General features: G+C 46.9%; 52 protein-coding genes, 3 long non-coding RNA genes and 2 other non-coding genes across 71 annotated transcripts; 28 read left to right on the forward strand and 29 right to left on the reverse strand.

Moving 5' to 3' along the window:
- The first annotated feature begins 53,715 nt into the window (after window positions 1-53,715).
- LOC9629435 (pentatricopeptide repeat-containing protein OTP51, chloroplastic) lies at window positions 53,716-56,600 on the forward strand. The gene is made up of 2 exons (XM_002975263.2): window positions 53,716-54,577; window positions 54,627-56,600. The coding sequence occupies exons 1-2, from the start codon at window positions 53,735-53,737 to the stop codon at window positions 56,526-56,528; spliced, it is 2,745 nt and encodes a 914-aa protein (XP_002975309.1). The 5' UTR covers window positions 53,716-53,734; the 3' UTR covers window positions 56,529-56,600.
- LOC9629436 (glycerophosphodiester phosphodiesterase GDPD6) lies at window positions 56,500-57,952 on the reverse strand. The gene is made up of 5 exons (XM_002975382.2): window positions 57,751-57,952; window positions 57,512-57,695; window positions 57,389-57,463; window positions 57,223-57,332; window positions 56,500-57,176 (listed from the first exon to the last, which is right to left on the reverse strand). Exons 1-5 carry the CDS (start codon window positions 57,916-57,918, stop codon window positions 56,601-56,603), a joined length of 1,113 nt encoding a protein of 370 aa, XP_002975428.1. The 5' UTR covers window positions 57,919-57,952; the 3' UTR covers window positions 56,500-56,600.
- A 277-nt stretch (window positions 57,953-58,229) lies between these two features.
- Window positions 58,230-59,496, forward strand: LOC9629926 (derlin-1). The gene is made up of 7 exons (XM_002975264.2): window positions 58,230-58,288; window positions 58,342-58,477; window positions 58,532-58,605; window positions 58,663-58,750; window positions 58,804-58,935; window positions 58,997-59,157; window positions 59,221-59,496. The coding sequence occupies exons 1-7, from the start codon at window positions 58,272-58,274 to the stop codon at window positions 59,381-59,383; spliced, it is 771 nt and encodes a 256-aa protein (XP_002975310.1). The 5' UTR covers window positions 58,230-58,271; the 3' UTR covers window positions 59,384-59,496.
- LOC9629437 (H/ACA ribonucleoprotein complex subunit 4) lies at window positions 59,458-61,485 on the reverse strand. Its single transcript, XM_024680298.1, has one exon. It carries the CDS (start codon window positions 61,449-61,451, stop codon window positions 59,706-59,708), a length of 1,746 nt encoding a protein of 581 aa, XP_024536066.1. The 5' UTR covers window positions 61,452-61,485; the 3' UTR covers window positions 59,458-59,705.
- A 1,976-nt stretch (window positions 61,486-63,461) lies between these two features.
- Window positions 63,462-64,472, reverse strand: LOC9629927 (cell division control protein 2 homolog 3). Its single transcript, XM_002975384.1, has one exon. It carries the CDS (start codon window positions 64,470-64,472, stop codon window positions 63,462-63,464), a length of 1,011 nt encoding a protein of 336 aa, XP_002975430.1.
- A 436-nt stretch (window positions 64,473-64,908) lies between these two features.
- Window positions 64,909-67,842, forward strand: LOC9629928 (coiled-coil domain-containing protein SCD2). Its single transcript, XM_024680226.1, has 17 exons — window positions 64,909-65,336; window positions 65,525-65,718; window positions 65,823-65,901; window positions 65,950-65,991; window positions 66,037-66,099; window positions 66,151-66,200; window positions 66,252-66,279; window positions 66,341-66,415; window positions 66,467-66,577; window positions 66,625-66,685; window positions 66,734-66,844; window positions 66,892-67,004; window positions 67,054-67,129; window positions 67,177-67,221; window positions 67,280-67,320; window positions 67,381-67,507; window positions 67,562-67,842. The coding sequence occupies exons 1-17, from the start codon at window positions 65,043-65,045 to the stop codon at window positions 67,672-67,674; spliced, it is 1,623 nt and encodes a 540-aa protein (XP_024535994.1). The 5' UTR covers window positions 64,909-65,042; the 3' UTR covers window positions 67,675-67,842.
- LOC9629438 lies at window positions 67,734-68,324 on the reverse strand. The gene is made up of 2 exons (XM_002975385.2): window positions 67,991-68,324; window positions 67,734-67,924 (listed from the first exon to the last, which is right to left on the reverse strand). The coding sequence occupies exons 1-2, from the start codon at window positions 68,277-68,279 to the stop codon at window positions 67,899-67,901; spliced, it is 315 nt and encodes a 104-aa protein (XP_002975431.2). The 5' UTR covers window positions 68,280-68,324; the 3' UTR covers window positions 67,734-67,898.
- A 2,530-nt stretch (window positions 68,325-70,854) lies between these two features.
- Window positions 70,855-73,201, reverse strand: LOC9629929 (U4/U6 small nuclear ribonucleoprotein PRP4-like protein). 2 transcript variants are annotated; one of them, XR_002992966.1, is made up of 5 exons: window positions 72,492-73,201; window positions 71,750-72,404; window positions 71,617-71,698; window positions 71,249-71,542; window positions 70,855-71,182 (listed from the first exon to the last, which is right to left on the reverse strand). XR_002992966.1 is itself a non-coding variant. In XM_024680227.1 (4 exons), exons 1-4 carry the CDS (start codon window positions 73,118-73,120, stop codon window positions 71,331-71,333), a joined length of 1,578 nt encoding a protein of 525 aa, XP_024535995.1. In that variant the 5' UTR covers window positions 73,121-73,201; the 3' UTR covers window positions 70,855-71,330. The 2 variants fall into 2 exon arrangements, 1 of the variants encoding a protein (XP_024535995.1); XM_024680227.1 differs by having other exon boundaries at window positions 70,855-71,542.
- Window positions 73,202-74,042: 841 nt separating this feature from the next.
- On the forward strand, window positions 74,043-77,116 carry LOC9629930 (hydroxyproline O-galactosyltransferase GALT6). The gene is made up of 7 exons (XM_002975266.2): window positions 74,043-75,430; window positions 75,486-75,754; window positions 75,818-76,108; window positions 76,183-76,311; window positions 76,370-76,543; window positions 76,595-76,702; window positions 76,772-77,116. Exons 1-7 carry the CDS (start codon window positions 74,518-74,520, stop codon window positions 76,976-76,978), a joined length of 2,091 nt encoding a protein of 696 aa, XP_002975312.1. The 5' UTR covers window positions 74,043-74,517; the 3' UTR covers window positions 76,979-77,116.
- LOC112348135 lies at window positions 76,230-76,471 on the reverse strand. Its single transcript, XR_002992968.1, has 2 exons — window positions 76,417-76,471; window positions 76,230-76,356 (listed from the first exon to the last, which is right to left on the reverse strand). It is a non-coding gene; the product is annotated as an uncharacterized LOC112348135 (long non-coding RNA).
- LOC9629439 (peptidyl-prolyl cis-trans isomerase CYP65) lies at window positions 77,065-79,523 on the reverse strand. Its single transcript, XM_002975387.2, has 11 exons — window positions 79,370-79,523; window positions 79,251-79,313; window positions 79,107-79,210; window positions 78,946-79,037; window positions 78,804-78,893; window positions 78,671-78,746; window positions 78,016-78,619; window positions 77,678-77,966; window positions 77,523-77,627; window positions 77,214-77,457; window positions 77,065-77,157 (listed from the first exon to the last, which is right to left on the reverse strand). Exons 1-10 carry the CDS (start codon window positions 79,495-79,497, stop codon window positions 77,278-77,280), a joined length of 1,731 nt encoding a protein of 576 aa, XP_002975433.1. The 5' UTR covers window positions 79,498-79,523; the 3' UTR covers window positions 77,065-77,157; window positions 77,214-77,277.
- A 32-nt stretch (window positions 79,524-79,555) lies between these two features.
- On the reverse strand, window positions 79,556-83,768 carry LOC9629931 (G-type lectin S-receptor-like serine/threonine-protein kinase SD2-5). 3 transcript variants are annotated; one of them, XM_024680224.1, is made up of 5 exons: window positions 83,628-83,768; window positions 83,321-83,575; window positions 83,007-83,250; window positions 82,874-82,944; window positions 79,556-82,812 (listed from the first exon to the last, which is right to left on the reverse strand). In XM_024680224.1, exon 5 carries the CDS (start codon window positions 82,103-82,105, stop codon window positions 79,634-79,636), a length of 2,472 nt encoding a protein of 823 aa, XP_024535992.1. In that variant the 5' UTR covers window positions 82,106-82,812; window positions 82,874-82,944; window positions 83,007-83,250; window positions 83,321-83,575; window positions 83,628-83,768; the 3' UTR covers window positions 79,556-79,633. The 3 variants fall into 3 exon arrangements, with proteins under 3 accessions (XP_024535992.1, XP_002975434.2, XP_024535991.1); XM_002975388.2 differs by having other exon boundaries at window positions 82,874-83,250; XM_024680223.1 differs by having other exon boundaries at window positions 79,556-83,250.
- Window positions 83,769-84,719: 951 nt separating this feature from the next.
- Window positions 84,720-85,718, reverse strand: LOC9629932. The gene has a single exon (XM_002975389.1). It carries the CDS (start codon window positions 85,716-85,718, stop codon window positions 84,720-84,722), a length of 999 nt encoding a protein of 332 aa, XP_002975435.1.
- Window positions 85,719-87,623: 1,905 nt separating this feature from the next.
- LOC9629933 (protein PLASTID TRANSCRIPTIONALLY ACTIVE 10) lies at window positions 87,624-90,469 on the forward strand. The gene is made up of 11 exons (XM_024680225.1): window positions 87,624-88,508; window positions 88,585-88,644; window positions 88,702-88,805; window positions 88,875-88,956; window positions 89,015-89,088; window positions 89,148-89,214; window positions 89,265-89,357; window positions 89,412-89,711; window positions 89,779-89,829; window positions 89,881-90,035; window positions 90,091-90,469. The coding sequence occupies exons 1-11, from the start codon at window positions 87,759-87,761 to the stop codon at window positions 90,302-90,304; spliced, it is 1,950 nt and encodes a 649-aa protein (XP_024535993.1). The 5' UTR covers window positions 87,624-87,758; the 3' UTR covers window positions 90,305-90,469.
- On the reverse strand, window positions 90,351-92,018 carry LOC9629440 (cardiolipin synthase (CMP-forming), mitochondrial). Its single transcript, XM_002975390.2, has 8 exons — window positions 91,622-92,018; window positions 91,488-91,554; window positions 91,331-91,405; window positions 91,222-91,273; window positions 91,076-91,161; window positions 90,955-91,017; window positions 90,794-90,894; window positions 90,351-90,742 (listed from the first exon to the last, which is right to left on the reverse strand). The coding sequence occupies exons 1-8, from the start codon at window positions 92,008-92,010 to the stop codon at window positions 90,649-90,651; spliced, it is 927 nt and encodes a 308-aa protein (XP_002975436.2). The 5' UTR covers window positions 92,011-92,018; the 3' UTR covers window positions 90,351-90,648.
- Window positions 92,019-92,023: 5 nt separating this feature from the next.
- On the forward strand, window positions 92,024-93,482 carry LOC9629934 (TLD domain-containing protein 2). Of its 3 annotated transcripts, none has more exons than XM_002975268.2 (8): window positions 92,024-92,183; window positions 92,239-92,411; window positions 92,469-92,609; window positions 92,691-92,763; window positions 92,818-92,959; window positions 93,024-93,111; window positions 93,191-93,275; window positions 93,345-93,482. In XM_002975268.2, the coding sequence occupies exons 1-8, from the start codon at window positions 92,049-92,051 to the stop codon at window positions 93,414-93,416; spliced, it is 909 nt and encodes a 302-aa protein (XP_002975314.2). In that variant the 5' UTR covers window positions 92,024-92,048; the 3' UTR covers window positions 93,417-93,482. The 3 variants fall into 3 exon arrangements, with proteins under 3 accessions (XP_002975314.2, XP_024535996.1, XP_024535997.1); XM_024680229.1 differs by having other exon boundaries at window positions 92,069-92,183; window positions 92,696-92,763; XM_024680228.1 differs by having other exon boundaries at window positions 92,239-92,609.
- LOC9629569 (actin-related protein 2/3 complex subunit 3) lies at window positions 93,480-94,480 on the forward strand. Of its 2 annotated transcripts, XR_002992967.1 has the most exons (6): window positions 93,480-93,514; window positions 93,578-93,686; window positions 93,755-94,024; window positions 94,114-94,265; window positions 94,317-94,363; window positions 94,432-94,480. XR_002992967.1 is itself a non-coding variant. In XM_002975269.2 (5 exons), exons 1-4 carry the CDS (start codon window positions 93,512-93,514, stop codon window positions 94,257-94,259), a joined length of 528 nt encoding a protein of 175 aa, XP_002975315.1. In that variant the 5' UTR covers window positions 93,480-93,511; the 3' UTR covers window positions 94,260-94,265; window positions 94,317-94,450. The 2 variants fall into 2 exon arrangements, 1 of the variants encoding a protein (XP_002975315.1); XM_002975269.2 differs by having other exon boundaries at window positions 94,317-94,450.
- Window positions 94,481-94,484: 4 nt separating this feature from the next.
- LOC9629570 (probable leucine-rich repeat receptor-like protein kinase At5g63930) lies at window positions 94,485-97,974 on the reverse strand. Its single transcript, XM_002975391.2, has 2 exons — window positions 94,964-97,974; window positions 94,485-94,887 (listed from the first exon to the last, which is right to left on the reverse strand). The coding sequence occupies exons 1-2, from the start codon at window positions 97,578-97,580 to the stop codon at window positions 94,496-94,498; spliced, it is 3,009 nt and encodes a 1,002-aa protein (XP_002975437.2). The 5' UTR covers window positions 97,581-97,974; the 3' UTR covers window positions 94,485-94,495.
- LOC112348136 lies at window positions 97,559-98,289 on the forward strand. Its single transcript, XR_002992969.1, has 3 exons — window positions 97,559-97,641; window positions 97,703-97,826; window positions 98,036-98,289. It is a non-coding gene; the product is annotated as an uncharacterized LOC112348136 (long non-coding RNA).
- Window positions 98,290-98,913: 624 nt separating this feature from the next.
- Window positions 98,914-98,986, forward strand: TRNAA-UGC. The gene has a single exon. It is a non-coding gene; the product is annotated as a tRNA-Ala (tRNA).
- Window positions 98,987-99,070: 84 nt separating this feature from the next.
- On the reverse strand, window positions 99,071-100,379 carry LOC9629935. Its single transcript, XM_002975392.2, has 4 exons — window positions 99,767-100,379; window positions 99,608-99,664; window positions 99,417-99,550; window positions 99,071-99,355 (listed from the first exon to the last, which is right to left on the reverse strand). The coding sequence occupies exons 1-4, from the start codon at window positions 100,172-100,174 to the stop codon at window positions 99,100-99,102; spliced, it is 855 nt and encodes a 284-aa protein (XP_002975438.1). The 5' UTR covers window positions 100,175-100,379; the 3' UTR covers window positions 99,071-99,099.
- A 2,185-nt stretch (window positions 100,380-102,564) lies between these two features.
- LOC9629936 (induced during hyphae development protein 1) lies at window positions 102,565-104,914 on the reverse strand. Its single transcript, XM_002975393.2, has 7 exons — window positions 104,718-104,914; window positions 104,420-104,646; window positions 104,290-104,344; window positions 103,979-104,215; window positions 103,665-103,912; window positions 102,780-103,608; window positions 102,565-102,711 (listed from the first exon to the last, which is right to left on the reverse strand). The coding sequence occupies exons 1-7, from the start codon at window positions 104,776-104,778 to the stop codon at window positions 102,671-102,673; spliced, it is 1,698 nt and encodes a 565-aa protein (XP_002975439.1). The 5' UTR covers window positions 104,779-104,914; the 3' UTR covers window positions 102,565-102,670.
- A 628-nt stretch (window positions 104,915-105,542) lies between these two features.
- On the reverse strand, window positions 105,543-106,765 carry LOC9629937. The gene is made up of 6 exons (XM_024680203.1): window positions 106,662-106,765; window positions 106,404-106,601; window positions 106,279-106,334; window positions 106,162-106,216; window positions 106,025-106,102; window positions 105,543-105,955 (listed from the first exon to the last, which is right to left on the reverse strand). Exons 2-6 carry the CDS (start codon window positions 106,591-106,593, stop codon window positions 105,756-105,758), a joined length of 579 nt encoding a protein of 192 aa, XP_024535971.1. The 5' UTR covers window positions 106,594-106,601; window positions 106,662-106,765; the 3' UTR covers window positions 105,543-105,755.
- LOC9629938 (vacuolar fusion protein MON1 homolog) lies at window positions 106,663-110,800 on the forward strand. The gene is made up of 17 exons (XM_024680202.1): window positions 106,663-106,803; window positions 106,887-107,104; window positions 107,175-107,254; window positions 107,303-107,374; window positions 107,432-107,471; window positions 107,519-107,620; window positions 107,669-107,790; window positions 107,846-107,978; window positions 108,022-108,113; window positions 108,163-108,244; window positions 108,298-108,362; window positions 108,412-108,681; window positions 108,732-108,823; window positions 108,875-108,939; window positions 108,988-109,189; window positions 109,256-109,396; window positions 109,733-110,800. Exons 1-15 carry the CDS (start codon window positions 106,686-106,688, stop codon window positions 109,081-109,083), a joined length of 1,647 nt encoding a protein of 548 aa, XP_024535970.1. The 5' UTR covers window positions 106,663-106,685; the 3' UTR covers window positions 109,084-109,189; window positions 109,256-109,396; window positions 109,733-110,800.
- A 206-nt stretch (window positions 110,801-111,006) lies between these two features.
- Window positions 111,007-113,062, reverse strand: LOC9629571 (RING-H2 finger protein ATL58). The gene is made up of 3 exons (XM_024680208.1): window positions 112,666-113,062; window positions 112,401-112,495; window positions 111,007-111,796 (listed from the first exon to the last, which is right to left on the reverse strand). The coding sequence occupies exons 1-3, from the start codon at window positions 112,864-112,866 to the stop codon at window positions 111,289-111,291; spliced, it is 804 nt and encodes a 267-aa protein (XP_024535976.1). The 5' UTR covers window positions 112,867-113,062; the 3' UTR covers window positions 111,007-111,288.
- A 63-nt stretch (window positions 113,063-113,125) lies between these two features.
- LOC9629939 (ATP-dependent RNA helicase DDX18) lies at window positions 113,126-114,840 on the forward strand. The gene is made up of 7 exons (XM_024680209.1): window positions 113,126-113,350; window positions 113,440-113,640; window positions 113,944-113,982; window positions 114,057-114,143; window positions 114,219-114,293; window positions 114,353-114,478; window positions 114,530-114,840. The coding sequence occupies exons 1-7, from the start codon at window positions 113,147-113,149 to the stop codon at window positions 114,578-114,580; spliced, it is 783 nt and encodes a 260-aa protein (XP_024535977.1). The 5' UTR covers window positions 113,126-113,146; the 3' UTR covers window positions 114,581-114,840.
- LOC9629572 (tubulin alpha chain) lies at window positions 114,825-116,724 on the reverse strand. The gene is made up of 4 exons (XM_002975396.2): window positions 116,408-116,724; window positions 116,118-116,352; window positions 115,678-116,048; window positions 114,825-115,618 (listed from the first exon to the last, which is right to left on the reverse strand). The coding sequence occupies exons 1-4, from the start codon at window positions 116,498-116,500 to the stop codon at window positions 114,962-114,964; spliced, it is 1,356 nt and encodes a 451-aa protein (XP_002975442.1). The 5' UTR covers window positions 116,501-116,724; the 3' UTR covers window positions 114,825-114,961.
- A 296-nt stretch (window positions 116,725-117,020) lies between these two features.
- On the forward strand, window positions 117,021-119,805 carry LOC9629940 (5'-nucleotidase domain-containing protein 4). The gene is made up of 17 exons (XM_024680197.1): window positions 117,021-117,166; window positions 117,224-117,528; window positions 117,596-117,673; window positions 117,734-117,951; window positions 118,005-118,037; window positions 118,091-118,183; window positions 118,241-118,324; window positions 118,375-118,488; window positions 118,549-118,654; window positions 118,706-118,774; window positions 118,836-118,889; window positions 118,950-119,007; window positions 119,071-119,147; window positions 119,202-119,272; window positions 119,328-119,439; window positions 119,497-119,559; window positions 119,624-119,805. The coding sequence occupies exons 1-17, from the start codon at window positions 117,124-117,126 to the stop codon at window positions 119,744-119,746; spliced, it is 1,701 nt and encodes a 566-aa protein (XP_024535965.1). The 5' UTR covers window positions 117,021-117,123; the 3' UTR covers window positions 119,747-119,805.
- An 8-nt stretch (window positions 119,806-119,813) lies between these two features.
- Window positions 119,814-121,638, forward strand: LOC9629573 (COBRA-like protein 1). Its single transcript, XM_002975273.2, has 6 exons — window positions 119,814-119,994; window positions 120,046-120,128; window positions 120,188-120,644; window positions 120,705-120,882; window positions 120,938-121,209; window positions 121,275-121,638. Exons 1-6 carry the CDS (start codon window positions 119,928-119,930, stop codon window positions 121,571-121,573), a joined length of 1,356 nt encoding a protein of 451 aa, XP_002975319.1. The 5' UTR covers window positions 119,814-119,927; the 3' UTR covers window positions 121,574-121,638.
- Window positions 121,639-122,627: 989 nt separating this feature from the next.
- On the forward strand, window positions 122,628-126,450 carry LOC112348200. Its single transcript, XM_024680331.1, has 6 exons — window positions 122,628-123,053; window positions 123,137-123,163; window positions 123,216-125,258; window positions 125,352-125,464; window positions 125,840-126,006; window positions 126,316-126,450. Exons 3-6 carry the CDS (start codon window positions 124,081-124,083, stop codon window positions 126,448-126,450), a joined length of 1,593 nt encoding a protein of 530 aa, XP_024536099.1. The 5' UTR covers window positions 122,628-123,053; window positions 123,137-123,163; window positions 123,216-124,080.
- A 3,128-nt stretch (window positions 126,451-129,578) lies between these two features.
- Window positions 129,579-132,805, reverse strand: LOC9629941 (golgin-84). Its single transcript, XM_024680196.1, has 21 exons — window positions 132,726-132,805; window positions 132,611-132,661; window positions 132,508-132,557; window positions 132,155-132,439; window positions 132,038-132,100; window positions 131,912-131,989; window positions 131,661-131,864; window positions 131,555-131,611; window positions 131,433-131,507; window positions 131,309-131,380; window positions 131,203-131,265; window positions 131,065-131,157; window positions 130,935-131,006; window positions 130,812-130,880; window positions 130,662-130,709; window positions 130,517-130,612; window positions 130,394-130,467; window positions 130,273-130,339; window positions 130,122-130,214; window positions 130,025-130,069; window positions 129,579-129,970 (listed from the first exon to the last, which is right to left on the reverse strand). Exons 1-21 carry the CDS (start codon window positions 132,751-132,753, stop codon window positions 129,917-129,919), a joined length of 1,737 nt encoding a protein of 578 aa, XP_024535964.1. The 5' UTR covers window positions 132,754-132,805; the 3' UTR covers window positions 129,579-129,916.
- Window positions 132,806-143,466: 10,661 nt separating this feature from the next.
- Window positions 143,467-146,108, forward strand: LOC9629943 (VIN3-like protein 2). The gene is made up of 4 exons (XM_002975275.2): window positions 143,467-143,857; window positions 143,916-144,193; window positions 144,241-145,993; window positions 146,049-146,108. The coding sequence occupies exons 1-4, from the start codon at window positions 143,595-143,597 to the stop codon at window positions 146,056-146,058; spliced, it is 2,304 nt and encodes a 767-aa protein (XP_002975321.2). The 5' UTR covers window positions 143,467-143,594; the 3' UTR covers window positions 146,059-146,108.
- Window positions 146,097-146,986, reverse strand: LOC9629576 (uncharacterized protein YaeR). 2 transcript variants are annotated; one of them, XM_024680212.1, is made up of 5 exons: window positions 146,879-146,986; window positions 146,702-146,819; window positions 146,564-146,647; window positions 146,307-146,510; window positions 146,097-146,249 (listed from the first exon to the last, which is right to left on the reverse strand). In XM_024680212.1, the coding sequence occupies exons 1-5, from the start codon at window positions 146,948-146,950 to the stop codon at window positions 146,158-146,160; spliced, it is 570 nt and encodes a 189-aa protein (XP_024535980.1). In that variant the 5' UTR covers window positions 146,951-146,986; the 3' UTR covers window positions 146,097-146,157. The 2 variants fall into 2 exon arrangements, with proteins under 2 accessions (XP_024535980.1, XP_002975446.2); XM_002975400.2 differs by having other exon boundaries at window positions 146,104-146,249; window positions 146,702-146,816.
- Window positions 146,357-147,338, forward strand: LOC112348130. The gene is made up of 4 exons (XR_002992963.1): window positions 146,357-146,471; window positions 146,533-146,725; window positions 146,777-147,158; window positions 147,232-147,338. It is a non-coding gene; the product is annotated as an uncharacterized LOC112348130 (long non-coding RNA).
- On the reverse strand, window positions 147,026-149,503 carry LOC9629944 (glucan endo-1,3-beta-glucosidase 11). The gene is made up of 3 exons (XM_002975401.2): window positions 149,389-149,503; window positions 147,210-149,006; window positions 147,026-147,136 (listed from the first exon to the last, which is right to left on the reverse strand). The coding sequence occupies exons 1-3, from the start codon at window positions 149,471-149,473 to the stop codon at window positions 147,105-147,107; spliced, it is 1,914 nt and encodes a 637-aa protein (XP_002975447.2). The 5' UTR covers window positions 149,474-149,503; the 3' UTR covers window positions 147,026-147,104.
- LOC9629946 lies at window positions 149,407-151,173 on the forward strand. 2 transcript variants are annotated; one of them, XM_024680211.1, is made up of 2 exons: window positions 149,407-149,502; window positions 149,552-151,173. In XM_024680211.1, exon 2 carries the CDS (start codon window positions 149,879-149,881, stop codon window positions 151,073-151,075), a length of 1,197 nt encoding a protein of 398 aa, XP_024535979.1. In that variant the 5' UTR covers window positions 149,407-149,502; window positions 149,552-149,878; the 3' UTR covers window positions 151,076-151,173. The 2 variants fall into 2 exon arrangements, with proteins under 2 accessions (XP_024535979.1, XP_002975322.2); XM_002975276.3 differs by having other exon boundaries at window positions 149,418-149,502; window positions 149,604-151,173.
- On the forward strand, window positions 151,102-152,230 carry LOC9629577. Its single transcript, XM_002975277.2, has 5 exons — window positions 151,102-151,306; window positions 151,371-151,441; window positions 151,499-151,604; window positions 151,701-151,833; window positions 151,908-152,230. The coding sequence occupies exons 1-5, from the start codon at window positions 151,221-151,223 to the stop codon at window positions 152,052-152,054; spliced, it is 543 nt and encodes a 180-aa protein (XP_002975323.1). The 5' UTR covers window positions 151,102-151,220; the 3' UTR covers window positions 152,055-152,230.
- Window positions 152,231-152,431: 201 nt separating this feature from the next.
- LOC9629578 lies at window positions 152,432-152,996 on the reverse strand. Its single transcript, XM_002975403.2, has 2 exons — window positions 152,611-152,996; window positions 152,432-152,528 (listed from the first exon to the last, which is right to left on the reverse strand). The coding sequence occupies exons 1-2, from the start codon at window positions 152,924-152,926 to the stop codon at window positions 152,509-152,511; spliced, it is 336 nt and encodes a 111-aa protein (XP_002975449.1). The 5' UTR covers window positions 152,927-152,996; the 3' UTR covers window positions 152,432-152,508.
- Window positions 152,997-153,243: 247 nt separating this feature from the next.
- Window positions 153,244-158,689, reverse strand: LOC9629947 (histone-lysine N-methyltransferase ATX4). 2 transcript variants are annotated; one of them, XM_024680213.1, is made up of 22 exons: window positions 156,670-158,689; window positions 156,554-156,609; window positions 156,302-156,503; window positions 156,200-156,250; window positions 156,075-156,143; window positions 155,976-156,025; window positions 155,832-155,924; window positions 155,633-155,771; window positions 155,483-155,579; window positions 155,326-155,425; window positions 155,156-155,280; window positions 154,955-155,100; window positions 154,795-154,899; window positions 154,680-154,744; window positions 154,379-154,625; window positions 154,242-154,319; window positions 154,125-154,187; window positions 153,983-154,072; window positions 153,833-153,919; window positions 153,685-153,759; window positions 153,522-153,625; window positions 153,244-153,420 (listed from the first exon to the last, which is right to left on the reverse strand). In XM_024680213.1, exons 1-22 carry the CDS (start codon window positions 158,437-158,439, stop codon window positions 153,339-153,341), a joined length of 3,894 nt encoding a protein of 1,297 aa, XP_024535981.1. In that variant the 5' UTR covers window positions 158,440-158,689; the 3' UTR covers window positions 153,244-153,338. The 2 variants fall into 2 exon arrangements, 1 of the variants encoding a protein (XP_024535981.1); XR_002992964.1 differs by lacking the exon at window positions 153,244-153,420 and having other exon boundaries at window positions 153,983-154,035.
- Window positions 158,690-158,735: 46 nt separating this feature from the next.
- LOC9629948 (AF4/FMR2 family member 4) lies at window positions 158,736-161,039 on the forward strand. Its single transcript, XM_002975278.2, has 2 exons — window positions 158,736-158,921; window positions 159,201-161,039. Exons 1-2 carry the CDS (start codon window positions 158,736-158,738, stop codon window positions 161,037-161,039), a joined length of 2,025 nt encoding a protein of 674 aa, XP_002975324.2.
- Window positions 161,040-164,131: 3,092 nt separating this feature from the next.
- LOC9629949 lies at window positions 164,132-165,637 on the reverse strand. Its single transcript, XM_024680217.1, has 8 exons — window positions 165,437-165,637; window positions 165,217-165,386; window positions 165,049-165,142; window positions 164,870-164,980; window positions 164,718-164,807; window positions 164,526-164,614; window positions 164,414-164,469; window positions 164,132-164,344 (listed from the first exon to the last, which is right to left on the reverse strand). The coding sequence occupies exons 1-8, from the start codon at window positions 165,611-165,613 to the stop codon at window positions 164,223-164,225; spliced, it is 909 nt and encodes a 302-aa protein (XP_024535985.1). The 5' UTR covers window positions 165,614-165,637; the 3' UTR covers window positions 164,132-164,222.
- Window positions 165,638-165,642: 5 nt separating this feature from the next.
- LOC9629950 (phosphoglycerate kinase) lies at window positions 165,643-167,600 on the reverse strand. Its single transcript, XM_002975407.2, has 8 exons — window positions 167,328-167,600; window positions 167,202-167,274; window positions 166,896-167,151; window positions 166,682-166,840; window positions 166,436-166,630; window positions 166,207-166,344; window positions 165,921-166,150; window positions 165,643-165,855 (listed from the first exon to the last, which is right to left on the reverse strand). The coding sequence occupies exons 1-8, from the start codon at window positions 167,488-167,490 to the stop codon at window positions 165,702-165,704; spliced, it is 1,368 nt and encodes a 455-aa protein (XP_002975453.1). The 5' UTR covers window positions 167,491-167,600; the 3' UTR covers window positions 165,643-165,701.
- Window positions 167,601-167,712: 112 nt separating this feature from the next.
- Window positions 167,713-169,770, forward strand: LOC9629951 (protein PELOTA 1). The gene is made up of 16 exons (XM_002975279.2): window positions 167,713-167,766; window positions 167,829-167,911; window positions 167,970-168,045; window positions 168,101-168,175; window positions 168,229-168,285; window positions 168,340-168,385; window positions 168,439-168,514; window positions 168,578-168,653; window positions 168,708-168,740; window positions 168,789-168,857; window positions 168,910-169,016; window positions 169,069-169,141; window positions 169,197-169,235; window positions 169,289-169,383; window positions 169,433-169,539; window positions 169,601-169,770. Exons 1-16 carry the CDS (start codon window positions 167,716-167,718, stop codon window positions 169,672-169,674), a joined length of 1,137 nt encoding a protein of 378 aa, XP_002975325.1. The 5' UTR covers window positions 167,713-167,715; the 3' UTR covers window positions 169,675-169,770.
- LOC9629580 (protoporphyrinogen oxidase, chloroplastic) lies at window positions 169,714-172,085 on the forward strand. 2 transcript variants are annotated; one of them, XM_024680214.1, is made up of 10 exons: window positions 169,714-170,180; window positions 170,225-170,410; window positions 170,479-170,563; window positions 170,612-170,759; window positions 170,808-170,888; window positions 170,941-171,112; window positions 171,165-171,324; window positions 171,377-171,480; window positions 171,536-171,863; window positions 171,912-172,085. In XM_024680214.1, the coding sequence occupies exons 1-9, from the start codon at window positions 169,746-169,748 to the stop codon at window positions 171,833-171,835; spliced, it is 1,671 nt and encodes a 556-aa protein (XP_024535982.1). In that variant the 5' UTR covers window positions 169,714-169,745; the 3' UTR covers window positions 171,836-171,863; window positions 171,912-172,085. The 2 variants fall into 2 exon arrangements, with proteins under 2 accessions (XP_024535982.1, XP_002975326.1); XM_002975280.2 differs by having other exon boundaries at window positions 171,951-172,085.
- Window positions 172,086-172,118: 33 nt separating this feature from the next.
- Window positions 172,119-173,371, forward strand: LOC9629581 (protein ABA DEFICIENT 4, chloroplastic). Its single transcript, XM_024680218.1, has 8 exons — window positions 172,119-172,225; window positions 172,279-172,303; window positions 172,370-172,493; window positions 172,548-172,663; window positions 172,722-172,850; window positions 172,901-172,989; window positions 173,038-173,143; window positions 173,217-173,371. The coding sequence occupies exons 1-8, from the start codon at window positions 172,200-172,202 to the stop codon at window positions 173,274-173,276; spliced, it is 675 nt and encodes a 224-aa protein (XP_024535986.1). The 5' UTR covers window positions 172,119-172,199; the 3' UTR covers window positions 173,277-173,371.
- A 91-nt stretch (window positions 173,372-173,462) lies between these two features.
- Window positions 173,463-175,250, forward strand: LOC112348131. 2 transcript variants are annotated; one of them, XM_024680216.1, is made up of 4 exons: window positions 173,463-173,586; window positions 173,628-173,798; window positions 173,894-174,621; window positions 174,680-175,250. In XM_024680216.1, the coding sequence occupies exons 3-4, from the start codon at window positions 173,897-173,899 to the stop codon at window positions 175,164-175,166; spliced, it is 1,212 nt and encodes a 403-aa protein (XP_024535984.1). In that variant the 5' UTR covers window positions 173,463-173,586; window positions 173,628-173,798; window positions 173,894-173,896; the 3' UTR covers window positions 175,167-175,250. The 2 variants fall into 2 exon arrangements, with proteins under 2 accessions (XP_024535984.1, XP_024535983.1); XM_024680215.1 differs by having other exon boundaries at window positions 173,463-173,798.
- A 5,494-nt stretch (window positions 175,251-180,744) lies between these two features.
- LOC9629582 (GDP-mannose transporter GONST3) lies at window positions 180,745-181,921 on the forward strand. The gene has a single exon (XM_002975282.2). The coding sequence runs from the start codon at window positions 180,762-180,764 to the stop codon at window positions 181,863-181,865; it is 1,104 nt and encodes a 367-aa protein (XP_002975328.1). The 5' UTR covers window positions 180,745-180,761; the 3' UTR covers window positions 181,866-181,921.
- A 223-nt stretch (window positions 181,922-182,144) lies between these two features.
- Window positions 182,145-183,720, forward strand: LOC9629583. The gene is made up of 10 exons (XM_002975283.2): window positions 182,145-182,369; window positions 182,421-182,516; window positions 182,563-182,637; window positions 182,701-182,769; window positions 182,824-182,900; window positions 182,962-183,050; window positions 183,104-183,233; window positions 183,288-183,378; window positions 183,428-183,493; window positions 183,553-183,720. The coding sequence occupies exons 1-10, from the start codon at window positions 182,169-182,171 to the stop codon at window positions 183,667-183,669; spliced, it is 1,011 nt and encodes a 336-aa protein (XP_002975329.2). The 5' UTR covers window positions 182,145-182,168; the 3' UTR covers window positions 183,670-183,720.
- Window positions 183,721-189,881: 6,161 nt separating this feature from the next.
- TRNAE-CUC lies at window positions 189,882-189,954 on the reverse strand. Its single transcript has one exon. It is a non-coding gene; the product is annotated as a tRNA-Glu (tRNA).
- A 99-nt stretch (window positions 189,955-190,053) lies between these two features.
- On the reverse strand, window positions 190,054-193,425 carry LOC112348202 (pentatricopeptide repeat-containing protein At4g39530-like). Its single transcript, XM_024680332.1, has 2 exons — window positions 193,354-193,425; window positions 190,054-192,918 (listed from the first exon to the last, which is right to left on the reverse strand). The coding sequence occupies exons 1-2, from the start codon at window positions 193,423-193,425 to the stop codon at window positions 190,054-190,056; spliced, it is 2,937 nt and encodes a 978-aa protein (XP_024536100.1).
- A 4,296-nt stretch (window positions 193,426-197,721) lies between these two features.
- On the reverse strand, window positions 197,722-198,646 carry LOC112348179 (pentatricopeptide repeat-containing protein At1g08070, chloroplastic-like). Its single transcript, XM_024680284.1, has one exon. It carries the CDS (start codon window positions 198,632-198,634, stop codon window positions 197,804-197,806), a length of 831 nt encoding a protein of 276 aa, XP_024536052.1. The 5' UTR covers window positions 198,635-198,646; the 3' UTR covers window positions 197,722-197,803.
- Window positions 198,647-200,707: 2,061 nt separating this feature from the next.
- LOC9629585 (60S ribosomal protein L13a) lies at window positions 200,708-201,750 on the forward strand. Its single transcript, XM_002975285.2, has 5 exons — window positions 200,708-200,867; window positions 200,925-201,082; window positions 201,138-201,254; window positions 201,310-201,397; window positions 201,454-201,750. Exons 1-5 carry the CDS (start codon window positions 200,754-200,756, stop codon window positions 201,595-201,597), a joined length of 621 nt encoding a protein of 206 aa, XP_002975331.1. The 5' UTR covers window positions 200,708-200,753; the 3' UTR covers window positions 201,598-201,750.
- LOC9629586 (methyltransferase-like protein 13) lies at window positions 201,649-203,034 on the reverse strand. The gene is made up of 2 exons (XM_024680333.1): window positions 202,301-203,034; window positions 201,649-202,213 (listed from the first exon to the last, which is right to left on the reverse strand). Exons 1-2 carry the CDS (start codon window positions 203,032-203,034, stop codon window positions 201,649-201,651), a joined length of 1,299 nt encoding a protein of 432 aa, XP_024536101.1.
- Window positions 203,035-204,136: 1,102 nt separating this feature from the next.
- Window positions 204,137-207,367, forward strand: LOC9629952 (probable WRKY transcription factor 4). The gene is made up of 5 exons (XM_024680351.1): window positions 204,137-204,897; window positions 205,361-205,501; window positions 205,560-206,314; window positions 206,372-206,527; window positions 206,625-207,367. Exons 1-5 carry the CDS (start codon window positions 204,415-204,417, stop codon window positions 207,268-207,270), a joined length of 2,181 nt encoding a protein of 726 aa, XP_024536119.1. The 5' UTR covers window positions 204,137-204,414; the 3' UTR covers window positions 207,271-207,367.
- Window positions 207,368-208,247: 880 nt separating this feature from the next.
- LOC9629587 (ATP-dependent Clp protease adapter protein CLPS1, chloroplastic) lies at window positions 208,248-210,095 on the reverse strand. 4 transcript variants are annotated; one of them, XM_024680308.1, is made up of 6 exons: window positions 210,025-210,095; window positions 209,730-209,814; window positions 209,522-209,672; window positions 208,809-209,456; window positions 208,594-208,736; window positions 208,248-208,507 (listed from the first exon to the last, which is right to left on the reverse strand). In XM_024680308.1, exons 2-4 carry the CDS (start codon window positions 209,806-209,808, stop codon window positions 209,192-209,194), a joined length of 495 nt encoding a protein of 164 aa, XP_024536076.1. In that variant the 5' UTR covers window positions 209,809-209,814; window positions 210,025-210,095; the 3' UTR covers window positions 208,248-208,507; window positions 208,594-208,736; window positions 208,809-209,191. The 4 variants fall into 4 exon arrangements, with proteins under 4 accessions (XP_024536076.1, XP_002975455.1, XP_024536075.1 ...); XM_002975409.2 differs by having other exon boundaries at window positions 208,248-208,736; window positions 208,813-209,456; XM_024680307.1 differs by having other exon boundaries at window positions 208,248-208,736.
- A 137-nt stretch (window positions 210,096-210,232) lies between these two features.
- On the reverse strand, window positions 210,233-210,687 carry LOC9629953 (WUSCHEL-related homeobox 13). Its single transcript, XM_024680310.1, has one exon. The coding sequence runs from the start codon at window positions 210,601-210,603 to the stop codon at window positions 210,280-210,282; it is 324 nt and encodes a 107-aa protein (XP_024536078.1). The 5' UTR covers window positions 210,604-210,687; the 3' UTR covers window positions 210,233-210,279.
- A 684-nt stretch (window positions 210,688-211,371) lies between these two features.
- LOC9629954 (pentatricopeptide repeat-containing protein At4g02750) lies at window positions 211,372-213,238 on the forward strand. The gene is made up of 2 exons (XM_024680311.1): window positions 211,372-211,411; window positions 211,476-213,238. The coding sequence occupies exon 2, from the start codon at window positions 211,602-211,604 to the stop codon at window positions 212,988-212,990; it is 1,389 nt and encodes a 462-aa protein (XP_024536079.1). The 5' UTR covers window positions 211,372-211,411; window positions 211,476-211,601; the 3' UTR covers window positions 212,991-213,238.
- The last annotated feature ends 4,565 nt before the right edge of the window (window positions 213,239-217,803 follow it).

Genomic DNA, 217,803 nt, shown 5'->3' on the forward strand with positions numbered 1-217,803 from the left:
GTGACTCCCCACGCCGGTGCACCAACATGTATTTAAAGTGCATTATAGATCACAACTTGAGAACCTAGTTTCTCCACACTACCAAGTCCTCTCGCTTGACAAGTTTGTGATCATGCATGGACTCCTCCATGCTCGGCCCCATGGGCCACCCCTTTTGAAGTTAGCACCTTCAACTAGGGGATTTGTTCCCCTGACTCGCCAATCTCACTTAGCAAGTCATTCAGCCACCGTAACATAGTTCATGCATAAGCATGAAAGTCCTTAACTATTGACTTTTGTTCAAAGACCTCTCTTTGAACACTCGGAAACTACTTCCCCAACCTTGATAGCCTTGCCTCATAGCCAGCTTCAAGACCACACTTCTGCTACGCCACTCTGATTTCGTGCGCTCTAGGAACCATTTACACTTGGCTTTCTAGGTATTTATCTACCTAAAATTGTCTTTGGGAACCTTCAAGGAACTCTATTCCTTAGTTTGCTAAAGCTTCTCCTTTGCAAGCTCCCTACTCACCATATGGTCTAACATGGATAATTCCACATTTTAGACTCTCCATGGCACTGCTGTTGCTAGTAACAACATCCTCGAGCACCCTCTTGATTCTCCACTCCCAACTTGCATAACCACCATTGGTTATGCCCTTCGATTTTTATGGTTCAGTTCTATCCCAATATTATTTGCCTTTTGGCCTCATATGTTTCCTTTGGTTATTCTCCTCCAGACTAAGAGGATAGCTTTGCACATTCTACCATGCTTTAGCAAGTATTCATAGGCTTGAACTTACCTGATAACTTAAGGAGTGGTCCTTCAATCTGGGCATGCTCACCTTATAATCCCACACACTGGGATTACCGTTGCTACTTATGGGCCTCCATATGCCCATCACTAGCCTTGCCAAAATCCCATTTTTGGCTTTGTCCAAATCAGGTAGACGGATTCCTCCCGTCTCCACAACCTTGGATGTTTGGATGGCATCTCTTATCCATCATTCGCTAGGGACTTAGTCCCTTGGGCTTTATCTATTGCCCTTACGACACTAAACACCACCTCCTGGTGTTCCAGAGTGTTTGGGTGTCCCAATAAGGGTCTCCTTGACAATGAACATTTCCTTTTTCGACATTGACTCATTATATCGTAACATAAGCAATTTATCCCCCATAAGGGTATATCTAATTTCCTTATGCCATTAAGAAGTCTTGGGTAGCTACCTTCTACCCGTTTAACCAATTATCTTGCACCTTTTGCTTAGTTGCCCCATAGTTGTTAAGTTCTACAACTCATTGCTTGGTGCTTCCACACCTCCATCATTATCTGGGTCACCACACTCCAACCACATGTCTTCCAACTTAGGGTATGCCATTCTTATTTCCATTGGGATTCTTTTGGAAGGGGTTCTCATGAACCCACCAACTTGACCTCAAGGCAACACGCCTTGGCATATTTGGTGTTTCCACACCATCAGCTCTACGAGCATACCTCTATAACACTTCTTACTTGTGTCTAGGCTTTTGCCAAAGACCAAGCCAGTCGTTTCTCATGCCAACTATCTGTTAGCACTACATCGTAGTGTTTGCACACAACTCTGCACCAAAGTTTCTGCTTCTGGGAACACCTTTCCCACGACTTTAATATAGCATATTCTGCCACCCTTGAGATACCCACTGTTCTCATACTTGGATCTTATGATCCTCCCTATCCTCCGTGAGGCACAACACACCTTAGTCCAAATGCTTCCATCTGTCCTTTAGGACCATTCCTTGACTCCACTTAGTCATTCAGCCTTTTGGACTTTTCCTAATCCCCCAACTTATAAGGTTTTACTTTTGAGGTGCCAGCTCATTAGAATACAACTTCTTGTATTCATGTCCTACTCCCTAAGACCACCATTATAAGTGTTTTCCAACACTTGACTATTTTTTGATCTTTGTGGGCTACCTTTGCCCCTTAGGACTATCCGTCCCTATGATGAGAATACCAACTCATCCTTTGAGCACAGCCCTAACTCCTTGGGTTTTTTCCAACTTTTATAAAAGGTAGCCTCGGCTACTATTTTGAGGACTTGTGTCCTCATCCGTACTTTATCTCTCACGGTCATCAATTCCGGTCTCAAATTCATGAGCATCAGCCTCAATTATGCGAGGATAATCTTGTGACTCCTTTATTGTTTTGGAGTCTCTATCTTTCCCGTGATCCCAACTATAATTGTTTACCATAACTACCTTAAGGAGTTTGCTGAGTCAACCGCTCATCCGGATCACATCCTCAACTCTCTGAGGGAAACCTTATACTGTTCCCAAGATCCCAAAGTCGTTCCCCTATTGGCCCTTTTCCATCCACCACATTGCGCACAAGTTCACACATGAACTTGAGTGGAGAGCCATGTCCTCTCAACATGCTACTCCTCGAGGATAGGTCCATATCTAGGACCTTCCAATTCCAATACAAGTGGTGATATATTCGGCCACCAATAAGAGTCAAACTAAGGAACAGCTCCGATACCAAGTTGTAAGTGACTAAATTTTCCATTCTACTTTAGTCACTTAACCACACCTCCAACCACTTGGAGGAGTCTTATTCACAACCTCCGTAAGTCCTATTCTGGAATTAGGGACTTGCTAGCCCCAAGAATGGCATTCATACCACTCAACCATTGCATTTCGTCCAAGTGCTCCACGTGTCCAATCCCATGACCGACACCCCAAGGTACCATCAACATATCAGCCTATTACGCTAAAGCCATGCCCCTTCATCTTGGTCACACCAGTGGTCTAACACCACCTGCATCACAGTCCTATCTCTCAAGGACTGGGCCATCCATCCATGAGTGATCATCCCAGATCCACTCTTTAGCATCCTTAGGATGCCCACAGACATGGGGATTATCCTTCCCCAATACCTCTTTTCCAGTCCCCACCAAGTCCCTTTCTGTCCATGGTCGTGTTTGCCAACACTGCCACTGGATCAAGGTCCACAGGCCTGACCACTAAGTCCTACTATCCTCTGGGACTTCCTCACTATATGACTGTGTCCTTGGTCGCTATATCAGAGGGCTACTCCTCTTCCTTTCCACAGTTTGGGACTTTGAAGCAACATTTCGGAACACTGTGGCCCTACGCGGGCCTCATGGGTACTCTCCCCACCTTTTGCCTTTGGGTGCTCTAGCCATGGGCTTAGAATGAGGTTCCGTTGAGCCACGCCAGGTATCTAAGTACATAGTGCCACCCACACTTGGACTGGGAGCATCGGCTAGTTGATCTCCCGGGGGAACTAGAGCCGGCTCTTGAATACTTCACCAAGCTACCCTGCTTGTCGGTCTGTATTCACTCTAGTTTTGGACTTCCCAATAGTCAGCTCATCACCCAACACCTGGGTACAGCCTTCCTGGGCCAAATTGGTCTTTCCTGGCCAAACTGGCTCCACTGCAGTCCTCCCCCTTACTATACTTTTGGATCCCACCAAACCCCCTAGGGTCTGGGAGATGAACGCTTTGGGTTTTCACCCTCTTAGACTCGGACTCGGACTTGGACTCGGACTCAGACTCGGTCTTAGACACGGACTCGGACTCAGACTCAGCCTTGGCCTTGGTCTCGGTCTCGGTCTTTGTCCCGGTCTTGATCTCAACTTCAGACTCCATTTCGGGTCCATCTCGGAGTCCATCTTGGACTCCATTTCGGACTCCATCTTGAACTGCATCCTGGACTCCATTTCAGACTCCATCTCGGGTCCATCTCGAGTCCATCTCGGACTCCATCTCGGACTCAATCTTGGGTCCATCTTGGGTCCACCTTAGACTCCACCTCAAACTCCATCTCAGACTCCTCTACGTGTCATGTTTTGGTCCTCTTGTGTCCTCTTTTCTAGAGACTCACTCATGGCTCGCCTTGTGCTTGTTCCTCGAGCACTTCGTTAGGAGTTCCACTCCCACTCTCGACCTTTTCAAGTCGGAGCTTTTAGTCCAAACATGTTACGCTTGTTTGGCTTTCACTTCGGCCACTACCACATTGCGCCCTTTCGACTTCACTTTGGGGCCTAGGGATTTTGTGTCTCACATTAAGCAATCTAGAAATATAAATGACCATCGAATATACACAAGTTAAGGGCATTTTTGGGGTTATGCAACTACTACTGAAAGTTTATTAAACGCTATTTAAGAATAACTTTGCCTTTAACAGACCAAACGGGAAAAGGGAAAACAATATGGACAGTGGCATATGAGGTGGCATATGTCCACCTCAAAGGGAAGTTAAGGAACGCTTCTATGTTGGTGTTACCAGACTTTGGTAAAGACTTTGAGGTAGAAATAGATACTCTAGACTTTGTGTTGGGTGTAGTTTTGAAGCAAGACAACTGTCCAGTAGCATTTTTCTTGAAGAAGTTGGACAAGGCTCAACAAAAGTGGCTTGCCCACGAGAAGGAACTATTGCGGTGGTGAAAGTGCTGAAGGAGTGGGGACACTGCCTTGGGAGACACTTCAAAGTTTACATGGATAATATGGCAATGAAACATTTTTTATCATAGCTCGACCTAAAGGGAAACAAGGTCGGTAAGCCAATGCTTTAGCCAAGTTTGATTGCAAGATTCTCTATAAACCTAGGAAGAGTAACATTGTGGCAGATGCTCTAAGTTGAAAAGCAAGATTAAAGTTGGCAATATCCAATGTGACAGCAACCTTTTGGGATGATGTGCAGATAGTATATGAGAATAATGGTTTAGCACAAGAAGTGTTGCTAAGGAACTAGGAAGTGCATGATGCTCACTAAAGAGGGGAGCTGCTTACGAAAAAGAAGATGGGCTATATAAAACATAATGGACTCATCTATTATAAATAGATGAGGGTGTATGTTCCACAAGAGGAGATAAGGAAGGTAGCTTTAGAAGAGTGTCATGATGGACTTCTTGCAAGACATGGTGGAGTCCTTAAAACAATGGGCTTACTCAAGAGAAAGTATCATTGGCCAAACATAGTTAAAGACATGTCCAACATGTTAGCAGGTTAAAGCTATGATTAAGGCTAATGGGGGCTTGTTATAAAGCCTCCCAATTCCAAATCGTCCGTGAAAATGTTTTATAATGAACTTCATCACGGGAATCCCCCCAAGTGAGGGGTTTGATGTGATATTCATGGTGGTGGATCGGTTTTTGAAAATGGCACATTTCATACCCACCACAACAGAAATGGATGCAGAAGGTGTGGCAAAGCTATTCTTTGAACAAGTGGTTTGAGTGCAGGGAAGGCTAGAAGAGATTATCTGATATTAAGATAAAATCTTCACCAGTAGGTTCTGGAAAACTCTTTTGGAACAATATCGCACCAAGTTGAAATTCAACATAGTGTATCACCCATAGACAGGTATTGGGTATTAAGTCAAGTTTGGTGGCACTAACACTTCTTGACAGATGGACAAAAGAAAAGGGTGAATAGGCAGCTGGAGAATTATTTGCAATGCTATGTCTATGGAGACCAGACTGATTTGGTAAGTCATTTGGGACTTATGGGAATGTGCTATAACAACTCACCATATTCAAGTATTGAGGTGAGTCCATGGAAAGTCATCAATGGGCGAGCTATTAAAGGTTCTATGGAACTTGGTGTGGCCGAGTATCATGAAGAGTTACCCGTAGTGAAGGTGTTTATGGCGGAAAGACTCAACATTTGGAATCTAGTGCGGGATTTCTTGGAACGGGCTCAACAAAGGCAAACTAAATATGCGAACCAGAAGCGCAAGGATGTAGAATTCCAATCTAGGGATAAGGTGTGGTTGAACACCAAGAACCTAAGGTTATCAAGTGGGATCAGCCGGAAGTTGACCCAAAGGTAAAATGTATATATTTTTAGAAATGAACTGATCTTGAGTTCCTTAAGCAAATTTACAGAGCCTTATGAGATTGAGGCTCAAATGTAAGCCACAAATTTTTCCTTTCCAATTTGCCAGCTTACCTCGCCTATCCGACCAACTCTGCCTTGGCTTGTGCTAAGTTCCCTCGCCAAGGTTCTCGCCTATGGTACCAGCTCCTACTTGGTTTCAGCTACTTACTGCACGAGCAATGGAGTGTTAGCCATCCATCTACGGATTCCCAAATCTCTCCCAATCCCCCTCCCCGGGTTAGACTGGACTTAAGGTTCGGCTACACTCCCCGCAGGCACAAGCAGCCAAGCACACCAAGCCTCCAGATTCCTAACACCCCTTGGTACCACAAGACTTGGTCACGGGACCCTCTAAATCCCAAGCCTTGGGTGCAGCACTTGCTTCGGGACGTCGGGGCGAAACACCGTGGCCTAACGGCCCGGTATGGGTACCTCTACCCCCCCTCTTCCATCCCGAAGGGAAGGCCCAAGCCCTCGGAAGGGCGAGGACCAATGAGCCACAAGGTACTCAAGTGGGGCACCACTCCACCTGAGCCGGGAGCACCGCAGTCGGTTTCCCTTTCGGGAGTGGGAGCTGCTCTTGAGCACTTCCTTGGATGGCCCCTCCGGCACCAGCCAAGTCCATGCTCACTCCCACCCAAGGCCCCTCGGTCCCAGTCTCAACCTCAAGTCGGTTTGGAAGCCCAACTGGAGAGTCCCTTCAAAACTGGTTCCTGGACCTCACTATCCCTACTATACATTTGGAACCCCTTGCAGCCCCCCCCCTGGGAGACGCACGCTTTGGGCTTTCACCCCTTGTCCCGTATTAGTATTTGGACTTAGTCTCTAGCTCGATCTCGGATCCGATTTCGGATCCGACTTCGGATTCGGTCTCGGACTCGATTTCGGACTCGATCTCGGACCCGACCTCGGACCCGACCTCGGACTCGACCTCAGACTCGGTCTCAGACCCGATTTCGGATCTCGGACTCCGTCTTGAACTCGGTCTCGAACTCAGACTCGAACTCGGTCCCCGAGTCGGTCTCGGACTCGATTCCGGACTCTATCTCGAACTCGGTCCTAGAGTCGGTCTTGGACTCGATCCTCGACTTGGTCCCATCCGATGAACTCTTTGTCATTTCGGTCAAGCTTTTGGGGATCCTTTAGCCTATGACATCTCGGGGAGTCGGTTCCTTACAACTCCACCACCCATAGAAGAAGTTCGATGCCCACATCGAACGTCTCGTTTTATTCTACAACTTGTTGACCATGTCTCTGGGGGCATCCCCCCACTTAGCGGTGTGCCTAAGTTAGCCTCCCCGGCCAAGAGCCCATGACAACGGAATATAGGTGTCCCTATACTCCTCACCTCACCACGCCCTAGTATGGGGTCGGGACTTGAACCCAGCCTTGCTTTACTAGGGGGTTGGGACTCGAACCCAACCTCCGTAGAATACGTCTACGGATTCGACATCCCCGCGGGGAGTCGGGCGTAGTGCCCTACGCCTGGTCGACCTATCCAACCCATGCTAATTAGCTTACCTTTGGCGCGCCTTCGGGTCCCAACATATGCCACTTACTCAACTTTGCAAATAGATATTTTTAATTGAATTTTGCATAAAAGCTCTATTTCGTTAAAGTGGGATTTATTCAGTAAAATGGGACTAGGTACAAATTTTCAAGTATTTGAAAATGACGTGAAATTATATGTTTTTTGTCCAGGGGCTAGACATATCTGGGGCATGGTGACTAGCGCGGTGACTTTGTGTCCAGACTGAGTCCATCTGGTTGTATAATAAATCTCATTGTCAAGGTGAACAAGCCGAATCTGAAGCTAAAGAAGAGCGATGGCATGCACGCACACACTATTTGTTTGTTCATTGAGCGTGTGGTGAGCTTTCCAAGATGAACGTCATTCCTATTAGCCAGACATATAACTTAATGGTGAGAACATTTAGATATTATTCAATGTTATCTTTTTCTAACGAATCTAATTGTGAAGGTGTAGCAAGAGGCATTGCTAGTCTGGAGAAGTCATTTAACTCATTTGACCCTTAGTGTATTTTCATGAAACTAAATAACATTCATATTATTAAGGAATTTCTCTAGTACCTTTTTTTTACGACATAGAGGCTTGCATTTCTTTCAAAGGTGATTTAGTAAAAGGCCTGAGGGCACATGCCATTCTATTTCTCAGACCGGTATTAAGATATACTAGTGCAAAGGGCCACATGCCATCACGCCTCCTCTGATTCAGATTCGGATTGTTCACCTTGAAATAAAATACATTAGAAACTTAGTAAAGGAATATTAATGAATCTCACCTTGAACCCGGGTTATGAATGCTCTTGCTGCATCTCTTGCATGGTCTGGCAAGGTGATGGTGGCACTCTGCTTCTGCATCCAACCATGCACAACATTATCCACCGATATGCTCATGCTGGGATCCCTTGGATTCAGCACCCATCTCTTTTCTAGGCAATCCTTCGTATATCCGGAACTTGGCTTGAACCACTCCACAGTTACATTGAAGGAGTTAGTTTCCCCGTCCTCCTCTGCATCAGTGATGCAGCGCCCCACCCATATCATTTGTTTTTTATTACTGGGTCTGACAAGCACGACCATTCCTTTGCAGACCTGTACTGGATTGAATGCTGAATCCGGCTTCTTGTTCCTCGGCCCACAATAGTGATCCTCAACATCGTTATCTGTCACTGCATTTCCAGAGGACATTGTTCCGCTACTTTCTGGTGCTCTGGGTTCTGGCCAAAAGGACTCTTCCAATTCTTCATATACAACCGGCCCATTTTGGATAGCAGATATAATCTTCTCCCAGTATTCGAGCAAAGGCTTGCACCTCTTAAAATAGGATTCTCCACCAAATACCAACCCCCTCTTCCAGAAGGCAATATGCTGTCTAATCCCGGCCACTATACTTTCCTGGTCTTTGAGTCCATCCGGGTGCATTGGCCGTGGGGAACCCTGAGGAATCATAGGTTCCCCAGTTATGGGATCTCTCTTGAAGAGTTCAATGCCGTCCACTGGCAGCCACACTGTGTCCCATTCTCTCATCTTATACCTCATCACTGGAGCACCGTCATGCATGCTGAAATGAAACTGAAGAGGCTTGGAGTGGCCAATCAGCGTTTCGGATCCGTCCCTGATGTAGCCTCTTACAAACCCCTTAAAGTCTGGAACCTCTGTCACAAGTGCAGCTTCAACAGTGCCTTTGATGCAATTTTGGAATTCATCGTAGAGTTGTGGGAGGGTGAGGACATTGGATCGCCGGAGGGACTCTGCCAGGTGACTGAACATGGCATCGACGTCTTCATGAGTGTGCCCAACCATGAGAAAGCCAAGTGTAACTGTTTCAAATATGCCTTTGGCAACAAGCATCGCCAAGTACGCGAAGACGTACATGTTTTTGTTCTCACTGCCAGCATTGTCTGTTTGGAGCAGAAGATGGGGTGGAAGGCCACATCGGCCGCAAGAACTTCCTTGAGATTCTGCTTCGTTTGGATGAGGCTGTGCATTCACCGGGCGACCAGCCTCGTCGGAATGGCATGAGGCCTCACGTGATAACCCTACAATCTGACGGCCAACATATTCACTGGGATGGCATGGGGCCCCACGCGATACTGCAAGCCTTTACTCCTCCTCCAGCTGAACCCTGTATGGGGTTCGATCGACAAGGGCCTTATGCAAGGGTTGGCCGTTCAGCTCAGTCTGCGCACTTTGCAGAGACCTTAAGTGTTTTGCTAGGGACGCAATCATCATGTTTGCACCCCCGCCACCCCATAGAGGTACAAAGAAGTTCCCATAGTTCTGGGCACCATGCCCATGAGCGATTATGCCAAACAGAGACACAGGCAGCTGCATGGATGAAGAGATTGCCTTGGGGGCAGGATTGAGTCGAGGTAAGCACGTCTTTTTCTGGTCCATTTTGTCGTGGATGATGCAGAGGTAAGAGTCAGGTCTCTCCATGGAGAGAATCCTGTTATGATAATATGCAGTCCTGCAGCTTCTCTGCTCAATGTTGTGGTCGAGCCGCCTTCTAACCAACGTATCTCACTCTTGAGCGCTGCAAGAATTCTTCGACAAAGCCATTTTGATAGCAGTGCACTCGTCACACTTTGAAAAGCTGGAGTACTTTCCTATACTCACATCCCTGAACCTGTTGCTCCACAATCTACTAAATCTAGATTGGCTCAGCTTCCTGTAGCCATTACTCTGGAGTTCCCGATTCACATCTTCCAATATGGCCCCCTTGGTATACATGGAAGGGAGAACTCGTTGGGTGTCTCGTGTTCCATCTTCCAAGAGGCGGGTTTTATGTGGTTGCTGCTCGCTACATGTCTCGACAAACCTCTTGAAGATTGCCTCTCCATATACAACATGACCCCTGGTTTTGTGCGTACCGTCGTTCCCATGGACTGCCTGTTGAACCCTTTGTTCCTCGAACTCAGTTTTGATTCTGTAGAATGTGGTTCGAGGGACTCCATAAATGATTCTCCATGCCTTCATGCAGACCAAACCCCTCTGGAAGACCATGCCCCCCACCTGATGTTCTGAAGCATCAACAGATGACCGTAATGCCTCATACACAAAATTGCGAGCTGCCTTCCAGGACAATGTCTTGTATCTTGCTCTCTCCTCTTCAATAGCATCCCAATCAGCATGTTGACAGCACCTCCTCTTGCAACAAGCAACTGTCGAGACCATTCGAACCTCCATCGCTATTTTCTGCCTTTTCGGTTTGTTGCTCAGATCCCTTTGGCTGCGCTGTAGGAAGGTGTACTTTCTTTTCCCATGAAGAGATGTTCTGTCATCAGTTGTAGTGGTGTTTGATTGTGAATCCTTCACATTCTCAAACACTAAATGCCTCAATTTCCACCGCACAATGCTTCCAATAGTCAGACTGTTTTCTTCTGTGTCAACAACCTCTAAAATCGCAACTCCAATATCATCCCAGCCCAATTCTTGATTAGCAACCGCATCTCTTGGATCGACAACTGTGGCTAAGCCCTTAGCTACCACCTCCCCCTCGGGGTTGTTTAGAAACACCTTTGCCTGAATCCATGTAGCACGGTTCTTAAGATCCACGGAGGGAACATGCGTCGCACTTGCGCTGTCCCCAACATCTGCTTTCTTCTGCAGATTTTTCAAGGCAACAACAACATTTACCCCGACGACCATCTCTCCTCATTCAATAGCGACCACATTCCCATCGAAGACAGTCTCTACTGATACAGCAGCATTGCCTTCCCCAAGCCTTTGACAGTGTATAACAAAGTTCCGATCCATAGACACAAGGGTTCCTTTTGCAACTCTCTTCCCACCATTCAAAATGTAAACCTTTTCCCCAACCCTGAAGGCCATTCTGAAAGTGCAGAAAAGAAGTTAAGACCATACAAAAAATGATTGGAGAATGGCCTAAATCATAACATACCAAATAGCATGAGGCCACATGCCATTATTCAAACATGCTATTGACACCCACGTGAAATTTCGCATTCACAAAATTGGCATGAGGCCTCATGCCATCTTGATATACACACAGCTGCAGGCAAGTAAAAACATATATGACAATACGCTAGCCATGAAATTGCAAGGGCCCAAGATGGCATGTGGCCTCATGCCATTTCTAAATGTGGTCCTAAACCATTCCATGGTGAACATACCAGGAAGCACAAGTGCCGAATATCAAGAGGAAGCGGTAGCCACACCAAAGACAGTGCCGCTCGCAACACCGCAACTACTCGTAGCGCCGCTCGCAACACCGCAACTGCTCGTAGCGCCGCTCGCACAAACTGCCACTCGCATAAACTGCCGCTCGCAATGGCGCTCGCAATGCCGCAACTGCTTGTAGACGCATAAACCACAGCTCACAACGCCGCTTACACAAGCAGCGCTCACTGCGCTCAGCGGAACCAAGAACACGGCGCACAAAAATGATAGACCTAGGAATGTGTTCGAGAATTCAAAAATAACACACGCTTGAACGTCACATCAAATCCTCTGACAAACCAGATCTTATGATTCCTCTGACAAATTTCAAACTGAGTAGCTTCTAGACTTTGCTGTCGGAGGTTGAACTTTGTCACATCATGTCCTTGTCTCGATCTAGCTGTGCCATGTCAGTGATTCGAACTTTACCATGCCATGTCAGCGATCCGCGCCAAGATTATTCGCCGTGTAAAGGAATAATTATGCTGTGTGTGTACGTCCATTTATGGCAATATAAGGCCACATGCCATTCAAAGAATAATGCTAGTCGAGCATTTTTTGGTGCATTTTTGGGTTCAAAATTGCATGAGCCCACACGCTATAAAGTTTACCTGTACCAAAAATAGAAACAGCTTTATTTACTTGGGAATTTAAGTGGTTGAGGCATTTTTAAACTTACAAACACATGCCCTACTTACATTCATTTGGTTGCTTAAAATTCAAAAATATTATAAACCTTTCTTTTTGCATTTTCAATGTTTTCAATTATGGTTTTTGATTTTCGCAGGACCAGCCTAGTAATCTATTTGGATCCCGTCATGTTTATAGCTAGCTTTCGTTTGTCCCCTTCGCTGGCCTGAGATACATCTGCTCGGAATCTGCCTCTTACAGCATTTGCCCAGAAAGGGCATCTTTCTTCACGCAGCATTTGCCACATGTTTAGGGTTAGGCTTTAGGGTTTAGGGTTTAGTAATTCAGTAGCTTGATAAACAAGCAAATACAGAACTTGATGCAAAATCCTTTGATATGTCACAATGCCCCTAGGACCATAAACACATTTCAATAGAGAGGGTCCTTTCATTTCATAACTCCTTACGTAGATCTTGGTGAAACTAGAGTTAGTGAAGTTGGTTTCTTGTGATCCCGCATCTGATTGTGATGTCCCTTTGCAGTGTCGATGGAAAGGTCAATGCACACCAAACTGTAGAATCTTGGAGCAAAATAACGGTCGGATCTATGGCAAATGCCCCTGAAACATTGTAAGGCTCGTGTGGTCTCATGTGGTGTCCGATCGAGATGCTTCTTTGCAGGGTCATCAAGAAGGACATTGTATACCATTTTGTAAAATCTAGTTGCGATCTAACGGTTGGATCTCCAGGAAACTCAAAACAATCTCGCGCGTGTCAGAATATTCTAGGAATATACTCCTATGTGCTCCTGAAAATGGCATGCGGCCCCACGCCATTCAAGAAATAACGCCAGATGACGCCGAGCATTTTTTGGTGCATTTTTTGGGATCAAAATTGCATGAGCCCACATGCTTGAACGTCACATCAAATCCTCTGACAATTTATTTAGCTGAACATCTGGCATTTTTGGAAATACAAGATGCTTTGGAATATCCAATCATGCATGGTATAAATATAGCGAGGGTATTAAATGATATCCCAATCATGATCTTTCTTTTGGATTTCGCGTGCATGCAGTCCGAGGAATGATGACGTTGCGGATTTCTTTTGGATTTCACGCATGCGCGCGCCGATCCAGAAATTAATGGTGGCGCCCAAGTCCGAGAAATGATGACGTGGCGGGATTACCAACCGTCGTGACATTTCGCGCGTGTGAGGTTAGGTTTTGCATTTTGCTTCGTACTCGCGCTCGCATCGCGCTCCCACTCGCGCTCGCATCGCGCTCCCACTCGCGCTCGCATCGCGCTCCCACTCGCGCTCCCACTTCTTTACAGGTTTCTCGTGTGCATCGGCGTCCACTCGCGCTTGCATCACACTCGCGCTCGCATCGCGCTCGTGTGCATCGGCGTCCACTTCAAGACACACCCAGTTTGTAACTTCGCCACCAACTCCGCCGCCCACTCCGCCACCCACACGCAGCCCACTTGGCGTCCCGGGAGATTTCAGCGCCACTCTCCAACTGTAAGTGGCAGAGTAGCCTTGCTGCTACGATCCGCTGCACACACAGTGCACATTCGCCAGCGAGTCCGGTTGTCACGCCTCCATTCGGCTTCAAATGGTAAGTCTTTTAGGCCAAGTAGAAAATGGCATGAGGCCACATGCCATTCAGTAGCAACATTGGCATGCACCGATTGGGCTCTCGAGTGCAGTCCGGTTACAGATGGCGTGTAGCCTCACGCCATCTTAGGATGCAGCCTCAAGACATCTGATGCAGTGGTGAATGGCGTGTGGCCTCACGTTATTTCCAGCTACTAGCTTTTCATCTGTCAGCTCTAATTGTTGTGCATTTCTGAACAGGCGAGGAATTGCGTTCTTCTTCCAGCCACTGTCAATGTGAATGCAGAGAAGGGGGAGGAGCTCACCAGTTGGACTTTCGGGATGGAAGGCAAGGATCTGAGGCTGTACAACATAGATGGTGGGAGAAAATAATGCATGGGGATCCTCATCCAAGTGACAGACACTCCATGCAGTTCCATGCAAGAATATGGACTGGCACTTGTGGTAGAGACAGCGTCTGCCTTCAAGATCCACCTTGCACATCCTAGCGGCTTCCTAGAGGGGGGCAGCGGCTATGAGGAATTCCTAGAGGGAGCTAGGGAGAGGTTGTCTAGGAGGCCCACAATTTCAAAGACGCTGCGGGTCTATGAAGATCACATGGAATCCACGGACCTCACCTACGGCGATGTTCAAAAACTATATTCCAACATTGAGCCGTTGAGAGTGACTCCAGTTCGCGAAGCGAAGGGGAAGGGGGTCGATCTGGAAACTACCTCGAAGCAGAAAAGGGTGGTCAAGCTCAAGCCGACGTCCGACTCTCCTGCTCCAAAAAAGAAGCTACTCAGTGATGCCATTGCCTCGGGTTCGAACACTACACCCACCAAAAAGAAGAGCCGCAAAGAGCAGAAAGAGCAAGAAGAGGCAGCAAAAATCGTCGCAGATAATAGTACTTGTTACTATTCCAACAAAGTGTATACAATCGACGTGAGCCGTATCGACATCCAAAGCAAATACAACCACAGGCTAGTATCTGATGAGTGGGTGGAGAAATTGAAGCAGAAGATGCTGGCAAGTCCAGTAACACCCGACATCACAGACGTGATCCCCTACTACCAAAAAATGAAGGGCGAGATGAGGTTTCCAGACTTGATCAATAGGAAGGTGTTGGACGATCAGAACATCCGGTTTTATGCCGTCTCCGGGCAGCATTCTAGCTTGGCGATGCAAGAGATAGTTGTGGATATTATGGTGGGCGAGGAGGTGAAGAAAGTCTTCAAGACAAGAGTTGTCCGCCTGATAAAAGGCAACTCGCCCCTCCGATCTATCATATACATCTCCCACGCGCAGAATGTCAAGCAAGAAACGTGCTACAAATCGGGTCTGCACGAGACATTGGCACGAACACGGAAGCTCTGGGTTCAACTGAAGAAGCCACAAAAACCAGGACAAGGACGTGCACTAGCAATTAGCGCCTGGCAGGTAAGCCTCGTTGTATGTGGCATAGCATGTGGCCTCACGCCATTTCCATTGCAGGAATTCTCAAGTCTTCTCTCGAAAACACTGGGGGTCAATGACACACTCAGCATCCATAACATTCTACTCGCGACAAAAGTTGTTTTTGACAAATGGGTAGATGTGCTGAGGAGGTACCATGACGGGGAGTTGCCAAACTCAATGGGTGTGGAGGACGGCCAGAAGCCCAATGATTTGAAGCTCAACGCCTTGCGTTTCTCGCAGTCTCTAGACGACGACGACCTTCTGACAGTGGCTAATGCTCTTCTACGTGGTGAGGTAGTCTTCAACAAGACCAAAATGACTCCCGGCCATATTGTGACATACGAGGACTTGTGCACGACTCTGAGAGCTCGTGCGCTATTGAAGGATTGGATCTTCGAGCAAGTGGCCGTGGAGAGGGTGAGCATCGACACCACGCAAGAGATGATGGAAGCGCTGGAGTTGTCAAATGAATACATCGACGAGTACGTGAAGGGGGCCCCCAAGTTCATCGATCTGCTGCGGGATGCCACGAAAAGTAAAGCTGAGAAGTTGGATCAGTATCCAAATTTCATTAAGATTGATGTCGACCGCCGGCTTCAGAAACAGCTCAACCCCGCAGCAGAGGCCTATCGAGAACCTTACCGGGTATACTTGAATTCGGATGTGGATCAAAGGTGGAGGAGCATCGTTTCCCGCGGAGATGAGCAGGTCAAGAACATCTTTTGTGTGATGGACTTCACAAACGAGGAGATCACTCATGCAGACGAAGTCAGCTCCATCATTGACTTAATGGTGGGACTTGCGGAGGTGGAATCTTCAGTCCACTATATGATCTACGACTCCGAATCCTATCATAAGTTCTGGAAGGCCTTGAACGAGGTGAAGGCTCGGTTGAAAGGCAAGGAGATGCGGGAGATCCATGGGATAATGGCTAAGAAGAAGATACCGACGAATGTCCGCATCTTCACACTCGCCCTTGTTATTGGTCCTGCAGCAGAGTGGGACTGGAGTGACTTCCCAGCTTCGTTCGACAAGGCCAATCGAATTGATCTGAGGGAGGTCAATTTACCCGTGCCTGAGGAACTGAAGACGGCTATGGATCCAAAGAAAGCTCCAGGTGCAGCATGGGAAATGCTCAGCTGGGTCTTCAACGCAATAGCGGGTGGGTCACCTGCTTCCGACTCCAAGGGCAAATGCGTTGTCGAGTACAACTGCGGCGGACTATTCTTTCGAGCCGCACTACTCAAGGGTGTCCCGTGTGTTGCGGTGACAAACTCCATTGAAGAGGTGACTTCAATGGAGCATATAATTACAGTTGCCAAAGAAAAACAGTATCTTCTCTGCGAACCTGGTGAGTACGCACTTTAAGTTTAAATGTTATCTCACAAGCTCTGTATGCAGGAGCGTGGCCACCCCCAGATGCTGAAACGGCGTTAACAGCTACTGTTGAAGATACCCATGTTGGGCCGAGCTCACAACTTGCACAAGGTAAGGTCACGTGAGGCCTCACGCCATTTTGATTATAGATCGTTGTGAATATTCAGACACGAGGACTGAAAAGCGCACTGGTGGCGCATCGAAGAAGGACAAACAGACAAGCAATAGGAAAAAAGGAGGTACAAATTATATTTGCAATGGCGTGTGGTCTCATGCCATTCCTTGCAGGAGAAACTTCTTCAAAGGCAAAACAGGCAAGCACCAGCCAAGCTCAAACTGACAGTGGTCATAAAAAGCGAAAGCACGTTGGACAGTCGTCGAGATCAGAGGCGTTTGATTCGAAAAGGAAGAAGGGCAACGAAAAGATGATAGGTAATGCCTCGCGGTTATGGCGTGTGTGCTCATGCCATTCATTGCAGATCAAGGGCTGAGTGAAAGCAGGCAGTCACCACCTCATGACTCAAATTCCTATGGCGGACTCCCCTTCCCCAATCTCAATGGAGAGGTACAATGGATGAGGGAAGCTTTTCAAGTCAGGGCCACGTTTTTCTCATCTCGTCGTCTTCGAAGGGTGCAAGAACGTGCAGAAACCATGTTAAGACAGTCGGGTGAGGATACGGTCCTAGGTCACGCACTAAAACACGCTATGGATGTCTTGTATTTTGAGATGGAGACTCGGCCAGATGATTTTCCCAAGATGGTCCTGGAAGAACAAGCCATCCAGCCTGAGCAGCCTATGGAAGAAATGCAGGAGGGGGATGAGGAGCCAGAGAAAGATAATGAGCAGGAAGAGCAGAAGGACGAAGAGGAGGACAAAGAAGAGGAGGACGAAGAAGAGGAGGATGAAGAGGACTTGGATGGTCCTCACAATGGTGACGATCACAATAACGACGACGACGATGATGACGACGATGGCCAGCCTGAGGTGGCCAAAGAGCAGCGGAGGAAGGTCATACAAGACAAACCATCAGGTAAATAATAATACATCCATTCCTAACCTTTTACCATTTCGAATATTGTCCATGTAGGTCGCAAAGCAAATGGTAAGTAGAGATTATTCAGTTGAATTTACAAACTCTAGCCTTTAGTGTCGAGGAAGGATAGTGCCAAGCAAGGGTCGAAACGTATGTCCAATCCTTCAGAATCAGCAGTGCGCCCAAGTGATATCGGTCCTAGTTCCTCAATAGCAGTTGATGGTAAATACAGTATAGTCGATTCAATGTGCTAATGAGTTTGTTTTTAGTAGCACGGGAGGATACCATCTCAATCGAAGGGAGATATTTGGACATGCATATGGATCCGCCAGTGGACTCTACTTGGCTGCAAGAGTCATCAGAGCTGGTGGAGGCTACTATCCATATCAACGCCAAGCAAGCTGACCACGCTCCACTTGATGCTGCCCATACCACTGAGTCAATCTTGTCCACGTATCCAACTGACGGTGACCAGGCGCCATTGGACCCACATGAGGCCGCCCCAGCCGCCGAGCCGGTCGTATCCTCATTTCCAACGGACTCAACGTGTGCCCAATCGTCTGACTACGCGCCGTTGGAACCTCCCTACACCGCCCCTGCTGCCTGTTCGGTCATGTCCACTTTGCCAACGGAGGCACCAGCTGAAATGGCGTGTGATCACACGCCATCGGAACCACCCCATGCCACTGTTGAGCCAGTTGTACCAGAGTCTACAGCTGAAATGGCATGTGCCCACACGCCATCGGATGCGATTGACCCCACATTGCAGAGGAGAGTATTTCCGCCCTTCACGTTTCCTCGACCAAAACCCTCTCAACGACCATCGGGAGCAACATTCGCTAATATTGTAGATGGTAAAATTGACTTGTACCATTTTTTATGCTGACGCATTTCATTTCAGAGTCACGGCGAAGGTACTGTATCGTTTTTGATCTGAACGGTGTCCTTTTCTCCCATGAGCGTGGCTCGTCCTCGAATGTCATTGCACCCTCCAAAGCTTGCGGTCGCAAGTTGGTCAAAAGAGACAGATTCACATTAATCACACGGGAGAAACTGCGGGATCTAATAATGACCATGCGACACTTAAAACAGAGGGCCGGGTTCAATTTGCAATTGGGAGTTTGGACATCCATGATGCGCCACAATGCATTAACGTTGCTACAGATGATGCACAATCAGACGCGAGTAATATTACCATTTGACTTTCTCCTAACGCAGGAGGATTGCTTGACTATGGTCCATGTGAGGGGTAGCAAGCCCATCTTCGTCAAGCCAGAGGCTGTAGTGATGAACCGGACTGCTAGCTCAAGTGAAATCCTCATCATCGATGACTCGCCGATTAAAACTGCAGCGAACACGCACACATATGCAGTGCACCCCATCTCTTGCAGTATGGAAACTAGGGAGAAGAAACCGTATGTTCTGGGGGACCTTGCAAAATGGCTTGGAGCGATGGTGATAGAGAGCCGGCCAGTCCAGGAGGTGGTTGCAGAAATCAACCAAATGGCAGATGGAACGGTATATCAGAAGCCATTTGATCGGACAGACACCAGTCATCATTTATGGCATGTATATTGTCTAGCCAAGCACTATCCGCATCTCCATAATTTGCTCAACCGGATGGGTTCTTCGACCACTGAACATGAGTGTGGACGTATTAGAGAAGAGATGGCATTACTATTGGGTTTAAATCCTGATAGTGTGGAGAGATGAAATTCCAAGATTATTGTATAGGCGTTGGAGGCAAAAAATAACAGTCTGAGATGGCATGTATTTATTTAAAAATGTAACTTATTATGGCATGGGGTTCCATGCCATTGTATTAATATTAAAAGACAATTCTTTGAGAGGATTTGCATTATACTAGAAGTGTTACAGCATGTTATTGGAAGTCTACGAAGTTGTTTTATTAATAATGGGAAAGTAAAGATTGAATGGGGACTTGGGCTCCACCTAGACTCGGAGCAACTGAGCCAATATTAAAAGGATGGAAAGAAATTGGACGACGATGACAAGGAGAAGAGAGAGGTGAAGCAGTGGCAGCGGGAGGAGAAGTGATTGAGTAGACATTTCCTTGTTTAAAATAAAATGGCATGTGCCTCAATGCAGTTGAATTTTGTTATATTTATATACTATATAAAGGTTTGGAAACCTTATTTTACAAGTGGGATAATGACAATTCCCACTTTAACGAAATAGAGCTTATTTGGTATCAAAGGATACATCTCAGCAAGTACTATCTAATGAGATCAGGCAATTAGTCTTGTTGAATATATAGAGATGAAAACGATGATCCGAGTGGGTGTACGTTTGGGTGTTATAACTTCACACTCGTTGCTTGGGTTCCTTTTTGTACCATATAATGTGAACTTGCTTTTAAGCTCGTGAGTAAAGCACATTAACAACTCAAAGTTACACTTTGAGCTAGCAAGAAGGATTTGAGGTGTACCATTTTTGCATGAGTTTGCACTTGGGCTCATAAGTGAGACACATTAGCAACTCAAGATTACACTTTTAGTTAGTCTGATTAATGTTAACCTATCAGGGGGTTCCATGAGTTATTCCGTATACCTTGGGTTAAAGTAAACCTCCTCTGGGTTTGCTATAAGTGGCAAATAGGCTCATTCGTAGTTGTTTAGCATGGCACTAGTGGATCCTTCCTAGGCATGATTGTAAAAATTGTAGAGATTAGTTTATTAGTTTAAGTAGTCATTGTCATGCTCTTTTATAATTTTTTCTTGGATTGGACTAAAGGAAGTGTGAAAGCAAACTTGAGGTTTAGTCAAGATAAGACCAAAAAGAGAGTGATCAGGGATGAAGGATCAAACACGTAAATTATTTTCTCTTCTTGAAGAGATGATTTGTAACAAGGTATGACTCATTGCTTATGTTTACATCATGCAATCAAGAGTCTCTATCTTGATGCATGTTAGAAATGATGGTCTTATAAATAGTGAGTTATGGGATGGATAGCAATGAAGTCCTAAACCATTTTGTCTAAGTTTGCTATTGAAGACTTGGGTTATAGTGCTCAATTCTTTCTTGGGAACCATGCTATTGCTCCTTGAGTAGTTTGGTATTGGATTAGTTTTGAGTTGGGTCAGATAAAGAGTAGCATGAGCTTGTCTCTGTTGTGAACAAAAGTTAGTAGTGTTGGGTGTTAATCTCTATTAATGGGGTGTGGCATTTATATTGCATTTTATTGAATTGAGTTGATACTTAATATTTACATAAACTTTTGTAATAGTGACATGGGTGTTGCTTGTGGTGTTGCTCGATTGATGATCAAGTTATTGTGATACTTATATCATATTTATGTAATAATGAGTAATGTGTTTACAAAGTTGCTTAGTTAAACGATGATCAACCCCAAAGTGGTTGATAGTGAAGCTAGTCTACTTACAAGTAGTAGCATTGAAATAGCTTTAACGAAGTTCTTAATAGTGATTCATTATGCTAAACTTTGAGTTGGTATCTTGTTTACTAAGGGTTTGCCCATAAGGTGTTAGAAAGGGTTATAACATTCATTTGCTATATTTCGGTCCTAAATGCTATTTATGAAAAGTGTTTAGATTTGCTCATTTGGCACATCTATGGAATGTAGAGATTATCCTGAACACAATGGTGTTCGTCCCATGTTTAAGTTTGCAATCTAAAGACATTCCATATTTAGTAAGTTTCGAGTTTGTCCCATAAACTAACTCCTGGTACTAAAGGAGGCTTGGGGTGAAAGCCCAAAGCATGTGTTCCTCAAGGGGGGGGGAGGGCTGTGTGGGTTCCAAATGTATAATAGGGATAATGGGTAAGTTAGGCATGGCCGAGCAACCTAAGGCATAGTTTAGCTCTTGCTTGTATGCCTGTTTTTGTTCTGCATCCGGCTTGAGTCTAAGCCCAAGCTCCACACCATGTTAGCTGGTAAAGTACCCATATCCTCATGTTAGGCCACCAGTATGCTAAAATAGCATCAGACTCTATTTGGCTCCGTTTTGCGTATTGGTCCTAGCATTGGGGGGATGGTCCAATGTTGAGTTGAGCTCATGAGTTGAGCTCAATTCAACACAAGTCAACTCAAGTCAACATATTCAATAAGAAATATTACAAAGGAGATCTAAATTGAACAAATGAAGGTTCTAGCAAACTTTAAAATATTAAAATACGTAAATATCTAAGTTAAAAGTTTCTATAAGATTGAATTGTTTAAAAAAGACAAAGTTCATGAGAATCTATCTTTTATAAAACTATATTATTTTATTATGACAACTGTTACAGCTGTCATATTTGATTTGACTACTTAATATTTTGAATACTTTTACAGCTGTAGATACTATTCCTTCATTCGAAAGATTTTTTAGGGTTCTTGAGAAGATGGGAAGCAAGGAAAATACAAGATTTGTGAGTAAGAGTTGTAGTGCAAAGGAATGTGAGAATGTTAATTTTGTTTCACTACCACAATCTCTATATTACACTCCTGGTCCTTATTACCCATCTGGGAATGTGGAGACCATTATCACGATTGATAAAAATGCTTCTGTTACTTTTGAAACAACAGTCCAGAGCAAGAGAAATGAAGAAATGAACAGCACAGCAGAAAACACCAAGAAATCTACTCCATAAAACTTTCCATGACATTTGTAATTTACATATTAACTCATATTAAAAACTCTATTGCTTGCCTATATCGCAATCCTCTCATATGATAAGACCAAGGTATATTTTGCAGTGAATCCTCATTAAAAAATTTTGGGAATTGTTTGTAAATAATGATAAAAGAAATCAAAATCTTTCGAAAGACTCAAAAGTAATATCACATCAAAGAATCAACTTTATCTACATTTCCAAGACTAAAAAGCAATCTCACATGAGAGAATGGTAGTGTGCCAACGTGCTCTACCACTATAATGTGGTCTATATTTCCTTGCAATTTATTTCCCTAGACATTTGGCATGTGTAGAAAAGAATATATGTGTAGCAAAGTAGGATTCATCATAATGATAGAGCATGTGTATACACGATAATCTAAAATTCTAGAAGCTCTTATGTTTACAAGAAAGCTATGATTATGAAGCCCCATTTCCAAGACTAACATTTAAAGAATCTGAGTATTGTTAGTGTCATAATAAATAAACCTCATTCCCAAGAATCTTTAATTGGGGTTTAGACCCCTCTTTATATACAAAAATGGATGCAAATCAAGGTATGGCTAAAGTAGGAAGGAATGCAACAAGAGTATTGTCAGTGTCATAATAAATAAACCTCATTCCCAAGACTAAAACTTAGTATATAAACTATCTAGAAAAGTTATAGTCATTGTAGGTTTTGTGTTCTCCTTGAGCTCCTTAGAAGTTTATATTGAAATGGCTCAAAGGGGACCCATTGCTAATCGTATTTGGCCCCCCAGCATTTCATATCAATCTCCACCTCCATCCCCAAGTTCTATCAACATTCCACCTTCACCTCCACATAACAATCCTTTTTCTGCCGAGGGCTCTAGTGAAGTTGAATTAGAGCTCCCTATATGTGAAATTCCGGATCTTGCTACTAGAAAGGGATTGCCTCCAGCGCTTCAAGAGCAATGCCACATGTTTTTGCAAGATCTTGCTCCTGATATGGCAGGACTACTTGAAAGCATAGAACGCTATTACATTCGGTGTCAAATATGCTACTTTTTCTTGGACAAGACAAATGGCTCTATGGGTTTACAAACTTTTCTTGAGCACTGTAAGAATTGCCCAATGGCAGGTCTGGAAAATGTGCACGTGTGGATGTACAATAAATTCAAGAATGAGTTACAGACACATACCCACTATCGCTTCATGGTGAGGAACAACATCCCCTTGGGAAACACTACATTGGCTAGTGCAAAATATGGGGTTTTTAGGCCACCCTATAGTGGAATGTAAAATTTAGAATTACTTTACTATACTATAGTATTGTCACTATTAAAAGAAAAAATATAATAAAATGATATTAGTTGTAGGTAACATACCTTGTTCTAGAAGGTGCTATCATATCACATACAATTGTTTACAAAATGTTGAAGGAGGAGATGGCAACACACAAGTGCTACAAAGTGATGGTGACAAGCGAGAATGATAATCTATAATTATGGTATCTGACACTGACACTGACATCTGACAATTTTACTGACATCTGACACTTTCACTGACATCTAACATATAACAAGCTTTCCATTTTATTTAAGGATGCAATTAACTTTCTTTTGCCCCATCATCAACATAATGATTTCTTTTATACTTCCTCCTATATTGGTATTGTGGGGAAGATTCACCTTGCATATGTTGAGCCATGGCTTCTGCATAGTCAGGGAGACTTCCAAAGCCTCCAATTCTAGAAACTCCAGGTGACTGTGATCTATAAAATAGAATAAAATATATATTGAAATTTTAATAAACATAATTTACCTCCTTGAGGTTGAAGGCAACTCACGAAATCCTCTAAGCCGACGTTTGAAGAAATGATGTTCTTCAATAGCAAACACCGACCTACCAGAGTCACGTGCTGCCTCCACCATAGAACCGCTACCTGCTGTGCAATCAATCACAACACCATCTGGTGGGCAATAGAGCTCAAGCAAGACTTACATTGCCGATGGAGTTCGGAATCGGTACCCTAGAAACGTGTTGCGGATCTGCTCATCCACAAGGTTGGGTATGATGTTAGTGGAACTGTCGTACCCAGGCAAAACTCGTGCTGCACGTTCGCTATCACGAAACCCATCATGTGTGTTTCTGCAGAAGGCATGATAGGTCCACATCATAACCTGGAAAATAAAAATGTTTAGAAATTAGATAGAAATATAAAATATAGACTCACCTTTTCAGGCTTCCCTTGGACGCCCCTCGTATCAACGCTAATAGGATCCATGATACACCCAGAAGAGAATGACTTGAAATGAACTTCTGCTGCGCATGTCATAAGCTCATACATCTAGTTGGGGTCGTTCGGTAGGATGAAGACGACATAGCCAGCTTCGAGCATAAGTGCTTCGGACAATAGGAATGCATCACGCAAGTGGTCAGGTGTGAGAAAGTTCCAATCCTCAACTTTCCCATTGATATCTGAAAGACCATCTGGAAAGTCGAAGAGAATGAAGTCTGCAATTGGGAGCACGGGCCTTTGTATCTTTCGGCACCAACGGTTGAACTGGCAGCGTATATCCATGTTGATGTCGTCTTCCGTGAAAGATGTCAATAATCTACTGTAAGAGCCAATGAAGATACCCACAATGCGTCGTTGTGTTATTGAGGACACAGGACGGACCTATAAAAGAGCTAAGTGAATGAAAAAAGGAATAAATAGTATGATACCGTCATATGGCATGTTGTCGATGAGAGTTCCTCCAACTCCTCTTCACGAGCATCTCGTCGAGCTGGAATGAAATTACTACCAACAGTCATTGCTGCAAAAAACATGTATTACCACCTTTAGTTTGTAAAATTCACTTTTGCTTACCTCGAGGTCGACGTGATATTCTGTGAACCACTTGATCATTGTTATTTACTGGTAGAACCTGATCCGGATCTTGGTTGTTTGATGGTTGAATTGGAGCCTATTCCTGACTGTCTGGTGGTGGAACACGAACTTGATCTGGAGCTTCCTCATCCTTGTCTCCATCGTCACTTGCATTGCCATCGTTGCTAGCATTGATAATTTCCTCGTGATCTAGTGTAGAGGTCTCCTTCCCTAGGAGCTCCAACTCCCAAGGGCATTCTATCTTCTGTGCCTTCGGAACTCTTGCAAACATTGTTGGGTACATTCCTCCATCCTTTACACCCTTTGCAACAAGTCGAGTGCAAACTGGTGCTTCAAATGGCATGGCTCTATATCGAAGATACCTGTAAACAATATATATTAAAAAATAGTCTTAGAAATCATATTATACCTATAAGTTGCACGTCGCATGAAATAAGGTTGACCATGTTGGCAATCATAAGTTGTTGTGCTTGTAGACTTCTCTGGCAGCCACCCCTCTTCGATCCCTTCCAATGACATGTTGATGTAGGTGTCGAAAGATATGAATGTGCCATCTGGATCGTCACCAATGTGTGGTGCCAAGAACTTCTCATCTTCACTTATAGTTTGCGTGATGTAGACAGCCCTTCTCATCATGTTCTCAAATAGTTCTGGCAGTCCTTTCTCTCTGTTCATCAAGCAAAAATTGAGGAACTCCAGAGTCTCTATCTGTTGCTTATATGGAAGTTTCGATTTTGCGATATTGTAAATCATGTCATCTGGAGTTTTGTTCACTACAAAAGTAACATATGCATAATTAAGAAAAATGAAGTGTGATAAAAAACTTACATTCATGAGAAGAAATTTCAGCTATAGTCTCTAGCCACTCCTTCAGCCTGCGATTGTCTGCAATGCATACTAGTTTCTTCAACTTTGAGGACTTTGCATGCTGAATTTTGTGCTCAATTTGTACAAACTCAGCTGAGAGCTCTTCCCGACTCTTCTCCGGATATGCAAGTTCGTAAGCATCCTGCTTGACCTTCACCAAAGGCTGAAAACAAAAACAATTAAAAGATGCTTTTATAAAATAAAAGGGAAAGACATACCTTACACCACACAGTGAGCATAAAACTGATTGGGTTGTTGAACCAAGTTGTACCGTCATTTTGAGTGCGTGAGTGCCGAACAAGTGTTGTGAGATCATCACCATAATGTTGGCGGATGTCATCCTCACTCAAATCTGCCAAAAATCGAAGTTGCTCGATGTCATGGACAAGATTTTGTTTTTGAACAGCGAATTGCCCAAGCCTACATTTAAACACAAAAGCTCTATTTCGTTAAAGTGGGAATTGTCATTATCCCACTTGTAAAATAAGGTTTCCAAACCTTTATATAGTATATAAATATAACAAAATTCAACTGCATTGAGGCACATGCCATTTTATTTTAAACAAGGAAATGTCTACTCAATCACTTCTCCTCCCCCTGCCACTGCTTCACCTCTCTCTTCTCCTTGTCATCGTCGTCCAATTTCTTTCCATCCTTTTAATATTGGCTCAATTGCTCCGAGTCTAGGTGGAGCCCAAGTCCCCATTCAATCTTTACTTTCCCCTTATTAATAAAACAACTTCGTAGACTTCCAATAACATGCTGTAACACTTCTAGTATAATGCAAATCCTCTCAAAGAATTGTCTTTTAATATTAATACAATGGCATGGAACCCCATGCCATAATAAGTTACATTTTTAAATAAATACATGCCATCTCAGACTGTTATTTTTTGCCTCCAACGCCTATACAATAATCTTGGAATTTTATCACTCTCCACACTATCAGGATTTAAACCCAATAGTAATGCCATCTCTTCTCTAATACGTCCACGCTCATGTTCAGTGGTCAAAGAGCTTTCTCTGGATTCGAAAGCTCCACCATTAAGTCAATGATGGAGGTGACTTTGTCTGCATGAGTGATCTCCTCGTTTGTGAAGTCCATCACACAAAAGATGTTCTTGACCTGCTCATCTCCACGGGAAACGATGCTCCTCCACCTTTGATCCTCATCCGAATTCACGTATACCCGGTAAGGTTCTCAATAGGCCTCTGCTGCGGGGTTGAGCTGTTTCTGAAGCCGGTGGTCGACATCCCTCTTAATGAAATTTGGATACTGATCCAACTTCTCAGCTTTACTTTTCGTGGTATCTCGCAGCAGATCGATGAACTTGGGGGCCCCCTTCACGTACTCGTCGATGTCTTCATTTGACAACTCCAGCTCTTCCATCATCTCTTGCATGGTGTCGATGCTCACCCTCTCCACGGCCACTTGCTCGAAGATCCAATCCTTCAATAGTGCACGAGCTCTTAGAGTCGTGCACAAGTCCTCGTATGTCACAATATGGCCGGGAGTCATTTTGGTCTTGTTGAAGACTACCTCACCACGTAGAAGAGCATTAGCCACTGTCAGAAGGTCGTCGTCGTCTAGAGACCGCGAGAAATGCAAGGTGTTGAGCTTCAAATCATTGGGCTTCCGGCCATCCTCCACACCCATTGAGTTTAGCAACTCCCCGTCATGGTACCTCCTCAGCACATCTACCCATTTGTCAAAAACAACTTTTGTCGCGAGTAGAATGTTATGGATGCTAAGTGTATCATTGACCCCCAGTGTTTTCGAGAGAAGACTTGAGAATTCCTGCAATGGAAATGGCGTGAGGCCACATACTATGCCACATGCAACGAGGCTTACCTGCCAGGTGCTAGTTGCTAGTGCACATCCTTGTCCTGGTTTTTGTGGCTTCTTTAGTTGAACCCAGAGCTTCCTTGTTCGTGCCAATGTCTTGTGCAGACCCGATTTGTAGCATGTTTCTTGCTTAACATTTTGCGCGTGGGAGATGTATATGATAGATCGGAGGGGCGAGTTGCCTTTTATCAGGCGGACAACTCTTGTCTTGAAGACTTTCTTCACCTTCTCGCCCACCATAATATCCACAACTATCTCTTGCATCGCCAAGCTAGAATGCTGCCTGGAGATGGCATAGAACCGGATGTTCTGATCGTCCAACACCTTCCTATTGATCAAGTCTGGAAACCTCGTCTCGCCCTTCATTGTTCGGTAGTAGGGGATCACGTCTGCGATGTCGGGTGTTACTGGACTTGCCAGCATCTTCGATTTTTGCTGCCTCTTCTTGCTCTTTCTGCTCTTTGTGGCTCTTCTTTTTGGTGGGTGTAGTGTTCGAGCCCGAGGCAATAGCATCACCGAGTAGCTTCTTTTTTGGAGCAGGAGATTCGGACATCGACTTGAGCTTGACCACCCTTTTCTGCTTCGGGGTAGTTTCCAGATCGACCCCCTTCCCCTTCGCTTCGCGAACTGGAGTCACTCTCAATGGCTCAATGTTGGAATATAGTTTTTGAACATCGCCGTAGGTGAGGTCTGTGGATTCCATGTGATCTTCATTGACCCGCAGCGTCTTTGAAATTGTGGGCCTCCTGGACAACCTCTCCCTAGCTCCCTCTAGGAATTCCTCATAGCCGCTGCCCCCCTCCGGGAAGCCGCTAGGATGTGCAAGGTGGATCTTGAAGGCGGACACTGTCTCTACCACAAGTGCCAGTCCATATTCTTGCATGGAACTGCATGGAGTGTCTGTCACTTGGATGAGGATCCCCATGCATTCTTTTCTCCCACCATCTGTGTTGTACAGCCTCAGATCCTCGCCTTCCATCCCGAAAGTCCAACTGGTGAGCTCCTCCCCCTTCTCTGCATCCACATTGACAGTGGCTGGAAGAAGAACGCAATTCCTCGCCTGTTTAGAAATGCACAACAATTAGAGCTGACAGATGAAAAGCTAGCAGCTGGAAATAACGTGAGGCCACACGCCATTCACCACTGCATCAGATGTCTTGAGGCTGCATCCTAAGATGGCGTGAGGCTACACGCCATCTGTAACCGGACTGCACTCGAGAGCCCAATCGGTGCATGCCAATGTTGCTACTGAATGGCATGTGGCCTCATGCCATTTTCTACTTGGCCTAAAAGACTTACCATTTGAAGCCGAATGGAGGCGTGACAATCAAGGCCGAACTCGCTGGCGAATGTGCACTGTGTGTGCAGCGGATCGTAGCAGCAAGGCTACTCTGCCATTTATAGTTGGAGAGTGGCGCTGAAATCTCCCGGGACGCCAAGTGGGCTACGTGTGGGTGGCGGAGTGGGCGGCGGAGTTGGCGGCGAAGTTACAAACTGGGTGTGTCTTGAAGTGGACGCTGATGCACACGAGCGCGATGCGAGTGTGATGCAAGCGTGAGTGGATGCCGATGCACACGAGAAACCTGTAGAGAAGGTAGATGAGCGCGAATGTGAGCGTGATCGCGAGTGGGAGCGCGATGCGAGCGCGAGTACGAAGCAAAATGCAAAACCTAACCTCACACGCGCGAAATGTCACGACGGTTGGTAATCCCGCAACGTCATCATTCCTCAGACTTGGGCGCCACCATTAATTTCTGGATCGCCGCGCGCATGCATGCACGTGAAATCCAAAAGAAATCCGCAACATCATCATTCCTCGGACTACATGCACGTGAAATCCGAAAGAAAGATCATGATTGGGATATCATTTAATACCCTCGCTATATTTATACCATGCATGATTGGATATTCCAAAGCATCTTGTATTTCCAAAAATGCCAAATGTTCAGCTAAATAAAGAATGGTATACAATGTCCTTCTTGATGACCCTGCAAAGAAGCATCTCGATCGGACACCACATGAGACCACACGAGCCTTACAATGTTTCAGGGGCATTTGCCATAGATCCGACCGTTATTTTGCTCCAAGATTCTACAGTTTGGTGTGCATTGACCTTTCCATCGATACTGCAAAGGGACATCACAATCAGATGCGGGATCACAAGAAACCAACTTCACTAACTCTGGTTTCACCAAGATCTACGTAAGGAGTTATGAAATGAAAGGACCCTCTCTATTGAAATGTGTTTATGGTCCTAGGGGCATTATGACATATCAAAGGATTTTGCATCAAGTTCTGTATTTGCATGTTTATCAAGCTACTGAATTGCTAAACCCCAAACCCTAAACCCTAAATACGTAGCAAATACTGCGTGAAGAAAGATGCCCTTTCTGGGCAAATGCTGTAAGAAGCAGATGCCGAGCAAATGTATCTCAGGCTAGCGAAGGGGACAAACGAAAGCTAGCTATAAACATGACGGGATGCAAATAGATTACTAGGCTGGTCCTGCGAAAATCAAAAACCATAATTGAAAACATTGAAAATGCAAAAAGAAAGGTTTATAATATTTTTGAATTTTAAGCAACCAAAGGAATGTAAGTAGGGCACGTGTTTGTAAGTTTAAAAATGCCTCAACCATTTAAATTCCCAAGTAAATAAAGTTGTTTCTATTTTTGGTACAGGTAAACTTTATAGCGTGTGGGCTCATGCAATTTTGAACCCAAAAATGCACCAAAAAATGCTTGACTAGCATTATTCTTTGAATGGCATGTGGCCTTATATTGCCATAAATGGACGTACACACACAGCATAATTATTCCTTTACACGGCGAATAATCTTGGCGCGGATCGCTGACATGGCATGGCAAAGTTCGAATCACTGACATGGCACAGCTGGATCGAGGCAAGGACATGATGTGACAAAGTTCAACGTCCGACAGCAAAGTCTAGAAGCTACTCAGTTTGAAATTTGTCAGAGGAATCATAAGATCTGGTTTGTCAGAGGATTTGATGTGACGTTCAAGCGTGTGTTATTTTTGAATTCTCGAACTCATTCCTAGGTCTATCATTTTTGTGCGCCATGTTCTTGGTTCCGCTGAGTGCAATGAGCGCTGCTTGTGTAAGTGGCGTTGTGAGCTGTGGTTTATGCGTCTACAAGCGGTTGCGGCATTGCGAGCGCCATTGCGAGCGGCAGTTTATGCGAGTGGCAATTTGTGCGAGCGGTGCTACGAGCAGTTGTGGTGGTGCGAGCGGCGCTACGGTACCACTAATGGTATGAGGGCTCATGCCATCTTGGGGCTTGCAAGTTCATCACTAGCATATTGCCAATAGTTTCTTTACCTGCCTGTAGCTGTTTGTTTATCAAGATGGCATGAGGCCTCATGCCATCTTTGGCCCCTGCTAGCCTATTGCCATATTCCTTTTGCCTTGCTACAACTGTATATATTTTTGTATGGGTGACTAGTCACGCACACAAAAATATATACAGTTGCAGCAAGGCAAAAAGAATATAGCAACAGGCTAGCAGGGGCTAAAGATAGCGTGAGGCCTCATGCCATTAGTGGTACCACTAATGGCATGAGAGCTCATGCCAATTTTGTGAATGTGAAATTTCATGTGGGTGTCAATAGCATGTTTGAATAATGGCATGTGGCCTCATGCTATTGAGGTTGTTTGGTATGTTATGATTTAAGCCATTCTCCAATCATTTTTTGTATGGTCTTAACTTCTTTTCTGCACTTTCAGAATGGCCTCTACAAGTGCGACGCATGTTCCCTCCGTGGATCTTAAGAACCGTGCTACATGGATTCAGGCAAAGGTGTTTCTAAACAACCCCGAGGGGGAGGTGGTAGCTGAGGGCTTAGCCACAGTTGTCGATCCAAGAGATGCGGTTGCTAATCAAGAATTGGGCTGGGATGATATTGGAGTTGCGATTTTAGAGGTTGTTGACACAGAAGAAAACAGTCTGACTATTGGAAGCATTGTGCGGTGGAAATTGAGGCATTTAGTGTTTGAGAATGTGAAGGATTCACAATCAAACACCACTACAACTGATGACAGAACATCTCTTCATGGGAAAAGAAAGTACACCTTCCTACAGCGCAGCCAAAGGGATCTGAGCAACGAACCGAAAAGGCAGAAAATGGCGATGGAGGTTCGAATGGTCTCGACAGTTGCTTGTTGCAAGAGGAGGTGCTGTCAACATGCTGATTGGGATGCTATTGAAGAGGAGAGAGCAAGATACAAGACATTGTCCTGGAAGGCAGCTCGCAATTTTGTGTATGAGGCATTATGGTCATCTGTTGATGCTTCAGAACATCAGGTGGGGGGCATGGTCTTCCAGAGGGGTTTGGTCTGCATGAAGGCATGGAGAATCATTTATGGAGTCCCTCGAACCACAATCTACAGAATCAAAACTGAGTTCGAGGAACAAAGGGTTCAACAGGCAGTCCATGGGAACAACGGTACTCACAAAACCAGGGGTCATGTTGTATATGGAGAGGCAATCTTCAAGAGGTTTGTCGAGACATGTAGCGAGCAGCAACCACATAAAACCCGCCTCTTGGAAGATGGAACACGAGACACCCAACGAGTTCTCCCTTCCATGTATACCAAGAGGGCCATATTGGAAGATGTGAATCGGGAACTCCAGAGTAATGGCTACAGGAAGCTGAGCCAATCTAGATTTAGTAGATTGTGGAGCAACAGGTTTAGGGATGTGAGTATAGGAAAGTACTCCAGCTTTTCAAAGTGTGATGAGTGCACTGCTATCAAAATGGCTTTGTCGAAGAATTCTTGCATCGCTCAAGAGCGAGAGACGTTGGTTAGAAGGCGGCTCGACCACAACATCGAGCAGAGAAGCTACAGGACTGCATATTATCATAACAGGATTCTCTCCATGGAGAGACCTGACTCTTACCTCTGCATCATCCACGACAAAATGGACCAAAAAAAGACGTGCTTACCTTGACTCAATCCTGCCCCCAAGGCAATCTCTTCATCCATGCAGTTGCCTGTGTCTTTGTTTAGCATAATCGCTCATGGGCATGGTGCTCAGAACTATGGGAACTTCTTTGTACCTCTATGGGGTGGCGGGGGTGCAAACATGATGATTGCGTCCCTAGCAAAACACTTAAGGTCTCTGCAAAATGAGTAGACTGAGCTGAACGGCCAACCCTTGCATAAGGCCCTTGTCGATCGAACCCCATACAGGGTTCAGCTGGAGGAGGAGCAAAGGCTTGCAGTATCGCGTGGGGCCCCATGCCATCTCAGTGAATATGTTGGCCGTCAGATTGTAGGGTTATCACGTGAGGCCTCATGCCATTCCGACGAGGCTGGTCGCCCGGTGAATGCACAGCCTCATCCAAACGAAGCAGAATCTCAAGGAAGTTCTTGCGGCTGATGTGGCCTTCCACCCCATCTTCTGCTCCAAACAGACAATGCTGGCAGTGAGAACAAAAACATGTACGTCTTCGCGTACTTGGCGATGCTTGTTGCCAAAGGCATATTTGAAACGGTTTCACTTGGCTTTCTCATGGTTGGGCACACTCATGAAGACGTCGATGCCATGTTCAGTCACCTGGCAAAGTCCCTCCGGCGATCCAATACCCTCACCCTCCCACAACTCTACGATGAATTCCAAAATTGCATCAAAGGCACTGTTGAAGCTGCACTTGTGACAGAGGTTCCAGACTTTAAGGGGTTTGTTAGAGGCTACATCAGGGACGGATCCGAAATGCTGATTGGCCACTCCAAGCCTCTTCAGTTTCATTTCAGCATGCGTGATGGTGCTCCAGTGATGAGGTACAAGATGAGAGAATGGGACACAGTGTGGCTGCCAGTGGACGGCATTGAACTCTTCAAGAGAGATCCCATAACTGGGGAACCTATGATTCCTCAGGGTTCCCCACGGCCGATGCACTCGGATGGACTCAAAGACCAAGAAAGTATAGTGGCCGGGATTAGACAACATATTGCCTTCTGGAAGAGGGGGTTGGTGTTTGGTGGAGAATCCTATTTTAAGAGGTGCAAGCCTTTGCTCGAATACTGGGAGAAGATTATATCTGCTATCCAAAATGGGCCGGTTGTATATGAAGAATTGGAAGAGTCCTTTTGGCCAGAACCCAGAGCACCAGATAGTAGCGGAACAATGTCCTCTGGAAATGCAGTGACAGATAACGATGTTGAGGATCACTATTGTGGGCCGAGGAACAAGAAGCCGGATTCAGCATTCAATCCAGTACAGGTCTGCAAAGGAATGGTCGTGCTTGTCAGACCCAGTAATAAAAAACAAATGATATGGGTGGGGCGCTGCATCACTGATGCAGAGGACGACGCGGAAACTAACTCCTTCAATATAACTGTGGAGTGGTTCAAGCCAAGTTTCGGAGTGTGTGCACACATGCCATCGCTCTTCTTTAGCTTCAGATTCGGCTTGTTCACCTTGACAATGAGATTTATTATACAACCAGATGGACTCAGTCTGGACACAAAGTCACCGCTCTAGTCACCATGCCCCAGATATGTCTAGCCCCTGGACAAAAAACATATAATTTCACGTCATTTTCAAATACTTGAAAATTTGTACCTAGTCCCATTTTACTGAATAAATCCCACTTTAACGAAATAGAGCTTACAACAAAACAAGTTAAAGTGGAGTTAGAGGTAAAATTATAAAACTTACGCATTGATCTTTTGGCAGGCCAAGATAAGTCTGTTGACATCCAAAGGTCCCCTCGCGTAGACATGGCCGACTGGAACGTTGATATGGTAGACGGGATCATCGCAAAAATGATCGTCGATACACTTCATCCAAGCTCCATATCGATGGTTACCATCAATAATTTGGAACATTGTCCCCGCAAGCTGTCGAGTCTCAGGATGTCTGATAAGCATGTCATCAAATTCTAGGGACTTCTTCCTCCAAATAGGATCCCAGCTATTCACAATCTCGGGTGTGACAGTAATGATCTCTGTTGTTCCTGGCTTGCAAAATGAGACTAGAAACATACCGATATTTGTTGCAAGGCCATTCTGTTTGAACAAGCTGTATATATCCGGGTTGACATACTTGGATGCTGTGCGGACAAGGTTCATCTGCTGCAAACGGCAAAGGGGGATTTCTCTGATCAAGTCACAAGGGCCTGGCCACTTGAGCGCCTCAAGTGTTTGGTGAACTGCTTTTTCCCTTGTCCGCATAACAGTCTCTTGGAAGCGCTTGTCCACCACGTTGTCAGGAAGGTCTGCAACTCTTTTAGCTCCAGGCTGTTCCTCAGGTTCCCTATCGTGAACACCACTAGATTGCCCAACTTCAGGGATTTGCGTTGGTGGTGGTGGCGGTGGTGGCGGGGGCAGAGGCAATAGTGGCAGTGGTGGTGGCAATGGTGGTGGTGGTGGTGGCGGCAGGGGCAGAGGCAATAGTGGCAGCGGTGGTGGCAATGGTGGTGGTGGCGGTGGCGATGGAGGTGGTGGAGGTGGTGATGGAGGTGGTGGAGGTGGCGATGGCGGTGGTGGAGGTGGTGATGGTGGAGGTGATGGTGGTGGAGGTGGTGAATCTCTAACTAAATGTGTCTCTGTTGTGCCAATGGACATGTCGATTGTGATGTCGTCGTCAGTGCCAAATTGAACTTCTCGTGTCTTCTTGGCTCCAACAACCTTTTTATGTGTTATAATTTTCCTTTTCTGCAAGAGAAAAATTTTTGTTAGTCAAACTAAATAAAGATAATGAGAAATTCAAACAGTCAAAGAGAAGAAAAAAATCAAGTGGGCCTAGACTCCACCTCGGGCACTTTGGTTGCCTAGGGGGCCGAGGTTATTCAAATAACCTCGGCCCCTCGGCAAGCAAAACTACCCAAGGTGGCCGGCCCGAGCTGGACCTCAAGCAGTTTTGCTCGCCGAGGGGCCGAGGTTATTTGAATAACCTTGGCCCCTCGGCAAGCAAAACTGCCCGAGGTGGCTGGCCCGAGCTTGACCTCGGGCAGTTTTGCTCGCCAAGGGGCCGAGGTTATTTGAATAACCTCGGCCCCTCGGCAAGCAAAATTGCCCGAGGTGGCCGGCCCGAGCTCGACCTCGGGCAGCAAAGAAGCAATCACAAAAAAAAAAAGGGAAGCAATGGAATGGAAGAAATGGACTAAAAAAAGGGAAGTGGAAGCAATCAAATTGAAACTTACCCTTGGTGGCATCTTTCCTCCCTCGATTTCTTGATCGTGCTAGATTTCTTGTGCGCTCAATCTCTCCCACTCGCGCGCTCAATCTCTCCCGCTCGCGTGCTCAATCTCTCCCGCTCGCGCGCTCAAACTCTCCCGCTCGCACGCTCAATCTCTCCCGCTCGCGTGCTCAATCTCTCCCGCTCGCGCGCTCAATCTCTCCCGCTCGCACGCTCAATCTCTCCCGCTCATGCGCTCAATCTCTCAATCTCTCGCGCGCTCAATCGCTCGATCTCCTTCGCACTCAATCCCTCGATCTCCTTCGCGCTCAATCTCTCGATCTCTCGCGCGCTCCACTCACGATGCGAACAGTAACCTAATCTTGGCAGCTACCCTAACCCTAATCCTGACGGCTGCCCTAACCCTAACCAATCTCTAATCCTCCGTTCATTCTGAATAACCTAAATCTCAACCATCACAATATCTTTGATCTTATTTTATCTTATCATTATTATTATATGTAAATTATGTTTCTTTATTTTGTATATTTTAATGATGGTATAACTAGCACCTATCAACATTTCTGTTATTAGAGATATGATATTATATTTTATAAATTATCTAGAAATGATGCATTCTCATCAATATTTTGTACATATTTTGGAATCGTTACAAGAACTTGAAAGAGTATAAATAAGGCACGTTAAAATATGTTGTACTATATCCATCTATGAATGGATGAATCCTCATCCAGAAATTTATTTTGTGTTGTATTAGATCCTAAACAATAGGCACGTGCTTTAAATGTCATTGAGCAGTGTTCACAATTATGGATAAAACTTGAGTTGTACTATGAATCAAATCTGTCATTGAAGAATAAGATTTGACAAGATTTATTATCATCTACCACTTAAAATTTGACAACTTGACATATCACACGTGCTGATAGTTAGATTGGATCTCTTGGTTTGACACGTTATAGCAAAATGTCATTACTGGTATCATTATTAACTATCAAACTTCACGTGCTGAAAATCTTTCCTTGGATTTATGTGTATACATGCATTAGACATCATAATAGATGATAGTAATATTAATACTGTCACACTTACACATGTTAAATTTGCTATAGAATTTAAATTCATTTTGTACGTTGTCTTCTTATTACTCTATTTAAATTTCAATTATGTTTCACTATAGATTTTTACAAGTAGCATAAAGAGAGAGAACTCCAAAACCTATTGAGAAGGATGGAGAGGTTTCTTTTTCATTTTCGAGATCACCCACCTCTTTCATTCTCTCAGAGTATTGTTTCTGAAAGTTTTTTATGTCGGCGTTTTGATCTTCGTCTTGGCTCTATCTCTTTAGAGGCTGTGATCCGCACCGACACCGGTATAGTTGCATACTCGGAGTTTCTTCTTTCTGGTGTGGGCGAGGGTGGACAACAATGGGATTTACAAAATTCCAAGTCGAAGGAGATTCGAGTGTTCGGATCTCCAGTCAAAATGCCAAAATGCGCTCCAGCGAAAGTGAATGTGAAGCAAGAGTCAGTCGTTATCCTCTCGTCCTCTTCTAGTTCAAGTGGAGATGTCATGCTAGTGTCGGCGCCAAATTCACCAGCTCTAACTCCAACTCCAACTCCAACTTCAGCAATATTCAAAGCCGTTAGCAATGCTTTCCAGTTTTCACGCCTCTCAATCGACGTGCACTTGTTTTTGTATAGGCTTGTGAGTGAGCTTCCATCCTCCTACAACGGCAACATTTGCTTCAAGCTACCACCTCTTGTCAGCAGCACAGGTTCCAAACGGAAGGGGATGGAAACTAAGCAAGATGTCCACAATTGGTGCAAAATCAAGACCACACACTTCCAACATTTTGAAGGCACAGTGTCTATAGTTCATTGTGGCGGGCATTTAGATTGTGTGGATGAAGCATGCAATCGAGACTGCTCTAGAAACTCTATATTTTTCGAAGGGTCTGCAGTCAATCCTCCAGCCTGTGACACCATTGCTATTGGATTCAAATGTCGATTCTGCAAAAATGCTCCTCTATGTCGTGCTATCTGCGAGGCCAAGATGTACTACTTTCTTCCACGGGATGGAGTGGCTGGAAGAGCTGTAGTGCATGTTGGCACACATATGCATCCAATGCAGGAACGGATACAAAGGAGTTCTCTCAACCGTTTCAAAGATGCTGTACAGGAAGAGACTATGAGAAACTCATTTGCAACTCCGAAGCATGTTCAGAAGACCGTCCTCAAGGATTTTATCGCAAATACCTTACTCAATCCAGGTTGCCAAAAGACTCAACTAAACGAGGTTAGCTTGCGGGACTTACTACGAGGAGTACAACCTGCTACTAGCCTAAGGAGGTACATCCGTTATTTTTCATACGTTATAATAATAATTTTTTCTTACATTATATTGTTTAGAATAAAATCTTGGATGTGTGAATCTCGAGAGGGGAAGTTGCAATCAAAAATTGACTCCATCCTTGAATTGAAACGGACCTGTCCATACGAGTTCATCCACGAAAGTTTGTTTCCAGACCAAGTTGTGAATGAGCAAGAGCGCCCCTTCGTCTTCAAAATGTCTACCATGGGCCCTGCATCTGGCGTAGATCTTGTCTCCTGAATGGACATGTTTGGGTCCAGTGGCCTTGCAAATGCATGGGTACATTTTGACCATATGGAGCGTGTATCCGGTTGGACAACCATGGGAGCTCATGTGTATGATCCAAGGTAATTTTTATTCTCATTATATTGAAATTGTTATAATATTTATGCTTTCATAGGCTACGTTGTAACTTAACAATTGCGACAGTAGAGTTTAAAGTACAAGACCAGACAGCACAAGAAATATTTTGGAAGTCCCTCTCTGATATTGTCCTAAAGCGGACTGGTAAGCTTGCAAACTTTCGTGGTTTCATGGCAGATGGGGCTGGTGCAAACTGGAATGGTATCTAAGCAGTTTTTGGGAATGGTCAACCATTGGAAGGTCGTGAGAGGACTTGTGAGTTCCATTGGGCTCAAAGCCTAAACCAGCACTACCACCTTATCAAGCCAGAGTTTCAATCAATATTTAAGGAGTTGTGCAAACAATGGCAGGTTGCACCTTCTGAAGAAGAGCATGAGGCAAAAGCAAACGAGATCCGAATGTGGTGGCGTGAAGATGGCCATACAGACGTAAGTTGCCTACCACAACTTGAGTCATGGTTAGGATGGTGGGAAGTTAGGATGTTCCAATGGGGACATCACTCTTTTCAGGTTGGTTTATATTTTTTCTTCTCCTTTTATTACCTTTTAATATTGCCTTTTCCATTAGGATCAACCACTTGAGGACCTCGCATACACCCTAACCGTGAATCTCTCCGAAAGCAAGCATTGGAGTTGGCGTTCCTCTGAGGCAGGGAAAGGGAAGATGAGTCTATACGAAGCCTGTCTATCAGATTTGATACGTGCTATAGAGCAATCTTCAAAAGCACTAGCATTCGAGGAAGGAAGATACATGGGAACAGGGCCTTCTGTTGAGATGTTACATGATAGGATGAAGAGAAAATTAACTCCACCCGCCCGAACAGTGGCAACTGCAGTTGAGGAAGTGGTCCGTGGCACATCTATGGAGTACACTCCCCGAGCTTCTATAGGTGATATGAAGATTGTCCGCTCAAAGCGTCGTTTTTCCTTTATTGGGGAAGATGTTGGTACGGACCTTGGAGCAAAAAGCTCTCACAGGCCTGATGTTGAGTACCATTCTGCTCCAAGACACCGCTCTCGGACCGAGCCACCTCAAGTGGCTGATGAAGAGAGTGCATCGCAATAGGTTGAAATTGCTTACCGTAGCGTGGAGCCGAAGCAATGGGCAATCTGACGCGTGCCAGCAAAATCGAATGTAAGGTGTGTGGGGATGCTTCCGAGGGGCAAGTGTTGGGCCTGGATTCGTGGTGAAAAGTCTGCTTCTGTTCCAGCCCCATGTTTCTATGGGGAACGAAAGCAAGCAGGATTTTCAAGATGGTGCTGGCTATATTGTTGCAACACCGACGCCAACCATACGAAGCGGCTTGAAGACACTATAGTGACTAAACCTGATGCAGTATCTAAAGAATGGCCAGTTGCTCGCGCTCACCTCTGATGAGATTGAAAACCTTGAGAAATCTGGTTTTAATCTTGAGAGGAGAGTTGGAGACATGAGTGACAGGAGCAGGACTATTCCTACAGAGATGCACAGGAGGCCAGCACGAAAAGGTAAGGCAGTTAAATTTATTGGTACCGTCTCCAAGCAGAAGCAAGGTAAAATAAACTTGGCTCAAACACTTGAGTGTGAGATTCTCTCCACGAAGTACATCACTGCGCTTGCAAAGGAGTACACAGTCAAAACAGAAGGTGGAGAGTACACAATTGCCATTCACGACTTTCCTTCTTGCACATGTCCAGACTTTACGAAGCACGAGGAACATGGGAAGGCATATGCTCCTTGCAAGCATATGTACTACATCTTCATCAACATCTTGCACTAGGATCCTAAAGTGGATATTCATATACACCAAGCAAGCCTTACTATTGCTGAGTTGCAGAAAACTTTTGGAGCTAATTAGATTTCTCCAACACTATAAATGTTTATTCTCTATCAATAAAACTTATTATACTTTATATAATTAATAAAAATGTGCTTTTTCATTTCACTTTTCATTTTATATGCTTCCGAGTGTTCTTCTCGCAATACTGCCAATAGTACTCGTGTGTCTCCATTTCTGTCTTTACCATCTCAAAAAAGATTTCATGGTAGTCTTTCGGGTGCATGATGTTGCAATGTGTCGTAAGAGCATATATACTATCATACTGATCATTGCCATTGTTTCCACCAAACGCTAGAAAACATACAGGGCACTTCTTGAAAGTGGCAGAATTGCACTTTTCTAAAACAAGTAAGAGGGCATTCTTTTTCACCCAATTTGTTGCACCCTCTGTCATTGCATTTATCTCCAACTCATGATCACTATCCTCACTATCCTCTCTTTCATTCTCTTGTGTGATTTGGTTATGCTGTGCAGTGGGATAGTTATTGCATCTCCTAGCCCTTGAACCCTGGGAAGAAAGATTGTGAGAGTTAAAATTACCAGCACTAGAATCCATAAACATTTGTGGGTGTATTTCCCTTTTTTCGAATGAGAGTGTGAATGAAGATTTATAAATTCTAGACAGTATGCTACAACAAACCCCTCAAGAATGTATTCTACAAAGAACCAAGTCTTTCTTTTATATGCAATAAGCTTACATCAACGGTTTTTTTTTTCCTTTCAAATGGTTATATGGCTTTACATAGAATCTTATTTCAAATTTAATAATATTTTAATTCTGACAAACCTAACATTTACTAGCCAGAAAGTATAGAGTACAAATTTAAAGAAGTGACAAGAATACTCCTTTTGCAAACATTTTATTTTATGTTCTAACAAATGTCCCTATCATTATATGTAGTAAATATTTAAATTATTAGAACAAAAAGTGTTCTTTAGAACATTTTTATCTATATAATATATAGAGAGTTATTAAATTATTAGGTTCACCATAACCTTAAAATTTTAAAATTTATAATGTTTGTACTAAATTACAATTAAAAATTGAGCTCAACTCGTGAGCTCAAGTATGGTCCGTGCCCAACATTGGGATGCTGGATACTTTAGGACTGTTCCAAGTCGCTCCATGCTCCTGTCCCTTCGCTCCTTGGGCTATATGCTCGTGGTTCGGTTCCGTCACTCTTTGTCTCTATGCTTGGGAGTTTAGCACCGTTCTTTCATTTAGTGGCATAAAGCTCTGAAACTCAGGTTCCACACCACTATCCTTTGGACACATGGCATATGACACGTGGCATCTATCATGTGGCACAAAGAGGGTTTAGGTTCTGCTTCGTGGTTATCCTATGGTAAATCACAAGAGGATAAAAAGTCAAAACCACATGCGCTACATTTGGTATCAGAGGATGAGTCTCGGTGAATACTATGCAATGAGATTGGGCAACCAATCTCGTTGCATACGCAGAGATGAAAATGATGATCCAAGTCGGTATATGTTTGGGTGCTAAGACTTTGCATTAATTCCTTCGGTATGGTTTTGGTTACCTTTTTGTACCATAATAATGTGAGCTTGCTCTTAGGCTCATAAGATGGACTTAGAGGCTCCATTTGCACAAGTTTGCGCTTGGGCTGGTGAGTGAGTCACATTAGCAACTCAAAGTTATACTTTGAGTTGGTAGGATTAATGTTAGCTTATCAGTAGTTCCATAAGTTGTTTCATGTACCGTGTGTGAAAGTAAACCTCCCTGGGTTTGCTATGAGTGGCAAATAGGCTGGTCCATAGCTATTTAGCACGGCATTAGTGGATCCTTCCTAGGCATGATTACAAGTGGATCAATCAAGACTGTAGAGATTAGTCTATTAGTTCAAATAGTCACTGCCATGCTCTCTCATAAACTTTTCTTGGATTAGACTGAAAGCAATGCGAATACAAGCTTGAGGTTTAGTCAAAAGATGAGACTGAAAATAGAGTAATCAGGGACGAAGGATCAAACATGTAAATCATTTTCTCTTCTCGGAGAGATGATTCGCAACAAGGTGCTAACTCATTCCTCGTGTTCACATCATGCAATTAAGAGTCCCTACATTGATGCATGTTTGAAATGATGGTCTTACAAATGGTGAGCTATGGGATAGATAGTAGTGAAGTGCTAAACCATCTTGTCTAGACTTGCTATTGAAGACTTGAGTTACAATGCTTAATTTTTTTCTAAGGAACTTTGCTATTGCTCCATGAGTAGCTTGGTGTTGGATTAATGTTGAGTTTGGTCGGAAAGAGAGTGACATGAGCTAGTTCATGTTGTGAACAAAATTTAATGGTCTTCGGTGTTGTAAATCTTTATCGGTAGGGTGTAGTATTTATGTTGCATTTTATCGAATTGAGTTGGCACTTGATACTCACATAAACCTTTGTAGTAATGACAGGGCGTTGTTCGTGGTGTTGCTCAATTGATGATCAAGTCATTGTGATTACTATATCATATCCATGTAATAATGAGCAATGCGTTTACGAAGTTGCTTGGTTAAACGATGATCAACCCCAAAGTGGTTGATAGTGAAGTTAGTCTACTTGCATGTAGTAGCATTGTAATAGCTTTGATGGGATTCTCAATGGTGATCTATGATATGCTAAGCTTAGGTTGGTACCTTGCTTTCTTGAGGGTTTGCCCATTAGGTGTTGAAAAGGGTTGTAACATTTATTTGCTATAACTTGTCAAATGATTCGTTAGCACTTGGAGTAAATTATTGGATAGAGAAAATGTGTAGTTGAAGCATTAACATCGCGAGCACTTGTGTTAATAGAAGTGGCATTGTTGATTCAAGTGATGAGAAGTTTTTCCTTAGAGCTTGATTTTTCATATCATTTTTCTTGTTAGTGTTTGGGCTTCACATTAAATTTTGAAGGTGATTGAAAAAGAGTGTTAGTGAAATATGAATATCCAAAGATGTGATTTTCGTGATCAAGCTTTAGATGTTCATTTTACATTTTATGGATGTCGGTTATATGGGCAAAGATGTTCAATGCTTAAGCATATTGTTGGATCATCAGAATTTATGTTGAGGTGAACCTATGTGAAATTGTTAGTAAGAGGAAGTTAGTTGAGTCTTGAAAGTTTGCATTCCTAGACTGAGAGTTATTCTTTCTCTAAGATGGAAAATTTTTCCATAAATTTTCTTAGACTTTTCCAATGGCTGATTTATTGATCACTTTGCCCGAAAACCATTTTGTTTTCATAAGCCAGCACAAACTAGTGAAGGGGTTAGAGTTGACTTTGGCTAAATTAAACCTTAGTAAATAGTTTGTATAATGCAGCCTAAAAGAGATGTTAACTTTTGAGGCTAAGGCAATTGAGTTGGATAGGGTCTGGAGTTGATGTAGAAAAGTGGCTGTTACGCTTTTCTAAAAAGGTGACCCTTGTGCCTTTCTTCTGCAATATTGTGCTTAGTGGCAGGTTGCATCTTGCATTTCATTAGACTCTATGAGAGTAGTGAGCTCTCATTGATCTTGACTTAGTCTGGGTGGCCTTGCACCTTGGCTGAGGATAGTGATGTCCAACTTAATTGGTTGAGGTTAAAATGTTGGTACCCGTACTATAGCTTTATCTATAAGGAGGTTGTGTACTGATATGAGTTCATCTCATGGTCTTCACTTTAGTTTCGACTAAGTGTTGGTCATGCATAGTTAGCCTTTTCAAGATATGCTCAAAGCTATTGGCTAGATGTATTAGTGAGCTTATTATAGTTGAGTTGAATTCGAGTGGTCATTTAGTTTATGCTTGTCCATGAATTTTTTTCTCGTATCTGGGGTATTACATTCATGTTGGCCAAGTATATAACTCGATGGCATGAGTTTAGTGTTTGGTTCTTGTGAAAGCAAGTTGAAAAGTGATTGTTAGTTTCTTATGATTAATGATTGCTTATTGACTTTGTCGAGGATTGTTAATACTTGTTTCACTTGATAAAGATTTATTAGTGATGGGTTTGCTTTACCGAATGGTGTTACGGAGGATCGTGTCATGGACTTGCATAGGTTTTCCATATTGGCATATCAATTCCTTTGTCAATGTCATTTGGTTACGTTTAGTCCGTGGTGTTGGATTTCATGGAGTTTTGGATGTGGTGAATCACTCCTTGATGATGTGTTATCTGTAACTAAGTATTGTTGGAGGATTGATCTTAGATACTGATTAAGGTATTTTTGACTTTGGTTAGCTTGGTTGCTAAAGAACTTTGAGTGGTGATTCACTCTTGCTTTCTTCTAGCCCTATTATGATGTTGATAGCATTGAAGTGATGTCTTGTTATTCACATTGTTGATGTTGATATTCGAGTGAAATGAGATGTCTCTCTATAAGATTGATATTGAATTTCATTAGTTTCGATGAAGATAGTATTGATGATTTGGCTATAGCTTTGTATTATTGACATTCATGCATTTGTTAGTTAGCAACTATGTCGGTGTTCAAACGAGTTGAGTGGCAAGTTTGAGTTAATTATGTTCTAGATGAGATTATTTAGTAAGGGTTGAGCTTTGGCTTTTCCTTGAAAAGTGATTCAGTCATAGACTATGTTAACATTACAAGTGAAAGAGTTAATAATTGATATTAAAGTGATTGAATCCTTGTTAGATTTTAGTTGAAATATATCAATCATTGATAATTTCTCTTGGACTTGTTATAAAGTCAGTTACGTCTTGCTATAAATGGATTCATGAAGAATCATTTGATGATCACTTGTTGAGCATAGCTTTGTTATGCTTAGCTTTTGGATTGAGGAAGAAATGCTTCTCATTAGTTTTGCATTATGAAGTTTAGCTTATGGATATGTTAAGGGGGGTTATACCATAATTTTTTCTTTAGCATTGAAGTTAGTTCATGCAAGACTTGTGATCATTATTAAGCAAGACTTGGCTTTAGACTTTTTTGAACTTTTGGTTTTTTAAGTTTTTTATGCTCATTGTCTCATTTGTTAGAAGTTGTTGGGGAAGGCATTTTGGTTTGTTAGCTTTGATATTAAAGTTGGCTTTTACATCTAGTAATCATTAGTGATGATTGACTATCGTCTAGAATGATTGATTATCCTTGTCAAAGGTTTTGCTTGATTATTGTTGATCTAGAATGATTTGTCATTCTTTAGGATAGTGAATTCTTTTTTCATCGATGATTATGCATTTTTTCATTGATGGGATGATTGATGATCTTTCATGATAGTTAGTTGTTTTTTTTTTTAACTTATGGCTTTTCACAATACCACATGTTCTTTATAGTTTGTTTTGGATTGGTCTCTTAGGTTGAGACATCAGTAGGATGTTGCTAATGCTTGCTTGGTCAACTCTAGTTCCTTTTGGTATTATTGACTTAGATCTATTCAGATTACTTAGTGTAATGGTTGACATAAATAAGTGTTTGTTTACTTTGCAATATTCATTTTATTCTGTTGATTATTCCTCGAGTTAATTCTGATAGATTTGGATATTATATCCTTTGGGTGGTATATTCGCAAGTATTTTACTTATTAGTCAATGATACTTTGTGTATTTTGAGTTGTCTTTCATAAGTTGTTTAGCATACTATATACAATCTTTGGTAGTTAAGCTTTATCATTGAGTTTTCTCAATGATATATTTGCTATTGAATTTTGTTTGATGGTGAATTCTATATTTTCCAATGATAGTGATGTTGGTGGTTCCTATACTCAAATACTAGTTTATCAGATGAAAACTTACTTGGAATACTTTTGTGTTGTAAGTTTGGGCCAGAATAGGCAGACTGGCTTCGACACTTCATATGCATGGTGAAATCTTTAGTCATAGGGTAGCTATTGTCAACTGGTCACATAACCCACCTCTTTGTCAATGTTCCTTATTCTGTTAAAAGGGCATGACAGTGTAAACAACTCTAAGTACTTGTTTATAGTAGTCTATCTAAACCTTACTGACATGTTTGGTTTTTTTGCTCAAAGATCAATAGATAGACAATATCAAAAGTCATAAACAATGATATTTTTAGAGACTTAATTATCAATGAATAACTCTTAGATCAAGAGGGTTGGGGCCTTTGGCTTCTCTCTCTATGTCCCTACGAGCAGAGGCATATCACACTTTTGTAAGCTGGGTGACTCCCAAAGCAACAAGGGTGGCTGACTCTGTTGGTCATTTCTTTATCGGTGACGGCCGGAAGATGTCTAAGCTGGTATAGCATCTGCGTTAAATATAGAGATTGCCTCCTAACTCATTTAAGTTGGTGCATTTCTCACAGTGTGAATACCGTGAACTTTTTCTAGAGTTATTTCCTTGGTGGTATTCTGGACTCAAGTATGTATTGACAAGGACATTAATTTTCTCTAGGGAGGGAGAGTGTCGCGAATATGACTTCGGGTATCGAAAGTTACCTGTTGGCCAGTCCTTACGGACACTCTTTCTTTACTACCACAACGGCAGGAGGTCGGTAATTCTAGACCCTTTATCAATCCCTTTTGTGCTAGTGGAGTTAATTGGGCATTTCGAGTGTACTTAGACTGGACGAGCATAAGGACAGAATTCCTGCGTGTTATTAGCTAAGTATACTTAGCCCGGTAAGGACTTCCTATTTTGTTGTGTCTTGCATTGAGATTAATCCCTCAATATTGTTAGATGATAGCTTACCGTGTCTGCCAATCACCCTCGCTATCATGCCCTTTGTGTTAGTCTTATTTCAGTCCCAAATGCTATTTATGGAAAGTGTCTAGATTCACTCATTTGGCACATTTACGGAATGTAGAGATTGTCCTGAACACAATGGTGTTCATCCCATATCCAAATTCGCAATCTAGAGATATTCCATATTTAGTAAGTTTCAAGTTTGTCTCATGGACTAACTCCTGGTACTAAGGAAGGCTTGGGGTGAAAGCCCAAAGCATGTGTTCCTCAAGGGAGGGGGGGCGGGGGGGGGAAGGCTATAGGGGTTCCAAATGTATAGTAGGGATAATGGGTAGGTTGGCCATGGCCGACCAATCTAAGGCATAGTCTAGCTCTTGCTTGTGTGCATGTCCTTGTTTTACGTCTGGCTTGGGTCTAACCCCAAGCTCTATACCATGCTAGCTGGTGGAGTACTCATATCCTCGCGTTAGGCCACCAGTATGCTGAAATAGCGCTAAACTCTATTTGGCTCCGTTTTGCATGCTGGGGGATGCTAGATACTCTAGGATTGTTCCAAGTCACTCTATGCTCCTATCCCTTCACTCCTTAGGCTGTATGCTCGGGAGTTGCTCTGTGGTTCAGTTCCATCACTCTTTGGCTCCATGCTTGGGAGTTTGCACCGTTCCTTTGTTCAGTGGCCCAAGGCTTTGAAACTCAGGTTCCACACCACTGTCCTTTGGACACATGGCATCTGTCACGTGGCACAAAGAGGGTTTATGTTCCGCTTCATGGTTATCCTATGGTAAATCACCAAAGTATAAAGGGTCAAAACCACATACACTATATTGTCTCCCTTTTTCACTCTTTTATTTTATTCCTAACAAGCATGTTATACTAGCATCAGTAAATTTGTTTGGATGGGGATTCCATATTGTTAGTGGTTGTTGTACTTGATGTTTAATATCCATAAAGTGTGGAGCAAGATTTACCTTCTTTTAATGAAGTTCATAATGTTTAAAATGTGAGTTATGGATTCAAAAGTTTTATGATAGCTTTGAAAATGTCGCGAATGTGACTTCGGGTATCAAAAGTTACCTGTCGGCTAGTCCTTATGGACACTCTTACCTTACTGCCACGATGGCAGGAGGTCAGTATTGCTGGACCCTTTATTAGTCCCTCTTGTTCAAGTGTTAGTAAACTGGACTTTGCATCTGTACTTGGCCAGATGAGCATAAGCTAAGTGTCTATTTAGCTGAGCATACTCGGCCCGGCTTGTTAGTTCTCTTTTGCTCTGTCTTGCACTGGCTTGACAAGAACCCTCGTATATTGAGATTGGTCCCTCAATATCGCTACATGATAGCTTACCGTGTCTGCCAAACACCCTCGCTATCATGCCCTTTGTGTTAGTCTCAAATTGTCCCAGATGCTATTTATGGAAAGTGTCCAGATTTGCTCATTTGGCATATCTACGGAATGTAGAGATCGTCCTGAACACAATGGTGTTCATCCCGTGTCTAAATTCGCAATCTAGGGACATTCCATATTTAGTAAGTTTTGAGCTTGTCCCAGAGACTAACTCCTGATACTAAGGGAGGCTTGGGGTGAAAGCCCAAAGCGTGTGTTCCTCAAAGGAGGGGGGGGGGGGGGGCTATGGGGGGTTCTAAATGTATAGTAGGGATAGTGGGTAGGTCGAGTATGGCCGACCAACCTGAGGCATAGTCTAGCTCCCGCTTGCGTGCCTGTCCTTGTTCTGCGTCTGGCTTGGGTCTAAGCCCAAGTTCCATTCCATGCTAGCTGGTGGAGTACCCATGTCCTCGCGTTAGGCCACCGGTATGCCGAAATAGCGCCATACTCCGTTTGGCTCCGTTTTGCGTGCTGGTCCTAGCATTGGGATGCTGGTTGCTCTAGGACTGTTCCAAGTCGCTCCGGGCCCCTGTCCCTTCGCTCCTTGGGCTATATGCTCGAGAGTTGCTCCCTGGTCCGGTTCCATCACTCCTTGGCTCACGCTTGGGAGTTTGGCACCGTTTGTTCGTTTAGTGGCCCAAGGCCCTAAACCTCAGGTTCCTATAGACACGTGGCATGGACACGTGGCATGTGACACGTGGCATCTGTCACGTGGCATAAAGAGGGTTTAGGTTCCGCTTCGTGGTGTTATCCTATGGTAAATCACCATAGGATAAAGGGTCAAAACCACGTGCGCTACAGAAAATCTTACATCATTTACTAATGACTTGCTATTTTAACATTTATATTCTCAATATTGCCTTGATTGCAACCTTCTTTATTTTATGGGGACTAAGGCTGATGATCATTTATGGTTGGTAGTGCCTTTAGTCTTTCTTCCATATTTTCTCTATACCTACTATAACTCTCTTATCCTAGGCTATGTCACAAATCTAACTTTGAGTATCAAAAGTTAACTATAGACTAGTCCTTTCAAATATTCTTTCTTTATTACCGTGACGCTAGGAGGTCAGTATTGCTAGACCCATTATTAGTTCCCACTTGAGGTAGTTGAGAAACTGGTCAATAACCGTGTACTTAAATCAAATAAACATAAAGTAGGAACTTCTATGTATTTCTTGTTGAGTAGACTCAGTTTGGTTTAAGAAACTTTTGTCATTGGCTTGCACTTACTAGTATCAAGAACCCATATGATATTGAGATTCGTCCCTCAATATTGCTAGATGATAGCATATTGGCAAATCGATCCTCCATGAATCCATCTTTTTATAGTAAGATGTAATGACAAACACAAGAAAAATCATTAATGATTAATATGTCCCAACTCAAATTCAACAAGGATTCAATCATTTCAATATCGATCACTAACTCTTCCTCTCGTAAAGTTAGCATAGTTAATAATTAAATCATTTTTTAAGGAAAAGCTAAAGCTCAACCCCTTAAATAACCTTGTCTAGAATATAACTAATTTAACTTACTACTCAACTTATTTGAACGCTAATATAGTTGCTAACTAGTAAAATGCATGAATATTAATAACACAAAGTTACAGCCTAAACATCATCATTATTTGCAAAGAGATTAATGAAACTCAATATTAATCCTATGGAGAGACATCTCATTTCATTCGAATCCCAACATCAACAATGTCAACAACATGGCATTATTTCAATTCTATCAACACCAAAACAAAGTTAGAAGAAAGTAAGAGTGAATCATCACTCAAAACTCTTTAGCAACCAAGCTAGCCAAAGTTGAAAATACCACCATGTCCAATCCAACACTACAAATTAAAAGTAACTAAATGATATTGATAAAGGTGGAATCAATATGCTAACATAAAAAAACTATACAAAATTATGACATGATCCTCCATAACACCATCCAGTAAAGCAAGTCTATCACTGCTAAATCATCATCGAACGAAACAAGTGTCACAGTCCTTGATGAAGTTTATAAACAATCATTAGTCGCAAAGCAACCAACAATCACTTTTCAACTTGCATTCACAAGACCCAAACATTAAACTCATGTCATTGAGTTATATACTTGTTCAACAAAAATATAATACCCCATGTATGAGATAAAGGTTTATGGACAAGCACGAACTAAATGACCACTTGAATCCAACACAACCGCAATAAACTCACCAACACATCTAACTAATAGCTCTAAGCATGCCTTAAAGAGGCTAGCTATGTATAATTAATATTTAGTCGAAATTAAAGTAAAGATCATGAAATGGACTTATGTTCATATACAACTTCCTCATAAACAAAACTATAGTATAGGTACTAACATCTCAACCCTAAATAACTAAGCTAGACATCACCATCCTTAGCCAAGGCACAATGCCACTAAGATTAAATCAAAATCAATGAGATTTATGAAATCTAATGAAATTTAATGAAATGCAATGTGCAACTTGCTACCAAACATAACACTACATAAAAAAAGCACAAAGGTCACCTTTTTAGAAAAGTGTAATAGCTACTTTTTTACACCAATTCCAAACTCTATTCAACTCAATTGCCTTAGCCCTAAAAGTTAGCATCCCTTTTGGGTTGTATCATACAAATTACATACTAAGGTTTAAGTTAACTGAAGTCAATTCCAACCCTTTTACTAGTTTATACTAATTTACTAGAATGCAATAGTTTTTTAGCAAAATAATCAACAAATCAACCATTGGAAAAGCTTAAGAAAATTTGTGGAAAATTTTTCATCCTAGAGAAAGAATGACTCTTTGTCTAAGAATACAAATTTTTAAGACTCAACCAACTTCCTCTTACCTACAACTTCATATAAGTTCATCTCAACACAAATTCTTATGATCCAATAGCATACTTAGCATTGAACATCATGCCCATATTTCCAAATTTAAATCCATCATCAATACCAGTAAAATGCAAAATAAACATCTAATGCTTGATTACAAGACCATATCTTCAAATATCTACATTGCACTAACACTCTTTTTCAACCACCTTCAAGATCTAATGTGAAGCCAAAACACTAGCAAAAAAAATAATATGAAAAATCAAGATTTAAGGAAAATTCTTCATCACTCGAAATAACAATGCCATTTTCACTAACACAAGTACTAGCGATATCAATGCCTCAACTACACACCTTCTCCATCCAACAATTTACTCCAAGTGCTAAAACAGATCAACTAATAAGTTAATTATCAAAAAAATATATATATAATTCAAAAAACAGTTCATAAAAGTTTAAATATAAAAAGAATATACTCATGAATAAAAGAGCACCTCTATTTTCAATTAATTAAGAGTTTTGTTAAGTGTCTTTGAATTTGAATAGTACTAGGCTAGATGACCTCTAAGAAAGTTTAAATTCATAAAAAAAAAAATGTATGTTATATCTGAAATTATATGACTTCCTAAAAATAAATTCCTAACAAATAAATAAATTCTCAGCCAACTCTTAATAAATTCCTATTGTCTTTCCTCTAAGCACAGTATATAGTAGGAAATTTTGGTTCATTTTTGCAAATAATAACAACTATATTGAAATCTCAAATAATTAAAAAAACAATAGAATTCCATAAATTTCATATATTGCTCTACAATGAGCATAAAATGCTATAGGCATTCCAACTTTAAATCCCACAAACTTTAAAATAATTTTAGAATATTCTTATGGTTTGTGTCATTTTACATAGTTATCTCTAAGCTCCCCACCCTTTGCAACAATGCAAAAATGTTTTTATTAATTTAAATTAAAAGGGAGCTATGGTGTTTTTGTTGCTAAATTATGCCTATATAATATAACAAGCAAGTCAATGAATTTAAAAAATTCTAATCTTATAGTCACAAAATTTCAAAGATGATGAATGGTTATGGATGGTCATCTAAGAGGCCATTTACATGGCTAGGTCCTAATGAACACTAGATTCTGGAGAATATCCTTTAAGAATATTTGATTTCATGTGTAGAATATGCATCTTCACTTGGAGAATATTCATGGGGAATATATGTTTTCACACCAAAAATATTCAATTTCAAGGATAAAATATTCTTCCAGAAAATGTTTTTCATACAAAAAATGTTTTAATGCTTAAAACTATATTTAGCCTTCCATGAAAAACTCTACAAGATCTTGCTTGCGAGTGGGATAGAAGGAGCTCCATGTAAGAAGGATCACTCTGGCGCCACTCTTACTTTACAGAAGTGTTCTGTGGGGGGAACACTGCTGCTCGGCATCATAGTTTGTCCGTTCTCGTGTTTTCATGCAGAGGATGTCAGATGTCCCTAATGCTACATGTTACTTTGCATCAAAAACCAATAACAAAAATCTGATATCATACGAGATCCGGCTCGTGATAAAATTGAAAGCCAGAGCCTTGTCCTTGCTCATGTGTGGAAACTTAACGCGAATTCGTCGTCCACATCAAAGTGAGTCGAGAGATTCAGGAGAAGTATTTTATCAAAACCGGGAGATAATCTATAAGAGCTTACGTCTCCCATGGATGGTTATTGCAGACTGCATGCAAAGCCGTGCCGCAAGAAAATCAGCAAAAGATAGTTCAGATGCAAATCCACATCCTTTTAAGCCAAGAGCTCAAAGCGAGGAACAAGAAGTACTCTTCCATGTCCACTTACACTCGCTACTTCATGCCTAGGCAGTAAAAACACACAGAATTAGAGATTGTTTCACAGCCAGCAATTTTCCTCACCAGAGAACACATCCAACCTGTAGATCGGGAGAAAGGCTGTCGAAAATAGCAATGCGCACTTTGTGGATCTCAGACGACAATTTATCGAGAGAACCAACGTTAAGAAAACAAACAAAAACCATCACACCACCTCCCAGTTGTTCAAAGACAAAAGAAAACTCGAGAGATCTCAAGGACATGCTTCAAGAGTTTAGCAGCGACGATGGTCCAGAAAACCTCGTCAAAGCTTAAGTCAGTGGCTCTGGCTTCCACTCTTCCACAGGAAGCTTGCTCAAGGATGCATCCTGGACGTAATCAAGGTTCCAAACTTGTGTGGGTTCGATTCCTGAGTTCCATGGGTTTAGGGCTTTGCTATGCTCTCCGGGGAGAATGTCGTGCAATGGCCTCGTCGCAATGCCGTCGATGACATCGATTCTTGCCAAGCGCGCTGGCTGCTACACATCGATCCGTGGTAAGTGCCTCCTCGCGACAGCGGCCGCGGAATTTCCAGCGCGGAGCAGCAGCGACGTCTCGGTTCCTGGCCAGGGATTTCGCAACCGGCCGCAGCGGGTTCCCTGGGGCAGTGATTTCTGGGAGAGAGGGAATGGAGGCGATAGAGGACGGGAATTTAGTGATAGAGATGCTGGCGGAGCTGTGGAAGAAGGAGGTGTGCCATTCAAGGACCCGAAGAGGACACCCAGGAAGCCGAGGAAGAGGCTCCAGCAGCTCCCACCGTATGGAAATCCGCGAGAATCGGACATTAGATTCTCGAGGAGGGAGAACGAGATTGGGAGAGCGACGAAAATTCTCTCGTCCTTGAATGAAGCTCCTCCAAAGAGTGCTGTTATAGAACGCTCCAGTGATAGCACCGCCGAGAGAGACGAGGGTGGTTTTCCGGACGAGGCTCCAGCGTGTGCCGTGAAGCAAATTCCTGCTTATCCGACCACCATCTATGGCCACCCGATCGAGCACTGGAGAGTCAAAGTTTTGGAGAAGAAGAAGGCCAGAGCGGCAGAGCTAGCGAAGCTGGACGCCGACTTGGATGAGAGCGTTTATCTCAACGAGGAGTGGAAGAGAAAAAGGATACACTGGCTGTGCACCGAGATTCCTCGCCTGGACTCCATGCAAACCGTGAAGATCTTAAACTCGCAGGTGAAGTGGTTACATAACAAGGACATATCCATCGTGTGCCATCGGCTTCTCAGCATCGACCACTTCATTCGAGCTCACAGGGTACGTAGTTTTGCTTCCTTTGTTCCTTCGATCACACCATTTTGATCAGGTTTTCAAGTGGTCGCAGCAACGTCCATGGTTCGTTCTCGACTTTCAGCTCGCCAGCAGGATGTCCGAGCTACTCGGCCAGACGGGAAAAGTCGGAAGAGCTCGCGACTTGTTTGATATCATCATCCAGTACGCTTATGTTCCCAAGGAATCCACCTACAGCACTCTCATCAAGTCTTATTTACAGGATGGCAGATACAAATACGTCGACGAGGCTTGGAAGCTCTACAACCGGATGAGAGAGTTTGGAGGATACGAACCCCCGGCGATTGTCAAGCACTCGCTCTTCAAGTTTTTGACGGAGAGTGGGAAGGCGAGCTTGAGGTGGGCCGACAGAGCTAATGCCGTCTTCAACAGCATCCGGGAGTGTAATCTTCCGTGCACGACAGAGATGTACGAGACTCTAGTGATCATCCACGCCGTGAAGGGAGACGAAGCACGAGTCCAGTTTCTAGTTGACGACATGAAGTCACAGGGTCTGGAGCTCTCTCCGTTGATCTTTGGAGCACTTATCCGGGTGTGCTCCAAGAGTGGCAACTATGTCAAAGCCGAGAAGCTCTTCGAGCAGCTGAAAGAAACGCAGGAAGAGCTCGACTGGCACTACTACATAGCCCTCATGGAAGCTTACGGCAAGGCAGGTCTCCCTGGCAAAGCTATGGACTTGTTCAGGGAAACGGAAAACTCTCCGACTTTTCCAAAGTTTGCTCTCTTCAAGATCATCATCGAGGTGATGGCTAGCAATGACCAAGTAGAAGCTACGGAGGAGCTCCTAGGCAAGCTCCACCCCAGCCTCTACAAGTTCCAAACTTTGCAGTCGGCTTTCAACGCAGTGATGGAGATGTACTCAAGGCTTGGCAAGTTCGACAAGGTGGACTCGACCTACGCGTACATGTCCAAGCATGGCTGCCGTCCAAACAGGGAATCCTACCACTTACAGCTCCAGGCATTCATCGACAGTGGTCGCCTCGACAAGGCCGAAGAGCTTTACAACAATATGATAGAGAGGAAGTGCCTGAGGCCAGACTTCAAGACGCACGGGATAATGCTGGGAGCATACGGCAAAGCAGACCGGAAGGACAAAGTCAAGGAGATCTTCAAGCTGCTGACTGAGCACCGGCAGCCAGTCCCGGAAGAGTTCCAGCCTTACGTGGAGGCGTCGGTGAAGACAACCTGGGTGGAAAAGGCGAAGCTCTACGTGAGACCGAAGCTCACGTCCACGCAGCGAGCGATCCTAGCGGGAGTGCTGCTAGCGGGCACGCGAATGACCGCAGCGTCCTACAACGGTGCGTGCATCCACTTCGAGCAGGACGCGGAGAGCTACAAAGGCCAGGCTCTGATACACAACTTGTACGAGATCTTCACGGACTGGGCAGTGGAGACTCCCAAGGTGGTGGAGGACAGCGGCGGCCAAGGCAGGAAGCTCCACTTCCAGACGACGCCAAACGTGAAGTTCTACTTCTACTACCACCAGTACAGGCCGAACGGGGAGCAAAAGATACCGCGCTTGGTTCACCGGTGGATCCCCGAGCTAACGCTGGCCTACTGGTACATGTATGGCGGTCATAGATCTCTGGACGGCCGATCGATGGTTTTCAACGCGGAAGCTTACGATCACAAGGAGCTGTGCCTGGTGGTGGAAGCCATGTACGAGAGGAGGATCCAGTGCCGGATAATGCGAGACGAGCGTGGCAAGCACTACCTCGAGATTAGCAGCGAGTCGGCGGTGTGGCTGTGGAAGCTCGTCGCCGAGTACGTTCTCCCGGAGCTAATTCCTCTGCTCAAGATCGAGCCCACCTCCGAGCAAGTGCTCGAGCTCCCGGAGCCGACACATCCATTCTCCGGAGAAGAGACTGATAGCGAGAAAGAAGACGATCTTAGCGAGGATCAAAACTTCCTTCCATAGATCTTGGAGGCAAAGAAGAAACTTCAAGGAGACAAAGAACATCTAAACTTCACTGCCCTTCTTGGAGACAAACTAAACTTCACAGCTCTTCCATAGATCTGGGCTCTTGGCGATGGCATTCATATAGCTTGTGAGAGTGGAAGGGAAGTCGGTCATCACAGCGTCCACTCGCAATCCCTGCAAGAAGTAATCAAACTCGCGGTATGGATCCGCCCGGAAGTCTTTGGCCATGAACTGGGCTTCGTTGCGAAAGGTGGCGGGATGGATCATGAGGCCTCTTACGTGCGCCCGGTCCACTATATCCGACGGCGGTGAGAGCCTCCCCGTGGTCTCGTCTATGGGCGCTATGGTGTTCTTGTCCGTCGATATGCCTGCCACGTACGATTTGATGAAATCCAGGTATGCGTCGCTGCTTAGCTCCGAGTATGGCTGGAGTGTGTCTTGGGCGAGGTCCGTGTCTCTGCCAATGTTGAAGATCTTTGGCGACTTGGTCTGGTTTGCAACGCGCAGGATCGAGAGTGGTGCAAAGGATTGGATGAAAATCGGCTGCTGGAGCCACGATTCGGAGAGATACGGTGCGTTGTAGCCATACTTGAGCAGTGTTTCCACGTATTTGTCTTCGAAGAGCTTCCCGTGCGGCCATGTTACCTGAGAGATTAAAGACAGTTTGGGTGATTTTCGCCTTAGAGCTTACATGCTTGTTGATGAAGACTGGGTTTTTTATCTCCGGATCAATGCCCACAACTCTGGGTGCCTCCAATGCAATCGCAATGTACTCCTCGAATGTTGGTATTTGATACATCCCTGAAAGAAGCAAACTTGCTCTATGAGAACACTTCAAAACTACTGGCATCTCTTACCATTGTAAGCTTGATCCCTAAACTCATAGCGCTGGTGGACACGGAGGGACTTGATCTCATCCAAGGTGAAGTCGACTGTTCCAGACGAGAAAGATTTTAACTAGAAGAGACTCAAGAAAGTACCCGCAAAAAAACCAGTGATGTTCTCGCCCTCCACTGGATAGGTTGCTCTTCTACTTGCAAACTCTGGGCGTTGCGCAACATCGGTTATGGCGTCCAGAGTGGTGTCGTGCAAGCAGATGAGGAACCCATCCTTGGTAGCTCCAATGTCCGTTTCAATGATGTCTATGCCTTCTTGTATTGCCCTCTGCAGAGAAACCACTGATAAGAATAGATTTGGCAACCGCGAGAGAAGTGAGAACCTTGAACGCTGGAACAGTTGATTCAGGAAATTCCCCATTGGCTCCACGATGGGCAATGGAGTAGGGGCCGCTGGTCTTGAAAGGAGCTCTGTGGTGAAATCCACCGGGAAGTCCTTGGCTGGAGATCACAAATTCGAAGGCCAGTAGCGCAAACAAACACAATGCCATTGTCAATGAAGCAAGGTTAATTAGTCTTCACAAAGTCGACTCATACATAGCATGAAGATGCTGCTCCATTTGTCGCAATCGTTGCTATTATCGAAATATCATATAAAAGGATCATAGACTTTCAGAGATCTCCAACATCCAGCATTAATTATATAGTATCTTAATTTGCGAACTGTTATTAGGAATAGATGAGCATTTGAGCTAGTTGTAATATTCTGCTACACTGGTCATGTTGGTCAACATAGTCAACGTCACTGTAAAGCCCTAAATTTGAGATTCGAACCTGTGTCTCTTAAAACAGAGTGTGTAGGTCGAACCTAAGTTTTTTGAAAGACCTAAAAATTCTCGCGTCCATGTCTTCACCGGCAGAGTGAGCTCCTCCTCATTCTCTCGATTCATTGCTTGATCCCCTCGCTTGTGCAGGTTCTATCACTCGCTGCCGCCGATTATCAAGTTCTATGGCACAACTTGCTTGCTCCTCACTACCGTGGAGCGATTGGGCCTTGTCAGTGGGATGCTTCTCTACTTCTCGCCAGAGCTCGCATTCAAGAAGCTCCAGGTGAGTCGGATCGCTGTTTCTTGGCTAGATTGGCTTTGTTTGCTCTCGCTTTAGCTATGGAGGGCCGTTACGAATTTCTTCTTCCTCGGGACCTTCTCGATGAACTTCGCGATCCAGCTGATAATGCTGTAGGTGATCGATCGTCCAAGCTTTGTCGTCATTCACACCCTCTTCGTTGTTTCCAGGGCACGCTATGGCGTCCAGCTCGAGAGATCATTCGTTAGCACGGGACAGTTCGTGTGGATGATGGTCGTCTCGGCGCTCACTCTTCTGGTAAGAACTGATCTATTTTCTCGAGTCTCGGGATCGATTTTCTTCTCTTGCAGGGCATCGCCACCGTGTTTCCCAGCCTGAACTTCTGGTTCATGGGATCGGTGCTCGTGTTCATGCTCGTCTACCTCTGGTCACGCGAGTTCCCAAACGCCAGCGTGAGCATGCTCGGCCTTGTCACAATCCAGGTGAAAATCACTCTTTCTTTCTCGTCTTTCTTCTTCACTCACTCCATCCATCGCCTTCCAGGGGTTCTACGTGCCATGGGCAATGCTCTTCATCAACACCATGTTTGGAGGCTCCTTCCTCCACGACCTCCTGGGAATCGTCATGGGCCACCTCTATCACTTCCTCACTGTTCTTTACCCGCGGTCGGGAGGACGGGACTTTCTTCGAGCTCCACGCTTCGTGTAAGACTTTCTCTTTTCCTCGCTCTTGGTTTGATCGCCAGCGCTTTTGGTTTTACTTTCCAGCCACAAGCTTCTGGCCAAGTATGGGATCATCCACAGCGTCCCGCGGCAGCCAGATCGTAGCAGCCGCCCGCAGCCACAGGCAGAGTCGCCTCCATCTGCCCCGCCATCCGCCGCCGAAGGGACGGCATTCCGTGGACGAAGTTACCGCTTGAATCGAGACTAAGAAGCAAGAAAAGAAGAAACCAACTCTTTTTGTTCTAGCCTGACTTGCAAATGGCAAATGGACCTTACAAGAAGTAGCGAAAGCTCCTCACAAATCGAGGACTCTTCTTTTCATCGTCTCTGATATCGTTTCTTAAGTTAGATCTCTCGGAAGCTGATTGAAGAAGCCAAGGCCACAACGTTGGAAAAATAAAGCAAAGATGAAACATACTCTTGTGCTGGGCTGGATGATTTCTTATCGGCGCTGCAGCGGGTCTGTCATAAAATAAAACTACAAAAGGATGATTAGCTCCACAGAAAAGAAGCGGCATGAAGAACCAGCATCACTCTTCTTCCGCGCTTTTCTTCTTCTTTTTCTTCTTCTCCGAGGTTGGCGGCTCTGAGTCCAGTACTACAACGTCTTCGCTCGATTCGCCTTTGTGCTTCTTCTCCTTCTTCTTCTTCTCTTGCTTTGGAGTTTCTTCCACGGCCTCCTGTTCTTCCTGTTCTTGCTTTACCTTTTTCTTCTCCTTCCTGGAGGTCGGAGTTTCTTCCAGTTCGACCTCGACCTCGGCCTCTGCCCTCTTCTTTTTCTTCTTCTTCTTCTCCGTTCCCCCATCGGCTGCGTCTACCATCTCCACATCTGCGCTCTCCACTACAGCCTTCTTCTTCTTGTCTTTCTTCTTCCCGCCGTCCTCCATGGCCACCGCTGCTCCCACCATAGCCATTTCATTGCCAGCAGCGACTACAGGAAGATCCACAGTCTCGATCTTAATCTTCACACCTCCCGCGGCGGCTGCGCTAGACGTACCAACGGCAGGATGGTTCCTCAGCCACTCCTGCGGCGTCTTCTCGTTGGGCTTGCCATGCTTGTCGAGCAGCCCGGACGCGATCATCTGTTTCTTGGCGGAAGCTCTCGGCCCAAGCCCCCACTTCCTGGGATAAGTGTCCCTCTCCATCACCACCCTCTTCACCTTCGCCACCACGCCGTGGTCGCACGTCGCCATGTCCGACGTGCTCATCTGCGCGATGCCCAGAGCGATGGCCTCGCCTTTGGTGGTCATGAGCACCACCTCGGTGCCGACTCCAACCTTGGAGTCAAAGCGGAGCAGCCCCGGGATCATGAGCTTGGCACCGTAGCAAATGGCGTTCACTGCCGAGTCCTTGACGACGATCCGGGGATAGTTCGTGAGGAGAACCTCGAGCGGCATGATCACCCGCCGCAGGTAGCTCTCATCCTTGTAGTTGTCGTAGACCCACTGCGCGTCCAGGACGTCGTGCATGGTGACCAAGTTGTCCTTCTCGCCGAGGATCCCCGACTGGACCCTCCGGAGCTCCTGCATGTGTCCCCCGACCCCGAGGAGCAAGCCGAGATGGACGCACAGCGTCCGGATGTAAGTCCCGGCCTCGCACTCCACCCAGAACACCACCAAGTGCTTGTCCGCATCGAACTCGAGGAGCTTGCTCTGGTAGATGGTCCTCACCCGGAGCTGGCGCTTCACGGCAGAGATGAGCGGTGGCCTCTGGAAGAGCGCGCCGGTGAGAGTCTCCAGCCCCCGCGCAACCTTGGCCACGTCCTCCACCGCCGAGTGGAGCCGCGCGACGCACACGTACTGCTTGCCGGCTCCCTGCTGCGCCTTGACGAGGCGCGTCGCTCGATCCACGCACACGATGAGGCTGCCGGTGACCTTGGGATCCAGCGTCCCGCTGTGGCCGGTCTTGTCCACTCGGAGAATGCGCTTGATCCAGGCCACCACCTCGTGCGAAGAGGGATTGGAGGGCTTGTCGAGATTGATGACACCATACCTCACGTAGTCGAAGAGGGGGCGCTTGAGCGGCGTGAAGCCCGTGGGCAGCGGCGTGTAGTGGCCCGTGCGGACGTTGAGGGCGTCGTAGTTCTTGAGCAGCAGCGGCCACTTGGAGGTGTCGAGCGACGGCACGAACGACTGCGGCTTGATGAGGTAGTCGGTGCCTGCCTGCGCGTCGCCGAGGCTGGCGGCGCCAGTGGCGCCTCCGAGTTCTCCATGGGCCACGGCCACCACTTCCTCGCCCTTGGAGCGCTTGCGCTTCTTCTTCTCCGGCGCCTCCATTTCTTCTCAAAAACCCTAAAGTCGGCACTAGGTTTAGGGTTTAGGGCTTTGATAGCATATTCGTTTGAAAATCTCGTTTTGGGTTGTAGCTCACCAAGGTTATCACTATTGCTCTTACAGTGTATTACTCTATTGCTTGTAGCATTTTGAGAAAACTGCATAATTATAGACATTTATGTTGTTGATTACATTTCTTTTATAACAGTGTTTTAAAATTCAAAAAGTTACTAATATTAAAAGGAATAAAAATTAAAATCATATTAAAAATAGTACCTTAATTTTTAATATATATTAATATAATAATAATTTATTTAACATAAAATTTTAAAAAGAAAAGTAGCAAGGATTAATTTGTGGAAAACAAAATTGTACTTTTAGTTAAAATGTAATATAACAACTATTAGCTAATTTTGTGAACTTAAAATCTCTTTAGTTATAATTTATTTGATTTTCTAGCTAGCTTACTACTATATTAAAATAAAAAAATAATATTTTAACACTTAGATTTTTACTATTTTTAATTTCATTTTAATAAAATTAATTACTAATTTATTATATAAATTTAATTTTTATGCTCTAAAGCATAAACAGTGAAAACTAATTTAAAATATGTATAATTTTTGTATCAATTTCAATATTACTCATTATTCTGTAGTTAAGTTTCCTTGAAAAACTATTTTAAGAATATAATTACATTTTTATTTTTATATATATGAGCTATCAAATATATAAAAATATTTAAGTTAAAAGATGGCTACTAAAGCTGCTTATGGCGAGGTAGATGAAGTTAGTGAGGAGGTTATTAGTAGCATTATAGCTGAATCTTTTTATGATTTATTTTTTAATAAATATTTTAAGTGAACTAGTATATAATTATTATGATTTTAAAATTACTCCAATTTTAAAATTTACATTTCTAAATAATTAATATTTTTTAATTTTTAAATTTCAAAGTTATAAAAAATATTTAGAGGAATTATAAATTTAGCAAAATAATAGCTAATAATGAAGAGATAAAAATAAACATAGCAAAATCGCAAATCATGATGAAGGAACTTTAGACTATAGTTAATCATTACCTTGGTAAAAGAATTTGTACTCACAATTAAGATGGATTAAACTACAATAGTATAAATCTAAACACAATTAATCCCTAAATAATATTTGTATTGTTTAGTTCTTTCTTCTCACTATTAAATGCTATCTTGATGTATAAAAAGTAAATAAAAAATATGCATAATTTAATTCTCCTTACCACCACCATCTTTATTAAATTTTCTTTTTATTTTTTATATTCATATTTGGAAAAACTTAAATAAATTTAAAAGTAATAAAGGAAAGGGTAAATAACAATATTGATTATCCTATAATAGGTATTGCATGTTGTCATTTAAAGAGAATGAAAAATTGAGCTATAACAATTATCTACATAATTGAAGCTGTAATTTTTATCATTAGGCAATCTACATTTTACATCCCCTTATGCAGATAATTATTTTTATAAATTATTTTATAATTTAATTTTACCTGCAATTATAATAGATTAATTCACTTAGAATTTTTATTATAAATCTAAATAACAAAAATCAGATAATGTTCAAAGGTATTTTCTATTTTTTATTAATTTTATTTTTAAATTTATGGTAAATTTAATAAGATTTATATTAGTTATTTCTGTGTTGTTTTATTTATAATTTTTTTAAAAATGATGTGTTATTATACTCGTATTCTATAAAGTAATATAAAGTTTTAAATAATTCTCATTAAAGTAAAATAAAAATAAAAATAGCACAATCTTATAATCAAATTTGTTAGTGTAAGGTAACAATGTCACTCATTAAGTCTCAAGAAATAAAGGATTAGATTTAGATGTATCTTTAAGATACAAAGTTTTGCAAAAACTTTGAATGAATTTACAGTCTTCAGAACATGATTGAGCTTTTGCATGATCTACTTAGAGAAAAATCCAAAACTTTGAATGTATACATTCACAGTCTTCACAAGCATTGTTTACATTGTAGCTATTGATGGTGCTGCGTTGTTGATTTTAAGCCAAGCTGGCCTAAAATTTGCACTCGCTGTCGCCATTGTCGGAAGCACTCGCCTGGCTTCCACAAATGTGTCATCGGCCTTCTCTTGGAAATATGGCATCTTCAAGGCGTTTTGCGCCGAGATCCTCCTCGCTGGATCAATCGCCAGCATCCTCTTGAGCAGCTCCACCGCATTGGGGTCTTTAATTCCGCTTCTCACGTCCTCGGCTTTCCACCACGCCATCTTCTCCAAGATCCTCTCGCGTGCTCGTTCTCGGCGCCTGTCTTGATAGCCCATGCCACAGCCATCGATGTCCAGCTTCTTGGCAAAATCAGCCACAAAATAGTTGAGCGAGTCTCCATCCTCCTCGTCGGGCACGTCAAAGGGATTGCTACCCAGGAGCATCTCCGCGAATATGCACCCGGCGCCCCACACGTCGATTGCGGTGCCAAAGCTGGTGGCACCCTTGAGAAGCTCCGGAGCGTTGAACGTCAGGGTCCCGACCTCGTTCGACCAGGGACGTGTCTGCAGCCTCCTCGCGGTAGTGAAGTCCGCCAGTTTCACCACAAACTTATTCTTCTCTCCATCCCTTTTTACAAGAACGTTGCTCGTCTTGATGTCTTGATGAACGATTCTGTGCGCGTGAATCCACGCCAGGCCCTCCAGGATCTGGCGCATCACGGCCTTGATGTCGTGCTCCCCAAGCTTGCGTGACGAGACCACATCGCGCAAACTCCCGTCCATGAGCTCCATCACCATGAACGTACCCTGGTTGTTGCAGGTCAACCCAAGAAGATTGACAACGTTGTCGTGCGCTACCTCTTCCAGGATCTCCGACTCGTTGATGATGGTATCGTAAAGGTACTCGTGCTCGTACATCTTCTTCATGGCTACTTTGTCTCCAGTCTCTCGGTGGAACCCAACCCTCACCTCTCCGTCCGCTCCAGCGCCTAGCAACCGCGCGTCACTCGCCCACACATAGTCTGCCATCGCTCGAAAAAATGAATGCTTAGGAAAACCTAAAGGATTTGTTTTATAGTAATTTGCAGAAAAGGCCAGCTTCAAGAAAAAGATGGAGAAAAAGGAGCTTAGTTTAATTACAAGTGTAAAAAGAAAGGAAAAAAAATCTTTAAATCTTGGTGGTGATGTCTCGCCCGGGAACGTATGGCAGCATATTCTCCTTGAGCTTCCGTAGGATCATCAAGAGAGCACCACCAACTTGTCTACACACACACAAAAGAGAGAAAAAAAAAAAAGGATCAGAAAACATAGAGAAGAAGCTTTTTTGTTGATCTCAAAGTTCATCGTTGTTGATCGAGAAGAAGAAGATCCGATCACAGCAGAGACGAGCAGGCATTCCCAAAAAGACAAGGCTAATCTTCTTTGAGCATCGAGCCCGACCGTGTAAGTAAGAGATCATAAAGGAACGGAATTAGGGCAAGACCTAGAGTGGCTGGAGAGGCGACTGGTTCATCCGGCAGATCCCAGGTACTGCATAGGCGCCGGAGTAGATCCGGATCAATGCCGGTGGGGCGGCGGCGGGGATTCTAGAGGGGAGGGATGGACAGGAATGGGAGCCCCGTAATATCGAGGCAGAGGAGCAATGAGAGCGCCACTTCATCTCCTGCCATGTCGCCGGCGCATCCGGCGCATCACGTCCGATCGGGCTCCCTGGGAGCGATGCGAAGGCCGAATTACTCCGCCAAGGCGGCGGCTGCGCGCCTCGCTAGCTTGATGCAAGCGTCGCATCCACAGGACGATGACGACGAAGACGACGATCTCCAGTTCGCACAGCAATCGCAATCCTACCGCGGAAAAACCAGCAATTTCTCGACCAGAGCCCAGTCTCCAGGGGTAAGTTCGCCATCCTTTGTTTGTCTTCCTTTCCGTGAGGAAAAACGTTCTTTGCTCGTGAGACACGAAGTTTGGAGATGCTCGGCCTCTCTTCTTTTGCTGTTTGCTGCCATAGCTTCACAGTCTTTGTTTTCACGAGTTTTTGGGATTGGGTCTGGACTGATAGTGAACTTCTTATCAAATACCAGCTAGTGAGGAGTCGGGACGAAAGTGGGAGTGACCATCAACGCTCGGCCTCTGCGGGCAGACCATTGCGTCCTACGCCTTTAGTTCCTCCTTTGGCACCCGCGTCATCTGGTCGAGTGAAGCCACCCTCGTTTTCCACACAGCCACAACGAGTGCCAGAACCTTCCGTGGATGCTGACTTTCGTCGGGATAGAAGGTGGTCGAGTGGTTTTCGTGATTTCTCTTTCTCCGTTTCATATATTGGGGCTCGTGTTTTCGGTTTCTTTCGAACGTGGTGTGATGTTTATCTTCTTGATGCAGGCCTGCTGCGGATCCGGTTCACCATCAAAGGCAAGAGTCCGGAATCTCGAGACGTGAAGCTGCTGTACTTCGTGATGAGGTATATTATGCTCAAACTTGTGAAATTTTCATCAACACTGGCTTGTAGCTTGAAGTACTTGAAGAAGAAAACCAACTTCGTCTTGACAAGGTTAGTTTCTACCTGTTGAATGTCATGTGACTTTTTTCGTTGCAGTTACGCCTTGCTGAAGAAAAACTGCAAGCGTCTGAAGCAAGAGCAAGAGAGCTTGAGAAGCAGGTAAATACTAGCTTTTATCTCTGTGATCTCTTTCATTTTCTCGCTTCCCAGGTTGCAAGTCTTGGAGAAGGTATTTCTCTGGAAGCTCGGCTGCTTCATAGGTACTGGTCTGGCTGCAGTTTTGCCTTCTAACTCCATTGATTGTAATTCAGGAAAGAAGCAGCACTGAAGCAGCGTGAGGTTTGTCTTTGCTTATTTTTCTTCTTGTATGAAGTTTATTTTACACGACAAATGCATCTAGGCTGCTCTAAAAGCTGCAAAACAAAATAGAGATGTGAAAGATGACGAAATTGCAGCGCTTCGTCTAGAAGCAGAGGTATACTACATCGAGTATTGTTTTTATGCCATCTGACTGCCTGGAATTCAGGCCGCCAGAGACGAAGCTGTATCGGCATCGTCAAAAGCACTGGAAGCGGAAGCGGAAGCCAAAGCGTTGAGAACAATGACGCACAGGATGATCTTGACTCAAGAAGAAATGGTTTTTTCTCGAAGGATCTTGGTGCTCTGACCGAACGCGTTTTCCAGGAAGAGGTCGTTCTCAAACGTTGCTGGCTTGCACGGTATTGGGGGCTCGCTGTACGTCACGGTAAGATGTTTATCTTTGCGTACATCTTGATTGATCTCGTGAGTACAGGAGTTCATCCGGAGACAGCTCCTCTGAAATATGAGTACTGGTCCTCCTTCGCTCCTTTACCTCTGGAAGTTGTCTTGGATGTCGGACAAAAAGGCAGCAATGAGTCTACAGGTAAGTCTTTACTTCAACGACATGCTTGAGCTCGATATAAACTTCAGCCAATGGAGACGGAAAGAAGGCGTCGCGCGATGTAAATGATATCACTGGCGAAGGCAACATAGAAAGCATGCTCTCTGTAGAGAAAGGCTTGCGAGAGCTTGCATCATTGAAGGTTAGTGCCAGCCTTTGGGATTGTCAAAGTAATTGTTTGGTTTGTGAAGGTCGAAGATGGAGTTCTCCTTGCAATGTCTGAGCATCGGCGTCCAAGTTTGTTAAGAGTTGGCCACAGCCTGCCAGGTACAAAACTTGCATTTCTCTTCAATTACAAACTTTTAAACTTGCAGATGCAAGAGCCTCGCCAGATGGTCCCAAACTCGTGGAATCCATGGGTAAACTTCTTTGGCATTCGCTTGTTTGCCTCGTCTAATTATCATCTTTGGTTACCAGACTTGAGTAGCGAGGAAGTAGAAGATGTACAATTCAAACAGGTAGAAAACCTCACTACATTTCCAAGTGTTTCACAGCGGCTGTGTTTGTGTGTATCACAGGCGTGGTTGTCTTATTTTTGGCGTCGAGCAAGAGCCAACAAGATCGAATCCGACATCGCTGATGAGCGGCTGCAGTACTGGGCCAGTCGGAATGCAGTTTCTCCGACGTTCCATGACGCTGTTGACGGTATGATCTTTCTTTCGTCATCTCCGGCATCTAACCAATGCCTCAAACTCGCAGTGGAGCGAGGCCTGATGGAGCTCCGAAAGCTGGGCATCGAGGACCAGCTGTGGGAGGCTTCTCGCAAGGAGATCGCGCAGCAGCAGGCACAGAAGGGAAGCCCCTCGAGCTGAAGACTTTCCTCCTCGCGGGTGATTTTTATCTATTCTTATTTGTTTCTCTTACAACCCCAGGGATGTATAGCTTCGATTGTCCAAACATTGGATATAGCACACAGTGAGCTAAAAAAGTTGATCCTCACTCGGGGACACAAATAAGCGCAATCACGTAAGTTTGAACAAGGTCGAAAGATATATTTGTCTTTCAAAGTTATTCTCTCTCGATCGATTTCACTCGCTCAATCCAGAGGATAGCCATCTGGATCTGTAAAGAAGAGAGAAAACTCGATAAGCTTTCTCTCAAGAACACTAAAGAGAAAGTAAAACTTACCGAGGAATGCGGGGCGCTCGATGTAGTTGATCAAGTCGGGCTGGATGACATCAAAGGGATCCTGGCGGCCCTTGATGTTGCTCTGGCGGAGCTTGTAGTAGTAGACCTTGGTGTACTTGGGCGCCTGCCAGAAGCCGTAAGGCTTGACGGGGAGTGACCAGTACTCGAGATTCTTGTCGCTCCGCCGCTTGGCCACCACCATGCGCTCCTTCCACAGCCGCTCCCGCTCGCGCGGGTCCTCCATCATCTGCCGGATCCAGTGCTCCGCGAATTCCTTGATAAAACCCATCCCCCTCGATTTCTTCCCTCCCTATCCCAAGCCCTAACTTTAGTTTGATATCAGATGTAAGAAATATTTTGCTTGGATAACCAAGAGTGATTCTCCCATTAGTTACCTGACTAGTCGTCTTGATGTTCTCTATCTCCCGCGCGGACAACCAAACCTGGTAAACCTCGACTGAGCAGGGCTTGGTCGGAATTGAGAGTGTTCCCGAAAGTGATTGTGGTGAAATGAGAATGGCACCAAGTTTGAATCTGGATCGAGAAGCCCCACTGCTTCTTCAACTGGGTCATACCTGATAGCATCTCGAATGCAGCTAGTCTTCCGGCTGCAGCACAAATGATCGAGATCCACATGGACGCCTCTTCATCTAGAAAGCGTGGGCGAGAGCCGGGTGAAGAGGGAGAGCAGGAGGAGAAAAAGCGACTTAAAGAGGTGAGATTGCTCGTGTGCAATTTCGTCTGCAGGAGCCTTGTCGAGTAGCGATCCAAACCTAAAAGCTGGAAGGAGAAGAGAAGAACGATGATGAACTGCAAAGCTCCCAAGCTTTTCACGAGAAAAGTTCCCTAAGTTGGCGGGCTCACATAGAAAGCAGGACCGCTAAAACCGTGCTCAATGCAAACTGCCCTTCACCCCCGATGCTGCAACTTCCCTCTTCCTCTTCCTCTTCAACCCAAGGCTCCTCGTCCTCTTCTTGCGCCTATAAGAAAACAAAGAGTTTGTAGAAAACACTTGAGGAGAGTTACTTACCTCCTGAGCCTGGTCCTGTGCTAAACGTACCTGGCTCGTTTTAATCTTGGCATACGCAGCTTTGCCATGATCACCGTCCTCGACGAACAAAAAGTTCTGGATGAGCTGCAGGATGTTGAGACACTCGTCGAAGCTCCGGTATGGAGCGCTGAGCTTGTCGACCACTATGCCAAACAGCCAGTTGCCACCGTTGTTGAGCCTCTCCAGGACGATCTTCTTGACAGCGGGCGAGTACGCAGTCGCTAGCTCGATCCAGGGCACTGGAATTTGGAGACGTCGCCGCCAGTTCTTGGGGATCTTCCCCATCTACACAAAAGACACCAGGAAGAAACAATGGAGACTTCCGACGTGAATCCAGAAAAGCTTACCTTCCAGGTACCCGAACGTAGAACATGGCGGGAGCTGATCGAGAAAGTTCCGGCATCCAAGTCGATGATGTAGACGTACCCCATGTCGAGGTCAGGCTGCGGCGGCTCCATGTCCGGCTCTTCATTCGACACTAACACGCCGAGCTCGAGCAAGCGAAACCAGAGCCGCTCGTGGGACTCGATGTTCCGGCACAGGAACGCCCACCGGTTTCTTCCTCCCATTAAATTCTCGGCCTCGTTCCGGATGAAGGCCCGGAACCGGACAGGGTCCTCGAGGATAGCCGCCATCCTCGCTTTCACAGCAGCACTCCTGCTCATAATGTCGAATTGCCCCATATCTTCCAGGTATTCTCGTTCACACCGGGCGTCAGCAAGCATGTAGTCGCGGACTGCGTCGATGATCGCGTCCGAGGTTGATGCTCGCTTCTCTCTGGATCTTGGCACTGTCGAGCACACACACGAGTTAGGTGGAGGGAAGAAAAAAAGATCAAAGCTTGAGCCTTGATCACCAGCGATCACCTGGATGAAGACGGCGTTTTCGAGCAGGCGCCTCCACTCTTTCGGGTCCGGATGATCCGCGAGCAGCGCTACGAGTCGCCCGCCGACGAACTCGAGCTGCCCCCACTTCTTGTAGAGAACGTAGTACGTGCCCTCGTAGCGGAGGGAGATCCAAGCTGGCATCTCCATGGGCGAAACACCCTTAAACCATTTTTGGAAACATTATTTTCGGAAACGTTTCGAGCAGCGACTAAATCTTTCTTTGAACTGCTAACGGACATGATCGGATGACGTTCATTTCTTCTTCGGATCCACCGGAACATGGTGCAGACGCTAGACACCTTCTCTGGATCAGGACAAGAAAGATCTTTGAGCTCTAAGAGTTTATTTTTTCCAGGCCGCAAATATCTATGCTGTCCATCAGTCGCTCTTTTGCCGGTGCTTCTGTGGCGAGGATGCCGCTCTTCCTGCTATACCATGTTTCGTTCATGCTTGCCTTGTCAAAGGGCCATGAGGTGTTATTCTAGGGTTTGTGATAGGGGAAGAGAGCACTTTAGTCCAAAAGGTCAAATGGGGAATTGTTGAATCATGCAGGTTATGATAGGCGCTCGTTTACATCCAGGGCCAATATTTTCATAGGTGGCACCACCTTTTTTTTTTTTTATTGATGGAGAGGAATGCATGCAGGTTTTTTGTGATTGGAGGTCCGAAAAGCGGAAGCGATTATGAGAGGCAAAGTTGTTTAGCTCCCACTAGAAGCTCGTACAAGCAACGCACGCTTAGTGAATGAGGACGCTGGTGCTTGTTTTATGTAGCCGCGATCCAAATGCCAACAGTGTCGACTCGCCAGAGATAAATACGAGATGCGCAGCCAAGCCGCTGCTTGGTTTTGCGTCCACGGATATGTTGTTGCTAGTTGCTGGCGCTGATTATCATCCTCCAGTTTGGGAAGATTAATGACGCTTATGGCGAGTCAGCAATGGTAATGCTTATAGATGGATATTTTCTGTGAAAATAAAAATGGCTGCCTCTTTTTGCGTTCGGCGTGGGATTGTTGTGACTGCCGCACCGGGTACCATTTCTAAGCACTCCCTTTCTGGCATCAAGAGTAGCTACTTGCAATCGCTGCTGAGCCAGGAGATGGGATATTTCGAGCAATGCGTGACGAGTGGGGACGCGATCACAGCCACCTCCACTGACACCCTCCTCATCCACGACGCCATGGGAGAGAAGGTAAGTAAGCTGGATAACCAAAGACTAGCTTCGTCTTGATCTTCTCCATCACTTCCAAGTTATCTGGCGAGGACGAACGAAACGAAAAGTACCTGGTAAGCAGCTGGGAAGGAAAAAGAAAGAACACACATTGCCTGGGAGTACTTGCGTCCATTTGTTAGCTTGTCTCCATCGCCAGCTCCTGGAGCCGCCAATCTCATGACGACGGATGCTATTGAACAGGAGGCTCCATTTCTCCTTCGTCTTGTTCTTGTTCTTCCTTTTCTTCTTCCATTTCTGCGAGTTCTTGTGTCTCATGCTGCTGTTGCTCTCCCTCTCCCACGTCAGGCATTTCTTCATCTTCTTTGTCATCCGCTGGGCTGTTCTTCTGCGACCACAGCTTGATTGTCCTGTCGTGAGCCACTGTAACAACGTACTGGTTGTCTGCGAAAATAAGCAGTCACGTCAATTCCTGATCCCTGAAGCGTACCAATAAAAGAGCAAGGAAAAACAAATACCAGAAGTTACATCAACGCCTGTGAGCTTCCCTTCGTGTCCCGATAGCGTCTTCACGGGCTTGAAATCGCGTCCCGACCATGCCTGCAAGAAGGAACTCACACGTAAGACGTGCAAAAGCAGCTTTGTACTAACCTTGGCCGTGTTGTCAAAAGAAGCTGTCATGAGATAGTATCCATCTTCGCGCTCGTACTTCACCTGGGAAATCAGGGAGGAGTGAGCCGGAATGGTGTAGAGCATTGCCTTCCTCCTCAAGTCCCAGATCTTGCACGTATGATCCTCTCCTCCGGTTGCTAAGTGGTAGCCATTCTTCGAGAAATCCACACCCAGCACCGGCTTCACATGACCCTCCAGAGCCATGATACTCCGTCCGGTACGAAGATCCCACACGCGGGTCAAGGCATCCATGCCGCAGGAAGCCACCAGCGAGCCATCGCACTGGAAAGCGATTCCGTACAGGCCCCGGCTGTGGCCCTCTTGCAGTAGCACCTCCGCTCCGGTGTTCACATCCCAGAGCCTCCAAGTTTTGTCGAAGCTGGTCGTTCCAATGTAGGCTCCCGATGGATGGAACGCGATCCTCGCCAGGCGCGTCAAGTGGCCCTTGAAAGCCATCTTCATGTTTCCTTGAAGGTCCCAGACCATGGCTGTCCGATCCGCAGAAGCTGTCGCTATGTTCTGTCCATCGGGAGAGAAGACAACGTCCGTTAACCTCTCCGTGTGATGGCCTTTGAGGGCTCCCACTTTTTTCACGTCGGGCACGCTCCAGATCTTCGCGACACCAGTCCAGCCACTGCGATACACAAACAAACAAACAAAAGATGAATGACAAAGAACATACTGGAAACTAGCTGTGCTGAAAACAAAAACTTTCACGTACCACGTAGCGAGAAGCGCCGAGTCTGGCGAGAATGCGCATCCCGTCAAGGGCCTGTCGTCGCCAATCTCACTGCAATCCAGCGAGAAGTTGGCGACGGACTTGAGCACCGACTTGATCTCCTGCTCCTCGTCCTCGTCCGGATTCTCCCTCTTCCGCTTCGCTCGAGCAATCCTGTCGGCGGCGCGAGGAACGGAGAAGTGGAGGATCTCCATCCTCGCTCGCAGCAAGTCCGCAGTGCCCTCGGTGTAGAAGGTGCTCTTCTGGACAGCCGAGATCTTGACGGACTCCTCCTTGGCCTCCTGCTTCTGGGGGAGCCGATCACCACCCTCATCGGCCATGAGGTAGCGCAGCCGGTCCCGGCGCTCCATCTCGCGCTCCCCAAACAGCGTCACCGGCTGGCCCATCTGCCGCAGCTTCTCCTTCACGGCGGCATCGCTGGTCGGGACCGCCAGCGCAGCCGCCCGCCGCTGGAGCAAGATCCTCTCCATGTCCTTCTCATGCTTCTCCCGCGCGACCTTGCTCGCCTCGGACACCTCATACTCATCCTTCTTCGGTGCCGCGGCAGCGCCATCCGTGTGGAGCGTCGGGATGTCCGCGAGCGCCACGGTCTTGGCGACCTCCGCGGCCATGGCAGTGGAGATCTATCGACTAGAATGCCGCTCACCTCTCTAGCGCCACCGCCATCCCATTCATTCTTGAAGCTCCAAGCCCTAAACCCTAAAATGTGATTTCTTTATTTGTGGCTGGGGTTCGAGTCCTGGCGTTTCCAAATATCTGGTGGAGTGGATCTTTCTTGGTAACGAGAAATGCAGGGGTTTGGTTATAAAGTCCCACCACCCTAGGCTATGGCTATGCCCACCAGCAAGAGAAAGACAATAACATCAACACCAACCGTATAATCGCTCCTTCAAATCAAATGGACATATGTTTGTCCTTCCCGGTAGAAGATTTTCTATTCGCGAGAGCGAAGTGTCCACCAATTTCGCTAAAGAAAGATGCGTGCCTTGAATGCCAGCCGGACAAATCCGCCCAATCTTCTTGGTTAAACAACAACAAAGAAAAGAACAAGAACGGATATCAAATACATGGTTGCATGCCGGGAAATCCAAATCATACCAGGGATGATTGTCTTAAGGGTAAAAATCCTATGATTCTACCCAGAGCCGTCCTCCAAAATATGCCTTCTTTCCGTGTGTTGCCCACCACATATATTCTGCCCGCCACCCCCCACCACCTTTTGTCAGACCTAATTCTAACCCAGGCATTCTTTGCGCTCAAAGAAAATGGCGTGGGGTGGGACATGACGACGACATGTATATGTGTCTCACACAAAGTTATCAGGACAGAATCTAGGGCTGGGCCAAAAGCCGTTATGGGCCGACGTGGCGCCCATCGCGCCGGCGTGGCGCGACGTGGCTGCCAGGTCGGCGGGTCTGACACGGCCAACGGAAACACCGCGTACGGACGGCGATGTCGCGAGCCAGCCGTACAGTCTCCTCCCGAAAATAAGCTGCTACGCTGCCTCGGGGAGGAAGAAAAAAATAGGGTTCTTTCTATTCGCGAGGTGGGAGCGATCGATCGGGATAGCCGCTGGGGCGCTAATTTGGAATCCGGAGAATTAAAATGGTGGGGGATTCCGGGATTTGGATTCATCCGGCGCGAGCGGACGCGCGGCGCCGTCGCCCTCGGTGGGATCACACGGCGTCAAGGCCGCGGTGGCGGTGACGACGATGCGGGGATCCAGGCCCTTGCTATGGCGGTCGCGCTAGAGCAGCGGCAGTGGTAGGCAAGGAGGGTAAGGGAAGGAGGCGCTTTGACTCGAGCGGCCGGATCGGATTTGGCAGTGCGATGTGTAAGAGGCGGTCACGGGCAGAGATTTCTGGGCTGGGAGGGAGCTTCCAGCATTTTGGGAGGAGCTAGATTGAGCCACCACAGTCGCTTTTGGTCTCTCTCTCTCTCTCTCTCTCTCTCGCTTTCTCTTTCTTGCTCTTCTTCCCTTCTCTGGCGAGGATCCAGGGAGGATAGGATGAGGAAAAGTCCATCGAGATGGGAGGTAGCGCCGTGGAGCCGGCTTCGGATCATCCGCGTGATGCTGGGCGTGGTGGGGCTGTGCCTGATCGCCATGACGCTGGAAGCCCCAAATCTGTTCCAGCCCAGGGCGCAGCTCAAGGCGGTCGGCGCGTCGACGCAGCAGGAGCTCAGGGAAGAGATCCCAGCCAAGCCTCGCCGAGCTCTCATAGATGGAGCTAAAGAAGATCTCTCTTCTACACGCTCCCCGCAACACCATGGATCCTCGAGCTCTGGCCCGTCCTCGAGCAGTAAGAACCATCCCCAGGAAGAACAGGGATTGCCCAAGCCACGTCCAGTGGGAGGAGAGGAGGAACGAAGCTCGCCACCCGCGTCCTCGGCTACCGCGCTGCTCCACGCCGCCCGCGCCGCCCGCGTCGCCGGCGCCAAGATGTGGCAGCTCGTCGAGTCCAACTTCGCCGCCTCGCCGGCGGCGGCAAAGCAGCACAGCAGCAACCTCACCACGCTGGCCTCGTCGCCGCCGCGCAAGAACTCGCAGTGCCCCCAGGTGGTGATCGTCTCCGGCGACGAGCTGCGCGGTACCGCCAACGTCGCGGTCATACCGTGCGGCCTGGCGTCGGGCTCCTCGGTCACGCTCGTCGCGCGGCCTCTCAAAGCCCACCCCGAGAACTCGCCACACATAAGGATGCTGCCCGACGGCCAGAGCGACGTGATGGTGTCGCAGTTCATGGTGGAGCTCCGCGGGCTCAAGCTGGTGAACGGGGAGGACCCGCCGCGAATTCTCCACGTAAATCCGCGGCTCCGGGGCGACTGGAGCGGCAAGCCCGTGATCGAGATGAACACTTGCTACCGCGGGCAGTGGGGCGCCGCGCTCCGCTGCGAGGGATGGCTCTCTCCGGATGAAGAAGCTGGTAAGTCATAGCAAAGCTTTCGCGAAAGGTTGGTTTTTTACGCTGTTCTTCGCAGTGGATGGATTGCCGAGATGCGAGAACTGGCTGAGAGAGGAGGAAGGGAGTAGCAGCAAGGGCAGCAGTAGTAACGCTGCGACGCGAATTCCCGGGAAGAACGCGAACACTTGGCTCAACACTTGGATACCAGAGCCCGAGAAGGGAGGATTGGACTGGCGGTACCCGTTTGCCGAGGAGAGGCTGTTCGTCTTGACGATTCGGGCTGGATGGGAGGGGTACCACGTTAGTGTCGATGGCAGGCACATCACTTCTTTTCCATACCGGACTGTAAGTTCGAGAAAAACGTCTTTTTTCTTGACTGGGAAACTTACAAGCTCCTCTTTTTTGCAGGGATTCATCCTCGAGGAAGCCACTGGTTTTGCCATTGGCGGCGACGTTGAGGTTCGCTCCGTTGTTGCGACGGGCTTACCATCGTCACACTCGGTGGTTTCGTCGGATCTCCCGCTGGAAGAGTCGGAGCAATATAAGGCTCCTCCTCTACCGGGTGGATCCGTCCATCTCTTCATAGGAATCCTCTCGGCCAGCAACCACTTTGCGGAGAGAATGGCCGTCCGGAAGACGTGGATGCAATCGACGTCTATTCGATCATCGCTGGTGATCGCGAGATTTTTCGTCGCACTGGTAAGCAGCTGCTTGTCGTGTCTTATCTGTTGGAAGTTTTGTTTCTGATCCCTGGAGCGACTATGTTGTTGCAGCATTCTGACCTTGAGATCAACTTACAAGTGAGAGAGGAAGCAGAATATTTTGGCGATATGGTGATTTTGCCTTTCATTGATCACTACGATCTCGTTGTTCTCAAGACTGTCGCGATTTGTGAATATGCGGTGAGCTTCTTCGTTGAGTCTATAGGAAAACTCACGTCATCTTTGCTGTGTGGCACAGGTTAGGAACGTATCAGCAAAGAACGTAATGAAAACTGACGATGATACCTTTGTGAGGGTGGAAACGATTGCCAACTTGTTGAAGAACACTAAGAAGGCCCCCGGACTCTACATGGGTAACATCAACCAATTTCACAGACCATTGAGAGAAGGCAAATGGGCTGTAACTTACGAGGTAAATCTTTGTTTCTTCCTCTTTGTCGTTGCTTATCGAGAGAGTTCGCAGGAGTGGCCCGAGGAAGAGTATCCTCCTTACGCTAATGGCCCGGGGTACGTCATCTCGTCGGACATCGCCGAGTTCATCTTACAACAGCAAAACAACCACACACTGAGAGTAAGGAAACTTTGATTTCGTAGTACCGAGGAGATTGCTTACTTTATATATGCTCTTCTCCTCTTTCAGCTGTTCAAGATGGAAGACGTGAGCATGGGAATGTGGGTCGTCCAATTCAATCTTGCACAGGCGGTTCATTACGTCCACAATCTCAAGTTTTGTCAATGGGGTTGCGTCGAAGATTACTACACGGCACATTATCAATCGCCGCGCCAGATGTTGTGTATGTGGGACAAGCTGCAAAAAGGCGATGCTCAGTGCTGTAACATGAGATAACCTTGGAAGCATTCAACCGTAGAGAACGCACACAGAGCTCTTAGAGGCATATCTTTCTCGTAGAGGGACCGTTTTAGAGGAGATAATTTTGCAAGAGGGAAAGAATAATATACTGTCAATACAGAAAAGTTTTACAGACATACCGAGCGAGGTCCTCGCCGCTCAAATCTACGAGAAACCTGGAAGTCATAATGTAGAGATATGAATGCTCAGCTTTAGAAATGGGAAGACTTACTCCTTTCCAGTCTCGATTTAGACGAAGATGGATGAATCAAAGCTCTAGTCACGAGCGTTCGATATCACCATCCGGAGAAGTCTTTAAATGCAACTCCGCCAGAGTCAGCAGTGATCTTTTTCCTTGGCAGCTCTTCGCTGTCAGCATGTAGAGACGAAGCTAGCTTCACGCTTGATTTAAGGTATTTGGCAACTCCGCCGCCAGTCGATACAGGTGGATTACTGTACCATGATCCGACCTTGTCCTGGGAAAACAGTGCTTCCTCATGAGCTCAAATACATTTAGAGAATAAAAAAGTGTGGGACTCACGTTCTCCGTCTCTGTTTCTTCGGCTTTGTGTTTTTGTTCTTCTGGTTCCTCTGGTTCTGTGTACGGGTTCACGTAAACCGAAGCCTTCAGGATTTTGATTTCTTCCTGCATGAGTAAAGTATAAGGCAGAGACACGGGAAAGGACAAGAGCTTACCAAAGGACGATCCTCATCGTCTACAGGAACTTTATCCATAATAGACAAAGCTTCGATGCCTCCCACCACGTTGCCAAACACCGTGTGCTTGCGATTCAAATGTGGTGCCGACTTGTAGAGAATAAAAAACTGCGAACCGTTACTGTGAGGACCACTGTTGGCCATGCTTAGTATGCCTCTGCCGGAATGTTGCAGCTTGGAGTGAAACTCATCTTTGAAAGGCTTTCCCCATATAGACTTCCCTCCGTGTCCCGTGCCTGTGGGATCGCCTCCTTGAACCATGAAATTCCTGAGAGAATAGAAACGTCAAGATGGAATCTCCAAAATCTAGGACAAACCTGATGTTTCGATGAAATATGACACCATCGTAGTAGCCGCGCTCGCAAAGGGTCAGGAAGTTCTCGCACGTCCGTGGTGCCATGTCGCAGTGCAGCTCGATGTTAAGCTCGCCATGCGTGGTTTGAAGCTTGGCGTATCCTTTCTTTTTCGGATTTTTTTCCGCTTTCACAAACTCCTCTTCGTTCGTCGTCACTGGAGCGTACGTTGTTGAAGTTAATGATCGAGAAGCAGCCCCCGACGAATACCGGCTCTTCACCAGCTGCGTGTTAACGGGCACACGCTCGCCGGCGACATGAGCAGCAACACGAGCAGCGGACTTCTCTGCACTCAGCGCTTTGGCGGAGGCGTGAGGTTTCCCGTGTAGAGCAGCAGACGCTTTGTCAACAATGCTCATTGCTGGAGCAGGAGTTGTGTCCTCAGGAATCTCTTTAGCTGATTTCACAGCCGCAAGAGCGGCAGCACGCTGTGTCTGAGCTTTACCACCACCACCACCTTCGTCTGCCACTTGTTTCGCTTTCTCGGTTCCCAGATCTCGCAGCATACGCTTGGTATCTTCGGACATGTTGATGTAGTACTCCGGGTCTTCTTTCATCTTCCTCATCTCTACGACACAAGATATTGCAACGAACTGAAAAGACACAGAAACACGCATACCTTCGCTTTCGACAATAATTTCCTTTTGAACATGATCGAACTCTGACAGAACTTTTGTCTCGAGCTGGTTAGGATCCTTTCAGTCATAACAGAATGTCTTGTCAGATTTAAGATGACGCAAACAATTATTTACCTGAATGGTGATTATATCATTCCTGCTAAAGGGTTCATCAGTTAGAAGTTCTTTCCAGTTTTTGGCCTTCAAATTGAGCTCCTTGATTGCCTACAGAACTACAAATTGAAACAATAGATTACTTCTATAGCTGATTGCAAACCTCGTACGAGAAGACGTTCCCAGTCGTCTTAATCGCAACAATGTGTGTGAATTCTGTGAAGACTTTGTGAAGGACAGGACAGTGATACTCTCCTGCACACAAGAAACTAGAGTCAAAAGGCAACGCTCAAAACCAATCAAAGAGCAGCATGACTCGCTCACCATCTGCGTTTTTGTGAAACTCTAGCTTGATCAAATCCTTCAAGCTGAGAGGAGTGCCAGTGACAGGATTCTTCTTATGCTTCTGCACATAAGGCACGATATGCCTGGAAAAAAGTCAGGAAAAACGAAGAAAAATCAGCTTACATGAGCTCGAAGACGTGCCCCTCTTTCGTACACATTGGATCGGAGAATGGCGTGAAAGTAAGCCTAGAACACCACATTTTCCCAGGTCCTGCTAGAAATCATGAAATCGAAAAACTCACGCGCAGCAGTAGTATGGAAGGCGCTTGAACGGAAGGCGCACGTCCCTGTCCTTGGCGCCTCCCCATTCCGTCGCCCATTCCGTGCGTGTGATGAAGAGCCGATCCTTGCTGTGCTGCTTCTTGCCCATTCTCAAAACCCTATCCTGGCGGGAGAACGAAGAACCCTAAAATTGAGAGAGAGCTCAAGATTGAGATATTCTTTCGATTCTAATCGGACGGTGTACATTCGAACTAACGGAAGATGCCGATCCAACGGCGCGGACTTCACCTTGGGCCGGACAAGTAGCTCGCCGAGAGGAGATCCTCACTGTTAAACTCGCTGCCGAGCGAGTACCCATCTCGCTCGCTCACAGCGTCGGCCATTCGAGCGTGAAGCCTCACCGCCAATTGACTCGACAGTGGCGGATCCGGCACTGGAACGTTTCCCTCGAGCATCTGGACGACCTTGCCGATCGAGGGCCGCAAATGCATCTCCTCCTGGATGCACCACAGCGCGATCTTCACGGCCTTGACCACCTGTTCTTCGTTTGAGTGGCCTTTGAGCCTGGCGTCCAGCAACTCCACCAAGGCTCCCACCTCGGCCTGCTTGAAAGCGTAGGCCGGGATGTACCACTTGTCCGACGTCTCGTTGGGATCAAAGTTCTTGCGGCCGCTCACGATCTCCAGCAGCACCATGCCGAAGCTGTAGACGTCGCTCTTCTCGGAGATGGCGGTGTTGAGAAGCCACTCGGGCGCGAGGTAGCCCCGAGTTCCTCGCATGGTCGTGAAGACGTGGCTTTGCTCCCGGTTCATGAGCTTGGCCAGCCCAAAGTCGGACACTTTGGCCGTGAAGTGCTCGTCCAGGAGGATGTTCTCCGGCTTGATGTCGCAATGGATGATCCTCTCGCGGCAGTCCTCGTGCAAGTAAACCAGCCCTCTCGCGGTTCCCAGCGCGATGTTGTATCTCGTGTCCCAGTCCAGCACGACCGGCGGCTGTTGATTCACGGGGCTGTCGCTCAGCAACTGGCTGCTGCTTTCGTTGAAGAGAGACTTATCCAGCGAGCCGCGAGCTAAGAACTCATACACCAGGAGCCTGTGTGTTCCCTCGGAGCAAAATCCACGGAGCCTGACGAGGTTCACATGATGAATGCTGCCGATAGTCGCGACTTCCGCTCGAAACTCTTTCTTTCCCTGTCCGATGCTCTCCAGTTGCTTCACCGCCACCTTGCTCTTGTCCGGGAGAGTGCCTTCGTAGACAGAACCGAATCCACCGCCGCCAAGTTTCTTGCTAAATCCATTAGTCGCAGTTTGCAGCTCCTTGTACGTGAACCGCGCTGGAAGTCCGGGTATGGCTTCCAAGAAGCCATCCTCCTCGTCTGGATCGGCTCTTGCGGCTCTCAGCCTCCGCTTATACCACCACACGAACCCACCGATGAGGACGAGGATCAAGCCCAGGCTGCAGCCGACGATCACGTAGATCAGAATGCTCTTCTGCCCATCGTTGCCTTGTTTCTTGGGAGCTTTTATAAACGTCTGGAAGCCACCGTTTGTGCTGTCGAAGCTCCCGAGCTTCACCGTGTTGGACAAGTAGCACGACCCCGACGTCGTGTTGAAAAACCCGGTCGTGCACGAACAGTTCTCCGTGCAAAGTCGCTTGCAATCCTGGAGCGTGACCGCGGATGCTGGTGTAGCAAACTGGTTTGCAAAGTAAAACAAGTTCGTATCAAGGTCTTGAAACTGAAAGTCTTGCGGGGATTTGCAGAGGTCCAAAGCCGCCACTTTGCATCCCTGCGTCGGATTACTGGGATTTATCAGTGGAAGCGAGGCCGGACAGTTGCATTGCCCGTTGGAAGAGCACACTCCATACGGCCCGCAAGGACTTGGCAGCAAGCAGTTGTCCAAGAAAACGGAAGCATCGGGAAGTTGGCCACTCGACGTAAACGCCCTCGACTTTAGATTTCCATCGGAGCCGAGAACGAGCAACACCATGGTGCCGGAGCTGTTCGTCTGGCTCGGCAACGGTAGCGTGGCGACGAGTGTGGAGCTACCGTCGTAGAGACCGAGCTGCCCAGGAGAAACGCTCGCAAACTCGGGGTCCGTCTGGAAGTTTAAGATGGATCGCACGTCCGTGGCCAGCCTCCAGTATGGGACGAGAGCTCCTCCTCCCATATCCATCTCCAGCTCCAATGTGTGGTCACCCAAGCTCAAACTATACGGGCCCTGGGAGAAGTCCGTCGTCGACTTCTTGCTCGTGAGCTTCATCCCGCGCTGGAGCTTCTGCCCGACCACAATCACGTCGGTCGGATGCGCAAAGCTCTCCCACAGCGTCCTGTTCCTGCTGTCCTGGACGACCAAGTTGCCGCTATCGAGCAGCCGGAGAGTCTGCGCGTCGCTTCCATTCGTGCCGGTGCTCCAGACCGGCAAGCCGCGCGGCCCAAAGAGGATGACGTTGCCATCGTCCTGGAAGATGAGATTATCGGCCTGGCTCACGGGGACGTTCCTGTTGGCAGTCCACACGATCTGGTTGATCGCCGCGCCCAGCACCACCGAGAGGTAGTACTGATTGCGACTCGAGTAGAAGAATGTGAGGATGAAATTCCCACTCGCGGATTGCATGAACTGGCCCTGGTTGTCCACCCAGTGCATATCCGACGCGCTGAATGGCTTGGAGACATGGTCGCTGAAGAGCGAGTTCGCCGATCCCAGGCCAAGAGCACACATTACCAATCCTACCGCAAAAATCGCGCCCTCCAGCATCCTTTTCTCGCTCGATTCCTCCCAGATCTGCTTTCCCTGACCTGATCTACGCCACGAATCGCATCCTAGCGGCCCCCGTGCCCACCCCCTGGACCGATGATCCACCGGCGATTCAACGTGGATATTTCGACCCCGAGAATGCGGGCGCCGCCTCGCCGCACTGGCGCTACCTCGCTATCTCCTCCAGGGGATCAAAATCTCCACACAACTCACCACCGCCATCACGCCAAGCTCGAGCGATTGAATGAAAGCCCCCGCATTGGAGCCAGCCGTTGATGTCAGTCAAGGGGTCCGTGCAATCCCGACCGTTGGATCGCTGGCAAACTTTCTCAGATCATCGGTTGTCTTCCTGGCAACATCATAATGTCCAGACGACAAAGCTTTGCGAGCATATTCCCCGGAATCTTCTCTCCCCTATTTAACAAAGTCGCCGCGTCTTTGACAATGCCGCAAAAACTCCATAGCCGGCGTGACTGTCCTACCAACCGAAACGACTGATCCTTCCTTGGTTGGAGCCGGTCAGTCGAGAAGAAAAAAAAAGAAGTCTTTCTTCTCTTCTCATCGACGCTTTGACGGCGTCGGGAGCGATCGATCGGATGTGATAGAAGCAGTGATGCAATGCTGAGCTTCACTCCAGACACCTGTTTGATCGGGTGTGGGATCTCAACCTGTGGAAATTCGGGAAGAAAACAAACTTGTCCCTGTGCCTGTTAAAATCGATCCAGCTCTCGCTGTTAAGCTACAGTCGAAGAAAAGGAAGGCTGGTACCTCTTTCCATGAATTCACGAAGAATGGGAGAGGGTGGCTCCACGGTAGTAATACTTTCGCATCCAAAATCTCTGAGAAGTCTCACTATGACCAGAAGAAGAAAAAAAGGAAAACTGAAGGTGTGCTCACCGACCTGGATCCTAATCTCTTCCCCATTTATTGATCACGCGTGACTTCGCGCTTTGAGGCTCACTGGTCACGGGAGCTAGAGGAGGAGTAGTAGCACCACTTTGTTGTTGCTTTCGCTTCGTCGCCCTTCGAAGCAGCAGCGGTAGATTCAACACAAATGCGACGCTTTTCTTTCCCCCCATCAGCATGTATTTGGGAAGATTAAGCAAAAGAACCAAGGACTTCTTCCCGTTCGTGAGGAGGAAAAACTGCAAAGAAAAGAGAAGAGTGGACATCAGTTAGTTCATGCATGGATGGACGAACGAAACACGAACTTACGATTCCAATCAACCCCGTGAAAGCGAAGACAATTTGCTTGGCTTCTTCCCAGGAGCCCTCGTTCGCGGGGTCACCTCCGCCACCACCACCGCCGCCTCCGCCGCCTCCACCACCGCCGAATCCCCCCCAACGTCCTTTTCCTCCGCCAGAGCCTCGAGAAGTAGCCTCTCTCCTCCGGATTTCCTCGTCCCATTTACTGAACGCCTCCTTCTTCCCACCTAAAGCCTGTTCTAGAGCCTTTCGAGCGGCCTCTTCCTGGAGCACAGCGAGTGTGTCACGCACGGGAGATCTATCAGTCCGCATTTACCTTGGAACTCCGGCCGCCGATGCAAACAATCCGCGAATCGCCTACTCTGCAGCGCCGTGGCGCTGCCAAGGCGAGATCCACCGCCGCGGGAGAATGCAACGCCATCGCCATCGCCATTTCTGGCCCTAGATACAGAGTCCCCCCTAGCCCTAATTCTATAGTGGCCGACCAAAATGATTTTGAATAAGATGTTTATAATTTATATAATCTTTTTTAAACACAAAAAAGTTTTGTTTATAAGTTACATTCTAGTTTCAATATTAGAAGTATATATGTGAAATTATTTATAATTATTTTATATCATTTTCCATCTAAATCAACTTTGTAAGCATTTAATTGTTGCATGATCTCTGTATGAAATCAAATTGCATTTCACTCGTTCTCATTTATCCATTCAAAATAATATTTCATCTTCTTTAAAGAATGGTTATTTATTCATAATTTATTACATGATGGATTATTAAGATAAAAATTAATTTTTCATTTTGATTATTTCCAACATGACTGATAAATTGAGTTGATGATGGCTATGGAACCAAAAACTTAATATATTATATTGTAGATATTCTATTATAGTTTATACTGAGATTCACATTATTTATATTTTATGATCATAGCTTGAAATCATATTGTAAATCTAATTTGAAAATTTTGTATTTCAAAGGCTTAAAAGTGTTATTTTAAACTATCCAATGCAACTTGAAAAGTGTATATATGTAACATTTATTCGTAAATTATTTATATGGTCTTGCAATGTTTACCATGAAACATGAAAACAAAAATGCCCCTTTGTTGCAATAAATAATCTCAGAATTATATTCTATCATTTAATTAAAATTTAATCAAATAAATACCAGTGATTTAATTTAATTAGTAAACATATAGATATTGACTATAGAGCACTATAGTATGATGGGATGATTGCTTGCATAATGTCCTTCAATTAACAATTGAATATGATGAATCTACCTGGATATTCTAGTATTTATATTCATTTAGCTTAATCTTGTGTTTATAACATAATCAAAAGTCCTATTTAAAGATGTAAAAGGACTTTTTGTCTTTTTTTTAATACACGTAAATCCATAATATCTAAAAAATGCTAGCTTTTAGTTTTGCCGTAGCAGCGCAAACATTGTTGGATGGAACTCTCTGTGCTCTGTTTTTGACAGCCAGGACTGGCCTGTGAGCAAACAAGACTTCCTCACATGCAAGATGAGCCGGCCCATCCTTTGGAACCGCAACCCAAGTCTCCCTGACGCTCTCGACCCGCCCCGCTGCCATGTCCACCACTGTGAAGTGCCTCCGCTCGTCCTCGCAGCGCGGCACAACGGCTCCATTTACGTAGACCGTCCCCGTCTTGGCAGCACTTTTGGCATCACACAAACACATTTTGCGTTGCTTGCCACGATTGTAACCAAGAAGTTGCCTGTGCATGTGTCCAAACACCACTAGCGCCACCCTGGATGCATCCTGCTCCCGGACCATATCTAGAGCCCGAGCAAAGTCCGGATCCCCGTGATCACCTCCACCGCCTTTGTCAAAATCCTTGCCGCAAATGTCACCAGGCTGAGAGCCCAGGCCCGCGGGCCCGTTATGGCCCAGGAACACAAGCGAGTGGCCCTCGGGCGCGGACAGGGCCAGGTGGGCGATTCTTGTGGCGCTCTGCTCCATGTTGTCCACGCCGTAGGTGCTGGACAGGAATTCCGAGTTGTAAAACCTGTTGCCGCCGGTTGCAAAGGGCCTCACTCCAATTACGCTCAGCTTCAAGTCTGGATAGTCTTTGCGCCTGTAGCCGACGTGATCGTCGCCCAGGGCTTTGAGCATCTGATCCAACCTCTTGGTGGCGCTGCTGCACTTCTTGGGCGTCGGCTTGTGTGCAGCGCTGTAGCAGCAGTCGTGGTTGCCTAGGATTGCCGCCTTGGGCATTCCAAGCTTGCTGATCTCTTGCACGATCTGGACGTTCTCGTCGCCGAAGTCGCCCACAAACAGCACCAGATCCGGCTTGAGAAGCTCCAAGGCTTGGGCATCCAGCTTTGAGTCCCACGCGCCATGGACGTCTCCCACAATTGCAATTCTGCTCTTGCCCATATACCTTAGCTTCCTGTGCGAAAACCCTACCTTTTGCAGGCGCGGATTTATATGGTGTTTAGGGTGTGCTAAAAAATAAAAAGGCATTCGGTTGCGGTCCTTCGTCCAGCCGGGGGTAACCAATGTTAACTGATGTCAGCGCTAACTCACATTTCTGAAAAGTTGGTGTGTGCTGGTATTCTTTCCTGCTTAGCATTTCCATGCCTGTTCTTGTCTGCTCGCATTCACTGACTTTCGTCTTGACGAGCTCTATTTGATGCAGCTTTCTTTTCACTGCATTTGCATAGGGGAAAGATGTCTAGACTGGCATCTTACATGCGGGACTGCAACGAAGTTATGAGAACGTAATGCATCAGCATAAGATCAAAGAACTTAAATCTAGTGACCAGGATTTTGGAACGATTGCTACAGAAGAATTTGGTGCACCGTGATCGTCCATATCCATCCACTGGTCAATCCCAGTTACCTCGAAGATGTGGCCGCAGTCGAGAAGCTGGATGAATCTATTGGAGCTCCCGCTCTCCCCCAAAGTCATACATCGAAAGTATCCGGGTGGCAAATGCGTTAGGCACTTGGGCAAGGCTCTCCACACAGTCCGATGCAGGGATGCTCACAAACGAGCAGCTTCGTGCTGTCACAGCGTGGCCTCTCGCAGATCTCGAAGCACAAAAACTTGCAGCTGAAATGCTCGCAGTTCCAGGAGCAAGGCTCGAGGCACTTCTTGCATGGTGCTCCACAGACGTCTGTGCATCTGCTGTGAAAGTAGAGTTTCTCACAAGGCTGTGAGCAAGGTGGACATGAAGAAGCACAGCTCTTGGCGGTGCAGTAGTGCCCCTGTGAGAAAAAGATTTTACTTACCACTCGTTCACTCGCTACTGCAACTTGTTCACTTCTAGTACACAGCAAAAAATTTTTCAAGCGTCTCCCATTATGACAACCTAAGCTGGCTGATTTGTGAAGTTTAGGGTTATCTCAATAAACAGGAAGTGAAAATCTAAGGAATATTTCACTTTCCAAAGTGTGGAAACAATCAGCTTGGATTTTCCCATGGTGTTATTGGCTAGAGTCGTCTCGTAATCGCATTCAATCTTATTTTTTGCCTTGTTCTTCCGTTGGCTCCTAATACAATGTGAGACACAGAAGTTGCTAATTTGGCTTCGCTCCAGAACCCAAACAGATAAGCTGGGCAGCACTGGACAAACTTATCAAGCAAACTTTGATGGTTCGCGTCACCTCACTTGGAAAACCCCGGAAAACCCTTTGTGACATTTGTAATTAATCTGACTTTAAAGCACTTAAATTGTTCCAACAAGAAGACGAGCAGTGGATCCGCAACACTTCAACGCCATAGTTCCTCTCCCTAGCAACTAGTCCTCTCAAACGCACCTAATGTAAACTTCAACGGGTTTGATATAATCTCCAGCTTCACATCCCACAGTGGCCAAGAGAGGGGTTCTTCAGATGTGGAGCTCTCATTTTGAGCCTCGTCCGGTCACCGATATATACAACCCGTCGCTACATTGGGAAGATCCAAGGATGTGTGATGACGATACTGACGCGACAAAGAGAATCCAAATTGCATTCTTGCATCCATCAGTTTCATGCTTCAAAATGGCCACCGCCCATCAAAACTATAGGTAAATAGATATTCTGTTTCAACACTCTCAGGCTTGACGATGAGAAGGCATACAAATACGCCAAGAGGTCTGTTGTAAGTAATTTGAAGAAGATCCTAGGATACGCTTAAATGTTCCTTGTACAAGATGAATAGACACCTTACCCTCTAAATACCGTAGGGCTCTCATATCTCAGAGTCCTTCACCGGAGGCAAATGCCCTGCCTGGGCATTTACTTTAGCAAATACAAGCTCTGGGCATATGCTGTGCCAAGTTTGCTTGACAAGAGAAAGATTGAGCTCGTTTAAATATCACTGAGAGTTACTATCGAGTTACTATAGACTTGGTCACTTCTACACTGGAGGATTTTGAGATTCCAAGAATCCCTCCAAATGAAAACCCCCTAGGGTTTAAGTAAAAGTCCATGACCAGCTCCGTGGTCTCGGTCTCCTCTCGCTACTGCCACTTCCCTGGATCCTCCACTGCGAGCAAGAAAGATAAGGTAGCATCCTCTCTCTCTCCCTCGATTTCCAGGAGCAAGCTAGAATGCAAGCACCCAGATCCTCGTCCCGGCCACCAGCAGCGCATTCTTGTATCTAGGAGGGCTTCCAGATCCTCCAAAGCCAAGGCCAGCGAGGAAGAAGAGGACGACGATGGCGATCCAGACGCAGCGGCATCCACCAGTGGCAAATCCGAGAAGGAGCGGGCGCGCGAGGAGCTGAAGTGGCTGTGGGGGAGAGGATGGGCGCCATGGGAGGAGGTCCACCCACCGGAGAATCACTTCGCGCTCAAGAGCTTGGGCGATGCGTCGGTGGAGAATCCGCGGCTGCCGGAGGGCGTGATCGAGCTGCTGGACAAGAAGCCCAAGAGGGAGAAGAAGGCCCCCGAGGTGAGAGAGGTGGAGGAGGAGCTGGATTTCCACAGCGTGGCGTTTGCGCTGATTCCTCCCAGGGATTGGCCGCCGCCGGGGTGGGAAGTGGATCAAAAGGAGCTGGAGTTCATCCGCGAGACGCACACCATGTATGAGAATGTGGTGGTGGAAAAGAAGGATTTGGAGGGCGCTAGAGCTCACGATGATCCGGGGATTTCTCTCTCGCGATGGGAGACTTTCGTAAAACAATATGATGAATGGGTGGCCGCCAACAAGGAAAGACTAGACAAAGAAGCTCTCGAGGCAAGCATTTCTTTGGAGTTATCTTTCGTAGTGAATTCTCGGAGTTCTAACTTTCTCTTGTTTCGATCGATCATAGGTTGATCCCGAGTACTCTCCTGGTAGACGACGCACAGGAGCACGGTACACTGATGGAATGGTTCGTAGTTTTAGTTTTCTCTTCTCCTTGTTCTTCTTTGATCTTGTTTTTTCACAGTATGAGCTTCCATTTATATATCCCGGACAGCACCATGTGGGCATGATCGTCCACATTGATAAACACGATGGTGCTTTCATTTACTTTGGTTGCGTTCACGACGGGTAAGCTCTGTTTCAGCTCGATTCTCTTCCTCGTTTGAAACTTTTTTCTTTTTCATCTTCTTCGATCAGCTGGGTCGGAATTCAAGACAATGACTGGTTCAAGCTGCGGCATATCCTTGAAGTCGGGAGCATTGTCGAGGTGGAAGTGCTTGTAAGTTTGATTGATTCACTCGATTTTACGAGTAAACTTCCTTGTTTTGTAACTACAGGCTAAGCGAGATCCTTACCGCTATCGTTTCCCAATCGAGATGAGGTTCGTGAACCCCAACATCGACAAAGACATGTAAACTCTTTAAGATCTTTAGAGCTCGGCATTGTAGTGGCTAAAGTTTTTGCGTGCAGATTTAGAAGATTCAAGTATCCCCCAATCATACAACGACCAGGAGATGGACACGATGAGGAAGTCGCTGTAAGTTTTTCGATGGTTGTTCTGTGCTAAGATAGTTTTTTTTTTTTCAGAGAGAAACAGGGAGACCTTTTACTCTAGAGCTGGAGCCAACCTTTGCTGATGAACCGGATCCCAGAGAATGCTCTCATCCATACATCCCCAAGGTCAGGCACATTAATTGCTCGCTTTAATCTCTTTGTAATCTTCTGGTTCTCCAGCTCCGGCATTTGTACATTTGCGAGCAATCGATCCTAGATGACGAAGAGGGCACCGGGGATGAAGTGGAAGTCGAAGACGAGAAAGGAGACGAGACGAACGGCGAGGAAGAAAAAGTTCCTGAACCCACCAAAGAAGAATGGTATGAGTACGTGAACCAGGTAGAGAAAGAGCTTACCGACGAGGAGGACCTCGACGACGACGATGAGCAACTGATCAAGAGGAAGGCAGCAAGGAAAAATCCGGGCGTCGTTGGGATTTTAGCACCAACAGCAGCTGTTCCATATCGATCATTCCTTGTGGTAAAGTTCTTTGTTTTTGAGCTACAAACCTTGCAAGGTTTTTAACACTGGTGATCTGCTTTTGTAGAACATTGACAAAGCGGAGCTTGAGCTGGACGTTGCTCGCGAAGAAAGGCAGGTAAAAGTTTCTCTGTGGAGTTTAGCACTGGTTTAAGACTTGGCTGGGCAGACGAGAAACCGGCTTTACAACGAAGCTGCTGCTCAAGGCGACAAGCACGTAGATATCCCACTTCCAAAGCGCCAAGTGATGATGCTGGAGCTAGAGCGAATGCACAGACAGCGGTGCCGAGAGGAAGAAGAAGCTCTGATGCGTGATGCTACCTGGTAAGTTTCTCTTTCTTGTTTTCAAGTCGAGACTAAGCTGAACTTTTTCTTGTAGCCGGTTAGAAGCTGGACTTCCAGCTTGTGATCCAAGGTTCTCGGACGATCCATGGCCTGAGAACAAGTTCAATCCACTGAAGAAGATCTGGCAAGCCGACTACATTGGTGATCCCAAAAAGTATAAGTTCGGAAGGAGGAAGCGTGACAAACGTCCCAGGCATCGCATGACAATGAAAAGAAGCACAGCGGCATCTGAGCAACAGGCTCCGTAGCTAGAAAAAAAGAAGATCCTTCGACCTTGAGGACAAGAACACAGTATGATCTTGCGAGATACGAAGTGCTCTCAACTCGCAAGCACAAAGTTGCTTTTACGCAAACTTGACATTGTATAATGAGATATCTCACCGAGTAATATATCCTCAGCGTCTCATTCAGTCGAGGATTGCCTCCGCCCGCCGGATCCTAGCGAGGTGTTCCAGAGCGTTTTCTGGACGAAGCTGATGTGTCTCAGCCCCGACGGTCCACCTCTCCCGCTAGTTGAAACGAGGTGGTGGACTTACGAGCGTTAGCGTCTCCCAGGAAAAATTTGTGAGCTGACTCAAGCGAAACTTCTCAGTCACTGCCTTGCAGAGAGCCTCCCCTTCGTGTCTCGGTAGAAGAGCACACCGTAGCAAGCCCAGGAACCGAGAGTTGTGGCCGCCACAGAACAGCTACATCACGCACACGAGTGAGTCTTGACTCGAAACGGGAATAGGAGATACCTCAAGAAGAATTGTACCAAGTCCATGTTGATGCCTTGGTGGGAGAAGTTTGGCTCGAGAAGTGCCGCAAAGATGAGGAGGAGCTGGAGAGCCGTGTTCACCTGTGTGATAGAAAAGCTTTAAACATAATATATAGCGAGCTAGAGCTTATTTCTTTTCACCTTGCTGATGAAGATCGGTTGCACCTTAGGAGCGCCTTTGACAAACTCTCCCCAACCAGACCACTGAGGAGAACGCACAATGCAAGCCTGTTAAGGGAGCTAGAATTCTTTCTACACGTACCTTCCATTTTAGCGAGCGAGCACGAAGGTAGAAGGCGCCCGTCACAAGAACCGCATCTCTGGCCACTATCAGCACCACCATTGGAGCTGAAAAATATAGAGAAGCTTAGAAAGCCCGATTTCTTCCTTCACGACAAGGAAACTTACGAGATAGAAGCCCCGTATACGTCATCGACAATGCCACGGATCCTATGAGAACCTGCAAATGGACGAACCAGAGTGCGTGTTATCACTTTCAACCATCGAAACAATGCACCTTGTCAGCAAGGGGATCAAGATAGGAGCCGAGAGCCGACTTTTCCTTTGTTCTTCTTGCAATGTAGCCATCGAGCTGTAAGAAGCTGTAAGACCTCGTATCAAACAATGGAACCAACTCAATCGACAAACAAGAAGAGAAAAAAAAAGACTCATACCCAGTCACTGAATCCTCCCACTAGCATTCCCCAAAATGCTGTTCCTGTATATCCCTCCACGATCGCCCTGGACGCCACTACAAACGAATCAATCACCAGGAAGAGCTGGGAAGATCTAAAGTAGCAAAACATACCAGGCGAGCACCGGCCCAAGAGCAAGCCGTCCGAGAGAAATGGTGTTTGGCCAAGTGAAAAAATCCTTCGCTGCCCAGCCTTCTTCTCCGGCCTCCAATTTGGACGAAGCTTTACCGCGACCTTCTTGTTCTTCCTCCGATGGACGCTGCTGCGAGGAAGTGGAAACGAATCGCGGGCCAAAAATACTCAAGACGCGAGGAATCATCCTCCAATCGTCAAAATCCCGCGGCTTGTCGAGCAGAAATCCATCGCTTCCCTGGGCGCCGACGTACCAGAGGCCGTGAGCTCCAATGCGCGTGGAGCTCCCGAGCAATCGCCTGGCCGCGATCGCTTTGCACAGCGCCCTCCTCGACGCCATTGCGAGTTTGCGAGAGAAAGTAGAGCGCATTAATAGGGTTAGGGTTTTGTACTCCACGAGCATGAGCTATGGGGTGGACGGATGTAGGCTCCAAGGTAGGGCGCCTCATCCTCGACTCCTCCCAGCCGATCATCAACCAGCTCCATCGATCGCGATCCCTGCCGCGGCAGCAACAGCAAGAATCCCCCTCTCCTCCTCCTCAGGTACTCCGCGCTCGATTTCTCGGGTTTCACATCCTCGTCGTGTAATCTCGGCCAGGACGACCTCCGATCCTCCGGCGATGGCGAATTCCGCGGCCCCGACACCTCCTCTCTATCGGCATTCCTCTACTCCTTCCTGTCCTCCCCGCAATCCGCCAGCGGCGGCGCGGATGAGTCAAGAGCGTCCTCTTCGTGGGAGGAGGGCTTCTCGGGCGACCCCGACGCCGACTGGTTTGTGGTTTCTGGCAATGAGTTAGAGCATTCCATAATGGAGGACTACTTGACCAGCCACTTCGAGAGCCAGGAAGCCATTGCCAAGCTCCCGCCAGCTTCGGAAGAATCGTCGCTCCTCTCTGACAAGTTTCGCAGCGTTTTGTATCCTTCGCTCCCGACGATCGTCCAAGGCCGCACCTGGGTGCTGCTCTACAGGTAAGGTGGCATTTCTTCTTCACTCCACTCCATCGCTGCAAGCATGAGCTCACGATGTGTTCTTCGTGGTTTTGGAAACAGCACAGCACGGGATGGCATCTCGCTGCATACACTCTATAGGAAAAGCGTCCTACTTCCAGGACCTTGTTTGCTGGTAAGCACACTTTCATCTCCTCGAACTGTGTTCTATAGTTCTGGGGTTTCGTAGGTGGCTGGAGATCGAAAGGGCGCAGTTTTTGGGGGATTGCTACTCGCTCCGTTCAAGCCGACCAGGAATAAGTATCAAGGCACTAATCAGACCTTCGTTTTCACAAACGTCTCTGGCCCGGCCAAAGTATTCCGGCCAACAGGTACTCAATCTTTCACGAAGAGCTACGCATCTTTGTTTTCAACTCTGGGATCTCGATCGCGCAGGAAGGAACAGATACTACTTCTTGTGCACAAACGACGCATTGGCGATCGGAGGAGGCGGGCATTTTGCTTTGTACCTGGATAGCGATCTGTAAGTTTTTTGCGGTTTTTCTCTTCTTTTTCTCCTCGCTGAAGTGAAGCTAAGACAAAATGGTTTGTTCTTTCATCAGATTAACTGGATCAAGCGGTGCCTGCGAAACTTTCGGGAGCGAGTGCCTGGCGCATGCTGAGGACTTCGATCTAAAAGACGTCGAGGTAGAATTTTTCTTCGATTCTCTTTCGCGGTTTTGGTGAAGAAGATCGTTGCTTGATCTGTAAATGCAGCTCTGGGGTTTTGCCCATTCGTCTCAGCGAAGCAGCCTTGGCAAAACAACGAACGCCTTCGAATCTTTGTGATGATCCGTTTTTCGTGTACATATACCCGCTAGAACGAAATATAAATATAAAGAGGATCCCATGATACATTTTAGGGTTTATCAGAGGCGTCGCAAATGGTGAGTGTTCTTGCGCGATCGATCGATCAATCCGTCACGAGCTTGGGATTCTCGTTTGCGCAGGTCTACCATTCGTCTTTCAAAGATGAGAGCGGCGCCGGCCAGGCCTGCGGGTGCCCCCTCCTGCCACTCCGGACTCCAATCAAGGGCCCCGCGCCTCTCGCTGATCCTGGTGAGTGATGAGCTGCATTCTCTCCCAAATCCCCGAGAAAGAATGCTGACTGCCGTGATCTTCTCAAGGCCAATTCGATATCATCGACGAGGCCATCAATTTCTTCCGCGCAAACGTGCTCTTCCGCAAGTTTGAGGTGAAGAGCTCCGCGGACAAGCTCCTCATCTATCTCACCATGTACATCAACATGGCGCTCAAGCGGATCGAGACGTGTAAGTCGGAGGCCGAGGGGATCAAGGTGATTATCAATCTTGGGTTGGAGAAGTTCCCCATTCCCGGAGAGCCGGATTTTCCTCTGGGAGGACTCTTCACTACTCCTGGATCACCGCAAGAAGCTGGTAAAGTCTTTGCTTCTTTTTCTCCTCTCTTCTCTATTCTTTTTTTTTTTTTTTTGGTGGTGTCTCTAACATTCTTTGTGGTGCTCTAGATTTGTTTAGAAACTACTTAAAGCAGCTCAGAGAGGAAACTAGCGGCAGGCTTATGGGCCGTGTGTATCGACCCAATGGAAGTCCCAATAAATGGTGGCTAGCATTTGCAAAGAGGAGGTTTATGAACATCCTTCTTCCTTTCTAGAACAACGTAAGTTCTGGTGACAAAAGTTCCAAAACCTCATCGTATTTTGTTTTACAGTTGAAAGATATCTTCTAGGAATTCTATCCGTGAACCATCATCTCCCGGTATGCTTTAGCTCGATTTTATGCCGGTTGCAAAAGGTTTTAAAACGTTTGCAACTTTATAATTACAGAAAAAAAAGAGTTCTCTTGTTTGTGTGTAAAGAATGGGCCTGCTCTGTACATCAAGGCCAAAACTCATTGATCATCATCTCGCGTACTCAGCAAAACAAATGAACGGCTATGAATAAAAGACCGAAGGCTCCTCAACTTGGCAGCTCCAGGCTCTCGTCTGATGCGAGACAAGACTTCGACGATGTCTTTCATCGAGGGCCGTCTTGCTGGGGACGGATCCGTGCTAATCAGAGCTATCTTGAAGACGCTGCTGATTTCTTCCTGGAAAGGCCCGTTGACGTTCCTCAGGATGGGATCTACGATGTCACTCAAAGGCTGGTCGTCTGCAATGCTGTTCCTGACCCACGAGACAAGGCTCGTACCATCCTCCATCATCGGACGTTTCCCAGTCAAGAGCTCTAGCAGGACTACTCCAAAGCTGTAAACGTCTGCTTTCTGGCTCACCTTCGCTGATTCTGCAAGACATAGAAAGGCATTTCAAGGTGAGAACTTGAAAAGTTGATGAAGCTCTTTTAACTAACTAGTGCGTACCAGGTGCTGTGTAGCCGAAGGATCTGTTCAAGCAGGACAAGTTTCTCGAGTCCCCGATGAGCTTGGCTAGTCCGACATCCGCAATGCGAGCGCCAAACGCCGAGTCTAGAAGTACGTTGTTGGACTTGATGTCGCAGTGCACGATTGAGTACTGATGGTGCAAATATGACAGGCCTTGAGCAGCTCCCACGGCAATTTTGTACCGGGTGTTCCAGTGAAGCTTGGGTCCCGAAGGCCTGTGGAGTGCCTCGGCAAGGCTCTTGTTGGGCATGTACTCGTAGAGGAAGATTTTTGCGCCTTTGTAGACGAGGAAATCCTCCAGCTTCACAACGTTTGGATGGCGGATGCGGTTGAGCTTCCTGGCGGCGGAAGTGTAGTAGTACGTGTTCTTGGTGTCGTCGGCATCTTGCTCGGTACGTACTACTTTCACTGCTAGGATCTTCTCCCATGCAAATATGCCTCTGAACACTGATCCATATGGTCCCGTGCCAATAACATTACCATCACTGAACCCCTCTGTTGCCTTTTCAATTTCTGTATAGAGCGTAGGAACTCTGTCTGCGAACTTGTTCTCCTGCATGACGGTGGACTTCTTTCGTTTCAGAGCTCTATAGGCGCACAACAAAAAGATTGCCGTAGCCGCAAGGAAGACTCCTCCAAGGACGAGAAAGACAAGGCCTACTGTCCTTCCAGCGGACCTTCTTCTTCGGGATCGAGGTGTGGCAGGAGAAGTACCAGCAGGAGGTTGGCTGCCGCAACTTGCCAGTGGAGGCCCACACAAGTTCAAGTTGTTCATGAAGACACTTGGAGAAGCGCCAGTGAAGAGCGTTATCTGAGGTATCTCGCCACTGAGTTGATTGTTCGAGAAGTTGAACTGATCAAGACTTCTCAGTTCTCCGAGGGATGGAGGAATCGGTCCAGAAAAGCTGTTGCTGGAGATATCCAACACTGTCAACGACGTAAACGTGCTGAAATAACCGGGAATGGTGTCACTGATGTTGTTGTGGCTCAAGTCGAGCGTGTGGAGTCCCGTCAAGCTGAGCAGAGTTGGAAGGCTTCCTTGGAACAGGTTCCTGGACACGTTCAAAGCCTCTAGAACAGGTAGCCGATAGAAGTCGTTCGGCATCGGCCCCGAGAAGCGATTACTTCCGAGAAGAAGGGACTTGAGATGTTCCAGCTCGTTGCTCAGCGATAACTGGCCTCCCATCTGGTTCATGGAAAGATCGAGGACCTCCAACCGAAGTGACTGGAACTGTGGAAAGCTGCCGGAGATGAAGTTGTTGGAGACGACCAACGTTTGCAGCGACGAGCAGTTCTCGACTGTGAGCAGTGTTCCTTCGATCCTGTTATTCGAAAGATCGACCAGCGATAGATTCCCGCTGCTGCACAGCCTCGGAGGTAAGCCTCCGGAGAACCTGTTGTTGGAAGCATTTAACACACGTAGATCGCTCGTCATTCCCAGCGCAGGTGGCAAAGGCCCTTGAAACCGATTCCCCGAGAGACTCAACACGGACAAGCTGGAAAGGAGACCGATCCGCAGCGGCAGCTCACCTGTGAAACTGTTGAGAGACAAATCCAGCGCGTCCAGCGTCACCATCGCCCCAAACGAATCCGGTACGCTTCCTGTTATGTTGTTGGAGCTCAAGTTGAGTGACAGCATTTGCCTCCAGGTGCTTCCCAGGCCCAGCGGCAATTCTCCCGACAACCTGTTACGCGAGACGTCGAGGCTGGAGAGGCTGGAGAGGCTGCCAAGCTCCACCGGAAGGCTCCCGGTGAAGTTGCAACTCGACGCCTGGAACTCGTTCAAGTTGACGAGCCGGCCAAGCTCGCTTGGAATCTGCCCCTGGAACAAGTTACGGTTGATGGTCAGCCGCTTGAGCGCAATGCAGCCTCCGAGCTCCCTTGGAAGCGGCCCGGAAAGTCTGTTGTTATACAGCGCCAAGTGCGTGAGCCGCTGGAGCCTGCCAATCGTAGCCGGGACGCCACCTCGAAGACGGTTGTTATAAACTTGGAAGAACGTGAGCGACGAGCAGTTCCCGATCTCGCTGGGGATGAAACCATCCAGCTCGTTGTCATCGACTCTCAGCCTGGTCAGGAGACGGAGAGAACCGATCGAGGCCGGGATGGAGCCTTGCAGCCTGTTCATGAAGAGCCGGAGGCTGGTCAAGTTCGGCAGCAAGTCGAGGCGCTGAGGTATGGTTCCGGTCAACGAGTTTTGGCTGAGATTGATATCCGTGAGTTGTGTGCAGCTGGTGATCTCGCTGGGGATGAAACCGGAGATGCTGTTCCTGGACAAGTCGAGAGCCTGGAGGCCCAGGAGCCTCCCGATCGCCGGAGATATCACACCTTGCAACGATCTCCCTGACAGAGAGATCCCTGTCACCGTGCCGGTGCCGTTTCGACAGCGAATCCCCTGCCATGAGCAGTAGCTCGTCGATCGATTCCAGTCTCTCAAGCTCCCCAATGGATCGGTGAGATTGCTCCGGAGCTCCAGAAGCACGGAGCCATCGTCGCTGGTCTGAGCTGCGACGAATCTAGTAGCTACGAGGAGGAGGGAGACCAAGGAGCAAATCAGTACCGAGTTGCAGCGCTCCCTGCTCGTCCGGAGAAGACCCATCAGAGTTGCATCGCTCGCTCGCTCCTGCCGCAAACACCAGCGCCGCTCTTTGTCCACCCAGGTGATTTAAGGCTACCTCTCTATCAATCAATCACAAGTACTGACTTGTTTCGTTTGCGCAGCCTTGGATTGCCGCCTTGGATTGATTTGTTGGAACGCAAACCTCACTGTGAGGGGCCGCAAAAGATAGCAGCGCGATTGGTTTGGTGAGGAGCGGGTCGTGTGAGAAAGCGTGGACTTGAGAAGGTTCGTTGTGGTACGTGCCCGATTCTTTGATTTTTTCTACTTTTTTCTCGTGTTTTTTTTTCTTTCTTTTTTATTCTTTCTAGTCTGATAAGATGTAAGATGGCACATCTTTGTTATGCTATTAGTCCCTCCTGGCCTTGCTTATCTCTATGCTTTACTAGTGTGTGCCGCGTGCCTTTCTTCTTCACATCTCTCACTCGCTCTTACAGGTTCTCTCACAAGGCGCTTCCAGGAGAGTTTTTCAAAGAACGCGGAAAGCAGCGAGAAGACGACCGAATCGTGGCCGTCGGTGATGCCCCGTGACGTCACGCGCGTTTTGTGATTCGCTCAGCGCTTGTGAGGTGGAATGCGTCGCCCTCTTGCTGCATTTTCGACGTTCTTTTCCATTTTTCCATCTGTTTTTCTAGGTGGCCAACCCGGCCCAGTCGCAAGGGAATGATACAAGAAAAACATGGCCACGAAAGGAAATGTTCCCGCTTGGAGTTATTAGAGCGTGGCAGCCAAGGAGTTGAGCACAAGCGCGATGCTTTTTCCCCTCTCGATTCCAGCTCCAAGAATTTTCAATACTTCCACTTGACTTTCCATCTGGAATTTATGTCCAACCAAGTCAAATTGCTGGGGCTGGAGGAAGCTAAACTCAGACTTTGACATTATAGCTGTAGCATCATTCAGGAGACAAGAGAAAACCCTACTTTTAACTTGCCAGTCCGATTTGAGGGATTGGTCACGCTCCAATTCCAAGAGATAGGCCTTTCAACGCAAATGCATACCAGGCGGGCGGCGATTTTTCCCTGTATTCCGGAGCATCGTCGTCGTGCTTGGTGACAACATTCCACGCCGCATTCTGTGCACCAATCAAACTCCCCTCGTGGTCTTTTCTACCAAGATTTGTCAACATGATTGTAAAAGAGAGGCTTTTTATACTTTTGTTTAGAATCCATATCCCCTGCACTAGCTGTCCTTTGATTCTTTTGAATCTGGAAAAATAAAAGAGGAGATATATCTCATAAATTTATAATTTATAATTTTACGAATTTCCAGTAATATAATAATCTATAGCTGGTATTGACAAAATAGAGAATAATCAGGGGTTGTAGCTCAGATGGTAGAGCGATCGCTTTGCATGCGATAGGTAAGGGGATCGATGCCCCTCAACTCCATATATTTAACTTAATACAATTTATAATTTAAATCATATATTTCATTTAATTTTATATTTTTAAATTATATTTTCACACTGTGAGTACATCTTGGACCTCACAACACATATATATCAATAAACCAGTTTGAAGCTGGTTGACACCAACGCGGTCACCGCGTTCATGAGCCGGGGATACGCGCAGCCCGTACAGGGTGGCGCCTTCTCCTTGCAAATGGCCATACCCGTACCGAGATACAGATCCGGCTCGGTGGTGTACGTGGCCCACTTGTTCTCCAATCTCCACCGTCCATCCTGGAGCCGGAATATCGTAAACTCTGGCCAATAGTTGATCTTAATGTACTGCTTTGCGTCCACACACACAAACCTCCTGGATAAACAAAGCCAACTAAGAACCCTAATTTCCTTTTCCTTAAAAGAAGAGAACTTACCAAGCCGACTCCTGGCCACCCCAAATTGGGTCATTGTCCGCGGCAGTGATGCTCCCGTCGCAGTGGAAGAAGCGGGCCAATGCCGGCTTGCCATGTGTCGAGGGATCTAACGAATACCAATATTGTCCACAGGCCTAGAGAGCCATGGCGAACTTTTAATCAACCTCTATTTTCTATATAATTCTCCTTACGGGTTTAACGCGAAGCTCCCATGTACGGCTGCACATATCGCTGGAAACCAGCCGGTACTGGAAAGAAGAAATTTGTTAGAAGAAAGCTTAAGATGATATGATAGTAACAAGGCCCAGTAGTAGACGCTAGACTCTTCTGGAAACCTCTTCCACACAAACCTTGCGGGAATCGTCCATGAGGAGCCTGTAGGCCGCACGGGCAGCAATTGGGCGATGGAGGGCGAGCATCTGGAGGGGGATCTGGGCCCTGAGGCCCAGGAGCTGGGCGAGCAGGGGACGCCATAGCACGTCCGAGGATGCGAGGCCTCGCCACGATCGGCAAACCAGGCGGCATCGTGCCAAGCTCTGTGCATCCAGCCGCGACATGATGCTCCACTGCAGCAAGTCACTGCTCACGAGTTCCTCTTGTTCCTCCTCCTCCTCCTCCTCCTCTTCGGGATCATCATCTACCTTCGGATCTCCCCGATCTTCTTCTTTCTGCTCAATCCCTTCCCGCTGCTTCTTCTTCCTCCTCTTTCTCATGCTGTTGCTGGGAATCGAGCTAGCGACTAGGGCGGCGCCTTCCATTACCGCTTTACCCCTTTCCGCTTTGCGCTCTAGAAGCTAATATGCGAGCTCTACTTCCTGGGCTTTTGTCAACTTTGTAAATTCTTCTTTTTTATCTTTTAGTGTGGGACAGGTGTCGGATTGAAAACAGCGCCTTGTTTAGTGCACAAGTATAGTGGATCATTGTGAGGCTTACATCTAGCCAAAAGCACAGAAATGTAATCCAGGATATTGGATATATTCAGTATAATTATACTTTGATTTGCAAAAGTGATGGATAGTAAAGCATACGATAGAAAAGTCTGCAGATGGTTCCACATCACTCAGCCTTCCAATGGACAATGGCATAATCTCCTCAGTGCTAGCTAAGTTTTATAGCCTAACCATGCTCACTGATTCATTGGATTAGTAATTAGATTTCATAGTATATTACCTTTTTATTGTGTTAAAAATGCTATATTTTAATTATAATAATGCAAACTAACAATGTTTTGATAAGATAAATCATGTTAAGCTATTTGACATAAACATGATCTGGATTGCTGCAGTCGTCATGCTTTTGAGTGCCCCACATTCCATGGTGTGTGATACTCTATTAATATATAGTTTGAAACTCACAATTTAACCAGGCTGCTTGTGCATCATTCTCAAGAAACTGCCCCTATTTCTACTATGAGCCGTTTGGAGGTGTTTTGTGTGCCCGTTGCGAGTGGAGATATGGCTGGCCAAAGAAGACATTTATAAATCTCAACAAGTACCTTAGTAACAAGGATTCAGAGCTTGCCCATGGGGGAGGCTTCCTCTCCACTTGCTACAAGATGAGGGTAATCACTTTAGACACCAGCAAAGGCAAGTTTGTGGATCTTGCAGATTGTGCCGAGCATATGATTCTCTCTTGCACTGGACAGCTTTTTCTCTGGATACTCACATGACAAACATTAATGGTAACCTTTAGTGGTGTCAGAAATAAAATATTACAAATTAGCTTGAGTGAAATGATTAGATAAGGCAAAGGAAATTGTTTTTATGATAATTACAAATTTTTGGCTGAATAACAAAGTTTACTTAAATAATTTGTTATTACAAATATACACAATTATTTCTTTCTGGCTTGCTTAGGCAGCAATATTGTTCATCAAAATGATTGTTAGTTTATATTTACTATACATCCCCAAGTGTTTAGGAGTATGATTGGACATGATCAAATGTATATCAGTAATATATAATATGCATATATATAATTTTTTTTGTTTTATAATTAAATCCCATTATTTATTTTTTAAATTATGGAAATCTAATAATTGATTATAATATAATTATGATTTAGCTACCTAATTAAAAGCTTAGAGGCCAAAACAAACTCTTGAATAATATCAAATCATTTTACCTCTAGTTTTAAAACCTTTTTAATGATAATTATTCATACTCAAATTTCTAATATTAATTAAGAAAAAGAAACATTTTGAGTTCATGAGTTATATTATATTTTTCACATTTTATTTACTAGATATCTAAAATTCATAATTATTTATAATTTAATTTTATTGTTAAATATATTTTTTATTTTCTTGAAAACTTACTTGATATTTTATTTTCTTATTTTTATAATATTTTTTGAAAAAAGGAATTGAAATTTAATTAGAAAATAAATTCTATCATAACAAAAAGCATACAAATTTTATAGAACTCTAAAAAATAAAAAATTGTTAAACACTTATAAATTTTTGTCAATTCGGACGTGCCCCGTTACTTTTTTATTAAAGAAATATTAGTATACTATAATAAAATAAAAAACATAACAGAATATACTTGTATATTTAAGAGATTTGCGAAGCTATTTGACATAAAATGATCTGGATTGCAACAGTCCTCCTGCTTTTGAGTGTACCACATTCCAAGGTGTGTGATACCCTATCCATATATCCATATATAGCTGAAACTCATAATTTAATCAGGCTGGCTGTGTACCATTCCCGATAAATTGCCCCACTTTCTCCTACGAACCATTCGGAGGTGTTTTGAACGCCCGTTGCGAGTGGGGATATGGCTGGCCAAAGAGGACATTCATAAATCTCAACTACCACCTTAGCAACAAGGATTCGGACCTTGTCCCTGGTGGAGGCTTTGTGTACAGTTGCTACAAGATGAGGCTAGTCACAGTGGATGCCGACCAAGGCAAGTATGTGGATCTTGCAGGATGGTGCCGGGGATATGATTCTCAATTGCACTGGACAACTTTCCCTCTAGATACTAAAATAACAAACGTCAATGGTAACCTTCAGTGGTGTGAGAAATAAAATTTTTCACAAATTAAAAAAATACAAAGCCAAGCTTGAGTAAAATGCAAGCAAAGAGCAGGGCTTCGGGCAAAGCAAAGCAATTGTCATTGTTTTTATGGTAAAGGCCAACTATAAAGGAAGTTCGCTTAAATAGTTTTTTATTATCGCTAAACGGTATCTACAAGACGTCACAAAGCATAAGAATTACGTACATCCGTTATTTGCGTCTTTCACTTGCTTAGGCAGTAGCGTCGCTCATCACAGTGTCCTTGGTAGCTTCTGAAAATAGTTTCACAAAAGTTAGCTCCAGGGAAGAGAATAAAACCAAGCTTAGTATTGCAAGTTACCCGAGGATGTTTTCTCGTCCGGTTGCTTCTTGCCTAGGAACGATCCCATGACACCGGTTACTTTGTCCATAACACCTTTTCCCTGTTGGTTTGTAGCACCCGGACTCGCTGGTGTAGCCTCCGGCGTAGTAGCCTGTGGAGATGAAGCTCCAGTGTTCTTCGATCCGCCACCCAGGGTCAACATGTCAGTGATCTTCTGCGACAAAGCCGTGTCGTGCTCGTCCGGAGTGAAAAGCTTCGTGTTCTTGCCCTCGCCAGCACCTGTTTCGGTCTCGGTTCCAGCACCGGCACCGTAGCCAAGTTTCGCAGCGACCGCATCCTTCGCGCCCATCACCTTCTGCGTTATACCGGACTGAGGAGACTGCGTTGTCGAATCGACGTCACTCGCGGGAGTAGTCTGGGGCGTCTGAGCACCGGTTCCACCGTATCCCAGCTTCGAAGCAACGGTGTCTTTGACAGCGGTAGCCGAGTCCATCGCCCGGGACGTGACGCTCGGGGTGGTACCAGTGGCGGACTCGGTTTGCTCGGTGGTTTGTCCCGAGGCTGGTACGTCCGTCGGCCCTGTGCTCGAAGGTAGCTTGCTGCTGACTGTATCCTTTGCAGAGACTGCGGCATCTCGAGCCTTTTCTGTCCAAGTTTTGGAATCCTGTCCGGTACCTTCCGTGACACCCGTTGGAGCCGTGGGAGAGGTAGTGTCCGTTGTGGATGCCTTGGGCGATCCCATAAGAGCGTTCTTCACCGAGAAGACGCTCTCGGAAGCTCTCTGCATCCAGCCCTTCTGTGAGTCACTGGTTTTGAGCTGCGGATCCGATGGAACTTCGGTATCAACCTGGAGCAAACGTTAATAAGTCTTGAAAACTTTGCAGTTTTTCCACCGTCACAAACCTTATCGCTTGGCGACTTATCGACGACTTCGGATGACAAGAGATCACTGCCGCTGCTGTCCACGCCGTCCACAACAGGCTTGGCCTCGTCCTGTGACGCCGAGGGCTTCATAATACCCTCGGGAATCTTCTCCTCCGTCTTCCCGGCTAGAGCTCCAGCCGCAAGAGAAGACGAATCAGTTTCTCCTCGAGGCTTGCTTTCAAAGCCGCTAGACTCCAATCCTGACGAAAGTCCGGACGATTCTTGACCTGAAGAACAAAAAAGCTCGAGTCAGAAATATCTATCCCCAAGTTGGTTTCTCATGAGTTACTGACCATGAGCGGCCGGAACTTCCTCCTGCCTCTTCTTAGTTTCGTCCCATGATGGAGCTTCGCTAGTCGCCGAGCGAGGCTCATCATCGCTGCGAGGCCACTCGGATCCAGGAGCAGGAGCACTTGGATCGGCCTGGCCATGCACTCCGCCGCTCAAAAGATCACCACTTTCCTTCTTCTCTGGGCCGAGATCAAGTTCTCTGGATTGGAAATCATGTTCGCCACCATGAACAGCACCCTCTAGAAAAACACGCAATGAATCTCATCACCAACTTAATTCTATAAACAACGGAAAAGGAAGAACAAAGCTTTACCATGGCGAGCCTCTGGAGTAGCGGCAGCTCCCTGGTATCCCGTTTGCTGCTGTTCCTGCCAGGCCAAAACAAATCATTAGCAATTCGATGGATCCATCGAAAAGTATCAGCCAATTTCCTTCCAAGTTACCTGATCATAGCGAGGAGTATCGTCTCCCTGCTCGTCCTCGCTGCTGCTGCTACTGGTGTCGCCGCCGGCGCCCTCGACATTGTCTCCCTGCCCCTCCTTACGCTTCTTGGACTTTCCCTTGATCTTGCCAGTGAGCTTTTTCGCCTTGTCCTTGACCTTGCCCACAACGGATTTCTTCTTGTGATCGCCCTCCTCCTGAGAGTGCGGAGACTCAGCCTCTTGCTCGCCTGGATGGATCGAGAGAGAAAGAGGGTGAGAACCGAAATCTAGCGAGAAATTCTTGCTTTGCTCTGCTTACCGGGTGACATCTTCATGTAATCCCCGCCCTGCTCGCCCGATGGATACGCCTGCGACTGCATTCCTGCTAGATCTGGACCGATCAACCACAAATTCGCTTAGAATCACCGACGATCTCTCTCTTTTCTCTCTCGAGACTCTCTCTTTGCCTTTCGCTATCCCGCTGCGCCCTGCGATTTTAAGAGAGTGGACGAGCTAAACCTCACACACTAGCGGACATATACAGTTGGCGAGTGCCACTCGTCCCCTTGGCGAGCCACCGCGTGGCGAGGAAAGGACACGTAACGCATGACGCGTGTCGTTGTGCCGACAAGCCCAGAACAGAAAAAAATCCGCCACCTTTCGGTGGGCGCTGCTGCTGCTGGTGGCCCCTCCAAAAATGTCAAAGAATCTGATCTTAGATTCCGGGCCATCCAAATAGCCGGAAGATTCTCGTCCATTTTGCTGTGAGATTCATGATATTATTTTCTGCCAACTTTGACAAGTTTTGTTGCCTACCCAATACAGGACGATTATGACACTTTTTTATTGGGTCCGATGAGCAAAAACGAGATGAAATGGATTGAGATAATGGAAAGAAAGAGAAGATCGATCAAGCAACAAGTAAGATTTGAAGTCCACCGACGAGAACGAAAAAACTAATAGCTCGAGGATTGATCCAATCCCGTCGCCACCTTTCTGCCCAATCAATTGTTTCAGTGCCTAGCTTCATCTTGTAGCAACTGTACGCATCCAACTATACTTGCATCGGTCCGCATCCACAGTGACTAGCCTCATCTTGTAGCAACTGTACCGACGAGAATGAAAAAACAAACTGCTTGAAGGATTTGATCCAATCCCATCGCCACCTTTCTGCCCAATCAATAGCTTCACAACCAGAATTCCATTCTGTGACGTGTGGGGTTTCGATTCATGGCTCGGTCTCCACCACCGTGAAACTCGCTTCTCTCGCGTTAGAACTCTGGCTTCCCCTCGGAGAAAAGCCTGGGAGCTATCAGAGTTTCTCGAGCGCGCGCTCTCTCTCTCTCTCGCTTCGGAGTTAAGTTGCTGCTTTGTCAATGGAGGCTTCGTTTCCTGCGAGGCCAATCTCTTTGCTGGCCACGGCCAGAAACGCTGCTGCTGCGTCAGCCACCGATTCGCCAGACTTGAGCCTCTTGCTGGAGGAGTGATCGGGTCGCGGCCGGTTGTTCTTCTTCGTCGTCGTCCTCATTCCAGCTTCTCTCACAAGGAGCTTTTGTTCTGAACGAACGCAGAACAGCGAACGCGAGTGAGAAGCGAAGTCTTCTCTAGCTATTCTGTATATGTCACCTTCTGTGAGATCAGGAATCCCGTGCTCGATGAAGCGATTCGCGGCCTTGACGTCCAAGCTCAACGTTGGTCGCGGGGCTGCAAGGAGCGATAAGAACACAACGTAGCACGCAAAAGTTTCATAGACAAAGTCTCGCCTTTGCTTCTATCGCAGGCGTACTGGACCTTCTCGTCGTAGAGATTCACTCTGTCCTGCAAAACATATAGAGGGCGATCACAAGGAAGAAAGAAAAGAAGATAGAGATAGAACCAACCAGCTCGGATTTCACGGGATGATCCTCCGGGCATTCTCCCCGCGTCCTCAAGAGCACTGCCGCAAAGGAGAAAATCTTGCAAATGGAATGAAGAGAATGCGCGATTTCGCGAAGAGCACACTTACAGCAATAGACGGCATTGAGCGCCTTGGACACGGCCATGTAGGCCGAGGCGCGATCCGCCGGCGCCAGCAGCGCCAATGCATCCGGCGACCAGGAATTCAGGAGCTTCTTCATGTGCTGCTCCAGCCGCTCCAATCGATCGTCCATGCCGCTCACGCCCTCCATCACTTCCTCCGGGATAGGGGCCGCCATCGTCTCCTCTAAAACCTCCAGGGTTAGGGCTTCCAAGTTCTTGCGATTTAAAACCCTTCGCTCTTTACCTTTAGGTTTGTCTTTGCGTGGAAATGGAGCGATCTGGAAATGGCGCCAGCTCCAGCAGCTCCGGGAAGGAGATCGCGGATGCCGCCAGCGATCAGGGCTCCATCGATACGTCGGAATCGGTGCAGGAGCCCGGATCCTCAGGTAATCTTTCCTGGACAAGGGCTTTGGCTATCGGATGCTACCGAGATTTTGCCCGAATTCCCGCATTTCTTGCGTCCTCGCAGACGGCGAGGCCAAGCAGGCGATGGAAAACAAGGAAGACGAGGAGCTATCGCGAGGCGTGAATGAGATTTCCATTGCCAAGGGTCAGAGTGACGGAGATCCAAATCGCAGCTCATCTGGGGAATCTTCTGGAACAAATGGTGCTGGAGGAGAGGAGATCGCGCGTCGTGTTTCACATGATGGAAATAGCTGGGTCCCTGGAAAGAGACATGCAGACGAGGTGAGAATTCATCCTTTGTTTCTCTTTTCACTCTCTCCTTCTCAAAATTTTATTTTATTTTCTGGCACAGGATGATAGTAGCGAGTCATGGCGTAAACACAAGAAGCACTTCTTTGTTCTCAGCAATGCCGGAAAGCCTATATACTCCAGGTGTGGTTTTTCTCTGTTGCTACGCTGTTCTTGATCTTCGTTGTTTAGATATGGAGATGAGCACAAGTTGGCTGGCTTCTCCGCAACACTACAGGCAATCATGTCGTTTGTAATAACTAGGTACATTCCATGGCTTCCTTTCTTCTTTTCCTTCATTTTGATTCTTTGGATTTACAGCGGAGATTGCCTGCAACTGGTGCGTGCTGGAAATCATCAGGTTGGTTTGTTTTTCTGAAGGGTTTACTTCAAGTAATTTGCTTGCAGATCGTTTTTCTAGTAAAAGGACCGCTGTACCTTGTATCGATTAATTCCACGGAGGAGCCGTATCAGGCTATGAAACGTCAGTTAGAGCTCCTTCATGGCCAGGTATGCTTCCTTGACGATACTGTTGCCACTAACCGGGTACAAGCTTAGCTTTTTCTCATCCTCACGAAAGCTGTGGAAAGATGTTTCGCGAAGCATGCCACCTTTGATATGAAGACCTTGTTGGGAGGAACGGACATCGTGCTTTCGTCCTTGGTGCACTCATTTAATTGGTAAGGTGCATCGTAAAAGGTGAAGAAAGCTGATTGATTCGCTGTTCATGTTCAGGAACTTTACTGTATTCCTCCATGCGTATGCCTGCTTGCCACTGCCATATGCTGCGAGGCAGACCGCAGGAGCCGCATTACAAGATATTGCAGAATCCGGCGTGCTGTTTGCACTTCTGATGTCGGGATATAAGGTCGTACGCTCTGTCTTATTGCGGTTGTAATCTCCATTTTCAGGTCATCAACATGGTGGGACCTCGCAAGGCTTCTCTTCACCCGGACGACCTGTTCCTTCTTTCCAACTTTGTTTCGTCGTCGGATTCATTCCGGTAATCTTACATATACTGGCGTTGCTTGCTGATATTCACCATTCTGCAGAACAACAGAGTCCTTTTCTCCAGTATGTCTGCCACACTATAATCCGAATGCGTTTGTGTATGCGTATGTTCAGTACCTTACTGTAAGGACTGCCTGACAATGGGATCTAGATACTATGTCATGATGTTCCTGCAGGAGAGCGTTTATCTTGTGCTGATTTCAACATCCTTGGATAGCTTCTATCATTTGAAAGATTGCAGGTTTGTGAAGGGATTATGTTATGGTTTATGAGTCTAATGAGCCTTTCAGAGCGCGAGTTGAGATGATATTGAAGAAGTCTCGAGTTCTAGGCGAGATGAGTCGTTCAGTGGAACGAGGGGGCTTACGTGTGAAAGATCTGTCTTTAGACTCACAGAACGGATTTACTACGAGGAAGCCAGATGTCGTTCGTGAGAATACCAAGACGCTTTTGGGGGGTCCAGCAGGCCTTTGGCACTTTCTATACAGGAGTACCTATCTCGATCAGTATGTTGCTTCCGAGTTTACACCGCCGTTGCATACATACGCAGCCCAGAAAAAGTACGTAGAAGTTTACAGTTGCTGTTCTGACTAGCTTTCAATGGCCTCAGGTTGTTTAGAGCGTACCAACGCATCCATTTCTCTATGCATGACGAAAACGGGGGTCATCACAAGATGCAGTACAGGAGAGACGAGAACTATGGTCTGTTCCGTTCTGTAAATATTAAAGTAGCTGTCACATTTGTGCTTGCAGTGCTGATGTACTGGAGAACGTCCGATTTTGAGCTCTACGCGGCTTTTGATCCCCTGGCAGAGAAGGTAAAGCTCGGTTGGTTTTCGTGCTCTGTAACATTCTGTGTAACGCAGAGTGCGGCCATCAGAGTTTCGAACCTCGTCTGTCAATGGCTTCGAAATCTAGAAAGTGAAGTGTTTTTGCTAGGTGCAACTTCATTTAACTGGTGACAGTTTTTGCGAATAAAACTTAACGAGAGGTTACCATGCCAAGAGGTATTCCCGAGACTGTTATATTGTTCAAAGATCAAGGGATTTGAGTATTCAAATCCACCAGGTATGATCATTTCACTTGGCACGTCGATCTCTTGCTTTCAGTGACAGCTACTTTTGATATCAACAGCAGGAAGACAATGCAAAGAGCCTATTTGGTCACTCGTTTCTATTGCGTGTGCGAGCGTGTTAAGTACAAGATTGAGATTTGTGCTCTTGGCAACATCGTTGCGACTGGCCTTTTGCTACAGTGCTGGCTGCTGAATTGAAGGTACTCAGAAAGTACACAGGAATCATTTCAGTCTGGTCGCACTTGTTTGAGCATGTTCTTTACCGTATAGCTTTGAGTCAGAGCGTCTTGTAGTAGTCCAAAGCGACTGTGTGTGTTTGCTGGTTCATTCCAGGCTATGCATGGTTGGATCTGTCCTTGCAAGATGCGTCTTTTGCTTGTCGCATTGAATGAGCTCGGATATCAGGTCCATGCATCATGCATGCATCCGCGCGTGCAGTGTTGGCTCGATCCTGTTGGTAAGAGCGTCTGTCATTATGCTTTTGTGTTGCTAGCCATGCACACGAATGATGAACAGCTTTTCTTCGTGCTCCGCAGATCTGGATCCAAACCATGAGCTCAACAGTTTCTAAAGCGTCGAATTAAGGAAGGAGAGTCCGCTCTCCCGTCGTGACATAGCAAAAAATTTCTCGGTATGGACAACTCAAGATTGAAACCAAAAAGCTAACGTGATCCTTTCTCTCTTTCACGGGAACCCGAGCTCTGGAGGAGATCGTCGGACTAAGTACCTCCCGGGCAACATGTTACCGACGGGATTGGGACCCGACGGCACCTCGTGAAGCATCCTCCGGAATTCAGCATCACTCAAAGCAGCAATGGTCGAGGCAGGGGGTCCGGACGGAAAATAGTGGAGACGATGGTCAGCTGGGAACAGGAGATCAGAAAAGGAAAAGCAGTGTGAGCAGCATTGGATCAAGCAGGTAGAGAAAGAAAGAGCTCGATCAAGTACCTGGAGGAACCAGTCTTGCCGCTCCAAGCGTAGCAGCAGAGAAGATGATCACAAGGACAAGTAGGAGGCGCGCACGCATTGCGGATTGATCCATTGACGTAAAAAGCAAGGATCCACGATCTCACACGACGATAAGAATGCGAGAGACAGGACACCAGCTTGGATCGCTCGAGCAAAGTTCTTCCGTTGGTAGTACAACTCCTTGGCCGTGAATGGAGCTCAAGGCAACGGGATCAAACGGGAATTTATACTGGACGATCGATCGGAACAAAACAAACGCGACGCTGCAAGGATATATAGCGAGCAACAGTATTTGAGAGGTCGACACTTTCAATCCTCCTTCGTGCCTCGAAACAAGGCCGCGTCGGCCGTCGGATGTGCTCCTCCAGTGCCTCCAGGGCGTCACATCCGACGGCCCGCAACGCCCGGGGCTTGGGTGCCTGCCATGTGGCGGGCCGTGACTGCACGGACGGCAGTTTGACAAGTCGTCCGGGAGGGAACGTACGGAAGGAGGAACATAGCCTTGTCGGATTAAAAGATGGAACGTCTAGAGAGGATTTGGGCGCTCCAAATGCGAGGGGCCTGTTTAGTATTTTTCCAGCATCAAATCACCCAAACCCAACATTACAAAGAAAGAATAGACAAAGCTTTGGGAACATCAAACGTGTTCTTCCTTGTTTTGTGCCCCCTTCTTTTATAACCAAACATCATTGGGAGTAGCAAAAGATTTAATCACGTCGATCAATCACAAGATCAATCACAAGCAGGAGGTTGATTGATTTTGCTATTGTTTATTGTGGTGTTTTACACAAACTTGATGAGTGTTGAGCAAAAGTAGCTTTGCGAGACTGTTGGACCCTAAAAAACAAGATGTGATATATTGCTATTCTGTTTTACACAAACTTTACATTGAAAGAAAATGGGGGAGCACTTGGGAAAGAATACAAAGGTATTGTGGCGAAACTTTGGCTCCCTCTTGTGCTTACTCTCATAGTACAGACGATATTTTTCCATCCACCAGGAGTTGGAGGTGAGCTTTTAGTGAGCTCTTCCTGCGATCAAAATAAGAAAAAAGAGAAAAAAAGAAAAAAAGAAAAAAAAGGGAGAGAGGAGACAAAAGTGTGAACGAAGAAGCAAGGAGCTCTCAGCGCTCGATCTGGATTGTGTGCTCGGCACTGTCTTTCACGGCTTCCTCCATCGAAGAAATGCTTCTGTGGCTCGGACCTTCCATAACTTGTTGTTCTTGAGCTTGAGTTTCAGTAGCCTTGCCTGGTAGATTGTCTTGTTTAGCAGCAGCTTTGTCTGGTAAGTGGTCTACCCCAGCGGTAGTAGTCACTTCGGTGACCTGAGATCCATTACCACTGCCACTAGTTCCGCTACTGCTGCTGCTAGTCGATCCATTCCTGTTGCTTGACTCGCACCCTGTTATAGTCACTGCCGTGTGACCCCTGTCCTGACCGTGAGGATCCACTTGGCCTCCAAGACTTTCCATAGGGACCAGCTTCCCGTGATGCAACGAGCCACGGCAGATCGGGCAAGTTGAGTTGTTTGCAAGCCACTCATCTATGCACTCGACGTGGAAGATGTGGTCACACACTGGAAGTTGCTGCAGCTTTTCGCCGGGCTGGTAGTCTGACAAGCAAACTGCGCACCTAGAGAAAACAAAAAGAAAAGACGAGATGTTAGTGATCAAGAGCTCGTCAAATGCGAATCCAAAGAGAAAAAACATATCAGGTTGAAAATCAAACAATACAAAAACTGGAGAAGAGATGTTAGCGATTGGGTGAGAAAACTTTGAATCAAACATGCGCAGGAGCACAAAAAATGTTGTGGGATTTGGAGACAACCCCCTGTGGAACATGCAGATGGGCTGAACTATGATACCACGAGAACACAGTCTAGGATGGCTGCAAAAGGGGCATCACACGGAAAACCCGTATGAAAAGTTTAGAGCCACGAGAAGAGCAACAGAACCCTGTAGACTCAAGCTCTACCCGCAAAAGCAACATCCACAAGAGACGCAAGCCTTTCATGCACAAAACAGTAAAATTCTCACTCGAGCCACAAAAAAATAAAAATAACAAGATCTAGGAGATTGGAATCACTGGAATCAGAGCTCGCAAGACACCACTGTCAGTCACTAGGAACAGCGCACGCAACTCTATGCAAGGCAGATGGAACAGTGCCGAGGAAAAAAGAAAAAACTCGTGGCAGTAAAGTCAAACCTAGGAGGTGGATTTCAAACGAGATACTTACTGGTTATCTTCCCTGCTGGCCGCAAAGCTCTCGTCAAAAACAATGGTCGGTAGCGTCGCTCGAAAGGACTTGGTTAATCCATGGTCGACTGGCCACTGCAAAACAAACGCCATTCCAATCGAGCTTAGAAAGGCCGAAGGAGAAACCAAGAACTCTTGTCTAGCAAACAAGCAAAAGAACAAAACCAAAAAAAGCAAAGGAAGAATGGAAAAAAGGCCTCGCTCCAATCAATCCAATCCTCTCCTCTCGCATTTCCCTTCCTTACCGCGGAGAAGATCCCTCTCGCGAAGAACTGGGCGCGGAGCTGCGACACGGCCCTGGCGGTCTGGCGCCGCCGCACATAGAGCACGCAAAAGAGCAGCAGCAGCACGAGCGTGAAGATTATCGGCGTCGCGAATGTGAAGGCCTGGTAGAACTTGAGCTGGGGCGCGCAGCTCGGCGTCGTGCAGGGATTCTGATCTGACATAGCCGCCGCTTGCTTGTTCGATCCGAGCTCCTAGCCTACAGACCTGTGAGAGGGATTCGAGATTTTCACTCCAAGAATCGTCGCTGGCTCCTCCTCCTCCTCCCGTGCTCCATCGCGCCAGAGCGCCAGTGATTAGATCTGGGCGCAGCAGTGAACAGCAAGAATGGGACCCGGGCGGCCGCGCCCAAGCGATTCGATCCCCGGACCTCTTTAAGCGGCGGCAAGGAATCGAACCGCCTTCCACGGTGCCCTAGAATAATTCTAGGGTTTATCGTCCTCGATGAAGAGAGGGCGCGCGATCGTCCAAGACGAGGATAGGAGGAGGAAGAAGAAGAAGAACGTGATCCAGAAGGTAAACCCTAGTGATCCAGAAAGCGGCGATCAATCGAAGAACTCGTCTGCGAGAGGATTCTACTGCATTGCGCCTGGCGATCAGCGCTTCGGGCTCCTTGCTACATTCTTGAAGAAGAATCTCAAGAAGAAGGTAAGCTACTCCCTCTCTCTCCAGAGATTTATTTTTTCTCCTCGCTCGCAACGAAGAGGTTTTAACTGTTTTGTTTTTGTGTGTGGAAGATTGTCGTCATCTTCTCAACTTATCGCTCGCTACTGTTCCACAACCAAGTCCTTATCGCGCTGGGTATACCAAACCTCTCCATTCACGAAAAGCTAGACGATGCCAAAGCGCGCAGCACTATCGACCAATTCCGGGATGCCGACAGGGGTTTGCTACTTACCACGGATGCTGTCTTCTACGGTTTGATCATCTCTCCAGTGGTACGTAAATCTCTCCTCTCTTCCTTTTTCTTTTTATTTGCTTTGTTCGTCTGGTTCGATCTAGATGAAACGTAAATGTGTGTGTGTGTGTGTGTGTGTGTGTGTGTGTGTGTGTGTTTTGGACCATTCCTCCACTTTGTTCTTTGTGTTGGAGCAGGCCACTCTTTTAGTTGCTTTCTATGCTGTGTGGCTTCTTTCTCATACTTTTCCTTTTTCTTTTCTCTTTTCGAGAGTGACCGATCTAGAAGCTTATGTTACTTGTCCGATCTCTGCCTGACACCACACCTTTGCTCTCACCTACAGGACTGGATTCTGCAATTTGAGCCTCCGGATGACGTAGAGGTATGCTTTGACGCTTCAAAGAACAAAGAAAAAGTGCATCCTTTCTAAATCTCGAGTGCGATCGCCCATTGCAGAAGTACAAGCAGCGACCGGGACAGCAACAAGGGGGCAATAATAGAGGCCTGCTCTTCCTCCTCCCGCAGGAGATCAGTTTCCTTAAAGTGAGTGATACGATCCACGGAACTTTACTCATGATCGTCCGTGCTTACTTTTCCTCTTGCTCCGCGCTCCATCAGGGTGTCCGGGATAGCGATTCTTTTCTTCAGTGCGAGTTCTCCGATATCAAAACCGGGATTTTTCAGTCGCAGATGGTGCGTGGGGTCCTCTTATCTTGGTAAAAATTCTCTCATATCTTTCGTATTCCCTACAGGAGAAGCTGGTACAGAAGAACTTTCGCATACACCAGCTCTCAACCGAAGGATACAGATCTTACTTCCACGCCTACGCATCAAATCCTCACAAAGCGATCTTCAACGTGAAAAACCTTGATCCACAGGTTGGCCGAAAGAATGTTATTAAAAACTCTAAACTATGGCTTCTATTCCAGGCCTCCTCAGCATCGTTTGGAATTAAAAGACCACCAAAGATTCTTGTTTGATCTTATCAAGAAGAGATGGTGGCCACGTTTTGTTTCATGGAGAGCTGGTACCTGTTTCATGGAGACAGTGGTGGCAAAGTTTTGTTTCATGGAGCGATGGTGCCAAAGTTACGTATCTTGAAGAAAGATGGTACCATAGTTTGTTTTCATGAAAGTTTTGTTTCATGGATAGATGGTACCAACATTTTGTTTCATGGAGAGATGTTTCATGGAGGCAAAGTTTTGTTTCATGGAAGAAGGATGGTGGCAAAGTTTTGTTTCATGGAGATGGTACCAAAGTTGGAGAAAGATGGTACGAAAGTTTTGCAAACATCTAGAACAAAAGGTTTTCAACACTAGCTTGATTGAAATCCTCACTCTTCGATGCAAAACGATTCTTTCTCAGTAATCTTCTCCCCCCTCTTCATCTTCACCGTCGGCAGACTCGGCGCCAACCTCCTCGTAGTCCTTCTCGAGCGCCGCCAGATCCTCGCGGGCCTCGGAGAACTCCCCTTCCTCCATTCCCTCGCCAACGTACCAGTGAACGAAGGCGCGCTTGGCGTACATGAGATCAAACTTGTGGTCGATCCGGGAGAAGACCTCGGCGACGCTGGTGGAGTTGGAGATCATGCACACCGCGCGCTGGACCTTGGCTAGATCTCCGCCGGGAACCACCGTCGGGGGCTGGTAGTTGATGCCGCACTTGAATCCCGTCGGGCACCAGTCCACGAACTGGATGGTCCGCTTGGTCTTGATGGTGGCCACCGCCGCGTTCACGTCCTTGGGCACCACGTCCCCGCGGTACATGAGGCAGCACGCCATGTACTTGCCGTGCCGCGGGTCGCACTTGGCCATCATCGACGCCGGCTCGAAGGCGGTGTTGGTGATCTCGGCCACGGACAGCTGCTCGTGGTACGCCTTCTCGGCGGAGATGACCGGCGCGTAGGACGAGAGCATGAAGTGGATCCTCGGGTACGGGACCAAGTTGGTCTGGAACTCGGTCACGTCCACGTTGAGCGCGCCGTCGAAACGGAGAGAAGCCGTGAGCGATGAGATCACCTGCAGCAATGCCGAGTGTCTATCAATGAGAAGCAAAGAAACGAGTTCTACCATCTTACCTGTGACACGAGCCTGTTCAGATTGGTGTAAGTTGGCCTTTCAATGTCGAGTGACCTCCTACAAATGTCGTAAATGGCCTCGTTGTCAAGGAGGACGGCCACATCAGTGTGCTCCAATAGCGAGTGAGTCGAGAGGACACTGTTGTAGGGCTCCACAACGGATGTTGATACCTGGGGCGATGGGTAGACTGTAAAGCCGAGCTTGGACTTCTTGCCGTAGTCCACGGACAGCCTTTCCAGTAAAAGGGACCCTAGCCCAGACCCCGTACCGCCACCAACGGCATGGAACACGAGAAAGCCTTGCAATCCAGTGCAGTTATCCGCCAGCTTCCTGATGCGATCCAGGCAAAGGTCCACGATCTCTTTCCCAACTGCGAACACAAAACACCCATTTAGCGGAAGAAGTAGTTGATTTGAATGAAAGAAGTATGAATACTTACTCGTGTAGTGACCGCGAGCAAAGTTATTAGCAGCATCCTCCTTGCCGCTGATCAGCTGCTCCGGATGGAAGAGCTGGCGGTAAGTCCCAGTCCTCACCTCGTCGATCACTGTGGGCTCCAAATCCAAGAACACAGCACGAGGAACATGCTTCCCAGCTCCGGTCTCGCTAAAGAACGTGTTGAATGCGTCGTCGCCTCCTCCGACAGTCTTATCGCTGGGCATTTGTCCATCGGGCTGCAAAGAGGAGAGAAAAGGCGTGAAATCGCTGTGGAAACTCTAGAATCCCTACCTGGATGCCGTGCTCGAGACAATACAGCTCCCAACAAGCGTTCCCGACCTGGATCCCGGCCTGGCCGATGTGAATCGAGATGCACTCCCTCATCTTGGATCGACCGAGGAAGAAAGAAGAAGGCGCGGCGCGGCGATGAAACCCTAGAGCGTTTGCAAAGACGCCCTCGTTTCACTCAAGAACAAGAACAAACAAAGCGGGGGTATAGGAAAATGGAGGGAGATTTAAACGCTACCGCCCAAATAGAAAGTTGCCGTTAGGAACGGCGCAACTGGGCGAATCCCAGCCAATCGCGACCGCCGTAGTGGGTTCTTTGGAATGATTTGGGTGACATCCTCGCGCTTTGGAATCGTGGACATCATACAAGGCCCAAAGGACGACGGTGATTAGAGTATATTCACACGAAACTATAAGAAATTATTTACGGGCAGGACCCTCGTACCACAACAAGATTCCCCGCTTGGAAAAATAATAGAGACAGCGCAATGGCCATTGGCCCATGTACGGCAAGAGAGATACGACGCGAATATGCGCAAGCTCCATGGACCGTTGGATCCTCCCTTCCAACAGCCCCGATTGACGCATTCCCATGACAACAAGGCGTATAAAAGCCCTAAGGCGTGCTCTCTCTTGGCAGCCGATCGCTTGTTTCAAATCGGTGGAAGCGCTGCCTAAGTTTCTAGCTCGGGATCGCGGGATGCTGCCGTGAGCTCGCGATGGCGCTTCTGAAGTTCAAGCGCCCGGATCTAGGCGTCACAGGTTTGAAATTCCGATAGGAAATCTCTGTGGCTCACGCTCTCGATCCTGAATTTCCAGTTTCTCCTGTGCAAAACGGTGATTTGGACTGGGAATTGTCCCCGTTTCCCAGGGAGCCTCTAAACTCGCCGTCGTGCTACTTGGCGGAGGAGCATCCCTTGACATGGGCTTCTTCCAAGTGGAATGGAGTTGTGGATTCCAGCAAGCATATTTTTTGCAACAGGTCCTTAAATATGAAGAGCATTGTGGCTGTTGGCTTCGATATGGATTACACTCTCGCACAGTACAAGCCAGATACGTTTGAGGTTCTTGCTTACCAGGGAACGGTCAAAAAGCTGGTCTACAATCTCGGCTATCCCACTGATGTTCGTGCTCTCGTCCCAAAATCTCGTTTTTATATGTTCACTTGTTACTAAATGCTCCAATTTGCAGCTATTGCAATGGACATTCGACTGGAAATATATGATCAGAGGTCTAGTTCTCGATAAAAGGCGAGGCAACGTTCTGAAAGTATGCTTTGGTTTCCCCCAGCTTCCATTTTGTTTATAACTCTTGACAATGCATCCGCAGATGGACCGTCACAAGTACGTCAAGGTTGCCTACCATGGGTTTCGAGAATTACCCCGTGAAGAGAGAATGGCTACTTATGGCAACACACTGTCCCGTGAAGCCTACGACGAACCTGACTATGCGCTTATCGACACCCTCTTCTCCTTGGCGGAAGCATATCTTTTTGCGCAGCTCGTTGAGTACAGAGATAGTTCTCCTAGCAAGCTTCCGGCAAAAGAGTACGACTTGTAATCATTGTCTGCTTCTGTACTTATTCCGTTGTGATCTCCAGCATTCATTCTGAGGATGGCATGTTTGTACCAAGGTAAAGCGAAGTTGTGATCCTTTGAAGAACGCTCATGTATTTTGTTTCCACAGTTATGCCCAGATTTACAAAGATGTACGGTCTGCTGTGGACTTGTGCCACCGTGATGGCACACTTAAGCAAGCTGTTTCTCTTGACCCTGGAAAGTGAGTGCTGTTCTCCCCACTTAACTTTTATTCTGATTCCTTTGAAAAACCTCACAGATATATCCACGAAGATCCGCTGCTGGTCCCAATGTTTAAAATGCTGCGAGACTCTGGCCGCATGACTTTTCTCGTAACAAACAGGTACCTTTACTTTTTTTCTAAGATTGTAGCGAATGTGAGCGCTGTTGCAGCCTCTGGGACTACACACACGTGGTTATGAACTATTTATGTGGAAAGACTGGTAACGAAGGTGTACCTCGAGACGACGAATGGCTTTCCTATTTTGACCTTGTCATTACTGGCAGGTGTGCTAGCTCCATTGTTTTCATTGTTTCTTGTTCTAATGTACTACTACTCCTGCTCAGCGCAAAGCCTGCTTTTTTTGCTGATAGCAATCGAGCCCCTCTTTTCGAGGTTGACATCGAAACTGGGATGCTCCAGAACACAGACAACGGAACGCCTCTCATGCAGGTGTGTGATCCTTGTGTTTTTTGAGAGTAATGATTCTGATTGTCACCTCAGGTTGGCGGTTTGGGAGTTGGCCTGGAAACTCAAAAGAAGAAGAACAGTCAGCACTGCAGAGCTTTTCAAGTACGCTGAATCGGTTTCTTATTTTTTTCTTAATCTGGATGATTTTGGCTTTGTAAAACAGGGAGGAGGAGTTGCGCACCTACATAAACTGCTGGCCATCGAAGCAGGGGCCCAGGTAGCCGCAATCTGTGCTTTAGATTTTTTGTAAAGATACTGATTCATTATTGGCGAATAGGTGCTGTATGTAGGTGACCACATCTACGGAGACATCTTGCGGAGCAAGAAACAACTTGGTAAGATACTCCTCAACGAGTGAATAGTCTTCAATCGCGAAAAACTTATGCAGATTGTAATAGGGTGGAGAACGATGCTTGTCATTCCGGAGCTTGAGAGTGAGCTGGAGCTACTGAAACAGAACCTCAAGCTTCAAAAAGTAAGTCGTGAATTACGGTCACAAGTTTCCATTAAATGCACAAGTCTGCCTCAGGAGTTTCGCAAATTCCGTCGAAAGCGCGAGGAATTAGAAGACCTGCTCCAGCGTGCAAAGTGGAAGCTCAGGTGGGCTCTTATCTGGAAAACCATTCCATAAACGCCAGTAAAACTCTTCTTTCAGGCTAGAACACCAGAATGAAGAAGAGCTCTTAACGAGAGCCAAGTCTTTACAGCAGGACAGGGACTCCATCCGAGATCTTCAGCGCCAAACACACAAAGATCTCCACCAAAAGGTACTCGAAACTTCGCTCCAACTCATCCCTGGCTCAAATTTTCTGTCGTCTCTCCAGTTCCATAGCGTCTGGGGACAGCTCATGAAAACTGGCTATCAAAACTCCCGATTTGCTCACCAGGTTTGGGTTCCATCCAAAGGTTTTCAATCCATCTCCATCGTTTTCGTTCGTTTTTTCCTTGTAGGTGGAACGATTCGCGTGCTTGTACACAAGCCAAGTTACTAATCTCTGCTACTACTCTCCCGACAAAAGCTTTAGAACCACGGAAGACTTCATGCCGCATGAGCTGGAGTTCGCGGAGTTTTAAACCTGTATTAATTAGTATATTAATTACATATTAATCGAAAAAGGTGAAAGTTTAAATCACTGGTTATTATAGCACTGCCAAAGAAAAATAGAGGGAGAGAGTAGCGGGAGTTGCATGGAGATGGCGCGCTCCTCCCATTTTTCACCGATTCTTCGCCGCAGGATCGCGCATTGTCTGGTGGATGGGATCCAGGCTTGGAATTTCGGCGCCCGCCTTGCTCGCCGCGCTGATCCTCTTGTGTGATCGAGGTACGTGATAAGCCCTAGCGACATTTTCCTATTCCTCCCTCTTCTCTTTAGTCCAAGCATTCGATCCTCTCGATCCGGAAGGAAATATCACTCTGAAATGGGATATCATCAGCTGGACATCAGATGGATACCAGGTAGATCGAAGAGATCGAAGATTTTCTTCTCGTTTCTAGACTTACTGTGATCCTCACAGGCTCTAGTATCGATCATAAACTACCAGCGCTATCGCCACATAGAATCGCCGGGATGGACTCTGGGATGGACGTGGCAAGGAGGAGAAGTGATCTGGGGAATGGTTGGAGCTCAGGCAACGTACCAAGGAGATTGCTCCAAGTTCCATGGAACGATTCCGCACTGCTGCCTTCAAAGCCCGACCATTGTGGATTTGCTTCCGGAAGCTCCTGCCAGCATGAAGTCGGCCAACTGCTGTAGGAATGGTGTGCTGAGCTCGCTTCTCCAAGACCCGGAGAATTCAGTGGCGAGCTTTCAGCTCACGGTTGGCCAGTCCAGCAATGCGAGCGACACAACTTCTCCTCCCAAGAGCTTCCTTCTCGGCGCTCCCGGCCCCGGCTACGAGTGCTCTCCTCCCAGGAGAGTGAACGGGAGCTTGTTCTTCACTCCGGATCATCGTCGAGCGACTCAAGCCTTGAGTAAGTGCTTGGAACTGGAGTTTCTTCAGGGAATTCCAGACTGACTTGGTTGTGTGGCAGTGACTTGGAATGTTACCTGTAGGTACTCACAGGCCGTGGCTCAGCGAGCACCATCTTGCTGCGTTTCTTACTCGGCTTTTTACAACGCGACGATCGTTCCTTGCCCGACTTGTGCGTGCCAGTGCTCCTACAACGCGACACAGCCGATCCAAAATGCCCAGCCGATGTGCATGCAAATGTAAGCTTTTGGAACTTTTCTTCCCAGGCCTTGATTGTTCTTATGCTACTCTCAGGAGCTCTGCTTATATGAACTCCCCGGGCTATAGCACGGGCAGGACTAGAGATCCACCGGAGCTTTACTGCTCCACCGATATGTGCCCGGTGAAGATCCACTGGCACGTAAAGACGAACTACTACGACTACTGGCGAGCCAAGCTCACCATCATCAACAGGAGCCTCCGGAAGAACCACACGCAGTGGAACGTCGTCGTCCAGCACCCCAACCTGGACAACCTCACCTCGGCATTCAGCTTCAACTACATGAGCTTGCCGCGAGGACGCACTAGTAAGCTTTCCTTTTTCCCTCTCGCTCCATCGCTCTTGATCAGTAACTTGAGTGGTGATTTCCAGATGACACAGCGATGTTTTGGGGGATCCGCTTCTACAACGACGAACTCCTCACTGCCGGCCCCGTTGGAAACGTCCAGTCGGAGCTCCTCTTCCAAAAGGATCCCAGCTTCACTCTCGACAAAGGCTGGGCATTTCCCCGCAGGGTGTATTTCAATGGCGAAGAATGCGTTTTGCCGCCTCCTCACTCGTATCCTTTTCTTCCCAGCGCGGCCATCCATCGCCAAACTCTCGCTTGGAAAGCTCTCGTCCTCCCAGTTTTGTTAAATATGATAGGAAGGAATATTCTATCTCTTTTTTAAATATCTAGCGAGATTAAATTAGTTTTCGTTCATTAACGTTGCTAGTCTCGAGAGCCTTTCATACAGGTGCCCTGTCGTCTTGTTTCTTGGCAATCCCGTCTTTAGGTCATCTCTTAGTTTGCCTAGGATGTGGAACGAGGTGGTGCTCGCTCGGCTATCTCTCGCCTAGGGCACGGCGATCTCAGCCACGGCGGGGCGCCCAAGCGCCAGCATTCTAGCTGGATCTGGCCTCTCTAGATCAGCTGCCTCTAGGTCTCTCTCCCACTGGAATGCCATCTCCTAGGGCAGCAGCGGCGGATTGTCTCGGCGCGTTGTAGCGAGCGGGAGGGTCGATCGAGCATTCTTCTCCGCCATGGCTGTAAGTAATTTCGTCCAATCCGCGACGGCGGGGCAAATGCCGCTGGATGGATGGATTGAACAGAGTGGTTTTTCGAGTGATTGATTGTTTTTTCTTCTGTGGTAGAAGAAGGACCAGAGTGATGTGCGCCGGCACTTGGACCATTCCTCGCGGAGGCAAAGCAGCACCGAGCGCTCGCCTCTCCACCCGCAAGTAAGAAACCATAGCAGCAGCAATAGAACGTCGACAGGATCTCCTGCATGGGAGAAGAAGAACGAAGGTGGCAATAACTTTGCGCCCTCCACACCCGGGCGGAGTCGAATGAGAGCCAATCCCATGCAGGAAGACCAGGTAAAAATCTCTCTTTTTAATTCTTCCTTCGTGCTCTAGCGAGCCATAGTTATAACTTAGCGTCGTTTCTCAACAGGAGAAGGGACAGGGGCCACCGCTACCAAAATTCGGTGCCTGGGATCCAAAAGATCCCTCCTCGGCCGATGGATTTACCATCATCTTCAACAAAGCCAGAGACGAGAAGCGAGCCGGATCCGGTGGCCGACCGGCGTCCCCCGTGAAGAACGACAACGAGCTGTACAAGAACAATCCGGACCGGTCCTCGTCCAATGTAATGCAAAGCTCTCTTTTCCCTCTTCCCAGCCGCTGATCGTGTTTTGATGCAGAAGAAATGGTATTGCTGCTTCGGAGCCGCGGAGACGTGATCGAAGGAAAACTTCTCTAGGTAGTAACAGGGGTCGACGACGACGACAAACTTTGGTGATTTGATGATGCTTGGCACCATCGTTTTGGCTACAGGACATCAGGTGGTACCTTTGTGATACTGTCTGGTCTGTGTGGCTTCTATGGGCTTTGTATATTCTCGTCGCTAACGAGCTCTATCTTGTGCTCATGCTTTTTTTTACTTTCCTATACTTTTTTTTTACCAGAGGAACGCTTGCTTAGCTCCGCGAGATCTTTTCTAACCGCTTCCAAATGCAAAGATTTGCTCGCAGGGCCAGAGATCAAGCAGAGATTACGAGCACCCAAAGTGAAAAGTACGAGAGATTCTCGGCTGCCGTCCATATCAACACTCTACAACGCCTCCTGCCAAAATGCTTATATCTGGCGCTCGCTACAGAATCTCAACAGGTCTGGAAGAAGGAGGCAAGGATTTTTTTCCTTCTTTTCTCCTGGTTTTCTGTTCACTCTCTAAATAACGTTTGAACTTCCAGCCTCGATCGTACTCCACTCCCCTCGCGGTAAGAGTTTTTTACATCATTGGATCCCTTTTCACTTTTTTTTTTTTCCTAGGCTTGCAGACACATTTATTTTGGGCCAATGAGCGGCTCTGCGCTTTTATCCCGTGGAGATAAGGCTCTCTCTCTCTCTTTCTCCCGCAAAACGATCCAATCAATCCAGCATTTGTGGCACACCAGGAAGGACCTGAGCACTGTGGCACTCGTTTTCACTTCCTGGGGTGGAAATGCAATGCATCGGACAAGCCTGCTCGACCTGCCCGGCTCCACACACTCACACAAGGCACGACGACGCAAAGCCAGCGCTAAAACGCTCCTGGAAAGAAAAGTCTCTGCTCGATCCAACGGAGAAGGCAATGCAAAACGATCAAACAAGGGAATCCACTGGCAGCAACGCTAACGGAGAAGGCAATGCGAGGCGAGCAAACGAGGGACAGCAACGAGGTGGAAAAGAAGACGCAAACACGCCAAGCAAGCAACAAAAACAAGACCAAGTTGACAAGCTTACTCCGCGCTCGTCCAAATGCCAGTGGAAGTTTTGGGAGCTTCTAGCGGAGTGGCCAATGAATTTTTGGACGAAGGAAAAGAAGAAGACGAGACCAATTCAACGAGAAGACCATAAAACCCAGAACCTTTAGAAGGGAGACAAAACGAAAACGAAAACAAAGACAAAAAACGAAAGCAAAGAAGCGACGAGCGAGTTGTGAGTGAATTGATGGTGGTAAAATATTTCAAAGATGCCCACAAGCGGCATATGCTTTCTAGCTTCCTCTTGGAAGATCGAAACCCTCCCCTTTGCTTCTCCTGAGACCAAAGTTCTTCCAAAACAAAAATAAGAATTTGACGCTCTGCTATGATCGATCCTTGAAGCTTGTGGCGTGGACCGGGAATAGATCCAAGAGCTCGGGCTCCCGCTGGAGATGGTGGTGCTGGAACTGTTGGTGGTGCTGGATCTCCTGGAGCTGCTGGTGGTGGTGCTCGTAGACAAACTGTTGATTGGTGGCGGCGACGTGGTGGTGGTGGAGATGGTGAGCGGCGGCCGCGGGGTGGTGGTGGAGGTGGTGAGGATTTCCGAGCTGGAGATGAGTCGCCACCACCGCTTGCGGCTGCTGCTGCTGGGTATGGAGAATCATACCGTGGTGGTGGAATGGGAAGCGCTCGAAAACGCCGCCACCGTTGGCCGCTGGCGACGCCACGATCCCGTTTGGCTGGTGGTGGACCGGCGGCGGCGGGGGTGGCGGTGGCGGTGGAGACTTGAGATCATCGCTGCAATGCAAGCTCCGATCGAAGCTCTGGCGGAGGAGCTCGGTGGGCGTGAGCGGCGGCTGCAAGTGGTGGTGCAGCCGCTGGGGATTGCTCGTCTCGAACGAGGCCTCGGAGGAGAGCGGCGTGACGGGGCTGGGGAGGAGCCCGCCGGCGGCGGCGGCGGCGGTGTGCAGCGCGTCGCTGTAGACGAGCTTGGGCGACACGTCGGACGTGCCGCGCGGCGAGCAGCCGGTGCGCTTGAAGGGCGACCCGCGGTTGATATCCAGGTTGCGCAGGTTGTTCTGCTTGCGCTCGTGCAACCGCGACATGTGGCGCCGCAGCGGCATGCCGCCGGCGGTACCGTGCGGTACCGCTCCCGCTCCCGCCGCCGACGTTGCTACCGCATTGCCCGGCGGATCCGCGGGCTGGGAAGCGATTTGCTGCTGCTGCTGCTGCTGCTGTTGCTGCTGGTGTTGGTGGTGGTTTTTGGATCCGCCGGATTGCCTCGCGGGGACGGTGACGGGCATCTTGTCCTGGGCATCCTCCGCGGCGCCCGTGTGCTTCTGGACGACCTCGCGGAACGTGAGAACGTCCGCCTGGATGAAAGTGGTGGCGGCGAGCTGCTGCTTGATGGCCTCCGCCTCGGCAGCCACCGGCGAGGCGGGCTTCTTCGCGGGCTGACAGGTACCGCCACTGGCAGCGCCGCCACCGTTGGCGGTGCTGGGCTCGGCCTCCGCCACTGCGCCGCCGCCGCTACTCCGCGGGGGACTGCTGCTGCTGCTGCTGCTGCTCGCGCGGCTGCTGAGGCGGCTGGGCGGCGGGCTGTTGAGATCCAGCGCGGCGGCGGAGGACGGTGGTGGCGGAGGTGGTGGCGGAGGAGGAGGATTCACGAGCGTGGAATCGGAGGAGAAGCACTTGTTGTTGGTGGTGGTGGTGATGGTGGCAGTGGTGGTGGTGGTGTTGGAGACGCCACCCATTTTGATCTCCTCCGCATTCCACTGCCACCGATTTCTCTTCCTTCGCTGCTCACCGGAGCAGCATCACTGTCGCAAAGAATTCGTGAGGATGGAGAGCAACGGAAGAACACAAGAACGAAGAGCAGCGATAGATTTTTTAAACCGCCCAAAATCCGATCCCCGAATCCGCCCCGAGAGATCGAGATCGAGATCGAGAGAGAGAGAGAGAGAGAGAGAGAGAGAGGAGACCCACCAAAGCGCTGCGCTGCTAAGCGTGAATGGGCGACAAACGCATTGACGCGGCGGCCATAGCGATAGCTTCTTCGCGTAAGCTATCCTTTCCGTTCTCCTATCAAGGCATTGGCTGGCGCTGTCTTCGTTCACTCTATCTATCTAGGAAGGGGAGAGAGAGTGAGAGAGGAGGGAGAAGACTCTACAGTGTGGAAGCGCTAGCGGGGGCGCGGCGAAGCATTAGCAGAAGATGGAGGAGAGGGGAGAGATTTGCGGGCACGCAATTCGACGACCAAGGAAAGGCATGGGCCTGTCTCTGATCTGCCGAGGGACCTGGCGGAAGCAGCAATGCACCAAACAACAACAACGAGGAAGGGCAAGAACAGGGGAGAGAGCCTGGCGCTGGATCCAGCGGTCAACCCGCTGCCCCTCGATCAAATTTGATCCATCCCGCAAGAGGGTTGCTTATCCTCGATCGCCTCCTCCGAATTCCGCGCTACAGCTGCCAAAATTTGGGCCCAGACACCCAGGATCTCTAGCTCGAGCCCCGCCCTCCTCTCCTCTCCTCTCCTCTCCTCTCCCCTGTTTCCCCTTGTTTATCGATCGCTCGCTCGCTTTCTTTCTCTCCCTCTCTCCCCCTCCCGAGAGATCGAGACAGGGCAGGAGCGAGGTAGGAGGAAGTAACAGTGTACTGTAGGTCTGTGGATTTCTCTTCGTTTTTAGAGTCGTGTGGAGAAGTGGAGCCTCGTGTTTCTAGAGGCCGGTGTCCCTAGCAGAGGCGCGGTGGAAACGCAAGGGCGTGTGGGGGCGGTATTTATTCCCCGCGATTCGAACCCGGCCCCAACGGAAGAAAGATAACGGCCACGGCAGCCCTAGAAACAGAGGCTTTTAAGAACCCTAAAAACCAGGCCACGCCGGAAGCGATCATGAACATCGCCCCCCCGGATTGAATGGGGGGAAAATTTCTCGCGCAAGGGGGGCCGCCACCCGCCAGCCCAATCGCCCCAGATCCGATCCACTCTTCCTTTCACCGCAAGAAACTTTAATGTATAGATATAGATAGCTTATAGTTCTCGCTCACGAACCAAGCATGTGACACGGTAAGTATCAATGTTCTAAATGGCCAAAGTGCACAGGACGAGGAACAATGCCACCTTTGAGTTAGGGCAAAATTCTATTGCACGGCGCATTCGCCGTAGCTTTCCGGCCGTCTGTACTCATGTCGGCGAAGTGTGTTTCCAACAAGGGAAAAAAAAGAGAACAAGAAAAAAAGTGTTTGGAGTGCATGTGATCATTCTTTGCAAAATCAGTATATACGGAAAAAAAAAGAGAATTTCCCCTGTTTGATTTGTCTTCGATCTAGGTAGTGCTCCATGGTCGAATGATCCCCCAATATGGCATCTAAAAGAGCACCTTGGATCAATCTATCACTTCACTATATGCTGGGAGAGGGAATCTTTGCCGTACATAGGATATGCCTTCGCATTTTCCCGCCATTTTGCAAGGGCAAAACTGGAAGCCATTTAACGAAGCCAAGGAGCGTGGACTAGTCATTTAAAGAAGGCTGTGTGACGTTGACCGCCACAGCTGGGGTGGTTCGGGGGAATTCATTCCATCCGGTCAATGGATTCATCAATCCACACGACAGTGTCACACAGTTTTTCTTTGTGTGTGTGTGTCTGTGTTCTTCTAAAGAGCTTCTAAAGTGTGCCGCCATGCTTGCCCTTGTTTCGCCCGTGATTCTTCTTCTAATGGAAGCCATTCAATCAATCAATCAATCAATCAAGGCTCCAGAATGGACGGGCATGGCTTTGCGGAATTCTGGGCTGGAAAGATGATAAAGCGAAGGGATTGTTGTCATTGTCTATGGATTGCTTGCTTTCTTGGTGTGGCGGTGAGATGGTGGTGGTAGTGGTGATGGTGGCGGCTATGGTGGTGTTTTAAGATCTAAGATAGAAGCCACTCTTTTGTGGTCAAAGAGCCACACCGGTATTATTTGCGAGAGCGACAACAAGCCTTCCCCTTTGTGGATTGAAAATCTGGAGAGATTTGTGTGATCTCGCTTGATCTCTCTAGAAATTCCTCCTCTATCCTCATACTTTCCAAATCTCCCCGATCAACTTCCATGATCAAGGAAAAATAAGAAGAAAAAAAATCTAAACAACCAGAAGGATGGAGACAATATGGATGTGGGCCAAAGCGATGCTCCCAAGTTCGCATAGAGTATTTATGTTTTGCCGGAGCTCATGGAACACTGGAGGTGGAATATTGAATGGATATGCCAGGGAGACCTTGATGGAGGGCACATGGCGTTGACGCCGACAGACAATGGTGGGGTTTGGGTTTCGACTCGCTTCCCCGCCAGAAAGATCTAGGGCCTGAGCCGGCAGGAATCGAGCAGGGGATCGATCGGCTCGCTGCTTTGCAGCAGCGCGTGGCCCAAAAGCCAGACAATCACGAGCAAGAGGGAAGAAATGGGATTTTGGGCTCACAAGTGGAGCAAACACTTTAGACCCTTCCATATATTCTCACACAAGAGAGAGAGAGAGAGAGAGAGAAAAGGGGATCTTTGGAAAAGAAGAAAAAGAAATTAAAAAAATTGTTCTCCACCACCTTTGTAAGTTATCTCTTTCTTCCGCCACCTTTGTAAATTTGTTCCGAGATAGATAGATAGATAGATGTCCTTACAATCACCACAGCGCCCGTTTGGGCATGGGACCGGCTCCGAAGAGCCATGCATATTTGATTTCAAAGCATGAACACGAAACAAAATACGAATGAATGCGAGGAGGCGGCGGTGGCCCATAATGTGGATTACGAGGATTGTGACAAGGATCACATATAGAAACAGTAATGGAATCACATTCATCATACCTTCACCTACCACCACCCAGAAACTCTTAAAAGAAAAACAGAGATTGTTTGACCATAGGTTGGTTTCACTTCGGGCCGCCAACTTTTTTTCCGGGAGGGACGCAAAGACGACTATTTGGCCGCTTTGACTCGGCCATTCCATAATATCGTCGCTTTGCTAGTAAAGGTAACTCGAGGAATTCAATGGAAAGGTAGGTTGGGGAAAGAATTGTTTGCCTGAAATCCTTTTGGCTTTTGTAAATTTGGGAGGCAGAGGAAGAAGAAAGAGCCAAGCAAAAGGCTGTCTCGTAGTTGAATTGGAGGGAGTGCACATTTTTCTCCCCTCGCTGTGGATTGACGCGGACTTTGCAGCTTTCAGGTTTATATCGTAAATCGTCCCCAAAGCGACAAAACGATGAGCAGGGCCTTGCTTTGCTGCCTCTGACTCGCTGAGCTGCATACCTGTTTTCATTGGTCCCCGGGCAGCAGCAGCAAAGAGGGCGAGAACAAAGAAAAAAAAGAGAAAGACAGAGACTTAAATCTCTAATTTGGAGTAACAGGTAGGAATCAGTTTTTACAAGGCCCGTGAAACATGAGACCGAAGGGTTCCAAGTCCGTTGTCCTGAGTTTTGGTCATTCGCTGTGTGAGACTCTTCGTCCGCACTTCAAACGATGAAATGAACGTATAGTAATGAAAACAAGCTTGGATCTGGAGAGCACTGGCTTGGAGAGAAAAGATTCCACGATTTCTCCAAGGGAACAGGATGGGGATGTCAGCCTCGTAATGCCACAACTGGATGATGCCAACAACCGCTTGTTTGTTGCCTTGAAATCGCATTTTTGACGAAGACTATGCCCCCAAGAGCGACAATGAAAGAAAAGGCGCAGAAAAAGGCTCCTCCACTTCTTCCTGCTGCAGCTGCGAGTTTGGTGACAGACAAACAATGTGTGTGATTTGTGTTGGTCCCTCTCCTCTCCACCAACCTTTTGGATACTTGTGCTTGTTTCTCACTCCTTTCTACAGTTCTTTTAGGAGCAAGAGTTGTAGAGTTGGGAAGGATAGAACGAACACTCCCATCCCTTTCTGCATGCTTTTGCAGGTCATGAATGAACGAGAGAGAGAGAGAGAGAGAGAGAGAGAGAGTTATTTTCTTATTTTATATGAAGTGTTTACAATCCCAACTAAGGAACAAAGGACCCTATTCTTAGATACATGCAATGCATTTTACTTCTGATGTTGAGAGCTGATACTCTGGGACTTCTGGAAACTCCCAGCTGTGATGTTGAGCTTGAAGATCAAGTCCATCATCTCTTTTATTATGTTCTTTATTTGCTCTTTGCCGGCTTGCCACTTTTTTTCTATTAAGAACATATAAGAAAATACTTGAAGGAATCGCTCTTTTTCCTGGAAAACCCTCAAAACTGTAGCACCAGAGGTTATATATGAAAGAATTTTCTTTAGAATTTTCTTTCACCCATTCTTCATCAAGCCTGCTGCTGCCTCAATTTCTTCTATAGTTTTTGCCTGCCCATCAAAGAAACCGTGTCCAATGCAGCAAACTGGCTAAACAAATCTTACCTGGAGACGATGAAGCAAGTACATCAAGCAGAAGTGAACAAACACCTGCAACAAAACTGTCAGCCCGACAGCGCCGAAACAAGATGTTTGATCTTACCAAGTAGCACACTACAAAAAGCCTTGCAAGGGGTCGACGCCACAAGTATCGACCAGCAGTGACAGCTCCAGAGTCAAGGAACTTAGCAGCTGCCTGAAATCAACGCAAAGAAAAGAGAAAATCTGAAACCAGGTCGGCACTAGAGACGAACCTGAATGCTCGGTCCAACAAAACGCTGTAAACTTGGTACCATCCGACGTTGGTGAAGGCCCAAAGTCCTGGGGAAACACCATTTGCTCAAAGGGCCAAAAAAGAAAACAAAGAAAACGTACTCAAAAGATTTCAATTCGTTGTCATCGTCAACTCCGATCGAAGAGAATTGACGTCTGCTTCTTTCCACCTCGGCCTGCAAATACAGGTGCTATCAGTAAGAATCGCATCCGGCCGCATCTTACGTTCGCGTCTCTGAATTTCTTCGACTCCTTCTCCAACTGAAATTGCATGGCTGCCTTCTCGGAAGACACTTTCTCGAGTTGTGCCTGCTTCAAAAACTGAAACAAACAAGTTGCAACGCAAAAAGAACATTTACTTCGGCCATACCAAAAGCTCCATCACTTCCTTGTACTGCTTCTGCAGCTCGATATGTGCCTGTAAGCCAGAGTCCATGAGAAACTTCAGAAATATGACAGGGACATATGTTTCAACACCAAGCTGCATTTTCACACACCACATGACTTACAAAATCTGCACCTGAGTTGAGCTGACATCAAAGTCCTGCTTAGCACTGGCAAGGTCCACTCGCAGCTTTTGACACTCCGCCTGAAACAGAAAAGGCACCTGTCAACATCTTGCCAAGTCCTTGCAGTAGCTCACCTCCAAAATGGATAGTTTGGTTTCTGCTTCTCTTTGAGCAACTCTTGCACGCTCCGCCTCTTCTCTCCAGGCCTGCAGGATCGGGGAGTGTTACGGCATACGTTTCCAGACTGGCTATGAACTCATTTACGCTTTGACTAAATTCTTCAGATGGCTTCTTTTGTTCTCGTCGCGCTCGCAATTCCATTTTCTGTAGCTCTTGATTCAGAGTAGCACATTCCACCTGCAATGCAATGTCAAAACAGATGTCAAAATTGAATTTGCTTACTTCAAGCATCGCTGCCTTCTGCTCAAGCTCAAATGCTTTTTGAGATCTTTCATCCACTATTCTCTGCGCATAACTGTGAGTATCTGAAATCAACATAGATATACACCTGCATTCTGGTAACTGCGGTTGTTGATTCTGCCATTTGCTGCTCAAGCTCTGCCTCCCTCTGGACTGCAGCCTATCGAGGAAAATACATGTCGGCGAAACAAAAAACGAAAACCGGAACAAACCATTCGACTGGCACTATGAGCAACGCGTTCTTCCTCTACCCTCCGCTCCGCCGAGGCAAGATCGAGACGAAGAGTCTGTTCAAAACGTATCTAGTAGTCCACGGAAATAGGAAGACACCCACCTGTATCATTCTTGTTTCAGTTATTTCCCGGTTCTTCATTATGGACTCCATTCCTGCCTGAATAACACGATATAAAGCACGCTAGATTTGATATAGGATGACAAACCTGAACCAGCGCCAGTTTTTCTTCGGCGGCCTGAGCTTGCCGATTGGCAGTCTCCAAGCTGATTGAGAGTGCTTCAATCTCTGAATTTTTTGAAGCCAAAGCAGCCGCCATTTCTGATTCCGCCGCATTTGTCCCTGACCTTGCAAGAGCTAGCTCTCCTTGAAGTAGATTTAAGGTAGCGCTAATAGAACTTTTCGCTTCTTTCTACAGAATGATTGTCAGTCGTATTCTCATCTAGACAACTTAGTTACCTCTAGCCGAAGTAATTCCTCCAGCTGAGCATTTTCAGACTTGAGTTCCTGAAGCCTTGTCGAAAGTCCAGCGCACACCTACAAAGAAAAAACTTCAAAATTTAGACGAGAAAAAGACAAAGCCACCTTCGCGAGACGAGCTTCTTTTGATTTTCCGGATGTGGCAGAAGATTGCAACAGCCGGTTAGCCTGCAAGAATGGTATTCAAACTCGCTCCTCATCTAAAATGCATATGAATCTCACCTCTTCCACCTGAGAATCAAGCGTTCCAAACTTGCCTTCGTTGGTGTTCGGCTGTTCTTTCTCTTTTGTTGATTCCGCAATAGTCGACAGATTCACACTAACAGTCCCATTCTCCGTCGTCATATCACAGTTGACACGCTCGTCACTGCTCGAGACGGTTGTTTCATCGGCTGCTCCACTTGACTTCCGAGGCTCAGCAACAAAACCATCTCTCGCCGAGTAAAAACCATTCTCGACTCCTCCATCACCCTTCACTAGTGCCTCTGCCAAGCCGGAGCTTGTTTTCTGGAATAACACGGACAAGCGCAAAAGAAAAACAAACTCAAAACTTCCAATGCCAAGAATTTAAGTACCTCTCTCAAATGTGTGGAAGTAAGAGCCTTTCGTTGCCCCCCATCGGACACTAAGCAAACAAGGACCGAGAAGTTACCATCTAAAACATGAGCCCAGACTCACCTGTAACCGGTACCGCTTGCTTGGCAGTGCGATCCACGACCTCTAGAAGCTCTGACGATAGTTTGTTTTGGAGAGTGAGGCCGCAATGCAGCTGACAGATAGACAAAGAATTTACCTTCCGCTGCACGCAGCCAGGAAGCCATGACGATCGCGGATCTAGCCCAGGCGCCTCAATTGGAAATCAAAACCCTCGTGAACCCTAATTTGCATACTAATAGCACTAATGTAATTACTAATTGATAACAGAACCAATTTTATTGATATTGTTGCATGCTTAACAAATTGGTTTTGACTGGACATCAGAGATCTTAAGCCATACGTGGGATTAAGTTGCAAAGGTCATTCTTTTGGTGGGATTGCAGACATTGGACCTCAGTAAAATATGAAGAGTGGAATTCCTAAATTTGTAATGATATAGCCATTACTATGAGTAGCTTAAAGGAGAGTGGCTTTATGATTTGATTATTTAACTTTAATTTATTAATGCATAATAAAAAAAAATAGATCAAATATAAGTATTAAAAAACAACTTGATTTATATTTTTTCTACTACATATTTTTTTAAAAAAGTTCATTCAAAAAGTGTAGAGAAACATAAAACATGACAAAAGGAAAAGCTTTTGCAATAACAATAAAATTCATCTTGTGAGTGCATAGGGAATACAGAAATGTGCATATTAATTAACCCAAAAACCCTAACTTATATACAGGAGCGAGTGGTCCGGATTGAAACTAATCCGACGACTACCAAAATCCTACTACGCTAATATTAGTATACGGCATCATAGCCATACACTTGGCCCTCACATCATCCCCTCCTCTCGGAATAATGAAAGACCATCAAGGTTCTCTTGTAGATGGGCCGGGATCTGGAGGAACATTAAGAGGAGGCATCGGCGGATTTGTATATGGTATTAACCGCTCCTGATCCCTTTGTATGAATTGTTTCAACCGCTACACATGCACAATCTCTGGAGGATCGGCTTGCTAGACGTCATGCCGAACTTCATAAACTTGTGGTCCAACTTGTTGTAACACCTGATACGGTCTTTTCCACTGTGCAAGGAGCTTCTTAGATAAACCACGTACCGTAAGATGGGGAAAACGGACTAACACCAAATCATCCACTTTATACTCCACAGGTGGACGATGATGGGAGTTGTAGCGCCGTTGTTGTCCCACTTGTACGCGGCCTAAGTGTTCGGCAGACTCCGCTCGGACAAGTGGAAGAATGCTTGTCAAATATTGATCCCAGGACCTAGCATTTGCAGCTCGCGGCAATCGCGAAGGTAAACCCAACTCTGTTGGTAATATTGGATCATGACTATATAGGAGTTTATATAGTGAAGCATCAACAGAACTCTGCACCCTAGTGACATATGCATACTGAAGAGATGGCAAATAACCATCCTAATCCGAATGCTAAAAGTTCACATACTTCGCAATCATCCCCTTGAACGTCCGAACGAGCCGTTCCACCAGACCGTCTGATTGTGGATGATAAGCACTTGTGAAAGTGTGGCGAATCCCCAACCGAGAGGTCAAAACATGAAATGCCTCAGCCATAAATGCGGGACCATTATCCGAAAGAATCCACTCTGGACAAGAATGCTGGAACACCACTCGATTGAGGAGGAAGTATCCAACAGCAGTTGCAGAGGCGTTAACAAGAGCACCAACTTCCACCCAACAAGTCAAATAGTCAGAAGCAATAATAACGTACTCATTGCCAGCAGTCGACTGTGGAAAAGGTCCCATAAGATCAAACACCACCAACTCAAACGGATGGGAAACTGCAATTGACTCCAACCGTCCTTCTGCAGCCCGAGGGGGAGTATTACGAGCTTGGCACCAAACGCAGCTACGCACATACCGGATACTATCACGTCGCATCTCCGGCCAATAGAAGACTTGCGTAGCTTCTCAATTACACGACGATGTCCCATATACCCACCTAGAACAGGAGAATCATGGTAGGCATGGAGAAACCGCGGAATAAATATAGAAAGCACCACCAGCCGTAAATGATCATCAGGATCTGTCCCCACAAAATAAAGAAGGCCATCTTCAAGACAATATTGAGAATGTAAATGCCAGAAAGGCAAGTCATCAGCAAGTGATACAGGGTTCTCAAACCCATCTCGAAGCCTTCGAATCCATGGCTCAATCTTTTGAGCCTTACGAACCTCATCAAGCGAAGGTAGATCTTGCTCTGCACCTTGTGGACACTGAACATCAAGTACAGCAACCGCCGACGGCACAGAATCCTTGTCTAGAAAATCCACAGATGCTGGAACGACAGGGTCGTCAGAAACATGAGAAGAGAGTGAAGACGGAAGAGGAGCTCGAGAAAGAGCATCAGCCTCAGCCATAGAACTCCCTGGGCGGTGAACAACATCAAAATCATATATCTGAAGCTTTAAAGCCCACCGAGTAGTACGACCAACCAGGTTCTTCCACTTTAATAATGAAGTAATAGCAGCATGGTCACCTTCAAGTAACGTCTGAGAACCATGTAGATATGCATGAAGTTTCTCGAAACCCCAGACTGCTGCTAAACACTCCTTCTCTGTCGTGGAGTAGTTCATCTCCGCTGGTTGAAATGTACGACTTATATATGCAATGGGATGGCGCTGACCAGGCACACTCGAGCTCTCTTGCATTAACACACCTCCAATACCAATGTCAGAAGCATCCACGCGCAAAATAAAAGGTTGAGTGTAGTCAAGATATGCCAAAACCGGAGGAGTTGTCAATAACTCTTTGAGATCCTCGAATGCCCGCTCACAATCCGGAGACCAAATGAAAGACGACGTTGATGATTTCAGCAACGCTCGCAATGATGCAGTGCGATCAGAAAGATGATCCACAAAATGCCCGAGATACTGCACCTTGCCCAAGAAGCCCTGCACATCATTCACACACTTCGGAGTAGGGAACTTTAGAATAGCCACAAGTTTGTCAAGATCAACTTGCAAACCCTCATGAGAAATACGGTACCCAAGATAAGTTGTGTCCTTGGATCCAAACACGCACTTCGACCGCTTCAGCTTTAAACCAACGTCGCGTAGCCGATCCAACACTTTACAAACATCACGAACGTGCTCCTCCCATGTCCCCTCCGAGTGGATCAAGACATCATCAATGAAGTCAGCAGTCACTTCTGGCATATCGCAAAAAACCTCATCCATCATCTGTTGAAAAGTTGCTGGAGCATTGTTCAAACCAAATGGCATCACCAAGACCTCATACAAACCAAATGGTGTACGAAAAGCAGTCTTAGGAATATCTTCTTCGGCCATTGGTACTTGCCAGTACCCAGAAGCAAGATCTAGCTTGGTGAACCAACGACTTCGCCCGAGACGATCCAAGAGATCAGCAGTGTGAGGAAAAGGGTACACATCTGGAATCGTTACATCGTTTAACGGACGATAGTCGATGCAGAAACGAATACTCCCATCAGGCTTTGTCACAAGATGAGGTTCACATGCCCAAGGACTCTGCGACTTTCGAATAACACCCTTCTCCAACATCTCCTTGACATTTGCACGTAAAATTTTGATATCCTTTGGTGACCGACGACGAACAGGAACCTTGATTGGACGAGCATCCCCAGTTGGAATCGGATGACGTGTGGCAATCTTGGCTCCAGACGATAGGTCAAAGTCAAAGAGATCAGAATACTCCTTCATGAGCCGGTCAACGACTGCAACACAAAGATCGTCAGAGGGATCGGAAAAGGGAAGAGCAAAACAAGATGGAAAGACAGGAGGAAAGAGTGGGGAAACAAAAGTAATGGAAGCAGAGGTAGAAATAGAGGGATGAAGAGGTACGGAAGTGAGAGGAATAGATGAAACATAAGGAAGTATAAGACAAGGGGAGAAGCCTCAAAGTCACACTTGGCATAATTGCGCTGCAACCAATCCATACCAAGAATGAGGTCAAAAGCTTGACTCGGCACCACCCGCAACGACTGCAACTCAAGCTCGAGATCGCCCACACGCACAACCAGATCTGCCTCATCCCGTGCACATGCATGTGTACGGCCGTTGCCATAAAGAATGAAAACTGGTTCCGCCGCACGACGCAAGTGTAGACGACAACGTGTGGCAACAAGTCGAGCAATAGAAGATAAACTCGAACCTGTATCCACCAACACGGAGAGAATAATAGGAGACCTCTTGTTATAAAGACGAGCTTGGAAAGTAAACACTGGATGAACTGGTGCCGAGTGAACCCCTTGATGATACTCCCGAAAGAAAGATGGAGGGGTCACTGACTTATTCGCGCAAGGTCCCTCCATTACTCGTGTGACTCCTCGTTTCCCGGATGCATCTCGGTGTCCAAACCTTCCATTGCAACAGCACCAACGGGACGTTGCTGACGCCAAGGTCTCCACCTAGGAAATGGAGGTCGCCAATCCGGAAAACGCAGACAACCCCGATAAGTATGACCAACTTCATCACATGCCCAACAGCGAATATCATGGCCATGACCACGTCCTCGCCCTTGACCTTGGACTCGAGCAGCGGCAGCATCAACCTCCATTGGAACATGACCATCACCCACAGGAAGTGGAGCTGAAGGACGTGTAGCGAGAAGTGGAAGAGGCGACATCTCATAACGTTGTGCCAAGCGAAGAGTATCGTCAAGGGTGGTGGGAGCAAGTGCATGCACAAGTCCGACAAGATCTTGACGAAGTGCTGGCCACAACATTCTGTGAGACACAAAATCCCTAGGCCCCAAAGTGGAGCCAGAAAGGATGCCACGTGGTAGTGGCTAAAGCGAGAGCCAAACGAGCGTAACACGTTTGGACCAGAAGCTCCGACTTGAAAAGTCAAGAGTGGGAGTGGAACTCCCAACGAAGTGCTCAAGGAACGAGCACGAAGCGAGCAAAAAGCGAGGCTCCAAAAAGGGACCCAAAAGGACCAACACATGACACGTGGAAGTGTCTGAGATGGACTCGAGTTGGAGTCCGAAGTGGAGTCCGAGATGGACTCGAGTTGGAGTCCGAAGTGGAGTCCGAGATGGACCCGAGTTGGAGTCCGAAGTGGAGTCCGAGATGGAGTCCGAGGTGGACCCGAGATGGACCCGAAATGGAGTCCGAGGTGGACCCGAGATGGACCCGAAATGGAGTCCGAGATGGACCCGAAATGGAGTCCGAGGTGGACCCGAGATGGACCCGAAATGGAGTCCGAGATGGAGTCCGAGATGGACCCGAGATGGACCCGAGATGGACCCGAAATGGAGTCCGAGATGGACCCGAGATGGAGTCCGAGATGGACCCGAGATGGAGTCCGAGATGGAGTCCGAAGTCGAGACTGAGACCGGGACCGAGACCGAGACCGACACCGAGATCGGGACCGAGAACGAGACCGAGGCCGAGGCCGAGTCCGAGTCCGAGTCCGAGTCCAAGTCCGTGTCCGAGTCCGAGTCCAAGTTCGAGTCTGAGAGGGTGAAAGCCCAAAGCGTTCGTCTCCCAGACCCTGGGGGGTTTGGTGAGCTCCAAAAGTATAGTAGGGGGAGGACTGCAGTGGAGCCAGTTTGGCCAGGAAAGGCCAGTTTGGCCCAGGAAGGCCGGACCCAGTGTTGGGTGATGAGCTGCCCACTGGGAAGTCCAAGACTAGAGTGAACACGGACCGACAAGCGGGGTAGCTTGGTGAAGTGTTCAAGAGCCGGCTCTAGTTCCCCCGGGAGATCGACTGGCCGATGCTCCCAGTCCAAGTGTGGGTGGCACTACCTACTTGGATACCAGGCATGGCTCAACGGAACCTCGCTCTAAGCCCATGGCTAGAGCACCTAAAGGCAAAAGGCAGGGAGAGTACCCAGGTGGCTCGCGTAAGGCCACGGTGTTCCGAAATGTTGTCCCAAAGGCCTAGACTGTGGAAAGGAAGAGGAGGAGTCCTCTGGGGTAGTGACCAAGGACACAGTCGTGTGGTGAGGAAGTCCCAGAGGACCATGGGACTTAGGGGTCGGGCCTGTGGGCCTCGATCCAGTGGCAGTGTTGGCAAACACGGCCAGGGGCAGAAAGGGACTTGGTAGGAACTGAAAAAGGGGACTTTGGGGAAGGCAATTCCCCAGGTCTGTGGGCATCCTAAGGATGCTAAGGAGTGGATCTAGGATGACCACTCGTGGATAGATGGCCCAGTCTTGGAGAGACGGGATTGTGATGCAAGTGGTATTGGACCACTAGTGCAGCAAAGGTGAATGGGCATGGCCTTAATGTAACAGGCCGAGATGTCAGTGGTACCTTTGGGTGTCGGTCTTGGGACCGGGCACGAGGAGCACTTGGACCAGGTGCAAGTGGTGAGTGGCATGGATGCCATTCTTGGGGCTAGCAAGTCCCAAGTCCTGAATTGGACTGATGGAGGTTGTGAATGAGACTCCTCCAAGTGGTCGGAGGTGTGGTTAAGTGACTAAAGTAGAATGGAAAAATTTAGTCACTTACACATTCCTAGCTTGATCCGCTTCGACATATTTGGTTCCGCACGAAGCAAAAGACTTTGGAAACAAACACCAAATTGCATCACTAACTCAGATGGCCCTTAGTGAAGACGATGCAATTGTTGGAAAGCATCATCACAGTCATCGGCATGTCCGAAGGCACGTTTGAAGACATCTGGAAGAACACTATCCTCGCGAGTAGCTGCTCCCAAACCGTTGTACCACTGCAACGCCGTCCCTTGGAGACACGTGGGAAACTCACGCAAACGTCGAACATCATCCCAAGAATGATATATGGCAATCACCGTAAAGTGATCGAACCAATGATACACATCATCCTCAGGATTCCCGCGAAAGAACTCCGGCCGAACGCGAGGATTGGCACCAAGAGCAGGAGGAGTTGTACCATGTGCCATGAATGCCACCATCAATTGAGTTTTGTTGTTCAATTGCAAGCGCATAGCATCAAGCAATTGTACCAATTGCTGCTCCAGAGTCAAAGGAGGAGATTGCTAATCTGCCATGGAGACGAATGAAAAAGAAAGAGCAAAAGAAGAGAAACGACAAAAAGCTAGAAGGAAATGGTAGATCTAGACAATGCAAAAAGCTAGATCTAAACCAAAATTCTAAAGGAAAGAACAAAAGAAAGGAAATGAAAAAAACTAGATCTAAACTGAAATCCCAAATCTAAGCACTCCCTAGGGACAATCAAAGGTGCCCCTCACCTCCACCAATGTGAGTGCATGAAATATGGAAAGGGAATACAGAAATGTGCATATTAATTAACCCAAAAACTTTAGCTTATATACAAGAGCGAGTGGTCTGAATTGAAACCAATCCGACGGCTACCAAAATCCCACTATGCTAATATTAGTATACAGCATCGTAGCCGTACACTTGGCCCTCACAATCTATTAAATATCTTATTATATACTAAAAAATAATTGATGAAATATTTACTAGACTTTTGTGATTATTTTTATAATCATAACCCAATAACTTAGCCTTAAGTATCTTTTAATATATATGGCTAAATATATTACTATAAACTATTTTATTTAAACTAAATAACATAAAAATACTGATATGATTACAATTATATACAAGAAAAGATGAACTAGATTATCCTAATAAGTATATAATATATAATATATAGAAAATAAAGGATAAAAGACTTTGTAAATTCCTAAATTTAAACTTCCCAAGATGTTATAAGGCCTAATATTAATCAAAGCCAAGGATCATTAACCATAAATATTCCAAAGCTTTTAATTGATTAAGAAAGTGGATACACTTTTGTTCATATGCCTTTTCTTTCTATATTTAAGCCCTTGTGGATTGTCTCTTAAATCATTCCTTTTAGTTACTTACAAAATTTATCAGATCTAAATATTATTAAAATGATTATTTTTATTAATTACTTATTTACTAAAAATATTGCCACTAAAACCTTAACAAAATATTCTTTATTGTTTTAGAATATTCTAAAATATTCTTATTATTAACAAAAGCTCTCTTGGCTCCTTGTTGACATGGCTCCCTATATTGGAAAATCCCTCCCTACTCATTTGATTAAGATAGCGTCGTTAGGACATATGCAGAGTAATATCTATATGTGCTTGTAACAATGTGCACTGTGTACAAATTCCAAGGTGTTATATAGATTTAGCATAATGGACCTCAAGCAAGCTATGACCATGCTAATCATCCCTTATATCAATCAAACATTAGCACTTTATAGTCAAAATTATCATTTTGAAATACTAAGCCACCTTGCACCACACCTCCCCTACAATCTATTGTAAACACATTGTTATTGATATGTATAAAAAGACATAATTTTCACTTAATTGTAAACTAAGAAACCAAGCAAAAATACTATATTATGGCCCTCCCACACATTCATTATATCCTCTATTTCATTGAACTCCTTTGCCTAATTGCCTCGCATGTGATTAGGCCAACAAAATTGTAAAATTACCCTATAATAATATTTATATGGAGTTGGTCCTCTTTTGTTTATTGTCACAAGCATACTTCTGATATATAGATAAATAACACTACCAAGTATGCAGTATTATTTTGACCCTCTTTAAACGCTTACATGTGTAAATAATTCTATGTAAATAGATGCTTTAATGCTTTAGCTTGCAATATGTAAAAAAGAAGTTACGTCAAAATCATATATTCGATATGGCAGAGAAAATTTACTTTCAATGCACTATAGCTTTACAGGTGATTCCACATTGAAATGCATGTGGGGAATTAGCTCTTTCGCAAAACTCATTTTAAACAAATACAAGCTAATGTACCTTTTATTAATTTTCAGCTCACTCTATATCTATATCTTTTAATTTACCATTGATATACATAAGCCCTACATTATCAAATTCTGACATTGTGAGAGAAGTTTTTCAAAAAGCATTTCAATTATAACAACTTTTAGAAAACTAATTCTCTTGATATAATTTTGAAGTAAATATATAACAAACTCCTTTGCCTTTAGTTACTCCGTCCTTTGTTTTGCATCTCTCTAATTTGTTTGTCCCACTTCCACTTGCTGTGGCTGTGTGTCTTGGATCGAGATTGCCTTGAATTTTGGACGATTCCCGTGCACCAACCACCCGGCAGCTTCACCTGGAGTGCAGTTAGCCCGCCCACAAGCTTGACTTCATACCTCATGCGAGGAAGACATACGGTCTTCCTCGCTTCATGCTATGCTCCATGTGCATGTGCTGTTCTTGATTGCTTACTTGGATAGCATTGTACGCCCTGATACAAGAAAACAATCTGAGTTACAAAATCCTCTCGATCTCGTTGGAAGATTCAGTGATCGTACATGTTGATTGATTCAATCATGGATTGAAACTTAGTGAAGATTTAGAGTTGGAGGGAGCTTGGGAGTTTCAGTATCGTGGCTCCTCGCACATGAGCGTACAAATTCAGTTCCCTATCGATCAATCAAACTCCCTCTCCTCTCTTAGCTTTCAAGTCTAAACCAGACTCCAATAAAGGTTTTCAGGTGGATAGATGGCATTGTTGTCTTCCAGGATTCCGGCTGAGAATACGCCATGGCTAGATCCGCTTGAGAGTGGCAGAGGTTTTTGAAGGGAGCTTCATGCGGGCGCTAGAGGAGCTTCTCCTCACAGCCTCGAACAGATGCATAGTGGCGAATGCATTATGCACAAGTCCCTGGTAAGTGAGGTGCATATGCTGAACTTTATTATCAAACAGTGATAGTTTAAGCTTGCAAACATTCTATTCACTCGAGCTCATGATATACCATTGGTCTCACTTGGGATTCTACGTTGTCTTGCATGCCATTTGTTCACAGTCACTCACCCACACACTATCTGATTTTCGTCCGATCAGCTCAGTCGACAGGTATTCTCCAAACCCGCCAAAGCTACATGCATATCTTGAGATCTCTTCCCCATTGCTCTTGCAAACAATAGATGCACCACGAGGCTCCCATTGTCTTGGCCAACAATCCCTAAGGGTGAGCTTGAAACCACAGATATTTCTCAAGCATGAACCCTGTCGATGATACTCATCATTGGTATGAGCCTTGAAATCATCCCCCGGATTGTCCAGATCTAGAAATTGTGGACCAATTCTAGATGTGTTGTTGAAAACCGATATATCCACTGTTCCGTCAGTTCCCCATTTTCCTGTTGTAATTGTCAGCGTATAATCGCACACCTGGTCATTGAAATCAAGCACATCGTCACATATATATGCAGCAATATAGAATTTTACCTCTGGCTGTGCATTGGTCACTGCTTTCTCAGATAGCATGCATACTGCAGCAACAAGAAGGAAGGAAACGAGATTCAATTCTGCAAACCTTGTTGTACGCTTTCTGTGCTTGTGCAAGAGCCATGGAGCCTATTTATATTACAAATTGGAGCACATAATCAACTATTTTACGTCATGAGCACATGTATGCTTAGAAAAATCTTAATTTTTCGTTTGATAAATGATAAAAATCAGTTAAAAGTTGACTAACCAATGTATCCCGCGGAAGTGAACTTCCTTTGAAAATGCCGCCACAGAAGCTAGCAAATAATAAACAACACCAACAACTCACCACAAGCTCACTCGCATTGGATTTGAGTAAAAGTACAAAGATCTCACAGCCTAAAGGTGACTATAAACATGTAATCTAGTTATAAGTGGTGGATGAACCCTAGTTTTTAGTTTGAAGATGGCCCTCGAGGGTCTCACGCGCGCTCAGCTCATCAATCGCATCAACAGCGAGACTGGCGACAACAGGCGATTCATTGGCTACACCAACGAAATGCTCATCGATTGCGTTCGTGGATTCAATGCTCCTCCTCCTTCCGCTTCTCCCCATCCCCCTCCTCCTCCTCCTCCTCCTCCTCCTCCTCCTCTTCCTCCTCCTCCTCCTCTAGCTCCTCGCATTTCTCCCTCTCTTCCTCTCCCGGCCAGGCGCAGGAAGAAGCTCGAAGCGGCAGGCGCGCAATCTACTGGCTGCAGCAGCCCTAATCCCGCCCGCAGTGCGAGCGCGGCGCCGACGATGCGCTGTGCGAATCCTTCGTGCCGCGCGGTCCTCCACCAAGCCGGCGGCTTCTGCAAGAGGTGCTCGTGCTGGATTTGCAGGAAATACGACGACAACAAAGATCCCAGCTTGTGGTTCGTGTGTGGCGACGGCGACGGCGTTGTCGTCGCGTCCTGCGCCTTGAGCTGCCACATTCAGTGCGTCCTCAAATCCAGCAGCGATGCCATCGTCGACGCGAGCTACCGGTGCTTGAGTTGTGGAGCAATCACTGGCCTGCTCGGGTACGTCACAGAGATCTCTGTTCTCCACGAAGAAGATTATAACTTCGTTCTCTTGTAGGACCTTGCAGAAGCAGTTCTTACGGGCCAAGGAAGCTCGTCGCGTGGATGTTCTCTACGAGCGTCTGACGATCGCTACCAAGCTTGTGAGTGGAAGTGAGAAGTATAGACATTGTGGTGAGAATGCCCAGAGTGCTCTCGACAAACTCTTGCTAGATATCGGCCCTTTCTCGGCTAGAGGACTTGTGAGCCGCCTCTCGTCAGCTACTGTGATTTTGGATTCCATAAGGCAAGCTCTCGAGTCCTTGGACGTTTTCGACGTGAAGCCTCGGCTTCCAGGTAACAGAGTTTTTGTGTTTGGTAGTATTGACGCTTTTCTTTCGCAGAGCCTCCGGTGTTTCAGTTCGAATTTATGGAGGTCTCTATGAATTCTGTGCTGCTCGCGGTGATCCAGAAAACGCCTGGAAGTTCCGGGGAGAGTATACTGGGCTTCAAGCTCTGGCATAGAAAGAATCGGGGCACATACCGCTCTGTGCCAACGACAACCATTTCGGTCTTGCAGAAGGCCCTGGTAACCGACTTAAAGCCGGGTACAGGCTACATGTTCAAGGCCGTAGCTTTTTCGGCCAAGGGTGACGAAGGGTTTTGCGAGTCCAGGTGCTACACGAAACAAAAAGAGGAAGCTTGTGCCGATCCTTTAATGAACTGTGGCATGAGCTCGGGCCAGATAGCTAAAGAGGGAGCGGTGCTGCTCAACCCGAAGGCTGAAGTGGTGGACGACCAAGCCCATGTCCAAGAAACTTGTTCGATCAAGTGCATGGAAAGCTGCAAGCCTGAGACTCTTCTTCCAGAAACGCAGACGGCATTGGAAACTGGGATCAGTGCCTGCTCCGAGGAGAAGGCTAGTGCTACATCATCAGCTTCAGGTGTGGTGGACGCCAATTGTCCTTCGACAGCTGCAGAACCAGCGAGCTTGCCATCGATGAATGTCAAGCATACTGCACAGCAGGAGAACTTAATAGATTGTGCGCAACGGAAGGACGATGTGCCTTTTCAAACAGTGACTACGACGGCACCGGAAGATAGTGTATATCGAGAAGTTCCTTCAACTACAGGTTTGGAAGCTGCTCCAGGGGTTCAACCAGTCAGGTTGCAATTTCACAACTTGATGAAGATTTCCGAAGCAGTAAGGATGGCAACTCCAAAGAATTCAACAACAGCAAGGAACTCAAGTGCCATTTCTGATGTACCGAACACAACAGCGAAGAACTTAACTTCTAAGTTGGAGACACCATCATCAGATTCAGGTGTGGTGGACGCCGAGCTGAATTGTCCATCGACGGTTGCAGAACCGGCGAGTTCGCCATCGATGGATGTCAAGCATACTGCACAGCATGAGAACTTAATAGACAGTGCGCAACGGAAGGATGACGTGCCTCTTCAAACCGTGACGACGGCGCTGCAAGATAGTGTAGTTCCTTCAACAGGCTTGGAAGCTGCTTCAGGGGTTCAACCAGTTAGCTTGCAATTTAACAACTTGATGAGGATTTCCGAAGCAGTAAGGATGGCAACTCCGAAGAATTCAAGCCTGGGCTTGGAGACAACGGCGAAGAACTCAATTACAAACACCACAGCGAAGAACTTAAGTACTGACTTGGACTTGGAGACAAGGGGGAGAGACTCAGAGACAGAGACGACGAATTTGACATGCTCGACTACAGCTGCAAAGAACTCGAGCGCTAGTTCGCAGACGTGCAAGTCCAAGTCGGCTGTTGAGCATCCTTTCGTAACTGGACCAAGGAATGCGGACGACGATTCAGCGTCCAAGAAACGAAAAGCTGACGAGCCTGCGGCGGCGAAAATAGTTCACGCCGGGGACAGGGACAACACGAGCTATAAGAGTGCGTGGAGGTGGACGGACAAGATATTCGAGCACTGTGTGAAGATGGTGCGGTGGCTCGAGTGCCAGGGCCACATAAAACCCGAGTTCCGGATGCGTTTCTTCACTTGGCTGGGGCTGAAGGCCAGTGATCAGCAAAGGCGTGTCGTGAGCATCTACATTCAGTCCATGATTGACGATCCGGTTGGTCTTGCCGCACAGCTTATGGATGCTTTTGAGGAGGCGATTGCTATTTCCAGGCATAGCTCTAACCACGATCGGCAATGAAAGTTCTAACCGAAGTCTCTTCTTCAGGAACTGCTAGATGGTTTTTTCTTTAACAGCGCGGAGTGACAAACAATGTGGGATATGCAAAGTAAGTTATCTTCGTTTTTCTTTTCCCCTTTCGATCTAACTTAAAAGCTTACATAGGCTCTGCGAACTCAAGCGCGTTGCCGTCTGGATCACGGGTGAAAAGAGCAGGTCTTCCGGATTTGCTTGCAGTGTAAACAATGCCTTGCCGTCACAGCAAGAAAGAGATCATGTCAGGAATCAGGGAAATTCAAGAGATACCTGCGCTGTCTAACGCAGCCTGAAGTTTAGAGACGTCTTTAATGGTGACGCACGCGTGACGATCTCGTCCACCATGCTCCGGTCGACCAGTTAAAGGATCCGGATTTGGAAGCTCCATGAGATGAATCATACCAGGACCAACCCACAACCATGCTCCACGATACGGTAACTTCTTTTCGGGTCTCTCTGGATTCAGCTCTAATCCTGAAACTCTTTTTTTTTCCAGAGCACATACTGGGAAATAATTGAACACTCACCTAAGACACCGCAGTAGAATTCCAGCGACTTTTCCAGATTGCTGCAAAGGAACCCAACATGATGCAAGTCTATGTACTCAATTGCTACACAGAGACAAGGAGATGGCAAGAGTCAGAACAAGCTAGCTATAAATCAACCGCTTTTCGAGGACGAATCCTTAGGTGAGATTGCAGAACTGGATGTTGCTGCTGACCGGCAAAGAGTTTTTGCAGTCTTTTGTGATACGACACTCTGAATTGCTGGTGATTGGAGCTGCTGGATTGAAAGCAATGGGTGAACACACAGACGATAGAGGATACGATGGGGATACTTACGGTTCGAGCTTGCAGTCTAGGAGCCCTGGTACTTGCGCCGATGCAACCGTAGGTATGCAAGCCAGTCGCCATGCTAAACTTGTGGCGAGAGAATTAAAAGCCAAAGACCAGTCTCGAACCCTCGAATTTATTTCCGAGTTCAGCATCAACAACAGGTTCACCATTTTGGATTTGTAGAGCCTCACAATTATACAAAAGACTGCACGATTTACACACCGCGAAAACTTTACTGAGACGGATAGATGCACGAACCAGAGCCTGCAAAACCAACAACGACGGGGTAAGTCGCGCAAAATTTTTATTTTCTCTTCCTTTTTTGTTTTCAACTTACTTGGATCCGATACTGTGACCAGTGCATTCCCATCGAAGTAGCAGTTCCAGTAATTCCGACCGTGTTTCTGGTAGTAGCTGTTAAAGGCATACGAAGCATGGGCATCGACGGTATTTGGCTGGAAGCAGCTTCCACCGGGTTGAATTGCCGAGCAGTCTGCTCCTCCTTCACCACAGGCGTAGTTGAGAGCCGACATGAGCGTCGCAGTATCACCTCCCGGTTTTGCTACGCACCAGATGTGAGTTCCTCCGCCTTGGCCTGGAGATGGAGTCGTCGGAGCCGATGGAGGTGGTGGCAGCATGACAACCGGAGCAGGATTCACCGGAGGATAGTAGTATGGAGGCCGGGGTGATGGAACGTAAACAGGTGTTGGAGGTGGCAGCATTGGAGAAGGATAAACTGGAGGATAGGATGGTGAGGGAGGATAGACAGGCGGTGGACGATAGACGGGCGGCCATGGAACCACAGGAGGATGTGGAGGAGGTCTTGAGATGACTGGAGGAGGGGAGTAAGATGGTGGTGGTGGCATTGGTCTTGATGGAGGACAAGTGGGAAGAGGCGGTGGCGATGGTGGTGGTTTCGTTATGTGTGGAGGTGGTGGTGAAGGAGAGCGCGATGGCGGTGGATAAACTGGTCTATATGGAGATGGAGGCGGTCTTGGTGGCGGTGGCGGTCTTCTAGTCGTCATTGGTGAAGGTGGTCGTGGTATTGGAATGGTAAATGGTGATGGAGGTGGCCGCTGGATGGGAATTTGCAAAGGTGGTGGAGGATTGCCGGAAGGAGATGTGGAATGGCCCTGGAGAATTCCAATGTCGTAGACGGTGGAGAGATCACCCGGCCTGAAGAGTCCGAAGTTTCTCTGCGAGGTCGGGCCGGGCTTCTGGTTCTCGTTGAAGAGAGCGAAGATGAAGACTTGAAGCTCCTGCTTTGGTCGCATCGGTGTTCCGGCCCCCGATTGTATGTGCTTGACGAGGTTCCGGTTGTAAGTCATCGCGTTGGAGACGCTGGCCGCCAGCTCGATGGGAGAGCCGTTTGACGGCCAGCCCGTCTCGGAGACGAGGACAGGGATGTTGGTGAAGCCGAGCTTGCTCATGGCCGAGTAGACAGCGTCGACTTGTGCATCGAAGAGATTGTCGTAGTGGAGCTTCGACTTTGAATCGGTGACGCCGTTGTTGGTGAGGAATAGCGCGTACGCCAGGGAAATGTCGAGCGGCTTGGCCTTGTAGGAGAAGTAAGGATAGATGTTCACCATGAACGGGGCGCCGGTCTGGTTGAGGAAGCGGAGAAGCGGCAGCATGACCGGCTTGGTGATGGAGTCCTTGAACTCTCCAGCGGAAGGAGGGAAGCTCTTGCCGAGGATGGCCATGGAGTGGGAAGTGGAGACGAAGACCCGGTGGCTGAGCTTGAGGTCGTCGAGGGCCGTGTGCAAGTTGGTCATGACAGTGACGAGCTGCGTGTGGACGGAGGAGGAGACGTTGGCCTCGGTGAGCACCTGGTTGCCGACGGAGATGATCTTGATGGGGGAGGACTGCATGTAGAGGGCGACGTTCTCGCTGGCCCATTTGAGCGCGACTTGGTAGTCGAGGAGGCTGGTGATGTCCTCGTTCTTGACCGTGACGATGAACTCGACGCTACTGCCGGCAAAGGCACTGAGGACGAGGGGATTGGCATCGTAGAGCTTGACTTTGCGGATGGTGGTGGAGCGGATGAGCTGCACGACTCGCTGCGGAGATGGGAGGTTGTTTGCGACTTGGCCGTAGTTGATGCCAATGTTGGCGCTGGTGGCGGCCTGAGCACCTGGTGGAAGAGCAGGACGGTATCAGAAAGAGGAAACCGGGTGACCAAGCACAGGAATGGAATGAGAATATGGAAGCTTTCACAGGAATGAGAAGATGGAGGTTTCCCAGGAATGAGAAGATGGAAGCCTTCTGACGCACATTGACGGAGCAGTGGTCACAAACTCACAGGCTTGGGAAGGTAGAGAGACGAGAAGAACTTGCGAAAAGTTCGCAACATCGACGGAGCAGTTGTCACAAACTTACAGGCTTGGGAAGGTAGAGAGACGAGAAGAACTTGCGAAAAGTTCGCAACATCGACGGAGCAGTGATTGCAAACTCACAGGCTTGGGAAGAGCGAGAGACGAAAAGAACTCGCGAAAAGCTGGAGAGCTTTCACTTACATCTTGGCGAGTGGAAGACGGCGATGGTGGAGGAGACGATGGCGAGCGTCAGCAGCCAGCCCAGCGAGGAAGCTCTACTTCGCATTGCGGGAACTCAAGCGGATCTTCCTCCAGGTATCATTTCAGCTCAGCTCTTCTGGATTTTTCCTTTCGGTTTTCGTAGGATCTTGTCGTGCTGCCAAAGCGACGATTTCTCACCAATGCGTCTAAACAAGGGGATGAAAAGCGAGCACTTGCTTGGTAGTGGGTTCCCTCCGTAGCAAAAGCAAGACGAAAAGAAAAGCAGAGACAGTGAGGAAAAAGCAGCCACTTGAAAATTCATTCTTTCGCACATGGTTCTAGTCTCTCAAGGCGCGGGCCGTGGCCGCCGTTGGATCGGCTCATTGCTCAGATGTTTAAACGTGAGCCGCTGGATCCAGCATATTCGTGCAGTTTGAATTTGGGCCGTTGGATTCCATGATGGGATAGGGTTTAGGGTTCTTATTCGGCTATGGCGATGGCAGCAGTGCCTTACTCTTGTCTCGTCCGTCTCCAGCGTTCCAGGCCCCACATTGTGCCCGCAAGATGCTCTTCTCCCGGCCCTGCGACGATCGGATGCTGCCGCTGGAAGAAAACGTGGTATTTCTCCGGATTTCTCAGCAGGAGGCCGCTCGATCCGGCTAGGGCTCTCGACGAGGAGGGATACTACGTCCAGGAGGAGCAGGATTACATCCATCCCAGGTATCCTTTCAGCAACCAGTTCAATCCCGTGGACGACCGGACGCTGCTCGAGAAGGCCGCGGACGAGCTGGAGAAGATCACCCCGCTCAAGGCCGTCAAGATCGCGACGCTGGCGGCGCTGGTCTGGACGGCCGCGCAGTGGTTCCTTGGCGCGGTGGTTTTCAACTCAAGCTTGTGGATGTACGCGAGCTGGGCGCTCATCTTCTGGCCATGGCCGGCTGCGCTGCTCGTCGGCGCTGGCGCGTGCTTCCTGGCTCACAAGCGCTACACTCGGTGGGACGATCGAAAGTACCGGACAAGAGCTCGCGACAGAGATGCGCTGATAATCATCGCGGGGGCGCTGCTATGGCTCATCCTCGTCCCTCTCGGCCACTTCCAAGGCTACGTCGAAGGCTTCCCGGCGATCTTCTATGGCGTCTACTGCGCCTTCTTCATGTTTGAGAGGATGATCCGGATGAGAGTCTATGGCAAGACTGATACAGGCCCAGAGGACAAGGACTGGGCTCTTCCGGTGAGCCGCGCGACTTGGATTGGGTTCGCGGGATCGGTGGTGGCGGGGCACTGGCTGGCGGCGTTTGAGTCGCCGCCGCTGGTGGAGAGCTGGAACCTCGGGTGGCAGGCAAAGGTGGCGGCGGTGATGGTGCTGGCGGCGCTGGCGCTCAAGTACTACGGGACTTACTTCCTTCTCAAGTTCTCCAAGAAGGTGGACAGTCCAAACATCGTGGTGCCGTTCGGGCCTTACCGCTGGGTGAGGCATCCCATCTATGGCAGCAGCATTCTCCTCTTCTCGGCGTTTTGCCTGGCGCTGCGAGCCTACGGAAGTATGGCGCTCATCCTCGCCGGCTGCCTCTTCTACTACGAGCAGCTGGTCCAGCGCGAGGAGGAGCTACTACTCAAGCATTTTGGCGAGGAGTATGGAAGCTACAAGAGGAGTGTGACCAAGAAGTACGTACCTTACTTGTACTGAGACAGCCTTGGTTTTTTTTCTTTCAGCAGGGGTGGGAAGAGTAGGACAGACATGTTTTGCGAGCTTTCCATGAACTTAGGAGAGTCAAAAGCGAGAAATTGCGGCGGGAGTGACCTAAGGATCTGAGGGGTGAGAGAGACGAGAGATGGGAAAGATGGGCTTGCGGAACAACTGGTTGGTTCGTTGGATGAGACGCCGCATTGTGGATCCCGTGCTCGGCTTCGTCCGGAGGTAAGCTCTTCTCTCGTTCTTCTTTTTGTTTCGTTCTCGAATTGATTGGGTCTTTGAACATCAGGGGAACGGAACCCAAACAGCTCGCCTTGTCCGGTGCTCTCGGGATCACGCTCGGAGTCTTCCCAGTCTATGGCAAGTTTCCTAAGCTATCTAGAGAGCTCGTTTTTAATCTTTGCTACCTTCTTGTAGGTGCTACTGCGTTGCTGTGTGCTCTTGCTGCTCTGGTCCTTCGATCTAAGTGCCATGTCCCGTTGCTAATGCTGGCAAATCTCGTAGCTACACCGATAGAACTGAGGTAGGCCATCCACTGCCCGCTTTGAAGCTCCATCTTCTTTGAAAATCTCAATTCCGCTACTTTCATATATTCTCAACTTTACTTTCTCGTGGACAGCTTGATTATCCCGTTTTTGCGAGTTGGAGAGTACGTTCTCGGAGCGGAGCACATCGCTCTGACAACAAGCACATTCAAAGAAGCCTTCTCTGGCCATTTGCCTCGACAAGTGATCTTTGGCCTTTTGTACGCAGTACGTGTTTTTTGCTCAGTTCTCTTGCTGTAACTATCTGGTTATTGATTCTTGATTCTTTGTTTGGTGAAAAGGTGCTGGGATGGATCGTTGCCTCGCCCTTCATCTTCTGCGGGCTGTATGCAGCCTTCCTCCCGATGTTCCAGAGCTTGAGCCGCAAAGTTAGAAGCGAACCATTGATCCGGCAAGGCCGTTCCTCGTCCAGGCCCCTGAGCGTTTGAATCTCTTGGCAATGCAAGTCAAATGCAGCGAGGTTTAACTCTAAAAAAGCTCGCTATGAGTCTTGGTACTAGTGTTGTAACCTTTAGTCTTGTATTTTTCGCTTCAGCCTGCCTGCCTGGTTGCTGGCAATTTTCTGACAAGCGCTTTGGTGAGAAAAAAGATCCACTTTCCAGAACTGTGTTGTGTACATGAAAGCAAGACTACGCAACTTTTTCAGAAACATTGAATGCCGTGTAGAGCGCTCGTTGAACGGCTCGCTCGTTCAACATTTCAACATTCCGTGCCGCCCTCCAAATTCCAATCATCCTCCGGCTCTCAAGATAGAAAGCGAATCCACGGATCATGAGTGAAGATCTAGTGCCTATCTAGATCGCCATGACAGGAAACCAGAGTATATATATATATATTGTAAACATTGATCAGCGTACATAGAACAGTGCTCTCCTCGCTCGCTCAGTGCCCCACAACGTAGTCTGGAAACAAAAAAGCAAGAGACTTTAGCACACAAGTAGAAGAAGATCGAAGTGAAAGAAAGAGAGAGGTGGAGGAGCTCACTTCCACACTTGTAGTGCGGCGGGATCTCGTTGGCGTAGCCGCAGCGCTCGGGGATGGTGAAGGCGTTGGGGACGGAGAAGGTGAACTGCTGGCGCGCGGTGAGCATGGTGGAGCACAGGCAGTCGGGGTTGCCGCGGAAGCGCGTGAGGGAGGAGCAGCACTGCGCGCCCGGGTACGAGGTGCTGCTCTGCGTCGCGGGCAGGCAGCTGGCCAGCATCGCCGGGCTGCCATTGCACTGCGCCGCCTCCACGCGCCCAGCAATGGCCGCCAGCAGCGCCACCACAGCCAAGACCACTCCGATCTTCACCGGCGCCATCTTCTTCCTCCGATCAGCAATGACCAGCGCGCTCGAACTGGAGACGATGAATGGATGGATCCAAACGAGGCAGTGGAGTAAAGAGTGGTGATCCAGTACTGGGATTTTATAATCGCCTCCATCCGGTCTCTCTCTCTCATTGCGTTTTGCGCTGCCTGGAGCTGCCAGACTTCGCGGTCCATTGAATGAAAGCCGTACAACCGACACGTGGCGTGTCGGTCATTAACTCCGGAGACCAGCATATTCCGGCGCATGCGGGGTGACGCGGCAGGACCGTACTATACAGGACACCTGGGCGGGACCGCTGGCAGGCCACGTGGCGGCGTTAAAACACGTGTATTTACAGCTCGGCAAGAATTGTGGAAAGAATCGTTGTGTGATTTTTTTTTTTCTGGTTCTTGTTCTTGTTCTTCTAGTTCATGAATCGTCGGCACCGTGACGAGCCGCACAGGCACAGGACCTTCTTGTCTTCCTTGTCGAATTGATAATCGTACCTACACAGGCCACACCAAAGAGAATCGATTAGAAAACCACGAGACGAGAAGAGAGATCTAGTTCTCTGTTGTTTTTGCCAACTGGATCTTCTCTCACTCACGTAAGTTCCTCGCCGACTGAGACGTCTTTACGTGCAATCAGCACAATGTGGCTCTCGCCTTCGCCTTCTACGCTCACAATCCTCGCATAGCAGTTTGGTTCGCACTGTGGAAACAAAACAAAGATAAACATCGTGATGATCATTGGAAGAAAGAGTGACATACCGAGTGGTTGATCAGCCGTCCAATGTTGCCGTTCTCCGTTGCATCAATGACGACTTCTTCGCTTATCTTGAACAGCTGGTTTTATAAATCCAAGTCCATGCAAAGTTAGAGTGGGAGCAAAAGTCGAAGGCTGAGGTTGTACACTTACATAGCAGTGCTTGCCTTCCAAGCAATAACGCTTTTCCCGCAAGTCTGCCACGCTACGGCGAATCCTTTCCCCTCTGTATTCCACCACCTGGCATCCCGAACGACATTTAGCAATCAACTCGAAGTAATAGTACGCAGGGCGATGATTTACCATCTCTCCTTCTTTGATGTATCGCCTCGCAAAGAGTCCCCATCCATGGATGCCTGATTTACCAAAGCAAACTCTCGTTTTCTCAGTTTTCTGCACCAGGCACGGCCACATATATATCCTGGAAATTTAGACGTGTTCGAACCTGTAGAAACGACAGACGCTCCTTCATAGACATTACTTCGCCATGATCTGGTTCTAGGTAGTCCTGTGCATTGTACACCATCAGAATTTAGAGGACAGGTCTGAAAAATTCTCGAACCCTCAGTGAGCTGATCCAGTCTAGGGAGTTCTTGGTGTATCCCATCACCCTGTAAGCTATCCCAGCTCCAGTCGGTTTCTAGAATCCCACCACAAACACATATTAGAAACACACGACCAATGTCAATTCTGTCGTACCTTGTGAGATGTATCATCAGGGTTGTATGCTTGGCATCTGGCAGCAGGAAGCATCCTCCAGCGCTTGAATTTTTCAAACGAGATCTCAAGACTGCGAGACAGTTCGTTGGCAGCGAGAAGGCATCCTAGCCTTTCCGTCTCCACGCAGGGAACTTCTTCTGTGGGGACAGGGGCCAGTGGAAATTTGGTTGCTGGAGGCTTCTTTTGCGTAATATTGTACTGGAGAAATGCATCAGGGCTTGGAGTTCTGCAAGAGTTAAATGTGCTTAGCGAAGTAAAATTGATTCGTAGGCAGCTTAACTTGTGTGCAGCGCAATATGATAGCATCCTCGTAGACGGTACATTTTTCTTCTTGGATATTTGCAGCTGAAACAAGTCCCGTTAGTTATCGGGCATCTCTTGCTGAGCGCTTTTACCTCCATATGATATCCCGCCCTTGAGGCACACATAGGATGGTATGTGGTGCGACATTTTGTGCATTGTATGCAGGCTCCGTGCACTTGTTCACAAACTACACATGCCTGTCACACACACAAGGTTTGGCATTGTTCTGGTTCAAACAGAACGAGAACACACCTGAGAAAAACGGGTGGTGTCCACCCCTTGCAGACCAACCGCCGGTTCCATCTTATTTATATCCTTGAACGCTACCTCTGGCGTGAACCAGGCGCAAGTAACGTGGACCCAAAATCCAGGAATATCAGAAGGTTTGAGCGCACCACCTGTGGCAAAATCACGAACGTTTTATCGCGGTAGAGTCTAGGCATGACGAAGTACCTTTTACTGGACAAAGGCAGCATTCTCGTTCTATGTCAGGAGTTTGACAGACTCGGCACACCCAGGAACTACTTATTTCGGATGCTTTGACCCCATAACACTCCTCGTGCACAGCTAGTTGGCACCTGCTCGCGAGTTTAAGAATAGAACAGTGAGAAAATGTGTCATACCTGTTACAAATGATGATCTTGTTATATTCATAATCTTCAACCCAACGACACACGGCACATCTTTCTGACGTCCAGTTGACTATTACCGGTGTGTACGGCTCTAACAAAGGAAGAAAGAGTATGAAGACTGGAGTAAAATTGAAACGCAATATCTTACCTTGTAGGCAAGCGGTGAAATCCTTCACCGCAAGCTTCCGAACATTGTGCGAGTTGTAGCCGATGCCTGGTGCGCCACTCTCAATCATTCTTTGAAGCTGCAAGTGTACGCTCTTTCAGAATTAAATGTTTCCAAGCCCCTTACACTCACCCATAAGTAAAGAGACTGCTGTGTGGTTTTTATCTTAATAGTTGATTTCCACCGTCTGCTTTTACAGCCTGCGTGCCGTTCCCACTCTGATGGGGGCATGAATTTACCATCTCCACATAGTTCACATTGACAAAAGACCCTGTTGGACATAAGAAAACTGAGAAAATCAAGCACAATAAACAGAGTTATTCCAGCTTACTCGTGGCGTTTTGGTCGATACTCAGCTTCTTTTGTACCGCAGTAAACAATTAAACATTCAGGGATGAGATAAGTGCTCCACTCCGCCAGCATCCTAAACTCCGGTTAGCAATGCAATATGTGAAAGACGAGAAAAATCTGTTACCCTTGCCGTGTTTTACTTTTGCATATGTTACAAGTGTAAGAAGAAGCAGTCTGCCGGATTGACAAGGTGAGATTGACAAAAATAAATATCACAAGATACCTTCGATAGCACCTTGCTAACTTTTACGCAGGCTGCATGCATCCAGACTTGACAAGCACCACAACGGACCTGAAAAAAAAAAAAGTTAATTAGAAAAGGAATCCAGGAAGACAGAAACTTCTTACCCAAGAAACTTGTTCGAACAAGGATCGGGGTTCTGTACACACGCTGCAGTGCTGTTCAGGTACCCGTTCTTAGGCGCGAAAAAGTGAATATTCTAGACGTACCTGATCTTCTTCTGCAAAATTATTAACGTCTTCAAGAAGAGGCTGATCGGTATCACTAGTTGATGTTTCGGGTTTAGCTTCACAGACAACCGGCTGCTTCTCAACTTCTTCTTGCTCAAAACCAGATTCCGCAAGTATAGCCTCCTCCATTGCAGAGCCGAAGGCTTTTTCTTCATCTTCTTGCAAAGTTTGATTTTGATACCTGGCACATGATCAATTGAATTGAGAAGTCTTGCAAAGGATAGGACACACCTTTCGAGCTCATCCATGAATGGAAATATCATGCTCCCTTGAACCCACGAAAACTCCTTTTAGAAAATAAAACACGTCAGAATCTGGACTGGAGACTGGAAAAAGTAAATGCTTACCCGCTGCTTTCCAGTCCCGAAGAACATCACGCAGACGGAGCTTGGGACACGAGAACTTTGAACTGCCGCTGGTGGATACTTCACAACCTTTGCCGGCCAAAAGAGATCGGCTCTTTTTCCAGACTTTGCCCACACAATGACACCCTCCTCAAATTTCTCTGCTAGATGCTGAGCCATGATTGTTGCCACAGACATGTCGCTTGCATCACTGTCATAATCTTGGGCCTCCGGCTCGTCAAATTCTTGGTTTGTCGATAACAAGCAGTTCATCTTCTGCGTCTTACGAGCTGATATCTCATCGTCTTCTGAGTCACTCTCCACGTCCTTTGCTCGCTTCACAGGCTGAGTAGATTTTGCATCCGCGCGTGCCTTCGTTGGTTTCTTACACTTCGGGGTCATTTCCCGCTTGGCCGTCTTAGCTTCGTCTTTTGGCTTCTTCAAAGGCTCCACTACCGAATCTCGAAGCCACACTGGACGGGTTTGAGTCCTGCCTCTCTTCGTTTGAATAAGGGGACCTTCCGGTTCTTTGGAAACCGAAGACTCCACAGACTCTGCTTCCTGCTTCTTCCCACCTTTCAGTTCCTCAGCGGCTTTGCTCGCCGCCGCTTCGGCTCGCTTCGACTGGAGTTTACCGGCAGCTCTGGTGCCAGGCACCTGCGCCCTTTTGTCGTCTTCAGCGACTTTTTCCGCTACGCTTGAGCCTGTTGCTCTATGGACCGCACTTAGTAACAAATTCTCGGCCGCTGGATAATTGTTGATCAGCATCCGCGCTAGAACGCACTCCCTGCTCTCTACTCTCTGCCGCTTGCCATCCCTTGACGCCTCGCTATCAACTTTTGTAACACCGTCCGGAGAAGGAGCTTGGGTTGAAGGGATTCCACCAGTACACTTCCCTTTGCCGGGTATGAAATCCACCACCTTGCTCGCCTTGCTGCCGTCTTGATGGAAAATCAGAATTTTCGTCTTCCCCACCGGATTCTCTAACGGGCACTGCTGATTGCTCACACAAACCGAGCCAGAGGACGCCTCCCTCGCCCTTTTCTTCCCTCTCGGCTTCGACAAACCACTCTGCGGTGTTGGAACCGTCACCATCCGAGTGCCCTCGAGGCAATTCATCCTCATGCGCTCCAGAGACATGGCACCAACACTGGTTCCATTCACCACTTGCTGCCTCGCCGCTACAGCCCCGGCACTCACGACGCCATTCAAAGCCTGCTTCACTGGGCCGGCTGGCCCCCGGGGAATTCCCGCATACCTGGGGTCCAATGGCAGCATCATGGTATTTCGCGCCACATGAACAGTCTCCCCGACTCGGCCGTTTGGGCGGAAGAACACCGGCGTCCCTGGAATCCCCGGCCATGGCATCCCCGGAGCTGGAGCTGGAGCTAGAACCGGCTTGGAATGTAGCTTTTGCATACACTCGCTGATCTTATCGAGCATCGTCTGGGTCGTCATCCTTTGACACGCAGCTGGAAGAGGATAGGGAGGCAATTGGAACGCTGGAGTCCGCAGCGTCGGCGCTAATCCCTGCCCCGGATGTAGAACACCACTACTCGGCGCTGGTATCCCCTGTGAGACGACACTAACACCACTACCCTGCGGTATCCCCTGTGAATTTCCCGGCTGGAATCCTGGCACCGCCCCTTGCTGTGCCATTCCCTGCTGAAATCCTGCCCCTAGAACCTGTTGTTGTTGCTGCTGCTGCTGCTGCTGCGCGTCCGGGGGTCGCCAGCATTCCGACGCCGGGGACGAGCAAAGCGCCGATGGCATCTCCAGCTTGAAAATCCCTGCGAATTCCTCCTCAGGCGCTGATCCAGACGCCCGATTCCATCATCCGAGGCGAGGAGAGACTTCGCGTCACGTCCAGAGGAAGAACAATGGTTAGGGTTAGGGTTAGGGCTTTACGAAGCTCTTGGATCGATCGACCACGCACCTCGATCGCGCCGCTGCGCAATCGCCTCCGCTACGCCCCCAGCTCGCAGCAGCACGAACGCGCTCCCCGGACGCCCTAGCTCGCGAATTCCTGCTTATGGCCTATCTATCTAAATTTCTTTGTGGGGAAGACGATGGACGTTTGGCCACAGGATTCCCCAGCCCTGAGACCAATCCCGGACCGCCACGTGGCCTTTGAATCTGCGCGAGCCCGCGGGTTGCCGCCGTTCGTCGGATTTATTCCCCGGGAGTCTAGATCGACGGCCATGATTTGCACCAGCGCCCAGCCGTTCGATCGGCCATCCAACGGGCCTTGTCATGTGTGTGTTGCTTGTTGCAGTGGGACGACGATGTCCTTGGCGATTGAGCCGAGCACCTGGATCGGCGATAGGTTTTCTCCTTGATCCGGCGCGGCAATCTCTCCATCCGGGGAGGGAATCGCATCCAAAATATCCAGTGTACGTTCCCAAATCCAAATGCGCGGCGCAGGTCTAGGGTTCTTAGATAGCAGCCACATTGTCTAGCAGCAGATCGATGCGCTAGAGGAGGCCAGGGCAGGGAGGGCAGGGCTACTGCGATTCCCGGTGAGAATGATGCAGAGTCGCGTGATCGCGCAGCAGGAGCAATACCAGCAGCAGCTATGGCGGCCTTCCGGCGAGCTGCTGCATCTCCTCACCGAGGGAAAGCGCCAGGCGGCCGATTTGGAGGAGCTCCACGGCGGCGGGCGCTATCAATCCAGCTCCAGTGCCGAGGAAGAAGCCATGGTTTCCAAGAGGCAAGCCCCCGCGGTGTGGAGGCCTCCCATTGGAATGAAGCCCAATTGCCCGCTAGCTCCGCCGGTGATAGACGAGTGGCAACTGTGCAAACAAGAAGAACCCAGCGCTTTGCTTCTCGCTGGAGAGAAGAGGAGTGATGATAGCAGTGGCCAGCGAGTACAGGGAAACCATTTCCACAATGGTGGGAGGGGCAGCCCAAGTGATCTTTCCAACTTAATGGGGTCACGGACGAATTCTTCTTCCGGCAATGCACATCATCTGGACAGTGAAAGGAACGATCTCTCCACGACGACGGACGAGGAACTCATGCCGGCTCCTAGAACGGCCTTTGCAGATCCCACCAAGCTTTTCCAAGCGAGTTCGTCGTCACCATTTTCCAGCAGTGGAAGACGAGAGGAAGATAGTCAGGGTGGCAAACTTCCGTCACCTTTTATCAAGCAGCAGGCAGTGCCGCCGACTCCACTGTTTTCTGGGCTTGGGAGTGTGAGTTTTGGATCCGGTGCCGGATTCCTCAAGCCTCCAGCGACCAACGTTTTCGCTCACAGCCCTCCGTTGGCATTTGGAAGGATTCTACGTAACTCTTCTGACGAAGAGCTGCCAAACCAGGACCAAGTTCCACCGCAAGTTTCGACCGTGAAGCATTTGAGCTCCACGAATTCGGCATCTGAGAAAGGGAGCTCTGACTCACAGACTGGGAAAACAGCCGTGGCCACTGAATCGAACGGAGGGTTCAAACCGAGTGGCCTGGCAGGCAAGAGCTTGGTACCGGAATCTCCAGCCAAAGCAGGGAAAAGCACTTCTGGCCGGAAACTGCGAACGAGACCTTTGGATCTTCTGATGAACGCACTTCAGGGTGATGCTCCGGCCAAGGCTACCAGGCTTGGGTCCAGGATATCCAATTCTGGAGCTCAGCTCAATACTTCATCGTCAGCGCGGGACGCCGGCGCTGGAGCTCAGGATGGTCCGGCTCAAACCGCCAACACTCGGAACTCATCGGCCTCGCGAGCTCCGAAACCGACGAGAAATTCGGCCAGGCAGGAAAGCTTACAAAAGCAGGAACAGGATCGTCAACAGCAACAAGAGCAGCAGCAGCAACGAAAGGGAGCGTTTTTCGTGCACACGGGTGTCTGGATTGTACAAAAGAAATCCTCCAGGCATACCAAGAGCGCGTTTAGGAAGAAAAGCTCGGAGGAGGAGCAGAACCAGATCGTTCCAGTCGCAAGCCATCGCCGGCAAGCTCCATCAAAGACCAGGAATGGACACCACCCTCAACAGGGGACGACGGTGGGGACGACGACGACGACGACAAGGCCAACGTCAACGAAAAAGCGATCTCTCACTGCGATCAGCACGCCACAGCAGCCGGAACCAAAGCAGCCGAGGAGAAGCCAGTCGAAAGCTCGAAATGGCCACCAAGAACAAGCCGCTGCTCGAGCCGCGATCAAAGCTGGCCGTAAAGAGAGACGAGGCGATGACGAACAGGAAGAGCAAGGAGATGGAGAACAAGAGGAAGAAGAAGAAGAAGAGGACGAATCTCTCGTTGTCACGAAAGCTCCACTCGTTCGATCCAAGCGTGGAAGACCCCGAGCTTTACCGACGAGGCTACGAGACTCGGTGGTAGTAAACAAGGTGAAGAAGCCAACGAGGAAAGAAACCAAGTGAATTATACCAAGCGAGAGAAACAAAAACATCGATCAAGAAGGAAGATTTGTGTATGGATCAGAGAAGCATTCCTTGCAAATGGTTTAAACTTGTATCTTTCAAATCTGTTGGTATGATCGCTACAAAAATTCCAAACGAGAAACAACGAAAGAGATGAGGAAGAAGAAGAAGTTTGATCTCTCCGGGCCTGTGGTGGTGGTGGCGTAGCTCCCTCCTCCTTCCCTGTACATGATTTCACGATTTCTACATACCACCTCTCTATCATCCGCGTGAAAATCCATCCATGCCATGGATCACTACCTTGCTCCAAAGGGCTTGCTCTTCCTCCCTTTCTTCCAATTCCCCAGCACCGAGCCTTGGAACCGCAGCGGCAGATTCTGGCTTCTCCCACGCTTGGATCGAATCAGGGCACCACCAAATGCGTCCTCGCCACCACCATGATCTTGCACCTCCTCCTCCTCTTGCTCCTCCTCCTCCTCCTCCTCCTCCTCCACCACCACCACTGGCACCGGCGCCGCGGCCTCGAGGTGCTCTCCATGATCATCGCCATCGCCATCGCCCACGAGCTGGAGATGGCGGCGATGATCGAGAATCGTCGCGGACTCCCTCACCACTGTGCTCAGGTCCCTCTTTCTCTGATGAACCCCGGCGCCCTTCTTCGTCTTCGTCGTCGTCGTCGCCTTCTTCTTCTTCTTCGAATTCGCGAGCTCGCCAGCAGCAGCATTCCTCTTGACGCCCGGCCGATGCTCCTGGTGATCCTCATTCCGGGATTTCTTTCGGACCACACCGTACTCAAACGCATCCGCCATGAGGAGCTTGCGCGGCTGCTGCTGCTGCTGCTGCTCAATCCTGCGCTGCGACGCTCGCACCCCGGGCCTTTTGCTGGATCCCCAATCCGATCCCACCTCCAATTGCATCGCCACCTTGCCCGGCCGCGGGCACCTCCGCACGACCCTCTTCTGCACAAACGGGATCTCGCCATGCACGAACTTCGCCTTCCTCCAGATCCTCCTCCCCAATTCATCCACCTTCTCCTCGTCGCTGGAGATCTCCACCATCTCCACACTGCAATCCTCTGCTGGTGGTGGCGACGACGACGCCTGAATGGCAGCCTCCGCCAGCACGTCCAGCGCCTCGGACATCGCCTCCGCAGGGTTTGGATCATCCATCTCGTCGCCCACGCCCTCCAATTCCAACTTCCCTGCCAGGGCCTGATCGCCCGACCTAGCTCTCGCATCCCCCGAGAACTTCTCCTCCATCACCTTCTTCCTCTTGCTCTTCCTCGCCAAATGCTGATGCTCCTCCCCCTGCCCAAGCTCCTGATCCAACCCATTGCCACTGTCGGAGCTCTCCACGCCGCAAGTTGTCACCTGGGAGATAGCCACCTCACCCGACGAAGAACAGCCATCCACCTTCTTCGCGATACCGCCCTGCCGATCAATTCCCATCGCGCCGGCGCTCTGATCCTCTTCCTTCTCCTCCTCCTTGCTCTTCTTAACCCCAGAAGGATCCGCCCTTGGATGACGATCTTGCGAATGCCCAACACCCGATCTGCCCGAAAAACCGCAAACCTGGATCGCGCTCTCCTGCCCCTGCCTGTACTGATCCCGATCCTCCGGAACCATCGACCTTGCCAAAACGGCTCCCCCGACTTTGGCTTTGATCGCCATCGCCCTTTGATTGGAGCTGGGCACCGAGACCATCGTCGACACCGTCGTGGCGCTCGGTTTGGCCTCCTCCAGATCGTCGCGATCGTCGCAAGGAACAAAATGCCTGCAGCCCAAGTGAGCGTAGTCCATACTCTCGCGGTACCTCTTGCTGCCCAGGTTGATATCCGCGACGTAGGATGGCAGCACCGCGGTGACACCGCGGTGGACGCGCGGTACCACCGCGGCGGCGGGGTGACGCACCACTGCGTTTACCGGGTTGCGAGGCACGGTAACGCCGGTGGGACGAGGATCTTGGATCACCACTGCCGCTGCTAGATTTCTGTGGTACTGCTTCGCTGCTGGTACCACCGTCGCTGCCACTGCCCCAGGATTGGAGATCGGTATGACCGGCTCTTGATCATCCCCGACCTGGCGGTGTTGCTGTGGACGATGATGATCCACCACCATAGCCCGTCTTGCAGCCATCTTCCAAGAATTCATCCCATCGGCGGCGCTGGATTTGCTCCTCCCCGCCGATGGTTCCAAAAGCTCCTGCCGCTGCTGCGATTCTTGATGAATCGCGGCGACCTCCTGCGATTGCGTCGGTTCTTGGATGATCGACGAAGGATGCTTGTCGAATTGGACCTTCTCCGCCCGCCTTGCCATTGCTCTCCGGAATGCCAATTTCTCCTCGCACACATCCTCGCTGCAGCAGTAGTAGCGATCCGCGGCCATCGCCCTCTCGATCCCAAATTGCAAAGCCTCCCTTGCCAGAATATTTCGGCTGTGCGTGCCTTGCCGCTGGTCTTGGCCCTGGGAATCCGACTCGATCCTACAATCCGCCCGAGGAATGCATCACCCGGCGATGCACGGCCGGGCAAGAAAGATCGATCCGCGCAAAGATCCCGATGGCGAATCCCAAGCCCTGGGGAAGAAATGGTTTCCCTGGCAACCAGATTTTCTTTGGGATCTTTCAATGCAGCTTGGAGCGCCGATGGAGACGAGGAGCGCTGGCGGATGAATCTGAATCCACCATACCTGCGACGAGCAAACTATCCGGATTGGCAAATGAGCGCCGCGGCTCCCTCAATCGTCCGCAAGACGATTCTAAACCCTCGCCATAGCCAGGGCACGCCACCGCGCGACGCCCTTGCAAGCCCCTTGCCCTCGCTGCTTTGCTTCCTTCGCAAAACTCTTCTTTCTCCTCTTGTGGTGTCTTCCTTTGTTCTGGGTGTTGCGTTGTGCATTTTTGCTAGAGCAGGGAATGTCGTGGCCGTTGGATGGGGGCGAATCGGACGGCGCGATCCGGCACGTCGCCGCGGCCCGTCATGCATTTCTTTTGGCGCATCCCGGCCGCTCAATCCACAAATCCTGCAGCTGGCGGAGGTCCACGTGGTCACACTCTCGTCCGTCGATGCCGAGAAGATTGATGAGACCGTCCGATGTTTGTAACCATCTCGCGCCAACAAAAAGTCAACGTGTCCAAGCGCAGACCGTTGGATTTCAACAATCTACGGCCGGAGCAAGCAGATGTTTACACAGTCACAGCGGAGTGAAGCTTCATGAATTCCTCGAAGCTTTTGTATCTGGGCTGCCAGTGGAGTTCTTCGCGAGTTTTGGATCCATCCATCTTCTTGCCCAGAGGTCCATCAGATCCTTGACAGCACAAGAAGAACTCGATCAGCAAAATCGGAAGAACAAGCAGCTGAATCGATCGTATCGTACCAGTGAAAGTGGTCTTGCACTCTTGGTTCTTAGACACCACGTCCATGATCTCTTGCCTGTTTCAAAGGAATTCCAGAGCGAATTCTCGTAAAAGCTTCACGAAAAATCCCACCTTGACATTGGAGTGCCGTCGCAGCCCATGAAAACGCGACCACGGAAGTCCGTTCTTCGAAGTATGGCCACGCACAGAGTAGCAGCGTCCTAAAAACACACAGACAAAGTAAGAATACGAGAGAATGCGAAAGGAGAAAAGCTTGAAAGACGAGTGAAGGAAGAAACTAAGAATTTGAGAGCGAAAGGATACCTCATAGTGAATGAGATTGATGTAACAATCCGGTCGCTCTTTTATAACCGGGAAAGTTCGCCAGTAAGCATGAGCGCCTCGATCAGCACTGTGGCGAGCTAAGTCAAGGCAACACAATCGAAAATCGCGAAGAACTTTGCGGGAAAGGATATGTAAAGTCCTGCCAATCTCACAACGTTCCCTCCGACTTTGAGAATCTCCTCCTCAGCAGCTAGAATCGTATCAGTCCTGGGACTTCTTCCTTTGGCAACTGTGGGAGTGGACTAACCGAAAAAAAAAAAAAATAGTGTTCTTAAGTTCATCCACTTCAAAAGAAATTTAGTTCTCTCACCTCCACGCACAAACCATTGTCGAAGCAATCGTAGACCGCGCTGCTAGAAGTGAAGAGCAACGATCCCTCGCCATTCCATCTCTCCGCAGCTCTCCTATCATCCATCCCATCGCAAAGTCGAGAACAATTTCTTCCAAGAGGAAGGTCTTCTTTCTCCCAAGAACTTACCTCACTTCCAGCGCGTAATCTGTGTCGGGAGGAGCGCAAAACACCACGAAAGGGAAGCGCTCGGCCGTGGCGGCGTCCCTCACAACCGGCTCGATCCCGAGCGCGCGCAATGCGTCGTGTTCTTTGCTGGATCTCGTCTGCCCCACGATTCTAGCGCTACCCCGGTTTTCCTGGCGAGAACACACAAGATTTGGAGAAATTCTAGCGACAATTTCCACACCTCGCCCCAATGCTTGGCAATCAATCGCCCCAGCCGCCCGGGCCCGACCACGAGCAAATCTTTGCTCATCGTTGCCCTAGTTACAAATCTAGGCTTCGCTGCTCTAGCCTGGAATTTTGCCGCTAGTCTTCGCGGGTACCAGGGCTCTGGCAGCAAAGGATTTGTCACAGACTCCATAGCTCCAGTAGGAAGGAAGAAAAAAAATATTTTTACATGAATGCTTTGTTTTATTTTTATTTTCTATCGGTTAAAGCGATACATTCTTCTACGCTCGCTGTCGCTTGTTCTCCACGAGAGCTTTCACGATATCCAAGCCAAATGGATCGCCCTCTTCGAGCACTTTGAGCACTGTTCCTCCGCCAGTGAAGAGATAGTACTTCGGACTGTCCATGGCTTCGTGGTAAATCCCCGGAAGCAAGCTGTGCATTGAACCAACGAGAGAATTTTAGAGAAACTTTGTAAGAACTCGTCTCGGGTAACGTACCGCTTGAAGACCTGTAAGGTGTCTCCTCCTCCAAAAAACTTTTGCGCATCTCGGTTGCGATCAATCACCTCGTCCATCTTGCGGGTTCCCTGCCAGAAGTGAGGGACGAGCCCCATGACCGCATTGACGAAGATCGTCTTTGCGGAGGTTAGCGCCTCCAGAACCGGGCCTTCCTCAAAGGACTTTGGATCCACATCGACCACGTACTTGAACTCTTTTGAGCCGGAATCCTGCTCATTGATCACAGTTACTAGGATATGATCGACAAGCAAGCAAGAAAACTTACCTTGATCGAGATGGTACGAAACTTTCCCTCGTGGCGACCATCCGTAACGTCCGACTCAACAACGTAAGGCAGCTCAACGATTTTCTTCTCGTTCTTGTCCTGTTCCACCAGTTCTCTGGCGAGCTCAATGTCCGATTCCTGCACAGTGACAACAATCGCACCGAAAAGTTTTAGAAAAGAAAAAAACCAACAGCGTGGACAGCAAAGAGAATGTGCTTGACGTCCATACCTCCACCCCAGCAATCTTCAAGCCATACTTTGCACACAGGAATGTGTTGAATATTAAACCTCCCAAGATGAGCTTGTCGACCTTCTTGTATATTTCCTTGAGGGGCCCGATCTTTGTGTCATACTTTGCACCCGCCACCACAGCGACGAAGGGTCTTGCTGGATTGAGCACTAGTTTTACGTTGAAGAGTTCATCCTGCATTCAAGGAACGGGTTCAGATCAGAAAGAAGCGATTGAAATGCTTACCTGTAGGCAAAGGCCAGCATACGATGGAAGTAGCTTTGTAATCTGATATGTGGAAGCATGAGGCTGCCACGAACCAAACGCGTCATTGACATAAACATCCGCAAGACCAGCAAGCTGGATCACGAATCTTTCACGCTTGTCTCCTTTATCTTCCTCGCCCTGTGTCACAACTTAAGAAATGAACTCAAAGAACCATGAAGCTCATAGAACTTACAGCAAACCAACGAGTGTTTGGGAGATAAATCCCTCCAATCTTTCCCTCCTTCAAGTCGTGGATCAACCAGTTCACGGAAGTGTCGATATCCACGATTCCTTCGGGCTCGGTTATGTGGAACTCCGGAACCACGAACTTGATACGGAGCTTCCGTTGCAAGTAGGCAACCACGGCATCCACAGCATCGTCCTTGTTCACGGTGATAGCTTTAGTCTTTTTGTCCAAAGGCCTTCCAATGTGAGTCATGATAATCGGCCTAGAAAAAAGGGTGCAAGAATGAAAGAGGAACTTCAAGCTAAACTTTACCTTCCTCCGCGTTCCACAATGTTATACATAGTCGCCAGAGTAACATCGATCCTGTACTGGTCCTGGACTCTCCCTGGAAGAATCGAAATCTAGAAATCACATCCAAACGATTGCGATCGTCCTCACCTTTCTTGACAACGTTGTGATCGACGCGAAGAAGCACAATCTTGTCCCTAAGATCCGCGTCTTGCAGCAAGGGCAAGCTCGGATCCAGCTGCTGCGCCGCTTCCCTCTCGTCGTCGACGCTGTAGCCTACCTTCATCCCACTCTCGGGAAGGTATGGTGCCATTGCTCTAGCTAAACCTATCGATCGATCGATCGTCGCGCTTCTTCTCTGCTCGAAAATCTCTATAAAGCGTCAAATGGGAGACTCTCCTGGAAGCAACACGCCAACACCACAGCAATGCATCGCCACGTAGCACTCTCCCTCCTCCACGTGTACCGCTATGACATGCTCGTTTAAAGTGGAAAAACACAAGCCTCCGTGAGAAAATATTCTAGGGTTTAAGGGAGGATGAAGCTCGTCAAGAAGAGGATCGCCGCCGATGGCTCCGGCTCCGTCAAGGTTAGATCACTCGGCATTCTTTGCTGGATCAATCCATTCGCCTTCTTCTGTGGGATTTGCAGCTCGTTCCAGAGGAAGACGACGATCTCTGGAATGCCTATAATCTCATTGCAAAGGATGATCAGGTCTCCGCCGTCACAATGAGGTAGAATTTCGAGGGTAGAATCTCCTGTTTGTGTCCTCATTGCGATCCTTGACACCAGAAAGGTACAACGTGAGAATTCAAGCGGTGGAAGGGACGCAGAGAGGGTCCGATTGAAACTAGAAGTTCTTGTGGAGGTGATACCATTGCAACTTTGGTAATGTCGTTTAGACTTTTTCGCATTGGTAACAGGCAACCGAGTTCGACAATATCGCTTCGGTCCTGCGCATTCGTGGCAAAAATCTCACTGAAAACGACCATGTCAAGGTAAGCTCGTGTCGAGCAGAATCACATTCTACATTTGTTTTTGTTTATATCAGCTCGGTGCGTATCACACTCTGGAGATCGACCTCCAAAGAGCCTTTGTGCTGACCAAGGTACTAGACGATTTTTTTTTTCTCTGTGTTGGAAATTAACTCCTCGTTGTGAAGACTATATGGGACAACTGGGCTCTGGAGCTACTAAAAAATGCTACCGGTGAGTGTTCTTCTGAAACTATGCGACGTGTTTAGAAGCGATATGTTTTGTAGATCCTACTGCAAATGCCGATGTAGTAGCGGTGCTGATTGACGAGGGGCTAGCACACATCTGCCTTGTAGGTCAAAAGTATAGCTTCTTTTCCTAAATTTAAGCTTCCAGGTGCTCACTCCTCTTTTTTTCCTTTTACAGCATGACAACAATCAAGGCACGTGTGGAAGCCTCTATTCCTCGCAAACGTGGTGCAGCGATTGCCGGATATGACAAGGTTTTTATTAGCTGCTCATGAAGTGTATTTGGGTTTGATACCCGTGTCCTGCAGGCGCTGAACAAATTCTTCGAGAACGTATTTCAGGTTTGTCGTCTCTAAACTTCAACATTTCCTGAAAAATTATGCTCACAGGCGCTAGTAAGAAGCGTAGACTTCACTTTGATCCGCTGCATAATACTTGCTAGTCCTGGATTTACGAAGGTTTGCACTTTTTCTGTGTTTCATCACGCAACTAATTGCTTGTGTTCTCCAGGACCAGTTCTTTGATTACATCAACCTTGAGAGCACCAGGAGGGAGATCAGGGCTATCATTGAAAACAAATCGAAGTTCATTCTAGCTCACTCATCATCCGCCTACAAGTAAGCTTTTCGCGTCTTGTAAAGACTGGTTTTTTTCAGTTGGTGGCTGCAGGCACTCACTTAAAGAAGTCCTTGGCTCGCCCTCTGTTGCTTCTCGAATCAAAGATACAAAAGCGGCCCAAGAGGTACACTTGTTAAGACTTCCAATGTAAGCTACTTATGTAAGCTACTTACACGCAGGTCCGGGCCTTGGAGCAGTTCTTCAACATGCTATCTACAGTGAGTGAATGATTCTGTATATTGGCGACACGCCGACACTTTTTTTTCACTAGGACCCTCTGCGAGCGACTTATGGCCCCGCTCATGTGTCAGCAGCGCACGACAGATTCGCCGTCCAGACGCTTCTCATCACTGACGCACTCTTCAGGTAAACGAGCTGTGAAACTTCTTTCCTCGTACGATGTCTTTCCTTCCAGAAACGCGGACATTCCGACGAGAACAAGGTACGTCGAGCTCGTCGAGTCAGTGAAAGAAAAGGGTGGAAACGTCCACGTCTTCTCCTCGATGCACGTCTCCGGCGAACGTAAGAAATTCCCTTTCGCCTCTCGGTCTTCTCACTCACTGTCTCCATCGTTTTCTCGCAGAACTGGCGCAAATGACCGGCATTGCCGCCATCCTCCGCTATCCCCTCCCCGACCTCGAGGACCTCGAAGTATAAAAGCGCTCGTTTAGACTAAAAAGCTATGGTATAGGGAACAGAGGGGCCAGGGAGCCCTAATCGCCAAAGCAATGGAGGTGTTTCAAGTTGCTCCAACAGCTCTCCACATCCCTCATCCTCACCAGGTACTCCAATGCAGGCGCCACACCTCCTCCGCCTCCAAGGCCAGGCAGAAAATCTTCCAGCAGCAATGCCGGAAGTTCTCGTCCCCGGGCAGGACAGTAGTGCCAGTGATCGCAAAGCAGCCAGCAGTGAGCCCGCCCTCGGTGTCCGAGCGCTCCGCCGAGGGAAAGTCCCTGGATTGCGTGATAGTGGGAGCTGGGATCTCGGGGCTTTGCACAGCACAGGCGCTAGCAACGAAGCACGGCCTGCCGGTTACCTCCATCCTGGTGACCGAGGCAAGGGAGAGAGTAGGGGGAAATATCACGACGCTGGAGTCGGATGGATATTTGTGGGAGGAAGGACCGAACAGCTTCCAGCCCAACGATTCTATGCTCACCATGGCGGTACGTAGTCTCTTGATTTTCTCGCGTTTTGATATTCCTTGCAGGTTGACAGCGGACTGAAAGACGAGCTTGTTCTCGGGGACCCCGATGCTCCTCGATTTGTTTTGTGGGGTGGACAGCTTCGCAAAGTACCAGCGGGGCTCGGCGATCTTCCGTTTTTTGATCTTATGAGCTTTGCGGGAAAGATACGAGCTGGCCTGGGAGCTCTTGGATTGAGGCCTCCACCTCCGGTATGTCAAGTGTATCCTTTTTTTGTTTCTCTTTTAATAAACGGTGTTCATTATTTTCTGTTGTGCAGGGTGGTGAAGAATCCGTAGAGCAGTTTGTTCGTCGGAACCTAGGTGATGAAGTCTTTGAGAGGCTGATCGAACCTTTCTGTTCAGGTGAGTACTATTTGATTGGCGTAGATTTTCCCCTTAGTTGGATTTCAGGCGTTTATGCTGGTGATCCTTCGAAATTGAGTATGAAAGCTGCATTCGGGAAAGTATGGAAGCTGGAAGATCAAGGTGGAAGCATCATCGGGGGAACTATTAAGCTTATACAGGACAAGAAGAAGAATCCCCCTCCGCCTCGTGATGAGTAAGTCTGATTAAAGCAGTTCTTTTTGAGATTTCATTTTCGTTGTAGGCGACTGCCGAAACCAAAGGGTCAAACTGTTGGATCATTTCGCAAGGGTCTCATCTCGCTTCCCAAGGCTATAGCATCGAAGTAAGCAATTACAATTGCTGTGCTTTGACACAATTACGGTTGTTGTGTTCAGGCTTGGCGATAGCATAAAGCTCAAGTGGAAGCTCTTGTCTGTAAAGAAAACATCCGCGGGCCTCTATACACTTGTTTATGATACTCCAGAAGGAACCACGGCTGTTTTGGCAAAATCTGTCGTCCTCACAGTTCCATCCTACGTTGCTAGTGAGATTTTACGACCAGTTTCCGTAAGTTATTTCAAATGCTTTTTTGCTAACGTTTCTTACGATTGTGTTTCAGCCTGCAGTTTCTGATGCCCTCTCAGAGATATTCTATCCTCCAGTTGTGGCAGTAACTTTATCGTATCCTAAATCAGCCATTCGAGAAGATCGCTTGTCCAATGGAGTTTTGAGTGGATTTGGCCAACTTCACCCTCGCAGCCAAGGAGTAGAAACTTTAGGTGAGTTTCTTGACTTCTCGAGCAGGACTAAATGTTTTGTTTGCTGTTGCAGGAACTATCTACAGTTCCTCTCTTTTTCCAGGCCGTGCTCCCCAAGGCCGTGTTCTCTTACTGAACTACATAGGAGGTGCCACCAACATGCAAATATCAATGAAGGTTTGTGCCGCAGATCCATTTTCGCTTACAACGTAATACATAATATGCGTCGCAGGAAGATGATGCTATAGTGGAAGCAGTGGATAGAGATCTCCGTAAGATGCTCTTGAAACAAGACGCGGAGCCACCGAAAATTCTTGGTGTTCGGTTGTGGCCTCGAGCAATACCGCAGTTCACGGTAGGCCACCTGGATCATGTTGAAGCAGCTCGGTTTGGTCTGAGGAACGCTGGAGTCGAGGGGATTTTCCTGGGAGGTAACTACGTTGCGGGTGTTGCACTTGGTCGATGCGTAGAAGGGGCGTATGAAACTGCCGAGACCGTGTCCAAGTACTTGGCGCAAGTTCTACCATCTTAGCCTCTATGTCTCCCCGCAATCCTGGAAGGTACGCAATGTCTTGAAAGCGATTCTTTTCAGTTGTAACTGTCAACAGTACTCGCGGACTGAAGATGTTTGACAAAAAAAATTTCAGGCAACGCAAGCAATCGTGAGTGATGTTGCCAAGGTGGTCTGTCTACCCAATGGGAAGCTGGCAACGCTTATCTCCACTTATCGATTTTGTTCGAATATTCGTCCCATTTGTCAAGAAAAATTTCACAGTGCGCTATCGTGCTTTAGATTCTACCAGTGCGCTGCCATTCAAGCGGCTGGGGCTTTGCTACATTCCATTTTCTTGGAGCCCATGAGGGAGAGACTACCAGAGGTTCGTCTATAGTCAAGAATGGAGATCGTTCTAGCGCAGCACAGGTCAGTAAGATTGGTGTTGCGTAGCTTCGATTGCTAACATTCGTTCCATACAGAGCAAATGGCTGTTCAGCGATCCAGGCAAGAAACAGATGTTTCCTCGCTTTAATTACGTTTTCTAACGCTTTTCTCTTTTGTGTTTCAAAGATGGTACCTCGATCTACTAGATCTCCTCCACTTGCCACACTTCCAAGTCGCGGACTGTTCTCATCCAAGCTGACGAAGTTCCAGCATAAGCGGCAAAGTCGGCCCCATAAAATCTCCGCATCCTGTGAGTCATCTTTCTCTTCTCTTGCAACTGTTCTTAGAGTTTGGTGTTGTCCAGTGCCTGTCCACGCAGTTACAAGCACAGTGCAACTCTCATCCACGCTCTTCACGCTTGCGACAACGCTGGTGATGCCCTTCTACACCATCATGATTCTAGCTCCAAAGAAAACTTGGGTGAGCTGATCTAGGATTTCAGTTTTGTAGCTTAGCTAACTCACATCTTCTTTTCCAGACAAAGCGTGTAATTGAAAGCAACATCCCTCACGTCGTCCTCGGAGCCATGTACACTTATCTTCTATCCATTTCCTGGACGCCTAACACTCTACACTACATGTTTGCAACCAAGCACTACCTTCCAGAGGTATTTACAGCTTTCAGCCAAAAGGAAAATTCTAGCAAAACTTCTTGCAGCTCGCTGGGATTACTCAAATGTTTGCCAGCACAGTAACCGTTGCATCCGCCTGGGTGCATCTTCTTGCCGCTGATCTATTCGTAGGAAGGTACTCTGTGAATTCACTTTCATACCTCGCCTAAACTCTTGTTTCCAGACAAATCTATCTCGAAGGGCTGGAACACAACATTGAAACTCGCCATTCGTTGATACTGTGCCTCATGTTCTGCCCGATCGGCATGATTTGCCACATCTTCACAAAGGTTCTCAAGCTTGCAAACTTCTCATTTTCCTTGACTGATTCCTTCGCTTTTTTCTTTTGCGTGTGTGACACAGGCTTTGACACTAATGAATCGAGTGCCCAAAGTACACCCGGAGAAAATAGCGGCTCCGTGATTAAAGCCAAAGATTAGGATAACATAATGTACTTTTGCGCTGTGTCCTTGAGATTGGTCAGTGGATAAAAAACAATGAGGATATTATCGAGGGTTCAGATGATAAGACACGTCATCTGACACGTAAGCGAATGTCATATGACAGGAATTGGGGATTTTTCTTTTCCGCGCTCATGCGATACGAGCGAAGAAGGCAATTTAGGAGGACAAGTATCCATGGCGAATTTAGGGTTTATCAGCTCGCGATGGCACGGGGATGAAGCGCTATCCGCCGCACGCCTCTAGAATTTCGTGGTGCGCACCTTTTCCAGGTTAGATCTGATCTTAGATCTCGTGTCGCGATTTTCTTTAGCTCGCGTAGGGTAGTCGCAATTTCTCTCCCCGCTTCGCGATTCTTCTCGTCAAGCCAAGGCAATGGCATTATTCCTTCCCTGACACTCTACCGCCCGAGCATTTGGGAAATTTTTTGACGTGCCAGCGACTCTCGTCGGGGTCAGTGCTTTCTTGCGGGTCACTGTTCTAAGTAAGTTCCAGCCTTTTGGATAGTTTTTTTTCTTTTGTTCTTCCTCCTTGGAAGGACCAAACGTACTTTTGTTTGACACTATCGTCGTGCTGCAGGAGATGGCCGCCGCGGAGATGAGGACCGCCTGGCACAGAACAGCTGCCACTTGCTACTTACTCCACGAGGACGCCAAGCGATCATCAAAGCCGGACGACGAGGCCTATAAGACGAAGGCACAAGGAGGGAAATACGAGCTTAGCGATGGGTGGAGTGCCGTCAGCTCGCACTACTTCTTGCCGGACAGGAAGCTAGATTTCCACTTCCACATGGAAAACGACGGTGATCGATCGCCATCTAAGAAAAGCTTGGGCCTGGAAGCAGAGGCGGGGACTAAGTCACTCGAGTCGGACTGGCAAGCTATAGATTCGCCATCGACGTGCACCACCGATGCAAAAGTTTTTGACAAGGACCGGTCACTAGCCGAGAAGACGAGCGTGAGCTGCAGCTTATCCGCCAAGAATCTCGAGGTGATGGGCCAAAGGTGGCGACACGCCAACAAAAGCGAACTGGCAGCTCTCATTGCGAGGAAGTCTTCCGAGGATATGGGAAACTGTGACTTGCCGCCGCCTCTCTCGCCGGCAGCAAAAGGCTTGCTGAGACCTTCGGCCATAAAGGAGGATGTTTTCCATGGTGGTGGGGGGGAGAAGCTCGCAACACCCGGTCTCCCATCGTCCGCACCGTCATTGCCGTTTCGAAGCCTTGGAGCTTTGGATCCGAAACTGAAGAGCAAAATCCCGACTCCAGTCGAGATCTCTCAAGAAAAACCGACAGCAGAAGAAGAGAGGTAACTTACACTCCCACTTTTTTTTCGTGTGCTAGTGTTTCATACTTCTCAATTCCAGGAATGACGCTATGTTTTGGAAGAACATGGACTCGGAGCTGCTCGGGGAGGCCCTTTGCCGGTCGCAGACACGAGCCAGGGAGGCCGAGAAGCGGGCAGCCGAGGCGGTATCGGAGAGAGACCAGCTCCTAAAGCTCTTCTTCCGGGAGGCGTCCGTGTCGCTAACATACAAGCACTGGGTCAGATACTTAGAGGCAGAGAACTCGATTCTTAGGCGACAGGAAGAAGAGCTAGGAGAGCAATGGCCCCAAGATGAAGACGCTGCTTTTGATAAGATGGACCAGCAGCACAGCTCCTCGCTCAAGCGCTCCAGCGATCCCAGCAAACAGCACCAAGAAGGCATGAGATCTAAGAAACGCAGCAGGCAGTCAGATAACTCGATGGTACTGGGATGTACAGTGGGACTGGCATTTGCTCTGGGAGTTAGTCTCGCGGGTGCTGGCTTGGTATTTGGTTGCACCATGGGCTGGATTCTCATAGCCTTCTGATGGCTCGATTCTTACCTCCTTTGTTATCTGTGAATATCAAATGAATCCCAAATCACGTGGTATATATATTGGTTTAGTTTTCAATTTAATGTCTTTGAGTTATTTAATCATTGAATTCAATCCTATTTCAAACACGGTTTGTTTGCTCGCCGGCAAGAATAAATCCTTGCCTGCTTCACGCGCTTAAGCAAGACTTAGAGGCGAGTTCTCTCCGCCTTCTTAGTGTATTGCCGCACCCAGAGAACCAGGGCTCCATGACCTTCTGTACAGATCACTACATGTAGTCCAGATGATTTCGGCTCTTGCTCGATAGATAGCCGGTGAAGTTTTGGAGTTTCGTGGGGCAGCAATGGGTCTGTATTTAGTGTGTATTCCACCTATCTGCGGCTATAAAGGTAAAGGGCAAACGTAGTAGAGAATCGAGTTTAGTTATAGCGAGTTATAAAATATAAATTGATGGCTATACAATACCATTTTATTCTCAAATTAATACTTGGAGAATATAATTAATTTTTCTATTTCTATAATCATAAAGACAGAGAATTATTACAATAGAGTGGAGAGAATATCTAAAGTATTGCACTCCACCCTATTGTATAAAAGGCTATAGAGTTTATTCACTTTATAAAACTTCATCTTAAAAAAGAGCTTGAAAATGTAGGCTAAGCCAATTTAGGACTTAATATATAAGAAGTAACATTCAGTAATCATTATTGTTAATTTTTTTTTCACACAGAAGATTCCCACCTTAGGTGAGGCACTAGTAACTTGATCCAACTTGTTTAGAATTTCAAGTTTGTAGTTTAAAATAGTAATGTAATCTTATGATAAAAAAAATTTAAATATAAATAGCATACAAGTCTTTTAATAATGTATTATATAACTTCACATAAACTATTAGGGTGATGACTTGTGCTTAGACTCCGAGATGGTGATCTTGTCTATATCAATGAAAATCCTAAAAACAACAAACCATAAATTGGATTAGCTCTATTTTGTATAAACCTTCAATTCTTACTTATAAAGAAGCTTTCATAGATCCTCATGCTCGCAAGGAGGCAGAGGCTATTGCATGGCACCTCCACCTCTTCACTAAGAACCACTATGCAGTGAGGAGTGTTCACCTCGCTAGCTAGAGCATCCTCCTCATCATTAACTCGCTGCCTTAAGGGAACCTTAACTAAAGCCTCTTTCTTTACTTCATGTGAAATATAGCCTCGTCATATGAACTATACACCTATGAGCTTGGGGTGTCCACTTCATGAGGAGGCTCAACCTCCTCCACTACCATGCCACATGGGGTCTCCTCCACCATCACCTTGTGCCCGCATGAAGGGTCTTCATCTATAACATTATGAGGAAGGTCCTTCTTTACCACTTCGTGTTCATTGACAACCTTGCATTCAATCACCAACTTGCATTTGTCCACCACCTCACACTACACAATGTGAAATTGCATTGTAGGGTCTATAGTAGCAACCCTGGAAAGAAATAAAAATCCAAAAAGAAGCAAAGGATTCAATGTAATGCTTACATGTCATAGATTATGATCACACCATTTGTAATGACATAAACTTTTTCTGGTTCGGCATCTTACACTTGTAAAACTACTTCTTTTGCATTCTTGGGATTTAACACCACTTCTTCTGGGATCTCCATGGCAGTGGGATGTTCTTTTGCCACTCCCTCCACAACATCATCCTCCATTTGTGTTGTTGGCTTTGTAACTTGCAATGAAGGAGGGTTGCACACATTTGCTATATTGGCAGAAAAGAGGATAACATGGTCTTCAATCTTGAGTTTGTATCTCAACAAATATTGCCACCAAGATATGCCTAAGAAGCCTAGTCCAATAGAGCATGAATTTTTCTCTTCAAAAACACACAAAAACATAGATGTGCAAAAGTATATAAAAAATATCCTCACATGCAAACCTACTATCCTCAATTAGCATAACAATGCCCTAATTCCTGATGCTCTACATAATAAATGAGATGAATGAATTCATATGCATTTCAAAATTCAAAACATACCAGCAGAGGGCTTGCTCAAAAGTGTGTCTACATCAATTAGATAATACAAGTATTTAGGCCTAGCAAGTTACCAAATTGCCACACTATAGCCATATACCTAGGTGCCTATTGTTACTATTGATGCAAAACTCTCTACTTCTTAGCTATGAAAAGAAACACATTAGTACGTGCATTAGAGAGGAGTTGCATTAAGTGTATAAGTATAAATATAAGTGTATAAGTGTATAAGTGTATGTATAAGTGTTGCATTATAATGCAATCATTATAACAACCACAAAATTTAAACTAGGGAGCAAACTCAAGAAAGAAAAACTTATATTATCAATTTGCAATGCGGCTAACCACTACAATGCCAAAAATCACTACACTCAACACCCCAAACACCTAAAGAAATGTTTTGCCTCTATACTCTAATAGATCAAGCTTGCCACTTAATCATGCTCACCACCACACTCCAATTAATCACACTCACCACTATGCTCCAATTGATCACACTTGGCACCACACTCTAATTGATCACACTAGCCACTACATTAAATTGGGGCACCACACTGCAAATAGGTCACAAGAAATAAAAGATGCATCGATTAATTGAAGCACAATGCTTATATTAGGGCATGATATGATTGACACACACCTCCAACTGGTAGAAATGAGCCACAATTGTGAGAAATGAGAGGAGACAAATGATCACAATCATCACATTATAATTTACACTCACAAAACTGAGACTAAAAACCCCTCACTAGATTTGCAATGATATCATATTGTCTAGGATGACATGGCATCAATTTTATGTGGTAGTCATGCCCCATGCATACATGGCATACCCCATGATAAAAACATTATACACACAATCACATTTAAATGAAACATATATATATATATATATATATATATATATATATATATATATATATATATATATATATATATATTACCCTATGTTCCATAAAGACTAAAACAACATTAAAAGCATACTCTCAAAGAAACTAATGAAATTACAAACACGAATGCCCAACATTACTTTTGGGCCATTTGTGTCCTAGGTGACTCCACTGCAAAACTAAAGCCATCTATTATGTTTCATGATATGCAAAATTTCTATAGAGCACTTCACCACCAACTTGCCTCTAGTGCTAAAACAATGCCTGATCATGATATAACTCCAATTTATAGATCCAAACAAGGTGTAAACATTCTCCAGGAGCATGCTACTTTGCCTCCTACACAGGATAAATGCATTAACCCATCTTACAAAGAGTTTTAGCTTTATTATATGGACTAGAAAAATGCCACAAACCTCTTCTAGGTTTAGTATTTGAGAGGAAATATGTGCATCTCTTATGCATGCAATATTGAATTGCCTTTGTTGACCACTAGCCAACAAATATATAAATCCAAAAAATAAATATATAATATAATATAATATAATAATAATAATATAATATAATATAATATAATAATAATATATAATATAATATATTTGCCATTAAATCCAAAAATCTTCCCTTCTCAATCATCCTAAAAAAAACACTATACATGGTCTTCCAAAGAGAATTTAAAAAATTAGGAACTTTTTCAAATGACAATCATGTTTCAATTGCTTAAATAGCAATCAAAAAGTGATTGTATACATAATATTTTTTCATGCAACTCAAAAAAATAAAAAATTGCACATATATAAATATATAATGCTCTCATGTGCAATCATATTTGTTGCCATATTGTACACACAGTTATTCTTAGTATTTTCTTTTTTTACTTTTATTTTGGTCTGGGCCCAAAATACCTATTTAAAATTTCCTCTTTTTTTATCATTATTTTTGTTTTTCCCAGTTTATCAGGTTTTTGTATGTCATTTTATAAAGTTAAATAGCATTTCAAAATACAAAATAAATTATCTAATTTAGGATTTTTATAAGGAGAGATTTATTTTATTAATATACCATATACAACTATTCTCATTAGAAACATAATTGTCCAATGGAAATGCTGTAGTTGTTTAAGCAACTTCCCTAGAGCATCCCTTTTGCATCCACTAAAAAGTGTTGATGTCTTCCACAATTCTGTACCCAAAACAAGCTCACCATTATCATTTCCAAGCTTTGAACCCAAAGGCAAATTAGACCTCAACCATTTAGATGGTGAACAAAATGCCCATAAAACACTAATAAAATTGACTATGGAATCATTACACGATCTAGAGAACATATTGCAAGCCTGTAAAAAAAAATGGAAAAACGAAAAATAAAAACATAGTGCCTGACGAATACCTCAAGTGAAGTTAATAAAGTGAAATCCAAAATTACCACCTTAAGAACTTCATTTAATACTTTCACATCCATGGCTAATCCTACTTCAAACCAGGAGAATGGACTCCACACTCAAGCTGAGCGCAAACACTAAATTCATACCATGAAAGGTCAGATTCCTAGTTTAAAGAAGAAACAAGCTTTTCTCGATCATGTGCAAGGCACTAAGTATGAACAAGCAGTGTGGCCTCCGCTACCCTTTTTTGTTGTTTTAAATCTTCCCATGACAGACAATGCATTTCTTTCTTATCAAATCTCCACCGTCCATTTTCGCTCCCCCAGCTTATCTCCCATCCCTGGCTATGGCGGGACTGGCCGCGAATTCCCCCACATTGTTTCGGCCCGCGCATTGGAGCCCGGGCCGGAAGCAATGTCAATCACGGCACGCATTGCAGGGAAATCTGCGAATTGTGGTTTGCTCTGGCCAATCGGAATCACCAAGCAGGCTCCCAGTGGCTCGCGATCAGGACATTGGTGATCCAAAGACCGATGGAGGGATTGCAGAGCCGGATGTCGAGAATGCGAGCAATCCAGCGGAGGAAGTGAGCAATGCCAAGCTAGAGAGAGGGCCATCGGTGGAGGAGGCCAAGATCATGGCCAGGAACCGCGGCCAGGTGGAGGCATTCAGCGCCCCATACAGGACGAAGCGATGGGTGCTGACGCGGGGCAAGGGCGCGGCGATCGGGGACCTGATGATCATGTACGGCGGGCTGCTGGACAGGGGATTCGGCAGCGGACAGATCATCGCGGCATCGGGCGCGGTGGTGATCGCCAAGGTGAGGAAGGACGCCAAGAAGCTCATGGGCGAGGAGGGCGTGGGGGATCTCGACGTCCTGGAGCTGCTACGCGCAATGGAGCTGCTCGAGGCGGAGCTAAAGCTGGTCAAGGCCGCGAACAAGGGCGAGGCGCTGTTCCAGCGGCTGGAGGAGGCCAAGAAGCACTGCAAGGTCGCCTTCGCCATCGCCAACCGGATCTAAGATCTGATCCCGCCGTACGACGTTGTCTAATTCCGTACCGGAGATTACTATGCTCTGTTTCTAGTTTTCTAGGGAAGCGGAGGCGCAATGGCGCAGAATGGAGGAGGCGCGCCTGCGAAAGCGGCGGCAGCAACGTAAATCCCGCTGGCTTCTGGTACACACACACACACTCACACACACAATCCTCTCAATCTAACGAATTCCCCGATCCAATTCGCTCGCTCGCTCCCTCTTCTTGATCTCCCCCTCCAGATCGATCGCGCAGCAACCATGAAATTGGGATCGCCCCCCGCCTTCCTCCTCAACGCCGCCGCTGTCTACGGCACCGCCGCCGGCTACTGCCTCTCGGCGTCGCTCCTCTCCATCATCAACAAGTGGGCGGTGATGCGCTTCCCCTTCCCGGGCTCGCTCACCGCGCTCCAGTACGCCACCAGCGCGCTCGCCGTCTTCCTCCTCGGCCCCGGCGGCGCGGGGCTGCTCGACCACGACCCCCTCCGCGCCGCCACGCTCCTCCGCTTCATCCCCGCCGCGCTCTGCTACTACATGTCCCTCTTCACCAACAGCGAGCTCCTCCTCCACGCCAACGTCGACACATTCATTGTGTTTCGCTCCGCCGTGCCGCTGCTGGTGGCCGTGGGCGACACACTCTTCCTCCGCCAGCCCTGGCCGCTCCCAAGAACCTGGGCGGCGCTGGCGCTCATCCTGGGCGGCGCCGCCGCGTACGTGGCCACGGACTCCCACTTCGAGCTCCACGCGTACGGATGGGCCATGGCCTATTTGGCCAGCATGGCCGTCGACTTTGTGTATATCAAGCATGTGGTCATGACCGTGGGGCTGGGTACGTGGGGCCTCGTGCTCTACAATAATTTTGAGGCCCTGCTGCTATACCCGGTGGAGCTGCTAGTCACTGGCGAGGGGAGCGCGGCAGTGGCGTCGTTTCGTGGTGGGGCGGCGGTGGCGGGCGTGGCGGCGGTGGAGTGGCGCTCCTTGGGCACCTGGCTGCCCGTGGTGCTGTCGTGCGCGTTTGGGCTGTCGATTTCGTTCTTTGGGTTTGCCTGCCGGAAGAACATCTCCGCCACGAGCTTCACGGTGCTCGGGGTGGTGAACAAGCTGCTCACCGTGGTGATAAATCTGGTGGTGTGGGACAGGCACGCGTCGCTGGCGGGGACGATCGCGCTGCTCACCTGCATTGGCGGGGGGATCGCGTACCAGCAGTCGCTGGAGAAGCGCCCCCCACCGCTGGACGATCAGGATCCAGAGGAGGAGGAGACTGACACGGATCAAGAAGAGAAGAAACCGTTGAATCCACAGGAAAATTCTTTGGATGTAGAGCTAGGAGAGACAAGGAGCACGATCGATCAGAGTGACAAATGATCGACTCGAGATAACGAACATTTTTTTAAAATAATCGCTCCCGCCTATTTGCTTTATTTGTTCGTGCCGCCTAACTGCGTGCGTCCTTGGTCGATCTTTTCTTTGTTTTCTTGGTGAGGATTTTAGGCTGGCCGGCTCCCGGAGAGAACTTGATGTATTTGATTGTGACATTGCCAATCATGGGCAGAGGTCATGCATGATGGATTGTGACATTGTCTGGAAGGATTGGATCCAAAGGTGATGCTTGATTGATTGACCTGGATTTCCTGCCCTAGACACGTGGCGGGCTCTCGTTCGTTCTCTATGGCTATCACATTGCCTTGCATTCCCGCCTCGTATGGAGGAGGTTTTCACAGGCATTGTGCTAGGGTTCTTCCCAGTGGAAGGGCGCGCTCATGCGTCCGTGCTGCCGCGGCGGCGGGGGATGGCGAGGGTGCTGTGGCATCGGCGAATGTGAATGATGTGAATGATCTTGTTGCATCGCTCGGTGATGCGATCTCGTCGGTAAGCAAAGCGCTTGGATGTGTTGGTTAAGCCTAGAGATTTACAATGCAGAAGGATGCCGACAGCGTGAGATTGGCGCTGGACAAGCTGAGCGAGGCGGGATGGGCAAAGCAGTGGAAATCTCAGCCCAATGTTTCTCGTCGAAATGTAAAAGACAATTTTTGCTTCTTTATCGACTCTTCGGTTTTTTCAGACGTACTTGCGCGAGCTAACTTCGCTGGGACTGAAAAACGCGGAGAATCTCGCTATTCCGAGTGTCCGAAACGATGTGAGTTACTCTCACTGTTGCTTTGGGTTTTTTTCCTGTCAGCTGATGTTGATGCTCTTGCAGCTCGCGTTCTTGGTGACGGTTGTAGGAACAACGAGCTTTCTTGCAGTTATAGCGGGCCAGCTCCCCGGAGTACGTGATCTATCTAGCTAGTTAATTCTCTTTCATTGTAACAAAGTTTGACAGGATTGGGGATTCTTCGTTCCTTATCTGCTGGGAGGAATCTCACTAGCAGTTCTGGCCATCGGAAGCACAGCACCGGGGTATTTAATTTTCAACCCAGGAGAAGCTTCTCACTGAGTTTCTTACAGCTGATTTCTCCAGGCTTTTACAAGCTGCTATCAACAGCTTCTCATCGGTGTTTCCAGATTACCAAGAGCGGCTTCTTCGTCATGAAGCGGCTCATTTCCTCAGTAAGTAGAAACATGAACTCTGCAAGAACTGTATACGCTGATGTTTCTTCCAGTTGCTTATCTGGTCGGCCTTCCTGTTCTGGGATACTCTTTAGACATCGGCAAAGAGCATGTCAACTTGGTCGATGAAAAGCTACAGAAGAAAATTTACGAAGGGTTTCTCGACGGCAACGAACTTGACAGGTATCTGAACTCGAACTCCTTTCTTTCTTTTGAAGTTTCTTTCTATTGTATCAGGCTGGCTGTCGTTTCAATGGCTGGGCTTGCTGCCGAGGCTCTAAAATATGACAAAGTTATTGGCCAGTCTGCCGATTTATTCTCTCTTCAGGTTGATTACATTAAAAGGTTTTTTGCAACCTTATGCTCTCTGAATGCAGAGGCTCATTAACAGATCCAAACCCAAACTCAGTAACGAACAACAGCAAAATCTCACTCGATGGGCTGTAAGAAGTTATGATATTTTACATACGTTCATTTTCTCTCGGACTTTGTTTTGCATCAGGTTCTCTATGCCGGATCACTTATAAAGAACAAAAGCAAGGCATTTGATTCTCTCATGGCTGCAATGGAGAGAAATGCCAGTGTTTCAGAATGTATAGAAGCAATTGAAATGCAGTAGATTTAGCACTTGCCCCCACTTAACCCAAATTTAAGTTTGTTAAAAAGGAAAGGCATCAATAGAGGAATCTTGAGATTCTGTTATCAGATTCTTAGCCTGGCTCAGATTCGCCAAAAGTTTCAGCATTGAAAGATTCAATGCAAAATAACAACTTGAAAAGATTGTTCTTGCATATAAGGTGAAAGTGCAAAGTTTTGTGAAAGAGGATGAGATTAATTTCATTTGGTCGTGAATGATTTCCTGGAGCTTTCACTCTCTTTGTAGAGCTTGCAAGGGTTTATATGGTTTAGATTTTGATTCACCAAACAATGTAGTTCCCCTTTGCAGACAAATGCTGCAAATGAGAAAAACTATAAGTTTATTTGGGCATTTAAGTCTGTCAATTTGGATTTTATTTGGAATTTATATATCCATTCTTCTGGTTGAAGATTTTAAAATTAAATTAAGGAGGATTTTTTCATATTAGTGTATATAATATTTGCAAATGGATTTGATTGTAAAGTGTATTTTACTTTGCAAAAAATATATATAATATTTTTAAATTTATTTCAAATGAAAAGCATAATATATATAAATTTATTTCATCATGATAAGGAAAAATTTACATTTTAAAAGAAAATAAAATATAACAATTCATTTAAATTAATTAATTAGATATAATGTATATATGTATATGTGTGTGTGTGTATGAGGTCCAAGTGTATAGCTACAATGCTATATACTAATATTAATGCAGTGGGATATTGGATCACTCACTTTTATATATATACTAAAATTTTTGGGATAATTGAATATGTATATTTCTATATTCTATTTCTATATTTCATACACTCACTTTGATAGAGTTGAAAGATAGCTTTAAATGTCCTTAATAGTGGCATTCACAACACATGATACAACTTCTCCTACTCTTATTGTCAATCCTCACATCCATTTAGAATTTTTTTATGGGAATCCTATGGATGATATGTACTATTAACTCAATCACTTTATAGTGATTGCCACCTATCATTCTTGAGATGATGCTCAGTGTCTATATGAGTTTCTTACATGTCTCTAAAAGACAATATTACAATAGTATAATGGTTTGTGCAGCTACTCATGTTAATTAGAGCATTCTCCCAAATATCTTCAAGCTTGTATTTGGATATATAAATGATTGTGATGATGCCTTCCAATAATTTTACTTTGTGTGGAATTAAATACGTCAGAACAGATCAAGTTGGGCATATTGTGGTTAGTGCTTTGTCAAGACCTTGTGAAACTTGTGCATACTCTTTCTTCAGCCACCTTTAACAACATGTAAGTAATTAATTTTTTCATTCTACTTTAATCACTTAACCATACTTTCAACCAATTGAAAGAGTCTCACTCACAACCTCCATAAATTTTATTCATGACTTAAGGATTTAAATGGCCTTTTATAAGCAATTAAATTTTCTATTCTTATTCACTTAATCACACTTTTGACCATTTTGAGGAGTCTCATTTATAACCTCCATAGGTTCTATTCCCAAACTCATTCATTGACTTGCACTTGCTAGTGTTGGGAACCCCCATGATATTGAACTTAATCCCTCTATATATGAAGTATGTGAACTTTGAGCATTCGGATAAAGATGGTTATTTATCATTTTAGTATATATATTATAGGGGTATAAAGTTTAGTGCTTCATTATATAAACTCTTATATAGTCATAATGGATATTACCAAAAAAACTAAGTTTAATTTTGCAATTGCCATGAACTGTTAATGCTAGGTCTTGGGATCAATATTTGACAAGCATTCTTTCACTAGTTTGAGTAAAGTTTATTGAACAGTTAAGCTACATACATGTGAGAAAACAATAGTGCTACAACTTTTATCATTATTCACTTGTAGAGTACAAAGTTGATGATTTTATATTAGTTTGTTTTCCTAACCTTACAATATATTCTCTATTGTCTCTAATTTGTTTATATCCAAGATGGAGTCAAATAGAGCAATGGGTCACAAGAAAGGTTGCTCAAAAGTAAAATAGCATACAATAAAACCCTAACATAAGGGAAAAGGCAACTAAGTGGAGAGAACAAGCAACCACACTCTGGCTGCATAGAAAACGATGATGAGCAACTAGGCAAGAATAATTTAGGAATAGAGAGCAAGCTCTAGTAAACATTTGAGACAAGAAATGAGGGGATAAAGGGAGTTGACAAGCTCTCAAGGCTACAAGGTAATCATTCTAGAGCAGATGTGAGGGACACAAAAGAAATGGCAATGCTAAATATGTGGGAAGAAGCAGCAACAAGTGAACATGTACAACATAAAACTAGATAAAGAAAACTCACACCTAGTAAGTATTCATTGGTGAGCAAATTTGAAAACCAAAAGGACTGAAGGCACTTACTTCAAAAACTAAAGTTAAAATGAGAATAATAATAAAAGAAGGCATAAAAACTAATGAGGCTTCCTTTGAAAAGCTATTCACAACTCTTACACCAATTAATTAAATTATAAAGCTCAATGGGTTCTCTTACTAGGTAAGGAAAGCAAAGAAAAAAAAATGGGTAAAGGGCAAAACATTATATATTGTAGACAGAAGTGGTATCACCACCAAAGCAACTACAATGGGTTAAGAATTCCCACCAAGGTTAGGGCAAGGGTTTTCCCAATAGAGATAGCAGGATAAAGGAAATGATATAGCCATGTTGAGTAGGGAAAGATAGACTTTAGAGAAGCCCAGGCAAGAACAAAAGGATGAGTGGATAATGGAATCATTGCTATAGATTGCCATACTAATTCAAAGTAAAAGTCTACACACCTTAGAAAATACAAAAAAAGTAGAGTGAGGGAGCTAGGAAGGGATATTGTTTGGGAAACTAAGCTTTATTTGTTTCACTTAGCCACTATCTCAGGCACTTAGTTCTTTAGTGATATCTATAGTCTATAGTGAAAGAGGATGGTTAACATAACATGTGTAAACTAAAATTTATACTATTCAAACCCAAGGATGGTTAACCTCAAATATTAAAACCCTTTTTAATACCAAATGTAAACTTTTGAATTTGGACTTTCTAGAAGGTTATCCAACCCAATACTATTGAAGCCCAAAAACACTTAACCCTAAGTATCCTAAGTTTTTTAACTGATTGAAAAATAAAATGCACTCTTTTAAATTTAAACCTTTTTGGATTGTCTTTTAAATCATTCTCTTTTAACAACATGCTCTTACCAAAACTATGGTACTAAGAGACTAACCCTCCTGAGTGAAGATCGAGTATTGAGATCAACCTTTTGGAAAGCTTTCTGCTTGGTTACAAAAGCCTTGCCTGAAAAGTGAGAAGCCAATGCATCAGGTTGGGGAGGTGATCTTGACCATGCTAGAGATGAAGCCACAAGCAACTAAAAACCAATAACAACACCAAGAGAGCCACAAGATGATGAACCATAAGGGAAAACCTTAGCAACATGTTGAACAAACAGGCCAAGGAAATATATCATCTAGGAGAGGATGTAATACTAAAATTTAAGAAAGGGAAGATGGACAAGAAGAAAGGCAATAAAGTAGCAACTCAAAAGCTTAAACAAAATCCAAGAAGAGGAGGATTGAGTGGAGAATTTTCTTCATGAGGAAGAGGCACTTCTAGACAAAGAGGAGTGCACAAGATTCAAGAGGCTTAGCCATTATAAAGAAATCTTAATGGTGAGTTAGGCCTTTCAATTGGGCATCGATGCCAAAAGGTGGTGGAGACAGAGGAAGCTTTGAGTGCAGAACAAGAAGCTAAGTGGTCAAAGGAAGATGGAGAACCTTTATGAAACAAAAGCTAAAGGTTAAGAGGAGAAAGCAACAATCACATGTTATCATGCCCTAAAGTGGCATTCACAGCTCCACACCTCACACATTAGGCTTTTTGATCAATTCCAATTTAGTTGTTGCTAAAGACAATCCCTTGTATGCATTTGAGTGGAGGGATGATCAATTCTTGCCATTAGTACATCATTGGGGATTCCTTACTTCTACTTAGAGATTGGAGGTTTCTTTATTAAACAAGTGTGTGAGCAAAAAAAACAAAAGTTTTTTTTCAATACTAGAATGGATTTTATTTCTTCTATTGGATTGATTGTGAAATGCAACCAAAACAAGCATGATATTACTAAGGAGTTCTCTATTACTTACCAGAGCTCTATTGTGAGAATCAATGCTTTAAATATTTATATAAGAACTCCATCATTCTCATGTTAAATTTGTCATAGAAGATGAGATGGAAAAACTTCATCCAAAAGAAGAAAATCACCACTATAATCACCACAATGAGTCTAAGGGTGAACTAGGGAAAGGGCTAGAGGCCCAACTTCCTCTAAGCAAAAAATCAACCCCATCAGAAAGATTTAGACAATTATTATAAACAAGCAGACCATTTTTTTTTTTTGCATTCACAAACTACCTGGGAAAACCTACCTAGGAAAAACATTGTGGAAGATTTTTGTATAAGAGGAATGCTACATCATGCTCTTAATCCCTAGAAATCTTAAAAAATCCCTCAATTGTTCCCTTAGGCTCTCTCTCACTCTTGCTCACATATACTCTCTTTCCAAGAATGGTGTGCCTTGAGAATATAGTGCATGAATCTCCTACTCCAAGATGTAGTGGGCAACATCAACAACTATGTTGTATAGTGAGGTGGTGCTTTAGGAGTCTTAAGTTTATGTGATGGTTCCACTAGACTCATTGTCATTATGAGGGGAGGATGATAGGAGTTTTTCAAATACATGTGTATATATACATATATCATATGGTAGCTATGTTAATTACTGTAGCTTGACTGAATTTGGTCCATTCATTGTATATAAATAAAGAATAGACATTGACTTAAAAGTTTTAAAAACTAGATTGCTGGTGGAAAGGGATTGATAATTTGGTAATTATTCCAGCTAATCTATATATGTAAGCTCTGTAACAATAGTCATTGATTTTATGGCTGATATTTGCCAATGAAAATTTATATTCTTCACTAAAGAAATAATTGTGATTATATGGCAAAAAATAGGGAATTATATATTTATATAGACAATTGATACTATAGATTGCAATAGATTAGTCTCAAATAATTGAGTCTTATGAATAATTACTTTAAACAGTATGGATGATTATTAGTATTAGTTGTCCGCCAAACATTATTTGGTATTTTGGCTTCATAGATTACTAAATTACAATCATTTTGAATTGCAAGAAAAGTGAATAATAAGAAATTTGGTTTTAAAGTACAGAATTTATTTATAGACCATATTACGTTCTTAGATTTTGAATACAATACGAAATTACCATTATTTTGAAGCTTGAGATTACATGAATGAAAACCTTCATTATTAATAGACTTCCACAAAATATATTTTCCTGAATAAAGTGCAATAACACAATTTGATAATATCAAAAGCATATTCTTACCATTTGGTGATATTAGAAATTCACCAGGAAAAAGTTTATTATTAAAGAATCCAGCACTCAAAGTAGATTTAGTTATGTGACAATTTTCATAGTATTGAGGTTTATATAAATCATTTATGACAATAGTCATATTATTATTATCCTCCCACCAATAAAATACATTATATAATATTTCATAATGTTCAGATGTTATTCTAACAAAACTAGAACGTCCATATTGGATATCTTTCCAATATTTATTAATGAGATATTGTATTCCAGTTCTTAATGTATTACCATAAATTGTATTATTTGAAACTTTACTTAAGGAACAATATGGAGGGGTACCATCCATACGATGAAGACTAATAATTGCAGAACCTCTTCCAAAATCAATGGCGATGGCGTCATTATAATTTCGAGTATAATGTCTAGTTGAGTTTATATTTTGTATTAAAGTTTGAAAACCATGCTTAAGTATGTTTTGAATTTCTTTATTTTTCAAGGTATAATTTCTTCCCCATTCTTTCTCAGTTTTTATTGCATATGAGTGTAAGCAAAAAATATGTAATATTAGAAATTTAAAAATAATTTTAAATATATTATCATAAGTTGGAATTTGTATACAAATTAAAACAATTAAATGATATCAAGTTTTTAAATTTTACTTTATATCACTTTATTTAGATTTATTTTATTTTAAATTTTTTTGTTTTAATATAAAGTTAGTTCACTTTTATTTAGTTGGCTAAAGTCACTTTTATAATTTTTTGGAGGGGCTTTTGAATCCAACTTCGAGAATGTTAAATCCGTTGCCGGGAATCGAACCCGGGTCTTTCGAGTGAGAGCCGAATATCCTGACCGACTAGACTACAACGGATGAACATGTAATTAGAAAATTTGAACTACTTAATAATTAATCACGTAGAATATGCCAGGAATTTAAAACAAATGTTTGCTTATGGGGATTACCGCTTTTTTAGGATCCTTGTTTCCTCCGGTCGCGGATCTCCTCCAGCTCCCTCAGCTCCTCGCGCATTCCAGCCGCGGCGTAGATGTTGATCATCAGCAGCAGCGCCGTGTCCTCCTTGTCGCCGATGTCCTCCATCCCCAGCAGCGCATCCAGCACCAGGCGCCCCACGGGGGCATTGGACCACTTCTGGCAGGCGCCCAGCACGGTCATCCAGGTAATTGCGCTTGGCCGGAAGGGCATCGAGGTGATCATCTCCAATGCGGCGCCCAGCTCGTTGGCCCGGCCAAGGAGATCGATCATGCAGTGGTAGTGCTCGATGGATGGGGTCACAGGCGAATCCAGCATCGCCTGGAAATATTTCTTGCCGAGGGACACATTGCCGCCGTGGCTGCAAGCTGCAAGAACACAAACCATGGTGATTCCATCCGGGTTGGGGCCCTCGCTGCTGGTCATTCTTTGGTAGAGATCCAAGACGCGTTCCACATCCCCTTGCCTGCCATAGCCAGTGACGAGGGCATTCCAGGTGATGATGCTGCTGGAAGAAGAAACGTCAAACAAGAGCTGGGCATTGAGAATCCTTCCAGCCTTTCCGTAGAGATCGACGAGGGAATTCGTTGCCACTGGATCGCTTTCAAGGCCGAACCTGGAGAGCTCGCCGTGGATCTGTCGGCCAAGCTCCACATCCAGCACGGAGCTACAGGATTTGAGAGCAGTCACGTACGCTCGAGCATTTGGGAACCATTCGTTCGCTTGCAGCTTGAGAGACGAGAAGAGCTCGAGGCTTAGCTGCGGCTGTGAGTTCTCGGTGTAGCCGAGTATCAGGGCGGTCCAGGAAACCATGTCTCTCGCCGCCATGGTGTCAAACACTCGCCGGGCATCGTCCATGGAGCCACAGTTGGAGTACATATCGATCGTGAGGTTGAAGACGAAGAGCTCCGATTCACTCATAGATCTAGTGGCCTGAGCGTGGATGTCATGGCCAATCTCTAGAGCTTTCAGCTTCACCACGGCCACCTTTCCAGCATCGATCTTGACTTCACTGCCTTGTTCCAACGCCGCCAACTTTGTGCACGCCTTGAGAGCAGCCATGAAAGTCCGGGCGTTTGGGAGGATTTGGAAGTGCCGCAGCTGCGAGAAGAGTTCCAGTGTCAGCTGAGGCTCGTCATTCTCTGAGTAGCCGAGGATAAGCGACGTCCAGAGAACCACGTCCCGGGCTTGAGCTGGGATTTTATCGAAGGCCCTGCGCGAGTCCACCAAGCTTCCACACTTGGCGTACATGTCAACGAGCGTGCTGGCTACGAACACGTCCGTGTCAAGTCTGGCCTGCGAGTGGATAGCCATTCCTGCTTCCATCGCCTTCACTTTGACGAGCTTCCCGTCGACTTTCTGGCCTTCCTCTTTCACCGCGACGAGAGTGCAGGCCTTGAGAGCTGCGACAAAAGATCGAGAATCCGGTGCTATTCTATCGTCACTGCCAGCCATCATCCGAGAGAACAAGTCGAGACCAAGCTCTCCCTCGTTATTCTCTGCGTAGCCGAGCAACAAGACGTTCCAGGACACCACGGTTCTACAAGGCATGCAGTCGAAGACCCTCCTGGCATCGACCAAGCTACCACACTTGGCGTACATGTCCACCAGCGTGTTGGCCACCATGATATCCGAGTCGCAGCGGCAGCTTACAGCTTGTGAGTGGATGCGTTTGCCCCTGGACAGCGATTCCAGCTTCACAATCCTTCCATCAAGTTCTTGATCCGGTTCCCTCGACGCAAGACCAATGGAGGCCTTGAGAGCAGCCACGAAGGTGAGGGAGTTGGCGATGGAGTAGGCCTCCTGGCCTTGCAAGTAGTCGAAGATTTCCAGAGCCAGCCTCTCGTCACCGTTTTCAACGTAGCCGAGCATGAGGGCTGTCCACAACACTACATCGTGCTGTGCGAAAGCATCGAAGACTCTCCGAGCGTCCAGCATGCTGCCACACTTGGAGTACATGTCGACCAAGGAGCTGGCAACGAACAAGTTACCGTCGAAGCCACTCCGTGTAGCTTTCAAGTGCAAGGCCATGCCACAGCCAAGACACTTCACTTTGACGAGCCTGCTGTGGATCTCCTGGCCAGTGTCCTTCTCGGCAAGCTTGGTACATGCTTTGAGAACGGCCATGAAGCTTCTATCATCCGGAGAGAAGCCCTGAGCTTCCATGGACCAGAAAAGTTCCACAGCCAACTCTTCCTCGCCTCTCTCTGCGTAGCCGAGAATCAACGAGTTCCACGACACGACAGTCCGCCAAGCCATCCTGTCGAAGACCATCCGAGCATCGAGCAGGCTGCCACACTTGGAGTACATGTCGACGAGACTGTTCATGACGAAGCCAAGGAACTCACAGCCGGAAGTCACAGCTCGGGAGTGGATTTCCATGCCCCGTTCGAGGCTCCTGAACTTCACCACGACCTTGAGTATAGGGTGCTCGTCTTCCTTGGCCGCGACGCTGGTGCAAGCTTTGAGAGCGGCCACAAAGGTTCCCGGATCAGGTGGCAGGCTGTATTCGGACTCCATCTTCGAGAAGAGGTCGAGGGCGAGCTCTCCCTGGCCGCTGTCCGTGTAGCCGAGCATGAGGGCGTTCCAGGGGACAGCAGTGGCGTAGCAGCAGTCGAGAATGGAGTTGAAGACGAGGCGAGCCTCGGGAAGGCTCCCGCATCGCGAGAACATGCTGATGGCGGTGCTGGCCACGAAGACGTCCGTGTGGCTGCCATCTCGGATGGAAGCGGCGTGAATGAGCTTCCCGGCCTCGAGGTCTCGGGTACTGCTGCACGCCTTGAGCGCCGAGACCGTGACAAAGATACCGGGACTTTGAAGCGCTGCCTCGTCTTCCCTAAAGAACTGTCACTGTGATGGGTAGAAGGGTGGAAAGGATGGAGAAACACTCACGCGCTTTGCTGCTGCTCTCCAGCGATCCCAGACGATCTTCCGCATTACCTCGAGGGTTTGAAACGTATTAAGTAAAAGAGAAATTTTTTCTTTTTGCACGAATTACTGGTTGCATTCACAGAGAACCCAAATGATTCAATAAGTTCCCAGCGTTCTCTTTGATTTGATGTCTCTTTCTGTTTTCTTTCTATACAGGCCATGGAGTTTTCATTGGAATTCGTTTCGAAGTCAGTGTTTAAAGTTCCCATTGATTCTGTTCGAGTCGATCTTCGTCTTTCCACCCCGAGAAACGCATTGAGATCTTGTCTGGGTTGAAGGACTGAGATCGAGGGAATGAGGTTGAGTCACTGGGAGGATTTGCCCATGAGCTTGCCCGATTGGACGAACGTGAGCGATGAAGCCAGGGATCTCATTCTCCAGTTGCTCCACTTGGACGCGAGACGGAGGCTGCCTATCCATGGGTCGTCAAGCATTCCGGGTCACAAGATGAATTGGACTTTCCAGATTCCAATCTCGAGAAAGAACACCACTCGCCACAACATGGCTTGGAAAGAACGTGAGACAAGGAGGAAGAAGAAAAAGAGGATCTTATTGCAAAGAAGTTACAGCACCCAAGCATGGCAAGCTGTTCACTCACTTGACCTTTAGACAAGCTCTTGACTTCTCTAGCAAAATTGTAACTTCGCTTCAATGCTTCGTCTCAAGGGGAAGTAACGCTTATCTTGACCATACTATTCTTCTCTGCATGAAGGTGTTCCACACCGGATACCACTCCACAAAGAGCCATTAAAGCTGCAAATTTTCTCCACCTCTGATCTTCATCTACGAAGCTCCAACCAAGGTGGAGAAGATCTTGGTGCTGTCCTTCTTTGGAGATTCGGCTATAGATGCAGGACAAAACACATATATTAGAGGGTCTAGGATCCAATGCAAGCAGTGAAAGGCATCCCAAGCACTAGGACTCGCAAACTCTCCTGCTCTGCTTCTTCATTCTCTATGTATCCCATGACTAGCGTGTTCCATGATACCACACTGGCAGAGCAACCTGTCGAAAACTCACTTCACAAACATATCCACAAGAGCGAAAACATCCAGAGTTCCTCTCGTTTGGCAATGGGATCCTTATCTTTTTTTCCAGAGCGCCAACGTTCACACTCTGCACAACTTTTATCTCATTCTCTTTGTTTGCTACGTACCTGAGCACTCGTGTGCGCCAGTCGTGTATGCATTTTCGCTCTCTGGGTGACGAGAGCAAGAAGCAAGGTGATGGAAGCAGGAATGGCGATCCACTTGCAGGCCAGACTTGATGCAGACGTGTTCGTAGCCAGCACGCTCGTTGACATGTACGCCCTTGCTGGACCTTCGATAAAAATCCCAGCTCAAGCCCAGGACGTGGTTCTCTAGACGTTGCTTATCCTCGGCTACTCAGAGAAGTCTCAGCTGACACTGGAACTCTTTTCACAGATGCGGCACTTCCGAATTCTCCCAAACACCCGGACCTCAAGGTATGCACAAAGTTGGCAGCGTTGATTGAAGGCAGTGAAGTCGAGATCGATGCTGGAAAGGTGGCCGTGGTGAAGCTGAAAGCTCTAGAGATTGGCCATGACATCGATGCTCAGGCCATTAGATCTCTGAACCTCACTATTGATATGTACCTGTGGCTCCACGGACGATGCCTGGCAAGTGTTTCCATGGCGGCGATAACAGGAATAGCACTGTCACCGCATTTTCTGAGTGGAGATTTTATCAAATTAATTTTTGAGAAAATAAAAAATGCAAATAATCGTCTATTGTTTTCTTGAAAAATTAAAATTATCAAACCTTGAATAGATAAAGCCTAATCACTAACACTAGAACATGCTGATAAGTTATATGCTACCGAAGTACAAGATTAAGAGGTGGCTATCGAAATTTTCTGGTCCATGGAAGCTCAGGGCTTCTCTCCAGATGATAGAAGCTTCATGGCCATTCTCAAAGCATGCACCAAGCTTGCCAAGAAGGACACTGGCCAGGAGATCCACGAGTGTGGATTTCTCCCGCTGCTCCAGTCCTGGAGTGTGACCACCTCTGGACCTCGTCACTAGACTCGAAAGAAAACTGGCTGGAAAATGCGCTGCAGCTCTTCAAGCTTCTCAGCTCTGACGCAATGACTTACACGACAATAGACGCTCTGCAACACAGAGGATGCAAAGCTGTGAAGCTGCTAGGGGTTGATGGTAACCTCATGCAAGAGCTCCTTCAATCCAGGTAGAGACTTTTCACCTTTTTTCTTCCTCCTTCTATGTCACTTCTTCCACTTGGTTTTCACAGGCTGAGCATAAAAAGAGCACTTTGCACCTCCAGGATGACATGGTAAAGCTTTTCCTGACAACCACCATAGTGTTGCTAATTCATTTAAGGAATGGAATATGGGGACTAGGAATGTTGACAAAGTATCAATTTAGATTGGAAAGATTTAAATGCTATATCCCAACACAATCATACACTAAAAAATCTTATAATTTTTTTATTTTTAATTTTAAAAAAATAAAAAACCTACCTCTATTAATATTTGCCCCTGTATTAAAACCAAAAACACAAATCCTCATACACAATTAGAGCTGCCCCTTAGCTTCACCAATATGAGTGTATGGAATACATATTCAATTAGCCCAAAAATTTAGTTTATATATAAGAATAATTAGTTTATATTAAAATCAATCCGATGGCTATTAAAATTCCATTACACTAATAATAGTATAGGCATTGTATTTGTATACTTTCACACATCCATATTAAAATATATAAAATAATTAATTTTAGTTAATTTATTAGCATTTCATCAATGCTTGGTTTGCTTTTTTATGTAAATGTTATTTAGTTTTTGTATTATAGGTTTGTTTAAACAAACCATAAAGTTAGCTAAACAGTGAATTACAATCATTAGTCAGGCTCCATCAAGAATTAAGCCATCACTTACAGCCATAACATGCTCCTTTAGGTAAAGAAATCACTTGCAAGCCACAGAACTCTTATGGATTATTGATCAAACATGTGTAGATACCAATATCCTCAGGTTCCAAAGGCCATTAAAATGGTGTAAAAGGCAACATTACTAGTAAGATGTATGGGTCAATAGAAGTTATAAACTTGATCATAGTGGTTTTCACACCATTTTAATCACCTAAAAAATATGGCAACAACCACTCATTACTCTTTTGCATCACTAAAATACCAAGCTTGGCATTCATTCAGTCTAGTCTGGTTACCTTTAATTTTGGAGTTGAATTTAAGGGTGTAATAGTAACAGTGGAAACTCTTTAGAGGATTGTTCAATGGTTTCAATGTGACAAGTTAGATAAGTGAGTTACATGGTGCTTTCATTCTTTTACCAAGTTCTGACCTTATCTTCTATCATAAAAAATCTGGTTATGTATTACAAGAATATTTGTGGTCGATAAGAAACTTAATGGTATTTGAGTTATCCAACTTCTTATAGAAGATGAGAAGGTATGGTGCTTTCTTTTCTTACCAAGTTATGACCTTATCCTGTATCATAAAAATTCGGGTAATAAATCACAAGAATATTTATGGTCTATAAGAAACTTAATGATGTTTGCCTTCTTATAAAAGATGAGAAGGAATGGTGCTTTCTTTCTTTAGTTCTGACCTTAAAAGATTCCATTTGTAACCAGTGTTTAATGTTTGTTTCAATACTATGAAGCCAGCATGGAGGCAAAAAATCACAGCTGTTAGATTAAGAAATATCCTAGAATATATTTTAAACTAGGTAACCCTTCATGGAGGAGGAGTGCAGCGGGCTTAAACTCCAATCCTATTAGATGGTATATGTCACATTTTCATTTATAGGGAAGATCACATGGTTTTTGCCAGTGTTTACGCCACCCTCACAATTCTTGGTTGCTGCCTGCCATATGCATGGAGTGTGGTGTGTTGGCATCTACACTAAAGACTTTCCTCCATGTTGATGGCAATGCACCACACTGGCATAGTAGGCAATTTGAACGAAGATATGTCATAATAGAGCATTTGGAGAGACAATTGAAACACAGAGTTTGTACGGAACAAGATCAAAGTACTAACATCCACCCCAGCCAGTGGTATTTGTATTGCACTTCCAGCTGACTTATGCACTTGGGAGAGTAGATAGCTCTTTTGCGGTTTCAAGCCACGAGAGAACAGTTAGCTTTGACATCAAGGAACCCTAAAATTCTGACTGAGACCAACGTACAGAAACGCCACAAGAATCTTTGACATCGAGGAACCCTAAAATTCCGACTGGACGTTGACAAGGAACTCTATTCCAACTGAGAAGTGGAGGCCGACCAACGAGCTCTCTACATTGCTGCTCTTTAAACTTTTACCACTCACCTTAAAGTACAATCCAGATAGGACAACGAAAGGGGTTCTTATTATAGCTTGGCCAACTTGTTTCCTAAAAACATTTGTACTTAGGCCACCGGGCAAAAATCAATGGAAGTGGGACCTAGAAAAGGATTAGCTGCCAACAGTTCAGACAAGCGGTAGGAGCAACTATTTTGAATTTCAGAATTTTAAATCAAGACATTAAGGACGACCAGCAGACAAGCAAATTTCCATTCAAAAGAATATACTACAAACCAAAATCACTAATGGAAAAAATACGTATGATGGGCTAAAGAATTTCCATTTCTCAATGCCGCAAAAACCTTTGATTGATTTGGACTGTTTGACCATGGCCACAAGTCCTCTGCACAAGAAGCTTCACTGTTCCAGACCGAAATAAGTAGCAATAGATCAATTCAATAATTTACAACGCGTATTGGAGTGACTAGAACTTTTATACATCAGTTGAAAATCAACCTCGAAGCGTTCTGTTCTGGAGCTTTTCATACTCTTCCCACATTCCAACGCCAGCATAGACGTTAGACATAAGCACACAAGCCGAGGACAATACACCCATGTTTCCACTGGCCAGCTTCATGACGGCCTCAAACGCAAGCCTCGCAACTCCAACGTTCTTCCACTTGTGTAGCGCCATCCAGATCACAGCATCGGCTCCACAAGGCATGGATTCCTCCATCGCCACAGCCTCGCTCAGCCGGTTTGCTCGGAGCAAGTCGACCATGCAAGTGTAGTGCTGGATCCCAGGAACTATCTCGTGCTTGGCACACATCTCCTCGAAGAACTCCTCGCCTCGATCGACCAATCCGGCATGGCTACACGCAGCAAGCAGCGAGAGGTACGTAACATCGCTCGGCCGGACTCGCTGCTCCAGCATTCCCTCCAACGTCTCAAACGCAGCCTGCGCTTGTCCCTGGAAGCTGTAGCCCGCGATGAGAGCGCTCCAGCTCACTAAGCTCTTGCTCGGGATCTTCGTCCATGCTGCCGGATTTGCCATAGAAGTCCACCAGCGAGTTCGCCACCATTCCATCGCTCTCGAATCCTTCGCGACGGATCTTCTCGTGGATCGCTCTTCCAGTTTCCAGTGCCGCCATGCCACCGCAGGCCTTGAGAACCGCCGCGTAAGTGAGGCCGTCGGCCACACAGCCATGACGTTCCTCGCCCTCCATTCGAGAGAAGAGGTCCAAGGCGACCTCTCCCTGCCCGGCGTCCGCGTAGCCGCGAATGATCGTCGTCCAGGACACCACGTCTCGCGGCTGCATGGCCTCAAACACCCGGCGGGCATCCTCCAAGCTCCCGCACTTCGCGTACATGTCGATCACCGCGTTGTCCACAAAGGTGTCCCGCTTGTGCAGCTTCTCGGCCTGAAAGTGGAGGGCCCCTCTCCAAGCTCTCGACTTTGACGAACTGGTCATCGACGGCGCCGCTCTCTTCCTTCTCTGCCAGAGTAGAGCACGCCTTCAAGGCTGCGAGAAGTGTCACTTGGTTCGCTACACACCCGCCTTCGTCTTCGTTGCATTCTCGCAAAGAGGCTCAGTGCTCGCTCGGACTCCCCGGCCAGTGCGTAGCCATGCTCTCAAAGACTTCCCAAGCTTCCACCATGCTCCCACACTTCGCGTACATGTCCAGCAGCGCGTTGGCCACGAAAATGTTCGTCTTGTTCTTCCTCCCGGCTTGAGAGTGAAGAGCCCTTCCTCTTTCCAGAGCCTGGAGCTTCACCACCGTCCCATCTACGAGCTCGCCCTCCTCTTTCTCCGCCAAGATCGAGCAGACGAAAGTCACGGCATCCGGCTCGCAGCCTTCGTCTTGCATTCATTGAAACAACTCCAAGGCCAAGTTGCCTTCTCCGGTATGAGCATATCCGAGGACGAGACACGTCCACGAGAAAACGTCGCAAAACTCCATAGCTTCAAAAGCCTGTCGAGCTTCGTCCATGCTTCCACACCTGACGTACATGTCCAGGAGAGTGTTTGTAGTGGCCTGGTCGAGCTTGATACCTCTGGCCTGCGCGTGGATCTATCTTCCTCTTTTCAAACTCCACAACTTTGCGGGTTGGCCATCGATGAGCATGTTGTTGTTAGCCTCGTCCGCGATGCACGAGCAAGCTTTGAGAGCGGCAAGAAAAGCAACACGATCTGGCAGAATCCCTTCGTCTTGCATTCGCGAGTATAGTCCAAGCGCGACCTCGCCTTCTCCACCTTGAGCATAGCCGAGAATTATAGCCGTCCAAAGAACGGCATCCTTGTGCCGGACGGCCTCGAAGACACGACGCGCATCCTATAAGCTCCCACACTTCCCAGACATATCGACCAGCGATGTCGCCAAAACGATGTCATCGGGTTCCAGTTTGCCGCAGCTAGAGTATGAACTTCCCGGCCTTTCTCGAGAGATCTTCGTGTCATGACTTTGCCACCAACCTCCTCGTTCTCGGCCCAGCACGAACAAGCCATGAGCGCCGCGAGAAGAGTCACTCGATCTGGCTCACAGGCTTCGTCTTGCATGCGCGAGTAGAACTCGAAAGCCAGCTCTCCTTCTCCGCTCAGTGCGTGTCCGAGAATGATGCAATTCCACGCGACGATGCTGGGACGGGCAATCCTCTCGAAAACATGGCGAGCTTCTTCCATGCTCCCACACTTGGGAGTACATGTCGACCAGCGTATTCGCCACAAAGCCGTCCGAGTCACTCCCAGCTTTGGTGGTTCGCCGATGGATCGCCCGGCCCTTCTCGAGGCACTGGAGTCTCACGAGCTCGTTCTCTTGGACGAGCTTGAGTTCTTGACGGCCTTGAGTGCTGCTAAGATCGTGACGCTGTCGGGCTCGCAACCATCTCTCTCCATTCGCGAGTAGAGCTCTAGAGCGATCTCGCCTTGGCCACCTTGAGCATAGCCTGAGATGATCGAATTCCACGACACCCCTGTCTGCCGCTCCATGCTCTCGAACACCTGTCTGGCTTCGTCCACGCTCCCACATTTTGCGTACAAATCCACCAGCAAGCAAGTTGGCCACGAAAGGATTGGACATGTCTCCACTCCTCGCGCTCTCGTGGATTTTCCTCGCGCTTCTCACATCGCCGGAGCTGCGGCACACCTTGAGTGCCGTGAGAATCGCCCCAATGCTCGGCCTCCGGCCCTGGTGCTGGATTCTCTCGAACGCCGAAAAGAGCGTCTCTTGCGCTCTGGTGATCGGGCCGTGCCTGGCCATTCCATCTCTTCTGCGCCGGAGAAAGCTCTCGTACAGGCTGGAATCCGGATGAGAATCGACGCGGTCGCGGCCGCGGCCATGGATTGGATTGGCCAGAAAATATCATGCCCTAAAATGCTACGAATTCCAGCCGTCGGATAGGAACCCGTGATTTAGGGCTTCTCTAGGGCTTTCCTAGGGCTTTTGGATCAGGCGGCGACGCGATGGTGAGCGGGTCGGGAGCTTGCGCGCGAGTGGTGGTGATCGATGCGCGCCATCACATGCTTGGCCGGCTGGCCTCGATCGCCGCCAAGGAGCTCCTCAACGGACAGCGCCTGGTAGAAAAATCTCGCGATCTTAGAATGCGCTATTGATCTCTTTCCACTGTGTTCCAGGTTATCACGCGATGCGAGGAGATTGCTCTCTCGGGCGGCCTCGTCCGCCAGAAGATGAAGTACCTGAGGTTTCTGAGGAAGCGCATGAACACCAAGCCCAGCAAGGGGCCGATCCATTTTCGTGCTCCTGCCCGCATTCTCTGGAGGACGATCAGAGGGTAAGAGATTTCTTTTGCCTTGGATCTCAATCACTCTTTTCTTTATGTTTTCCAGTATGATCCCACATAAGACCAAGCGCGGTGCCGCTGCTCTGGAGAGGCTCAAGGTCTTCGAAGGATGCCCACCTCCGTATGACAAGACCAAGAAGATGGTCGTTCCAGACGCTCTTAAGTAAGCCTCCACTTTTTTCTTCTTTCAAGGATGGCTGACGATCGGATCGAAACAGGGTCTTGCGGTTGAAACCCGGGCACAAGTTCTGTCTCCTGGGTCAGCTGTCCAAGGAAGTCGGGTGGCACCACCATGAGACAATCAAGGTGAGTTCTCCTCGTTTCTTTACTCCGGCGGCCCTCCTCAAACACTGGATTTGCAGGAACTCGAGGAGAAAAGGAAGGCGAAGGCTCTTGTGTTCTACCAGAAGAAGAAGGAATTACTCAAGCTGAGGCAAAAGGCGCTCACTGCTGCTGAAGAAAAGCTTCCTGAAGTCAAGGCAGTGCTAGATCCTCTGTCTTACTAGACAAGCTCGCTTCATTTCCTTTTCTCTCGTGTTTGCTGACTAGTTGTGATCCTACGAGTAAAGACCAGAGCAAATTTTGATTCTCCGAGCAAGAAAACTTCGTTTGCGATCCCAAGCTTTCTTTCCACAAGAAATATAAGTCTCAACTTTGAATATATTGTTTAGCAGCTCACTGCCAACCAAGTTTCCAATCTTACAAGTGAGTGGCACCGAAACACCACGCAAAGGATTCTTCAGTGCGAAAACAGCAAAGTTGTCACCGCTGCTCACTTCCAACTGGTAAACCTCGTCGAAAACCTCACCAATGCGTTTCAACAGCCCACGGTGTGATTCTTCCCCCAGGGGCATCACATTCATCGCCAGCATCCCTCCGGAATCCAGCGCCGATCGAGCGTCGCGCAGGAACTCCCCCTCCGCGAATTCCTCCGGGGGGCAGCTCCTCGATGATCCGTCGCTCACGTCCACCACGATCGCGTGGAAGAAATGCTCCGCCACCTTTTCCTTCTCGGCACCACCACCGTCCTCGAGCCGCGATCTAGCGATGTTCCTCACAGTCTCCACGCCGTCTTCCACATGGACGCGGAGATTCTCGGCGGGGACGAGACCAAAGCGCCGCCTGGCAACGTCCACCACCACCTCGTCCACGTCCACCGCCACCACCTCCATCGCCGCCACCGCCGCGTCCATCCGGGAGCTCAAGAACATCGGCAGAGCTCCGCCTCCAATCCCCACGCACAGCACCCCCGCGGGATCTCCCGCCGCCGAGCACGACTCAAGGCAGCGGCTGATCAAGCTGAAGCCAGCCACGAGCGGGGCCAAGTACGCGTGAACCAGCACCCCGTGATCGATCGAACAGGCCGAGGGAGAGTCCGTTCGATCGAGACCGAGATCAAGATCGCCACCCAGCAGCGGCACCTCGGTCTGTATGAGATTTGGAAGGCTCTTGAAGCGGAGCCTCCTCCGGAGATGGCCACCCTCGAGGCGGACGTCCTCGACGAGCATCATGCCTGTTTTGCGAGAGTAAGCTCGCTCTAGAACCCGAGACCATACCACATTGTCCTGGTAGCACGCGAATGGAACCTCTTGTATCTCGTCTAGCCCCGCCTTGTTCCTCACAAGCTGGAGGAGAAACGGGCCTAGGAATTTCTTGAGCTCCTCGTCTTCGTCCTCTTCTTCGTCAAGCTCCCATTCATCCAGAGCTGGAGCTTGTTCTTCGGATCCAAGCCCTCCCCTGGAGAGGAGAATAAGCGTCGCAACGCCAGATGATGCCAGTAGCTGCTCCTGCCCTGCTTTTGACGAAAAGATCCAGTCTAGCTCCCGCCCCTGCGGCACCAGCATTGCAGCGCACTGGGGCTTGGCCGGAGGATCAGCATCAAGCACCACCACTCCAATCTTGCGACTGGCCACTTCCCATTCCAAGCGCTCCCGCCCTAACATGCTATGAACCCTAATGGTGGACTTTAATTTAAAAGGTTATTAATATATTTAATGAGTATCATAAGCTCTAGTTTGAAGCATTAGCAAGACACATGGTAGTGTTTTATCATGGCAGCTCTAAAGAAAGCAAAATCCTCATTCAAAATACATGAGAGCACTTCTCGTAAAATCTTCTTGTATGTAGATATAGTTTGACTTTTTATCCAGTTTTGTAAGATTACTCAGTGGGAATATTAGGACTGTTGCTATTGTGAAAGATCCAAACTATCTAATTTGTAAGGCATTGCTTCCAGCTGAAACAGAAAACTTTATATTGTCCAATCAAATATACACAGACATGTTACAATTCTTTAAGGTCCAACTATTAAGAATCTCAACGAAGAATACCAATGAATGCTCTCTCTTGTAGCTATTTCGTGCTGTGAGTTGAGACTGGACCCGCCCAAAGGAGAGATTGAATTTAGTTGCTGCATCATCTGGCTAGGACAGAATCGCTCGTGAGAATCTGCCCAGGCCCTCCCCGAAACTTCACATTTCCCCGCCTTTTTGCCTAGCAGCTTCACCAATGACCCCATCTCCTGTGGGATTCTACGCGCGTCTTCGAGTGGCCAAGAGATTTACGCGGAAAAGATATGAATCGCCAAGAGCAACACAGGGAGAGATCACAAAAGTGTAATGCGCGCGAAGCGATCACGCGCTTTGACGTGATTATCCCGTGGAATATTCCCATCCCGTTGCCTACGGTGGCCAGTCCAAGTCAAGCCATGGGTTTCCTAGCAACAAGCTAGAAACTCACTTCAGGGCTTTGACCAGTCAGGGGCCCTCCGATCGGCAGAGATCCAACGAACACGGCCAGCACACGTGGACGTGGGCGCAGCTGCATGCATGGATGGCATGCCAGCCATTGGATCCCACAACGACGTCCGTCGGATTGACACCCGACGACCGAGATCATTCTGACCGGGTTAACGCGAATCTTACCCGTCGGAGGGGTCGGACGGTGCAGATCCCCTCTCGTGGGAGAGCCGTCGGATTCCCCGCTGTGGGCGGCCAGGATGTATTTCGCGCGTTGTATTTAACCTGTTAATGGGGCGATGGCGAAGGCTGCTCGTGCACCCGCGCATTCATTCTTGGTCCATGTGGATTGGGTCTGCCGAAACGCTCTCTCTCTCACCTCCAGACATGGCATTGCTTTGTTCTTCCTGTCACTAGATTGAAAGAAGAAGACCCCTCTCTCTTTGTTTGACCACGTGAATCGGAAGCGAGAGAGCGAGCGAGGAATTGGTCCCGTGAAGATCACAAGAGAGCATTCCAATCCCCAATAATTCCATTCGTTTCGCCCTCTTTGCTTTTCGATCGGAGATCGCGCGCGCGCCAGTGATGATGGATGAGGAATCGGAGAACAGCAGCCGATCGTCGCTGCCGTGGCCGGACATGAGCGATTTCGTGATGCGCAAGGGGAATCCAAGGCCACCGCTCACGCCCATCACCTCATTGGTCTCCAGCTTCCTTTGCTCGCCCACGGAAGACCACCATCGCCGCTCGGAGAATAGGGCTCCTCCGCCTCCTTCCATGTCTTCCTCTCCTTCTTCTTCTTCCTCCATAGCTTCTTCCTCCCAACCAGGGCGCTTGCTCTCATCGGCTCCTTCTTCCTCCTCTTCATCGTCGTCCTCATCCTTCGCGGAGCGCCTGGCAGCCAGGAACAATGCCGCCAGCGGAGACAATCCAAATGGGTGCCGATCAATCGATCCAATTTCCACCCCGGCGCGCTCCAACTGCTTCACCATCCCCGCCGGGATCGGCATCAGCCCCTCGAGCTTGCTGCTCGACTCGCCAGTCCTCTTCAGCTCCGCCAAGCTCCAGGTCTGTAGACTCACTCTCCCATCAAATTCTTCTTCTAGTTCCCCTTTCCAGTCTTTGGTTCTTGGAGTCGTTTGGAGAGCGCAACTATACAAGCTTTGTCCACTCTCTCCAGTGTTCTTCGTTTTGTTTTCTCTGTTTTCTTTTTTCTTCCGGATGCGTCCAGCCGAGCCGTCTACCGGATTTTCTCATGGGTCTCTAGTTTTAGCGAGCGTTCGTTAGATCGTGCACGAGGAACTTTGACCCGGTCTTCGGTCTCGCTTTCATGGTTTTGCTCGAGAGCATCTTTTGACTGACTGACTGACTGACTGGCTTGGCTGGCTGGCTGGCTATGGATGGAGCCAGAGAGGAAGAGAGCTGCTAAAGGAGATCACACTGTCTCACTCATAAATCTCTCCCTCGATCGCTTTCTCCCTTTCTCTTTCCGGCGGGCAACTTAATTGATCTTTGGGCTCGATTTTTTCAGGCATCGTCGCCCACAACCGGGACACTCGTTTCCGCATCGCAGGAAACTAAGATGGATCCATCCATGAACTCAAACTCCAACTCCAGCAACAGTAACTTTGTGTTCAAGCCATTTGCGCAGCAGCAGCAACCTCCGTATTTGGTAAGAGTTCCAGTCAAACAAGTATTCTGTCCTCTGACTTGGCTGGGACTTTCACCAGGACTTTGCGCAGTTCCCGATCCAAATGTCCCACCAGCACCACCTGGCGATCAAGCAGGAGAGCCAACTCCGCGACTCGACCGCTTTCATGGATCACCACCCGGACCAAAACTCAAACTCCCTCACGCGTTTGATGGCCGAGGGCTTCGATCACAGCGAGCAAGCCTTTGCAAGCTTCAAAGAGCCACAGCATCACCATCAGCAGCTTGAACACATCACGCAGCAGCAGCAGCAGCAGCAGCAGCAGCAGCAGCAGCATCATCAGCCACTGCAGCAACAACAACAGCAGCAGCAGCAGCAGCAGCAAGAGAACTTTCCAGCTTTTGTGGAGCGGCCATCCGAGGATGGATTCAACTGGAGAAAGTATGGGCAGAAGCAAGTCAAGGGGAGCGAGTTCCCCCGAAGCTACTACAAGTGTACGCACCCGAGCTGCCCCGTGAAGAAGAAGGTGGAGAGATCCTACGACGGCCAAGTCACGGAGATTGTCTACAAAGGCGAGCACTGCCACGCCAAGCCGCAGCTCAGCCGCCGCTCCGCCTGCTCGATCTACAATAACAGCGTGAGCGCGGTGAGCTCCACCGCCGGCGCTGCCGTGATCCCCGACGACGCCGCTGGGGAGGATCAGCCGAGGAGCGGCGCCACCCCGCCGCCGCCGGTCGCTGCTGGCTACGAGCACTTGTCTCCATGCTCCAGCTTGGACGACGAGAAGTTTGGCGAGGATGTTTACGACGACGAGGAGAGCGAGTCCAAGAAAAGGTTGGTTTTCCGCGGAAACTTGTTCGTCAGCTAACTTGGTTTTCTTGTTTCTGTCAGGAGAATGGATGGATCGAACCAGGTGACGGCCATCCAGAGAACAATCCGCGAGCCTCGAGTTGTAGTCCAGACGCTGAGCGAGATCGACATTCTCGATGATGGTTACCGCTGGAGAAAGTATGGGCAGAAAGTCGTCAAAGGCAATCCACATCCACGGTAGTGTTTTTTACTTCTTGAGAACCGCGTGACCCTGTTCCGGATCAATCCAAAGAGCTGACTGGTTCCTTGTCTTTTTTATTTTGTTTTGGAACAGGAGCTACTACAAGTGCTCTAGCAGCGGCTGCGCCGTGCGCAAGCACGTCGAACGCGCCTCCAACGATCCAAAGTCTGTTATCACAACTTACGAAGGCAAGCACAACCACGATGTTCCAGCTCCAAAGCACGCCGCCGCTGCCAATAACATCTCCGCTAACAACAGCACCACCATCACCAACAACAATGGCAGCAACGATCAAACAAGCTTGCTCCAAACTTCGCCATCTCTCCCTCACTTGGGGATGAGATCATCCTCCACTTTACTCCCGCCGCTACCTCTGGATCAACAAAACCACCACCACCACCACCAACACTCGCAGCAACAGGCGATGAACCAGCACTTCCACCAGTTTAACGCCTCGTTTGGGAGCCTGGGCTCGCCATCGTCGTGCGTGACGAACATGTTCTCGATGAACCGGGAGCTACCACCGGCGGCTCCGTCGTTTAACTTCGGCAGTAGCGCTAGCTCTAGTGAAAACTTCGGCTCGGGGTTTTACCACACAAGCCCGCCCCAAGATCTAAGCAGCATGGTCATGTCGAGACCGCCAAAGCTGGAGCAGCAAGAACCCGATCTCGACTTGGTTCACCAGCCGTTCCAGGGATTCCTAGCTTCGCCTGGTTCCATTCCATATCTACAAGTCTAGTATACGAAAAAAAAAGAGAGAATCGTCAGAACTATCTATGTACATACAAAAGGTAAAAAACGAAAAACAATAAGAAAGCTCGAAACTCTGCATGGCACTTAAATGCGTAAAAGATGGTACCACTTTGTTCATCAATGCAGATTCCCATCTCTCTTGTTTTTTTTTTTTCGTTTCCTGTAGTGTTGGTGTTGTTGGTACCTGGCCTGGGAGTTTGTGGTTTGGACTCCCTGGTCAAAGTTCTATCTCTGGAACATTAGCGGCATTTCTTCTAGTTCCATGGAAGGATCGAACGGTCAGTCAACCAGGCCAAAGAGGATCAAACACCATTAACTCGCCCTGATAAGCAAAGCCGCAATCCAAGGATCTTCCAAACTCGCTAGTGCGTGCTACAGACAACGAGAAGGCTGACACGAAAATTTGGAGAAAAGAGTCAAAGAAAAGAACGAATTGAAGCAAGCAAAAAGAGGTCTGAGAAAAGGGAAAGAAATTCACTAGTGCTAGCCACTACTGGCAAGCGATAAGAGAATATATCCCCGCCTCCACGGGCCTGCGGTACGGGCGCCCTGTACGTAACGAGAAAGATCAAAATTTTCCTCGTTTTGTAGTAGCAGTGTTGTTGACCCCGGGAAGAAAAAAGTTGAACTTAAGACCCCACCTTCCAAATCCCAAAGGCGCCTCCAATCCAGTCTAGCAATCCACTCACTTCTTAAAACAGATTAGAGCAAAGCAGGAACTCTTCACAAAAATGAATGAATGACAATGGAAAGAAAAAACGATGGAAAAAGTTTATAGTTGGGTTTCAGGTACATGTTTGACTGCCTCTTTCTGGCTTGCTGGTTTCAGTCAAAGCTGGACATGTGTCTTTAACCCTTGAAACTTTGTGCAAAGACAATTGCCACCTTTTTCAATTCTTGTAAGTTAAGTCCTGACTGATCCTACAGAACATTCTTCCAGCCGGTCAACGAAAGTCCTCCCGGTCAAACTAATCCTTTGTAAGTACTTAGCCGAAAAGCAAAAGCAAAAGCAAGCAAGCCACTTCGACTTCCATGCACCCCTTCTCTTTTTTTTCGTTGTTGTTTCTTCCAAATGATTGTGACAGGGCACTACGCACGTAAGCATAGCGCTTGGTGATGTAGCGGCGGAGGGACAGTCTTCGCATAGCCTATGATCATCATTTTCTTTTGATTCCTCCGACTTCCAAGCCATGACCGCTGACACTTCTCGCGGCAAACAAGAGCTGTAGAACAAGTGCTAAAGGTCGTAAGTAAGCGGGAGGGGATTCGTGAGAATCCACTCCCCTAAAGCAGCAAAATCCTTTTGTACCGTTTTGACGATCGTTCCCGATTCGAGCTCGCCTTGTCGGGGACTGCCTGTACAAGAAAAATAAAAGATGCTCCACAATACCGACCTTGACAGGCCCTGTAGCTCCAACAGCAGGAAAATTCCCTTCGCGTCGCTGCGATTTACTGCCAACAAGCACGAATCAAGTCAGTCAAGGCAAGAGAAAAAGAAGAAAAACGAACAAAGGAGACACTCACGCACGATGATGACATTGGTATCGTCCTCTCCGGTACGTGCATGCCCGGCCTACAGCTGCAAAAACAAACCATCAAGCAAACATCTTAACTTCTTGGTCAGCCAAGGACAAGCACGGACAAGCTAGACACCCGAAAGATAAGAATGATAAGCCTTGTCTCCTTCCTTCCCAGACAAACTTTCACGCCCTCGCTATCCTATCGGCCTGTTTTTCGAGTCCCCCGTTGATACTGATGCGTGCGGTCTCTCTATTCTCTGTTCTTCTAATTTGAGTAGCAATCTAGCCTCTGAATCCATTGTACAGATACCAGCCTAAAAGCGTTCCCGTCCGTCCCCCATGTACAGCAGCAGCACCACCAGTCCTCCAAAAACCTTTTTTTCCTGTTCAGCAGCTTCCACCGCTCGCCGGCTCTATGGAGCTCAACAGGCCGTTGGCTCTGAGCTGCGTGCAGTGCTCTTCCGCGTCCTCCTGGGAGCAAACTATGACTACCGACAGCCCGTTGTGGTGCGCTTCTTGCATTATGTTCACCGCGTTGTCCAGAGTCATCCCCGGGATCACCTTCATCAGCACCTGGACGACGTACTCCCGCCGGTTAAAGTTGTCGTTGTGGAGAATGACCCGGTAGGGAGGAGCCATCTTCTTCTTCTTCCTGGAGTTCGAAAGCAGTAAGGTCACTCACGTCCGGCTCAAAGTTCGTGAAAACTTTCCACTTACCGGAGGTCGAACTCTGATTCACGGCCTGGGGTCGGGGCCGTTTCAATCGCAGGCTTGTCGAGAACGCCACCACCGAGGCCACCGGGTAAGGCTGCACGGACTGCATGGCTCGCAATTATCCTCGTGAAGCATTTGTGACACTTATCTGCCTCTGGTTCATGGAAAACAGATGAGCGGTCGAGGAGCAACGAGGAAATAGCAAACTTACCAGCAAAGATTGTGTTGAATCTCGATACTTGTGAAGTAGAGGGCCACAAATGCGCTACCTGAGTAAGAGTACAAGCCATAGTTCTCTGCTCAAAAAACAAAGAAAACAAAAAAAACACAAACAAATCTTCAGTCAGTGACTCTTGCTCAAACAATCGAACACTGTTCCTAAGCTGCTGAGACCTAATCTGTGATGGAATGCGTCGTTTCAGCTCGGCTCGCTAGAGAGCATAGCTCCAAACATGTTCCAAAGCAGCTCTAAGAGCTTAAACCAGACTACCACACACACACTTTACCTGGAGCTATGGCGCAGCAGCGCCGTTGTCCCAGACACCACAAAATAATGTCACGACGTCAAAATGGCTGGAATTGAACCACGGACCGCTTGACACTGAAGAAAAAAGAAAAAAAAAACAACAATTTTCAGTTGCAAAATTTTGTCTTACTTCGAGAGGACGACCGAAAACCTGCACAATTTCGGTATATAAGTCCTCGAGCAACAAAAAAAAAAAAAAAAAAAAAACAAGCCGAAGAACTGCATCGAAAAACCGTCACAGGAGACTTGTGTTGGAGTGTGGAGCGTGCTCGGTTGATGGACCAGCGCCCTCTGGCTTGAGCATTTTCACCACTCCCGGAGACCCACGAGCGCCACCACCTTCCATGGCGTCCACCTCCGAATCCACCTCCTCGAGCTCCCTGTGAGGAAAGTGCTGTGGCTCCGGGCCTCCCAGAGCACTCGGCTGCTGCCGATTCCTCCTCCTCGTCCTGGCCTTTCGGTTCTGGAACCAGTTGTAAACGTTGGACTCGTTCACCGGCCCAAGCTGGCTGAGCTCCGCCGTGATCTCTCGCACTCGCTGCTTGTGTGGCGTCCCCATTCCAACGTCGTAGAGGCTCTCGAGGAGCTTGACCTGGGCCTGGCTGGGCGCCCACCTCTGGCGAGTGGTGGCTTTCACGGGCGGCGGCGGCGGCAGCGGCGGCGGTGGTAGCGGCGATGGCGGCGGTGGTCTAGAGCTAGAAGCTCCTGTCCATCATATAAACTTTGTCCTTAGTTCTCTTTCGTTCTAAGCTAAGCGAAAAGGAAAAAAAAATGGTACCTATAAGACCATACCGTTGGGATTCGCCATTGACGCCTTGTGCATCTCCACCAGCTGCTGGCAGATCGTGGCGTAGACGGCGATCTGGCGCCGCAATTCGTCCAGCTGCTGGGCGCTCATCACGATCCCAAAATCCGGATGGTATTCCGGCCGATCCAGCGCCGAGCGGAGGAGGATTTCATCCGCATTTGGCGGCTCGCGCTTCACCGGGGATTTCTCCTCCGCCTTGGCTCGCAGCCTCTTACTGTACCTGGGATTCTCCTGTCGATCCATCGATCGGCGTAACCCTATTTCCTGCCGCGGCTTGGTACCGCGCCCTGGGAACGCATCCGGGAAATGAAAGAGATTTCTTGCAAGAACAAGAAAGAGGAGGGGAAGAGAAAGAGGGATTCTTTAGAGTGCACCGGCTACGAGGACACGGCGAGCGGCGCCGCCAGGGTGCCGCCGCGCGGCAACGCGACGATCCATCCATCCTTCATTGGCGACGAACAAATCAAAGAACGCAGCGTCATCGTCATCGCGGCGACGTGCCTTCCTTCGCCATTATATTTTATATTCTCGTCAACGCTCGGAATCGAACGTTGGATAGGTAGCTGAAATGACTCTTCTTCTTCTTCTTCCTCTTTGATCGATCATCCATTTCGATGCTCCAGGAGTGTGATCGCCGCCAGGAATTCCTCCACCGCCTCCGCGACTGCCGATCCCTCTCGCGAGCCCGGCGCTTGCACTCGCGCGTCGCCGCCAGCCGCGACACATTCCTCCTCAACAAGCTCATCGAGATGTATGGCAACTGCGGCGATCCGGCTCGCGCGCGCGAGGTGTTTGATCGCGTGGCGCCCAGGGATCGCTACACCTGGGATCTCATGCTCATCGCCTATGCCCAAGCGCGGCATTTGGAGGCGGCGCGGCGTTTCTTCGACTCGATGCCACAGCACAGCCTCGCCTCCGCCACAGCGATGCTTCGATTGGCGGCGGAAGAAGGATATTCGCACCATGCCAGCCGGATTTTCTCGGAGATGCCATACTTTGACGTGATTTGCTGCAATGCAATGCTCTATGTGTATGCCCAGTCAGGGCAATGTGATCTTGCTAAAAGTTTACTCCATGAGATGCCAGAGCATGATCTACTGTCCTGGACCGCTATTTTACTTTCTTACACCCAATCTAATAATTTTAGCGAAGCAAAGTTTCTTTTTGATACAATGCCATGCCGTGATCTTTTTTGCTGGAACATCATACTTAACGCAAATGCCCGTTTAGGGGAACTGCATGAAACTGAGAACCTTTTTAATATCATTCCGCAAAGAGACATGTATACTTTTACGGCAGTAGTAGTAGCGTACGTACGTCACAAGCAGCTTGAGAACGCTAGGCTTGTTTACAACCAAATGCCATACGTTACTACGGTGACTTGTAACACTATCCTTGGAGGATATGCCGAGAACGGGTATCTGGACGAAGCACGACAATGGTTTAACTCCATGCAAACTAAATGCTTGACGTCTTATAACATAATGTTAGCAGCGTACGCACAAGATGGATTAGTGTTTGATAGTACGTCTTTTTTCATGGAAATGCCTGACCGTGACCAGCGCTCCTGGAATCTGATGCTTCATGCATATGCCCAGCTTGGGCATCTGGGAAAGGCAAAATCTTTGTTCCGCGCAATGCCGGAGAGCTCCATCGTGTCGTGGAGCTCAATGCTGGCAGCCGTCTCCTCGTCCTTCTCATCCCAAAATGAGCATAAAGATCGATGTGATGGTGCTAACGATCCATTCTTTCTCTTTCATTCAGCAAACATGGAGCATCATCCCGACCATGTTTGCTTCCTGTCGATTCTGAGCGTTTGCAGCAAGAAGGGACGAGTGAAGCAGGGCCGGACCTTCCTGGCATCGATGAGATTTGACTATGGAGTGGAGCCTCGCAGGCACCACTACTCGAGCATGGTTGATCTCTTGGGCCGCTCGGGCTATCTTGGCGACGCCCTGGAACTGTTGCGTACCATGCCCTTTATTGCCAAGGCTCTGGACTGGGTGTGCTTTGCCGCTGCCTGCAGAAGCCACACAGATCTTAAGCTTGGAGCTGAGGTGGGTTCCCAAATTCTTGGAAGACAACCCGGCAGTGGCGCGGTGGTATTGCTTGCCAACAGTTGGGTGGAACATTTATAATTAAGTGTGTCCCTGCTCTTGCATTCCTGATGCCTCTGAGGTGATATCCATGCAGTGTCTTAGTCCAATCATATAGTTCAATGCAATAGAGTATGTATTGTACAAAGTTCTAGTTCTAGTTAGATTAGTCTTGTTATAGACTTAAGCCCATATTCAACTAGAGAAGTTTTTTGGCTGGTTATGTGTCTTAATGTATAGTATGTAGTTTGTATAGCAATCTTCAACTAAAAAATGTGTAAATCCTATAATGGCTTGCAAATGGGGCTAGGCAAGATAAAGGATGTACTAATGGATACTTATTATATATGATTTCAATTTAATATTATATTCTAAATACATTATAATACAATGTAATTATAATTATATTACTTGTGCATTACTTGTGCCATTTTCTTTGATACCTTTCTCAATTAGAAAAATGGTAATTGCTTAATGAGAGAGTCTTTAATGGCTATTTTATCCTTTAGAGTTCCAAGAATTCATAGTGATAATATATTCAAATCTCATCCCATGATCACATACACTATAATTGCCTTTGACAAAAAAATTATATCATTAATTTTTTTCCAAGCTAGCAAAATTCTTATTACACCAATAGTTCCAGGTGTTGGTACTCTAATGGTTCCAAGTATGATAGACTTTAGGAATATACAATTCGTCTAGAGACTTCTATTACTCAAATATATTAGTATGCTAAGAGATATATAGTATTTTTTAGCATATCTCCCCACTAGTTTCTTTTTTTTAGACTACTATTGCATCAAGAATATGACAACAAAGGACTCATCATGACTAAGTTAGTAGTCATAGTGGTCATAAATGAAATATCAATGGCAAGACTTCAAGACTCTTAAGCATTTATATTTATAAAATTGATCCAAGTTGATTATGTTAAAGCTGACACCTCTTCCCATGATGGTGTTTCTAATATATGGATCTTTTCTCTTAGTTTGATTCTAATTTAGTTGGATGTTGCATATAATCATAATATTATATAACACTTTCTGGGATGAGGTTTATAATCCAGCAAAGAGGACTTCACAAAGGTATTAATTATCCAATGATCCTTACAAGAAGTACATGCTAAATTCAAGAAAGATGCTAGTTATCTACCTCTATAATCTTTACAAGCACTATATGCCTAATGACATAACTAGAGGATGAGAATAAAGAGTTAACTTAATAGTACCTAGATATTGTAATATAGTATTAGGTATTGAACTCCCTACCTCTTGAGTAATAGAAGTGAATTTAAATAGAAATGCTACAATAATTAGGATGAAATTTAATCATATTTTAAACTTGATACTATAACATATATGGTTTCTAGCTTATACCCTATGGTAAATTATTATAAGATAACTATAGAGTGAAACCTAACTCTTGAATATATGTGCCAAGGGCAGCCTTATGTAATGAAGGGATAAAAATAAATTCTTAAGTATATAATTAAGGAGTGAAAGAACTATAGCACAAAACACCCAAGCATATAGCTAAGGAGCGAAGGAGCAAAAGTATAGAGACCTTCCTTCACAACTTTTAATAAATGGATTAATGAGTATTTTAACTTAAAGAACTAAAAGTTCAAAAAAGCCTATATCCAAGTTTTATATAATATTCATAAGTTTTACATCAAGTAATTTTAAATTTTAAAGAAGAAATCATGGTGTAACCCACAACATCTTTCTTAGCATATCCATAAGTCAAAACTTTATAATGTAAAGGATAATGAAAAGTATATCTACATTAATCCAAAAATTAAGCACGACTAAATTGTATTCAGTAAATGATCACCAAACAAATCCTCTATAAATCCATGTATAGATCAAAATATAACTTATTTCATAACAAGGGCAATAAGTATCATCAACTCAAACAAAAATAGACCTAATAACTTCAATATTGATCATTAACTTTTCCTTTTACAAAGTTAGTATAGTTTATAATTAAATCACTTTTCAAGAAAAAGTCAAAACTCAACACTTACTAAGTAATCTCACGAATTCTAATGACAAAAAAGGTATATCCAAACTATCAATTATGCTTATGGAGAAACATCTCAACTCACTCCAATCTCAATGTGAACAATATCAATGTTCACTTTAATGCTATGAACACAAAAAAAGGTTAGAAACAAAAAAGATCAAACCACCACTCAAAACTTTTTTAAAATCAAACTAACTATAGTAAAAAATATTTTATTTAGTATCCAAGACTAATCTTTCAACAATACTCAACTATAAATAACACATTATCAAGGAATAAATCACTACATCTAAGACTCAATACAAACTAACACTATAGAGTAAACGAAACCAAACAATATTAATAGAGGTGGAATTGACATGGAAAAATTGTGCAAGCCCAATAATATGATCATCTACAAACTATTAAAATTTAATTATACAATAATAAACTCACTAAAATATCTAGCCAATAACTCCAAGTATCATAATAGAACTTATGGGCTATATAAGTACACAAACTCTTAATAAATAAAGTTACAATACAAGTACTAACACCACAACCATAAACAATTAAGTTAAATATCACCATCCTTAGCCAAAATGCAAGGCCACTAAACCATGTTACATTAATGAGATCTCATTGCTCTCATAAAGTTTAATTAGATATAAGGTGCAATTTGCCATTAAACATAATATTAAAAAAGAAAAACACAAGGGTCACTTCCTAGAAAAGTGTAACAACCACTTTTTACTTTAAATTTAAACTTCATCCAACTTAATTGCCTTAGCCTCAAAAGTTAGTATTTTATTTGGTTCATATTACATAAAATACTTGCTAAAGTGTAGGCTAACTAAACTTTGACCTCAACTTTAACCTCTTCACTAACTTGTAATGGTTTATAAAAATGGAATGGTTTTTAAGTAAAATGATTAATATAAGATTAGCCATTGGAAAAGTTTAATGAAAATCTATAAAAATTCTCCATCTTAGAGAAAGATTAAATTTCTGTCTAGGAATATAAATTTTCATAACTCAACCAACCCAATAGTATGTTCATAACATGCCTATATATCTAATATCCAAGATCTATATTCACAAATCAAAATGAATATCCAAGATTTGATTATAAAGATTATATCTTCAAATATCCATATTAGACTAACACTTTTATTCAATCACTTTCAAGATTTAGCATGAAGCTAGAACACTAATAAGGAAAATGACATAAAAATACGAGTTTTCAAATAAACACTTTATCATTTAATATAATAATGTCATTTCCACCAACATAAGTGCTAGTAATATTAATGCCTTAACTACATATCTTTTTTACCCGTCAATCTAAGTGCTAAGAAATTCACCAACAAGTTATAACATATGAATGTTATAACCTTTTTTAACACTTAATAGGCAAACTCACAAAGAACTAAGGTACCAATACTAACTTAGCATAATAGATCATAATTTTACTACTTGCAAGTAAATTAGCATCACCATCAATCACATTGGCGTTGATCATCATTTGACCAAACAACTTTATAAACACATTGCTCACAATCAAAAGAATATGATATAAAAATTACAATGACTTAGTCATTATTTGAACAATACCACATAAGCAATATCTTGAACTATGTTGCTACTACAAAGATTTAAACTAGTATCTAGTGCCAACTCCAACAATAAAATGCAATATAAATACCACACACTAATACAGATTTATGACACAGCACCACCAACTTTATTCATAATACAAATAAGTTTAGACCACTCTCTTTTTAACTAAACTCAAAACTAATCCAATATAGCTTCTTATGGAGCAATAACAAAGTTTCCTAGGAAAGACTTGAATATTGTACCCATTTGCCACTTGTAAAGCCAAACTACTCAATTGCATTATGTGAATATAAGCAATGAAATTATGAGACCACAAAAGAAAGTTATCAATAACGAAGGATTAAATATGTAAATCATCATTTTTTCTTTGAGAGATGATTTGCAACAATTAACTTCATAAAACCTTAACCTTGCATTCACACTACCTAGTTTAAGCTAAGAAAAGTTTATAAGAGAGTGCAACAATAACTACCTAAACTAATAGACTAATCCCTACAATCTAGATTAATATAATCATAATCATACCTAGGAATGTCGCGAATGTGATTTCGGGTATCGAAAGTTACCTGTTGGCTAGTACTTTTGGATATTCTTTTTTTACTGCCATGATGGCAGGAGGTCGGTATTGCTAGACCCATTATCAGTTCCCACTTGAGCTAGTTGAGAAACTGGTCATTGACCGTGCACTTAAATCAGATAAACATAAGGTAGGAACTTCTATGTGTTTCTTGCTAAGCATACTCGGCCCGATTTGAGAAACTTCTGTCATTGATTTGCACTTGTTAGTATCAAGAACCCCCGTGATATTGAGCTTGGTCCCTCAATATTCGCTATATGATAGCTTACCGTGTCTGCCAAACACCCTCGCTATCATGCCCTTTGTGTTAGTTTCATTTCGATCCCAAATGCTATTTATGGAAAGTGTTCAGATTTGCTTATTTGGCATATCTACGGAATGTAGAGGGTGGCTTGAACACAATGGTGTTCGTCCCGTGTCCAAATTTACATTCTAGCGCCATTCCATATTTAGTAAGTTTCGAGCTTGTCCTAGAGACTAACTCCTGATACTAAGGGAGGCTTGGGGTGAAAGCCCAAAGCGTGTGTTCCTCAGAGGGGGGGGGGGGGGGGGGGGGGGGGGGGGTTTTAAATTTTTAAAAGGGAAAGGGGGAGGGGGGGGAATGGCCAACAACCCTGGGGAAAATCCAACTCCCCCCTTGGGGGCTGTCCT

This window comes from Selaginella moellendorffii, unplaced genomic scaffold (genome assembly GCF_000143415.4).
Source record: "Selaginella moellendorffii unplaced genomic scaffold, v1.0 SELMOscaffold_27, whole genome shotgun sequence".
In the NCBI taxonomy this organism is placed as follows: domain Eukaryota; kingdom Viridiplantae; phylum Streptophyta; class Lycopodiopsida; order Selaginellales; family Selaginellaceae; genus Selaginella; species Selaginella moellendorffii.

Coding starts and splice junctions, on each gene's coding strand:
- LOC112348131 (XM_024680215.1), top strand. CDS start 173,897: ATGGCCGCCGCGGAGATGAGGACCGCCTGGCACAGAACAGCTGCCACT. Junction 174,622..174,679: donor CCGACAGCAGAAGAAGAGAG/GTAACTTACACT, acceptor TCTCAATTCCAG/GAATGACGCTATGTTTTGGA.
- LOC9629569 (XM_002975269.2), top strand. Junction 93,687..93,754: donor CGCGCCTCTCGCTGATCCTG/GTGAGTGATGAG, acceptor GATCTTCTCAAG/GCCAATTCGATATCATCGAC. Junction 94,025..94,113: donor TGGATCACCGCAAGAAGCTG/GTAAAGTCTTTG, acceptor GTGGTGCTCTAG/ATTTGTTTAGAAACTACTTA.
- LOC9629946 (XM_024680211.1), top strand. CDS start 149,879: ATGGCGATGGCAGCAGTGCCTTACTCTTGTCTCGTCCGTCTCCAGCGT.
- LOC9629951 (XM_002975279.2), top strand. CDS start 167,716: ATGAAGCTCGTCAAGAAGAGGATCGCCGCCGATGGCTCCGGCTCCGTC. Junction 167,767..167,828: donor ATGGCTCCGGCTCCGTCAAG/GTTAGATCACTC, acceptor TGGGATTTGCAG/CTCGTTCCAGAGGAAGACGA. Junction 168,176..168,228: donor CTGAAAACGACCATGTCAAG/GTAAGCTCGTGT, acceptor TGTTTATATCAG/CTCGGTGCGTATCACACTCT.
- LOC9629928 (XM_024680226.1), top strand. CDS start 65,043: ATGGACAGGAATGGGAGCCCCGTAATATCGAGGCAGAGGAGCAATGAG. Junction 66,280..66,340: donor CAGCACTGAAGCAGCGTGAG/GTTTGTCTTTGC, acceptor AAATGCATCTAG/GCTGCTCTAAAAGCTGCAAA. Junction 66,845..66,891: donor AGGCAGCAATGAGTCTACAG/GTAAGTCTTTAC, acceptor TATAAACTTCAG/CCAATGGAGACGGAAAGAAG.
- LOC9629950 (XM_002975407.2), bottom strand. CDS start 167,490: ATGGCACCATACCTTCCCGAGAGTGGGATGAAGGTAGGCTACAGCGTC. Junction 166,631..166,681: donor ATGCTGGCCTTTGCCTACAG/GTAAGCATTTCA, acceptor CCTTGAATGCAG/GATGAACTCTTCAACGTAAA. Junction 166,345..166,435: donor TGAAGATTGCTGGGGTGGAG/GTATGGACGTCA, acceptor GTCACTGTGCAG/GAATCGGACATTGAGCTCGC.
- LOC9629940 (XM_024680197.1), top strand. CDS start 117,124: ATGGCGCTTCTGAAGTTCAAGCGCCCGGATCTAGGCGTCACAG. Junction 118,489..118,548: donor GACCTTGTCATTACTGGCAG/GTGTGCTAGCTC, acceptor ACTCCTGCTCAG/CGCAAAGCCTGCTTTTTTTG. Junction 119,560..119,623: donor ACTCCCGATTTGCTCACCAG/GTTTGGGTTCCA, acceptor TTTTCCTTGTAG/GTGGAACGATTCGCGTGCTT.
- LOC9629585 (XM_002975285.2), top strand. CDS start 200,754: ATGGTGAGCGGGTCGGGAGCTTGCGCGCGAGTGGTGGTGATCGATGCG. Junction 201,083..201,137: donor CTCTGGAGGACGATCAGAGG/GTAAGAGATTTC, acceptor TATGTTTTCCAG/TATGATCCCACATAAGACCA. Junction 201,255..201,309: donor GTCGTTCCAGACGCTCTTAA/GTAAGCCTCCAC, acceptor GGATCGAAACAG/GGTCTTGCGGTTGAAACCCG.
- LOC9629577 (XM_002975277.2), top strand. CDS start 151,221: ATGGGAAAGATGGGCTTGCGGAACAACTGGTTGGTTCGTTGGATGAGA. Junction 151,442..151,498: donor CGGAGTCTTCCCAGTCTATG/GCAAGTTTCCTA, acceptor ACCTTCTTGTAG/GTGCTACTGCGTTGCTGTGT. Junction 151,834..151,907: donor TCTTTGGCCTTTTGTACGCA/GTACGTGTTTTT, acceptor TTTGGTGAAAAG/GTGCTGGGATGGATCGTTGC.
- LOC9629931 (XM_024680224.1), bottom strand. CDS start 82,105: ATGCTGGAGGGCGCGATTTTTGCGGTAGGATTGGTAATGTGTGCTCTT.
- LOC9629586 (XM_024680333.1), bottom strand. CDS start 203,034: ATGTTAGGGCGGGAGCGCTTGGAATGGGAAGTGGCCAGTCGCAAGATT. Junction 202,214..202,300: donor GGAGGCGGAGCTCTGCCGAT/GTTCTTGAGCTC, acceptor GGACGTTGCCAG/GCGGCGCTTTGGTCTCGTCC.
- LOC9629438 (XM_002975385.2), bottom strand. CDS start 68,279: ATGGGTTTTATCAAGGAATTCGCGGAGCACTGGATCCGGCAGATGATG. Junction 67,925..67,990: donor CGAGCGCCCCGCATTCCTCG/GTAAGTTTTACT, acceptor TCTTCTTTACAG/ATCCAGATGGCTATCCTCTG.
- LOC9629573 (XM_002975273.2), top strand. CDS start 119,928: ATGGGATCCAGGCTTGGAATTTCGGCGCCCGCCTTGCTCGCCGCGCTG. Junction 119,995..120,045: donor GATCCTCTTGTGTGATCGAG/GTACGTGATAAG, acceptor TCTTCTCTTTAG/TCCAAGCATTCGATCCTCTC. Junction 120,645..120,704: donor TCGAGCGACTCAAGCCTTGA/GTAAGTGCTTGG, acceptor GTTGTGTGGCAG/TGACTTGGAATGTTACCTGT.
- LOC9629947 (XM_024680213.1), bottom strand. CDS start 158,439: ATGCCATCGGCGCTTTGCTCGTCCCCGGCGTCGGAATGCTGGCGACCC. Junction 155,925..155,975: donor AAAAGTAAAACACGGCAAGG/GTAACAGATTTT, acceptor ACCGGAGTTTAG/GATGCTGGCGGAGTGGAGCA. Junction 155,580..155,632: donor AGCAGTCTCTTTACTTATGG/GTGAGTGTAAGG, acceptor GTACACTTGCAG/CTTCAAAGAATGATTGAGAG.
- LOC9629582 (XM_002975282.2), top strand. CDS start 180,762: ATGAAATTGGGATCGCCCCCCGCCTTCCTCCTCAACGCCGCCGCTGTC.
- LOC9629580 (XM_024680214.1), top strand. CDS start 169,746: ATGGAGGTGTTTCAAGTTGCTCCAACAGCTCTCCACATCCCTCATCCT. Junction 171,113..171,164: donor AGATTTTACGACCAGTTTCC/GTAAGTTATTTC, acceptor ATTGTGTTTCAG/CCTGCAGTTTCTGATGCCCT. Junction 171,481..171,535: donor ACATGCAAATATCAATGAAG/GTTTGTGCCGCA, acceptor TATGCGTCGCAG/GAAGATGATGCTATAGTGGA.
- LOC9629436 (XM_002975382.2), bottom strand. CDS start 57,918: ATGGCATTGTGTTTGTTTGCGCTACTGGCCTTCGAATTTGTGATCTCC. Junction 57,333..57,388: donor TAGGGATCAAGCTTACAATG/GTAAGAGATGCC, acceptor TGCTTCTTTCAG/GGATGTATCAAATACCAACA. Junction 57,177..57,222: donor CAGTCTTCATCAACAAGCAT/GTAAGCTCTAAG, acceptor TTAATCTCTCAG/GTAACATGGCCGCACGGGAA.
- LOC9629936 (XM_002975393.2), bottom strand. CDS start 104,778: ATGCAGTCGCAGGCGTATCCATCGGGCGAGCAGGGCGGGGATTACATG. Junction 103,913..103,978: donor GGAAGTTCCGGCCGCTCATG/GTCAGTAACTCA, acceptor TTTGTTCTTCAG/GTCAAGAATCGTCCGGACTT. Junction 102,712..102,779: donor GGACGAGAAAACATCCTCGG/GTAACTTGCAAT, acceptor AACTATTTTCAG/AAGCTACCAAGGACACTGTG.
- LOC9629934 (XM_024680228.1), top strand. CDS start 92,049: ATGGGGTGGACGGATGTAGGCTCCAAGGTAGGGCGCCTCATCCTCGAC. Junction 93,112..93,190: donor TTGTACCTGGATAGCGATCT/GTAAGTTTTTTG, acceptor TTCTTTCATCAG/ATTAACTGGATCAAGCGGTG. Junction 93,276..93,344: donor TCGATCTAAAAGACGTCGAG/GTAGAATTTTTC, acceptor CTGTAAATGCAG/CTCTGGGGTTTTGCCCATTC.
- LOC9629578 (XM_002975403.2), bottom strand. CDS start 152,926: ATGGCGCCGGTGAAGATCGGAGTGGTCTTGGCTGTGGTGGCGCTGCTG. Junction 152,529..152,610: donor GCCGCACTACAAGTGTGGAA/GTGAGCTCCTCC, acceptor TTTTGTTTCCAG/ACTACGTTGTGGGGCACTGA.
- LOC9629583 (XM_002975283.2), top strand. CDS start 182,169: ATGGCTATCACATTGCCTTGCATTCCCGCCTCGTATGGAGGAGGTTTT. Junction 182,638..182,700: donor TTCCGAGTGTCCGAAACGAT/GTGAGTTACTCT, acceptor ATGCTCTTGCAG/CTCGCGTTCTTGGTGACGGT. Junction 183,234..183,287: donor GACGGCAACGAACTTGACAG/GTATCTGAACTC, acceptor CTATTGTATCAG/GCTGGCTGTCGTTTCAATGG.
- LOC9629943 (XM_002975275.2), top strand. CDS start 143,595: ATGCGCTGTGCGAATCCTTCGTGCCGCGCGGTCCTCCACCAAGCCGGC. Junction 143,858..143,915: donor GCAATCACTGGCCTGCTCGG/GTACGTCACAGA, acceptor GTTCTCTTGTAG/GACCTTGCAGAAGCAGTTCT. Junction 144,194..144,240: donor CGTGAAGCCTCGGCTTCCAG/GTAACAGAGTTT, acceptor TTTCTTTCGCAG/AGCCTCCGGTGTTTCAGTTC.
- LOC9629932 (XM_002975389.1), bottom strand. CDS start 85,718: ATGGGCAAGAGCAGAATTGCAATTGTGGGAGACGTCCATGGCGCGTGG.
- LOC9629927 (XM_002975384.1), bottom strand. CDS start 64,472: ATGGCAGACTATGTGTGGGCGAGTGACGCGCGGTTGCTAGGCGCTGGA.
- LOC9629944 (XM_002975401.2), bottom strand. CDS start 149,473: ATGCGAAGTAGAGCTTCCTCGCTGGGCTGGCTGCTGACGCTCGCCATC. Junction 149,007..149,388: donor CGTCTTCCACTCGCCAAGAT/GTAAGTGAAAGC, acceptor CTCTTCCACCAG/GTGCTCAGGCCGCCACCAGC. Junction 147,137..147,209: donor GGTCACAGTATCGGATCCAA/GTAAGTTGAAAA, acceptor TTGGTTTTGCAG/GCTCTGGTTCGTGCATCTAT.
- LOC9629935 (XM_002975392.2), bottom strand. CDS start 100,174: ATGGAAGGCGCCGCCCTAGTCGCTAGCTCGATTCCCAGCAACAGCATG. Junction 99,665..99,766: donor TCATGGACGATTCCCGCAAG/GTTTGTGTGGAA, acceptor TCTTCTTTCCAG/TACCGGCTGGTTTCCAGCGA. Junction 99,356..99,416: donor GGTGGCCAGGAGTCGGCTTG/GTAAGTTCTCTT, acceptor TTGTTTATCCAG/GAGGTTTGTGTGTGTGGACG.
- LOC112348179 (XM_024680284.1), bottom strand. CDS start 198,634: ATGCCCGCCGGGTGTTTGAGGCCATGCAGCCGCGAGACGTGGTGTCCT.
- LOC9629926 (XM_002975264.2), top strand. Junction 58,606..58,662: donor GCGATCCAGCTGATAATGCT/GTAGGTGATCGA, acceptor CGTTGTTTCCAG/GGCACGCTATGGCGTCCAGC. Junction 58,936..58,996: donor TCGGCCTTGTCACAATCCAG/GTGAAAATCACT, acceptor ATCGCCTTCCAG/GGGTTCTACGTGCCATGGGC.
- LOC112348200 (XM_024680331.1), top strand. CDS start 124,081: ATGGTGGTGCTGGAACTGTTGGTGGTGCTGGATCTCCTGGAGCTGCTG. Junction 125,259..125,351: donor CAGCGCGGCGGCGGAGGACG/GTGGTGGCGGAG, acceptor TGATGGTGGCAG/TGGTGGTGGTGGTGTTGGAG. Junction 126,007..126,315: donor GCCTGGCGCTGGATCCAGCG/GTCAACCCGCTG, acceptor CTTCGTTTTTAG/AGTCGTGTGGAGAAGTGGAG.
- LOC9629572 (XM_002975396.2), bottom strand. CDS start 116,500: ATGAGGGAGTGCATCTCGATTCACATCGGCCAGGCCGGGATCCAGGTC. Junction 116,049..116,117: donor TGCTCGCGGTCACTACACGA/GTAAGTATTCAT, acceptor TTGTGTTCGCAG/TTGGGAAAGAGATCGTGGAC. Junction 115,619..115,677: donor TGAACAGGCTCGTGTCACAG/GTAAGATGGTAG, acceptor GCATTGCTGCAG/GTGATCTCATCGCTCACGGC.
- LOC112348202 (XM_024680332.1), bottom strand. CDS start 193,425: ATGGATAGGCAGCCTCCGTCTCGCGTCCAAGTGGAGCAACTGGAGAAT. Junction 192,919..193,353: donor TCCCTGGCTTCATCGCTCAC/GTTCGTCCAATC, acceptor TCACAGTGACAG/TTCTTTAGGGAAGACGAGGC.
- LOC9629929 (XM_024680227.1), bottom strand. CDS start 73,120: ATGGCCGCGGAGGTCGCCAAGACCGTGGCGCTCGCGGACATCCCGACG. Junction 72,405..72,491: donor TCGGCGCTTCTCGCTACGTG/GTACGTGAAAGT, acceptor TGTGTATCGCAG/TGGCTGGACTGGTGTCGCGA. Junction 71,699..71,749: donor CTTTTGACAACACGGCCAAG/GTTAGTACAAAG, acceptor TCCTTCTTGCAG/GCATGGTCGGGACGCGATTT.
- LOC9629930 (XM_002975266.2), top strand. CDS start 74,518: ATGAGGAAAAGTCCATCGAGATGGGAGGTAGCGCCGTGGAGCCGGCTT. Junction 76,312..76,369: donor TCGCGATTTGTGAATATGCG/GTGAGCTTCTTC, acceptor TGTGTGGCACAG/GTTAGGAACGTATCAGCAAA. Junction 76,544..76,594: donor AATGGGCTGTAACTTACGAG/GTAAATCTTTGT, acceptor GAGAGTTCGCAG/GAGTGGCCCGAGGAAGAGTA.
- LOC9629949 (XM_024680217.1), bottom strand. CDS start 165,613: ATGGAGTCTGTGACAAATCCTTTGCTGCCAGAGCCCTGGTACCCGCGA. Junction 165,387..165,436: donor TTGCCAAGCATTGGGGCGAG/GTGTGGAAATTG, acceptor TGTTCTCGCCAG/GAAAACCGGGGTAGCGCTAG. Junction 165,143..165,216: donor GATTACGCGCTGGAAGTGAG/GTAAGTTCTTGG, acceptor GATGGATGATAG/GAGAGCTGCGGAGAGATGGA.
- LOC9629938 (XM_024680202.1), top strand. CDS start 106,686: ATGGAGCGATCTGGAAATGGCGCCAGCTCCAGCAGCTCCGGGAAGGAG. Junction 107,105..107,174: donor GAAAGAGACATGCAGACGAG/GTGAGAATTCAT, acceptor TTTCTGGCACAG/GATGATAGTAGCGAGTCATG. Junction 108,682..108,731: donor ACATACGCAGCCCAGAAAAA/GTACGTAGAAGT, acceptor CAATGGCCTCAG/GTTGTTTAGAGCGTACCAAC.
- LOC9629437 (XM_024680298.1), bottom strand. CDS start 61,451: ATGGAGGCGCCGGAGAAGAAGAAGCGCAAGCGCTCCAAGGGCGAGGAA.
- LOC9629953 (XM_024680310.1), bottom strand. CDS start 210,603: ATGGGGACGCCACACAAGCAGCGAGTGCGAGAGATCACGGCGGAGCTC.
- LOC9629941 (XM_024680196.1), bottom strand. CDS start 132,753: ATGGCTTCCTGGCTGCGTGCAGCGGAAG. Junction 130,710..130,811: donor TTGATGTCAGCTCAACTCAG/GTGCAGATTTTG, acceptor TCTGGCTTACAG/GCACATATCGAGCTGCAGAA. Junction 130,468..130,516: donor AGAAATTCAGAGACGCGAAC/GTAAGATGCGGC, acceptor CTGTATTTGCAG/GCCGAGGTGGAAAGAAGCAG.
- LOC9629439 (XM_002975387.2), bottom strand. CDS start 79,497: ATGGGCAAGAAGCAGCACAGCAAGGATCGGCTCTTCATCACACGCACG. Junction 79,211..79,250: donor GGGCACGTCTTCGAGCTCAT/GTAAGCTGATTT, acceptor ACTTTTTTCCAG/GCATATCGTGCCTTATGTGC. Junction 79,038..79,106: donor GTTTCACAAAAACGCAGATG/GTGAGCGAGTCA, acceptor TCTTGTGTGCAG/GAGAGTATCACTGTCCTGTC.
- LOC9629587 (XM_002975409.2), bottom strand. CDS start 209,808: ATGGCTTGTACTCTTACTCAGGTAGCGCATTTGTGGCCCTCTACTTCA. Junction 209,673..209,729: donor ATTCAACACAATCTTTGCTG/GTAAGTTTGCTA, acceptor TCCATGAACCAG/AGGCAGATAAGTGTCACAAA. Junction 209,457..209,521: donor GAATCAGAGTTCGACCTCCG/GTAAGTGGAAAG, acceptor TTCGAACTCCAG/GAAGAAGAAGAAGATGGCTC.
- LOC9629937 (XM_024680203.1), bottom strand. CDS start 106,593: ATGGCGGCCCCTATCCCGGAGGAAGTGATGGAGGGCGTGAGCGGCATG. Junction 106,217..106,278: donor ATCCCGTGAAATCCGAGCTG/GTTGGTTCTATC, acceptor TATGTTTTGCAG/GACAGAGTGAATCTCTACGA. Junction 106,103..106,161: donor CGCCTGCGATAGAAGCAAAG/GCGAGACTTTGT, acceptor CGCTCCTTGCAG/CCCCGCGACCAACGTTGAGC.
- LOC9629435 (XM_002975263.2), top strand. CDS start 53,735: ATGTCGTGCAATGGCCTCGTCGCAATGCCGTCGATGACATCGATTCTT. Junction 54,578..54,626: donor ACTTCATTCGAGCTCACAGG/GTACGTAGTTTT, acceptor CATTTTGATCAG/GTTTTCAAGTGGTCGCAGCA.
- LOC9629440 (XM_002975390.2), bottom strand. CDS start 92,010: ATGCGCTCTACTTTCTCTCGCAAACTCGCAATGGCGTCGAGGAGGGCG. Junction 90,895..90,954: donor AACCGATCTTCATCAGCAAG/GTGAAAAGAAAT, acceptor TCTATCACACAG/GTGAACACGGCTCTCCAGCT. Junction 90,743..90,793: donor TTGGTACAATTCTTCTTGAG/GTATCTCCTATT, acceptor TGCGTGATGTAG/CTGTTCTGTGGCGGCCACAA.
- LOC9629952 (XM_024680351.1), top strand. CDS start 204,415: ATGATGGATGAGGAATCGGAGAACAGCAGCCGATCGTCGCTGCCGTGG. Junction 205,502..205,559: donor AGCAGCAACCTCCGTATTTG/GTAAGAGTTCCA, acceptor GACTTTCACCAG/GACTTTGCGCAGTTCCCGAT. Junction 206,315..206,371: donor GAGAGCGAGTCCAAGAAAAG/GTTGGTTTTCCG, acceptor TGTTTCTGTCAG/GAGAATGGATGGATCGAACC.
- LOC9629581 (XM_024680218.1), top strand. CDS start 172,200: ATGGAGATCGTTCTAGCGCAGCACAG. Junction 172,664..172,721: donor TAGCTCCAAAGAAAACTTGG/GTGAGCTGATCT, acceptor CTTCTTTTCCAG/ACAAAGCGTGTAATTGAAAG. Junction 172,990..173,037: donor GCTGATCTATTCGTAGGAAG/GTACTCTGTGAA, acceptor TCTTGTTTCCAG/ACAAATCTATCTCGAAGGGC.
- LOC9629933 (XM_024680225.1), top strand. CDS start 87,759: ATGACCAGCTCCGTGGTCTCGGTCTCCTCTCGCTACTGCCACTTCCCT. Junction 88,509..88,584: donor TAGACAAAGAAGCTCTCGAG/GCAAGCATTTCT, acceptor GATCGATCATAG/GTTGATCCCGAGTACTCTCC. Junction 88,957..89,014: donor TTGTCGAGGTGGAAGTGCTT/GTAAGTTTGATT, acceptor TTGTAACTACAG/GCTAAGCGAGATCCTTACCG.
- LOC9629571 (XM_024680208.1), bottom strand. CDS start 112,866: ATGTCAGATCAGAATCCCTGCACGACGCCGAGCTGCGCGCCCCAGCTC. Junction 112,496..112,665: donor CGAGAGGGATCTTCTCCGCG/GTAAGGAAGGGA, acceptor TTTGTTTTGCAG/TGGCCAGTCGACCATGGATT. Junction 111,797..112,400: donor GCCAGCAGGGAAGATAACCA/GTAAGTATCTCG, acceptor TGTTTTCTCTAG/GTGCGCAGTTTGCTTGTCAG.
- LOC9629570 (XM_002975391.2), bottom strand. CDS start 97,580: ATGGGTCTTCTCCGGACGAGCAGGGAGCGCTGCAACTCGGTACTGATT. Junction 94,888..94,963: donor CTTCGGCTACACAGCACCTG/GTACGCACTAGT, acceptor TATGTCTTGCAG/AATCAGCGAAGGTGAGCCAG.
- LOC9629939 (XM_024680209.1), top strand. CDS start 113,147: ATGAAGAGAGGGCGCGCGATCGTCCAAGACGAGGATAGGAGGAGGAAG. Junction 113,351..113,439: donor AGAAGAATCTCAAGAAGAAG/GTAAGCTACTCC, acceptor TGTGTGTGGAAG/ATTGTCGTCATCTTCTCAAC. Junction 113,641..113,943: donor GTTTGATCATCTCTCCAGTG/GTACGTAAATCT, acceptor TCTCACCTACAG/GACTGGATTCTGCAATTTGA.
- LOC9629576 (XM_024680212.1), bottom strand. CDS start 146,950: ATGGCGACTGGCTTGCATACCTACGGTTGCATCGGCGCAAGTACCAGG. Junction 146,511..146,563: donor ATTCTACTGCGGTGTCTTAG/GTGAGTGTTCAA, acceptor AAAGAGTTTCAG/GATTAGAGCTGAATCCAGAG. Junction 146,250..146,306: donor GGCTGCGTTAGACAGCGCAG/GTATCTCTTGAA, acceptor TGTGACGGCAAG/GCATTGTTTACACTGCAAGC.
- LOC9629948 (XM_002975278.2), top strand. CDS start 158,736: ATGGACGTTTGGCCACAGGATTCCCCAGCCCTGAGACCAATCCCGGAC. Junction 158,922..159,200: donor CATCCAACGGGCCTTGTCAT/GTGTGTGTTGCT, acceptor AGAATGATGCAG/AGTCGCGTGATCGCGCAGCA.
- LOC9629954 (XM_024680311.1), top strand. CDS start 211,602: ATGTATGGCAACTGCGGCGATCCGGCTCGCGCGCGCGAGGTGTTTGAT.